General features: G+C 37.2%; 5 protein-coding genes and 3 long non-coding RNA genes across 23 annotated transcripts; 4 read left to right on the top strand and 4 right to left on the bottom strand.

Moving 5' to 3' along the window:
- Positions 1-1,745: 1,745 nt before the first annotated feature.
- Positions 1,746-58,338, top strand: fhip2b (FHF complex subunit HOOK interacting protein 2B). Of its 5 annotated transcripts, XM_021478316.2 has the most exons (18): positions 1,746-1,936; positions 8,869-8,947; positions 12,145-12,311; positions 14,144-14,248; positions 16,812-16,931; positions 17,044-17,256; positions 20,187-20,383; positions 20,468-20,585; positions 23,354-23,430; positions 30,168-30,360; positions 30,838-31,007; positions 33,952-34,092; positions 38,165-38,255; positions 38,375-38,515; positions 41,286-41,426; positions 41,541-41,641; positions 44,596-44,705; positions 58,261-58,338. In XM_021478316.2, exons 1-17 carry the CDS (start codon positions 1,886-1,888, stop codon positions 44,696-44,698), a joined length of 2,208 nt encoding a protein of 735 aa, XP_021333991.1. In that variant the 5' UTR covers positions 1,746-1,885; the 3' UTR covers positions 44,699-44,705; positions 58,261-58,338.
- On the bottom strand, positions 44,917-52,612 carry LOC141375926 (uncharacterized). The gene is made up of 2 exons (XR_012384747.1): positions 49,586-52,612; positions 44,917-46,712 (listed from the first exon to the last, which is right to left on the bottom strand). It is a non-coding gene; the product is annotated as an uncharacterized lncRNA (long non-coding RNA).
- nudt18 (nudix (nucleoside diphosphate linked moiety X)-type motif 18) lies at positions 54,508-64,641 on the bottom strand. Of its 2 annotated transcripts, none has more exons than XM_005172467.4 (4): positions 64,590-64,641; positions 62,078-62,240; positions 58,249-58,462; positions 54,508-55,264 (listed from the first exon to the last, which is right to left on the bottom strand). In XM_005172467.4, exons 2-4 carry the CDS (start codon positions 62,228-62,230, stop codon positions 54,654-54,656), a joined length of 978 nt encoding a protein of 325 aa, XP_005172524.1. In that variant the 5' UTR covers positions 62,231-62,240; positions 64,590-64,641; the 3' UTR covers positions 54,508-54,653.
- Positions 64,642-67,452: 2,811 nt separating this feature from the next.
- adam9a (ADAM metallopeptidase domain 9a) lies at positions 67,453-155,988 on the top strand. Its single transcript, NM_001004678.1, is given in 10 exon segments — positions 67,453-67,786; positions 80,976-81,073; positions 95,218-95,276; positions 100,007-100,085; positions 108,650-108,726; positions 109,731-109,950; positions 116,942-117,007; positions 117,241-117,312; positions 120,230-120,274; positions 155,845-155,988. Coding segments are annotated over 10 exon segments (816 nt in total). The 5' UTR covers positions 67,453-67,704; the 3' UTR covers positions 155,863-155,988.
- On the bottom strand, positions 76,667-83,626 carry LOC141375925 (uncharacterized). Its single transcript, XR_012384746.1, has 3 exons — positions 82,403-83,626; positions 77,410-77,777; positions 76,667-77,165 (listed from the first exon to the last, which is right to left on the bottom strand). It is a non-coding gene; the product is annotated as an uncharacterized lncRNA (long non-coding RNA).
- Positions 155,989-167,540: 11,552 nt separating the features above from the next.
- Positions 167,541-231,653, top strand: ogdha (oxoglutarate dehydrogenase a). 11 transcript variants are annotated; one of them, XM_005172468.6, is made up of 25 exons: positions 167,764-167,845; positions 170,984-171,392; positions 187,504-187,692; positions 189,701-189,803; positions 193,377-193,421; positions 197,654-197,704; positions 207,067-207,182; positions 210,231-210,385; positions 213,222-213,368; positions 213,491-213,581; positions 213,683-213,862; positions 215,470-215,598; positions 216,000-216,179; positions 216,264-216,416; positions 216,495-216,597; positions 221,496-221,624; positions 221,715-221,865; positions 225,534-225,661; positions 225,760-225,938; positions 226,019-226,090; positions 226,192-226,317; positions 226,420-226,492; positions 227,865-228,028; positions 229,687-229,841; positions 229,920-231,651. In XM_005172468.6, the coding sequence occupies exons 2-25, from the start codon at positions 171,168-171,170 to the stop codon at positions 230,038-230,040; spliced, it is 3,165 nt and encodes a 1,054-aa protein (XP_005172525.1). In that variant the 5' UTR covers positions 167,764-167,845; positions 170,984-171,167; the 3' UTR covers positions 230,041-231,651.
- Positions 187,829-192,504, bottom strand: LOC141375923 (uncharacterized). The gene is made up of 2 exons (XR_012384744.1): positions 188,562-192,504; positions 187,829-188,327 (listed from the first exon to the last, which is right to left on the bottom strand). It is a non-coding gene; the product is annotated as an uncharacterized lncRNA (long non-coding RNA).
- Positions 231,654-234,998: 3,345 nt separating the features above from the next.
- ppiaa (peptidylprolyl isomerase Aa (cyclophilin A)) lies at positions 234,999-239,629 on the top strand. Its single transcript, NM_212758.2, is given in 5 exon segments — positions 234,999-235,151; positions 236,032-236,062; positions 238,836-238,924; positions 239,001-239,173; positions 239,259-239,629. Coding segments are annotated over 5 exon segments (495 nt in total). The 5' UTR covers positions 234,999-235,082; the 3' UTR covers positions 239,392-239,629.
- Positions 239,630-243,793: the final 4,164 nt, after the last annotated feature.

The raw sequence follows: 243,793 nt of genomic DNA, 5'->3' as shown, positions 1-243,793 counted from the left end.
TTAACATAATATATTTATATTCAATATAAATGTCTTTATATGTGTTTATGAGGCTGTTTGCTCATGTCATTCGTTTTATTTCGATCAGAAATCCGATCGCTCAAACCACTTTAGAAAGTGACCTGTGATGCATTCCAGATGAAACTGGACCAGGTCTAATCATTCATTAATTAATATAAATAAAATAAATTATGACCTGGAGAAAATCTGACCAGCGCCTGAAACACCTGTATGTGCGATTTTACAACCAAAATTCTATTAAAATATGTTTGCTATAAGCATAAAACATGTTCTAACTTTTAAGGCCTGTAGCCAGGGGGGTTCGGAAAACCCACCCCTCACTGACAAAGGTCCACAATTTGTCCCATTCATGAGCTCATTTGTCATTTTTTGACTGCTATGCCATCATAAATAATGAAAAATAATCCATCAAAAAAAGGCTTTAAGACCAAACGGAATCCTCTGTCGGCTGTATAATCTGATGGAAGAGAAGTCTTCTTTCACTGCTGTATTGTTTTTAAACAGAGAAAACACTTTACAGGTAACTTTATTTCTGAAATAAAAATGAGCAATAAAAAGGTGTGAAGCGCCAGAAGCGGACCATAAATTAATTTGAATATATTTAGGCTATTGTTGATATCCAGGAATTTACAAATGTATTTTTTATACCAAAGAGGCTAAAAAAATTCAGAAGAATTCATTATTATTGTATTATTATTTATTATTATTATTAATGTTTTTTTTTTAAATGGCCAAATTGTGACTGAGGACAGTTGCATGTGTTGGCCAGTTTGTTTTTGTCGAATAAATGATAGTAGGCTACATTTGTTTTTACTTTAAAACTTTAACAGATTGCTATTTTTTCCTAATGATATATGATGTAATAGATTTTTATTTTAAAAATATGTCTTTATTTTTTTTATTGAAATTTTTTTAGGAAATATTTTTCGTATATCAAAAACTTTGGCTATGATGACATCTGACTAGTTAATAAAAATAAAATCACTTAAATGCAGTATTTAAATGTTAAATAGACACTGGGGCGTATAAAAGGTCCACTTTTTGAGAAACAAAGAACCATCACCACTGGCTATGGGCCTGAACTGACATTTCCAAGATGTACTTTAAAATGTACCTGAAATTTTTTTAACAGAAAGAATGACCAGCTAAATCCAGCTAAAACCAGCTTGACCAGCCTGGTTTAAGCTGGACATAGCTGGTTTTGGCTGGGCTCCCAGCCTGCTAGGCTGGTCAAGCTGGTTTTAGCTGGTCATCTCCCAGCCTAACCAGCTAAGACCAGGCTAGAAATGGCTGGAAACCAGCCTGGAAGTGGCCAAAACCCCTCTAAAACCAGCCTTCTGACCAGCTAAAACCAGCCAACCAGCCTTGGCTGGTTTAAGCTGGATTTTTCAGCAAGGTGGTCATGCGTTAATTCAATAATTTAGTAAGCCAAACAGCACTGCGGAACAAAAATAAAACATAACAATACACATGTAATTTTGACAGCTTACTCGTTTTACAGAATTTTATACAAATGGAAAAAAACGTTTAACAGTTACTTTAGTTTTTGTTTAAGCTCCCACTGGACAGAGAAGTACTTCATTTTTTTCTAAACTATTTGCGTTTGTGTTGTTTCACTTCTTGCTCTATTATTAACCTAACGTAATCAGTGTCCCAAATGTGACATTTGTATTTTCAGTCTGACAGTAAGCAGGTACACTGTTACCTTCATGTCTGTGGGGGTCAGTGTTCGCAACGCAGTGCTGAGGCTAAAGTAAAGTAGACACGTATAACCACAATGTTTATCAAATAGAACACTAGCGTAGCCAAATCAAAATGTCTAAAACTTCATATAAGATTTTATAACCTCTACTGGAATCCAGGCATGGACATGTTTAATAAAGTGACAGCTTTTCTGCAGCAGGCTTTGGAAACAGTGAGTAGACGCAGAGTTTTGAACGTCTTCAGACTAACTAGCCTATTAGCTTAGCCTGGCTAATGTAGTAAACAACTCGAGACACGAGTTGCACGATACAGCAAAACTTAATAAAAGTGCTATATACGGTATTATCAGGTGTATATGAACCGCATAGACTATTTTCCAGACTTTAAACATGCTGTCACGTCGTTTATAGCTCTACATGTTAGTATATGTTGTCTTTAGATTGTTTGCTAAGCTGAGCACATTTACACTTATCTGTAACGTTAGATTGTCTTTTTATACACAAAGACTTGTGTGATATTTGTCATTTTAAGGGAGATTTGTGAGTTTTATTATTTTCAAACACTGTTGGGGTTGTCATAGTCAGTAGTTTGTCCAGGTCGTGGAAGTTGAGATATTTGGACTCGAGTTTTTGTCAAGTTTCTGGGACGAAATATCAACAAAAAAGCCTGTTTGTTACTCAGGAATAACCTTTTTTATGTTTTCCAATGAGGGATTGTGCATTTATAGAAACACAGTGTTCATGAGTGATTGACAATTAATTTATTTAAAGTTTTTTTATGTGTTTTTTAAATAACATTTTTGCAATGGTGTGACAAAATATATCTTAATAATATAATAAAAAACATCATATATATATATATATATATATATATATATATATATATATATATATATATATATATATATATATATATATGAGCAATTCTGTGCAAATTTACGGAACCCCGGAAGGGACGTAGTGGAGGAGAAAAAAATTGGCTAGGTGAAAAAAAAAAAATGGGTGAAAGAAAAAAATGGGTGGGAGGAAAATATATATTTCTAAGTTTTTGCGTTCCCTCGCAAAGATGTTTTGCGTTCCCTCGCAAAGATGTTTTGCGTTATCTCGCAAAGATGTTTTGCGTTCCCTCGCAAAGATATTTTGCGTTCCCTTGCAAAGATGTTTTGCGTTCTCTCGCAAAACTGTTTCTCCACAAACACTTCCTGTTCACTTCACTCACGTAAACCCTCCCGTTTTTGCTGAAATTCTCCCATATTTTACCATTCTATCCCACTTTCTTTACATTACTGTGCGCTGATTGTCGCCTTTCACTTTGCAACCTTTGAACCAGTGAATGCATGTTTAAGCGCTGACTGACAGACGCGCTCCATACAATAAAAACTGATCCCAGATCAGCGTCTGTACGCGCCATTTAAAGGGACACTTCTGTTATCAAACAAGTACGCAGCAAATGAATCTCATGTTTTGTTTAGTTTGATAACAGAGGTGTCTCTGTAAGAATGCACAGATCTATAATGAAAGCAGTCCATTACTTTAGAAACTGTTTGTGCTCATTTAAGAGAAAATAAGCTGTTAAAAATAAAACATGCAGGACGGAGATGTTTCATATTATTCAGTGTATTTGTCTGTTTAAACATACACCCGCTCCTCTGTAAATGGCGTGTACAGACGCTGATCTGGGATCAGTTTATTGTACGAAGCGCGTCTGTCAGTCAGCGCTTATACATGCATTCATTGGTTCATAGGTAGCATACGCACAGTAATGTAAAGAAAGTGGGGTAGAATGGTAAAATACGGGAGAATTTCGGCAAAAACGGGAGGGTTTACGTGAGTGCAGTGAACAGGAAGTGTTTGTGGAGAAACAGTTTTGCGAGAGAACGCAAAACATCTTTGCGAGATAACGCAAAACATCTTTGCGAGGGAACGCAAAACATCTTTGCGAGATAACGCAAAACATCTTTGCGAGGGAACGCAAAACTCTGCGAGAGAACGCAAAAAACTAAGAAATATATATTTTCCTCCCACCCATTTTTTTTCACCCACCCATTTTTTTTCTCCCCCACTACGTCCCTTCTGGGGTTCCTTACAAATGTCAACCTTGCAATGAAGAAAATTAAGTTTTCATCAAAATACGGAAACCAAGTATTTTACAGTACTTTAGAAATACTTAAAAATGCATCTGTCAGCGTTTTTAATCTAATCTATTTCATGTAGTAAAGTCACTCAAGTGGCAATTTCACATCTGTCCCATCCATAACGAAGAGATGTCACATCCATAGCGACACTTTTTTTTTTTTCTCATAAATGTGAAAATATAAAATAAACTAAAATCAATCGTTTTTGTTTTATAGTGAGCCTACTCTTCTCCTTTAGATTAGCTTAGTTTCTTTTGGTTTGTGCAGTTTAAATGATAGAATTTCTACAAAGCATGTTATATACTGTAAATCTGCATACGTTATTTGGTCACATCCATAACGCCTCATTTAAAGTATAAAACATGTTTCCCTGCTGAAAAATCCAGCTTAAACCAGCCTAGGCTGGTTGGCTGGTTTTAGCTGGTTGACCAGGCTGGTTTTAGAGGGGTTTTGGCCATTTCCAGGCTGGTTTCCAGCCATTTCCAGCCTGGTCTTAGCTGGTCAGGCTGGAAAATTACCAGCCAAATCCAGCTAAAACCAGCTTGACCAGCCTGGTTTAAGCTGGATATAGCTGGTTTTGGCTGGACTCCCAGCTTGGCTAGGCTGGTCAAGCTGGTTTTAGCTGGTTATCTCCCAGCCTAAAATTTCTGGTTCCTTAACTTTGTGGTCAGTTGTTCTGGAAAATATAAACAAATATTTCAATAAAATGTTAAATATATATATATGCCTAGGCTGGTTTTAGCTGGTTGACCAGCCTAGTTTTAGAGGGGTTTGGCCATTTCCAGGCTGGTTTCCAGCCATTTCTAGGCTGGTCTTACCTGGTCAGGCTGAAATATGACCAGTAAAAACCAGCTTGACAAGCCTGGTTTAAGCTGGATATAGCTGGTTTTGGCTGAGCTCCCAGGCTGGCTAGGGGGGTCAAGCTTGCTTACCTGGTCATCTCCCAGCCTGGCCAGCTAAGACCAGCCTAGAAATGGCTGAAAACCAGGCTGCAAATGGCCAAAACCCTTCTAAAACCAGCCTGGTTGACCAGCTAAAGCCTGCCAACCAGTCTATGCTGGTTTAAGCTGTTTTTTTTCAGTAAGTTAAATTGTTCATCACTTTTATATTGTTATATATACGGTAATTATTATTTTTTTATGTTGTTTATATACCTTGTTAAACATTTTCAGTAACGTATACAAGACAGACATTGCTGTCATCCTTTTAAAATGTAATCTTTTAGGACTTGAGTGCTCAACTTTTCTTTCAAATATTTGAAACAAACGTCACATCATACGACACTTCATACGACACTGTGACACTTACGTCACAGTAAAGGTCAGAAATAGTAGTTATGAATTTAAAGAGATAGTTCACACAAAATTAGTAACTTACTATTTTACTCGCCCTCAGGTGGTTCCAAACCTTTATAAATTTCATTAATCTGGTGAAAACTCTGTTTTAATCTACGTGAAAACACCTAAACATTAGCTGTTTCCATCCAAAAATGCGAATTAAATGTATTTTTTATACTGGAATTTAATTGGTAAAAGGGTTTCCGTTGTAGTTAATGGGCGTTTTTCCTTTTTGAATATTAGTTTTATCTTCAGCTTTTCAGTTTGCTCAATTTATTTCTATATTAGGAAAATCAACTATGGTAGTCAGTAGTTCAAACTGTTTTCTTTTGAGTTCAATAGAAGAAACATAATCAAACAGGTTTGGAAGTGAACAGAGATTAAATGATAACAGACTTTTCATTCTTGAGTAAACTATTCCTTTACGGAAAAAGTCGGGAGTATTGCATAACGATATTTTATTTGAACATGCAAAAAAAAGTTCACTTTTGATAAAATCAGTATCAGCATGTTTTAAACAAAACAATAATATTTTCTGCAAAAACATCAGAAAATTACATTCAAAAACACTGAAGATGGTAGAAAAAGAAGTACAGGTGTAACAGCAGTGGACATTATCTGTCTCATTAAAACATGTTTCAGCCTTTTGTGTTTGATCAGGGGTGTCCAAACTCGTTCCTGAAAAGCCGGTGTCCTGCATAGTTTAGCTCCAACTTTCTTCAACACACCTGCCTGAAAGTTTTTGTACACCAAGAAAGATCTTGATTAGATGCTTCAGGTGTGTTTAATTGGGGTTGAAACTAAAATATGCAGGACACCGGCCCTCCAGGACCGAGTTTGGGCACCCCTGTGTTAGATAATACTCCTATTTCTAGCTAACCAGTCATTAGTTTTTTGCAAGACATATTTGGATAATTCTCCATGATTATTTAACATACAGTTGTAATGAAAAAACAAACATAATTTTTAGGGGTTCCCAACAAAGGACAATACAATCGTAGCACTATTATTATTGTGTTCCAGAAAGTTAAATATTTAAATGTTCTTATGCCCCATTTCTACTCCCATTTTAAAACAAAAAAGATCCACACTGGCATTTCATCTTGCATTCCTGAAAAGTTCTCCTGAAACACACATCACATGACCACAAATGCACTCTGGAATGCGCTGACAGTCGCTTTAGTGTATTTAGGGAAAGGTGGGGAATTTGTTCATTTTATAGCAAACGTAAGGGGATGTGTTTTCTTCCATTCAACACTTATGCTTTTGTGTTGCTCAGTGAAAGAATAAAAGTTCCACTTACAATTAAATCAGTCAAAATTTAATTGTAAATTAATCCCATTTTAATATCTATTAGTTTGTGTCAGCTTATCATCAAAATGTTTGTAGTTTAGTTTCTGTATACAGTTTATATAAAGTTTTCAACATGCAATGTTTCCAAAATTCCTGAGACAAAGTTCCCATGGAAATTTACAAGAAATGTTCAAAACTGTTGGATGATTAAATGTTAAATTGATCTAATTCAACCCCAAAATACCTATCATGTGCAGTTGTCTAATGCAGAATATTAGAAATATGAACAGTCCAAAATTTTTTTGTTAAAAATTGTTAAAAATTACCAAAAAATATACAGTTGAAGTCAGAATTATTAGCCCCCCTTTGAATTTTGTTTCTGTTTTAAATATTTCCCAAATGGTGTTCAACAGAGCAATGAAATTTTCACAGTATTTCTGATAATATTTGTTTCTTCTGGATAAAGTCTTATATCGACTAGAATAAAATCAGTTTTTAATTTTTTACAAACCCTTTACAATTTTAAGGTCAAAATTATCAGCCCCTTTAAGCTGTATCTCGATAGTCTTCAGAACAAACCATCATTACACATTAACTTGTCTAATTATCCTAACCTGCCTAGTTAACCTAATTAACCTAGTTAAGCCATTAAATATCACTTTACGCTGTATAGAAGTGTCTTGAAAAATATCTAGTCAAATATTATTTACTGTCATCATGGCAAATATAAAATAGATCAATTATTAAAAATGAGTTATTAAAACTATTATGTTTAAAAATGTGTTTTAAAAAAATTCTCTCCGTTAAACAGAAATTGGGTAAAAAATAAATAAACAGCAGGGCTAACAATTCAGGGGGGCTAATAATTCTGACTTTAACTGTGTATATATAAATTGTTATATTTGTGCATCCCTAATATATAATTAATTTTTTTACACAGACTATAATTTTTTTTTACACACAAAAAGTTGTCTGGTTGTTTTAGTATGCCCCAAATATTAGTATGTAAATAGTTTCAGCATATACCAAAACGATTTTAGTATGGATTGTGTTTATGCAAGTGAGACAAGTGTGGTGCTAATCGACAAGAGAAGACACCAATAAAGTCCATACACAATACTAATCAAGCAATACAACTGTTTATTGCTGGTACACACAGCTGATATCAATTATCACAATAATAGTCAATAATCATCGAAATACAACAAAATTGCATAGAAGGCTTATAATGCGAAATAACGATGAGATTATGCATGAATAAAAGACAGATAATAAAACCCCAAGCAATTTGATATAAGTATGTTCAACCTCAGAGACGTGCCATCATTTACAACTTTAAAGACTGAGAAGCCCGTTGCAGTCACATTATAAAAACAACACGTGTGTCCGAGAATGCCTGGCGATGTGCACTTATCCCATGGCTGAGCTTCCAATGTTTCAGCAAGAAACCCTCACCTTTATAGTCAACATTTGGGTGCTGGCCAAAGGTCTGCCTATTAGATAAGAGTTGATCAGGCCCACCTTCTCTCTCAGCTTGGTGTACATTATTTTTGATTGAAAAGCACAAATTCAAGGTTAGTAATGTTCATTCATTCATTCATTTTCTTGTCGGCTTAGTCCCTTTATTAATCTGGGGTCGCCACAGCGGAATGAACCGCCAACTTATCCAGCAAGTTTTTACACAGCGGATGCCCTTCCAGCCACAACCCATCTCTGGGAAACGTTCACATACACTCTCATACACTACGGACAATTTAGCCTACCCAATTCACCTGTACCGCATGTCTTTGGACTGTGGGGGAAACCGGAGCACCCGTAGGCAACCCACGCGAACCCAGGGAAAACATGCAAACTCCACAAAGAAACGCCAACTGAGCCGAGGCTCGAACCAGCGACCCTCTTGCCGTGGGGCGAACGTGCTACCCACTGCGTCGCCGGTTAGTAATGTCAGCATGATTATCTAGAGTCAGTATTTTACCTCCTGAAATTTGGAGAAAGGTGTGAAGTTAACCTTAAGGTCCAGAGACCCATCTCTGGTTATTTGGTCACGATTAAGGGTCAATATTTTACCTCCTGAAATTTAGAGAAAGTTAACCATAAGGTCCGAGACCCATCTCTGGTTATTTGGTCATGATTAAGGGTCAATATTTTACCTCCTGAAATTTGGGGAAAGGTGTGAAGGTAACCTAAAGGTCATGAGACCCTTCTCTGTTCATTTGGTTGTTCATTTAGGGCAACAGGAGAAAAACCAAAAATAACCCATTTGTTACATTGGTGAATAAACAAACAAACTCATAATCATAAAAATGATTATATGTGATTTAATAACAGTTGGAGTAATTGCAGTAAAATACTTTATTTCTGTTCTTATTTTAACAGAGGGAGCCTTCAATAAACCTGCTGGAGTCTTTTGTGGATCACTGGAAAGCAATAACCAACTATTACATTGAAACTACAGGTAAAACTATAAATGGAAATGCACTTTGAGCAGTACTTTTATAAATGTATTTATGTATAATATACAGTGTGTTAAACAGTTAATAATGACATGCTTCAATCTTTGATCACGTGAAGAAGAGAAAAACATTAAGCAGAAATGCAGTGAAACTAATGTTTGTCTCTCATTAGGGCTGCACGATTCTGGCAAAAATGTGAATCATGATTTTTTGGTAACACTTTACAATAAGGTTCATTAGTTAATGCATTTACTAACATGAACTAATCATGAACAACACATGTACAGCATATATTAATCATAAAATAACATTTACTAATGCATTATTAACATCCAAGTCCATGCTTGTTAACATTAGTTAATGCACCATGAGTTAACATGAACTAACAATGAACAACTGTATTTTCATTAACTAACGTTAACTTACATGAACAAATACAGTAGTAGATGTATTGTTCATTGTTTGTTCATGTTTGTAAATGCTTTAATTAACATTAACTAATGAACCTTATTGTAAAGTGTGACCGATTTTTGAACTTTTTTGCTTAAAATCGAGATCACGATTTTCTCGCGATTCTGTAAATGTAGAATAAAGGTTAATATGATTAGCCTATTATTGTTAATTCTCAAACATATGGTAAAACAACAATAACAATATTAGGTCTATGTGTATATCTACTGTTGCTTTAAATGCTAAATTTTGCATAGTCATTGTCGTGGACTTGAACAGACTTTCAATATTTCCTGTTTGTTAATTCACAATAAAATAATGACATCAGATTACAACTATTCATAATTCTAAAGTTGAATTATTATGTTTAAGGGTGCTTTCACATCTGTAGTTCGCTTCATTTGGTCCGGTCCAAGGGCAATAAATGATACATTGTTGCATTTTCTGCCGTCTTTGGGTCGTTTTCACACCACACTGCTGGCTTTGGTCCGAACCAGTTGAAACGAACCAAAGTGCAGTCATCTGACAAAATCCACATCTCTCATTGGCCAGACGTTGTTAAACATATTTCCTAAACTGCTTATTGATTGGTCAGAATTCACGTGCGGGAAAATGCCAACGAATTCCCAAAAGTAAACAAAACCGGCAGACACAAAATGTCGTTTTTACTCTGGAGGGACGACTGCGATAACTGATTGTATCCCTGCTTTAGACAAACTATACATTTCGAGAGTGAAGCATGGCCCAGGCTGGAAAACAGTGTTTTAATGCAGGGGTTCTCATCTGGTTTGGCCATGGGACCCACATTTTTACATGGTCAGCAAGCCGCGACCCAAATCTTTTAGGAACTATAATACAATTTTAGGATTTATAATTAATTTGTATTTATTTGTTAATGTAAGCTAGTAACAGATACATCATAAGACATTCACCAAGACTTACAAATAAAAAATATTTTATTGCTGTCATTGCTGGATGAAATTGCAGAAATTTTACAAAATAAAAATGACAAATACTGTTAATAATAAACTTAATAAAACATGTTTTATAGTTTCTAAATGTTTTTTTTAATTTAGAAGGTTTCATGCTCTCTTTTGAGAGCACCTCACTACATATGACACTGAGGCTTTAAGTCTTTATTTCATCTATCTATCTATCTATCTATCTATCTATCTATCTATCTATCTATCTATCTATCTATCTATCTATCTATCTATCTATCTATCTATCTATCTATCTATCTATCTATATATATATATATATATATATCCATACTTTACATATTTACGTGTTGCAATAATTAAATGAAATTTCACATGTCAAACGGTAGGGTTGTCGTGCACACATTTTAAAATAAAAGTCCGGTATAAGCAAAATAAGTAAAAAATTTACTTTGGTTGTTTTTTTGTTTTTTTTGACCACACACTCCGCGACCCACTGAAAATGTTCCCATGGCACACTTTTGGGTCGCGACCCACCAGTTGAGAAACACTGTTTTAATGGATCGCTCGTCACTTCAGGAGGAGGCGTGAATTAATTTAGCTAAACTGCGACATAGTCATCTTGTGGAAATATTACCAACGATCCATCAGGTAATGTTTTCCCCCCTCTCTCTCTCTCTGTTGGTAAAGCGCTGTCAACAAATATTTTTCCTCCATATCCCATAATGCACAGCGCATCGGCCTACGGCAGCTGGATTAGTCCAAAAGGCGCAGTACTTTTTGCAGTTGGACCTGTTTTAGTACGGATCAAATTCTCACCACAAACAAACCGCTCCAGGGTTCGTTTGAAAGCGTACCGAGACCACCTCTTCAAGCAGCTCTCGGTACACTTACTTGGTCCGCTTTTGGTGCGGACTTAAGTACAATTGCTGCATTCTCACCTGCCCAAACGAACCGCACCAAAAGGGAAAACGAGCTCTAGTGCGATTCAATCGAACTAATTAATGCAGGTGTGAAAGCATCCTAAGACATGTACTTGTCATCTGGCATTGACAGCATTATAAGACCATTTGTTTTCACTGGTAAAATTAGAATTTTGTCATTATCAGATTCCTTCTTGCATTATATTTAAAATTATATATAGGCTAGGGTTGTTATACTGACACAGTAAACAGTTTCATCCACAACACTTATGTGTTCAGTATGAAAGAAAAAACATATCAAATGCTTGTCGTAATCATAACTGTAAAATGCGTTATGATCATTTAAATGATGTGCGCACAGGTTTCACTTCCGAATGCGGCTCATGGTTGCGCTCACTGTGAGAAAAAATACACACATGCTAATCAAACCTCCTGTACAGCCCTCAAACGATCACTCTGTGCAACAAACTGAACGTTGTTTACAACTTCATTACCTGTTATTCACAGCCTATGCAGGTTCTGTTCAATAAAGTAGGCGTCATGCGTGCACGCGCGCGTTCTCGGAAGTAAAGAAACTAGCGGTCAACTCACGTGTGATTTCGTGGCCACGAATACATCATAACATGAAGACAAAAATGACATTTTTGGGTGAATTATACCTTATAAATACAGTATGTGACACTTTTAACACCGTCTAATGGTGTCGATGTTGCTGTGAAGACTTGTGTGTCCACTCTCACTCTTCTCTTCTGACCTTAAAAATAGAATTGGCCGAATCGTAGAAAAGCTGAATTAATAGCATGTGTAGGGTTGAATCCAGATCGTGATCTTTTTTTTTGATTAATCGTGCAGCCCTATCTCACATTGATCTTTTTTTCTACAAAGATGAGTCTCGTGCGGTGAAGAATACAGACATCCCATGGAGGCTCCGGCAGATGCTGGATATTCTGGTGTATGAGGAGAAACAGCAAGGAGAGGAAGCAGGTCCCTGCATGGAGTACCTGCTCCAGCACAAAATACTAGAAACACTTTGCACACTAGGAAAAGCACAGGTACAGTATGAGGACACAGCTTCAAGGCAAAACTGGAAATTAATTATCATGATTACCACACGTTTACTTGAAACTATTTGAATTTCAGACATATTCAAGGCATGGAAAGTACTTAAAGGGCCATGAAACCCCCTTGTTTCAGCAGGGTGTTTTCACACATCTACTTTGGAAAAAGTCAGAAAAGTGGGCGTTTCCAGCTCTGTTTAGGGGGGAGTGTCGGAGGAACTAAAGTGGGAGGGTGTGGGAGTGTCTATTTGGGCACGCGCGAGTTTCAGTCAAAACACTAACACACAGTAGAAAGTGATGGTGTTTAACCTACATGGACATCTGTAGTCGAATTATTTGCCAAATTATTAAATGGTGGACTTTAACTGCAGTTTGGCTCTTTCATTCAGGGTATTCATTCATGTCCCTCGCGACAAACGAGATATTTGATTCGAGGAACTGCTCTAAGCCTGTATTTTTCATGCAATGTTTGATACCGCACGGCGAATGAGAGAAAAAAAACTCTGCATTTCCCGGAAACTTAGATGCTTTAGAATAGTCCAAACCAACTTAGAACTTAGTCAGAAAGCCGCGTGTGTTATTCCGGTCACAAAATGCGGTTAAAAACCCTACACGAGGTTAAAGTTTGGTTGTGGTCCTAACATGTTACGGTGCAAAAGTTAGTTCGATACGAACAAACTGAATAAACAAAGAGCACTGGTCGCTCACTTACCAAATCTGTAGAGACAGGACAATCCACAGCAACAAGAGCCGCGTCTTTATGAAGAGAATACTACAAGCAATCCGATCTCATCGTTTGCAGATGAGAACAGCTCTCAGGTAAACAATAATCCTCCTTAGACACGTAAGTTATTGTTGTCGAGCGTCGCGTACACTGTTAATCCACACGTGAGTCTGAGCTCTCACAGAGAGAAAATGAAAACGAAACTTAACGCCAGCAAACTATAAAAGCAACACTTCACGCTTGTTTTGCCAACACAACGTGGCGTCTATGTCGTGTAAACACAGTAATGAATATTTATGAAGTTGCACAATAGAGCGCGCTGATTGGTTTGAACCAAGCCTTACTCATGCATTAATGCAACACACTGTAAGACTAAGACTAGTAAGACTCACTCTGGCACAGACGCCCAGTCTGCACGCTGGAATACAGGCTATTATGTCATGGCCGTGACGCAGCTTCAAAAATTCGTTTCAAACAGGAAGTACGAATTTGCTTGAAATAACGCAAAAACAACCAATTTACACTTTTTTGTGAAATATAGGTGTCCTATTAGTGTTTTTAGCAGTGTGGGACACATATACGACTGTCAACAGCTCAAAAAATGTGTTTTGGTGTTTCGTGACCCTTTAAAAAGAAACTTAAAAGTGCTTGAATTTTATTTGAAATGAATTTTATGTTGTTGTTTTTCAACAGTTGCACTGTTCTCCTGTCAAAAACAGAATGGAAAAAAGAGAAATTCTTAATTTAAAAATCTTACATTTAAATCTTGTACAAGAACTATGACAAATAATGCACATTTGATCTGAATATTTCAGAATCCACGTTTGAATTTCCTAGTATTGAATTCAACAAATTTGTATTAAAGTTCTGTGAACATGACTAAATTTGATGAAATGTTAGTTTAATTCCTGAATTTTTTGATAATGCCACATTCAAACATCATCAATACTCCCAGAGTTTTAATGTAAATATTAAGTGTTAGCGAGGCATATGCTGGGGATGTGAATTACAACGGTGCTTCATTTAAAATAAATGGTGCATTAAAAAGTGTTGAATCTGCTGTACATGAAAGTGTGAATTGTATTATTTCTTCATTCTACAGTATCCCCCTGGCATGAGCCAACAAGTGATGGTGTTCTTCTCTAAAGTCCTGAGCCATATCCAGAAGCCTGTGCTGCATTTAATTAATGTTTATCGGCCTGTACAGGTAAGACATGCTAAGTAACAACTGTCACTGAATGACAAAGAGCTCCGAGATTATTTTCAGGACATTATACTTTTGAAAATGAAGCTTCTTACACTCCTGAAGGCAGCATTTATTCATTCATTTTCTTTTTCAGCTTAGTCCCTTTATTAATCAGGGGTTACCACAGTGGAATGAACCGCCAACTAATCCAGCTTATGTTTTCCATCTGTCAACACTGGGAAACACCCATACAAACTCTTTTACACACATAAAATATGGCCAATTTACCTTCTTGCTGTGAGGCGAGGTAAAATATTGTGGCATTTTGATCAATTGAAATTTGACAGTTTTTCTCAATTGCTATAACGCATATCTTGGAAGCACCTTTCATTTGAACAAAACCATAAACACAAATCCAGATCTTCAGAGTAAATGGACAGAACCCATGACTATTTTCAGCAAAATCCTAACCCAAAAGATATCTTAGTACTCAACATTAAACAAAACTTTCAAAGCGTATACAAAATAGTCAATAATATACAGTTGAAGTCAGAATTATTAGCCCCCTTTTGATTTTATTTTATTTTTTTAAATATTTCCTAAATGATGTTTAACAGAGCAAGGAAATTTTCACAGTATGTCTGATAATATTTTTTTCTTCTGGAGAAAGTCTTATTTGTTTTATTTCAGCTAGAATAAAAGCAGTTATTAATTTTTTAAAAACCATTTTTGGAAAAAAATTATCAGCCCCTTTAAGCTAAATTTTTTTTTTTGATAATCTACAGAACAAACCATCGTTATACAATAACTTGCCTAATTACCCTAACCTGCCTAGTTCACCTTATTAACCTAGTAAAGCCTTTAAATGTCACTTTAAGCTGTATCAAAGTGTCTTGAAAAATGTCAAGTAAAATATTATTTACTGTCATCATATCAAAGATAAAATAAATCTGTTATTAGAAATAAGTTTTTAAAACTATTATGCTTAGAAATGTGCTAAAACAATCTTCCCTCCATTAAACAAAAATTAGTGAAAAAAGTAAACAGGGGCGCTAATAATTCAGGGGGGCTAATAATTCTGACTTCAACTGTATACAGTAGTCAACATTTGAAGTGGATCAAAACCTTTCATCAAAGTTATCTCTTAAACTATTGAACAACACCTATTCTTGCCTTTGCACGATTTTAATTAGCATTTTTGTTCCACTTCAAATGTTGACTACTGTACAGTACAAAGACGATTTATTTGGAACTACAAAATTTAAGATATTGACTCTTGCCATCCATACAAACATATCCACTTCATACACATCTTCATACACAATGGTTTCAGCAAAAGATGAAATTTAAGCATAGCTTTTCTGGGTAACTGCTGTCTGGGTTGTAAATCCTACACAAGTACATTTTCATAATTTTTTCTGTTAATTATCAATGTTACTCTACTATGTCTGGTTAGTATGGCTGATCTGCTTGTCGAAGAAAGTGGTGCGCATTTACGGTCGTCGAATATCCACCTTGCTGATGGTTTGTGCAAAAAGACACAATGGGAAAATTCAATTTTACACTACCTGACAAAAGTCTTGTCGTCAATCCCAGTTGTAAGAGTAACAAATAATATCTTGACTTCTGGTTGATTATTTTGAAAGTGACAGAAGGTAGATTTTTCTGATGAATCTGTTGAACTGCATACTAATCATCACAAATACTGCAGAAGACCTATTGGAAATCGCATGGCCCCAAGATTCTTAAAGGAATCAGTCAAGTTTGGTGAAGGAAAAATTATGGTTTGGGCTTACATTCAGTATGGGGGTGTGCAAGAGTTGATGACAACATCAGCATCCTGAGGTATCAAGACATTTGTGCTGCCCATTACATTACAAACCTCAGAAGAGGGCAAATTCCTTAGCAGATAGCATTATTGAGCATGTCTGGGGTAAGATGAAGGGGGAGGCATTGAAGATGAATCCAAAGAATGTTGATGAACTCTGGGAGTCATTGCAGAGATGAATGGATGCAGTCCTCCAAGCTCATGAGAGTCATACACAATATTAATTCTTTCTCCTCTGCACCATGACTTTATATTTTATAATGTACATTATTTCTGTTAAGTGAAAAATCAAGGCATAATCATATTTTATTTTGGTAAAATACGCGTAATCTAGAGGCTTTTGCTTTTCATATAAGCCACTTCTGATAACAAATGATCAACTAGAAGTGAAGTTATTATTTATTGTGCCTAAAGCTTGGATTGGTGACTTTTGTCAGGTGGTGTAAAAAGATTCCTTTAACTTTTTGAATTGATTGAAACAATAAAAATATATTTAAATTTTTTTTATTTGTATTATGTGCAGTTAATTATTTCCACATTTTAGCAACTTTGTGCCAATTTGTACATTTTTTTGCTTATTTCAGCACAATAGTTTTAAATTTACGCCACCCTGTTGATTATTTACATTTGTAGAGCATATAAAGTCACTAAATTGTGGTATGGAATGTAACAAATTTTCTATGGAAAAATGAGTTTGGACTACACTTTGTGAGGTGGAAAATGTCTTCTAAAAACCAGATTGTCACTCTTTTATAGAAGCTGATCAATCTGTGCGGACTCCCCCATTCACAGACAGAAAAAGAAGAGTCCCAGTTTCTCTTTGCTGTTTGCACACAAGTTAACAAAGATCCCTATGTCCTTAACTATATCCTTGAGGTATTTAATTTTGTCTTCTTGTCATTGCTATGTTGACTCTCATTAACATTTACACTCTGCTGAATTTGAAATCTTAAAAATGATGACAAACACACCTCCATCTTTATCAAAGATTAAAAACGACTCTCTGAAGAGATCTAGTTCTACCTCAGACGAGGCTGCGGAGAAGGACTGCAGTGGATCCTCCAGTCCAGAGAGGGCATCCTCACCCTCCTCATCCAGTTCTGCCTGCTCCCTTTTATCCCGTAGTGGAGCTCATCCTGTTAGCTCTCCTCAGGAAGCCACAGGCATGATCCCTGTACTCCTTCACCTGGAAAAAAGTGAGGTAATTCATTCTGGGGGAAAAAAACAGAACAAGGGTTAAAGGTGTAGCTAAAAATGCAGGACTACAATAGAAGTATTTTATTCACACCAATTTTGACTTAAAGGTGCTGTATGTAAGGTTTGGACTATTCTAAAGCATAAAAATACCATAATATGCTTGCGGATATTTTAAGAATCATGCCAAGTGAAAATTCTTGTGTATCTGAAAAACAATGATGAAGTCAGATATTCTGCTTTAAAAATGTGCGTCTCAAACCAAAACAGATGTCTTTGTTTTTGTTTTTTTAACCCACCCAATATCAGTTTAGCCAATTGTATTTCAGCACCCCAGGTTGCATTCATGGAAACAGCCTATTTGATTCCTTCAGTCAAGAAGGCTCTTAAAATATGCGTCAGCGACCGGAATGCAACCTCCAGTGGGCAGTAGCAGACTCTAAAATGAGACGCAGATTCGGAGTTCCACATGAAGTGGTTATTAAGGAGCAAATAATATAAATATTACAAACGTAAACTTTAGATGAGCAGATTGCATTGTAACCTTGTGTCCTAACAACACGCTATGTGACGAGATTTGCAGTGATAAGTAATTTGGCTGTTTGCACCAGAAGAAACACGACAGAAATTAAATACAGTCATTCAGAAGCACAGAAAAGTGCACTCACTGCACTCCAGCCAAATGGTAAGGTTTACAATCTTAACATTATTAAGTGTACATGCTGACACACTGATATGTCTTGGCACATTTGAACACTGATATGTCTTGGCTGAGATCTATCTGCTGCTGCTTTCAGTAGTGTTGCAATAAACGTCTGGTAAAACGGCATTCAAACTCACATTATAAGCATTAACCACTTAATTAAGCGCATGAGGTGTACCTGAGGTGATCCTGTAGTTCTCCTTTGAGTATGGTAAATATTCCGATCCCACTTTATATTAAATGGCCTTAACTAATATGTATTTACACAGGAATTAATAGTTTGTTACCATGTACTTATTGTGTAAATACATCTATTTACTGTGTACTTATGCTTGATTAAATACATGTATGTAATTACATCTGTAATTAACTTTTGTAATTACATTTGTAAATACACTGTTGACCATCCCTTACACCTTAACCCACCCTTAAACCTACCCATACCACCAAACCTGTCCATAACCCAACCTCTATCCCAACTCAAAAGCACCACAAGTGCTTTTAGGATCTCAAATACATTATAAACACAGTAAGTACATATTTATACATGTATTTATTTTTTTGATGTAAGTACATAGTAGTTAAAGACACTTAATATAAAGTGTGACCAATATTCTATCGCGTCCCGTTACTTTTAGTTAGAAAACGGTTCAAATAAACCTTAAATCCCCCTTTAAGGAAAGGCAGTGCACACTCACGTCAATCTGGCAACCTGTGCTTGCATTAACTCATCAGAGAAGGAGCCCAGTGAAAATGTGTTTTGATCCAAGAGTGCAATACCTAGTTCCACCACTGGATGTCAAACTTACATACTTCACTTTTAAGTTCATTCATTCATTTTCTTTTTGGCTTAGTCCCTTTATTAATCTGCGGTCGCCACAGCGGAATGAACCGCCAACTTATCCAGCATTTGTTTTACGCAACAGATGCCCTTCCAGCCACAACCCATCTCTGGGAAACATCCACACACTCATTCACACTCATACACTACGAACAATTTAGCCTACCCAATTCACCTGTACCGCATGTCTTTGGACTGTGGGGGAAACCGGAGCACTCGAAGGAAACTCACACGAATGCAGAGAGAACATGCAAACTCCACACTGAAATGCCAACTGACCCAGCCGAGGCTCGAACCAGTGACCTTCTTGCTGTGAGGCAACAGCACTACCTACTGCGCCACTGCGCCGCCTCACTTTTAAGTTTTTATATTTAAATGAACATTGACAGCGTACTTCAATGACCTCCTTTAGATTGTATCTGAGTACTTTTGATTTGCGTTTTGATTTTAAGAATGCATTAGTAGGAATGTTTTATTAACAATTACTGTATAAGTATTATTTATTCCTAGTTCATGTTACCCACGTGTCCCGGATTAAAAAGGGTTAGACAGAATCTGCAGAATTTTTTTGCTACTTCTATGCAGAATTTTGTAGAAACTCTTTTGATTTATGCAGAATAATATTGGGAGTGTAGAGAAATGCCAACTGACCCAGCCGGGACTCGAACCAATGAGCTTCTCTCTGTGAGGCGACAGCGATACAGTCTGCGCCACCGTCACGCATATATATGTATATATATTGCAATCATGATTTTTGAAAGTGTTACATCACTTTGTAAACTTTTATTAGCACCATTTGCTGAGCCTCCCTGTACAGTTTGAAACGCCACATTCGCACGGAGCATCAGCGTCAACGCTTTCCATTCACTTTGAATGGGTGACGTCAGGTGTTGCCGAACTGCATTGTGGATCCGTCGGCGCTGCTTCAGAGGTGTTGCTCGCTGCAGAAGTTGGGCCTAGCTCAACTTTTCAAGCGCAGACGGAAGCATCAGCCAATCAGATCGCTGTATGCAAATACACCAGCTAAACAGTAGCCTATTGACTGAATTTTATTGGCTGACGCTGCTATGACGATCGCCTAAGCCCCAACTTCAGACACGCCTTCAGTCAAGCGATGGCGCTGAAGCCCCGTGTGAATGGGGCAAAAGAGCACGTGGACCCGGAAGCTGTTTCACGTTACAGCATACGCCTGTTATACAAACAGAGATTACAGACCGCTCAGCTGTGTACGTGTGTATCTACATCATAAATCTGCAATTAACTTCAGTAAGGCCGGTGTGTTGTAATGATCATTGCTTTGTGAATATGTTTGTTTGCAGATTTCACACACACATTTTTGTTTAGTAAATGAGCCCCATTGTTTTTAACAAAACTTGCTCTCCATCTCTCTTAGAAACGTCGGGTTGCACATAGGTCTTTGGAGAGTTTGCTGCTTCTGGTCAGCTCAACACAGGAAGACACTGGACATCTGCTGGCTGAAAGAACTCCACTGTGTGACCTTCTCGCCCAGAGGCTGACTGAACTTTACTTACTCATCCCTTCAACTATCGACCCTGCAGACATCCACAGCTTCTCCGTTGTACAGTGGAGGTATGTTTGCTATGAAGTAACTAATTGATTTATTTATAGAGGTGTTTTTAATGTCATTCTGAAGATGCGTTGTCGGTTTTGTAGGACTCGCTTTACACAGGACAGTACAGCGGAGAGCCAGTCGTTTCCTGGCAGCGAGAACGTCTACAGGTTTTTCTGCTTTTTGGACCTCTGCAATGAACTCATCAAGCAAGCACCAAAGGTTAGACAATATTTTTTGTGTGTGTTTCTTTACTGTACAATTGATTAAGCTGCTTTATGATGGTTTATATCCTGGTTCACATTACATGTAACAAAAATATATTGATGTTTAAGGGCAAAAGTTGAAGTTGCAGTCAGAATTATTAGCCCTATTGTGATTTTTATTTTTTATTTTATCAAAATATTTAAATGATGTTTAACAGACCAAGAACATTTTCACAGTATTTCCTATAATATTTTTTCTTCAGGAGAAAAGTAATCTTTCTCTTGTGAAAGGCAGTTATATATATATATATATATATATATATATATATATATATATATATATATATATTAACATATATATTAACATATATATATATATATATATATATATATATATATATATATATATATATTAACATATATATATATATATATATATATTAACATATATATATTAACATATATATATATTAACATTTAAAGGAATCCTTATCTTCCTAATGTAAAATTAAAGCAGTAAATTCGCAAATAAAAAACAACGTTCACAAACTATAACAGGGGTGTCCAAACAAAACGTTTTTTTAAATTTTTTTTTTTTTTTTTTTATTGACGTTTAAAAAGATCTACTGTCATGTATCTAAAATATGCACATCTGTCCTGGCTAAAGGACCCAGATCAGCAGTTAACATAAATAGAGAGTTAATCTCCTATTAAAGCAAAGTTATTGTAAAGGATGATTATTAAACTATATTAACAAAAATAACAGTAAGCAAAAGAAAGCAGATAAAAACATACTGTGTGTGATAATGAAAGGATGATCACATGCACCCAGTTAATGTTAGGCCTGTTCATTTTTTCAAATAATTATTAAAATGAAAGCAGTTAGGGTACTGCTGCTGCTTACAAAAGGATGTATGTATATATATTTTTTAATCTTGAGCTCTTGAAAGCAGCAGGACTGTGGGTGCACTGCATTTCGCGCGAGTAATCATCCTCTCATAAGGTATTCACCTGCTTTTGCTCGCGCAAACAGTTATTTTTGTCAGTCGTGCTTCTTCTTGATTCTACCATCAAAATTTGGGCCATCCTTATTGTCGAACCCTGGTTTAAGAAAACTACATTGTAAAAATTATTACCAACCAGCCAAAGTGGCTAGTGGGAGCGGCTGTCCTACCCACCAGATTGGAAATCTACCCGCATTTGGCGGGTTGGCGGGTGTTAATGTAAAGCCCTGCTTATAAATACAGTATGTGAAACTTTTAACACCATTTAGAGGTGTCCACGTTGCTGAGGAATGTATGTAAAACAACATGGCTTGTACAGCCGCCTTTGCTTCTCTCCTGAACTTGAACATATGATTGGCAGAATCGAAGAAATGCTGAATTAAGATCCTCTAGGGCAGGGGACACCAAACTTTTCTGGAGGGCCGGTGTCCTGCAGATTTTAGCTCCGACCCTAATTAAACACACCTGAACAAGCTAATCAAGGTCTTACTAAGTTTACTTGAAACATCCAGGCAGGTGTGTTGAGGCAAGTTGGAGCTAAATCCTGCAGGGACACCGGCCCTCCAGGACCGAGATTGGTGACCTCTGCTCTAGGGGATCGAATCGAGATCGCAATCTTTTTTCGATTAACTGTGTAGCTCTAGTGTGTAATATTTTTAAGCAATTCAAAAGCAGCATTTTACAACCTTTATGTATCAGTTCCTAATCTGATAGATTAAATGCTGGATTGATAGATCTGGTGTGTAATATTTACTTAGTAAAGTAATTCAATGTCCTTTCCTTCCAAAGGCAGCATTTTAAAGCCTTTATGTATCAATGTCTTCATGACTTTTTTAATTAGTCATATTTATGATTAGCCTCTTTAATAGGTTACAAACAGAAGGAATGACAAATATATACACACAATAAATATTAAGAAGAACAAAATGCAACCACTTGAACTCTTTTGGGGGAAGCTATTATGGGATACTGGGACTTTCTGACCCCAGCACTTTTAATTTTTCCCCCCTTTTGTCCTGGTAAGCCCAAATTGTCGATATATAAAGGACTCTGTGGAGGCTTTTTCATGACTGTCAGTGTTTTATCAGTTGATTTCACTCCAAATATGATTTCACTGTCAAGATGGAAATATATATATATACAGTTGAAGTCAGAATTGTTAGCCCCTCTGAATTATTAGCTCCCCTGGTCCCTGGATTTCTGTTTTACAGAGAGCAGATTTTTTTTAAACACATTTCTAAACATAATAGTTGTAATAACTCATTTCTAATAACTGATTTATTTTATTTTTGCCATGATGACAGTAAATAACATTTGACTAGATATTTTTCAAGACACTTCTATACAGTGTAAAGTGACATTTAAAGGCTTAACTAGGTTATTTAGAATAACTAGACAGGTTAGGGTCATTAGACAAGTTATTGTATAACGACGGTTTGTTCTGTAAACTCGAAAAAATGTATAGCTTAAAGGGATTAATAATTTTGATCTTAAAATGTTGTTTAAAAATTAAAAACTGCTATTTCTCTAGCCGCAATAAAACAAATAAGACATTCTTCAGAAGAAAGATATTATCAGACAAACTGTGAAAATGTCCTTGCTCTGTTAAACATCAAATATTTTAAAAAGAAAAAAAAAATCAAAGTGGGGCTAATAACTCTGACTTCAACTGTATATGGTCATTACACCATTGCTGTGACCTCCTAAACCATTTCACAGTACTTCATGTATGGAATTATTTGTTTATTTGTTTGTTTGTTTGTCTGTTTGTTTTCTCAAGGTACTTGGTGTTAAAATGGCCAGAGCACTTCACTCTCAGTGGCTTAAAGGAGTCATCCAGCCTCATCTGCTTCAGATGTGAGAGCAATATACCTTTTTAAATGTTACCTTTCTGGCATCAGTATCAGTGTGAGCTTTTTTAATGTTTTATTGGCCTTTTTTGGAAAACATAGTGCAGCGACAATTCAGAGTTCAATGGTCTAATTAGAGCAGGTTCCTCTGAATAAAAAAAAAAACAGATAAATTATAAAATATTAAATGAGTAAAAGATGAAACATCTAATTGTTTTCATTAAATTACAAAAATTTTTATATGTCTAATGTGATTGAGGACCAGTGATCGGCCCTAAAAACCCTGATTGGAGCACCATTATCTGTAATTTATTTCTATAATTCTGTCTTTAATCGAGGCTAACCCTACCCTGTGAACCACCTAAAATCCTAACCATACCACAGAACAACACCATATCCTTAACTGCAGTCCACCTTAATCACAGCAGTGTTTTGAAGTACAAGAAGTACACAATAAGTACATTAAACCTAACAATCCTTTTTTTTTTTTTTTAACCGAGTACATATTAAATTTAAAGGAGGACCATTTAAAATACCTTCTGTGAAATTTTTTTTACAAGTATTGGCTAAAGAATGTTCCAAACTGCAAAATTGTCATTCACAGTAATAACAGTATACAAGAGATGCGCGGATCAGCTGAAATGACACCCGAATCCGCGGCTTCATATTAATCATCCACCCGCCACCCGCCTGCACATATAGTTTTATCTGATATATGTATCTGCACCCGATCGTCACTTTAATAATTTAATTCTTTGTTTTAGGCATGATAGGTCACCGTCAGGGCCGGAGCAAACTAAACTAGAGCTCTAGGCAAAAGATGATCATGCAGTGATCATGCCGTCCTCATACCGAAAACGAGAGACGGCGGTGTGATTGCGCGTATGACAGCAAGGACCAGGGCTATTCTGCTGCCCTAGGCGGCCGCCTGGGTCGCCTCTATGGAAGCGCCGGCTCTGGTTACCGTAGATATTAAAAGCAGATTCACAGAGCTTTAATCTGAGCATCTCTGATAGTAAAATAATACGTTAAGTTTTTAAATGAACATTTATTTCTAAAAACAAAAGTTTGTCTTTAGACATTTTCTTCATTTTCAAATAGGCCTAGATACAGAAAGTAATAATAAGACATTATAGCTTTTACATATAACAAAAAGGGTGCTACTTCAGCCTAAACGGCAGCTATGTTTTGTTTACTTGACCTTTTTCTTCGCACTGTGCGCCGCTCTACAAGTTTACACAAATAGTCTGCGTCAAACCTGCAGGAAAATATCAGGCTTTGCTAAAAGGCTAATTATTTTACCAATGATTAGTGGTAATGGTGGTAGTTTATTACAGGTTTCAAAGAAAAATCTTAATATTAAAAAAAGGAAACTAAGGGCCCTATCATACACCCGACACAATGTGGGGCAGATGCGACGCAATTGTTGTTGGCGCAAGAGTCGTTTTGACGTTTTGTTCTGTTTTAATCGCAAATGCATTTGCGGTTATATGTGCATCCATAGGAGTTCTGATTTAAAAAGGAAGGCGTGTTGAGGCGCATTGCTGGCACGTTGCTATGTTGAGAAACTAAAATAGATTTTTCATTAGACCAGAACAAAGGCGGTCTATTGTCTAGCGCAGAGCATGTAAGTTGTGCGCCTCGCTTACACATTGCTTAATACACACAAGATGTAGAGCAATACACAAACTTTACATATGAAAAAGAATTAAAATATTAAGGATATTTATAGAATATAATAAGGATATATATAGGACATAAATATAAAGGATTAAAATATTACAAAACATATTATTTTCTAGCCTACATAAATGTAAAAACCATACTTCCATGCATTCTTCATCTCGGAGGGCTTTTCCGTTTATTCATGACAATTTGCCTTTGTATAATGTTATTATTATTCGCAGTATTATTTATTATATGCATATTTATATTTGTTTTATTAAAAACAAGCTTAGATTTGTCCACCTGTCAGGTTTCAGACCATATGGGGCACAGCATGTGTATTAGGATGTAACTCAGTTTTTTGAGCACACTTGGATATTATTGTTCATTTATTCATTTGCTGGAAATTAAAACTGAATTTAGAAACAGTTTTGAAACAAATATTTGTGCTTAACAAACGAAATTAATTATTTATAGGCTAATTGATGTCTGTGCGTACAAGAAGTTTCCCTATCCACGAGAGCGAAAGTGAAAGTAAATAATGAGGAGGCTCATCTCTCATTCTCACGCTGTAGATGCTCTGTTTTCCTGCTAGTGTAATGCTCAGTTTTTTCACTTAAACTTACTTTACGTCATGTAAATAGCAAATCTGCCATGGCGTGACGCAACTGACTTTTAAAGGGAATAGGAGATGAGACTCTGATTGGTTTATTCTCAAAACACACCTTTAACTCATTAAGAAAATAAACTCAACACTTTTAGACCATGCGCCACGGCGCAAAGCGGATTTTTCCGTCCTTATATTAGCAAAAGTGGATTCTGACACGCCCTTAATGCATTTGCGCCCTGCGATTTGCACTTTGCGCATGGATCATCAAAATAGAGCCCATAAGCTGGACCATAACAAATTAATGTCATACCGAATGCTCAAATGATGTAGCCTAGTTTACAGCAAGCATCATGTCTGTCATATACAGAAGACCTATGTCTGTTATTTTTACCAAAGAAGATATATTATTTGAGTTTAGCACCAGAGCTATAGAAACTGTATTATGCTTAGAAAAAAAAAAACAGTATCGGGATCGGATCTGAATTGATCGATACTCAGAATATTGGCATCGAGATTGGATCGTTTTTAAAAGAGTAGCATCCCTACTCTTCATAAACACAAAGCTTGTAGAAAGATATAACTTTAAATCACCTTGACCGTGTGTGTGTGTGTGTACAGATTTATGTGGTTTACAGGGACACAAAGTTGTATTATGACCTAGTAATACTCTTAAGGTGGTTAACATGGACACACCGTATGTCCCTGCAATTTATAATGCATATAAATTAGGGATGGGAAGATTAATCGATATGTATCGATACACGGTCATGCGCGTGCACGATGCGAGTGTATCGGTTGAGCAGCAGAGGATGAATGAAATTTTGGAAGCAAATCGAGATGCATCGGTTTTTCCGAGATACAGCTTATTTTTTTTAATATAGAATGTATTTTTTATTTATTAACAAGTGTTGTCAACCTGTTTTTGGCGCATAATTTAATGGACCTACATAAAGTAAGCCTTAGCAACGGATTTGCGGATGTGTACACTTACACTACAACTCAGTGTATCAGGTGTGCGGATGAAGCTAGTGGTGCGCCCTCAGAAAGCGCGAGAAGCAAAACAAACATTTTATTTCCCACTGAGTTTTAAATCTAAAGTATGGCAACATTATGGATTTAAGGATGGACAACTTGACAGGACAGATGCAATTTGCAAAATGTGCCGCGCATCCATAAAATACGCGGGCAGTACGACTAATCTGAAATCTCACTTGAAGCGGCGCCACGGTGTTGTTGTGGAAGCATCTTCCAGTGTTCCTACATCCCCGGCTTTCGCACTGCTTCAACTGTAGCTACCAGCTCCAAAAGTGGTGAGAAAAGCATTGCAAGTTTTTTTTTCCATGCGCAAAAGTTTTGTGCGCTCTATGCCAATAACGGATGTTATTGCATTGTTCATCTGCAGGGCCGGAGCAAGCTGAACTGCTGCTCTAGGCAGAGGACGATCACGCCGCCCTCAACCCCAATGTGAAAACGAAAGTGACCGGTTATGAAAATGAAGTGACGTGTCGCGGACCTCTATTCTGCCGCCCTATGCGCGGATATAACTGAGGACGCGCGGGTGTCGCGGACCTCTATTCTTCCGCCTTATGCGCGGATATAACTGAGGACGCGCGGGTGTCGCGGACCTCTATTCTGCCGCCTTATGCGCGGATATAACTGAGGACGCGCGGGTGTCGCGGACCTCTATTCTGCCGCCTTATGCGCGGATATAACTGAGGACGCGCGGGTGTCGCGGACCTCTATTCTGCCGCCCTATGCGCAGATATAACTGAGGACGCGCGGGTGTCGCGGACCTCTATTCTTCCGCCCTATGCGCGGATATAACTGAGGACGCGCGGGTGTCGCGGACCTCTATTCTGCCGCCCTATGCGCAGATATAACTGAGGACGCGCGGGTGTCGCGGACCTCTATTCTTCCGCCCTATGCGCGGATATAACTGAGGACGCGCGGGTGTCGCGGACCTCTATTCTTCCGCCCTATGCGCGGATATAACTGAGGACGCGCAGGTGTCGCGGACCTCTATTCTTCCGCCCTATGCGCGGATATAACTGAGGACGCGCGGGTGTCGCGGACCTCTATTCTTCCGCCCTATGCGCGGATATAACTGAGGACGCGCGGGTGTCGCGGACCTCTATTCTGCCACCCTATGCGCGGATATAACTGGGTGTTGCGGACGCCGCCCTCTCTATACTGCCGCCCTAGGCGGTTTTAAACACCTCCTCCTGTTAATTTTTATTTAATTATAATAATAATATTAATAATAATAATGATAAAAATAATGGGTGTCACGGTGGCACAGTGGGTAGTTTGACCACCTCACAGCAAGAAGATTGCTGGTTTGTTATATTTTTATTAGCCTGTTGTTTACAGTGACAGTGATGTTTCAACGCAGCATAACACTGCTAGTTCACGACCTTAAGTTTTGAATAATCAGTGGCAAAATATATCTTTGTAAAACTTGTTTTCATAGTTGTAAAGTTAAATCACAATTCTTGTTGTGCAATGCTCAACCTTTATGTTGAAAGAGTGCAAATATATATATTTTAATATATATTGCACTTATACATTCTGTTTATCTTGAAAATACTTAAATAATATGTGCTATATGTTCTAAAATGGCTCTCTACTGTAAACTGACACTCTGGCTCTGAGAGAAAAGCCAGTTTGTAAAAAAAAGTCTTGGTTTTGCTTGGTTAATAAATAATCAAACTCATTCAATGGCACAGCATCCTCTTTCACATAATCTCATAAACTTGATCTAATTAGTTAGTGCTGAATTATCGCATTGTATCGTGATATGGGTGTGAATCGTATCGTGTCGCATCGCAATATGTCATAAATGTATCGCTAATATATCGGATCGTATTCTTTGTATCGAGATGCGTATCGGATCAGCATTATAGCTTAGATGCCCAACCCTAATATAAATCATAGTTAACGGGGTGTTTTGAAATTAACTTTTGCCACAGGTGTCCTATGAGGGGGCTGAGTTTAAGCGTACGGCCATTCCTACAGTATAAAATACATTAAGCCTATAGAGTGTCCCAGTAGACAGTATGGATGACAGGTTTATAGAAAAAAGTAAAAAGCACTGCAGTGTTTGGGTGTGCTGTGTTTGACTGAGGTAATTAGTCTACCATTTTTATGTGTATTTTTTTACAAAGTGTGAAGCAGATTGGGTAGTTCAACTTACATGAATCGTGGTGTGCTTGCCGCATTCAGAAAAGTTAAGATGTTTTCAACTAGAAGTGCCTGGAAAATGCACGCACAACATGTGCGCTTCACTCGCATACGCGCGTCATGTAATTTGCCTCCATTGGAAATGACAAACTTACACCCTAAGCTTATTGGCACTGCTTCCAAGGCATACGCTCAGCAGCCACATTTTAATAAAACTGTAGCGCTTTATATCGAAAGTACATAACAAATCTTTTTTTATCAATATTGATAGTAGTGCTCGGTCAATAAATATCGATACCGATTTTATCGCCCAGCCCTACATCCAATCAGAGTTATGTGCTTTGATCTTATTGTTATTCAACTATGATTCCCGTCTGATTTTGAGTATAATTTACAGGTAAGGTTAGGTTTAGAGCAGTGGTCACCAAACTTGTTCCTGGAGGGCCGGTGTCCTGCAGATTTTAGCTCCAACCCTAATCAAACACACCTGAACAAGCTAATCAAGGTCTTACTAAGTATACTTGAATTATCCAGGCAGGTGTGTTGAGGCAAGTTGGAGATAAACCCTGCAGAGACACCGGCCCTTCAGGACCGAGATTGGTGACCCCTGGTTTAGAGTATGGTCTCGGTATGGATTATAATTTTTTAAGTCAATAGTGATGTTCCAAGATCAACATTAATGTTATTCCAGGATCTACTTGGCAAAACACCCCCCCCTGTTTAACTCATCTACAGTGCATTTGCCGTCCATAACCAATGTATGCAATGTATGTCCATGTATGCAGTGTGGAGGCAGGAATTGGCTATTGTGCTTTCATGTTTGCAGTGCATTCACTGACACTGTTTGATCAAGTGTTTTTTTTTATGTAAAATAATTTATATATTTAATATCCTAATTAAAATGTAAATAAATATACATACATCAAAAAAAAAAAGATAAAATAACCTATGACAGTAGAGGAAACTGCGAATATGACAGCATGTTTTAGTTCCTGCCAATATCCAGCAACTTCACACAGCCATTGATGACCAACCTTTCAGAGGCCTCAATCAACAACCTGATCAACGCCTATGATGAGACGGAGATGTGTTGCATTTTGTGAGGCAAATGCTGGTTTCTGACCACAACTGTTTGAAGTATGGAAGCTGCAATGTGTTACATTGGCATGGAAATTTAAATAAAGCGCAAATTAACTGCAGATAGAGTATGCATGAAAAAGGTGTTAGTTTTAGAATTGTTATTTTGCAGGCTGATATGTGTAATTTTTTCTTTCATTCTGGTTGTCTAGGTCAGAGGTTGGGATCCTGGTACACACCACTCTGCTGTCATGTTCTGTACGTCACATACACTCTCCTGCACTCCTGGAGGAACTGGTTCAGTTTATGTTGGGCAGTGACACAGATAGCGAAACGCGCCAGCACTTGCACACACACCTTCTGCGTTACCGCCTTATTGAACACTGCAACCATATCTCAGATGAGGTAAATGGGCTAAAAGACTAAGGCTGCGTCCGAAACCGCCTACTACTCAGTAGATACTGCATTTGAATTTAAACGTACTACTCAGCCGTTAGAAAAGTACGTTCTATACAGTATGAATGTGAAAAGTATGAATGGAATTCGGACGTACTACATCCGCCATTTTGTCATGGTCACGTGACATACGTGCGTCAGTTGCGTTGCTTTACTTCCATTCATGAATTCGCTCGCGTGGCATCATGGGATAGCGCAGCATGCATGGGATGCGCACTCCGGAATCTTGCCGGAAGTAGTAAGTCATCCGGGTACTTCTCGCATACTGATTTTCAAATTCTATGAATTCGGACACACTACTCGGCTCGCATACTGATTTTGGCGTACTATATAGTATGGAAGTATGCGGTTTCGGACGCAGCCTAACACTTTTTTACTTTTGAAAGCATCAATGCATGTGTTATAGAGTAACTTTTGTCCTGTTAGATCAGCATCACAACATTGCGTCTCTTTGAGGAGCTTCTACAGAAGCCTAACAGGAGGATCTTGAGCAATCTGGTGCTTCGTAATCTTGAGAACCGCAGCTACAAACTACCTGGAACAGGAGCCTCGGATGAAAGACTCAGAGTCGAGAGTGATCTTTTGGATGAGTCTGAGTGAGCATTGGACTGACCTATGTTGTACAATAAACCAGTGTTTCTCAACCATGTTCCTGAAGGCACACCAGAAGTACATATTTTGGATGGATGGATATGGTCTCCCTTATCTGAACCATTCGTTTCAGGTTTTGAAGTCACTTCTAGTGTTCTGATGAGTTGATTCAGGTGTGTTTAATCAGAAAGAGCTTGAAAATGTGTACTTTTGGTGTGCCTTTAGAAACAGGACTGGGCACTCGAAAAATAAGTGGAAAAGTGAAAAAGCCTTGGCTATTGGCTATTATTAAAAAAAAACAGCACTCATTCATGCACCTATGCATTTTGGCAATCTTACCTTAATCAAGGTGACAAACTTCTGATGCATCTGAAGTTCATTCAAACAGAACTTTTTTTCTGCTTTGCTGTGTTGGGAATAACTGTTGATTTGACATTATTATTTATAGAATTTTCTGTACTTTTTTAGTTATTCAAACGTGTCATGTGACATTAAGGGCTCTATTTTTTAATTATCTGAAGCGGATGGTGAAAAAGCTCTAAGGGCATATCTGAATCCACTTTTGCTATTTTAAGGAGAAAAAAAAAATTCTCTGCGCCCCGGCGCATGGTCTAAAAGTGTTGTCCTTATTCTTTTAATGAGTTGTTTTGGGCATAACATGCATTTTAGTTTCACCTCCCATTCTCTTTAAGAGTCTGTTGCATCATGCCATGGCGCATTTGCTATTAACATAGTGGATTTTGTAAACGGAACCATCTGGTTAAGCTTAAATCCACCTACAGAATTTGCCTCTTCCGTTTGATCTCTTCCTTTCGACCTTGGATTCAGGAAGCAGTGGTGGACACACTCCCCTAAAGACACCCATTACATATTCATTCATTCATGACAGCGCTACCTACTGCGCCAACGTGCCGCTTTCTATTACATATTTAATTATAATTTTAATTAATTTTAATTATATATTTTAATTATATATTTAATTTTGTAATTTTGCTTGTTTTAGCATAAAGATTTGCTTCAAATCTATTTTTAAATTCAGTTGTAATTTCAAGTGTGTCCTCGGTGCAACCTGTGGTGTGATGACATACTGGATCAGGTGCCATTCGTAGTAGATGTGAATGCGCAAGCGGTTGTTGCTTGGAGCAATAATTATTTATATTAGTTATTAAATTGCCCATTACATTGTGTGATATTGGCATCTTGTAATGTAATGTCAATGTAGTTTGTATTTATATAGTATGGCCATACACGCAAAGCATTTTCCAGTCATGAGGGGGGTCTCTCCACATCACCACCAGTGTGCAGCATCCATTTGGATGATGTAACGGCAGCCACAGGACAACGGCACTCACCACACATCAGCTATAGGGGGAATGGAGAAAGAGCCAATTAGGTGGATGAGGAGGATTGGGAGGCCATGGGTAAGGGACGATAGAGGGAATTTGGCCTGGAAACTCTGCTCTTTTAGGTGAATTGCCATGGAATTTTTAATGACCACAGAGAGTCAGGACCTCAGTTTAACGTCTCAAACAAAAGACAGCACTCAGTTAAAGTATATTGCCGCCTTCATTTTTACTGGGGCATTAGAACTGACACAGACCGTAGGTTGAGCACCCCCTGCCGGCCTCACTAACACCACTTACGACAGCAACCTAGTTTTTGCATGTGGTCTCCCATCCATGTACTGACCAGCCCTGCTTAGCTTCAGTGAGTAACTGGTCTTGGGCTGCAGGTTGAAATAGCTGTGGCATGTCTTCCCCAACCCTTAACCCAGTCATCACAGTGGCATGTGCGTTACAACGTCTACCATGTATTCTACCTGATCCAGTACGTCATCGTGCTACAGACTGCAGTGAGGACACCTTGCAATTTCCAGCAAACAAATAAATGAACAATAACAATGAAGTGTAATCCAAAAACTTATTTAAAAGTTATATCCAAACACACATCCTATTCCTATGCTTTTAGTGGGTATGGCATGGTCTGTTTGAGGTGCCCTTAAAATAGCAATGCACAAGCAATGTGCCTGAACACAGCTCTTTTCCGACCAACACGCATATGTGAGCACAAATGGGCGCATATGTGTCACAAGTGGGGGAGAATCACACAACGCAAAAAATCCAAGTGCAGCAATTTATTATAACAAAGACTAAGGTTTCCAAAACTTGCACAGAACTATAAGCAGGATGCAAATCTAGTCCAAACGAGAGAACAAGCAAAAAATCAAAAAACGAGTAAATACAAAAAACAGGGTAGGAGTGCTAAAGAGTGCTAACGAAAACAAACACAAAACAGGAATCCAGGTATTATCAAAATACAAAAACTAGATGACCAGACAAACATACCAGACGTAAGGAGCTAACAAAATCCTAAGGCAACTAAAACAGAGAACAAGAGGGTTTATAAAGACAGGACTAAATTAAAAACATGAAACAGCTGTAACATAACACAATCAGTGATACAAAGGATTATGGGAAATTACAAAACAAACAAGTGCCCTCAAGTGTCCAAACTAGGGCACTGCAACAGGTGTGACATATGTATTTGCTATATAAACAACGTGGTGCAAAACAAGAATAGGAAACATGCGTCGGGTTTACTAAACTAACAAAAAACATGTGCGCCAAGTGTAGAATAGGGCTCTGAGTATTTAAACAAACTTAAGCCGCATGTAATTCTTGTCACCCTGATGAAGGCACATTTGTTGAAACGCATAGGTCTACGAGTGCTGTTTTGTTTTTTTTATTATAGCCATGTCAATAAAAGGCTTTTTAACTTTTTCACTTAATTTTCTAGAACCTTGGACTCAATAAGAATGTCTTTTCCAAAGAGCACTAAAAGATTAATTACCCCCGAAGCACTTTTTATTTTGTTTTTGCGATTTTTTTTTTTTACATTGTTACTATTCCTAATGATTTATAATTGATTTCCCCTGTCTTTATCTCTTAGGGAGCTGGAAGAGGATCCCTTTTTCCCAGACATGTATGATGACAGTGGAGACAGCAACCATGAGCCTCTTCTGTCTCTGCCCAATGTCAGAGAAAGACTTAATCCCAATCTGCACACGCAAGTTGTTGACACAGTCAACAGGTAAGATTAAAACATTCTTAGAATTTCGTATAAATAGTTTAAATGTAATAAATACAGAACATTCGGATGGAAAAAAGCTGTAATATCGTCATAAACAGCATATTTGTAGCAGTGAAAATACGATACTATATGCCTCATGTATTTAAATAAAGCGTCAATGACAACAGCAGCTGTGGCATAGGGAGTAAAATATTATTAAGGATTGTAAGTGAATAAATTGTAAGTTTTTTCCCCTTCTTTTCATTATATAGAAGATTGCAAAGGAATTTGTTTGATAAAAAAATTAGTGTTTTTCCAAAGTTTTAATTATATTTTCTAATAGCTATTGAATAAAAAAAAGTTGTACTTTTTAAAAGGTGTAGGGTGGACTTCATAGATATTTACACTAGATATCGCATTGGGACCCTGAGCATGCGTCAATAGCGCCACCATATTTGTAAAGTGCTCATTCAACCGCACTGGTCAAGACATTGTTATTACGTGAAGATGCTGGACTTTAGCGATGTTTTCGTGTGTAGTAACTAGCAAACAAAGAAAACAAAGCACAAAGGCTGAACATTTCGTAGGTAAGATTGAGTTTTTTACAATTTTGTATGTTCTGAACTTTTGTGCTAAGCAGGTAACATTATTGATGATAATACTGTCACTTACTGCATTCACCATAAGGCAAAGCAGCTCCAATTCGCACTAAACACTCGGCTTATGCTAGTTTTGTTGAATAAAATCAGCAAACAATGCAAAAGAAATTTAACAACGAGATGCTGCGGTGCCAGAAACTTGTATTCTTGTCGGCTAGTGAACAAGTCGTTCATAACGGAGATTCATTCACAAACAAATCGCTCCCTTCATCAGTATGAGAAGTGAAAGCAGGAGGTGTGTTTCAGGACACGGATTAGATCAAATTTAACAGAAGGGGTGGATAGTACATTTCCATACACACAAACACAAGCTTTTGGTCAGTTATGCCCGTGCGATCACCTATCCATCAATACAGAAAATTGATGTAAAATTATAATTTTCCTAATTAAAAAAAAAGTGCATTCTGACCTCCAGGAAAACTCCCGATCATAGATATATGTGTATATATGTGTAATTATCTGGCTCTGGATGACCACAGTCCTCCACTGCACCTTGGTCCCGCATTCATTTCAAAGGAGCGCTACCCTGTACTATAATGGCTGCTCTATTGACACATTCCTCCTAATAGACAACAACAGGGTAGGTGACATCTAATGTATATATCTATGGGTGGATTAATTGTTCCAGTAAGGTACCAACATTTAAATAAATATTCTTACGTTACTCAATATGGAATTATTAAACTCTGGTCACAGGCAAAGAGATTGGTTCTGGTGGCTAACTGCATAAACAATACACAAAGTGAGCGTCAGGAAACAGCTTAGAAAGACAAAACAAGGAAAAAGCTTTGTAATGCTAAAGGTGAAAAAGACTAAGGCTGTTTCTCAATATGCGTTCTTCAGTGGTCTTACATCCTCGTGTACTCGTGTAACTTCATCATCATCTGCCAAAGTTCAGTTCCAATACTCAAGACTGCAAGAACAGAGGACGCGTAAAACTTCCTGGATGTGTTCTTAATATCGAGGACACACCGATGCAGACTTGGCACCGATCTCGCTCTAGAAGTCCCAGAAGTCATCACGACTGGAGGTGGGAAGCGCAGCATTTTATTTAGATTTATTTTTAAAGTTCAGCGATATCACTTATTTACCTCAGGAGTTTCCCTAAATGAAACGGTGAATATAAACATTACCATGGACATCTTAATAAAGAAATAAACACATTAAAGGTGTTTATTTGCTGAAATTCTTATTAAAATCTATTTTATTTGTATTGCGCAACATCTATTGATGTTTTTATGCGTAGTATATGTTTTGCAAAGGGGAAAAAAGCAATAAATTATTGTATGAATGCTGTAATGTTTAATTCCATTAAAAACACGTGAAGGTCATGTGACCATTAGGAAGAAAGCAGCATCTCATTTCTCACAGGACGCATTCTCTGTCTTCGCGGTCTCCCGAGTTTGTTCTTCCGAGGAAACATGGCAAGACTGGTCTCCACAAGAACGCAAGTCCATTCCTCTGCGTTCTTAGAGTTGAGAAACAGCCAAAGCAAAGTAGCTGTGTAATTAGTCTTTTAACTGCTCCCAGCTGCGTGTGTAATCATTGGTGAACCGGAACAGGTGTATGAGAGGTGTGTGTGTGTGTGTGTGTGTGTGTGTGTGTGTGTGTGTGTATATATATATATATATATATATATATATATATATATATATGTATATATATACAGTTGAAGTCAGAATTATTAGCCCCCCTGAATTATTAGACCCTCTGTTTATTTTTTCCCCAATTTCTGTTTAACGGAGAGAAGAATTTTTTCAGCACATTACTAAACATAATAGTTTTAATAACTCATCTCTAATAACTGATTTATTTTATCTTTGTCATGATGACAGTAAATAATATTTGACTAGATATTTTTCAAGACACTATTATACAGCTTAAAGTGACATTTAAAGGCTTAACTAGATAAATAAGGTGAACTAGGCAGGTTAGGGTAATTAGGCAAGTTATTGTATAACGATGGTTTGTTCTGTAGACTATCCAAACAAAAATTAGCTTAAAGGGGCTAATAATTTTGTCCTTAAAATGGTGTTTAAAATTTTGATAACTGCTTTTATTCTAGCCGAAATAAAACAAAAAAGACTTTCTCCAGAAGAGAAAATATTATCAGACATACCGTGAACATTTCCTTGCTCTGTTAAACATAATTTGGGAAATACTTAAAAAAGAAAAAAAAGGGCCAATAATTCTGACTTCAACTGCATATATATATATATATATATATATATATATATATATATATATATATATATATATATATATATACACACACATACGCACACACACACACACACACATACAGGGCTTGATATTAACACCCGCCAAATGCGTGTAGATTTTAGTTTTGGCAAATTGACATCTGCTCCCACTAGCCACTTTGGCTGGTTGAAAATTATTTAAGCAATTTTAATAATTTAAATTTTAATTGTTGTTTTTTTAAACGGAGGGTTCGACAGTAAGGATGGCCCAATGTCTGTGAAAATGTGAGATTAGAATTGAGAAGCAGCATGACTGACAAAAGTAATTGTGTTCACGCAAGTAAAAAAAGCAGGTGAATACCGAATTAGAGGATGATCACTCGCGCACACAGAATCACTTGCGTGAAGCAACCGTGCCTAGTGAAAACACAACTGGTGCGATGGGTTCTCTTTGACAGTTATTTTTGTTAATGTGGTTTAATTATCTTTTTTTTTTTTTTTTTTTACAAAAACATTGCTTTAATATGAGGTTAACTTCCCATTTATGTGTAGTAAACTGCTGATCTGGGACCTTAAGCCAGGTCAGATTACTGTGCATATTTTTGATACATGACAATAATTATTTTTAAAATGTTTAATATTTTTTTAAAGAAAAGCTTTGTTGAAATAAAAAAATTGCTTCTATACAGCTATATTGTGCTTGTTTTAACACATTAATTAAAATTTGTGGCTAAGAAATAAAAGTTCATTTATTTTTGGTGTGGTATTTTTGGATAAATTTGGTAAATCCTAAATATTAAGCCCTAAAAAGTCATGTGAAATAAAAACTAATTGCAATGCGACACAACCCATTTGCTCATGCACATTGAGCAAGCTCATACACAACACACACAAAAAAGCGAAGTGAATGAGAAGGCATGTGGACATATTACAAAATATAAATCAAGTATTTTTACATGTCAAAGTCAAGTTTATATATATAAAAAAATTCCCAACATCAAATGTGTGGCTAGTGAAAATGGTGAGTGACTAGTAATGTTGGAAATCCACTAGCCACAGTGGCTTGTGATCAAAAAAGTTAATGTCAAGCCATATATATATATACACACACACACACACACACACACACACACACACAACTGAATCATTCAATGTATTAATGATTTTAATGAATAAATTAATGCTTTTAATCTATTGCAAACTTTCAAATAATTTCTCATTTGTTTTCATTAGCTTCTTATGTTTAGTGCCTCAAGAGGCAAAAACATCCCATCTTGTGCAGGGAGCAGGATATGACACATACGTTCATGATGCACACAAAGTGGTGAGTTTATACACTGAGTTTTTATTTTATACACATAATCTGTTTCAGTTATATAATTAAGCTGTTGTGTCTGTAACAATCTAACACTGAATCTCCTGTTATTTCTTTCTCTCTTTTAGTTTAAAGAGTGTACTGCTCTCGTACGGGACTGGAAGTGGCCAGATTCTGCTAAAGCCACTGTAAACAACCCTTCTACAGACTTCTATGAAGGTCACTTTCTACATATCCTGTTTGACAGGATCGCACGCATACTAGAACAGGTAGAGTAGTATTATCAGGATGTGTGTGTGAATGTGTGTGTGTGTGTGTGTGTGTGTGTGTGTGTGTGTGTGTGTAAATTAATTAATGTGAGGATTAATTAATGAACAGGTCATGGAATTATTAGAAAAATAATGCTGATAATATAATAATAATAATGCTGACCCAATTATTTGCTTAAAATATATTTGAATATTTTATTGCAATTCCTTTTAGTTCAGAGCCACAGAGAACTAGTTTTAAAACCGTACAGCTTCACTTCGCTTTACAGTCGTACACAATGTTTCATTCATTTGCAACATTCATTCACAGTTTGTGTTTGCAGAAGATAAGCCATTGGTGACATACAATTGTGTTGTAATCAGTGTCCATGCATCACATTAATGTCATTCTTTCTGCATTTCTACAAGAATTTTCAGTCTTTCTACAAGAAATGCTTTACCACAGCTTTTTCTAGCTTGCATCCATGGATGCCCACACTGTCGTGATGTAATGCTTTGTTTCCACTGAGTGGTATGGTTCAATTCAGTATGGTTCAGTACTATGTTGTCAGCAAGATGGCGCTGTACATCAGTTATTATTGTCTACACCTACTCCACACCAAACCCAGCCATCACAGTTATTAACATCTATACCTACAACAAAACTAAACCCAATCATCACAGTTATTAACGTTTACACCTTCCCCAACCCTAAACTCATCCATCACAGTTATTAACGTTTACACCTTCCACAATCCTAAACCCAACCATCATAGCTATTAACGTCTACACCTTCCCCAACCATAAACCCAACCGGCAGGTATTAACGTCTACGTCTTCCTCAACTTGTAACCCAACCGTCACAGTTATTAACGTCTTCACCTTCCCCAACCCTTAATCTGACCATCAGTTATTAACGTTTACGTATACCTACCACAACCCTAACCCCAACTATCGTCATTATCGTCTACACCTTCCCTAACCCTGAAGCCAACCGTCACAGTAATTAATGTCTACACCTTCCACAATCCTAAACCCAACCATCAGTTATTAACGTCTACGTCAGAGGTCACCAAACTTGTTCCTGGAGGGCCGGTGTCTTGCTGATTTTTGCTCCAACCGTAAATAAACACACCTGAACAAGCTTATCACGGTCTTACTAGGTATACTTGAAACACCCAGGTAGTTGTGTTGAGGCAAGTTGGAGCTAAACCCTGCAGGGACACCGGCCCTCCAGGACCGAGATAGGTGACCCCTGGTCTACGTCTTCCTCAACTTGTAACCCAACCATCACAGTTATTAACGTCTACACCTTCCCCAACCCTTAACCCAACCATCAGTTATTAATGTTTACGTATACCTACCACAACTCTTAACCCAACTATCGTTATTATCGTCTACACCTTCCCCAACCCTAAACCCAACCATCACAGTTATTAACGTCTACACCTTCCCCAACACTTAACCCAACTATCAGTTATTAATGTTTACGTATACCTACCACAACTCTAAACCCAACTATCGTTATTAACATCTACACCTTCCACAATCCTAAACCCAACCATCATAGTTATTAACGTCTACACCTTCCAGAACCCTAAACTCAACCATTACATTATTTAATGTACAGATGTGAGTTGTGGAGGTTTTCATTCTCACCATTGTACTGTCATTTGTAACCACATGGGGCAACGCAAAGTAGGCTAACTGCCATGACAAAAAGGATGAAAAAGTCAGCGAGTGGAGTTGCATGGGAGAGTTGCTTAATATATTAATATATCAAATAAATTGGTTGTGAATATATTTGGAGAAAACTCATGAAAACATTTGCTAAATATGTTCTCCGTTAAGTATTTCCGCAATCTTGCCAACATCTCATTGTGACATCTTGCATGGTTCAATGGGATATTGATAACTGTAAATTACGCTTTTTTAATTTACTACATGTTACACCCTCATCTTGCATATATAAAGAAACAAAATAAATAAAACATGCTATGAACACATACAGACAATTAGGCCTCTTTTTTAACGATCTTGGTGCAGAACGCAAAAGCATTAAGGGCGTGTCAGAATCTGTTTTTACTATTTTAAGGACGGACAACTCGCTTTGCGCCGTGGCGCATGGTCTAAAAGGGTTGAGCTTATTTTCTTAATGAGTTATAGGTGTGTTTTGAGATTAAACCAATCAGAGTCTCATCTCCCATTCCCTTTAAGAGTCAGTTGTGCCATAGCGCATTTGCTATTTACATGACAGACTTTGTAAGTGGAAAAACTGAGCTTTTCAATAACAAGAAAACAGTTAAACAGCATCTACAGCGCGAGAATGAGAGATGAGCCTCCTCGACTCTCGGGGATAGGGAAACTTCTTGTACGCACAGACATCCATTAGCCTATAAATAATTAATTTTGTTTGTTAAGCGCAAAAATTTGTTTCAAAACTATTTTTAAATTCAGTTCTAATTTCCAGCAAACTAATAAACTAACTGTACTGTGAAACTGTACCGAACTGTACTGTACCATACTACTCAGTGGAAACGGGCCACAATTTGAATACAGAATCAATTCTGAACTTTCGAAAAAGTGATTCAGAATCACTAGTGAAAGAATCAAACTTTTTTCTTCCACCGATACCCTTAATATAGAATGTTGATGAATCGACTGAAACTGCCTGCTTCATCTGCATTAAACTGTTTTATTGCACACATTCCAGCCAATCGGAATTGAGTATTCAGACATTTAATGTAACTGTTTCTGCATTCCTGATTTGTTTCCTGTTTCCCCTTGCCAGCCGTATGAGCTGAATCTGCAGGTGACGTCAGTTCTGTCCAGGTTAGCTGTGTTTCCTCACCCCAACCTGCACGAGTACCTGCTAGACCCTTACATCAGCCTGAGCCCTGGAGCACGATCCCTCTTCTCCACTCTAGTCAGGGTGAGAACCATTTTAAAAGAAAAAATACAGTACAATATATGCTACTGTACGTGAAGGCGTGTTGCGTGATGTAATAAATTTGGAAAATGTGACACTATTTTCTTTTTTTTGTAGGTAATAGGAGATTTAATGCAAAGGATTCAAAACATCACCAATGTAACGGACAGACTGGTGGTGATCAGGAGGCAGCTGATGGGACTGGACGAGGAGAGCATGTAAGAACATCACTTCATTTCTTAATAAGACTGTTCAAACTTAAAGGTGCAATATAATAGTAATATATACTGAATAACTCTGAATAATAGGAGTTCTGTAAATTGAAATGGCCATACGGTGAGCCTCAAGCACCATTGTTTTCTTTTTCTCATATAAATCCTGTGAGTGTAAAACCTTGATGAAAAACAAGCCGATCAGAACAAATCACACACTGATACGCTGCACACAGGACTATACAGTGGGGGAAATAAGTATTGAACACGTCACCATTGCTCCGGTTTCCCCCACAGTCCAAAGACATGTGGTACAGGTGAATTGGGTAGGCTAAATTGTCTGTAGTGTTTGAGTGTGAACGAGTGTGTGTGGATGTTTCCCAGACATGGGTTGCAGCTGGAATCCGCTGTGTAAAAACAAATGCTAGATAAGTTGGCAGTTCAGTACGCTGTGGCGACCCCAGATTAAAAAAAGGACTAAGCTGAAAATAAAATAAATGAATGAACACGTCACCATTTTTCTCTGAATACATCTTTCTAAAGGTGCCGTTGACTTGAAATTTTCGCCAGATGTTAGTCAAAACCAAAGAAGTCCATATATGAAAAGAAAACAAAACTAATTAGTTTACAAATTAAGCTGTGTTATAAAATAAAAGACGCAGGGAAAAGTATTGAACGCATGAAGAAAGGAAGTTGTGGAAAGTAGTGAAGGCCCAGACAGCAGCTGAAATTCAGCAATGTCATTCAGCAACCCTCTGCCTTTCATCATTGTAAATGAATATCAGCTGCTTTAGTCCAACATCTACGTTAGCAGGATGGTGAAGATGAAACCAGGGTGGACATCTCAGCAAGACAATGATCCAAAACATAGCCAAGGAAACTCTTAAATGCTTTCAGAGAAAGACAATTAAGCCGTAGAATGGCCCAGTCAATCACCTGAATTGAATCTAATAGAAAATACAAAATAAAGCTCAGAATTGATAGACGAGACCCACAGAACCGTCAAGATTTTTACACTTCAATCTGCATATAAGAAGCGTCTTTAAGCTGTGTTTTATTGGTTCACACCAAATGGGAATGTAATGTTGGGTTCACACCCAATTTGAAATTAAGTATCGGCGTGAGTAGATTATATACAATGCAAATGTGCAAACATAGGCCAATATCCACTAGGTGGTGCGATTGATGAGGAATGTGCAGTGGGTTGGCCACAAACATGTGGAATTCGCCTCAGTTGCATGTAGTTCAACATGACGTCATAAGATGTCATCAATATTTGAGGGAAACAGGCCTTATGTGTACATCGACAATTTTAAGGTTTTTAATTTTATCTCATAATAAATGACTACTTCAACTTAAAAAATTCACTTTTCTGCAGTTTTTCCTCAGGCTTGTATTTTACAGTACTGTACAAATACTCAAGAATTTCTTTGTCAATGTTTTCAAACTATTTTATTTGATTTACCAAAGTCTCACAAGTGGCAATTTCTCATCTGTCACATCCATAACAAAGCTTTTTTCTTCATATATGCAAACATTTCTAAATCAATCATTTTTGTTCTATAGTGAGCCCACTTTTATTCTTTTGAAGAGCATTATTTATTTTATTTTGTTTCAATATGACGTTAACGTACACTCACTGGCCACTTTATTAGGTACACCTTACTAGTACCTGGTTGGAACCACTTTTGCCTTTAGAACTGCCTTAATCCTTCGTGGCATAGATTCAACAATGTTCTGGAAATATTCCTCGGAGATTTTGGTCCATATTGACATGATAGCATCATGCAGTTGCTGCAGATTTGTCGGCTGCACATCCCTGATGTTAATCTCCCATTCCACCACATCTCAAATATGCTCTATTGGATTGAGTTCTGGGGACTGTGGAGGCCATTTGAGTACAGTGAACTTATTGTCATGTTCAAGAAACCAGTCTGAGATGATTCACGCTTTATGACATGGAGTGTTATGCTGCTGGAAGGAGCCATCAGAAGATGAGTACACTGTGGTCATAAAGGGATGAGCATGGTCAGCAACTATACTTGGGTAGGCTGCGGCAGACACGATGCTCAGTTGGAACTAATGGGCCCAAAGTGTGCCAAGAAAATATCCTCCACACCATTAAACCACCACCAGCCTGAACTGGTAATACAAGGCAGGATGGATCCATGCTTTCATGTTGTTGACACCAAAATCAGACCCGACCATCCAAATGTCGCAGCAGAAATAATGACTCATCAGACCAGGCAACATTTTTCCAATATTGTATTGTCCAATTTTGGTGATCCTGTGTGAGTTGCAGCCTCAGTTTTCTGTTGTTAGCTAACAGGAGTGGCAACCGGTGTGGTCTTCTTCTGCTGTAGTCCGACCGGCTCAAGGTTGGACGTGTTGTGAGTTCAGAGATGCTCTTCTGCATACCTCGGTTGTAACGTTTGGTTGTTTGATTTACTGTTGCCTTTCTATCAGCTGGAACCAGTCTAGCCATTCTCCTCTGACCACTGATGTCAAGAAGGCATTTGTGCCCACAGAACTGCCGTTCACTGGATATTTTCTCTTTTTCAGACCATTCTCTGTAAACTCTAGAGATGGTTGTGCGTGAAAATCGCAGTAGATCAGCAGTTTCTGAAATACTCAGACCAGCCCGTCTGGCACCAACAACCATGCCACATTCAAAGTCAGTTAAATCCCCATTCTGATGCTCGGTTGGAACTGCAGCAGATGGTCTTGATCATTTCTACATGCCTAAATGCATTGAGTTGCTGTTGTGATTGGCTGATTAAAAAATTTGCATTAACCAGCAGTTGGACGTGTACCTAATAAAGTGGCCGGTGAGTGCTTATATTTTTTGTGCAAATTTATGTTTTGAGATTTGACTGCAAATGACACATCCATAACACTGGAAATGCTGGTTTCTGTTTTAGTTGAGCGTATATTTGATGCTGCTCTGTTCTCTCTGATAGGGTGGATCACATGACCCTGCTGAAGGGTGTGATAGTTCTGGAGGAATTCTGCAAGGAACTTGCCGCTGTAGCTTTTGTCAAACTACCAACAGAAGAGCAATGAAGCCACGGTAACAAAACCAAAGACAATAAAAAAAACATCCCAACAACTGATGGGAGAAATGCGTACTTTCACATACGTTTTCACGCAGAACACTTGCACAGAGTTAAGTGGCGATATTTGCTTAAGTCACTTTTAAAGAACTTTTTCAGGGAGGACTGATGTCTGAAGGCAGTTTAATGTATGCCCAATATTGTTATTTTTAAAACATTCAGAAAGATTCTATAGGATTTACCTGTCTGTATGCATATCTTAAAGTACAGCAATAGAAAAGCAGCAATAATGTTATCTCTTGCGCAATAATTGCACATTTATATATACATACATATATATATATTTTTAAACTGTGTACTGTGTTTTATAGTTTTAGGCTCAGATCAACTCCTCAGTCATCAACTGAATTTTTTTTTTTGTGTGTGTGAACATTTCTTTTGATTAATAGCGGTGAAGAGATCTGATTTAGGGTCAGTTTTTTTTTTCACATATGATAAACAAAACCTGAGATCAGAATTCTTGCACTATAGACTTTAAGCCACGGCACATCCAAACTTTTATTTGTTAACTGGATTTAAGTGAATCAATCATAATGGCATGGAAAGTCAATTTATTTATCTTTAACCTACCAAAGGTACGTGTGCGTGTGTATGTGTGTGTGTGTGTGAGTTGGTGGGGGTTCTGATTTGCCAGTGGCTTTTACTGATCATTATTTTCTATAGCAGTCTTATGTGTTGAGTGTTCTCTGTTGCCACAGAAATAAAGTCCTAAAATATTCATGCACATATCATTCTATCAAACTGTGTCCTATTATGCGTTTCACAATTTCAATGTCCTTAAATGTGTGAGTGATGTGGGGATTAAATGGATAGATCACAATTTAATCAGTATATACAGAAAAACTAAATTCAAACATGTTAATGTTGTGAAAAAAAACGATTCTGGTCTACAAAATATTTTCTAAGTCAAACTTTTCAAAAGTCTGAGATCTCCGAAGTCTTTAGGCAAAGCAGTTTATGGGGTATATGCCGAAGCATGCTAATAGGACTTTTAATTTGCCAGTAACCTGGGTTAAGCGCTTCCGGTGAATTGAATGCCAATGCAAAATCCGGTGCGTTTAAGGTCTGTTTTCTTTAAAAATCAGCGATCTCCACTGGCTGAGTGATATCCGATTTAAAGTGGGTCTCAGATTGTACAAGAAGCCCTGCATTAAATTACATTTCCCCCGCCATATCTTTATAATATGAGCATTTATTTTTACCCCAGTATGTTCAATGGAGCTTCTGCGTTAGCCTGCCGATTCTGACGGGCGCGTGCGAGTAAACAGCTTTTTGTCTCGTTTTACGCTTGGGCAACTAAATAAATGCTAAAGTTTATTTAACTGAATGTATTTTAATGACATTACAACATGGATGCTGTATAAGGAACCGTATAAAATGGAAAAAAGTTCACAATAACAGCTCACCGGAAGTGTATCAGCATGGGAACAGCACTAGCTCGGCATATACCCTATTGTTACAGCATCAGTAACAACAGAAACAGGTCGTTTAAGTGTCTGTGAACATAGGCTAGCACACAGTTTAAATACACTTCTTTGTCTTAATACTCCACATAATTTTTCACATTACACACCTCAGCTTCTCCGCTAATGGGATTTCAAATCTCTCAGGTGCCCGCCACCAATAAAGTCTCAGGGTCTTTCAGGGTACCTACCCATGTCCAGTTAAGGTCTTTCCTTCCTGTTTCAAATGTGATGCTAAAAAATAATGCTCAACAATATATCTTGTTCACTGTCCACTGAGCTGCCAACTGTAAGTTCAGCTGAAGTTCTCGGGTACTCATGTTTTTTGAAGTCATTACAAATGAGTTTAGATTAGGCGGAGTCACTGTTTGGATCCAAGACCAGCGACGTGATGATCCCAAGGATTCCATATCCGGGACCAGGCCATATCCTGAGCTGCTGCAGCGCTGATGCAGGGGTGATAGCGTTCCGGCACCACGCCGGATTTCCGGCGTACTGTGGCTGCGGGGAAAAAAAAAAAATCAGGTTCACGGATATTGATCTGTCATTTCTCTAGATTCGCAGAATTCACTCACTGCTGAAAGCGCCGGATTGGTTTTTATTAAGTGCCATTTTGTGTGCTCGTGAATCATCTTTTGAGTGTAGACGCCATGTAAATAAAAGATTAATTGTGTAATTTAGAGAGCTTTATATATAAAACGGATCTTTGTGAGATCTCTATGTACTAAGATTAGTGACGCTTTTTAGTGATAATAAGAGGAGCGTGCTTTGCACTTTCCAGGCTATAATCCATTCAGAATTTGTATGAAACTTTCGTTTTCGGCACATATACGCTGATATGTTTTGGGAATGACATCTGCATATTTACGCTGGGTTTATTCTCGAAATAACGGTGAAGCAATAGACGGGACAAAAATATATTTCCCCCTTCTCCTTAAACAACTTAGTGTTTCAGCTATGAAATAGTTCAGTTTTGTATGTAGCCTAATGGCAAAGTGTTTATATTTAGTTTCGTTTTTTATTCAGCTTATTTAGAAAAACGTTTGGAGCATTTTTTATTCGTTAAAAATAAGTTTTTTTTTAACGAACAGCGCCCAGCGGAAGACCATCATTGTCTGTTTGATCAGTTTGCCTTCTCAGATCATCACGACTTGCCTAAAATAAAAGATATAAAACAGTTAAAGTATAAAACAATGGTAGCTTAAACGTTAAAGAATGTGTGCTATTAGGCGCATAGTTTGCTTATAAAAAGCTTGCAGGACATCGAGGCGCCAGAGCAATCACTTGCATTTTTTCAGTGGGAGCAATTTAAAGTTATCCGTCATTTTTGCTCACAAAGTACGAGTAATACATCAAAAAACGTTACAGCGTTTTTATAAAATAAAGAAAACCAAAATGATGCGCTTTCTGTCGTCTGGTTTTTGAACAGGAGCGCTTAACAAAATGAAGCAAAATGTATATGCCTCACAGACATAATAAATATATTTATAGAAAGCTTTAAATTATTACTTAACGAAATAAAACAAATCGACAGAAATACACAACTCCTCCACGGCTCCAATTGCGTTTTGAGATATCCTAGATAGACTTTCTGGCTCAAAGACATTTATGCATGTTTATTTCATTGCTGTATTCTGACAGATTTCGCAAGGGTTCAGCAATTCTACCTGTCAGCTGGTACCAGCCTCAGTTTTGCGACTTGACTCGTTAGGCGTCTGTGTCTGGATGACAGCGAGAGAGAGAGATGAGATCAGACCTCAGATTTGATGTGTGGCCGCACGTCTCAGTTACTTTATTGCAATTTTTAATATTGACTCATCTAAATTAACTTTTCATTTATTAAAAGCCGAAATATTGCCAGACAGACGAAGCAACTTTCGGTTTTTGAAGAGAGCGTCCTCAGTGATAAAAGACGCGCGCACACACTGGTTAGCCCACTCTTTTGTCGGCCTATTCTTCATTGATTTTTTTTTACATTAAACGCATAATAATCAATTGCAAAAAAAAGAATTTATTATTAAACTGTGAGATGATGGTTGCGTGATTTTAAAAATCAGAGTATGCGTTGCGCATTTATGGCTATTGATCTTATCTACCCGGGACCCACACATAGTTGAACATCAAATGTTGAAAATGAGTGTATAAACTAGTTGTGTTTCCTCCAACTGCTGCCACCATTGTCAGGCAAAGTTTGCAGATTGCCTCATTTACCTACGTCTTCAGGTTCTCTTTTTGCAAAATATAGCCAAACAGGCGCTTTTGCATTGCGTTTTGACACTTATCCGTCCGCCATTCTCTTTCTGTAAATTCGACTCCTCTTGTTCTCTTGATGTGATAAATGAAATATGACGCATTGTAGTTATGATCAGATGATAATTATAGTGCATGCTCTTATCTTAGGTAAATTATTTAGAATTATGTTTACCATTTAATTCAAATAAATATTTAAATAATTAAAAAAAAACAATACTTAAAAAAAAAAAACAAATGTGGGGACGGTGTCACGGTGAAAAAGTGATGTCACCGGTGTTGCGTCTTAACACCGGTATCACCGTCAACACCGTCTATCATGGCAAGCCTAACGTCCGGTTTTCCACTGTCATGTGTCACTCGCTAGTGGCATGTGTAGTGACCTGTGTCACTCAGAGTGTCGCGCTGCATGTCACTGCAGTGACATCGACACCCGGCGAAGCTTATGACATTAATTAACACGAGCAAAACCATATTTAATCATTACGCGACTTTTAACCTAATTTATCGCGTCGCAAGTTAGTTTATTTGCTGAGCTACTCCACGATGTTTTAATTTAAACGCATTTATGTTATGTATTCGTAGTCATACTTCCGTACGTAATATAGTCATTTGACAGCACATGTCAGTCAAATTTATTGTGGCATGCTTATGTATGGGTGGGGTTACACTTATCTGTTGTACTGTATATTATTGCATCCTGGCAGTTCCTTTGTTCCCTACAATATGGACTTCTGTATGTTTTTAATTCATTCATTTATTTTATTATTTAACTTATTTTCATTTTAAGGTATTTTAAATAATATCCTTTAAAAAGTTATAATAAAATGCATGTTGAAAAGTCATAACATATATGCATGTAAGATAACAGGTGTCATTTGCCTAATGATTTTTAAATATTAAAGCAAAGAGACTTATAAGATTAATGTGCTTATAACGTGCTTATACTGACACCTACTGGCACATGTCACAAGATCACTGACACTGGCATGTGTCTAAAAAGAGCCACTTGACAATAATGATGATCAGGGTTACACATCGGCTGTTAATATATTTGGGCCCAGGGGCCCACAAGTTATGTGTTAAAAGTGCGTTGCATACATAGTACCCCCACCCCTACTCACCTCAGGGGCAAGGAAAAAAAGTTCAGGCTCAGGAATTTTTTCCACTATCAGCCCTGCTGATGGTCGTGGGGAGTGGAGAACATGTGTCTGATTCCAGCGACGCTCCAGGGACAGACGAGTCTTCATTGAGGCCATCTTCCAGCATAAACCACGGCGAATGAAGTTCTGCACAAGACTTTTGGCCAGCGGAGAAATTAAAATGGTCGTGCCCAACTGAGTCTGGTTCTCTCAAGGTTTTTTTTCTTCACTCCCATCAGGTGAAGTTTTTTTTCCCTCTCCGCTGTCGCCACTGCCTCGCATGGTTCAGGATTGGTAGAGCTACGCATCGATGAATTTGCTCTTCAGTGTTTGAACTCTCAGTAATGATTAAATCACACTGAACTGAGCTGAACTGAACTGAACTGAACTTAAACACTAAAACCTGAACCACACTGTTCCAGTTACTATGACCATTTATGTGAAGCTGCTTTGACACAATCTACATTGTAAAAGCGCTATACAAATAAAGCTGAATTGAATTGAATTGAAGTTTGGGCGCATGTGCAGGTGTGCCTTATCATGACTTTCAGAACAGAACGCAGGTGTCCTTATGGCCTTGCTTCCATAAATCTACCCTCATTGTGACATTAATGCTGCTCTTCTAATTTCTCTTCCCATCTCTGACTGCATTTGCACGAAGTGACTATTTTATTTACCAAAGCACACATACCTGATAATAATGCCACAGGTATGGGTAATAATACAATAGATAAATATAATACTGAAATCACTCAAATAAGCATATAAATGAGAGTAATACATTCATCAGAATTTCATCAAGCCACAATGAATTTCCCATCAATTGTAAATGTAATGTATTTATATAGCGCATTTATTGTGTATGGCCATACACCCAAAGCGCTTCACAATCATGAGGGGGGGTCTCTCCACACCACCACCAGTGTGCAGCATCCACTTGGATGATGCGACGGCAGCCACAGGACAACGGCACCAGTGCGCTCACCACACACCAGCTATTGGTGGAGAGGAGAAACAGTGATAGAGCCAATTCGGTGGAAGGGGATGATTGGGAGGCCATGATCATAAGGGCCGATAGAGGGACTTTGGCCAGGACACCGGGGTTACACCCCTGCTCTTTCACGAGAAGTGCCATGGGATTTTTAATGACCACAGAGAGTCAGGACCTCGGTTTAACGTCTCATCCGAAAGACAGCGCCTACTGACAGTATAGTGTCCCCTTCATTTTTACTGGGGCATTAGGACTCACACAGACCACAGGTTGAGCGCCCCCTGCTGGCCTCACTAACACCACTTCCAACAGCAACCTAGTGTTCCCTAGTGGTCTCCCATCCAGGTACTGACCAGGCTCAGCCCTGCTTAGCTTCAGTGAGTAACTGGTCTTGGGCCTCAGGGTGATATGGCTCTGGCTTTTTTGTGACAAGCAAAGGGTGAGTATTGACCTTATTGTTTGCGTACGAGCAGGTTCAACCATTTGAATCTCTTTGTCTCAAGACATCCGGTCTCATTCACTTCCATTCATTTTTAGGCGTTAAAAACAGCTCGTTCTGCTGCTTGATGTTACAAACTGATATTTTCTTATTACATTATTTTTATGTATAGTCATGAACACACTTGTTTGTAGAGCAAGTAGTTTGACCGTTTATTGCCGTTCATTATTCCTAGTCATTCCCATAGGAAACTGAATCGAAAGGTCTAAAACAATTGCAAAAATCAGTCGGATTTTAAAATAAGGTCAATATGATGGCAGAATTTTTAATCATTTTTAAGTTATATCACAATCTCCACTCCAAACGTTCTTATTTATCAAGTATTATTATTATTGTATTAGTAGGCACTGTTTCTGAATATATGCAATTGTTCATTGTTTTCAATGAAAGACAACCTACATTAAAATCAAGAGATGCAAACCACGGCCCATTCAGTTCAATTCATCTTTATTTCTATAGCGCTTTTTACAATGTAGATATGTCAAAGCAGCTTAATATAGACGTTCTGGTAAATTGAAACAGTGTCAGTTCAGTCCAGTGTCATTATTAAGCAGGTCCTTTTGTCTATATCAGTTGTAGGGAACCTATGGCTAGATCCACTTGGAATCTGCGCGTGCAGAGTTACGCAGATTTTTAGCCATTCATTAATTCTGTTCATTTACTTGAGTAAATGTGTGTAAATCTATATTTAATCAGTTTTTAAATTAATTAGTGACTAATATGAAAATGTTCATCTTATTTATGTACAATGCAGTTTGTACAGTAATACTTTCTGTCTTTTAGTAGATATATTATTTGAGAGACTTGCTTTGTTAAGCTTTTAGTAGGCCCACACGAAATCTGCGCGCACAGAATTCCGCAGATTTTTAGCGCATTATTAATTCTGTTTATTTACTTGAGTAAATGTGTAAATCTGAATTTATTCAGTTTTTATTCAGTAATTTATTACTTTTATGTAATATATTAAGGTTTTAGTTATGGTACTCCGCTGGATACTCCCAAAATCATTCCACAGAAATCCGCTGATTTTTACCAAAATTCTCCGCAGATATGGCAAAAAACGTCAGCAGATTCCATCTGGCCCTGGCTTTTAGTTATGATACTCCCAAAATAATTCTGCAGAGTTCTACCAAAATTTTTATTCTTTCATGAGTTATTTACAAGTTTCTGACTACTTATAAAATGTGTTCAATGTGCTGCCCATTGTGTTGGATTGTCAATGCAACCCTCTTCTCCCACTCTTCACACACTGATAGCAACACCGCAGGAGAAATGCCAGCACAGGCTTCCAGTATCCGTAGTTTCAGGTGCTGCACATCTTGTATCTTCACACCATAGACAACAAAGATAGTGGGGCCATTCTTCATCAGTGGAAACCTCAAGGTCACTGGTTATTTGAAATTGCTACATGAGGATGTGTTTCCCTCTTTATGCACTGAAGCTGGCACGTTCCCTGAGATTCCTAGATTAACAGTTTCCTGAAATGTGGATTGGTCGTCGTGGGCCAGTTGAATGGCCCTCAAGGTCTCCTGATCTGACCCTTTTAGACTTTTATCTTTGGGGTCATCTGAAGGCTATTGTCTATGGCAGGGGTTCCCAAACTTTTCAGCCCGCGACCCCCAAAATAACAATGCCAGTGACTCGCGACCCCCAATATCCTCTAAGGTGGTTATAAATACAGAAACCTTGCATGCAATGACGCAGACACACCAATTAAATTTGTGTCAGTGCTTTAAATGTGCCAGAAAGTATAACCTGATGTTATAAAATCAAAATGCATCTGACGCTATTGCTGCCTTTAATATAATGTAATTACCCCAGGGGTCGCAATCCAATAGAACTAGTAACTATAAGCTACTATAGTAACTATATAGTATATAGTAACTATAAACGACTATTTTTATTTTCAGTATAGTTATGGATAAAATATGTTAATTCTTATGGTTTAATAAAAATAAATCGATTTTTGGAAATCACCAGGCGACCCCCCCTTCATTGCCCCGCGACCCCTTGGGGGGTCCCGACCCCCACTTTGGGAACCACTGGTCTATGGCAGGGCTATTTAATTGGCGGCCCGCAGGCCAAACCCGGCCCCCGAGGCAGTTTGTTCTGGCCCTTCAAATAGTGTTACCAAGACATAAAAATAAATTGTTCAGTCGAAAAACGGCCGCTATAGTTCTGAAGTGAAGTGCGTCTGTCTGTTCAATACAGCACGAGCTGCAGGCTGCGCAGAGCGTGAGTCACCATACGCGAGTGTTGCGGACAGCCGAAAACATTCAGATATGTTTTGTAGAAATGCCTATTGTACAATGCACTGGTATCATTAATAGGGATGCAACGATTAGCTGGTTTCACTATTAACTGCGCTTTAATTCGTCACAGTTAATGAAGCTTCTCTAAGCCACATTTCCGTGCACGGAAAAGTTCTGACAAGTTGTCACCTGTGCGCTAGTTTAAAGTTCCAAGTAGGCTATGTACACGAGGCTAATACGCACGCAAACCGGATTAACTAGCTATAGCAGCGGCCGTTCCCATATCACCTCTTTTCCGCTTGCAAGTTTATTATTGCTACAGTATGACATTATGCGCGCACAAGCGGAGCAACGCGCTTGCGGCTGTCTGGGCGCACGCAGTAGAAAACATCTCACGGTGAGAGTTGTGCGTGCCTTTCAGTGCAGTGTAAACAAAATATATGTTAGACGATTTATTATTAACATGATTATGTATGCATGATGCCAACAATAGTTAATCTTAAAAGGTACTTACCTAATATAAAGCTTGAAAATAAAAATAAAAAGTCAGTTGGACAATGCAGTGATATTTTGTTGTTTTAAAATACAATATATTCCCATTTTAATGTAGAAACAGCCAACGTAAGTGTTTTTACGAGCACAAATACAGCATATGGGCTCATATGCAATTGTGTCTATCACGCATCTAGCAAGACATATCTCTCCGGCCCTTCGCTTGGGATGCTTTTCATGAACCGGCCCCCATGACAAACTAATTGAATAGCCCTGGTCTATGGTGTGAAGATACAAGATGTGCAGCACCTGAAACTACGGCTACTGGAAGCCTGTGCTGGCATTTCTCCTGCAGTGTTGCTATCAGTGTGTGAAGAGTAAGTGAAGAGGGTTGCTTTGACAATCCGACACAATGGGCAGCACATTGAACACATTTTTATAAGTGGTCAGAAACTTGTAAATAACTCATGAAAGAATTAAGTTACGTTAAAACTAAGCACACCATTGTTTTTCTTGTGAAATTCCCAATAAGTTTAATGTGTCAAATGACCCTCTTCCTATTGAAAAAAAACAAAAGTTGAATCCAAGATGGCCGACTTCAAAATGGTCACCACCCATCTTGAAAAGTTTGCCCCCCCCCCACATATCCTAATAAGACACAAACAGGATGTTAATATCACCTACTATTCCCATTTTATTAAGGTGTTTCCACATAATGGCCCACCCTGTATAATGCATTTAACAATCCATATGGAGTCAAAGCAGCAGTGCTCATGGAGAAGATCCAGGTTCCACGCAGATCTGCAGCGCGTTAAACTATAGACTTTGAAACGGCAGAACAGACCTATCTTTAATCCTCTCTATTATCTTTGCTTTTAGACCCTGATTGGTCACTTCTTGCCATCTGTAACAGTCACTTTCTAATGATGGCGGGCTGCCAATTTCAGCGCCTTCCTCTGTGTTTTCCAGTAGCACAAGCGTGTTGAAGCAGATCCCATCAGTTTTGCCTGGAATTCTCCCATTGTGCTGCACTCCCAAAATGCCACGTATATGAACGCTTATGTACGACGAAGGCATGCAGTCCTCAATCAGTTTGCTTACAGCCTTCGAGATGTATGTTCTGAAAGATACAACAATAGGAAGACGAGGATGATGACTGGTGTTATTATTGCTCATAAGCAGCCACAGGCGGTCATGAGCATCAGCTCTGCTGGAGATGAATGTGAGGAAAAGTCTTTGGCAGACAACATGGCAGGGGAAGTCAACAGGTTGTGTGACTGGGAACCAGGGATTTCGGCGATATTTGAGTCCAGCGTCGATGAGGGACAGTATGTCATGTGCACGAAGGGGAAGTGGAGACTTGCGATCCCACCAATGAGCTTGCAGAGATTCATCGTCCGCTTCTGCAGTTGTCTTTAGAGAGCCCCCTAGTGGCACAATGACCAAAAACAAATGGTTATACTTATAAATATAGTAGATGTTTGCTAAATCAGTGTGTTATTTGGAGAATCTTCAAATATTTAATCATTTTTGGAGAGAACAACGTAAAACTTGATGTAGGTTACATATTTTGAAGGCACGGTGTGCAAGATTATTTTATTTAAACATCCAGAAAAACACTAGAACATTGTTATATATTTTGATGACTTCCCCCATAGCATTCTCTGGCCCACACCATCCGCATTTGCTTGGCCCACTTGCCGCAGTGAACATGACTGGACCAAGTCTGGCTTCCATACAAGAGGCAAACATGGACCATATTTGGGCCAAGTGTCAGCCAAGTTAATAACCCATAACTGGGCCTGAACTGGGCCAAATATGTTGATGTGTCGCGACTGCAATGTTTTTCTAAACCCTTGAAGCATTTCGCTTTATGGCTGTGCTTTTTCTTGACTAACCTGATTGATAGAATTTTTTCTTTACTCAAAAATAGTTCAAATGTATTTTAAAAATGGGTAAAGTTAGACCAAACTTACATGGCCCCCATATACATTTTAACATCTGATTGATGTGAAATTGATGTTTCAAGATAATAATCTTTACACCATGTTAAAGACACAGCAGCCAGTAAAGGTTGTCGAGAGTTTTTGTCAAGTTTAAAAGGTGTGTTTGTGCGTTATACGTGTGCGTTATGCCTGTAGGCGAGTGTGAGACCGAGCAAAAGAGTGCTTGCTTACAGCTCTGTTGATGCCGCGAGCGGCTGCGTTTCTTTCTTATTGTTATTTATTTTGGAGATAATACACAATATGAATACAACAGAAGACATAAAACTTTACAAATTACGTGTCCACTTTTGTAGACTTGAAACAATAGTGTCATATCTAGATAAAATAGCCTAAGCTATATTGAAATAATTTAAAGAATTACAAAAATCAAATACGTAAAAATCGCATTTAATAAATAAAACAATATTAAACAAACAAAAGCTAGAACAATGTAGGTAGATACAATACATAAATTAACCCTTTTTTAAGCTATATATAACTTTAATTTTACAAAGGCCTCTCTGAAAAAAATATTTTAGATATTTTCTAAAAACAATAAACACCGGAGGAGGTTTAAAATATTATTTAAAAAGTATTTGGATACGATGATATTAATCAAATCGTGCAAACAGAGCATTTTTGGGTGAATGAAAGCAGAAACGAGGCTACCGTCTTTTCTTTCATCCAGTCCTGCGCAACACCGCTTTACAAACGCATCGTGCTACAATTTAAAAATGAAATTTTAAATACATGAAGAGTTTTATTAGGGAAAAGCTGTTGAGCGCAACAAAATATAGCCTATATTTTATTACTTGCTCTTATGTGCTGAAATGCTTAACACTTTCCTTTATTTAAGATCACAGAATAATGTGCAACTTCCTTAAATGAAGGGGAATCACCTATTAAGTGTCATATAGCCTATAGGGAAAAATGAATATGTTTTAGGTCTCTCCGGAGCATTTGGGCTGAATGTTTGACGACGTCTATCAAAACGAGGATGTTATAAAATACACTTCATACCGAGTTATTAACAGAGAATTTCTGTGGTTTTATATTTTGGATGGGTGCACTCACTGCGCTGGGTTCCTCCGTTAGTGGCAAGACCGCTCGAAGTTCGAAGCCAACGGTCTGTCGGCGAGTACGTGTATATGATGAATAAGAACACACAGGCCTGTGTGTATAGACATATAATGTTATGCTGTACTGTAACGTGTCATTTGTTTGTTTTAGTACTAGCCCGACAGTGGAAACGCCATGTGATTTCGGCCTCACTACTCAACCTCCCGGGCGATTGGCCTGGCTCGATAAAAGCCCTGGCCCGACAGTGGAAATGCGGCTAGTGACATGTGAAACTAGTAACAAGGGCTTGCGTTTCCAGTCTTCTGGCTAAAAGTGAAGTGTGACTGCAGTTTGACACCATGTGCTAACTACATGAGGTGCCACTACACGGCATCATCAAACTATGATTTTGTTTGTTGTGAATACACACCCTCTAGTGGCGAAAATGACATACTGTGCATTTAAACAACCCATTGTAAACAACATTAATTGTAAACAACAATAAAACCCATTGTAAACGAATTAGGGCTGCAAATCACTATGGGAAAATGTCAATATTAAGTATTTTTAAGCCATTTTGCGACATCAACTTTAATTTCGAAATAATTTCTGCCTCCCAATCCGAATACTATCCGTCCTAAATAGTATTTGAAAATAGAATTAGTATGTCCCATGTTGTAGTATGTTGAAATAAGTATGCCAAAGATTCCCTGATGGTTTACTATTTCCGGTAAAAATTTAAGTGTTGAAGCATCCATATTCTAACCTCTGATTCTGCCTATAGTACATTGCGCGTTGGATATAAAATCGTTTAGAAATACAAAACCCGAGTGAAAAGTGTAAACAAACTACAAACATGAGGGACGGGCGAGACCAACTGTCAAGTAGAGAGGCTTCGGTAAAGATGTTTGTATGACTGGTAATCAATGTCTAGCCAACTGGAAAATATTTAAATTGTGTTTTTTGTGTTATTTCATCTGCAACAACAACAATGTGAACTTATATCAAGATATGTTTGGACATATCTTCTGAATGCATAATTACCCAAAGACCTGAGGAGATTTCTCAGCATGAAAGACTCGTGAATGGCAGATTATCCTGCTGCTGCTTCTCCAATAAGGTAGGCAATTAAATATGACAGAAATATGGATGATGTGTGGATGATTGACAGGGCTCATAACTAAGCAGCACAACGATCTGTTAACGAGGAAGTAGTATGCCCCGAAGCTTGCATACTCTTCTGTTACACACTCAAAAGTATATACTTTTCCTTCACAAAAAAGTACATACTTTTAGGGCGTAGTTTAAGTATTCGATTTGGGACACAGCAATAGTGTGCAACTCCACAATCAACCATTCAATCTAACCTGTTTCCTCAGCAAGGAAGATGAAGCGAACCCATCTGGGCCCTTGCTCTTGCACCAGCAGCAGTGTGATTGGCTGACAGTCGATTCCCGCCTCCTCTCTGACCTCCCTCTGCAGTGCCTCTAGAATGCTTTCACACTCCTCCATGCGACCCGCAGGGAGGTACCATCTGCCGTAACACTCTCTCTTTGCCTCCTGTACCATCAACACTTCCTCCTGTACAACACAAGCAAACACAGATGATGTCTTGAGAGGCTGATGAGCATCACGGCTAGTAAAATGAAGAACACAGATGAAATAAATACACAAATGGATTATATATACACAAGTGGGCAGCGTTTTAATTTATACAAGTAATTGACCCTTCGCTAAGCTTTACATAATTCATTAATAGAAAGAGCAGCCAGAAAGGGGAAATTGATGGATTTGTCAAGAATATTAGCATCATTGACCCATAAAAATGTAAAGTAAGTTACCTATAACTGTCAGTGCCCTGTTGAAAAATCCAGCTTAAACCAGCCTAGGCTGGTTGGCTGGTTTTAGCTGGTCGACCAGGCTGGTTTTAGAGGGGTTTCGGCCATTTCCAGGCTGGTTTCCAGCCATTTCCAGCCTGGTCTTAGCTGGCCAAGCTGGGAGATGACCAGCTAAAACCAGCTTGACCAGCCTAGCCAAGCTGGGAGTCCAGCCAAAACCAGCTATATCCAGCTTAAACCAGGCTAGTCAAGCTGGTTTTAGCTGGATTTGGCTGGTCATTTTCCAGCCTGACCAGCTAAGACCAAGCTGGAAATAGCTGGAAACCAGCCTGGAAATGGCCAAAACCCCTCTAAAACCAGTCTGGTCAACCAGCTAAAACCAGCCAACCAGCCTAGGCTGGTTTAAGCTGGATTTTTCAGCAGGGTGTGTTTGTGTGCTCTTTATAAATTAATGAAGAACAGCTGCTGGTGAAGTATATTGATCGCAAGTGCCCAGTTTGTGATTATATCTGTTTTGTTCTGTTGATTTGTAATTTGAAATATTCGTAGCTTGAAATAGATGGAAATATGACGTTCAGTAAAGTTAGCATCAGATTTGTATTTTCCGGATCAATAACTCATGAATATAACTCATTGGTATGCCTACTATGGCGAGGGCTTAAACAGAGTGCTCATAATATCGAGCGGAAAAAAAAGACAGCTGTGAAACATAATCTGCTTTGTATTTATGCTGGAAACACAGTTTAAATCTGTTTAGGGTAAGAGGTGTGTGAGTGATTGTCGTCGGTCTATCACTGAATGTGTCAGGAATATCAAAACAAAAACCAACTTAACTCCACTTCTTTAGCACCCCTCACAGAGCTTGATCCACGCTGGCATTTTCCCCTAGAGTTTTTGGTTTTAAAAAGTGAAAAAAAATTCCCTGCGCGTAGCTACGGTTGCTAAGCCACGATTGGTGGGTGGCGGTTTTTGGGTGGGGTTTAGCGAAGGGTCAATTAACAAACAAATCAGAAAGAGTTGAGAATATGTGTCAGTTGGTAAAATTGGCATCATGAATTAGGGTTATGACTAAGAGTTGAATGGCATTTTGAGAGGCCAATAAATTTACACCGCTATTCACCTTATTCTCCGCCGACTTATTCGCTGCCATTTGACTCTTTTTGGCTCGCGACCTCCGGTCTTATTCACTTCTATTCATTTTTTGCTGTTAAAAACTGCTCGTTACGCTTCTTGATGTTGCAATTTGATATTTTCTTGTTATATTATTCTACTTGGTCTGTATAGTCATGCAAACATTTGTTTGTAGAGCAAGTAGTTTGACCGTTTTCTGCCGTTTATTTTTCCGACTCATTTCTCCCATAGGTGACTGAATCGGAAGTTCTAAGACAATCGCGATAACAGGCGCACTTCCGCATTTTAGAATAAGGTCAATAAAAACTCTACACTGACTACTTGTTAGTGTGTCAACGTGTCATTTCTGCAGTGTTGTCCTATGAAAAAAATTTCAATAAATATTTGCAGAACTGTGAGGCGTGTACTTACTTTTGTGACATACTGTATATCAACAACTTTGAGGCTATTTTGTGAAAAGATCAATTAAGATAAAAAAGCCCGATATTACCAAGGCCAGACAGATTCTGCAGACTTTTTGGCTATTTATTTGCACAATTTTGTAAAGAAAAAGAAAAGAAAGAAAGAAAAGTTTATATTATATTTTTTATTATATTAAATAATTATTAAATATTTTTAATTAAAGTTTACAATCAAAATCAAATGTGCTATTTACATGCTGAATTATAATTTTCAGCCAGGCAGGGCTTCCTGTTTTTCCTGTGAACTGTTTTTCTCTTACAAAATTGTCAGGTTTAAGATCTGATTTCTTTAAAAATCAGCGATCTTCAGTGCCTGTTAGATAAACGATATGAAGTGGGTCTCATATCGGGCTAAAAGCACTGCATTAAATTCCATTTCCCCCCACCATGTCTTTGTAATATGACAGTTATTTTACCCCAGTATTTTCATAGGAATTTCCATTTCCATTTTCAAACAGTCTTTCTCATTTTACGCTTGAACAACTAAATGAATGCTTAAGTCTCATGTATTGTAATTAAATTACAACATTGAGGCTGTAAAAACAACATTGTGAAATTGAAAATAGTCACATTAAGCTTTCACCGGAAGTTTATCGTTGGCTTTAAAACTCTAGCTGTGCATACAGCCCATTAGAAGCACTTGTATGGTAAACAAAGCTACAGCAGGTCTGTCATATAATGCATCCACTAAAATACAAAAATATTTACAAATTATTTTGTCCATAAATTATTTAAATATTTGCAAATTAGGCAATGATATTACTTAAATCACTATTAAAGACTCAGATAAACTTATAAACCTAATACACGCATTGACATAAGAAAATAAATAGATTGAAAGTTGGCTGAAATTTTTGTAGAAATCTGTAGATGACACAAAAGAAATCATTAAACTCTACATTAAAAACAGGACAAATTTTCTGTCAGATATGTAATAATTTCATGTTTTTTTCTGGGAGACATTTTTAAAGTCATCCATCAAAGATTTTGTCTTGCAGTCTTTAAAACTTCACATTCTAACAAAATCTATATTCTGTTAAGGAAAGCTTTACAGTGCCTACATGTTGATGGTGCATCGCTCTTCAATAAATGAGCCAACCTAGAGTGAGCAATTCGACATCTAGTATATACAGTTTAGTCATGCTTTCAGCTGCTTTCAAAACTAAAATGATTAAAGCATCTGTCTTCTATGCTCGGATTGATCTTTTGCAATTTGTTATTTGAACAGCTGTCCGATTCCACTTGCCATTTTTCTTATTTGTACAAAATAACTTTAGGTTTCAGATCGGAGGAAGGAACTAAATATTCTGTCACTTTACGAGAAATTGCTTTTTTTGCTGTCTCGTCTGCAGTTCATTACCACAAAGACTCCATAAGTCCTGAATTTTTTTAAAAGGAAGTCCTCAAAACCCATTGAAATTTTAAGAATATTAGGTTTTCTTGTGGATTATATATGAACAGGACACAAATACTGTATGTGCATCCCAAAACATTCCTGAATGAGAATTGCATTAATCTTTTGTTCATTTTTGTTCATTATTAATCTATTTTCAAACCTAACTTGGTTTGAAATATCTTTCAATATTTAGATCATGGTCACATGACCAGTATGTAAATAAAGTACTGAGAATAATTCTTGAACACTGGCATACTGTAAATTAAGCCACATTGACTGTGCTGCCTTCAGTTTCATTCCTTGCTACCAAACAGTCTTGTTCCAGTAAATAGACAACACTCACATGCAAGAACAACAACACCATCTTTACCTTTGAATTGAAAATGACTGCGCCGACAATATAACACACGTTCTTCCTCAGTGTGACTGGGTCCACTTGTTCAGCGACTGAATCAAACTCGAGACCCTCACCCCTCAAAATCTTCTCCAAGTTCTCCTCCAGAATCGATGACTGCGAGTCCATGGCGGAGCTGCTTTAATTTGACAACAGAATGGAATTAATATCATCGTCAAATAAAGAGGCTGCCAAGAAGAGTCAGTTTTATTACAGTAAAAATACACTAGCCGGCCACTTTATTAAGTACACCTGTCAAAACTGCTGGTTAATGCAAATTTCTAATCAGCCGATCACATGGCAGCAACTCACTGCACTTAGGCATGTAGACATGGTCAAGACGATCTGCTGCAGCTCAAACCGAGCATCAGAATGAGGAAGAAAGCTGATTTAAGTGACTTTGAATGTGGCATGGTTGTTTATGCCAGACGGGCTGGTCTGAGTATTTCAGAAACTGCTGATTTACTGGGATTTTCACACACAACCATCTCTAGAGTTTACAAAGAATGGTCCGAAAAAGAGAAAAAGTCCAGTGAGCGGCAGTTCTGGGACGCAAATGCCTTGTTTACATCAGCAGTCAGAGGAGAATGGCCAGACTTGTTCCAGCTGATAGAAAGGCAACAGTTTAGTTTATTTATTTATTTAGTTTATTTATTTATATAGCACATTTTGTACAACACAACGTTGCCCAAAGTGCTGAACACAATCAATACTAAAAATAAAATCTACATCACACACATAGCAATTAAAACATAAGGCAAACCCCTCAACATTAAAAAGGCTCAAATACTAGAGAACAAAGATGGCGTTTCAAATGCTTTTTAAAAACAGGTAGAGTTGGAGCATGTCTGATGTGGGAAGGAAGCCCGTTCCAGAGTTTTGGGGCGACAACAGCAAAAGCCCGATCCCCACTCCGCTTACACCGGGACCTTGGTATAGATAGAATAAATTCATCAGAAGACCTCAGTTACCTACCAGGATTGTATACATGTAGCAGGTCTAATAAGTAAGATGGTGCCAGATCAATCCGTGACCTAACAGGCAGCCAGCCCAGAAAGGAAAGAACTGGGGATATGTGTGCAAACTTGCGAGTCCCTGTCAGAAGTCTCGCAGCCGCATTTTGTACTAATTGCAATCTATTTAGGGCATTTTGACTAATACCCACATACAGGGAATTGCAATAGTCAAGTCTTCCCAAAATAAAAGCATGGATCACCTCCTCAAGGTCATTAAAAATTAAAAGAAACGACTTTACTTTTGCCACAAGTCGTAAATGGAAAAAACTGGATTTAACAATTGTATTTAATTGCTTGTTAAATTTCAGATCATTGTCGAATTGAAATCCTAGGTTTCTAACAACAGGTTTTTGATAAGTGGAAAGCTCACCAAAACCTGATAAATGCAGAGGGATAGGATCGCCAAACCCGACCAGCTCAGTTTTGAAAAGTAACTCAAATAACCACTCGTTACAACAGAGGTATGCAGAAAAGCATCTCTGAACGCACAACACGTCCAACCTTGAGGCGAATGGGCTACAGCAGCAGAAGACCACACCAGGTGCCACTCCAGTCAGCTGAGAACAGGAAACTGAGGCTACAATTCGCACAGGCTCACCAAAATGGGACAATAGAAGATTGGAAAAATGTTGCCTGGTCTGATGAGTCTTGATTTCTGCTGCGTTATTCTGATGGTAGGGTCAGAATTTTGCTTCAACAACATGAAGGCATGGAGTTCTATACTATACTTATGGCAGGATAACGCACCATGCCATAAAGCGTGAATCACCTCAGACTGGTCTCTTGAACATGACAATATGTTCACTGTACTCAAATGGCCTCCACAGTCATTAGATCTCAATCCACTAGAGCACCTTTGGGATGTGGTGGCACAGGAGATTCACATCATGGATGTGCAGCTGACAAATCTGCAGCAACTGCATGATGCTATCATGTCAATATGGAGCAAAATCTCGGAGGAATATTTCTAATATAAATCTATGCCACGAAGGATTATAGCAGTTCACAAGGGCATCCAACCTGGTAGCCAACTAGTAAGGTGTACCTAATAAAGTGGCCGGTGAGTGTGTGTGTCTGTAGTTAAATCCTTGTAAAAACAAATCAATGCAATGCTATAGATTAACCACAACATTTGTAGTAACATTGTGGTAGTTAAATAAAAAAATGGTGGGTTATGCAACAAGAAATAATTGTTATTATATTTACTACAATTAAACCATGGCAATGTCATGACAAAGTTCCACAGAAGACGTATCTAATTATTTAATCTATTTATGAGTGTAACGTACAGCACAATGCCCCCCCCTACATTTGATTATTACACGACATTAAAGTAACATTGTGTTTGTACGCAAAATGACCTAAAGCAAAATAAATATGACGTAAGGTTACATAGTCTGAGATGACAAAGCATTATTACGAATAACTACTTAATACAACAACATTAAATTAAAACATCAATGTTTACTAACCCAGGTTGTCATAAAACAGACGCATGTAGACTCAAAACATCTCCTTCTTGTCTCGCGATAACACCTCTTTCGCGAGAACACTCATCTAGGGGTCATGTCAAATTCCCTTTTTTTTTTTTTTTTTTTGCAGTCTCGCTTTATTATTTTAGTTTTTTAATGTATTTGCTTCCTTGATGACAAATAATAGATTAATGTTAGTTACCTATAATTAAATAATAGCTTTTACAAAGAGAACAAGCTGTAGTTTAATTTCGTTTGAGGACTAGATAAATGTAGCTGCCAATTTTTAGACTATCCCTTACCTACAAGCTACAATGGCCATGTCCCAATACACAACTCTAGCGATCTTTACACTCGACTACGTCTACTTTCATGACAAACGTCCCATATTTGTTACCCTGTACTATAAAACAAGAAACTATTAAAGGCAGGTTTTGGTAATTAAGATTTATACATCACATTAATGATATCCCGACTTGGTCAGTTGGCATTTCTGTTTGGAGATGCATGTTCTCCCTGAGTGAGGGTTTCCTTAGGGTGCTCGGGTTTCCCCCACAGTCCAAAGACATGCACCGTATAGTATAGTATATATATATATATATATATATATATATATATATATATATATATATATATATATATATATATATATATATATATATATATATAGATATATATAGTGTATGTGTAAGAGTGTATGGGTGTTTACCAGTACTGGGTTGTGGCTGGAAGGGCATATGCTGTGTAAAACATATACTGAATAGGTTGAGGGTTCATTCCGCTGTGGTAACCCCTGGTGAATAAAGGACTGCTGAAATCAAATTAATGAATGAATTAAATCGGAATAACTACACTTTCTATTACCAACTAAGCTTACCAAGCTTACAATAAAATAAAAAATATAGAGAAACTCGCCTTTAAAGTTTTCTAGTGTTTAGCGATGCAAATTTTGTTTACAATGTAATATTTAGAAAATATCCTAATGGTCCTTACTCAATACAATGATTTTGGCATAAGAGAAAATTCAATTCTTTTGACCTACATGCATTTTTGGCTTTTGCCAAAATGATACTTGCACCAGGGTCACATTTGGGGTTTAAGTTAGTTTCAATAGAGCTTTATTAACACATTTAGCTCATTTACACGTTAACATGAACTACTTTTCTATTTTTGAGTTTACAAGAGGTTGAGTTTTTTTCTGGATAAGTTGGCGGTTCATTCCGCCCTGGATTTTTAAAGGGACTAAGGCGAAAAGAAAATTAATGAATAATAATAGTAATAAAAGTCCAAGAGGTAGGCAGAAAAACGTGATAACTATAATATATTCACACTGATTATAATTTCGATATTATTATTAATAATAAAACAACAACAGCTTTAACAATAGTTGAGGAGGTGGAAGTTATAAGATCAGCTTTGAAGTGGAGTGTTTGTCAGTTGCTTTGTGATGCATTAAAAAAGTGTGTCGTGTAGCATGGATCAGTCCAGTGCAATGCCCAGGCTGCCATGCCCACATCACACTTACCCTGTCAATGTAGTACATGTAAGTCTATGCAAGAAGTTTTTTATTTATTTATTTATTTACTTACTTACTTATTTATTTATAATTGTTATTTTTAATCTGTTGTTGGACTGGCCAGGGAAAGAACTGGTGACACCAGGCCCCACATCACACGCACCTCTATCGCAAACACAAGCTTTACCTTTGAAAATGTCACATGGAACTTAGATATTTTTGGGGATATTAACATACTGAGGAAATGGGTCTGGCTATGGTACACTCCATATGTTTTGAAGTTGATCATTTTTCTTGGGAAGTTTCACATCCACAAGGCAAAAGTAATGTCTATAACTCTTTCAATTACGAGAAACAAGAAGGCTATAAAAACTAAATCTAATAACGACATCTAATAATGAAAAAAAATATCTGAACATCATTTAGATCTAATAATTTAAATATGATAATTCTTTATATTATATTCCCCAAATGATGTTTAACAGAGCAGAGTATTTCTGATAAAAAAAATTTATTCTATAGAAAGTCTTATTTATTTTATTTTGGCTAGAAGAAAAGCAGCTTTTAATTTTTTAACACCATTTTAAGGTCAAATTAATAGCCTCTTTAAGCTAAATATTTTTTGTTTACAGAACAAACCATCGCTATAAAATAAATGCCTAATTACCCTAACCTGCCTAGTTAACCTAATTAACCTAGTTAAGCCTTAAAATGTTACTTTAAGCTGTACAGAAGTCACGTAAAAAAAATCTGGTAAAATATTATTTCATCATGGCAAAGATAAAAAAAATCAGTTATTAGAAATGAGTCATTAAAACTATTATGTTTAGAAATGTGTTGAGAATATCATCTCTCCGTTAAACAGAAAAAATAAACGAGGGCGTCTAATTCTGACTTCAACTGTATATAATGTTTTTTTTTGTTTTTGTTTGTTTAATCTATGTTCTTCATCACTAAATTTTGTATGACTATTACATATGTTATCATATAATCCTGCATGCTTGTCAATACGCTTTAATAAAAAAATTAAATAAAAAACAAAAAGAGTGAATGGGTCTTGCGTACTTCCTGTCTATCCAAGTCTTCCAAGTGGCCAAGTGTGGATATTAGAACAAGTCTAACAGACAAGACTAATTTAAAGTCACCTTTTTATTTTGATAATTGATTAGCTACCCTGCTGGCGACCTGCGCATACATAATACCTTCTTTCACCAATTCACGCTAAAGTAATTGTTTTTAACGAGCCTATGTTTTTAAAAGCCTCAAATGTTTGGTGACGCATGCTCGGTTTCGCCCTCTACAGACGGGAGCGAATCACCTAACGTTAATCCAAAGATTTCGAACAGAGAACTGTAAACTTGACGTTTCCTCTGATACACACACACACACAGATACACCAGAATGAGCGAGGCTAATATTTGAACTTAAGGATAAGGTGTAACAAAATGATACTCATGAAGCTGTGCGGTGTGTATTTGTTTCCACGGGAAGGTTATGTGGAGATTCCTCGTTGCTAATACTTGGAGGACAACGCCTGGAAGAGAGGACAACGTTTGACGTTATTCTGGGAGGCAAATCGGCACGGATACTTTCACAAACATGGCTCATGCAGTTTGTTCTCGTCTCGTTAAAAACGCCTTTATGTGGATAATGCTTCACACACTCGTCGACTGCTGTGGAGGTGAGAGAACAGCTCCAGACCGACACCATTGCCAGTTCTCCAATGTACACAACACACATAGGAGTGATGACTGATTGATTTTAAGCTGTTATCGTTCACTAGAAGTGTACTGGCATAAAAGGCACACGATGGCAGGCAGTTTTAACATTTAACGTATTCCTTATAACTAAATAGTACATAGGTTAATGTTAGTAGTATACTCTGAAAGTGATTTAAAGTAATCCTGTACTGATTATTTACTGACTACTGTACAAGTCCACCAGAGGTAAAGTTGGTTTTACATTCGCACATTCGATTAGTGACAACTTGTGACATTCTACCTCTATTGTTTACCATGGTACTTTGAATATTCAGTCTGAATTCACATGTAAGTATGACTTCAAAGCAACATTAGCACTATTTATTTGGCTGTGAACAATAGTGAAAATGAAAATTAAATAATTTCATTTCGTTTTCAATTTTGGCAGGTATTTTGCGAAGTGTTTTAAAATGAAACTGTTAATCTGATTTTCATTTTAATTTCCAATGTTTATTTGATTTATTTAAAATAGGCAGGATTTACCTTCCATATCAAAGTACACTATTGTTTACAGTCAAATAAATAGTGCTAATCATTAAGGAGAAATCCCAAATGTGGGAATATAAAACCAACTTTACCTCAATAGAAAGTTCTGGATTCTAGAACTTCCGCTTACTAGTCTATATTTTAATGTAGTTATTTACTTGTATATAATATGAATTTGTTACATGTTACACTTGCTTCTCTCGTTTTCTGGTAAAAACAAAACATTTTGGCTGGAAAGTCATTTTTGAATCTGTGGTCATCTGTTTGGTTTTTATTATTCTTGGTTCCTCTACACTCAATTATATATTTGTGCTGCTTGTTTAAGCTACTAATTTAAAATGAACTGAAACAACACAATTCTTGAGTTTTTTTTTAAAGGATAATTTAACTGTTTTATGTTCAATCAACTTAATTGTAAGTAGGCATGGGATGATAATCATTTTCATGGTTTTAACGCGCTTTGTAAAAGTCAAGGTTTTAAAACCGCGTATATTTTCTGTAATGCCGTTCGTAAGGTATGTGTAGATTTTATATTTACTTTTTTTTTTTTTTTAGTACAACAGCATCTCCAGCAGAAAAGATATCCAAAGATGCTGTTTTAAATAGTAAAGAAATCTGTGTTTTTGTTGGGTAGGCTAAATTGTCCGTAGTGTATGAGTGTGTGTGTGAATGTGTGTGTGGATGTTTCCCAGAGATAGGTTGCGGCTGGAAGGGCATCCTCTGCGTAAAAACTTGCTGGATAAGTTGGCGGTTCATTCCTCTGTGGTGACCCCGGATTAATCCGCTTGTTAAGTGTGACGTCACGCGATGCGGCTTCCGGGTCCAAGCGCTCTATTCAACTGAATGGGGAGATTCATAAAATGGTAATAATGAATGTTTACAAAGCAATTTAAGGCTTTCGAAAATCATGATCGCAGTATATATGTCTATGCCTAATATCCAATGGCTGAAAGTGATTAATTTTTTATAAATTGTTACATTTTTTGTATTTGTTATGCAACAAGCCCAGAGATTGTTGTGTACACTATGACTTTATATAAAATTAACTTATAAACGAATGATTTCTTCACTCAAATGAATGGCGGCTTGGACCCGGAAACAGTATACATACGTCACAAACACGTCACCACTTAACAAGCGGATAAAGGGACTAAGCCGACAAGAAAATGAATGAATGAATGGATCTGTGTTTTTGAAACAAACAAAGACAGCAGAAGTCAAAGGTTCATATGAATTATTAAGCCTGACATGTTTACTGCTTCAAAATATTTTAAATGTTTCTCAAAATAAAATATTTTGTGTTCAAAGGGGAAAAAGCTTTAGTTTTTTTACCCAGACATTTAAAAAGAACATATTTTAGAGCAGTAATGACAATACAGTGATATTTGTATCCAAGTTTATCATACCATCAGTCTCTTATACCGGCTCATGCCTAATTGTAGGGCTGCTCGATTTTGGGAAAAATCATAATCACGATTATTTTGGTCATAATTGTAATCACGATTATTCAAAACGGTTATCAGTTGAAGTCAAAATTATTAGCACTCCTGAGAATTTTTTTTTAAATAAATATTTCCCAAATTATGTTTAACAGAGTAAGGAATTTTAACAGTATTTCCTATAATATTTTTTCTTCTTGGCTAATTTGTTTATTTTAACTAGAATAAAAGCAGGTTTAAATATTTTGAAACTCATTTTAAGGTCAATATTATTAGCCCCCTTAAGCAATATATTTTTTTGATTGTCTGCTGAAGAAACTACTGTTATACAATGACTTGCCTAATTGCTCTAATTAAGCCTTTGAATTGCACTTTAATCTGAATGCTTGTATTTTGAAAAATATCTAGTAAAATATTATGTACTGTCATCATGGCAAAGATAAAAGAAATCAGTTAGAAATGAGATATCAAAACTATTATGTTCAGAAATAAGTTAAATAAAACTTCTTTCCATTGAACAGAAATTGGGCAGGAAAAAGGTTGCTAATTTTCAGGAGGGCTAATAATTTTGACTTCAACTGCATATATACAGTCATTTTCCACCCTGCAAAGGAAAGAGGAATAAAAATATGAAACAAACTGTCTGACTTTACTTATCTGAGATGGTAGTTTTACTATTGGAAGCTTGTGCCATAAAAAAGCCACTAGAAACATTTGGAGACGGTCTTCTCAATATGTGCCTAATACGTATTGAATTGGCTGGAATAAGTGGCAGTAACCATTGGGTTACTTATTAGCAAATCAGCCCTGGTGCATTAATATGAATAGTTATTGGTACAGCTGGCAGTAGTTGGAACAGTTTATCAATTATGGCTGCACAATATATCTTTCATCATTGATATCACAATGTGTGCATCTGCAATAGTCACATCGCAAGATATGCAATGTTCTTGAGTTGACTTTGCAGTATATTTTTCACATTTAAATATACAAAACCATAAAGCATGCACTGTTTATCTCACTTTTATTTTTGCTTGATTCATTGTGTTCATCTGTGCTTGTAGTTTGTTTATTACATTTCATGCATGATTCACTCCTCTACAGAATCCTCTCAGTCAATTAGAATTAATACATTTGATAACACTTTAGGGACCAGATCTCACTGTTAACTAGTTAGAAAGCATGGTTTTAAGAGATATTGGCTGCTTATTAGTACTTATAATCTACATATTCTGCATTATCCTATTCTACATCCCTAACCCAATACCTAAACTACCTTAATATGTATTAGTATGGAACAAATTAGGAGTTTATTGAAGCAGAAGTCATGTATAAGGGTTTACTAACAGCGAGAATTAAACCATAGAGGGCCGTGAAAGCCCCCCGTCTCAGCAGGGTGTTTTTACACCTCTAGTTTGAAAAAAGTCAGGAAGGTGGGTGATTCCAGCTCTGTTTCGGGGCAAACTCACACTATGCTATTCAAACCTTGCCCAGGCACATTTCCCAAGATTGTTTGAGACGTGTGTGTGCTCTGAATCGGGCCCAGACGCAGTTCAGTTGGCCGGCCCTGGCTCTGTTGGAAGAGGAGTGCTAGAGCGCGATTCAGTTAGGCTTTGGTGCAGTACAATTGTTGTGTGAGTGCAAAGTGTGCCTGAGCCCGAAACTGAAGATGAGACGTCACTTTTAAGGTACTGCTTTATATGCCTTTATTAATAGTCTTACTGTTCAATTAACGCAAACCGTCGTTGATTATTAAAGATGCAAACCCCTCACTGCACAATGGGGTATATGTCGAAGCATGCTAATAGGACTTTTAATTTGCCAGTAACCTGGGTTAAGCGCTTCCGGCGAATTGAATACCAATGCAAAATCCGGTGTGTTTAAGGTCTGTTTTCTTTAAAAATCAGCGATCTCCACTGGCTGAGTGATATCCGATTTAAAGTGGGTCTCAGATTGTACAAGAAGCACTGCGTTAAATAACATTTCCTCCAGCCATATCTTTATAATATGAGCATTTATATTACCACAGTATATTCAATGGAGCTTCTGCGTTAGCCTGCCGATTCTGACGGGCACGTGCGTCAAAACAGCTTTTTGTCTCGTTTTGCGCTTGAGCAACTAAATAAATGCTAAAGTTTATTTAACTGAATGTATTTTAATGACATTACAACATCGATGCTGTATAAGGAACCGTATAAAATGAGAAAAAGTTCACAATAACAGGTCACCGGAAGTGTATCAGCATGAGAACAGCACTAGCTCGGCATATACCCTATAGCTGCATCTTCAGCAAACTTCCTAATACCTGCAGCACAAAGACTTTTATTATTATTTATGAGATGAAAAAATTATTGCATCTTACAATGCAATATTTGTTGCCTTTCCAGTTCCACTCATTTGTTGCTCTGCAACAATGTTTCATGTGAACATTACTGAAAGCATGTACTGTAATGTAACGTTTGCAGCACGGGATGCGCATCATTCATTGACATACGTTCGAATCATTCATGTTTTTGAAAGTGCGATTGAGACCATATGCTGTGTATGTGTGCGCTCAACCTCAAAGACAAGCAGAGCACACACATCTAAAGTCATCTTAATGTGAGCGTTTTCATGGTCAAATAGATGTCAAAAGGCAGTGTTTTGTGATTATTTATATTAACCCTCATTTATGTAATAAATTATTTTGAGTTGAATGAATTGATAATCAAAAGACATGTGAAAGAGAAACCATAATCAGAACTGTACTACTCTTAAAGTGACAGCGCGCAATATTCTTGCTACCGACTGTTTTAATCATTCAAAAAACAAAAGGAGAAAATCCCTCACTGCTATTGACTGAAGGACTTTTGTAGCTATAATTATTATAAATTTTTTTTTTATAGTGAAGATGCTTAAAGCACAGTTTGTTTCATACTTTTATTCTATTGTATTTATTTCTCTTTATTTATTTCCCGCGGCTTTCTGACGCTACCTGCTGTGTGCTTCTAAGTTTTCGGGAAATGCTGAGTTTTTTTTTTCTCTCATTCGCCGTGCGGTATCAAACATTGCATGAAAAATACACGCTGACAGCAGTTCCTCGAATCAAATATTTAGTTTGTCGCGAGGGACATGAATGAATTCTCTGAATGAAAGACAGTTAAAGTCCACCATTTAATAATTTGGCAAATAATTTGACTACAGATGCCCATGTAAACACAGTCGCGTGCCCAAATAGACACTCCCACACCGTGCCTCTTTTATTCCTCCGACACTCCCCCCTAAACAGAGCTGGACACGCCCACTTTTCTGGCTTTTCCAAAGTAGAGGTGTGAAAACACCCTGCTGAAACGAGGGGGTTTCATGGCCCTTTAATATATATAGTTGAAGTCAGAATTATTAGTCCTCCTAAATTATTAGCACCCCCCCCCCCAATTTCCGTTTAATAGAAAGATTTTTTCAACCTATTTCTAAACATAATAGTTTTAATAACTCATTTATAACAACTGATTTCTTTTATCTTAGGTATGATGGCAGTACATTATATTTTACTAGATATTTTTCAAGATACTAGCATTCAGATTAAAGTGCAAGTTAAATGCTTAATTATAGGCAAGTCATTGTATAACAGTAGTTTCTACTGTAGACAATCAAAAATATGTATTACTTAAGGGGGCTAATAATATTGACCTTAAAATGGGTTTCAAAATATTGAAAACAGCTTTTATTTTAGCCAAAATAAAACAAATAAGCTTTTCTCCGGAAGAAAAAATATTATAGGAAATACTGTGGAAAATTCCTCTGTTAAACATCATTTGGGAAATTTTTATAAATTAATAATAATAATAATAATAATAGTTAATTAAAACAAATCATTTTGACTTCAACTGTAATTGTTTTGAATAATCGTGATTACAATTATGACCAAAATAATTATTTTATGATTATGATTTTTTTCCATAATCGAGCAGCTCTACTATTCAATCATATAGTGAAATTGTGTAGATAGAATATATCGCATTATATATCGCAGAAAAATTAAATATTGCAATGCCCGAATTTTCTAATATCGTGCAGCCTTAATATCAATTGTTTTCAAGTGAGTTTGTTTCTAGCATGATTCACTGAAGTTGATACCAAAATGTGTACATTTATTACATGCTATCATATTAACACATCATGTAATGAACATGTTTATTAATTTATTCCTAATTCCAGATATACATGTAACTGTTAATAAGAAATTGCAATATTAGTATCAAATTAATGTGTATATTTGTAATCCTATTAAACTAACTAGTCACTGCTGAATTACTTGATATTAAAAAAATACCAATGAAGAAGTTACACAGAAGGAGTTAGTTAGGCTTGCTTGATAATGGTTACATTGAATTAATTCTTTTATTACATTGTTTACTTGCAAGTGAAATTATTATGTGAAATCAGTGTGGCATAATATTGCAAAATTGGTGTTATTTCTCTAGTTCCCGTTAGAGAAAAGTCATTGTCTATTGCTGGAGAAATACATTTTTTAGCTGTCACGATTTAGCAGTGATGATGTACGCTAGTCTTTCTCATGGAGATATCTTATTTTGATAGAAAGGAATGTTATGTTTGGTCTGCATATACCTGCCCGGTCTGGCTGTGTGTAGGTTTAAGAAGCTTATGCTGTTCAATAATAGCGTATTTAGGCTAATTCCGAATTTTCTCCTTGCCCTTGAGTCTTTGGAGTCTTATATTAAGAAGAACAGCATGAAAAATTTGTAGGTGTATTTGACACAAATTTTATGCAGTCCTGTAGGTTGAGATCTCTTCACTTTTTCACAGTTTTAATTAGGATTAGGGTCAGGACACTTTCTTTGTTAAGTGAGCTTCTCTCTCTGTTTCTCCCTCTCTCTCTCTCTTGTACACTTTCCTGTACACATGCACAATTTCAACACAATATTCATGTGACTGTGCTATCAAATACCCCAGAATGCTTACATTTGCATGATCTATTTTAACAAGTCCTGACTCGAACTTCCCTACACACACACAGTTTCAAGACAATATTGAAAGTTTCCATGACATATGAGCACGTATACATGATCAGTTGGCAAATATTGGTTGTTGCTAGAATGGAGACAGCTGTGACTGAAAGTTAACGAGAATTATTTATAGTATTTATTAAATTTATTGTATTGTATAGTTTTTATGATTTTTATGTAACATTTACCCCTACCCCAACTCTAAACCCAACGCTCACAGTAATTAAAAAACAGTAATTATACACAGTATTATTCATATTATCTATTAAATGACCCGTTAAATTTAATTTTATTAACTCCCACCCTAACCCAACCCTCACAGTAATGTAAAAACAATAATTTTACAGATTGATTATTTATATTGTTTATTATAGTACCCATTAAATTTGATTATATTAACATCTACCCCTACTCTAACCCTAAACCCAACCATCACAGTAATATAAAAACAGTAATTATGCAGAGTATTATTCATATTATTTATTAAATTACCTATTAATTGTATGTATTAATGTCTACTCCTACCCCAACTCTCATAGTAAAACAAAAACAGTAATTATGCAGAGTTTTATTCATATTATTTATTAAATTACCTATTAATTGTATTTATTAACGTCTGCCTTAACCACAAACCAATATCCAACTCTTACAATAATGTAAAAACAGTAATTATATAGAAAATTAAGCATATTATTTATTAAATTAACAATTAAATTGTATTTTATTAATGCCTACCCCTACCCCAACCCTCACAGTAATGTTAAAACTGTGATTATACAGATTTATTATTCATATTATTTATTAAATGACCCATTAAATTTTATTTTATTAACATCTACCGCTACTCTAACCCTAAACCTCACAGTAATGTAAAAACAGTAATTATAAGGAGTAGTATTTATATTATTTATTAAATTACCCATAAATGGTATTTATTAATGTCTTCCCCCACCCTAACTCTCACAGTAAAATAAAAACAGTAATTATACAGATATTATTTATTAAATTACTTATTTAAATGTAATTATTAGCGTCTACCTCAACCCTAACCCAAGATCCAACTCTCAAAGTAAAATAAAAACTGTAATTATACCAAGTATTATTCATAATATTTACTAAATTACCCATTGAATTGTTTTTTATCGACGTATACTCCTACCCCAAACCTCACGGTAGCGTAAAAACAGTAATTATACAGAGTATTATTCATATTATTTATTAAATGACCCATTAAATTGTATTTTATTAGCGTCTACTCTTACCCCAAACCTCACAGGAACAGAAAACAGTAATTGTGCACAGTATTATTAAATGACCCATTAAATTGTATTTTTATTAACATCTACTCCTACCCCAACCCTAACAGTAATGTAAAAATAGCAATTATGCAGATTATTATTCATATTAAGTATTAAATTACCCATTACATTCTTGTTCTAATAATATAGATAATTTTTATTAACATCCGACATGCCACAGTGCCTGTGATCACAGTGTAGCTGTGGCCTGATGTGCAGCCTGTCAGCTGGCCCGGAGTGCTCACATATTGAGCCTTTTGAGCTGGGAATGATGGGAATCTTTGAAGCAGATGCAGATAAGTGGCTCTCTGAGAACTTTGTCTACATTTTCATTAAAGGAACCAAGAAAATAAACATTTTGAAATGTTCTCCCTCATGTCCCCTTTATCCTTTTGGGGAATCAGCACAGGATGTCTCATCCAGCTTTCTAAGCAATGAGGACTTAGCAGGGTTCCCACAGGTCATGGAATTTCTGGAATATTATGGAATTTTAACATATTTATTCCAGACATTGAAAGTCAGGGAATCTTTACGTACGAGTGGGCGCAACCATTGGAATCTTTTTGGCTCAAGATTTTTAGACATTAAAAATATCACTTGATTTTGCAAACATCAAAAATTGCAAATTTTCTTAGTCGATTCTTCTTTTTATTTATAGTCATGAACACTTTTTTTGTAGGGCAAGTAGTTTGATAGTTTTCTGTTGTTTATTGTTCCTTGTCATTTCTCCCATAGACAAATGAAAGTTGAAGTTCTTAAACCATTGCAAAAATGAGCACACTTCCACATTGTAGAAAGGCCCGTGCACTCCGAGATGTTTTTTTGCTCGCGTTTTCCGTCAATGTTTAATGCCTCGTGACTAAATAAAGGGCGCCAATGTGATCGTGCCCACCAACGCACAACATGGCAGGCGCTAAAGCGTCATTTTTAAAAAAAATGCCTCATGCTCGTTTTTTTGTTTTGACGCACTGCGTCAAAGCCTTCTTCACCAATCAGATTGGCACTTTTGTTCACGTGCATGGAGCTGCTGAAGTTACAGTAAACAGAACTTGGAGGCGCTCAAGCGCAAAACTGTCAATACGGCCGCACATTGAAAAAGATGCCCAGAGGCAACATGAACGTGGAGCTGCTTATTGCACTGGTGAACCATAATCATTTCTTTATCGCTAGAGCTGGAGCTGCTACTTTAACCATCCATAACAACAAGCGTGTCAACTTTGCCTTCTTCTGTGTTACAAGCGGCTGTCAGAAGCTTAAATTTTTGTAGCACCATCTAACGTCAAGGAGTGATTTTGCATACTCTTCTGCTCGACACCAGTGAAAATCACTTTGGTTTGAATCCGGAAAAATGTCTTGATAAACGCAAACAAAAAACGTCCCGGTGTGTATGAGCCTTAAGTACCAGTCTAAAGAAAGAAAAAGAAAAAGTCTAAAGTGCATGATACAAAGCGTTAAGGGCAGTCCGAATCCACTTTTGCTATTTTAAGGACGAAAAAATACGTTTTGCGCCCTGGCACATGGTCTTACAGGGTTGTGCTTATTCTTTTAATGAGTTATGGGTGTGTTTTGAGCATAACGTGCATTAAACCAATCAGAGTCTCATCTTCCATTACGTTTAAGAGTCAGTTCTGTCATGCCATATTGCATTTGCTATTAACATGGCGGACTTTGTAAGTAGGAAAACTGAACGCTTCACTGGTGAGAAAACAGTTAAACAGACCATCTGCAGCATAAGGATAAAGAATTAGCCTCCTCCATTCGACCTCTTTATTTTTAGTAATGCTGTCGCCTCACAGAAAGAAGGTCGCTTGTTCGAGCCTCGACTTGGTCAGTTGGCATTTCTGTGAGGAGTTTGCCTGTTCTCCCACGTTCGCGTGGGTTTCCTCCGGGTGCTACAGGTTCCCCCACAGTCCAAAGACATGCGGTACAGGTGAATTGGGTAAGCTAAATTGTCTGTAGTGTATTAGTGTGAATGGGAGTGTATTTTGGAGTGTAATTGGATGTTTTCCAGAGATGGGTTGCAGCTATAAGGGCATCCGCTACGTAAAAAAATATGCTGGAAAAGTTGGCGATTCATTAAGCTGTGGCGACCTCAGAATAATAAAGGGACTAAGCTGAAAAGAAAAGGAATGAGTGAATGAAAATAGCAACACGTCAACAATGCGCCTTAACACACCTCCTTTTTAGACTGGAACACTCATGAGTCCTCAAAGTGGCAGTAATTATTGCTGCACAGTAATTGTATTATTGTAATACTATAAAAAATTATTCTCATTAATTTCCAGCCGCAGATATATCTAGACTTTACCACAAATACAGTGGTAAAGAGCCTATGATCACAGTGCAGCTCTGGCCTGATGTGACCGTCTGTCAGCTGGCCTCATTTGGAGCTGAGAATGATGGGAATCCTTGAAGGTGATGCAGATAAGTGGCTCTCTAAGAATTTTGTCTACATTTTCAGTAAAGCAACCAAGGAAAAAAACGCCATAAAATGTTCTCCCCCATGTCCCCTTTATCCTTTTGGGGAAATCAGCACAGGAAGTCTCATCCAGCTTTCTAACCAATGATGACTCAGCAGCAGGGTTCCCACTAGAGATGCGCGGTTGGCGGTTATAGCCGCGGACTCCGCGGATAAACCGCGGATCGGGCGGATGACGTTACGAAAAAATAATATTTTAATTAAATTCGGGCGGGTGGCGGGCGGTTGTACTGTTTTTGTACACATAGCTGGCGCACCAACGAAAAAGCCTAGGACTGACTTCACAGAATGGGAGGAGGAATCGGATACACTAATTCTGGATGAAGTACAGAAGTATTCCTCTACAAACTTCCGTATAGACGGATCAGCAGAGGAAAATCTACTTTCCTTTAGGGAGAAATAAGGCCAGACATTCCCACGACTGCAGCACCTTTCCAAGAGAATTATATGCATTTCAGGAACAAGTGCTGCGAGCGAGCGCTCCTTCAGTGCAGCAGGGCGCATTAGTGGCTATGCAGGCGCTCCCGTCTGAATCCTGACACTGTCATACATGCACTTAGCCTGGTCAGACTTTATGTTCGCTCAAAGAGGGATGGCAAATCTATTTTTCTAATTTAATTTCTAATTGTGGGGGTGACTGAACCTATAAGGCTAAGGCACGATATGACGTTTTTATTAAAAAAATTTTCAACTGTTTGCCAAAGCATGCGACTATAGCCTATGCCTACATTAAGATATTTATGTTAATATTTTTTTACTGCCTGTTGTTTCTTTTGGCATATAAAATAGGTATTGTCTGATAGAAATATCAATAAAGGTTCATCTTGTCGCAGAATGGTGTTCTTTCCGATTTCTACAAGCTCAATAACATCCACAGCAAAAAATAAAAAATAATAAATAAAAAAATAGTCGAAAAACTGTGCCCATTAATTAGATGTGCAAGGCAATCAGGTACGTTTTTGGGGTTGCTATGGACAACTACAAATGTAAACATTATTAGGCTATAATGTAAATGACTTATTATTCTATCTATTTATTAAAAAATTAAGTGAAATAGGCATTTAGTAGTAGGCTAAATAGCAAATGATGTGTCAATGCGTTTTCTATTAGGCTACAATAAAAAAAAGTTGTATAGTACAGTGCGTTTAATTTAGGCTATTTATTTACTTTTGTCCCTGTGCGCCGATTGGAGACGGAGTTCACTGCTGATATTCTGAGAGCTCGGGTGCTTCTCATTTCTTATTTGTACATCCTCGTTTCCTTTCCTTGCTTTCTTTCCTCTTGTTTCCACCCCACCGGGATAACGGTACGAGGGAAGGACGCAAGGAAAAGAAGGACCGAGGAATCGAATCAAGTGAAAAGACACGTCCTCGTATCTTTAGCGTCACTTCAAAGCGTCGTCAATTAATGACTTGCACGTTTGGATTAACTGCATGTCTACATTAAAGTCGTTCTCTATTCTATAATGAGCAATAAAGAAACATTCATTTAATAATAAAAAGGAATAAGCCATTCAAATAAAGAGCCCAATCAGCAGATGGCGGGCGGGTGCGGTTTTAAAAATTGGTCAAAAATGTTACTGCGGATGGATGGCGGACGGATGATGAATTTTGTTATGCGGTTGCGGATGAAATAATAGCCCATCCGCGCATCTCTAGTTCCCACAGCTCAGAGAAATTCCTGGAATTTCATGGAATTTTAACATATTTATTCCAGACATTGAAAGTCTCTATCATATTAACCATAAGCCTAATTATACTCTTAGATTTATGTAAATTTATAATTATTTAAAGATTTAATAAATGTTATTAGGTTAAAGTTTAACGTTATAGGCCAACTGAAAAGATCAGGCCTGTGCAGTGAATAAAGCAATTCAATCAAACTTTGTTTCACCATATCTGAAACATATGCAACAGAAAAACATACAATTTGAAGGTATTTTTTCCTTTTTGTATGCTCTTTATAGGCCATGGAAAATCAGCTTTTTAGTCAAGGGCAGGATACCCTAATTATGAAATGTTCTTTCTCCCATGTCCTCTTTATCCTTTTTGGGAAACCAGCACAGGAAGTCTCATCCAGCTTTCTAAGTGATGAGTCAGGAGCGGCTGGAAAACTTCAGCTTCCTGAGGTCTTTCTCACTCCATGATATCCAACGCTGCAGTATTTTATTACTGGAGCATTTGGCACTTGAACCAGTCAACTGCACTCACTCTAATTACCCATGATTACAGTAGAAGTGCTTATTTACAGATAAGCATGTTGAAGTGAGAGGAGCAATAGATGGAGAAATAGACCATAACTGCTGGTAGATTCAGTGCAGGTTTTCTTGCTTTGCTTGTGTAGTTCATCATGTTGGTTGTTATGGGTAGACTATATTGTGACTGAAGTGTCTCTGTTTGTAGGTTCAGTAACCCAGCAGACGTCTCAGCTCTCTTCATATGAGGTGACGGTACCGAGACGCATCAGCAGACAGAGGAGAAACCAGGACAGTGCAGATAAGGTAAACATTTAGCTCTCTCTCTCTCTCTCTCTCTCTCTCTCTCTCTCTCTCTCTCTCTCTCTCTCTCTCTCTCTCTCTCTCTCTCTTTAGTTTCAAGCTTTAAATTGGAAAATTATCAAAAAATAAAATTTTTGAGCAAGGTGCTAATGGTCCAATTCGATTCAATTATTTATGCTAAGCTTAGATAAAAGTGACACCTAAATGCATTTAGAAATGGTAAAACACAACCGTTTACCTCTTGGTGACTTATAAAATGAGCTTATTTCCCACCCAAAAAGTGGAGTGTTTCTTTTAAGCTGTAGGGAAAGTAAAGAACTAAAAAGTTTTAAAGCCGTTTACACCAGGGCTATTCGATTAGTTTGTCATGGGGGACAGTTCTTGAAAAGTGTCCCTAATGAGGGGCCAGAGAGATCTGACTTGCAATATGAGTGATGACACAACAGCAATATAAGTTGTAAGCTATATGTTGTATTTTTGCTCCTTTCTACCTTAACATGTTAATATGTTGTGTTTTGAAACTACATAACATCACTGTATGTACAATGTGGCTTTTTTTTTTACAAACATATTCAAATGTTGTATTTTGAAGCACAACAAAAGCAGTGCATTGCTTAAGTAGGCTTCTTCTACATTCAAACACATTCATATGTTATGTTTTGAACTGTATAACAATTAGGGATGTAATGATTATAGGTTTTGGTTGTACGATTATAGTCTGAAGAATAATCATGGTTTCACAGTTATGATTATTATGCATTTATAAAATTTAAAACACTACTAGTTTAGAAAATCTCATGAAAACTGCTTATTTTTTAAAGTGTTATTTACTGCTGCTCAGTTACCAAATACAGCACAATATTATTAAAACATACAATAATCCATTTCTATTTTGGGACTAATGAAAAAATGAAAAAAGTTTTTGATTTAAATATGAGTGATAATTTTACAATGAAAATAAATGACAAAACAATCAATCAATAAAAAAAGATAATAAAATGAAAAATAGTATTAGTCGAACGTTAATTTAAGCTATATAATAGCTAAGAATTGAAATAAACTTGGTATTATCTGCATTCATACATTAATTCATTCATTTATTTTCTTTTCGGCTTAGTCCCTTTATTAATCCGGGGTCGCGACAGCGGAATGAACCGCCAACTTATCCAGCACATTTTCACACAGCGGATGCCCTTCTAGCCGCAACCCATCTCTGGGAAACATCCACACACACTCATTCACACTCATACACTACGGAAAATTTAGCCTACCCAATTCACTTGTACCGCATGTCTTTGAACTGTGGGGGAAAACGGAGCACCCGGAGGAAACCCACGCGAACTTGCGTGCGGAAAAGATGCAAAATGTGAATGGCCTGCTGCTATAGTTAATACATGCTGCTAGAGTTATGTGCGTATTGAAATAACTTTGTTTAGTTGCAGCATTTTTGTTCCGAGCAACAAAAACGCAGCGTTAAGAAGCCTTTACAATTAGTTAACCATAATGAATATAAGTGTGGTTAATAGTGTAATTGACGAATCGTTGCATTCATTTTAACGATATCAGTGCATTGTACAAAAGGCCTTTTCTACAAACATATCCAAATGTTTTCGGCTGCTCTTGCCACTCACTTAATGTCGGGTGATTCACGCTCTGCGCAGTCTTCAACTTCAGCTTGTGCAGTATTAAACAGATGCACATCACTGCATAACTATAGCAATCGTTTTTCGACTAAACTAAATTTATTTTTGATGTCTTGGTCACACTATCTGGAGGGCCGCCAATTGAATAGGCCTGGTTTAAAGTCTAAAGCTGTAAAAAAAAAAATTAAAAGATGTTCAGAAAGTTATTGAAAAAGTATTTTATATATTTTAAAAACAAAAATACATTTCTTTTGTGATTTGCTAAAAAGGTAGAACTGTTGCCGGTAACCTGAGGGTGAGAATTTAATTTTAATTTTGCACAAGAATGAGAAATATTGGGTGTAGATCTGGTCTGTCGTTGACCATATTATGTTTTATTATTAATTTATGTATCACATCTTGTTGTGTTGGATCCTTAACATGTCAAACTTCTTTTCTTTGTTTTGTTTTCCATTTTCCATTTTGAGTGACCTGTTAATTAATTTAGTGTGCTCATATCCATCCACAACAGCATTGCTTCAAAGACAAGGCCACAGGAACCATCTGTCTGGCACACACATCAGCGTGGGTGTAGTTATTAAAGATCTGGATCATGCTGAGAGACTCAAAGCATCAGCATGACACAAGCATAACACACAACACTCCTCTCACCTCTGTGGCATTGAAAACAGTGAGAGGATGAGTTTGAAAAGCAGATAATGTTACACCTATTGTAAACTTAGTGCAAAACCTTAATTTTAGGAACAAGACATTACATCTTAACTTTATAATATCTCCTTTCTTTTATCTATGCAATAAATGGCTGAAAAGCGGATAAACATCTTCTTTTCTGCATTGCTTACTGGGGCTTATAATACATGGTTTGGCTCGCTGTTATTAACGGTTCACCTCTTAAAGTAGTAATGTCAGTGTTAAAAATAAAAAAAATAAAAATCTTAGCTTTTTTTTGTTCTACAATAGAGCGCGCTGATTGGTTCGAACCAAGTCTTTCTCATTAATTAATGCTGAAAACTCAATGACATTACATTGTTCCAGCCGGTACAGACATCCAGTCTCCATGCTGGAATTTACTCAGTGATCTTATTGCCGTGACGCAGATTTTAAAATTTCTTTTTAAACCGGAAGAACGAATTTGCTGAAAATAATGCAAAGATAATTAATTTTTCACTTGTTAGCTAATTACGTGTGTCCTAATAGTGTTTTTAGCAGCGTGGGACATGTATATGACTGTCAACATCTCAAAATTTTTTTTTAATGTTTCATGACCATATAAAGAGAAACAGTCTCATTGGGCTCACATTCAGAACTAGTTCTTTCTCAGCTATTAAAGAATTAAACCATCACAGCCAGTCATAATCCACTGAAATGGTATAAAAGACTCATGCAATTTAAAGCTGCATAATATATATAAAATATATGATAAAGGCTGCGCTGAGTGCCACTGGCTCATAATCTTTGAACTGAGGCAGAGCACAGCTCACAACGACTAAGCTATTAGCATCAACTCAGGCAATGTCTTATTTCCTCCTCTCAGGCAATTGAAGTTACATTAGGTAACCCGAGACGTTCCCTTTCAAGTCAGTCTCTTGACATTGCATTTTGCCACAATATAGGGATCGCATAAAATCCTGCCATGTTAATATCAATTAGGGGTGGGCAATATCAGTGGTCCCCAACCTTTTTCTAACTGCGGACCGGTCAACACTTGACAATTTTACTGTGGACCGGGGGGTTGAAATAATAATAATAATAATAATTATAATAATAATAAACGTGAATCCACTGTGTACTCATATGGAACTTTATTAGCACATTGCTCCAACATTACAATGCTATTATGACATTAGGGAGTAATAACTTTATTAACACATTGCTCCAACAATATAACATATCATTACATCAAAAATAGTCCGTAACGCTAAATCAATGGGAGCCTTGAGCTTGTTTCTTTGCAACGAGATGGTCCCATCTGGGGGTAATGGCCGAAGGAAGATTGCCGGAAAGAGTGCGTGCACGTCTAGAACGTGTTGAAGTGAGATGTCTGCTTTAGCCGATCAGAACAGTCAGACGCATTCACGTCCGCACGGTTTATGAGAATAAATGCCTTTGAATATTTTTCCAGACACATTTAGCTGCTAGAAATTAGTCAAATAACGTTTATATGTTCATCTTAATGCCAACCGTGTAAATAATTATCAATAATATGCTTATAATAAGCCATTGTTTGTTTACCTTCAAGCTTTGTGTGTGCCCGTGAAACAGCCCTTGAATGCAAGCACACACACATATCATGTACAATTTGACATGCGAAAGTGTTTCTTTATATGTTTTCATCGAAGTTGTTCACAATACTGATCCATCCACAGAGTTTGTGATGTTGTGAAATGTTTACAAATACAAGCACAGCCGTTTAGAGCTCATTTCTGGTTAATGATGTCAGAATAACCGGTATTTTGGAAAGGATGTGTGAATGCCGTAACGTCCTCGCCTGTGTGAACAGCACTCTTTGAATTTACCGGTAAAGTCATTCTGGAAATTTTCCATATATTTACTGGTATCACTGTGTGAAAGGGGGGCTACTGACACCCGAAGTGTGTTGCTTGTGTCCAGTCTACTCCTTTGCCTTGTTTTGGTGGCTGTCACTGCAGAAAACCCCGCTTCACACAGATAGGATGTTGGAAATGGCAACAGGGTTTTCAGCACTGTGTTAGTGATCTCTGGGTGTTCTGCCATGACTTTAATCCAGAACACCGGCAGTGTTGTTGTCTCGAGCACTGTTTAAGGCAGCCGTCATTTGCGATCTCCTGCAGTTGGTCTTCTTCTTGCACGGACATGCTGGATTCAGCTGGTTTGTTGACATGGGTCACGTATCCATTCCTTGGCCGTTTGTGGGTCCTTTGAGGTTGGGAAGTAGCGCTCAAACTCCTTTAACAGCGAAGACTGATTGGTGCACCAGCTTGGTGAGTGAGGGCGCAGGCTCAGTCTCACACAAAATCCCAGCTAATGTTTGAAACATGTCCAAAATGCCTCTGTTCACGCGCCGTCCCCACAAATCCAGTTTGGCTTTAAATGCAGCTACTTTATCTGCAAACTTAAAGATAATTAATTCTTTTGCAGCTCGGTTCTGAGGTCCATGGCCCGGGGGTTGGGGACCACTGTGTTATAGCACCTAGTTTGATTAACGTCATCGTGTCACCGTGCTATCCACATTTCATGTAATTCCGGGTGTTTCATTCCTAAATTGTTGACTTTAACTGCAGTTTGGCACTTTCATTCAAGGACCTTTCATTCATGCCCCCCATAACAAACGAGATATTGGATGCGAGGAACTGCTGGAACAGTGTAGTTTTAGTGGAATTCGATATGGCACGCCGAATGGGAGAAAAAAAGAAACCTCTGCATTTTTCTGTAGATGCGGAGACTCAGTAGGTTCAGTGAATATCACCTAGCAGCCATGTTTGTTTAGACGGTAGTAGTTTGATTTAGGTGTTGTGGGAATTTAAATTTATATAGTCTAGTTCCAAATTAGCAATAATCAGTAAATAACTGAAAGGTTATATTGTTTGGTTTTTAGGGTGTGACAGACCTTAAAATTTCTTGGTTTCCTGAGCCCTGACTGTCTCCAAATTTATGTAATTTGTTAGTGTCCATTGTCTAACAAATAGTCTAGCCGGTCAACTGGTCGAACGGGTTCTGTCTCCAGAATACCATTTGCACACTCTATTTTCATGCTAAAATATATTGTGAATGGGTACTTATATGCTGGTGAGATCGGGGCTGGAAAGGCAATTTACCCTGCCGACAACAACACTTCATTGCATGCTTTGTTTTAGGGTGCTTTCATACCTGTGAATCGATTAATTTGTTCTGAAACAGGGATTACAATTGTTTTATTGTTGCTCTTTGCTCTTGGTGTGGTTCATTTTCACACAGCAACGGACCAAAAGATCTAAAACAAGTGACGTGTGAGTAAACTCTCCTCACATTGGTCAGCGTGTCAGGGTTTATTTTGCAGAGTCCCACTCAGCTGTCAGGGTAGGTGGTGGTTTGGTGGTGTTTGACAAGGTGCACGCAATGTGTTTGAAGAGTGAGGAGGGATGCGTTGGGGAGGGGTGAGAAGGGTGCGCGACATATTTGAGGAACAGGAGGGAGACGCATGATTTCCAGGAGATTATCACTCGTTTGTGGACATCCGGGAGTCGCTGTGCATTTGCAGGAGACTCCCGAAACTCCAGGAAGACTTGGGATGTCTGGAATGACCTCCCGCCCTACTCATAATTCTCTCTTCATATTGCCATATGCCTATTGCATATCCATAAAACACTGTGATATAACCTAAGAAACCCACCACATCCTGAATAACCCTCCACAACTTATTCTGTCACCATTATTTTTTACAGGAAAGCATAAATGCTTTTATTTGTTTGATTTGAATGACACACCAGCCACCCAAGCCATAGACTTTTCTCTCTGCTACCCTCAGGCAGACGGTTCCGCAGCATCCGGTCACGCACCAGCTGGCTGAAGGAAAGTTTTTTTCCCTCAGACTATCAGGCTGATGAACACTTAACACACCCCACACAGACAGACTCTTCCATACCCTCACTGCACACCATCAATATGTAGCATGCACTGCACTTTAACCAATCCATACTTGAAACAATACTGCCTACAACTATGTGGACACCTATTCATTGTACATATCGCTGTCCATCTTACATTGTCGTTGTATTTGTACTGTGTGTATTTTGTACTGTCTCTATTTTGCACTGTCGTTGTATTTTGTACTGTCTGGAGCCATTACCTAAGCTTTTCACTCATCATAGCACACGTGCTGCTGATGATGTGACAATAAAAGTGATTTGATTTGATTTGATTTGATTTGATTTGATTTGATTTTGATTTGATTTGATGAGAGGCGATCTCTCTGCCATCGGTACAAATTTAGGATTTATCCTTGGAAAAAAATTTATTAATCTGCAGGTCACGTGTGTTCTGAATCATGGGTTGTGGTCCGGATGAATCACAGATCACCCCTAATACAAATTCATTGTAAATGTAAAAATAAAGGCGAGTTATGCGTCACATGTGACATGCATTCAGCATCATACACACTATATGGTGATAATTCGCCTCCATTTGCGCGTTTGCAGTGACTTTGCGTGTAAATGACTCATGTGAATACTCAATTCTTCTTTTGGTGTGAACCCAGCATTAGAAATGTCTCTAACAACATGTATCTTGTTAGTCATTCCATATTTTGCCAGTTTGACTATAGAGAGTGATTACCTTTCAGCAACATTAGATGATTGCAGTAGTTGGTACAATGCAAATCCACTGAACTCAATGAACTCTTCCTGATATCCCTGACCATTAAAGTTTGTCCACTAGTCAGAATCAATACTATGAGGCATTTCTCATCCGTTAATGACGCCACAAACCAGAATTATTCATAAAGATATCATTGTCTTTAAACTGACAATTATATAAAATATCTAAGTAACCTTTGGTGCTAAAAAAATAGCATTGCAAATTCACAACAGTCCTGAGGGGGCAGTCTTTCCCAAATAAATTTAACCAGGTCGTCATCGACATTCGCTTTAAGATTTAAAGAGCTAGCATTGCACCAGACCCCTGTGAGTGGTTTTGTTTGAAAGTGTAGAATCTATATTTTATGCACATATGCATCACTTTGGTTTTTATTCTACTGTACAAAAAGTTATTTACACTTAAATACACAGTTATTTGGATACCCGAGCTAGGTATTTTACATTGGTTCATTTTCATATTTTTCATATGACACATGTACAAGTTATAGCTCAAATGAAAGCTCTTGCTGGTGCTCATACGGTTCTAGCATTCTTTTTACTGAATTATATTTACATATCAAGCAGTTGCCAAATGAGTTGCGGTGTGTCCATGGCGCAGAAGTAAATACAATACATTTATGATCACTAAGCAGCCCCAGATAGCACACACAGCTGTAATCTGTAATAAGCCCTTACATTTTGCTGTGCGCTTTAGGGCCATTTCTCCTCTGTCTTTGAGGTGATGTGCTTAAGTAACCTTTTTATATGTCTGATGTGGTCCAAACACAGTGAATTATGTTTGATCAAACAAAAGAATAGTGAAATATGCAATCAATGATCGATCCCTGTGGCTTGTATAGCACCTCTCATCATTTGGAATACTATAACTTTTGCATAGATTATGTTAGAGACATTTTTCTTTTTTCCTATGATTACAGACATGTGCAGGAACCACCAAAATTTATTACACAGAACCACACAGAACCTAAATGGTACACTTTCAAATTTGAGTTTATCTGTGTTATGAAAACCTAAAATAAGAGCAGCTCCTCTTATTTTAGGTGTTCATTGTAACACAGGCAACATATACAGTTATTTTAAACACTTTCAATTGTGTTTTATGCAAATTCAAAGGGTTTTCTTTAAAATGATACAAAATTTTTGCATCTACACATCTGCATGTGGATTTGGGAAGCTTTTAGATTTGGGTTGGCAAAATCCGGATTGGGAAATCCCAAAATAACAGCAGAGTTTAACTGGTTAATTGCCAAATTTTGATTCTGATTTATGAAAACCTTTTATTTACATTTAGTCACACACCGCTAAACTGATATAAATCCGATCTTCAAATCACAAATACAATCTCTGTGTACCTAATATTATAGATTTAATAATATAGATCCTAATAATATAGATTTCTAAATTATATTTAGCAACTATTTCTTATTCTGCCTCATTGATCTTAAAAGAGTTCCTTCTGACATTCTTTCCAGTTTAAATGATGTCAGTTCCAACTAACTTTACATCTGACTCTTCCATAACTGTAGGAGATAACATCAACAGATGGTTCCAAATTTTCATGAAATGTCAAACAGATCACACTTACGTTGCACTGCCACTGTAAACCTCTTGAGGAGAAGACAGGAGACATATGTATTAGAGTCTTCATCTTCTTTATCAATTATGGCTCCGGAGTAAGAATCCCACTGGGATTCAGGGACACTTTGACCTCTGATCATTTGAGAAAAGGATCTCGACTCCACTTCTATGGAGAGAACAGTTCCGTAGTTCTGTTATTCCATCTTGCCAGCAATGCCACAAATGTTTGAACACACTCTTCATGCCGGATAAATAAGATCTCACCGCAGACGCCGGATCCTGTCAGAAAATGTCTGTTTCTCGTGGTATCCAGACATGAGCAAGAAAATACATGAACCAGTACAAGATGGAATTAACAGTCTCCTATCAATATAGGACTCAACTGTGAAAGCCCGAGAAGATCTGAAGCAAAAGACGAAGTAATAATGATAAAGGAAGAGCAGCGTTTATTGAATAATCTTAGTTCTGCCTGTTTCACTGCTGCATAACTGCCTATGTTTTATCTGAACAGGACAAAACCAACAAGTGATAATATAACACAAGCAACAGCAATGGAAAATTACTGCTTCACAACATATTACAGACCTTCAAATGGAGACATTCTCTTATCTCTTACTCATGTAATCAAGTTTCCTTTGTCCTTATTGTTATGATATTTGTGGATTCAAAGGAAATAATAAGCACTTATTTTAGTAAAATAGTATTACAAATAATCAAATGGGTAATAATCAAATCACTGACTAATAAACGATACTATTAAATGATATAGTGATAATTATACAAATAAATAATGCTTTCAAATGATTATATGATCAAATAAAATAATTAAATGAAGAATAATAAAATGACAAAACAAGCTTGCGCTCTTGAAGGAACACACACTTGCTCAGGTGTGCTACAAGGATTCTCAGATCACTTGTTAGATGCATGTTGCGATAATGTTGCAATAATGACATACATGTTCATGATTAATAACCATGGTCATGCCTGCATCATTGAGCTTTTTATGTCAACTGGACTTATACCAGGGCTGTTACGATGTTAGCAGTAGAATAACATCAATGCAAGGGCAGCATCATGCAGATGAAGTATGAATGCAACAGCAGCTTTGGTGCCAAATTCCCAGTCAGTCAGACAGCCTAGTTGGATGCCACCATCTGCAGTGTAAAACAAGGCCAACATCGGTTTCAGTTCATTTTTATTCAAAATGCACAACAAAACATGTGATGCAAGTATTGGAGATTCAGGATATAACATGCATGGGTGCCCATTTGTTCTTGTTGTGCTGTGAATGTATGCAGTAGCAGTGTACATAAACCTACAGGATCAATCATTTGTGCAGTTTCCAGCTTTTTGTTGCTTTTTTATTTTTCACTTGTGCACTTGTTACAAAGACTGAATAGGTTATCGTTCTAGTTGAACACTAATTCATATAGGGTGTTAAGGGCAAGTGCATCAAATCATACCAAACCGCATCAAATCATACTAAACTACATCGAATCGAGTCATACCAAACCGCATCGGATCGAGTCATACCAAACCACTTCGAATCATACCAAACCGAATCAAGTCCTATCAAACCACATCGAATCGAGTCATATCAAACCGCATCATATCGAGTCATATCAAACCCTATTAAATCGGGTCATACCAAACCGCATCGGATCGAGTCATACCAAACCGCATCGAATCGAGTCATACCAAACTGCATCGATTCGAGTCATATCAAACCACATTGAGTCATACCAAACTGCATTGAGTCATACCAAACCGCATCGGATCGAGTCAAATTAAACCGCATCGAATCAAGTCTTATTCAACCGCATTGAATCGAGTCATATCAAACCGCATCAAATCAAGTCATACCAAACCCTATCGAATCTGGTCATACCAAACCGCATGGATTTGATTTATACCAAATCGCACCGAATCGAGTCATACCAAACCGCATCAAGTCATACCAAACTGCATCGAGTCATACCAAACCGCATCGAATTGATTTATACCAAACTGCATCTAATCGAGTCATACCAAACCGCATCGTATCATACCAAACCGCATCAAGTCGTACCAAACAGCATCGATTCTTACCAAACCGAATCGAGTCATACCAAAACACATCAAGTCATACCAAACTGCACCATTTCATTGCTAATTGGCACATTATTACTGTGACACCTGCTCAGAATCCCTTGCAGCCCAAGAATGATTTGATTTATTCACTTTTCTAACATGTTACTCAAAAATGCACTACGTTTTGTGTAGTATTTTAGCACCACAGGGTTATTTTAGTACATATACAATTCAAAAAATAAATCGTCTTTGTTGGATGTAATAAGATGCAAGCACCAACAAAATGCTTGTTTTTGTAAATCAAAAGAAGTTTATTTTTCCTACTCTCACCTATGGTCATGAGCTTTGGGTCATGACCAAAAGCACAAGATCTCGGATACAAGTGGCTGAAATTAGTTTCCTCTGAAGGGTGGCAGGGCGCATTCTTATGGATGGGGTGTGAAGCTCTGACACTCGGGAACAGTTCGGAGTAGAGTTGCTGCTACTCCACATCGAGAGAAGTCAGCTGAGGTGACTTGGGCATTTGTTTCGGATGCCTTCTGGACACCTACCTAGGGAGGTGTTCCAGGCATGTCCCACCAGGAGGAGGCCGCAGGGTAGACCCAGGACACGCTGGAGGGCCTACGTCTCTTGGCTGGCCTGGGAACACCTAGGGATCCCCCGGGAGGAGCTGGAGGAAGTGTCTGGGGAAAGGGAAGTCTGGGGTTCTCTCCTAATGCCGAGTTCAGACTGCATGATTTTCAAACTAGTCGTGTCACAGATGTGTTCACACTGCATGACTATCTGGGCTAGCGTTTCGTCGCTGCTTTGTTTACACTGCAAGATGGTTCGGCGACATGGACATTCACATTGCATGACTTTACTATAGGGAGAATAGGCGACAACTTCGTCCAAACTACGTCTCACAGCCAAAAACATGTAGTATATCTTTTGTTATTAACTACATAATGAAAAAGAAGACTTTAATGGGGTAGAAAATGTACATGTTTGCTCACCTGGGTTTAAAGGGAATTAGCCATTTCTCCTCAACGTTGATAATAAACTAATTTCTTTCTGTATGAAACGTCAAACAGACACGGTTGCTCCTGTGTCCTGTCAAACCTCCACTAGTTTTTCCTCCATTTCGTGGGTCCAAATAAACCAAAAAAGAGCGCTTTTAACTTCTCCCCCAGCCTCCCGCTGGCCTGCAGCAGGTACATACACACACACACACGCACACACAAGTGAAAGCTGCTCTCTCATTGGCTGTAGGTGATGGCTGATGTTATTTTCAGTCAAAACTCAATTCACACGGCATGATTTGAATCGCCGACAGCTCCAGATATTTAGCACGCCAAATATCTCACAGGCATCGGCGATGCATCGGCGATTTTCTCAGATCGCGTCTTTGATCGTTCATACTGTGTGATTGTCACTCACGTGCACGAGCAGCGATTTGCCTGTGATTTCAGGCATTTGTCGGCGATTTATCAAAACCTGTCGGCGAGCCAAAATCGGGGCTAAAATCACGCAGTCTGAACTAGGCATAAGACTGCTCCCCCTGCGACCCGGCCCCAGAAAAGCAGCAGAAAATGAATGAATGAATGAATAAAAAGTAGTTTTATGTTTTCAGCTGCACAAAAAGTTCTGTATCTTGTCAAGCTAATAAAATATTTATTAAGGTGTTTGCATGCAGAATTCAAAGATCTTTAAAAAATGTTTCCAATCCCATAGTTATGAATATGATTTCCATATGGTTTGACATGAAAAAATATTTAAGTGCCTGCTATCCCTTATCTTGTATCAGTCCAAATTGGGGCAATAAAAAATTTAAACCAGGTACATTAGATGCAGGATTCAAGATATGGGCATAGAAGGGAATTAGAAAAATAGGAAATTGTTAGTAAATACAATATTCCTGCAAAAACATTTAAGTATTTACAAACAAGAGATTTTATCATCGAAACACAAAATAATTCTCTAGATATGCCATCATTGTCTATTTTAGAAAAAGTAATAATAAAAGACTTAGCGAAGGTTAAATTTCTGCATTATACAATATGCTGGTGTCAGGATCAGAGGAATCGTCAAATTGTAAATTGGAAGCTTGGAGATTAGATCTTGAGGAGGATATTTCAACAGAGGACTGGATGAAGACATGCGAGGATGCTCAATCACTAACAATGAACGCTCGTCTGAAACTGTTACAATATAAATGGTTGATGAAGATTTACATAACTTCAGTTTTATTGCATAAATGTAATGAAAATATTCCAGATACTTGCTTGAGATGTAGGGAACCTAAAGGAACGTTGTCTCACTGTATATGGGAATGTAAGGAGTACAGAACTTTTGGAAAGGTGTGAAAGAAGTTATAGAAAATATTCTTGAGGTTAATATACCAATGTCTTCTTTAATTTTTTTATTTCAATTATATCCCAAGGAGATCAAGTTTAAAAAGACGGAGCATATATTTCTGAATATATGTATTCTACAAGCGAAACGGCTTATTTCTTTAAATTGGAAAAGTATATGTGCACTAACTATAGGCTGTTGGCTGAAAGAGATGGTAACAAACATGACAATGGAAAAAATAACTTATTTGATAAATAATAGATACATAACTTTTGATAAAGTTTGGCGACCTTTTACGCTGTTTTTAAAAGGTGGTGGATTTGGAAATGTTTTACTAGAAGATTAATAACTGGTGATTTTGTATTCTGAAGTAAAATACTGAGAAGCCTTTTGTTTTGTTTGTTTGTTAATTTGTTTGTTTGTTGGTTTGTGTTAAAACTGACACATGGAAATGTATATGTACATGTTAAAATATAATAAAAAGGAATTGGAAAAAAAAGGTGTTTGCATGATTGTGGTTTCAGTTGAAAAAGAGTAAACACCATTTTAAAGGTCCGCGAAAGGGGTGTAAATACAGTCTTTATTTAAACTTTTCCAAACTTTCCATCAGTTTTAGCAGCATTTTTACTTACTAGAAAGGTGTCCTCTAGTTGTTAGGCAATGGGTGTGTTTTATATTTTTTGTTTATAAGCCAGTACATTCAAGTTAAGTTGCATTATTTGTCAGTTATAAATGTTCAGTTTGTAAGGATCATCATCATACATGCTGTGAAGTGTTATGTAAGAGCTTTTCAATTTTCAGATTTGAGTTAATCTGCAACATTATTCAAGTGTTGCTGCAGATTTACTACAAAAGACACAGTAAGGAGACAGTGAAATCCCTTGTTCAATCCACTGTTTTGTTTTTGTCTCTTTCTGGCCGGATGTGTTTTGAAGGATTTAACAAGGAGGTCATTGGTTTATAAGGGGTGTGGTGCACTACATTCTGGGAAATACAGACTGAAAGAAGGTGTACTATTTGGTTGGTTGTTTTCTCGCTTAAACTAAAATTAGTCAGCGTCAGTGGAAAAACAACATAAATTGTAGCCTGGCTGTTTTCTGGCCTTTTTATAGCATCTCTGCTGCTTGATTTCTTTACCTGTGAAAGACTGGTGAACTGACAGCTTTTTTTTTTCTTCTTTTTTTCTAAGGTGTCATACATAATCCAGGCTCAAGGAAAAGAGCATGTTGTCATCCTAGAGAGAAATGAGTGAGTATTTTCCTTGCTCCTGCTGCTTCCTAGCCAACATTCTTGAATGCTAAAACTACATTTATACACTTCCTGAAAATATTAATGTTTGATCTGTATCAAACAATGCATGTAATTGTACAGTGAGAATTGATAAATTACATACTTTGGTAAAGACAGTGGTTCTCACCCAACAGTGTTTCTCACACTAACAGTACATGAAAAGCCTTCAATCATTTGAAGTCCTTGAAATCTCCTTGGGTCTGATTTATACATTTAAAATCCTAAAACTCAATGTACACCAGAATACATTTGAATTGATTTATTAATGATAACTGCTCATATAATGACTTAAAGGGGTTTACTGAGCACAACGTTTGCATGGGAAGTGGCGTACATATGTTTCTACCCCAGTTTTGTGTGTATGCCATGTTTATTAATGAGGAAAAACCCCAGGAATTTTAACCCTCTCAGGCTTAAATAAATTTTTAGAAGCAGGAAAAATCTGATATTTGGGGAAAATTATCATATGGGGTAGTACAATAGAATCCTGACTTTTTTTTTTTAGAGAGACCTTCACATGAAAGGCGTTCTTGGATGTTGCAGATTTGCAACATTGGCTCAGTGTGGTAATTAGACACTGACGACTGAATATGATATAAACAATAACTTTTTATACACAACTTTTCAAACAATGTAACAAATTGCTTCCCAGTGGCAGAACAACAACAAAAAAAATATGGGATCCAAATCCAATATCTCAAATCCTTATTAAGTAGGTCATGTTTCCAAGTCACTTTGTCATGTGGTACTCCAAGAAACTTTTTTTTTTTTTTTTTTTTTTTTTTTTTTTGTCATCTGGTGAGCAAGTGGGGAAACTGTTTGTTGCTAATGGACAACCAAGTCCTGCAGTGGTACGTTTGAGTAAAAAAAACTCATAAAATACGTATCTGGAGTAATAAGGTAGTTAGTTTTTAACTGTTGCAAATCAGCAACGCCTGCCTTTAAAGGGTTAATGTGTCTAATGTATCAGGATATATACACACTATATTGCCAAAAGTTTTGGCACACACCTCCCAATCCACATAGATATTTACATATTCGAATCACTTCCATGGCCACAAGTGTATTAAATCAAGCCCCTTGGCAAATATATACACTTAAAGCCATAGAAGAAATAGATTTTGTATATTTTTCCCCAATTTCTGTTTAACGGAAAGAAGTATTTTTCAACACATTTCTAACGTGATCGTTTTAATAACTAAGGCCCTATCATACACCCGGCACAATAAGGCATGGCAAGACTGTATTGTGCAATTTGTTGCTATTTTCACATCAGCGCCACTCTAATTTTCATGTTTTGTGTCGCTGTTTAAATAGTAAATCCATATTGGAGAATTATTGCTGAATAAACATTACTTACTAGAGCTGTGAACCTACACTGGTCTCACGGTTCGGTTGCGATTATCCTGCCATCAATTCGTCTCAATTTGATATCTTGGTGCATTGACGATGCTTTCCATACACAGTTTTATATTTTCTTCACAGCAGAATTCTTGTATTAAAATGTATGAATATATTTATATACTATTTGTAATGCAATTTTGTTATTTAATACAAACAGTCAGATATATAAACGGTACCTTTAAACAACACGAGCTTTTATAGCAATTAATATAAACAAATATAAATGTAGTTGCAAATATTTTGGTCGTTGGTTCTGACGTGTTTGTTGCTTGAACGGGTCAATAAAAAAGTGAAATGTCCATACCTTTGCAAATAAAGTTGGATATTCCAATCCATTTATTGTCCATTTTGTCAAGATTAAAAAGGGAAACATCAAAACAAATATAAACCCGTTCTCACAACCATGACGATCAAAACGTTTGTTTGACCTTCTTCTACGCCCCCCAACTTGTCGTGAGGAGAGCATAAATACCATATGCACCCTCTAGTGGTGCAAAAGAAAATTGCAACCCATAAATGGCTCCAACAATAAATATCCCGCTCGCTTTCTGATCCTTGTAAAAATATTTATTTGTTTTACAATTATTGGTTTCGTTTTATTTTACATTAAAACGTAACAATAAAATAAAGATGTTAATTCTGTTCATTCTTTTTTTTTTCATAAAAAACACTACAAAGAGTACCAATAAGAGAACTGTGAAGTACTGAACCGATAATTGGTGTCGATAAAAGTAGTAATACCGTTAAAACCTTAATGATACCCATCACTAGTTGGTTATGAACCCATCAAAAAAACTTTTATATCTGCCTGTTGGTTTGGCATGCCTTTGACAGTGCATCACTGTGCGTTTTTGCATTTTTATGTGACCCATCTATGTGTACAAGTTCAGTACAGAGAACAGCACACCTTGTGCTGCAAAATCCATATGTGTTTTTTTAAAGCCACTTCATCCATACACATAAATGTTATGCAATTTGTTAAAACACATTTACAAGTGCAGCAGACTAGCAGTCTGCCTTGCCTTACCAGTGGGCCAAATTAAACGTTTCAGTTGGCAAACAATAAAAAGAAAAGTACAACAGTTAAAATAATTCAGGTAAACCACTTTACATGGTATGAGGGGGTAAATATACATTATATAGATATAAAAAAACTCTTCACTTTTTCCACATTTTATGTTACAGCCTTATTCCAAAATTAATTAAATTCATTTCAAATTCATTCAAATCTACACACAATACCCCATAACGACAATGTGAAAAAATATTATTTGAAATTGTTGCAAATTTATTAAAATAAAAAAAAAAAAAACTGAAAAATCACATCTACTTAAGTATTCACAGCCTTTAGCTCTAAATAGAGCTCAGGTACATTCTGTTTCCACTGATCATTCTTGAGATGTTACACCTGTCTATATAAGGTCCCAGGGTTGACAGTGCATGTCAAAGCACAAAACAAGCACGAACTCTTTGGAGTGAATGCCAGGCGTTACGTTTGGAGAAAACCAGACATCGTTCATCACCAGGCTAATACAATCCCTACAGTGAAGCATGGTGGTGGCAGCGTCATGCTGTGGGGATGTTTTTTAACAGCAGGACCTGGAAGGCTAGTCAGGATTGAGGGAAAGATGAATGCAGCAATGTACAGAGACATCCTGAATGAAAACCTGCTTCAGAGTGCTCTTGACCTCAGACTGGGGTAATGGTTCATCTTTCAGCAGGACAATGACCCAAAGCACACTGCCAAAATATCAGTGTGCTTTTCAACAACTCGGTGAATGTCCTTGAGTGGCCCATCCAGAACCAGACCTAAATTCTTTTGAACATCTCTGATGAGCTCTGAAAATGGCTGTACACCGTCGCTTCCCATCCAACCTGATAGAGCTTGAGAGGTACAGTAAAGAGGAAGGAGCAAAAATTCCCAAAGACAGGTGTGCCAAGCTTGTGGCATCATATTCATACAGACTTGAGGCTGTAATTGCTGCCAAAGGTGCATCAACAAAGTATTGAGCAAATGCTGTGAATTCTTTTGTACATGTGATTTTTCTGATTTTTTTTTTTTTAATAAATTTGCAACAATTAAAAAAACAAATTTTTTTACATTGTCATTTTGGGTTATTGTGTTTAGAATTTTCGAGAAAATATAAATGAATTTAATCCATTCTGGAATAAGGCTGTAAAAGTAAAATGTGAAGTGAAGCGCCATTAATACTTTCCGGATGCACTGTATAACTAATTTTGAATAACAATGAAATTGAATTCACAACATTTGTTATTTAGTGTAAAATGTCTGGTAGTTTGATTGCAGTGTACAGTGCCTATAGAAAGTCTTCATGCACTGTGAAAATGTATACCTTTATCCACATCACACCATGTTTTCAAAAGACTCCTGAATTTTTTTTTTTTTTAGAAAGGCACAGGTTAGGAAAAGGCTACAAAAACAAATCAAAGTCTGGAATAGTTATTTGTAATGTGATTTGACTTCAGGCTGTATGAATCATTATTATGACGATTCCTAGCAACATGCAGCATCTTTGACAGATTGCCAGTTTTACTGATGTATAATGTGATTTGATGGATATAAATCTCTGTAAATGACAAAACATAGATTGTGTTGCGTTCACTCAACACATCCTGACTTGTTATAATAGTTAGACCAGGGGTCACCAACATGAGCTGCCCGCGGGCCTGTTCTAAAAATAGCTCACCATAACATATGAGTAAGCTGAATCTAATATTTTTATAGGTATTATTTTTAAATCACTCTTGCATTGGTGTAAATTTTAAAATTACTTTATGTTAGTTTTTAAAAAAACCTTTAAAAATAATTTCAGACAAATGAAGTGTTGCATATTGATATTTATCTACCTTGTTAAATCATTGTTGACAACTACTGTGTGAAATCATTAACATGATCAATGTCTTCACAGAGATGAATATTATTAATTATTAATAACAACATATAATTAAAAGTAAAATACAAAAAATCTGTTATTTAATAACTGGTAGCCCTTCACACTAATCGGTACCCAAGAAGTAGCTCTCAGTTTCCAAAAGGTTGGTGACCCCTGAGTTAGACTTTACAATTTAGACTTAACACTGAGTTCAAAAAGGTCAACCCAAACACCAAGCATTTCAAATTTTTGTTAACAAAATACATTTCAGACTGTAAGTAGGTGCACTACTATTCAATATAAGCTGACTGTGTGTGTTTGATGCGAGACTGTTATATTTCTGCAACAACGAATGCTCACATAGTTTTATGTTTGTTTGTTTTTTCCTAGATTGCTACTTCCAGAAGACTTCACTGTGTACTCTTATGCCAAAGATGGCTCGCTGGTCACGGAGAAATTAAATACGACTGTAAGTCTGAAAATGAATGATCTTTTTAGCCCACAAAGAACTTGCTTTTTAATACAAGTATCCAACAGTATCAGTTGTCTAGATTTACCTATATCTGTACGTCTTTCAGATGTGCACTGCAAAAAAAGTCTTCTTACATAGATTTGTTTTCTTGTTTCTAGTCCAAATATCTACAAATCCTTAAATCAAGAAGCATTTTCTAGACAAGCAAAACATATAATCTTGTTTTAAGAAATAATATGCCAAAATGAAGTGAGTTTTTCCTCAAATCAAGCAAAATAATCTGCCAGTGGGGTAAGCAAAATAATATTGTTTTTCGATTTGTGATAAGATTATTTTGCTTACCCCATTGGCAGATTATTTAGCTTGATTTAAGGAAAAACACTTCATTTTGACATATTATTTCATAAAACAAGACAATATGTTTTGTTTGTCTAGTAAATGCTTTTTGATATAAGAACTTTTAGATATTTGGACTAGAAACAAGACAAAAAGTCTAAGTAATAAAAGCATTTTTTGCTGTGTGTCTGTTTCTAAATAGATTAACATTTTATAAACAGAGACGAGGGAGCTAAACCACACATAATATTGTAAACTACACAAACATTTTTAAACTTGATGATGTTATCCCAAACTAAACTGTTTTTATCAAACATTTTAAGTGTTTGTTTGTATAATAGTTCCAGAGGATTTTAAAACTCTAGATTTTGTGTTAGTCTGACTTATCATACAATAATTCTTTTGAGAGACAATCATTTAATTAAATATAATAATAATAATAATAATTCCTTAATTTTATATAGCGCATTTCTGGACAGGCTTTGCACATTGGGGGGAATCCCCCATATATCTCCAAATAAATTTTTGCAGTCTTATTTGATTAAGAATTTCCAGTAAATCTAAAATTAATTATATTAAATTTGACCTATATCAATTTATATTGGACAAACAAAAAATAAATCTATGGGGGCTTTCACACCTAGACTTTTGTTTCGGAACCTGTCTTGTTTGACCAGTTAGCGCGGTTCGTTTGGCGTATGTGAATCCACCAACCGCGCTCTGATCCACGCCAAAACAATCGCTCTGAGATCGCTTGAATGAGGTAATCTCAGCTCAATTAAAACAAACTCTGAAGTGGATTGATTGTAGTGAGAAAGCAAATGCATTTGGTTGTCCAGTGTAATTGTGATGTCCATGACAAATAAATAAAAAAATAAAAATACTGACAGCTGAGCGGGACTAAACCATGAAATAAACCATGAAACTGACCAATGTGAGGAGAGTTTACTCGCACGTGGCTTGTTTAAGCTCTTTTGGTCCGTTTAGAAACTTTGCCGTGTGAAAGCGAAACGCACCAAGAACAAAGAGGAACAATGTAACTATTTTAATCCCTGTTTTGGAACAACTGAATCGATTCACAGGTGTGAAAGCACCCTTCGAATTTTGGTATTTCCCATTGATTTAAAAAAGAAGGTGATTTTTTTTTTTAACCACTTCGTTGTATCTGGTACTTTTTTTCTGTGTTCAGTCGGCAAACTTAACCAAAAAAAAAATTGCTCAGATTAAGAAAACTTTAAATATATACAGTAGTGGAAATAAGTATTGAACACGTCAGCATTTTCTTCAGAAAACATATTTCTAAAGGTGCTGTTGACATGAAATTTTCCCAGAATGTTGGTAGCAACCAAAGAAATCCATACGACTTCATTTGTAAACTAATTATTTTTCATTGCATATGTGTAATAAAATTAAATGACGCAGGAAAAATATTGAATACATGAAGAAAGGAAAGTGTAGAAAGGCAGTGAAAGCTCAGACAGCTCAGTGAAAATATCTCAGAAAAAAATCTAACCTGAGCAATGCATCTTACTTCATTCTTCATATAAAAGGTATCTTTAACCTGCCATCACCAAAAAAGCCTTTTATATGAAGTATTAAAGCCATTTCAGTAATCCGGTTCTTTCTCCTTGTGTCATTCCATTGTTATTATATAACTCATTTTTCAGATTTTTTTTTTGTTATGTTTTATTTTCATGTTTGTATTGTTTGAGTTTTTACCAAAATCTGGTTTAATTATTTTTAGAAAACTAGTGGTGAACCTTTACCAGTGTTGACTCTTATCAGGCGATTAAAAAAAATATCGCCGTTAATCTATTCTCAAAGTTGGGCTGGGAGCTGGGTCTATTCTACACAATAGTTATGCAATTTAATAACGGTAATCAAAATCGCTGTATTGCTGAGCTTACGTGTGCCCACAGTTCAAAATTCACCAATTATCATAGTAGAACAGTTTCTCAAGCAGTTTGTGATGCATTTTGGAAACGGGAGATGAGCCCCTGGTCTAATGCGCCACCTGGTTTGAGAAGCCTGTTCTCAAAGACTTACTTTTAGTTATTATTTGGGTAGCACACATATTCTAAATGCCTTCAGCAGAATACAAATGAGCCATTTTAATCTAGAATAATTCCAAGATTACAGTAAGATTAATCTAGATAAAAAAATGATCTATGCCCACCTATAATAAAAACTAAATGATTTTGCCCCAAAAATGCTCTAAGATGCTTTAGAGTTATATATATTTTTATGTCTCCCTATCATCACCTTGAGTCTGCACTTGAGAAATTGCTTGAGGAATGTAAGACACACAGGATATATGGTTTCATTCACAAAGAAGCAATGAGAGCCAGTAATGAAATGCTGCTACATTTCATTTATTTATCTTTTATATTTGAACCTCTCATACAGCAAAATTAAAACACACAGCTGTTGTCACATCACAAGGTGTATGTTATTTCCACCTTATTAGCAGCATGTCTACAGAACAGCACAGGAGATGAAGTGAGAAAACCGCTGCTGTGTCTGCTGTTGTAGCTGCTGATGTCATTTCCTCATGGGCCATGACCAAACACTTGCACTGCGTCCGATGCCAAGAACGGCAAAGCAGTTCTGGGAAGAGCTGCATTACTCACATTAACTGGAATCCAGTTTTACATGACTCTGAGAAGAGAACGAGGCACAAAACATCAATTAAAAACTACATTTAGGATAAAGTAAAAAGACAGAAATAGTGAAGCGATATGAGATGATGACTGCGATGATCAAACGTTAGCTGGGTTTATGTTTTGTTTTATCAAAAAATAGTTTTTAGGGGTGTAGCGATACACCAATCGCTCGGTTGTCTTTTTATCTTGCTTGCCTGAAGAGAGGCGTTTTAACAGAAAATAGCTTACAGAAAATATTATTGTGGGTTTGTAGCATCAGCTATTTGCTTTATATTTAAAACAAATTAACGGACTATGATTACTTTGTCTCATTATTTTGTCATTTGTTATACGTTTAAACTTAAACTTTCACTGGTTTTGGTGGCGTCTTGAAAATATTTTACAAATGGCAAATTAACCTTATGTACTGAGCATTTCAATATCCTTCCTTCTCATCTATATCTATATCTGGATGGGAGACCACTAGGGAACACTAGGTTGCTGTTGGAAGTGGTGTTAGTGAGGCCAGCAGGGGGCGCTCAACCTGTGGTCTGTGTGAGTCCTAATGCCCCAGTAAAAGTGAAGGGGACACTATACTGTCAGTGGGCGCCGTCTTTCGGATGAGACGTTAAACCGAGGTCCTGACTCTCTGTGGTCATTAAAAATCCCATGGCACTTCTCGTGAAAGAGCAAGGGTGTAACCCCGGTGTCCTGGCCAAAGTCCCTCTATCGGCCCTTACGATCATGGCCTCCCAATTATCCCCTTCCACCGAATTGGCTCTATCACTGTCTCTCCTCTCCACCAATAGCTGGTGTGTGGTGAGTGCACTGGCGCCGTTGTCCTGTGGCAGCCGTCGCATCATCCAAGTGGATGCTGCACACTGGTGGTGGTGTGGAGAGACCCCCCCTCATGATTGTAAAGCGCTTTGGGTGTATGGCCATACACAATAAATGCGCTATATAAATACACACATTACATTACATGTAATACATCATATGCTTCGTGAAGCACTTCAAGTCAAGCTTTGTTGTCATTGTGCTACATGTGTGGACATACAGAGGAATGAAATGCTGTGTTTTACAGGACAACAAAGCTACATAAAGTAATCATAAATACAAACACAACACTGGACATGAGAGCTATTTAAAAAAACCTTTGCATACCTAACAAATGCTTTAAAATAATTAACCATACACATTCATTGTTCATATAAGGAGATAATTATGTATTGAGATGCATAATTTGAGTCAGTGGTCATGACCTAAATGAAGTCTCTCATTTGGTGGAATTATACTGAGACATCATAGGGTTTTTGGACTACCATGCTCTCTTAATTGAGCTACAATTTTAAAAATTGGATTAAGGAAAAATCCGTAGAGAGCGATGTCATGTGTGCTCAATTTCAGTTTGGTTTTCTCTCTGTTCTGTTTTCCTTACCAGAGCTATTTATGTATTATACAAAATTTCTTTCTGGTTGTCGATTCTAACCTGCAGCGTTCCTCATTGTGAGTTTCATGGCAGACTAAGCCATAGTTTGGCAAATACTGCTGCTGTCGTGACTTACACAAGAGCAGCCTTATTAGCTACAGTGTAAACATTCACATTTCAAATCATATTATGCATGAGATTACATTCTTATAATATAGTACATACAATTTACAGCATAGTTGACATTTAAATGCTATACAAATCTGCCTTTATTTTGTTCATCTTTTAGGGGAGCGGGTGCAAGGATTCTGTCCAAGGAATGAAGTCATTTGAATCACGATTCCTGGCTTTGTGTGTTCAGTTTCTCCTGGGAAGAGTAAACATGACTTATTGGCAAAAACCTGGAAAAGATAGCCCATATCATTAGAAAACAATAATAATAATAATAATAATAATAATAAACTATTACAAATTATTGAAATAAATGAGATTTTATTGGAAAAATTCAGACAGACAAAACTAATCACTAAAGTCTGAATTATCAGATATAAATTTTTATGCTGATGGGGGGGGGGGAAAGGCAAAATTGTGAAAAGGAAAAAATTATCAACGTTAATGTTAGTAGCACTGTAAGTAATATTTTAACATAATAAAATACATTTGCAAGTGTGCATTTGTGAGCAATATGTTTGAAATATTGTTTAAATCAAGATTATGCTGTAAAAGGGTAATCATAGCTGTTTTCATTGATGGTAATGTGTTCGTTTAACATTAGAACTACCCAGTTTTATTAACTTTGTAGTGTAATAACTTTGTTGAAATAAAACACACTTAACTGTTGTTTTCTTACTATGGACGTCAGTGATGTCTACTTTTGTGTTCAATTGAAGACTCAGAAAAGTGTTGTAACCAGCTCTTAAACATGGCGGGTTTTTTGTTTTCATTCTGGCTTGTTGCGTAAGCGAATGACGTATCTCTGTAAACCAATAGCGTTCAGCTGCGCGTCTAGCTCCGCCTTTTGGTATCCTTTCTCATGTTTGGTACCCTTTCAAAAGGGTGCCAAAAAAGTGGTACGATACGGTTCGGTACGCCTTTTGACAGTGGAAACGGCCATAAAAGCGTACCAAACCATACCATATCGTACCACTCGGTTAAGTATTAATTAAATAACTTCTCAGTTTGGCTGGCCATCATGTTAATCCTGTCAGATCTATCTGAAATCAAAAATATCATATATATTCTAAAGTAATTAAGAAAATGATGTAATATAATTAAGAAAATGACCATTTACCAAATTAATAAGAAAACAATAAGCATTTAATTTTGAAACTATGCAAGTGTGCGTCTTCTTATGGAGTGTATTCTGGAGAAACACAGAATTTAAAACTAAAATATTGTATTATTCTGTTAGTCCAAAACATGCTTCATGCATATTTTAAAAATTTCATAAAAATTAAATGACGTTCCCAGAATGTTGTGGCATAGTTATTTTAAAAATAACCTAAACAACAAAACATTTTAGGAAATTCTGTATTTACTAATCTCACTCATGTGATTCTGCAAAATAGTTTACAGTTCCTTATAAGTTATTTTTAAAATATCTCTGCTTCAATGTTCTGGGAACTTTATGGTTGGAAGATAATAGCCTACAAATAACCATGAGGGGTGTTCTGTACAAATTATTTTTAGGTTATTTAAAAATAACCACCCCTGTAATGTTCTAGATTTAGTTATAATGATATTAACTTGTATCTATTTTGATATATCAGAACTATGCATTTTCAAAGCTGTTGTATAACAAGAGTTATCCTGTTTAGATGCCTCTTTCACAACCTCGAAAAGTAATAACTAATTTACCAAAGTAATATTTAAATAAACTGATGGAAAGACCATCACTTATGAAAATGGTGTTTTTCAGAGTAGAAAAGCAGAATCCATTATTTAAAGCAGAGGACAGAAGCGTGCAATAGGAGTACTACTATACATTTTAGAACTGCATGGCTATAAGAAAGGAAATGATTACACAAATGCTCAGAGGCAGTTAGGTATTAAGGTATTGATATTATCTACTTTAAGAGAATGATCTAAAAGAGCTGTCTCGAATTTTTTTTTGATATAATACAGGTAGCATATGTGTAACTAGCACTTGTCAAGAACTCTGTATGACCTTTACATGAGATCCAGGGAGGCTTTAGGACTCTGCCCTAATTCAACAAATACTGTTCCTTAGAAACACACGTTTAAACCATGACTGTTTTCTCTTCAGTCAGGCCTTTAACTTTTACAATAATTATGATGAGTTGATCAGGTAGTGATAACTTTTCTGTACTCTTTATGTTCACGCTTTGTTAGTTTTACTAAGTTCTGTTTATCAAAGTTCACCTATGATTCAAAGTCAAATTTTTGAAGCTCAAATTGTCATACAGTCATATTGGAGTGATATAAACACAAGTTTCTTTTCTTTTTTTTTTTTTTTTTTTAATTTCCAGATGTTAAAATAGGACTTAAATTCTAGCAATTTTGAGTCCCACTGCAATGTGATGGGGTGGGGTTTTCCCTGCCCTCCAAACTGACTAACAGCCACATGTCAACTTGTCTCTATAGTAACGTATAAATATGTCCACAAAACAGAATTGGCAAAGAAACTATAATTAAAAGATCTGTGCCGACTCTCTGTGATCAGCTGCAACTCAAAAATAAGTTTTACAAGTTTAAAATGTTTTTAAAGCAGTGCATGTTTGTAATAAAGAGAAGACGGTAAAATCACTATCTGCTGGAATTACCACAGCTGTGCCAGAGGATGCCTCAAACTAGGGCTGGGCAATTTGGCCTAAAATCTAAATTTTGATTAATTGAACATTTTCCCTCAATTACAATTAAGTAACGATTATTTTATTTATTTATTACATGTTTTGCCCTCATAGTTCACTGACAGGTTTTGTACAGTAACTATGCTTACATATTACAAGTGAGAGATTTATGAATGAAGGGTGCATTACTTGATTTTAAAATGATTGAAGTAAGCACACACTATCTACTATCTATGATTATTTATTAAACATTAACATTAAACCACTTAGACTAAAACACATATGAATAGTCACTTTTTTCTTATAAATAATGAAATATGAAAAAACAGCGGATGCTCTTCCAGCTGCAACCCATCACTGGAAAAGCCAGCAGAGATATAATTAGCAATAATCAATAATTAATTAATTATAATTATTAAGAATATTAGGAAAATCAGGAAACGTCAGAAAATGCAATGAGATTGCAGTGATTTATTTTTTATTTTATTTATTCATTGCCTTTTGGACTTTATCTTTTGTTTTGTTTTTTGGACAACTGACGTACCTGATATAAGCATTTATGGTTTAGTTGTTTTCCTTTTTGAATTCATATGCATACCTTTGATTTTGTGGAACTTTTAATGTTCAAAGTTGGAAATTCCAATATGGTAACAGCAGAGATAGGGCAGGACCAATCTCATCATGTTTGTCTTTGGTTGAAGTTGCTGTACTTTAGACCAGCTGGAGACTAGAACCTGGCAACCAAAGGCAGTGCATTAAAGGTTTTCAGGAGATTTAATACATGAATGGACATTTGGAATTGGGAACATACATCATCATTTACAGATATGGATTAGGCTTTTAAGCTAAAGTACCTCTTATTTGGGAATCAATGCTTTTTGCTTTTGTATTTCTGAACTGATTTTCTAGAGCTGCTCCGTGTCTGATGTCACAATCTGATTCATCTGCTTTGAAAAGGGCTTGTTTTCTGGCCACACTCACATTTCACCATGAACACACAGCATTAAAGAAACACATGACTCATTGTTATATGTGCTCGCTAATGCATTCAGAAAAGTATAACGATTAGCAGTTATTAAATGCTAAAGCAGACAGAATTGAAGTGTGTATGTTTTCTTTAAATCAATGTGTTAGTCTATAACAGTCTAGTTCACCTCTAGTGGAAAACTGCTGCTTTCTAGCTACAGTTTGTTACCTGATGAGCAAACACCCTGAGCTGCATTTAGGTTCTGAATGCTAAGAAGGTTGCTGATTGTTATTGAAGACATAGAATTTTTATTTTATTTTTTTAATTCTTGATTTATTTGAATGAGGTGTATTTTTCTCTATATTTTTTCCCATCAGGATCATTGTCATTACAGTGGTTACATAGAGGATGTGGAGGGCTCTTCTGCAGCACTCAGCCTGTGCTCTGGGTTAAGGTGAGATCACTTTAAATGGATAGAGGGCAAAACTGTTGCTTTAAAAAAAAGATTATTAAATGTCTTAAGTTTTATGTTTGTACAACTCATGTTATTAAACTCAGAGAGTATTCTTGCATTAAAACAAATAATATAATATAATATAATATAATATAATATAATATAATATAATATAAAATAATATAATATAATATAATATAATATAATCAATTATTTATTTATTTATTTATTTTTACTGATGTATCCAAGTCCACATAGGCAGTAAAAAAATAGGAATCTCATAATAATAATAATAATAATAATAATAATAATAATAAAAATAGTTGCATTTTCACAATCTAGTCAGATCTCAGTGGATAAATTACATGAAAATAAATGCTGTCCGTCTTGGATTGGATTGTGACATTTTTAACATTTTTGTAACGTCTTTAAATTTTGAATGCATTTAATATTATTCTTTTATTTCTGGCAGTTGATTAAACTTATTGTTAACAGTTTAACCATGCATATGTTTAATAAAAAAAATAATCTAAATGTCTTATACTCACTGTATACTCACGGATTTCTCATTTAGTCCACTTAAAACTGACCTATTTTATCAAAGAGTTCCTTCAGCTCTGCCTCCATCAAATCCATAACTTGTCCATCGAATCCTCCCTAAATGAATCCTCTTATTTTTATTATTTTAAACAATCTGTTTCTTTCTGCTGTATGTCACGACCAGCGTTGGGTGCTTTCCCTTAAAAGAGTAATTACTATAGTTACTTCTCCCAAATAGTAACTGAGTTAGTAACTGAGTTACATAATTATAAAAGTAACTAATTACCAGGGAAAATAATTATTGTGTTACTTAAAAAAAAGTCTAATTTGTCAAATGACTATAAAATAAATATAAAACATTGTACACTAATCCAGTGGTTCCCAAAGGGGGTGTCGGGATCCCCTAAATATCCGTATCTTGTACCTGTTTTTATATATAAGTGTGTGGTATCTATGTGCTTTAGGGGTGTTATTCACACGGAGGGCACCAGTTTTGGAATCGAACCGCTGGAAGGTTCCTCCAGTGATGAACATTTGGTGTATCGTTTGGAGGACGTACAGACACAACCTCTCAACTGTGGAACCCCTCACTCTTATAACCATGACGACCAATCTTCACCAAGGCAACCTATAATCAGCCATACCCATAACATCACGTTTGGTCAAGCTGGCAGCCATTTAAGGGTGAGTCACTCTAAATCCCAGCAATTACACAATGATGACGCTGATCTACATTCATTAGAGATTAGTCTGCTTCATAGATGAAAAGATATGTGTGGGATTTAGATATGAAATGCATGAAAATACAATTATAAAAAATATATTCTCTATTAAAAATGTCTAATTATCTTAGCTTATAATATACAGTGCGTACAGAAAGTATTCAGACCGCCTCACATTTTCATTTGTTATATTGCAGCCATTTGCTCAAATGACTTAAGTTTCTTTTTTCCTCATTAATGTACTAACTTCTACCAAATAGAGTGGAGGTATCTGATGCATCGCTGCTTCATAGTTATGCCTTATGTTCTAGCCTACAGGACTTTTGGTGCAAAATATTTAATGTTTTTTTCTGAAATCACAGGGCCAACTATTGATCCAGATGAATTTTTAATTGTGTTTGGGGTTTCAAAGCACGAGCTTGGATTGTCCAAGTCTCAGCAACAAATAATTTCTCATGGCCTTTTAACAGCCAAAAAACTTATTCTGACATTCTGGAAAAGTAAATCTCCTCCCGCTTTCAAATTATGGCTCAGTGAACTCACAAACACACTCCATTTAGAAAGAATACGGTACCATTTACAGAATAAAAAGCCAAATTTTTTAAAAATATGGGAACCTTTCATAAGGTACTTGGAAGGGAGAGATGGAACAGTGGTTTGATGGGGATATTGTTAAATCATATGGCAGCTCCCATTTTCAGTAATCTTCCTTACGGGTGTGCACTACAGATGGAAACTGACGGGTGGGGGGGTATTATAGGGTAGGGGTGTCAAAATTAATTGTTTCTTCGGTGCACCGCGATGCAGACGCGAACAATTCGGTATCTGTTCAGTAATAATCATAACCGGTTATTATGTACTGACGTCATTTATCTCCTGTGCGCTCTGGTGGGAGGTGAGCGCGAGTATTTACAACACTCAGCCAACTCAGGGCCGGCCCGTGGCATAGGCACCAAAAGCAAATGCTAAGGGCGCTGTATATCCAGGGGGGCGCCAGAAATGAGCGCGGTTCAGTTGGTTTTGTTTTCAAAATTCCTGACACACATTTAGTTATAGATGGCAATAACTAAAAAACCTCTTACCCTAAAAAGATCTAAAGTGTGTTTCTTACAAAAAGACAAAGCTGGTTATGTTTCACAGCTGTCTTTTTATTTTTTTCGCTCGATATTACGACCACTGCTCCGTTTAAGCCCTCGCAACATTTGTTTAGCCGGGAGAGCTGGCGTTGAGAGGAGCTCTCAGCAAGGGACCGTCGGAAAAGTGCTTATTTTTTTTCGTTTTTTTTTTTGTTTTTCTGCTCCGCTCAGTGCGAGCTCTCCCTGTTGCGAGGGCTTAAGTGTGTGCGTGCGTGCGTGCGTGTGTGTGCGTGCGTGCGTGTGTTTGTTTGTTTCTTTGGTGCTGTCTATGTTTGTGTATGTGTTTGAATGAGAGACAGTGTTGTACTGTGTGTTTATACAGACAGCTTGTTATAGCCTCCCCCTAAAATATAACACTGTATTGGAAAGCATCGTCAATGCACCGTGATGCATCGAGATATCGAATCGAACCGAATCGAATGCATGATAATCGTAACCGAACCGAACCGTGAGACCAGTATAGGTTCACACCTCTATTATAGGGTATTATTTTCGTTTACATACTGTGATCTATTTTGTTTGAGTTTGTATATATTTTGTTCTTCTTTTCCTTCTGTAATGGTAACTAAGTTTTTTTTTTATTTTCTCTGTCAATTCAGATAATGGTTTACATATTCATATGTAGACTCTGTAAATTGTGTTTGTAGACCAAGGGAAAAAATTGTATGTACATGTGTGTGTGTATGTATGTGTATGTGTGTATCTATGCCTGTATATGTGTGTATGTGTATGTATATATACATATAGACATGTAGTTGTAATATAATCACTTGTACCTAATAATTATAGAAGGAAATATTTTGTTTTAATTTATTTTAATTTATTTTATTTTATTTTTTGCATAACGACATTCTGTAATTGTACATATTCTCCCAATAAAAAAAATTAGTGGAGGAACTATGATGTTACCTTGTAGGCTAATCGGCTGCTAGCATAAAACTGGTTCCCTCAATAAATTCCCTACAGGATTTTCCCATAGGCTTTTTGAAGATTGTAAATAATAAGCTCTAGGGTCAAACATAGTTCATTACACTTACACGTTTTGTCCAACCGGATAATCCTCGCACAATAGTATAACTTTTATCACTTTAGGATCTTAAATGCAAATGCAAGAATTGAAAAGCTAACATTAGGCTATAAGCGGACTACACTGACTTCAGGGCGCTCACTTGTTACATCAGCACCACAATGCTAACGACAACTTTTCAAGCTTATTTTTAGAAATATGGTCCCTGACAAAGACTTACTGTCTCGGTTTATTATATTCTAAACAAATTCAAATGCTCAAAAAACATCTGTATAGATATATATTAATTTTTTTCAACACATTTCTAAACATAATGGTTTAGATACCTCATTTCTAACAATTGATTTATTTTATCTTTGCCATGATGACAGTAAATAATATTTGACTAGTTATTTTTCAAGGCACTTCTATACAGCTTAAAGTGACATTTAAAAAGGCTTAACTAAGTTTATTAGGTTAACTAGGCAGGTTAGGGTAATTAGGCAAGTTATTGTATAACAATGGTTTGTTCTGTAGACTGTCGAAAAATATATAGCTTAAAGGGGCTAATATTTTGTCCTTAAAATGGTGTTTAAAAAATTTAAAAAACTGCTTTAATCTAGCCAAAATAAAACAAAAAACTTTTTCCATTAGAAAAAATATTATCAGACATACTGTGAAAATGTCCTTGCTCTGTTAGACATCATTTGGGAAATATTTAAAAAAGAAAAACAAAAACAAATGGAGGTAATAATTCTGACATCGACTGTAACTACTTATTTAAATAACTATATTATATAACTATGAACCCCTTCTCTTTCTCTCCATGATGCTTTATTTTGTCTCTGCTTCTACAAACTGGGATAGGCTTCAACTTTATGCAGATTCTTTATGTGAAAGAGATTGTGTAAATAGTAGCTACCGCTGGTCCTGCTTACATAAAAGGGTATTCTGTATAAACTGAAGGCATTGAGAAGACTGTGAAATCTGTGAACATAGTTTATTCTTGTTTACTGTCTACTCTCATGTCACTGCAAGCAACTATTGTCACTGTTCACACCAGCACGAGGCATCTCTGCTCATTCTGTCAAAATAAATATATATTCCATTGCAAAATAAACCACTGAGTAATAAGAGAACATGACACTGTATGACTCCTAGAGCTGTGCATTCAGCAGTGTATGCTGTTTACAATACAGCATGTAGATTTAGATCAGGGGTCACCAATCTCGGTCCTGGAGGGCCCGAAGTCCCTTCAGGGTTTAGCTCCAACTTGCCTCAACACACCTGCCTGGATGTTTTAAGTATACCTAGTAAGACCTTGATTAACTTGTTCAGGTGTGTTTGATTAGGGTTGGAGCTAAAATCTGCAGGACACCGGCCCTACAGGAACAAATTTGGTGACCACTGATTTAGATAATCCATGACTACCAAATTGGAAAATGAGTTACTGCATTAATCTTGACAGTTTTGTTCTATGTTTGCTACAAACTCTCTAACATTTTGGTTTGTAATTCAATTCAATTCAATTCAGCTTTATTTGTATAGCGCTTTTACAATGTAGATTGTGTCAAAGCAGCTTCACATAAATGGTCATAGTAACTGGAACAGTGTGGTTCAGGTTTTAGTGTTTAAGTTCAGTTCAGTTCAGTTTAGCTCAGTTCAGTGTGATTTAATCGTGTGATTTAATTTAATAGTGTGATTTAGCGTGCACTTGGCTTATGAAAGCTTGTGAGTATAATAAATGCACATGATAATCTGATAAGAGGATTAAAAAACACCTTCTGTTCTGTAAATAAATCTCAGTTGTAATCATGTCAGTCTTAAAATGTACATAGAGTTGAATTATAAGCCTTCGTTAATTATTAGCCCTTCACTATATTTTTCCCCCAATTTCTGTTTAATGGAAAGAAGATTTTTTTCAACACATTTCTAAACAATAGTTTTAATTGCTTATTTATAATAACTGGTTGCTTTTATATTTGCCATAATGACAGTACATAATACTATGTACTATGAGATTTTTCAAGATACTAGTATTCAGCTTAATGTAACATTTGCTTAATTACAGTAGGTTAACTAGGCAAGTTGGAGTAATCAGGCAAGTCATCGTATACCTATGGTTATACTGATGGTTAACATGGTAACAATCATTATACTAATAATTTTGACCTTTAAATGTTTATTAAAAAGAAACAATATAACAATAAATACTGTGATAAATTCCTTGCTCTGTTAAACATCATTACCGGCATAACCAGCAGCTAGCTCTCTGCAACTCTTACATGGTCGCCCACTGAAGCTAAGCAGGGCGGCGCCCGGTCAGTACCTGGATGGGAGACCACATGGGAAAGCTAGGTTGCTGCCGGAAGAGGTGTTAGTGAGGCCAGCAGGGGGCGCCCAACCTGCGGTCTGTGTGGGTCCTAATGCCCCAGTATAGTGACAGGGACTCTGTACTGCTCAGTGAGCGCCATCTTTCGGCTGAGATGTTAAACCGAGGTCCTGACTCTCTGTGGTCGTTAAAAATCCTTTCGAAAAAGAGTAAAGGTTTAACCCCAGCATCCTGGCCAAATCTGCCCACTGGCTTCTGTCCATCATGGCCTCCTAACCATCCCCGTATTCTAATTGGCTTCATCTCTGTCTCCTCTCCACTAATCACCTGGTGTGTGGTGTGTGGTGTGCGGTGTGCGGTCTGGCGCAAAATGGTTGCCGTCGCGTCAACCAGGTGGATGCTGCACACTGGTGGTGAATGAGGAGATTCCCCCCATTGTAAAGTGCCCAGAAAAGCGCTATATAAATGTAAGGATTATTATTAATTTTTATTAGGAATTATTGTCATTTGTGTAAATATTTGGAAAAACAAATTCACAATTGACTTCAACTGTATATCCATTCTGCTTCACTTTTCACAGACTTCTATACAGTTTTTAGTTCTCTGACATCAAATGATTTGGATCTCGACTTTATTAAGCATTAGGAAATAGTGAATTCAATATCTGTTAAGCATTAACTCTACATTAATAGATGTTAGTAAGCAACTTTTATAAATGTAAATGCAAATGCTGTATTTCTGACTTACAGGCGCATGTATAACGTGCTTAATAATTGTACTTTCATAATTTGTTAATGATTCATTTTTCATGACTAAATTAAGTATTGTATTATTTACAAACCAGTTATTTAAGCATAGTTGGTGTTTTTTTTTCAAAATCATTCAGAGTGAGTTAGTAAATGATTAATAAACTATTCAGAATAACATTCATAATTCTTATTATTCAGGCATATACTCATAGTTGAATTGTATGGCAATAAATGGTTTAGTAACTCAACTTCATCCAGTTTTGTGACCTAATCTAAAGTGAGGACTATGTATGCTTTATAAATCCCTTATTAATAACAGTTAAAGGCTCAGTTATCGTATAAACAGGAAACAAAAAGAACATAAATGACTTTATTCTTTTCTATTCATTTGAAGATACACAAATGATACTGTACTTCAAAAGAAAAATAAATCTTTGCAACCTGATCTAAAATAAAATTACTTTACAGTTTAAACATCGCTAAAATCATTAAAATGTTGTATCCTAATATATTGTTGAACTATTACATTGCTGTTGTTTTATCCAATTTGATATTATATTTTGACACTCCTGTTATTTGGCAATGTTTAAACATTACCGTGATTTAAAATTTTTAGATAAGATTGCAAAGATTATTAATCAGATTACTTAGCCTTTAATTGTCATTTATAAGAGATTTACGAAGCATAAATAGTCCTCACTTTAGATTAGGTCACAAAATTACGTTGTGTTAACGTAGCACAAAAAGTTGTGTTAATAAAGCATTTATTAACATGCAAATTAACTATTAATATATGCCTGAATAATAAGATATATAAACGTTGATTTTAATAGTTTAATAATCCTTTACTAGCTCATTTTGAATCATCTTTAAAATACCACCAACTACTCTTAAATACGATGAATTTGCTCTTCAGTGTTTGGACTCTCAGTAATGACTTTAAACCACACTGAACTGAGCTAAACTGAACTGAACTTAAACACTAAAAACTGAACTACCCTGATCCAGTTACTATGACCATTCACGTGAAGCTGCTTTGACACAATCTACATTGTAAAAGGGCTATACAAATAAAGCTGAATTGAATTGAATTTAATTAGTTTAGTACTGAAAAATCAAACAGTCACAAATTATGAAGAGTAAAATTATTATGCACATTATAAAAGTGCTTCTAAGTCAAGAATAAAGCTTTTGTAGCTGTATTTATATACTGCTTGCTAATGTCTATTAATGTAGAGTTCATTCTTAACAGATAATGAATTCACTATTTGCTAAGGCTTAATAAACTATTCATAGTGTGTAGTTATTATAAAGTGTTACCAGTTTATTTTGCAACATAATCTAACATCACCATTCTTCTATTTTGTTATTTTTAGAAATACATTTAAACACTTATTAAAGCAAAGCACTTTTTCATAATACTAAGAATAATATGCCTATCTCACAAACATGGCGATCAGGACTGGAATGGGGAAGCATTGTTTCCGGTTGCCCAGCTGCCACTACTATCGCTATTCATTTATAATAGACTTTGAACAGATTCGTTTCCTATCAGTCATTATTTACCTGACAAAGTCATTTAGTAATGTTCCGCTCGTTCTGCCCTCACAGCTCTTGGCTCCGCCCCACTTGCGACAATTATTATTTCAGTTATTGTTATTATAGTGACGCTTGCCTTTGCAAACACCGCTGAAAATAAAACTAAAGTCTTTGTCTGTCTGTCCAAACAGCGAAAGAGGGCAGTGCTACACCAGACACACTATGTGGAGCTTCTGATGGTGGTGGATAATGAGAGAGTAAGTCATGTAAAACTTTTCCTTTCCTCATTGTTTGATGGTTATGTCACACTCAGCACGTAGCTTTTAAACTGTGAACAGTTTGTGTGAGGCTATTGAATTGAAGTAGCCAAGTGAATGAAAATGTTTGATTGCCCCTGTCTCAGTCAATAAAGTATAAATGTGGCATGAGAAATGTCTAGTTTCTGAAAAATCATAATTTATTTTTTCCCTTTTTCTCTTTTTTTTAACAGTATAACTACAAAAACAGGAATCATACAGCAGTACGCGAGGAGGTGGTGCAGATTGCCAACTATGTTGATAGTGTAAGTTTTCCTGCTTGTTTTAATACAGTATGAATGCAAAGAATGCCTTTTTATTCGAGACTACTCGTGTAAATATACAGTTGAATTATTAGCCCTCCTGTCTTTCCCCAATTACTTTTTCATGGATTGTAACACATTTCTAAACATACTAGTTTTAATAACTCATTTCTAATAACTGATTTCTTTTATCTTTGCCCTGATGCCACTAAATAATATTTTAGGAATTGGATATTGGTCAGGGATTGGATTAGGGAATGACGAGGACTCGATTGCTTGGCACAAAAACATGGTTTTATTAATTTTAAAATAAAACAAAAACAACCCCGATGGGGAAAACATTAAAAAAAGTGTTCTGACAGGGAAAAGCAGGGCTGGACAACAAACTCGGACAGTACACCAGACGTGAGGAGAAAATAAAGGAGAAATAATTAACAAACAGGTAAACTAAATCAACTTATAATGGGTTAACAAGGAGGGTGGGACTAGTCAATAGACAGGAGAGCACATGACTCAAAAAAACAACACAAATCAAGAATAAAACACGCAGCCGAAGAGAGAACTTATTAACCGCATGTTCACATGAAACATGACAGTAAAGCATGTGGGCACAATGTAGGCACTAGGCCACATGCTTTAACAACACAAACAGAATGCAAGGCGCAAATACACGATAAATAAAAACACACACACATGCAAAGTGCATGTTTCATCCCAGTGCAAACCGAAACCAACTAGACGCTAAGAATGAAACGGCACACAGCCGACAGAACAAACACTAAAACCAGGATGAGAGTGCAGCCAAGACGTAGCATACAAGCACTCATACAAAAGACGAAGACGAAAACTCAAACCGAGCACAACATATAAGACAAGACAGGACTAATGTCTGGACTCAAGACCGAAGTGGCAAAATCCTGACAAAGACACTAGCACTCAGCTTAAAGTAACATTTAAAAGCTGGTTAATTAGGCAAGTTATGGTAAATAGGCAATGATTCTATAACAGTGGTTTGTGCGGTAGACAATAAAAAATTTCTTGCTTTATTAAGCATAATTTGGGAAATATTTCAAAAAGAAATAACAATTCAGAGGAGGGCGAATAATTTTGACTTCAACTGTATGTAACTTGTAAAATGCAAGCTGTTTAAAACTCTGTTAAGCCAGTGTTGGGTCAAATATGGACAAACACAACAGTTTAGTTTAATTTAAATTTTCATAACTAAATTGTTGGGTTTGTCCATATTCGGCTCATATTCATTTTAGAGTGTAGTCATCATTTATACATCACTAAACAGTCATTATTAAGAGAAGGGAGATCATTGGGAGAGTTCTTACTGTAGTATTTCTCTCAAACGTTATGTGAGATCTGCTTCCTAAGTGTCTGTATGTTGTCTGATGCAGCAGAGGGTGGAGATTAAGGCCGTACTCACACTATGCACATGTCACAGACTCGGTCCCAGTTAATCCACTCACCAACCAGCAGAGGTCCCGCTCGCCCGACTACTGAAGTCAAACGAACTCCATTACCCACAAGACCCCGTGGGACCTTGATTACCGTCCAGCTGAAACGTATACACACACATGCATATAAGCCCTTCTCGCCATGTCATTCAGTGCGAAGTCTTGTTTTGCTCTGCATTCAATTTTAAGCGTTTTCCACATTATCTGACTGTTTACTATTGCCGACCCGGACCGATTGTTTACCTGTGATTCTATGCTGCCTGCCCAGATCCTAGCCTGTATCCTCTTCTATGTATTCCTGCTGCCTGCCTACAACTTTGCTTGTGACCCGACTGAGTGAGTGCCTTGATTTACCCATCTCGACTGTGAAACGTACACCTGCTTTTTTATTTGTGTTACTTTCAATAAAGACGCTGCAAATGGATCCCCCTTCGTCTGACTCTTCATCACAGTACAGTTGTCTCGAACCATGCCAAAGCACGCTTCTCCGCCCTCCCGTCTCCCCCGACGGCCCGCACTCACATTACAATCTGGCCTGGGCACGCTTACGTCATCGATGCTGCGATGTTCAGTAAGCGCTCTTGCTCAGCACAATGGGGACTTCTCTAGTTATATCGTTTCAGTCGTTTGATATGCGGTGACACGCTGTCAGATATTTCGCAGATCTGCCACTTTTAGCGCTCATAAACAAGCAAAAAAGCCCTCGTGCTGCAGGAATGAGGAGGTTTACTGAAGGTGCAGCTATCTTGCAGTGACGGGTTTGCGTATATAATAAACTGCGGCAGTTTGCGTTCATTGAACAGTAAGCTTGATTAATAAATCCATATGAAACAGTCCTTTAAAGTCACGTCTCGCTTTCAGTTTCGGGCTTTTGCATGTTTTGCACTCACAGTACAAGCGTACCATGCCAAAGCCCAAGTGAACCACACTCAGGCCCACCTCTTCCAACCGGGCCAGGGCCGGCCAAGTGAACCGTGCCTGAGCCAGATTCAGCACACTCACACTTCTCAAACTATCCGGAAACGGGGCTGGGCACGGTTCGGATAGCATAGTGTGAGTACGCCCTAAGGCAAACTGACAGGCACATGGGAACGGTGGGCGGGGAGGACTAGCATTAAAGGCACAGTCCATGAAAACCACTACCTGATGTTCAGAGCTATAAAATAGAAACTTCTGAAAGGTCTAATAAATAATCTAATGGGTGTTTTGAGCTGAAAATGTACAAGAATGTACTTGAAAAATACAAGCTGTTAAAAACTCTGTTAAGCCAGTGTTGGGTCAAATATGGACAAACACAACAATTCAGTTTTGTCAATTTTGACAACCAAATTGTTGGGTTTGTCCATACTTGGCTCATAATCATTTTAGAGTGTAGTCATCATTTATACATAACTAAACAGTCAATATTAAGAGAAGGAGTAATTGTCTTATTTGATTTTGGTTCTGCTTCCTATTAGATGTATATACCACTGAATATTCGAATTGTTTTGGTGGGGCTGGAGATCTGGAACATGCAGAACTTGATCAATATTGATGGCAGCGCTGGAGAGGTGTTGAGCCGCTTTACGCAATGGAGAGAAAAAGAGCTTGTTCATCGTCGACGCCATGACAGCGCACAGCTCATCCTGTAAGAGCTTTTCTCTGTTGCAAATGTTATCAAATGTTAGAAGTAGGGTTTGCACGATGTACAGTTTCAGCATTGATATCGCAATATCACAAAAGTCACATCACAAGATCTTCAAAGTCAAGTTGGGACTATAATTAAGTAGAACACATGATTTGTGCAATCGTTACATAATTTAACCCTAATAGAGTGAAAGATTGTGATTTGCATATTTTTAAGACCCGTGACTGTAAGATCTCAAGCAATTTAAACCATTTAGGAAAAATAAATGATAAAGTTTTTAACTTTAACGATGATTAATTGTATAAAATTGTCTGAATACTGATACTGACTCCCCACAAACCCATAAGACACTTTCTATTTAATTTGTATCTTTGTTCTGTTGTATTCATTATGTTTGTATTTTGTTTATTATATTTTATGCAGACGCTCTTTCCTACAAAAGCATCCCAAGTAATCTAAAATTATGAATTCTTTCCTAATAGTGTTACTAAAAATGGCCCAATCCCAATTCTATCCCTCAGCCCTTTCACTTACCACTACACCTCGTTTTGCACGTTCCCATGAAGGGGTAGGGGTGTCCCAATTCTCTCCAGCTTGAAGGTGTATGGCTGAGGGGAAGGGCTAGATAGCCCTTGAAATAGAGATTTTTCAGGACCACACTCAAAACCAAGGGGTACCAAAATTTCCCTGAATACACCATCAAGTCAGAAGTTAGTATTTTTGTCATTATTATGAATTTTTGAAGCAATCATATGTTTTAATACATTCATAACAGTGTTAGTGTTTTACCATCATGCTTTTAAAAAAAAATTATAAAAAAGCACAAAATTTCGCTATCTATAATCCATAATAATAATTCCTGTATGGTAGTCTCACAACATACATTCACATCTGTCACTCGATGACTCTAGAATACCCTGTCAGAAAAGTCTAGTGGCTGGGGCTGAGCTTTTTACAGTGTCTGGTTTAACGTTCATGTTGATTTCTTTTGCACAGAAGAAGTCCAGGGTGTAAATGCACAGTGCAGTTACGATCATATTGCCACATTATATCGTTTTGATAACATGATATCGTTGCCTTCAGTGATTTCCTGAAGATAAATACCAAAAAACAACGGAACTGGAATAACTACAACAGTCGCCATTGTCAGATCTCATATGAAGTACGAGCTCTTGATGACATATGAGCACGTGTGCGGGTGTTGTAGTGGTGTCCCATTTATTAAGGGTAAAATTTGAAGGTCTTCCCCTTCACCCTCGGTTTCAAGGGCCAAAGGGAAGGGGTACAAAAATAGATTTAGGATTGGGCCTAAATCTTTTTTATATTCATATCGCTATTTATATATATTCAGGGCTTGCAAAATTTCTAAATCCCTGGTAGCCTTTTGGACAAGAACACTTCAGTTTTTGGTGGCCCGAAATCAATTTAAGTGACCAAAATTGTTTATTAAATAAAAAGAAATACATACATTTACTAAATAAAAGAGTTGTAATGCATTCGTTATAAGCTACATTTACAGTTTAAGTCAGAATTATTAGCCCCCTTTTGATTTTTTTTTTTCCTTTTTTTAAATATTTCCTAAATGACGTGTAACAGAGAAAGAAATTTTTCTCAATATGCCTTATAATATTTTTTTCTTCTGGAGAAAGTATTGTTTGTTTTATTTCAGCTAAAATAAAAGCAGTTTTTATTTTTTTAAAACCATTTTTAAAATTATTAGCCCCTTTGAGCTAATATATATATATTATTTTATTTTTTTACTGTCTATTAACCAAACTATTTGTCTCTTAAAAAAGAATAAAAACCTTTTATGTCTACCATTAATGATTTATTTTTCCTATTTTTTATCAACTCTGTATGAATAATCAGTTCTTTTGACAACACCAGTTAGCACAAACACAAATTCACACATATATTGATAGGGGTTTCTCAATGCATAAAAATTACATACGACATAATTACCCAATTTGTGAAAGAATGCAAAAGCATTGACAAAAACTACATGTTCCCTCCCTTTAAAATAGCCCGACGGGCAAGGTGGGTTAAATTTTGATAGCCCTGAAATTGCAGAAAAACTAAATATTGTAATGGCAGTTTATTTATTTTTATTTTTTTCCTAAAAACCCAGTACTAATGACCAGACTCTCTATAGGACATGAATCATCATGTGTGGAAGATATACAGATATCATTAATAACCACTAGACCTTCATGTCTGTAAATAACTTGTGCCAAAATATGATTTATATATGTATGTATTTATGTATGTGTGTATATATATATATATATATATATATATATATATATATATATATATATATATATATATATATATATATATATATATATTATTGTGAAGCATCTTCAAAAAAATTAAGACGATCTTTTAATTGTGATTTTTATAGTTTTCTCCTTTTTACAGAAAGAAAGGGTTCGGTGGAACAGCAGGCATGGCGTTTGTTGGCACAGCTTGTTCCAGAAGTCACGGTGGCGGAATTAATGCGGTATGATGCCTCTGATCCACTCCTCATATGCTACAGACTTTCACCATTATCTGAATCTCTGTGTGTCTTTGTGTATGTGGATGAATGTATATGTGTGTGTGTTTTCCCTTCAGTTCACCAATAATAACGTGATGTCCTTTGCCTCCATTGTGGCTCATGAGCTGGGTCATAATCTTGGGATGAACCACGATGATGGCCGAAACTGTAAATGCGATGTCACACACTGCATTATGAACTCGGGGGCAACGTGAGTGTTTTTCCGTGTTTATGTCGTACATTTTAGTGTTCTGCCTGGGTTCCCATGCTTCTTGAAAGTACTTGGATTTCAAGCATATGGATTCAAGGCCTGGAAAGTTCTTAGGTACATACTTTAGGTATATAAAAGCGCTTGAATAAAATTTTGAATCAAAGTTTATTTACGTTTTATTTCAAAAGTTGTACTCAATTAACAAAAACAGAATGAGAAATTTGTAAATTAAAAATCTTAAACTTAAATCTTGTACAATAAAGGCAGATTTATATCTAAAAGCAAACACTTATGTTTTGGTGCAGCATTCACGCGGCCGCATACCCCTCACCACTTTTCTAAAAATGTAACTACACGTCGCAACGACATGTATCGCAAGCTCTGTGATTGGTCGGCTTGGTATCTGTGATGATCGTGGGTGGTGCTGAGAGCCACGAGCCTGATGGAGCGAGTTTCAAGTTTTCAAGCGAGTTTTACTGCAGCAAGTGTCAAGTTCTGTGAAGGAGCTCTAGATGGAAACTTTTGTTTTGTGTTTACCTTATTATTAAAGTTGTTGCACGTCCAAGGGTTTCCAACTCTGAATAAGCGAGTTTGAGCTATTTGTACATTAAGGTAGCGTTCAGAAAAATAAAACAACCATGAAGGAACTTGACACAGAGGAACATAAAAACAAACTCCCAGCTAGCGTTTCGTGTTACTTCAGAGCAACACAAAAAGCAAAAGTGTAAATGCACGACCCGTACGTGCAAGGCAGGCACTGTGGGTCATGCTGATTACTTGAGGCAAGAAGATAAATCAGCCTTAACACTATAATGCAATGCACAAATCATGCACAATTGATCAGTATTTCAGAAACTTCATTTGAATATTTGAAATAGTTAATATTTTTGAAAATGACTGACATTTTTATGTAAATATTAAGTGTAAGTGAAATGCTACAATACTTCCCACAGGTTTGAAATATATTAGTGGTGGTAGCCGGATTGGAACACACCATTTACCCACATCACATAAATAGTTAACAAACATAATTACATTTTTAACTGTAACTATTTATTATGACAGTTATACACTGTTACTTTTCAACGGGTTAAAGTAAAAAAAAGACTGTTTAAAAAAAACAGCTATTCAGGAGCCATGTGCACCCATTGACAGGTCAAATCTGCTTTCTCTCTTTCAAGTACATCGCAAACTTGAATGTCAAAGCATTTTATATATGTTTTATATATAAATTTTATATATCAATGTATTATATATATATAAATTAGCCTATGTAATATATTAACATTAACTTCATAAAATAATCAGCAAATGAGAAATAAATGACAGAAATATGAAATGAAACAGACAATATCTCAAAAAATTATCATAATTACAAGGTTGAAACATGTAGATTATTTAAATAAGGCAAATGCGTTGATTAACCATTACTAATGGTGCACATATATTTTGCAGCCAGTTTAGACCAGTCATTTCTTCCTCTTTGAGTATAAAGTCATTTAGATTAAAGGGCCACGAAACCCCCCTGTTTAAGCAGGGTGTTTTCACACCTCTAGTTTGGAAAAAGTCAGGAAAGTGGGTGAGTCCAGCTCTGTTTAGGGGGGAGTGTTGGAGGAGGGAAAGAGGGAAGGTGCATAAAAATGGGAGTTTCTGTTTGGGCACGCAGATTTTCAGGCAAAACAAACACAGAGGCAGGGCAGAAAGACAGTGATTGTGTTTACATGGACATCAGTAGTCAAATAATTTGCCAAATTATTAAATGGTGGACTTTAACTGCAGTTTGGCTCTTTCATTCAGGAACATTTTATGCATGCCCCCGTGACAAATGAGATATTTTATTCAAGGAACTGCTGGAAGCGTGTATTTTAAATGGAACGTTTAATACCTCATGGCAAATGAGAGAAAAAAACCTCTGCATTTCTCTGTAACTTAGATGCACTTGGTAGGTAGCGTCAGAAAGCTGTGTGTGTCATTCCTGTCACAAAATGCGACGAAAATCCTGCACAACAGTAATAGTTTGATTGCGGTGTTTACATATTTACACTCAGAGAGCCGCATTTACAGCGGATCTTTCAGTCTATAATATTATAGTGATATTAACGTACTGTAAACTTTAGTAACTTAGAAATCATTTTGACTAAGGTCCGTCTTTAAACACTGAAAGAGTACTGCTGACGATACTAACTAACTTTGCCATCTGAATAAACAAAGACCAATGATCGCTTACTAAATCTGTAGAGACAGGACAATCAAAACCATCTGGAGCCGCGTCTTTTATAAAAGGAGACAAGCAGCAAATCCGAATTTCACTATTTCCAGGTGAGAAAAGCTCTTGGTTAAAAAATGTTCCTTAGACACGTATTTCTGTTGCGTGCAATGTAATATACATGAGAGTCCAGCTGCACTCTCATAGCAAGAAAATGAAAACAAAACCTTTGTTGCAGCACATTATAAAAGCAACACTGACGACCCGTATCTCCAAACAATTCTTCTTCTACTTCCACTTGTATTGGCAACACAACGTGGCGTCTCTCTGCTTTCTGAACACTGTTTCAGGTAAAACAGTCTTCGTAGCTATCACGCATATTAATGAAGTTGCACCTCATACACAATAGAGCGCGCCAATTGGTTTAAACCAAGTCTTTCTCATGAATTAATGCTGCACACTCGGAGACGTCACAATGCACTCGCAGGTACAGACATCCAGTCCACAAGCTGGAATGCACGCAAGTATCTAATCTCCGTGACGCAGCTTCAAAAATTTGTTTCAAACCGGAAGAACGAATTTGCACATAACAACGCAAAAACAACCAGTTTTCACTTTTAAGTGAAATATATGTGTCCTATTAGTGTTTGTAGCAGCGTGGGACACATATATGACTGTCAACAGCTCAAAAATGTGTTTTGGTGTTTCGTGACCCTTTAAAATAATTAATTGTGCTCAGTCACCTGCAAAGCCAAGCGAAAGTACGCTTAAGTAAAAAGGTAATGCAAAAATGCATGCAAGCTTTATAAAGTGAAAGCAGAAGTTGAACCCCGGACATTTTGAGAGATTTAGAAAACCTGGTTGGATGAATTTTTCAAACGGACGAAGTCCAAAAAAGGACATCCCTGTGGGAGTGTTGACACAACGAAACGGGTAAACGAGAGAAGATTTTCCACAACAAAATCGATCATGAATATTTGGTTATATTGGGCGTTTAAAAAAAAAAGTGTTAAAGGATGATAATAATAGTAAAAAAATAGTGTCACTAAATTACTTGGCATGCCGTTAATATACCTGAGCGGTAACGTCTGTGTGGGAAGCACCGTGTTAAGTACAGTAAGGACATTTCATGTGGTTCCTCAAATATGTTGAGGGTATGAAATACAAAGTTGTTTGATTTAAAAATATCAGCGTTTTAAAAAGTCCTTCAATTTGCTGTGTATGAAAGCATGGGAACTGGTTGTGTGGGATGTTTGTTTTGACTGGTTTCTATGTTTTTAGTGGCTCTCGTAACTTCAGCAGCTGCAGCGCTGATGACTTTGAGAAGATGATCTTGAACTCGGGGGGCCGGTGTCTGCTGAACATACCACGGCCTGATGAGGCGTACAGTGCCCCCTTCTGCGGGAACAAGCTGGTGGACGTGGGTGAAGAGTGTGACTGCGGATCAGAGGAAGTGAGTTTGCTGACTCCAGATGAGATTAGATATTGGGCCGACTGTTGGCTAATTTGGTAACCAGCTCTGCTAATTTATAATAAAAATAAATCACCTCAGGTCACATAACCCAGTCTCCTCAGAGGGGAAAGGGACTATGGGACCACAAGATTAGATGTAATTCGACATTGGTTGGATGGAATAACAGGTTTCCTGCACAACAACAAGGAAACCAGAAACTACAAACTACTTGAAACATACTACTTTTTTATGAGTTTAGATGTTAAAAGGGATGAGACGTAACATTTAAGTGAGCAACTGATATAATGTGTACAACAGATTAAAGAGCACCTATTTTGGGTTTTTGAAAATGACCTTCCATGTAGTGTAATTGACATGTTTGCTCAATTTATATGTTTCCTATAGCTTCTACATCATAATGTCGACATAGCGTTGAGTTCCACTTGAAAGGAAACTCAGTAATACTATGCTGCATCAGTAATGAAGACTGTTGAGGCATTCTTTGGATAGGTTAATTGTGTGTGTGTGTGTGTGTGTTTCAGGAGTGTGAGAAGGACCCTTGCTGTGAGGCAAAGACATGTAAGCTGAGGTCGGGAGCTCAGTGTGCGTATGGAGTCTGCTGCAAGAACTGCAGGGTAATTATACCTTTTCTTACATCGTAGCAGAGATGCAAACCTTATATTTAACTAAACTATTAATAAAATTATACAATTAATCAGTAATCTAATAAATCATTTAATTTGAATTTGAAATAATAAATATTAAGAAGTTTATATACAGTAAATATTACATAAACACTTAAGAATGTTATGAAATGCTTTTCCAAATTATGTTGCTCAAGTTTATTTTATAAACTCTTTTTAATGGCAATTTGTTTTTGTTTTAAAGAAATGTTCATTAACAAGACAGCTAATTTTGTTGTCTTGGTAATGTCAAGTTGTCATGACGAGGACAAAAGCAGGTTGTGATGTATTTACTCATGTCAAGTGTACTTGTGTCATAACAAACAATATATTTTTTGCATTTAAAATCTCATAACTGAGGGAATGACACTTAATGACAGTTGTTATAAGCATGCACAAAATCACATTCATATTCTTGACTTGTCATAATTAAAGACTTATCACAATTTTATGAACACCCCTTTGAGTAAAGCGTTACCAGTTTTTCTTCAAAAGTTGAAGGTTTTATTTAGCATGTCAGTTTTTATCTAGCAGGGTTTTAAAAAGTCATACAATGTCTTAAAGTTCGAAAACTAAATTTTAGGCCTTAAAATGTCCTAAATTTACAGCAATATTGTGTTGTTGGTCTTAAATTTTCAACCATTCATCCATTTTGAAATGTATTTTTTGTTAATGATATTATATGTATGATATTTTTGATCGAAAATAAATCAAATCTTCTTAATTGAGTCCTAATTTTCCCATGTCCATGCAAAGTTCTAGTCAGGCAAACATTTATCCAATCACAAATAATCTATCACAATAAAACTTTTAACAAAAGTGTGATTTTTAACTTTTAATATTTACCAATATGGTTTAATTATCTTCCATATAATATATATTTTTTAAGCTACCAGGTGGTAATACTGACTTAAACAGTTTGCATACATTTAGTTTATTATAATTTTAAAACTTGTCAAAAACGTTTAAGCATTGTGTTAGGGGAAAAATTGCATATACATATGAAGTCAGAATTATTAGCCCCGAGTTTATTTTCCCCCCAATTTCTGTTTACCGTAGAGAATTTTTAAAAATACGTTTGTAAACATAATAGTTTTTTTAAAAACTGATTTATTTGATCTTTGCCATGATGACAGTAAATAATTGTCAGGGTTAGTGAGGGGAAATGGGGAAAAAGGAGCGAGGACTCAAGTGCAGGAAAAATGGGAATTTATTAAATAATAAAAATAAAATAAAATGCAAAATAAACTACCCCGAGGGGGAAAACATTAACAAAACAAATGCATACACATACAAACAGGACTAGGCAGGCTGGCAAGGATGAGGACTGGAAACACGACAGGACAAGACTTCAAACAACAACATGTGATGACGAACTGGCAAAGGACTGAAAACATGAGGGGGATTATAAAACAAAAAGTAAATTGACACACAGGTGAACATGACAAACTAATAATGAGTAAACAAGGAGGGAGGGACTAGACAATAGACGGGAGAGCGCATGACACAGAGAGACAATACAAGCCATGCGCTCACATAACACAACACTGAAGCACACGACAAAAGCACGTGACCACAATGTAAACACCGAGCCACGTGCTTTGACAAAAGACGCAAGACACGAGCACACGATGAATGAAAACACTCACCGTGCGCTCACACACGCAGCGTGCATGCTTCATCCCAGCGCCGACCAAAACCGAAACCAACAAGACTGAGACGCTGGGAATGAAACACCACACTGCTGACAGACGAAAACACAAACACTAGTACACGAGCGCGCGCGTCTGACGGACACAGTGCGTGCGCGGCCACATCAAGCGGCATCGCGCACACTCTGCGTACACCCTTGACGGCGCGCGCGCACACAGAGACAGAAACAGGACCGGACATGGGTAATGTCAGAGCTCTGCCACCAAAACAAGAATTTACAAAGACCAGAGTGGCAGAACCCTGACAATAATATTTTACTAGATATTTTCAAGACTTCTATACAGCTTAAAGTGACATTTAAATGCTTAACTCGGTTAATTAGGTTAACTAGGCAGCTTAGGGTAATTAGACAAGTTTAAGACAAATTCTGATTGCAACTGTATACAGTTTGCTTGTTTTGATGCGTCATTTAAAATATGTGGCTAAGCCTTTTTGATTAAGCACGTAAAAAACTTTTCCACTGGCCCAACCGATCAATAAAAAAAAAATAGTGTTGTGTTTAGCCCTGTTTAAGTCGTATAAGTTATGAATTTCATTCGTAATGGTCTTACATTTGACTTGATGAAACCTTCAGAAACCCTGTTATCAACATTAAAGCATTTGCTATGTGTTATTTTTAAACATTAGATATAGCAATGGTAATACAAGCTACAATAAAAAAACTATATCATGCTATTTTTGTTCAGGATATGCTGGGTCAAACATGCTAAATATGTTAATAGCATGAAATGCTGATTTTAAGTATATTACAAACACACTGAAAAATAAGTTTCTTACCTGCATTGCTTATAAAGGTAAAAGGCATTTTCATGTTATTCAATAATAAGTAAATTTTGGAATAGATTTTTTTCCCCCCCGTAAAGAACAGACTATAATTTTTTTGTGAATCGCTCAGTCATGCATTCAGCCATTATTTATAATGTTTACGAGAGTTTATGGAGCTATATTATACTTGTTTTAAACTAGGCTGTTACATTTGAGTTCCGAAACTTTCAGTATGTTTTTTTTTTTTTTTTCAGAGTAACCCTTTACATGTGTAACTGTAAACTGTAACTTTTTTTTACCATATAGCGATCGATGATTGGCTCCTGTACTTGTGGGCTGGGCTTTATTAACCATATTGACAGTTACACTTTTCCCCATTCAAAAAGATACGAGTGACATGTCTTGGGCATTCTATAGTCTTTGGTAATGCTCTTTAATTTTAGGAGATTACGAATTAGACATTAGGAAACCAACTGAAATAAGTATAAACTGACATGGTACAAATCATTATATTAAAATATGGTGAAGCTAAATAGACTGTGTCAAAAAAGTAAACAAATTAAGAAGAAAATCGAAAATCTGAAAAAAAAATCCTTACTTTAATACTTACTTTTAAATTTGATAACTTATTCTGGCCAGATTGCATGGCATAACTGTATTGGGTCCTACTTTATATTAGGTGGCCTTAACTGCTGTTTACTTGTATGAAAAATAAAAACAATGTACTTACTGTGTTCATAATGTACTGCAGAACACTATTGAGGTGGGTTACGGGTAGGGTTAAGGACCAGTTTGGTGGTAAGGGTTGGTTTAGGAGTAAGGGATGGTCAACAGTGTAATTACAGAAATTAATTACAGATGCAATTACAATCAATCATAAATAAAATAAAAAAAAAACATGTATTTACACTAAGTATGTTGGAACAAATGATTCATTTCAGTGTAAGGAAATCTTAGTTAAGGCCCCCTAATATAAAGTGGGACCCTGTATTGTCCTTCACACAGTGAATTTAAGACTAAATGTAGTTAGTCAAGTGTTTATAGTTCATCTGTTGTATTCATATACCATTTAACAATGTTCGATTTTCTCTTTGTGTGTGTCAGTTTTTGCCTGGAGGCAGCGTGTGCAGAAGCAGCACTGACGAATGTGATTTGGCGGAGTACTGTAACGGCTCATCTGCACTCTGTCAGAATGATGTCTTCAAACAGGACGGCCATCCCTGCAAACAAGACACGGCATACTGCTACAATGGCCAGTGTCAGCACTATGATACTCAGTGTCAGAACATATTTGGCAAGAGTGAGTACTAGGGTTGGGCATCTAAGCTATAATGCCGATCCGATACGCATCTCGATACAAAGAATACGATCCGATATATTAGCGATACATTTATGACATATTGCGATGCGAAACGATACGATTCACACCCATATCACGATACAATGCGATAATTCAGCACTAACTAATTAGATCAAGTTTATGAGATTGGTGCCATTAAATGAGTTTGATTAATTATTTATTAACCAAGCAAAACCAAGACTATTTTTACAAACTGGCTTTTCTCTCAGAGCCAGAGTGTCAGTTTACAGTAGAGGGCCATTTTAGAACATATAGCACATATTATTTAAGTATTTTCAAGATAAACAGAATGTATAAGTGCAATATATATTAAAAAATATGTATATATTTGCACTCTTTCAACATAAATAAATTTAGCATTGCACAACAAGAATTGTGATTTAACTTTTCAACTATGAAAACAAGTTTTACAAAGATATATTGTGCTACTGAATATTCAAAACTTAATGTCGTGAACTAGCAGTGTTATGCTGCGTTGAAACATCACTGTCACTGTAAACAACAGGCTAATAAAAATAAAACAAACCAGCAATCTTCTTGCTGTGAGGTGGTCAAACTACCCACTGTGCCACCGTGACACCCATTATTTTTATCATTATTATTATTAATATTATTATTATTATTATAATTAAATAAAAATTAACAGAAGGAGGTGTTCAAAACCTTCGTTCTCCGTGACACTAGGCTGAATAAATATCTTTGCAGATGAATAGGGCCGGCACGTCCATAGAGGCGACCTAGGCGGCCGCCTAGGGGGGCAGTATAGAGAGGGCGGCGTCCGCAACACCCCCCCTTACCACCCGCATCCTCAGTTATGTCCGCGACACCTCCATCAGCGCCCGCTTGTCCTCAGTTATATCCGCGCATAGGGTGGCAGAATAGAGGTCCGCGACACCCGCGTCCTCAGTTATATCCGCGCATAGGGCGGAAGAATAGAGGTCCGCGACACCGGCGCGTCCTCAGTTATATCCGCGCATAGGGTGGCAAAATAGAGGTCCGCGACACCGGCGCGTCCTCAGTTATATCCGCGCATAGGGCGGCAGAATAGAGGTCCACTGGAAGATGGAGCTTTCACAACAACACCGTGGCGCCGCTTCAAGTGAGATTTCAGATTACTCGTACTGCCCACGTATTTTACAGATGCGCGGCACACTTTTGCAAATTGCATCTGTCCTGTCATGTCGTCCATCCTTAAATCCATAATGTTGCCATACTTTAGATTTAAAACTCAGTGAGGAATAAAATGTTTGTTTTGCTTCTCGCGCTTTCTGAGGGCGCACCACTAGCTTCATCCGCACACCTGATACACCGAGTTGTAGTGAAAGTGTACACATCCGCAAATCCGTTAGGCTTACTTTATGTAGGTCGATTAAATTATGCGCCAAAAACAGGTTGACAACACTTGTTAATAAATAAAAAATACATTCTATATTAAAAATATAAGCTGTATCTTGGAAAAACAGATGCATCTCGCAAAAACCGATGCATCTCGATTTGCATCCAAAATTTCATTCATCCTCTGCTGCTCAACCGATGCACTCGCATCGTGCACGCGCATGACCGCGTATCGATACATATCGATTAATCTTCCCATCCCTAGTGAGTACACATCATTTTGTGCTTGTGGAGGTGTGTAATTTAAAGGTGCTGTATGTACATTTTTTTACTCTTCTAAAGCATAAAAAAAAACATAAAATGCTTGCAGATAATAAGGAAAGTTAAAATATGTGCTTTATGTGCCGGAATGTCTGTCTTTGTTTTGGTTCTTTTAACCCGCCCAATGCCAGTTTAGCCGATTATATTTCAGCAGCCCTTGTTTTTGGGGAAAACTGTCATTTCATTCATTCAGTCATAAAGGCCCTCAAAGTGTGCATCTGCGACTGAGAGTAACAGCCCAGAAATGAGACGCAGATTTAGAGTTTCACATGAGGTTATTATAAATTAGTGAGTATTTTAAATATTACGAACGAAACGAACAAAATTTAAATACAGCCATTCAGAAGCACAGAGTAGTGCACTCACTGCACTTCAGCGAAATGGTAAGGTTATGGTTTTTAGCTTGAAGGCGTAGGGCTAAGTCAGGGATTTCCAAACTCGGTCCTGGAGGGCCGGTGTACTGCAAAGTTTAGTTCCAACCCCAATCAGACACACCTGGGCCAGCTAATCAAGCTCTTACTAGACATTCTGGAAAGATCCTTGCAGGTGTGTTGAAGCAAGTTGGAGCTAAAATCTGCAAGACACCGGCCCTCCAGGACTGAGTTTGGACACCCTTGAGCTAAGCGGAAGGGGTAAATAGCCCTTTGAAAAAAGATGTTTCACGATCGCACTTGAAACCAAGGGGTGAGAAAATTTCCCAGAATACACCAGCTACAGCAGTATTGCTGAACCTGGAAGTAAGGAGATCCACAAATTAGTATTTTTTGTTATTATTATGAATTTTTACAACAAACAAACACGTTTTAATACATTCACCTACAGCAGTCGCCATCTTCTGATCTCATATGATGCATGAGATCACGATGACGTGTGCAGGTGCTGTAGTGCTGTCCCAATACTCAAGTGTAAAAAGTCTTTCCCCTTAACTCTCGGTTGTAAGGGCCAAGGGGAAGGGGAAGAGGTAGGGGTACAAAAATAGAATTGGGATTGGGCCTAAACCTCTTTAACAATATTAAATGTACATGCTGCATGACTGATATGTGCTTGCTTCACAGTTCTGAAGTTCCATTTCAAACGGTTTAATTTATTTTCAAGATTTAAACTGTTTAAAACATGACAAATTTACCTTTTAAATGACATTTTTAGATTTTAAAAAGGTATAGAAGTTTGTAATATCCTAAATAATCTTAGATATTTCTATAAAAAAATGTCTTTTACATCAAGCACAAAAAAAGAAAAATAATTGAAAAATATTTGTAAAAAATCATGTCAGTTGTTTTAATTTTTAAAAAATAATTACATGCAAGCATTTGTTTTATACAATTTATATTGCTACACAAATTTTCTTTGGAGTAAAATAACCAATATTAGCTCAGCTTTCAGCTGTTGTTGTTTTTTTTACGACGAGAGGATTTGATGTCAGAATAAATGCTGAGAATCGCTGATGTGACCCGTCTCTCTTTACTTTCTTGTAGAGGCTAAGGCTGCTCCTGAGCTGTGTTTTAAGGATGTTAACTCTAAAGGCGATCGCTTTGGAAACTGTGGCTACCATTCCAGTGGATTCAAGAAATGTGAAAGCAGGTACAGCAAGATACATGTCATTACAACTTAACTCAAACTTCACAACTAGGAAGTTCTGAATGTTGGCCTACATTCATAAAGACACGCGCAAACTTTTTCTGCCTGCAGGAACGCCATGTGTGGGAAACTACAGTGTGAGAATGTTCTTTCGTCGTCTGTCATTTTCGGCATTAAGCCAGCACGCATCGAGACCCCCATTGCGGGCACTACTTGCTGGGGTGTAGACTTCCGGTTGGGCTCTGACGTACCTGATCCCGGCATGGTCAACGAGGGCACTAAGTGTGGAGATAATAAGGTAAGAGAGAAAAGAAATTTTCAACAGGTTACTAAACAAGGTTTCATCTTGAAGTGTGCTGATAGGAAATAAAGAAGTTTAACCACTTTCTTCTACACTACCTGATAGAAGTCTTGTCGTCGATTTCAGTTGTAAGAGCAAAAAAATAATAACTTCTAGTTGATCATTTAGAAAAGTGGCAGAAGATCGATTTTTCAGATGAATCATCTGTTGAGCTGCATCCCAATCATCACAAATACTGCAGAAGACCTATTGGAACCCACATAGACCCAAGATTCTCACAGAAATCAGTCAAATCAAGGAAAAATCATGGTTTGGGGTTACATTCAGTATGGGGGTGTGCGAGAGATCTGCAGCAACATCAACAGCCTGAGGTATCAAGACATTTGTGCTGCCCATTACATATCTAACCACAGCAGAGGGCAAACTCTTCAGCAGGATCGCGCTCCTTCTCTTACTTCACCTTCTCATACTTGAGATTTTTTTCTCCATGAACTGAAAAGTGTACCATGATCTGCGATTGCCCTCAAACACAATATAAAAAGTTGTATCATAATCAAATTATTCTAAAAGGGTCTGCTTGTGTGCTGATCAGATCAGATTTTCACGTTATTTGAACATTTCATTTCACTCCTGCACTGTAATGACTAACTTTACTCTCACTTTTTGCTGTTTGAATTGCAGGTTTGTCTGAATTTTGAGTGCAGAAGTGCAGACGTGCTGAATTATGACTGCGACGTTGAGAAGAAATGCCATGGCCATGGGGTACATATGCACCAAACTGCCTACAAATCCATCCCATGATTCTATATAAATATCCTATGATCCTGTACAAAGTCAAGTTTCAAAAAATTACTTGGACTTTTATTTTTCATTCTTACTTTCAAGTGGTTATGAGTATAACAATTTCTTTTCCAATTCTGGAAAAATCCTTCAGAAACTCCTTTAAACATGGAAAAGAAACTTTATTGCACGTCGCATTGTGTGTTGTTAGGACACGATGTCAAATGGACAAATATTGGCTGATATCGCACATGTCGTTTTCAGCCCCACGTTGGGCGCCATTTGTAGTTTTTACCGACCTTCTCATATTTGTAATAGTTGCTGACCTTGTCGGCGCAATAGCTTAGTGGTTAGTGCGTCAACATATGGTGCAATCGCACGTCAGGGCGTCGCGAGTTTAAATCCCAGCTCGACGACATTTCCCTACTCTACCCCCTCTCTCTCTCCCACTTCGCTTCCTGTCTCAATACTGTCCTATCTAATAATAAAGGCAAAAAGGCCAAAAATAAATCTTTAAAAAAAATAGTTTCTGACCTTTTCATCAATGAGGCATTGGAAGTTTTTCGATACCAGAAAAATAGACTTAATTCTCCATAATAAAGCCGAGAAAGTGCAGAGCAGACCTCAAAGCATTCTGAAGTCTCTCCTGCACAATTCCTACAGTGTCGCAACTGTTTTGACACCAGAGCATAGATGCAAAAGAACCAAGTGTCTACATACATTGTCATGATGGCATAATAACTTGAGAATATGTTACTCTCTCTAGCTTCTGACACATATAGCTTTATATGAATGTTTAACATATATAATCAGTGCTTTACATATTCAGTTATTTTACATTATCAGTCATTCTTCAGCATAGCCTTCTCCTATGGCTCGTTTCCACTGACTGGTACAGTATGGTACTGTTCGGGTTGGTACGGCTCACCTTTATCAAGCTTGCGTTTCTACTAGTAAGGGTACCCTTTTGGTGGGCGTGGTTTACGACATGGAGTTTCAGTCGACGTCATTCTCGCTGTAATAAATGTCAACAGTAAAACTGTACAGGTCGTTCACATCATATGAGAAGCACTTCTCACAAAACAGATGCTTTACACACATAAATACTTGTGTATAAATGTTTATTACTAACTTTACTATGAACAGGATTTGATTATACCTGCAGATCAATGACAGTGCGAAACAGCCTACTGTAACGTCTGCAATTATATAAAATAAATAAATAAATGCAACATAAATGAACACATACAGCCCCTTACAGTCTCTGATCTGTTACCAACTACAGAAAAACTACAAACAGCATACATTTAGTGCTTATTTAGGTTCAAAAACAACACAACATATAGCCCACAGTCAGAGCAGATCTCTCATCTGTGTCTGTAATATTCAACAGCACATGTAGCCTCTGTTACCGTACGTTCACACCGAAAGCGGCGAGAGCGTCAAAGTAGCCGGAAGTCATTCATTTTCAATGAGAGCGGGTGGCGATAAGTGGCGAGGAGCAGCGCAGCGCGTCTTCTCTGGCGTGGGCGTCGAGGAGAGTTGAAATCAAGTCAACTTTATGGTAATGAGCTATGACGCGGTTCGGCGGCAAGCAATCAGAATGAAGACGTCCACCGCTTGACAGGAGTTCAGAGAACACAGAACTGTGAACTTTGGTTCCAACCACAGTTGTTTCCAAGGGTTTGATGATTGCGGTCGCCGGATTTACAATGTTTTCTTACAGGAAAATGCATTAAATAAGTTACTGGCGAGTTAGTGATGTTCATTAAAGTTATATAAATTTATCTCAAAAAAGCGGGAAACTCACGCGACGTGACAATACAAAACATTATAGCTGCTTCAGGATATTTCAGACATATGGACACATAATGGATAAATAAAGCAAAGCCACACCACACGCAACTTGATTTTCCATTGTTATATGAATTTGATAAGAAGTGCTCGACATTTTCACGCTAGAAACATGTTTTATGCAGGAATGTAACTGATATGCTGCAACGGCTCCTTTAAATACGAGATCAATGTAGTGAGTTTTGACGCTCTCGCCGCCGGAGCTGAACGCAGACAGCGTTGTCGCCAGGGCGGCCAGAGCGACCTTGGACGCTCTCGCCGCTTTCGGTGCGAACGTACGGTTAGAGAGTCATTCCATCATTTTGAGTTCATGTTAGTCCACAAGATAATGATAATAGTTAAACATGGCAGTTTGTTCACGTTTGCTGAAAAAATAATGTGCTCCCTTTTTTCCGACTTCTCCTTTGATTTTCCGCGCATCACTCTCGCATTTGTCAGTTTCTGATAGGATCGGGTTTTAAGAGCAAGTCAGTAATCAAGCACACGTTATTATTATGAGCTCAAGAAGTTTGTTATTTCAGATATAGACACGCAGCGAGCGCAAGCAAGAAAGCAAAACCATTTCGCTTCGGACTGGCTCGTAAAAAACTAAGGGGCACAGGGTAATTCTGCTCTTCTTTTTGGCTTTGTGGCTGTTCATCAAGACGACGACAAGGTTTGTTTGAGCCCAGTTCGCCCATGGCTCGTTATTATATGTATATATAATTCCACTGTAATCTCTCGGCTGTGTATTTTAAACATGGTGGCTCTTTTGTTTTCATTCTGGCTTGTTGCGTAAGCGAATGACGTATTTCTATAAACCAATAGCATACAGCTGTGCGTCTAGCTCCACCTTTTGGTACCCTTTCTCATGTTTGGTACCCTTTCGAAAGAGTGCTGAAAAAGTGGTACGATACGGTTCGGTATGCCTTTTGACAGTGGAAACGGCCATAAAAGCGTACCAAACCAAACCATACCATACCCTACCACTCAGTTGAAACGGGCCACGAGTGTTGTTGCTAAGCAGTCTTCTCATCTTACACAGACCCAGTTTTGCGTGCCTCATGTCTGGCTCATGTTTGGTTCATGTTTACTGCATACAGTTTGAAAAAGAGAGCATAAAAAATATCTTCTTCACACACTGGTAGCAGTGCTTTACAAATAGAAAAGCAATTTCCCTGTCAAAAAGTAGGATCTGCTGATAGAAAATGAGCTCAGAATTGATTCAAGAGAGAATAAGTGATGCATTTTTTAAATCTTTAAAACGATATTTCACCACAGCTCAAATTTGTACATTAACATTTTTCATATTACAATTACCATATTCTAAAATGCAGAGTTTTTCAGTTTGTGCATTTGTGCTTGAATACTCGCAGGTTTGTAACAGCAATAAAAACTGCCACTGTGAATACGGCTGGGCTCCTCCGTTCTGTGAAGCCTCAGGGTATGGAGGAAGCATTGACAGCGGACCCACCTGGAATGGTAAAGCTGATTAGCAGATAGTGGGAATGCTTCACAAATAGTACAATGCTTGTAATTAATTACCTCGGAATTATAATGAAATTAAATTATTGTTTTTGTCCAGATAAAGATACTTCCTTGAGGGACGGTCTGCTTGTGTTCTTCTTCCTTGTTCTTCCTCTTTTGGCCTTGGGTTTGTACGTGTTCTTCAAGAGAAACGAGCTGAAACAACGATTTCTTAGAAAGAAACGCTCTCAGGCATATGAGTGAGTATAAAGTGTGGCGTACTCTTAACTTTTTAACACCGTAGTCTAATGATTTTGGCAACTCTGAAAGAAAGCAGTAAGTAAATGATAATTGATAATGGACTGTTTAATTGCTGTAATTGTTGTGTAGCCTTGCTGTAATAATGTACACGGAAAAAATGCTTAGCTTGTGCCTTTTTTCTTGGTCAAATATTGAAAAATTCTGAAGTCAAGACAATTTTCTAGAAAGCTAAACCAAATTGGAATTCATCAGCACTGGAACACTGGAAAAATGTGGAAAAAATATTAAAAAGTCTTTGTTCACATGGCTAATCCTTAAAAAATCTGCGCCTTTGGCAGAGAGCTGCCTTCAAGGTAACAGTGATCACGTGCGTCTGGAGTTTCTTTTGAATGCTACGGTCTCGAGACTCATCGGAATATCTAAACAGTACTAAAATAATATATTAAACAAGGTTAATATTGTGATATTCTTATTGTTTATATTGTTATTGTTTAATATTGTTAAACCTTGTTTAATGTATTATTTTAGTATTGTTTAGATATTGTTATAAGTCAAGAGGCCTAAGATTCATACCCTGATGAAGGCAGTTTTTTGCCAAAATGAGTAGGTTTTTTTAAGGATTAACCATGTTAATAAAGGCTGTTTGATATTTCTTTCCACATTTTTTGAGTCCCTTGGACTTATTTTTGCTGAATATATATATATATATATATATATATATATATATATATATATATATATATATATATATATATATATATATATATATATATATATATATATATATATATATATATATATTTTTTTTTTATTAGGTTCATTAAGTCAGACAATAAAAAATATATAATATTGATACATGTAGATTTATATATATATATATATATATATATATATATATATATATATATATATATATATATATATATACTTACTGATACAATTCACTTAACAAGAAATTATAAGGAAAACATAATTATACACTAAATAAGTAATAAGTATAGAAATAAAAGATAAAATACCACATATATACACAAGTATATGCAAACATAATATAGCAAAAATAAGAATTAAAAATAAGAATAATTATTAATAAATAAGTAAAATAAATAAATTAATTAAATTATACAAAGAAAAGAAAGGGAAAAAGGCAATAAAGATATAGGTGTCTCCTTGAAAAAAAAAAATTGAAAAGAGCTCCAGACTTTCTGGAACTCTTCTGGCTTTTGTTTTATTGCGAACCGAATCTTTTCCATTTGAAGAGCGTGTAAAAAAAATCTAAAACTTATTGCTGATAAAAAGGGGTAGCTGCTGACTTCCATTTTATAAGAATAAGTCATCTAGTCAGTAAGGTTGCAAAGCCTACACTATCTGCCTGTAATGAATTTAGTTCAACATATTCTGGCAGGATTCCAAACAATGCTGTTAAAGAGTTTGGGTCTATTGACAATTAAAAAAACAGCACCTAAAGACTTTCCCCAAAAATCAGATCTTCAAACAAGACCAGAAAGTATGTAACAGTGTGGCTGGTTCGGTTGTAGAGTAAAGGCAGGTTGGGTCAAGATCAGAAAATGTATTCAGTTTATTTCTAGACCAGTGTATTCCGTGCACTACCTTAAATTGAATTTGCTGAATATTTTTAACTTGTCTTAAAAAATGTTGCTCGGATAAATTTTTAGATATTTGGACTACAAAAATTACACAAACTCAGAGTAAGAAAAGCATTTTTTTTTTGCAGTGTAGCCTCAAAGCAGGTGTTCATTAATTTTTTATTATTAATTAATGTTTACTTGGGTAATTTAGCTGGCTTTATATAGCAATATGATTCTTTTTGACTTCATGATAAATTGTTGCATAACCCCAATGCATAATCAAAATCTTTGAAAGTGAAAAAGGTCAATAGTTACATAATTCCATTATAAAAAGGCTTATAATTACATCTATCAGGTAAATAATAATAATAAACTAAAAGTAAAATAAGCAAAAAATTAAAAATAAATTGTTTATGATTCATATATTGTTTTTCTATAAAGTTTTGGTGGTAAAAGGTGAGAGAGGTTTGGCTGCCAATCAGAACCAAGCTTTTTTTCATCAGCAATTTGGTTTAACAGCAAATATTTAAAGGGATAGTTCACCCCTAAAGTGGTTCCAAACCTTTATGAGTGTCCTTTTTCCCTTGAACACAAAAGAAGATTATTTTTAAGAAAGCTGAAAGCCTGTAATCATTTACTTTGAGTAGGAAAACCAAATGCTATGGAAGTCAATGGGTTCCCAGCTTTCTTCAAAACATCTTCTTTGAGTTTAACAGAAGATTCATAAAGGGTTGAAACAAGTGAATAGTGAGCAAATGATAACAAACTCTCCCGATAAGAAAGAATGATTCCAGCATTGTTTAATTGAATGTTTGATATTTAGCGTTTTCATTATAATTATTTAATATAATTAATACCAGTCAGCTTTTTGATCTAGTCTTTGGTTGTTTCCTAAGAGATGAAAGCAGACCGCAGGCTACAGTGTCCCAGCGGGGAATTCCCAAGAGCATAGTAAAAGATGGGGTGAGTAGGCAGAAACACTACAAAATGATAGCAAACATTAACTCACTAAATTTAGTGCTAACACAAGCCTCAAATGTAGAGCTATAGCACTCTACAGTACTGTACCTTTCATTTACTTTCTGCATGTGTGCCTGAGAATAACACAGCATTTTAGTGAACATCTATAGAAAGTGCAAAAGAAAGTGAAATAGTCAAAATGTCATGAACAGTGTGTGAAGAAGCATTAGCTGTAGCATTTAATGTCACATCTTAGTTTTAAGGCTGAATGTGCCTGTTTATATTTTTTGTTTGACGAACTGTGAGCATCTCAGTTAGAACCGAATGAATCATTGAATTGTTTAAACAAACTGAGCATCTTGATTACTAGAACTGAGTGAAGCATTGAATTGTTTAAAGGGCCATGACACCCCCCACTTTCGGTTAAAGTCTACCTCAGAATTTTTTCAAAAGATGCATGATTAATGGGCGTGGAGCTCCGCAAGCATAGGGCAGGAGTGGGCGTGGCCAGCAGGGGAGAAGGGGAGCGAACAACTGCTGTTGACAGTTGGCTCACAAAATGAGACACAAACCCTGAGGAGAGGCATGAGTTTATAGTTTACAAAGTTAAAATGCAAAGAAATAAACAGTTACATTTGTTATTTGTAATTTCATATACACATAACCACAATTTATATCATTATAAAGATAAGTGTGTTCATGTAAACACTATAAATGAGGATTCTCCCTCGATCCCCGGGTCTATTATAGATTTGAATGCAGACTCAGTATAGAGGATTTAGGCAAACACAGCAGCACGGCGATGTGTCTGAATGTGAACGAACTCCTGATAAAAGTCAACGTCCGCCATTCTCTAATTCGCGTGCTGCTCTCCCGACAAAAATGCTTGCAGCACACACACAGCTTTGCTGTATGATCGGCCCTGACAAGATCGCGGGGATAAAACATGCAACAAACCCCGTGGATCATGGAAACAAACACATACGAGCCTTCATGAACGGCTACTGCGTGCCGTTGGTCTGTGTCTCACAGCTTGCTTGAAACTGGCAGGTCTGCCTTCGGAATGCACGTGCTCTCATGAATAATTAAGCAGCCAGTCCTTCTCATAGGATAAGAAAACTCCGCTATGATTAATAATGAGAAACCGACGCGTCATCATTGCATTTGCAGTACTGCGCTGCGTCGCCGATTTTGATCCCTCCAAAAAATCATTTTAAACCCGGAAGCTGAAATTAGCTGACAAAAGCTCAAAATTATCCAGTTTTCCCCACAATTAAAGCTGACAGGTGCTAACATTGTCTTAACTGATGCTCAACACAAACAAATCTGTTAAAATAAAATAAAAAGTCCTCCAGGGTGTCCTGAACCTTTAAACCAAGTGAATCATTGAATTGTTTAAACCAAGTGAATCATTGAATTGTTTAAACCAAGTGAATCATTGAATTGTTTAAACCAAGTGAATCATTGAATTGTTTAAACCAAGTGAATCATTGAATTGTTTAAACCAAGTGAATCATTGAATTGTTTGACCCGAGTGAATCATTGAAATGTTTGAACCGAGTGAATCATTGAACTGTTTGAATTGTTTATATTGAATTTCTGTATAACAGTTATGAATGTAATGTTCTAACAAATTGATGTGAATCGGTGGTTTAATCTTTGTGCATGGATCAAATTAATTTCAAGTAGACCGAGGTACCTCTTTATTTGGTTTATTATTATTATTATTTTGTTTTGTGCATTTGATTGTGTTGAATTATTCAGATGCTTGTTGGAATGGGTTTGAAAAATTTACTGTTGTAAAATATGTATATAGTGTTATTTTGAGGTTTTAAGGAGACCTAATTGAATAATATTAGAATGCAATTTAAACTGGTTTAGTTCTGTCTGATTTATTTTGTCTTTAGCTCTATAAGGGGTTACTAAGGTTATTGCACTGCTAGTGTATCCCATGTAGCACTGACTTATAAATATTATTTTTTATTTTTTACTTATAAATATATAAGTTGGCACCCCTACCCAGTCAGATCGCTACAATGTGCTTATATATAGATAATGACCAGAATCCTCTCTTTTTCTCTTCTACAATAAAGCACCAGACTCAGTTATTGCCACCAGAGGAGGTAAATAAAAAGCTTTTTTTAATTATTATTATACAAAAGAAGGTTTCTAATTTATTTATAGGGCATCTCTGCTGATTTTGCTTTTATAGTATCTTGTCTACATTGTTGACCTTTCTTTCTCTACACTATGATTTTTTTTTCACTACTAACAATAACTCGATGTTTACTTTAACATGATTCATTTTAACATCAGCATGTATTTGCCTTTGGAGCGTCATGATTTTGCCAAGTATGATGCAACCCAGGATTAACATCTATACTGATCCTGGAACATCATTTTTGTTTGAAAATGTTATCAATACCCAACTATAACTGTAAATTATTTCCAGAATCAGAGGGGAATAATAGTTGAATAACAATGACGTAGAAGTGCATAAACCCAAACCGTAAGCCTAAACTTAACATAAAGTATAAACATATTCCTTAATTCTGATTGGCTGATTGGAATGTTGTTCCAGGATCAACATAGGTGTTAATTCAGGAGCATGGCCTACTTGGTGAAATTAGATTGGCGATTGCGTTTGGGCTGCATTGAGCTCTTAAGATTAGAGAAAACATGTTTCAGAGTGCCATTTACACTAATGCGTTTTCATTTTAAAACACGTACTACTGTACGTTTTCATAATACTACTACTTCAGATCTAGCTAAAATGGAGCATTTTGAAAATGATACCGACATCGTTTTTGTTTGCAAAATCTGGGGTTTGGATTCAGCATAGATGGACTAAATTGCAGAGTTTGAAAACTTTCTACAGTCGCTCTCTGACTGGTGTTTTGGACTGTTGTGTAACGTTCTCTGATTCGTCAGTTACATTATACAAGTAGTAGACTGCAAGTATGGATGCTGGCAAAATTTGTGAATGTCCAATGAACATGGATGGTCACATATGTGTTTTAGGATGTATAATGTGGACAGTGATCCTTTTTTTGTAAACACTAAAAACGTCAGTCTGCACAAGACCTGTTTTCATTATAAAATGCAGTTTCAAAATGAAAACGCACTAAACGGCACCTCAGACATGATATATTGTGATGCTCTAAACCCCTAAAGGAGCATCGGTTATTTTGTAACCTACAGTGCATCCAGAAAATATTCATAGCGCTTCACTTTTTCTTCTTTTTTATGTTACAGCCTCATTCCAAAATGGATTTAATTCATTTATTTCCTCCACATTCTACAGACAATACCCCATAATGACAATGTGAAAACAGATTTTTTGAAATTGTTGCAAATTTACTAAAAATAAAAAAACAGAAAAATCACATGTACAGAAGTATTCGCAGCCTTTGCTGTGAAGCTCAAAATTAAGCTCAGGTACCTTCTGTTTTCACTGATCATTCTTCAGTTGTTTCAGCAGCTTCATTGGAGTTCACCTGTGGTCAATTCAGTTGATTGGACATGATTTGAAAAGGCATATAAGGTCCATATAAAGTCCCAGGGTTGACAGTGCATGTCAAAGCACAAACCAAGCATGAAGACAAAGGAATTGTCTGTAGACCTCCAAGACAGAATTGCACATGGCTGGGGAAGGTTACAGAAAAATTTCTGCTGCTCTTAAAGCTCCAATGAGCACAGGGGCCTCCGTCATCCGTAAGTGGAAGCTGTTTGGAACCCCCAGGACTCTTCCTAGAGCTGGCCGGCCATCTAAGCTGAGTAATCTAGGGAGAAGGGTCTTAGTCAGGGAGGTGATCAATAACCCAATGGTCACTCAGTCTGAGCTTCAGCGTTCTTCTGTGGAGAGAGGAGAACCTTACATAAGGACAACCATCTGTGCAGCAATCCACCAATTAGGCCTGTATGGTAGAGGGGCCAGACGAAAGACACTCCCCACCTGGAATTTTCCAAAAAGGCATCTGAAGGCTTTCAGAGTGCTCTTGAGCTCAGATTGGGGCAACGGTTCATCTTCCAGCAGGACAATGACCCAAAGCACACCGCCAAAATATCAGTGCAGTGGCTTCACAACAACTCAGTGAATGTCCTTCGTTCAGCCAGAGCCCAGACCTTAATCTTATTAAACATCTCTGGAGAGATCTGAAAATGGCTGTACACCGTCGCTTACCATCCAACCTGATAGAGCTTCAGAGGTACTGCAAAGAGGAATGGGCAAAGTTTCCCAAAGACAGGTGTGCCAAGCTTGTGGCATCATATTCAAAAAGACTTGAGGCTGTATTTTTTGTCAAAGGTGCATCAACAGAGTATTGAGCAAAGGCTGTGAATACTTCTGTACATGTGATTTTTCTGATTTTTTTATTTGTAATAAATTTGCAACAATTTCAAAAACTCTTTTTTTCACTTTGTCATTAAGAGGTATTGTGTGTAGGATTTTGAGGAAATTAATGAATTTAAGCCATTTTGGAAAAAGTGAAGAGCTTTGAATACCTTCCAGATGCACTGTATATATTTATCATGGTTTACAGTGAGAGATATTTTTCATATTAAGAATTAATTTGTAGTGGCCCATTTCATTAATATGCACAGGGGGTTACTGTATATTTTATTGTAGTACAAATTGTGGAAAATTATTAAATGATTCTTACAGCATGGTTTATGATCCCAGGCTACTGGTGTTTAAATGAATCCTCTAAAGGGATAGTTCACTCAAAAATGAACATTAACTAATTAAATTATTTACTGTACCACAAGTGGTTCCGAACTAGTTTGACCCCCATTGTTAAATCCTTAAGATTATCTGTAAAAAAGCTGAAACCCTATAACCATTGACTTCCATAGTAGCAAAAACAAAAATTATGGAAGCCAACTGATACCAGTTTTCAGCTTTTTTTTCTAAATATTTTCTTTTGTTTAATCAAAATCAAGTCAACCCAGTTTTTGAATCATTCGAGTGAGTAATTATTGAGTTTTTTTTGTGGGTGAACTATCCGTTTAAGCCTAGGTTTGCTATATCTTGTTTAGTTTAGGTTATTTGTTCTTAAGTTACCTGTCATGTTTGTGCAGTAATAACGTGAGTTTCTGTCTTTTTGCAGGTGGTTTATACTAATAAATCAGCCTCTGTGCCATCTTATGCCACCAGACCACCACCGCCTCCATTTACACGGTAATCATTCATTCTTTTTTCTTAGGGTTAGTCCCTTATTTATTAGGGGTCACCACAGCTTAATGAACCACCAACTTATCTAGCATATGTTTTACACAGCGGATTGATTGATTGATTGCAATCAATCAATCAATCAATCAATCAATCAATCAATCAATCAATCAATCAATCAATCAATCAATCAATCAATCAATCTTTATTTATATAGCATCTTATTACAACCAGGAGGCTGCCTAAAGTACTTTACAGTCTTAAAAACAAAAATGTAAACATTAAAAAACATGTTAAACAAATGTCAACAAAACAACATTTTGTACTAACGAATATCAAAAGCAAGTCTAAATGAATAGGTTTTGAGTTTAGCTTTAAATAGTGCCACATCCGTAATGATGCAAAGTTCTAAAGTCAAGGTGCTCCATAGTTTTGGACCTGCCACTGCAAATGAACAATCGCCCCCTTGGTTTCTAGATCTAGGGACCTCCAGCAACAACTGACCTGCTGATTGTAGGACCTTGTTCAGATTATGAATCTTTTAAATCTTACATAAATATGAAGGTGCAAGACCATTACCTGCAGTAAAAACAAACAAAAGTAGTTCAAAATCAATCCTGAACCTAACAGGGAGCTAGCGAAGAGAGTAACGAAGAGGAGTAATGTGCTCACGGTTGCGATTATTCGTCAGCATGCGAGCAGCAGCATTTACATTTAGTCATTTAGCAGACGCCTTTATCCAAAGCGACTTACAAATGAGGACAAGGGAGCAATTTACACAGCTATAAGAGCAACAATGAATAAATGCTGTAGACAAGTTTTAGGTATCTAAAGTGTAAGATGCAAAACATTAGTAATTTTATTTATTTATTTATTTTTTATTTTTTTGTAGTACAGTTAGCGGTGTAGCCAGAGAGGCAATTGCAGATTAGTAAGGGAAGTGGAGACTAAATAGTTGAGTTTTTAGTCATTTCTTGAAGACAGCGAGTGACTCTGCTGTTCTGATGCAGTTAGGGAGTTCATTCCACCAACTGGACAGATTGAATGCGAAAGTTTGGGAAAGGTATTTCTTCCCCCTTTGGGATGAAACCACCAGGCGGCGTTCATTCACAGGACGCAAGTTTCTGGAGGGCACATACATCTGCAGAACTAAGAGCATATAAGAAGGAGCAAAGCCAGAAGTTGCTTTGTAAGCAAACATCAGAGCTTTGAATATGATGCGAGCAGCAACAGGCAGCCAGTGCAAACGGATGAGTAGCGGAGTGACATGTGCTCTTTTAGGTTTATTAAAGACCACTCGTGCTGCTGCATTCTGAAGCACTATTTTGCACTAGTTGTAACTGATGGAGTAGGGTTTGGTAAATTCCAACATAAAGTGCATTGCAATAGTCCAGACGAGAGCTGATAAAAGCATGAATGGCTTTTGTAATTCACGCTGGCGCAGAAATGGCTTGACTTTGGCAGGAAGACGAAGCTGAAAAAAGATATCCTTGATTACTGAATTTACCTGTTTATCCAATTTTAAAGCACTGTCCAAACTCACTCCCAAACTTTTAAGATAGTTTGAGGGTAACTCATTAGGCACTCTAATACAGGCCCTTGTAGGCCAACCTGATGGGCCAATTGAGATTGGAGGACAGAATGGTCCAAAGTATCAAAAGCAGCATTAAGGTCTAGCATGACAAGTAAAATCGTTTTTTAGCATCAAGAAAAAAAAGAATATCATTTTGTACTTTGAGAAGTGCAGATTTAGTACTGTGACGTGATCTAAAACCTGACTGAAACATATAAATCTCAAATATATAATTTTTTTCAAGATAAATTGCACCTGTGTAACAACTACTTTTTCCAAGACTTTAGATAAAATGGGGAGATATGACACTTAAAATACAAGGACCCACAGACCCAAAAGCCTGTTTATATACGGTCAAAATAATTATTGTATATAAGAAGCTCTGTTTTCTACCCACAAGCTACACACAGCATCACGCTTTCATATTCACACACATGCGAACGCGTACTCGCTTGCTCGGGAGTCAGGAGCGATATTGTTGGACTGCCCGCTCCCGTTCAAATTGCACCAGTTACCGACCGCTCCCGCGCTTAATTCAGAAATGTATTCCTGCGCCGCAAGAAATCTGGTCGGGTCCCGTGGTACAGCCAAAGGAATGCCAACCTCTAAGCCGCATTTACGGCAGATCTTTCAGTTCATAATATTATAGTGATATTAACGTACTGTAAACTTAATAACTTAGAAATCATTTTGACTAAGGTCTGTCTTTAAACACTGAAAGAGTACTGCTGACGATACAAACTAACTTTGCCATCTGAAAAAAAAAACAAAGACCACTGATCGCTTACCAAATCTGAGACAGGATAATCAACACCAACTGGAGACGCGTCTTTTTTAAAAGGAGACGAGCGGCAAATCGGGACCTAACACTGATGACCCGTATCTCCAAACGATTCTTCTACTTCCACTTGTTTTGGCAACACAACGTGGCGTCTCTCTGCCGTCTGAACACTGTAAAAGGTAAAAACAGTCTTCGAAGCGATCATGCATATTAATGAAGTTGCACCTCATACGCAATAGAGCGCGCTGATTGGTTTGAACCAAGTCTTACTCATGACTTAATGCTGGACACTCATAGACATCATGATGTACTCGCAGGTACAGACATCCACTCTCCCCACTGGAATACACTCAAGGATATGAATATATGTGTATAATGAATATATGTGAAATATATGTGTCCTAATAGTGTTTTAGCAGCGTGGGACACATACAGTTTAAGTCAGAATTATTAGACCCCTTGTTTATGTTTTTTTTTTCTGTTTAACAAAGGGAAGTTGTTTTTTTTAACACATTACTAAACAATAGTTTTAATAACTCATGTCTAATAACTGATTTATTTTATCTTTGTCATGATGACAGTAGATAATATTTGACTAGATATTTTTCAAGACACTTCTATACAGCTTAAAGGGACATTTTAAGGCCTAACTTGGTTAATTAGGTTAACTAGGCAGTTTAGTGTAATTAGGCAAGTAATTGTATAATGATGGTTTGTTCTGTAGACCATTGAAAAAAAATTAGCCTAAAGGGGTTAATAATATTGCCCTTAAAATGGTTCTGAAAAAATAAAAAAAATGCTTTTAATCTAGCGTGAATAAAACAAATAAGACTTTCTTCAGAAGAAAAAATATTATCAGACATACTGTGAAAATATCCTTGCTCTGTTAAACATAATTTGGGAAATATTTAAAAAAGAAAAAAAATGCAAAGGGGGGCTAATAATTCTGACTTCAACTGTATATGACTGTTAACAGCTCAAAAATGTGTTTTGGAGTTTTGTGACCCTTTAATTGTTTTCCAAATTTAAGTCAATTGAACATGAAACTATTAAGTTGTCCCCCCAAAAAACTCAAGAATTGTTTTGATTCAGCTCATTTTAAATAAGTAGTTTAAACAATCAGCAAAAGACTTTTTGTATAGTGAATATTTAAACAAAACCTGACAATTTCATTATATTGGCAGGTCAGCACAAGACTGCACAGCTTTAAATCAAACATGCAAAGTAGCAAACAGTGTTTTTGTGCGCCCTTTACATAAAGACATTTAGATGAAGAATACATTGGCTGTAAATACTGATGAACTTCAATACCCATTTTCTATCAAAAAAAGTATTTAGAGGAAAATGGATTTTAGGGGCTTTTGATGGTCAGGGAACCTGCTGTTTGCACCTAAACTTGCAAACTAGTCCATTACAAAGATGAATCTGCCATTCAGCGCCACATACCTCTCATTTTGAATGTAAAAACAATGTTCAGCGTCTGACTAGATGATTGTTACTCGTGTTCTACCTGACATTCCACCACTTGCCAGAGCCCATTGTGGTGCTAAGCTTTATATGAGGTTTTTTTTCCCCCCCACAATAATCAGAAACACAGCCTAGGTGAGCATGAGAAAACAAATCAATAATCAACAATAAAAAATCCTACCCTAAAATTTCATATATTTTCATGAAACCAGTTTCTGCCTCAAACTTGTTTCACAATAAAGAAAACTGATATATTTTTTTGGCATGTTCATCTCTGTAAAGCTGATTCCACACACTCTGTATTGAAGAAGGTGATATAGAAATCAAATTTACTTTTAGGGTGTATTCATGCTAAGCACGGGAGCCATGAAACGAGCACGAGAGCTATTGTCCCCCTTCCCCCACACTCACAATGCACTTTACATTCCATGTCAGCGCACGCTTTTCTCTTCTTTCTTTTCTTTTTTTTTTGTCTTTATTATAAGAGGGCAGAACATACTGACAGGAAGTTGGAAAGAGAAGGGGGATGGGATCGGGAAAGGTCCATGAGTGCAGCTCGAAATCGGGACGCCCGCAGCACGGTTGAGCCATTTGTCTTGGTGCTGACAAAGATTACTTCTGTAAAGGAAACAAAAACTACTAATATATAATTAATTAATTAACTGAAATAAAATTTCAATTGACAATAAATTAAAGAGTAAAACTAAGCAAAGCAATTACAGAAACTGAATTAAAATGAAATAATAATTAGCAAACATATGTATTAGTTTTCAGATTTAATAAGCACACTCATTTTGTAGGATGTAAAATCTGACCTGTGGCTGTTAGAAAATAGCTGTGACTGTGCTTTTACACCCAAACACATAACTCAAGTGCATGTATATGTGTAAAAAAAAAAGACAAAGGGTTCTCTCTATCTGCCAAACCCTATAAACCAGGCATGTTTAACTGCATATTAACATATTAATGTATCTTTTATATGAAGAATTCTTCATCCTTTTTACTTTTATACATCTACATTAGTTTGGGTTCAGTGTTTGTTTAAACAATTATTTTTATTACTAAGAAGTTTGCACACGTGAGTAAATGTACGCTGTGCGAACACTAAACTTTGCTATCGTTGACACTGGGAATATTCTGTTAACTCTGTAAAACAAAAATGACCAAAACTGAAACTAAATGCATAAAAACTAAACAGAAAGGTGTTCACAAAATGAAAACTAAACTAGAATCAACAAAATCATTCAAGAAACTGAAATGAAAATCAAACTGAAATCGAATGTTAATCAAATAAATGGTTTTATTTTATTTGTATCAAATAAAGACTACACAATTATGAGGAGCCTTATGAAGCACTCTTGTTCAGTACAGTGATTTTATTTACATTTGTTTGACACCAAAGAAAATATTTTATAGAACGCTGGAAACCTGTTGTATCGGATTTAATACCACATACAAAGTGGCTCAAATCTGAATTGAAAAGATCAGATTCCATGTGTTTCTTGTGCTGTTCACAAGGTCATAGCATAAACAAAGTCACATATGGTCAAAAAAAATCTAGACTGTAGACCTCAATCCTGAATCTACCCTCTTTATTTTCCACAGACCGCCCGCTCCCCACCAACAACCAAAGCCTCAAAGACCAGCGCCGGCACCCCCAGTATAACACACCACAACACATGCTGCCCTGACAGTTGTATTTCTGTCTGCCATGGACGGGCCAAGTGAGAAATGTACAGTGGGCGGAGTCGAGGACAAATCAGGTGGTTGCACCCTTTCCCCCACTTATTCCCCCACCTCCGTCTGTGAACAGCTGTCAACTGTCAATCAAACGGTGAGGCGGTCACTGTTATTAAAGGAGCCTCCATTCGCAATACGTCATCGAGTGCATGATGGAAGTGGGAGAACTAAATGCCAATTAAATGCCTGTCGTCTGACAAAAGATGTCGATGGCAACAGACTGATCTTCTCAAACGTGTTACAATTCATATGTGCTATATAGGACCACTGTGACTGATTGCACTTCAGTAATATTCACTGTTTTGTGTGTGTGTTTTTTTTTTTTTAGGAATGTACAGAGAAAATGCTTTTTTTCAGCACCACAGCCAATCATTGCACCAATATCGTAATATGCAAAGGACAAACGGATTAATGCAAGCCTTTAGTTTACTATTTAGTGTAATCTGACAAGGTTATGGCGATAACCGCAGATTGTTCTCTCTCTGGTTCACTGTGGCACATAAGATTCAGAATAAAATTAAGTTGAGATTTCTTTTATAATGAGAAGCGAAATACGTAAAACTGATTTGTCCTTTTTATTAGCATTTGAAGTCGTTGTTACCCAATAAAGTGATTAAAATATATAAAGTATGATTTAACTTTTATACATAGTTTTATTTACAGGTTTATTTATGTGTAACTTTGAAAAAGAATTTGTTTTGACTTATTTGCCAAGAGAAATAATGTCCGCATTGAGGCTTAAATCAGGTAATAATAAATACTTTCTTTAGAAAATAACTGCTGAGGCATTTAAGGGATTCACTACCTGACAAAAATCTTGTCGACTATCTACGTTTTAGGAGCAATGAACAATAACTTGACTTCTAGTTGATCATTTGGTATCAGAAGTAGCATATATGAAAGGCAAAGGCCTCTAGATTACGCTCGTTTCACCAAAATAAAATATGATCATGATTTGATTTTTAATTATTTAATTAGGACAGTCTGACTTTGCTTAGACAAAAGTCTTGTTGCTTAACAGAAATGATGTACAGTATAGAGTATAAAGTCATGCTGCAGTGGAAAATATTGTAACATTGTGTTTGAAAGTGTGCTTGCAGGACTCCCAGAGTTCATCAAGATTCATCTTCAATGCCTCCTCCTCCGTCTTACCCCAGACATGCTCAATAATGTTCATATCTGGTGCCTGGGCTGGCCAATCCTGTAGCACCTTGACTTTCTTTGCTTTTAGGATCTTTGATGTGGAGGCTGAAGTATGCAATAACATCCAGCTGCAGATCAGCAGAACCTCACACGTTTCAGGCACACACGATCTAGGCAAACCATATATGGTTACGACGGATGTAATTGTTATTAACGTCTTCTCGGAGATCGTCATCAATATGATTGTATATTGTTAATAAATATTGTACAAAATAAACAATAGTGTTTACTATTTCACAAATATTGTGATCAAGAGGAGTGAATGGGGAGCGTTGCTTCAGATCAACATTCAATATAATAGACTGAACAGATTTCTATCAGCCATCATAGATGATCAGTCCTTATTATCTGACAGAGTCAATATAGCAGATACTCGTTTTCTGGCCTTGCTAATCAATCTAAATTGGACAGGTTTAATAGGCAATAATACATCTTTATATGTAGTGAAAATCTTTTTACATGTAATAAATGTATGACATTATATTAATATTCTACTCAAGCGATTTAATAGTATTTATTTGCTTAATTTTCTAATATCTTTTTAATTAATGATTTCCCACATTTAGTACTATAGTAATTTAAAGTAAGCAATATATTGTTTTTAAACCATAAAGTACTGGTAATTTGTTGTAATTATAGTTGCAACAAATTTAGCATTGCAAACAAATTAACTGGTAATAATTAATAATAATTATATATATATATATATATATATATATATATATATATATATATATATATATATATATATATATATATATATATATTTCTAACAGTTGCTAACAGTTTAGTAAAAGACAGTAGTTTACATTTAGATAATCAGTTAAGATAATATAATATATAAACTATATTATATATTGTTTAAATGATTAACTATAGTAGTTAATTTTAATGTGACACATTGATGTTTGCTTTTTATATTTTACAACAAAGTGATTTTAACCAAGTATGATAATATTAAGATCCTGAATTAGTTTATTACTATTAACCCTAAATTTAGACGGGTTATCATGATTTCTTTGTGTATGTGGACACATAAGTTAAGTCTTAAGTGCTTAACCAATTATTTTTATTTACATAATTTGAGTTTAGAAACGGCAGAGATGTTAAAATGATCGTTATGATATAATAATGATATAATGGGGAAACCATATTTGTGAAATTTAATAGGAGGCGATAATGCTCCTAAGGAGTTAGTTAGTTTGTCTAGATCATGTGTGCTAGATTGTATGTGCTTGAAACTTGTGTTTTTGCCGGTCTGCAGCTTAGTAAGGAGAGAGCAAATGTCTTGATTCTTCAGGCTGTTGATGTTGCTATCCACTCTGCAGATCTCTCGTACGGCTCCATACTGAATGTAACCCCAAACCATGATTTTACCTTCACCAAGCTTGACTGATTTCTGAGAATCTTGGGTCCATGCAGGTTCCAATAGGTCTTCTGCAGTATTTCTGATGATTGGGATGCAGTTCAACAGATGATTCATTGGAAAATGAATCGACCTTCTTCAACTTCCCAAATGATCAACTAGAAGTCAAGTTATTATATGTTGCTCTTACAACTGGCATCGACGACAAGACATTTGTCAGCTAGTGTAGTTTAAAATAAAATGAATTCTGTCATTATTTCTGACACAAAAGAAGATATTTTGAAGAACGCTGGAAACCTGTAAACGTTGACATTCATATTATTTGTTTTTCCTAATATTTAAGTCGAGGGTTTCAGCTTTTTTTAAAATATCTTATTCAAACAAGTAAAAGGTGAAGAAAAAATGCTGAATTTTCATTTTGTGGTGAACTATCCCTTTAACATGATTTAAAATAATAATAATAGCAAAAGTAAAGAATTTCTCCTGTAATTTTCAAGGGCTACATGACTTTATGCATGCTGTTACATCTTATGCCATAAGTACATTTCTTCCTCGCTGAAATGAGAGTGAAGCGACTGAGTTTTTGAATCGCATGGTTCATATACTTCTTTCTTTGTGCAGAGCATAATACCACACGGGGTAGATAAACCTATAAACTCATGCACGCTCAAACGAGCACACAGAAACCGCTCTATCATGTCTATTGTAAACCGCGTCCTCACACTAGGATCTTTCCATCATAGCAACATCAGTGCCATACAGTAAACGTCTGAAAACAGTGTTAATTTACATCTGTGTATTATGTTAATGCGTATGATTGACTAAATGAATGTCCCCTTCCTCCAACCCCCTTCTTTTTGTTTGGACTACTTCAGTGTGATGGTGATCATTTTGGTTTTTGCAATGAAAATAAAAATCACTGGTCTGTTTTTAATCATGATGTGCATTTTAAACATCATTTGCTCTGCATTACACATACAATCAGGTATGTAGGACAGATGCTGGCCTAATATTGCCATCTTTCATTGTACATATGTAAACGTAGAAATAAAAAGACATGCAGTTGAAGTCAGAATTATTAGCTCCCCTGAATTAATAGAACCCGTTTATTTTTTCACCAATTTCTGTTTAACAGAGAGCAGATCTTTTCAACACATTTCTAAAGATAATAGTTTTAATAACTCATTTCTAATAACTGATTTATTTTATCTTTGCCATGATGGCAGTACATAATATTTGACTAGATATTTTTCAAGACACTTCTATACAGCTTAAAGTGACATTTAAAGGCTTAACTAGGTTAATTAGGCTAACTAGGCAAGTAATTGCATAATGATGGTTTGTTCTGTAGACTATTGAAAAAATATATAGCTGAAAAGGGCTAATAATTTTGTCTTTAAAATGGAGTTTAATAAAGGAATAACTGCTTTTATTCTAGCCAAAATAAAACAAATAAGACTTTCCCCAGAAGAAAAAATATTATCAGACATACTGTGAAAACTTCCTTGCCCTGTTAAACATCATTTGAGAAATATATTTAAAAAAAAAGAAAAGAAAAACAAATTCCAAGGGGGACTAATAATTCTGACTTCAACTGTAAATGACTGTTAACAGCTCAAAAATGCGTTTTGGTGTTTCGTGACCCTTTAATTGTTTTCCAAATTTAAGTCAGATGAACATAAAACTATTAAGTTGTCCCCAAAAAAACTCAAGAATTGTTTTGATTCAGCTCATTTTAATAAGTAGTTTAAACAATCAGCAAAGCTGTATATTCAACTGTATATTTACTCAAAGGGCTCTTTTTTACCAGGTTTTCAAGATAAGTCTTTGGTGTCTACAGAATGTGTCTATAACGATTCAGCTCAAAATACCCATCAGATCATTTATTATACGCCGGCAGCTAGCTCTCTGCAACTCTCACATGGTCGCCCACTGAAGCTAAGCAGGGCTGCGCCCGGTCAGTACCTGGATGGGAGACCACATGGGAAAGCTAGGTTGCTGCCAGAAGTGGTGTTAGTGAGGCCAGCAGGGGGCGCCCAACCTGCGGTCTGTGTGGGTCCTAATGCCCCAGTATAGTAACGTGGACGCTATACTGCTCAGTGAGCGTCGTCTTTCAGATGAGACGTTAAACTGAGGTCCCGACTCTCTGTGGTCGTTAAAAATCCCAGGATGTCCTTCGAAAAGAGTAGGGGTTTAACCCCAGCATCCTGGCCAAATCTGCCCACTGGCCTCTGTCCATCATGGCCTCCTAACCATCCCCATATTCAATTGGCTTCATCACTGTCTCCTCTCCACCAATCAACTGGTGTGTGGTGTGCGGTCTGGCGCAAAATGGCTGCCGTCGCGTCATCCAGGTGGATGCTGCACACTGGTGGTGGATGAGGAGATTCCCCCCATTGTGTAAAGCGCTTTGAGTGCCCAGAAAAGCGCTATATAAATGTATTATTATTATTATTAGTATTACCCTGCTGAAAATGTACAGTTGGGGTCAGAGGAAACTGTAGCTGTTTTTGTAGCCTTTGCCTTTAAATGCAAATGAGCTAGTTATCCCCACCCACTGCATTACGTCAGATAAACAGCAGTCAGTAACAGACAGACACAGATGAAGCAAAAAACTAGTTTAGGAGTCAAAATACCACAGTACAGCTGCATTTACACTGCAGATCTTGATGGTCAATTACGATTTTGTGACTGTATCCGATTTTTTTGATGACCTGCTTACATCATCTTTTAAAAGTGACTCGTATCCGATCGTCTGCATTTACACAGCACACGGCAAAGGTGCAATGACCAGGAAAAAAAAGAGCGGGCTCTGACTAACAGCTGCTCTTTTCTCTAGTCCTGTATGTAATCTGTTCACAGCTTTTGACAAGCTGTTTTACAATAGTTTATGACAGAAAGATTCTCATTTGTCCAGCTTCTTTTGATATATAGGCTTTTTTAAACCTTTAGGCATCTTAAGGTAACGTCCATGGCGTGATTTATGCAGGGGATGTAGCTATGCACTAGTTTTATATTAGTTTATATTGATTACGTGGCGGACATTGCGCTCTCTTGCTCTCGTTAACATGCTTAAATACCTGTGCTATATGACAATATAAAAGCTGTTTAAATCCTCGTGTATACGATTTAAGGTTTGGGACTGGGAAGGTTTGCTGAAGTCTGTTCTAAAATGAAAATGTCAGACTTGACGTCATTCGCTACAGTTTTTAATGTCGCACGACTCGCATTGACAGGTGAAAATCCGATCTACTTGCTTACACTGCAGACACAAGAACACAGATCCGATTCATATCGGATAAATTTCCACATACGAACAAGGCCTGAATCTGATTTGAGTAAATCGGAATCCATGTGACTTGTTCCTGCTTACACGTACATGGGCCATATCTGATCTGTGCCACATGAGAGAAACAAATAGGAATTGAATTACTTGAGTGCAGTGTAAATGCGGCCTAAGACTGAACCAGGAATGTTCACAATGATTATTCAATGTATTTGTTGCGGAGTTTATTCAAGCGCACACGAATACCATAATAAAGTTCGCTGTACACACATGCATTTAATTTTGCTTTGTTTTTGCACGTCTACTTGCGCAAAATGTGACAGGATACAAGTTAATATCAGGGCTTGAAATTGCGACCCGAAATTTTATCTATGCGACCTCTAAATATATTTATGAGCATGTGTGCGGGTGCATAAAATTGTTGTGTGCGACCAGTTTTTACTGCAAAATGTTCACCACATGCGCGGATTCGGGAGACATTCACTCAGAATGCATCTTTGCACTTGAAACGCAAAACGCCTCGCTCAGAAATGGATTAAAACAGTTGTCATGTCAACTTGCTTGGGTTGGTGTCGTTGTTGTCGTGCGCGTACTGAAGAGCGGTGTTGTCGCACGCGTTCTGATTAGCGGTGTTGTCACACGCGTTCTGATTAGCGGTGTTGTCGCGCGCGTAATTTAAACGGGGGGGGGTGGAGTGTACTCGAGCGGTGTTGTCGCGCGCCTACTGAAGGGCGGTAGGGGGGAGGGGGGCGGTGTCGCGGGGGCACTTTTGATCATTTTGGTTGGGCACTTTCTATCAAAGACTAAAAAGGGCACAGGTTGAGCCCTATGTGTGCATGTGCCTGTTGCTGCAGTAAACCAAGCCAAGTCTGTAATGCTTGCCCCGCCTTTGCGCTCTTCTTATTGGCCCACTGCTCTAGAACTGAATGCGAATGGATTGGTTAATATCAGCTGTCAATCACTCAGGATGACAGGGAGAGCTACTACTGCGAAAAATTGTTAAGCGCTGAAGATGACAATGAAAATAACACTGACAGATTTCGTTTTTGAAACCATGGCATCTAAAGTTACAAATAATGACACATCTTAGTAGTGATCATATACATGTTAATCCACCATCTACACTTTTCGAAGAGTGGATAAAAGACTTCCATTGGCTTCAAGTCCCGCTGTGGGATGGAATTTTCAGGTAACTTTGCCACATCCAGCACGAGAGCTTCTGCTTAATATTTCATTTAATCGCCAGATGCTGTCCACCGTGCAAGTGGCAGCTATATGTCAAATGTAACACCACGTACACCATCGCAAACGGGCTTACACTGAGTAAATTAATACCGCTACTCATGAAAAGACCGGTATTGCTATTAACATGACGTATGCATATAATAAGGTACAGTATATGTCAAAAGCATCAGTGCAATATCAGAAAGCACCCGTGGGAACAGCACAGTTATACCGTTAACAGATTCATTCATGTCAAGCAGTGCGTGCAGGGCCGGTGAGCGGTCCCTGTATCTTTTGGTCACTCAGTTATGTTATAAAAATGTGTTTTCTTGTGATAACGTGCATTCGACATATTTTCCTCGCGCATGCAAATATATTTTTTGGCTTGTTTGATTAGTGTTGTTTTCAAATGCAATAAATATGTTTGGATAAAACTTGTTACGATGCTTCTAATTGGTGGGTGTGACAAAATTTTGGCTGATGCGCCTAAAGTTAGGAGCACCGGTGCTACCAAGCAAAAAGGTTTATTTCGAGCTCTGAATATACACTGCTATATGAATATTGCTACTGTACAAGATAACCTGATTTAACATTCACAAACTGGGTTTCTTGTTGCGTGTTTGAACGGCCATTGTTTATAGTTGTACCGACACTGCAGCTGTGCTGATTCCAGCAGTTATGAATTACATAGTGATTTTACTGTCTTTTATTTATTAGAAACATGCACTGTTTTAAACATGTTTTAAACTCGTAAGACTCATTCTTAAGTGGCAGCTGATCACAGAGAGTTGGAACAGACCTCTTAATCCCAGTTTCTTTGCAAATCCTGTCTTGTGGACATGATTATACTCATTACTAGGCTCACATGGAATCTGCACGCGCAGAATTCCGCATATTTGTAGCCCATCATTGATTCTGTTTATTTACTTGTGTTAATGTGTGTAAATTTATATTTATTCAGTTTTTATATTAAATACAGTAATATTATTGACTAATATGAAAATATTTATATGATTTATTTACAATACAGTTTGTCAAGTAATTTCTAAAGTCTTTTAGTAGATATATTATTTGAGAGACTTGCTTTGTTTACCAAATAAGTGGATTTAATTGGATTCGCATGGTAAACATTAAACTTAAAATGGTATTACTTTTTATTTTTATATATTAAGGTTTTAGTTATGATACTCCCAAAATTATTCCGCAATATCCACAGATTTTTAACACAATTCTGCGCAGAAATAGCAAAAAAATGTCTGCAGATTCCGTCTGGCCCTACTCATTATTATGTGGACATGTTAATATGGGCCTGTCAGTTGATTCATTGAGCAGGAAAAGCTGCACTTCTACATCACGTTACGAAAATCACTGGGATTTAAAAACTATTTTAACATCAGGAAATTAAAATAAAGAGACTTCTTGTGTTGATATCACTCCAATATATCTGTGTGGACACAACAGCTAGCAAATTTTGCATTATAGGAGCCATTTAAAGCTAATTATTGGATCATCATATTAGCAAAATTAGGGTAAATAAATCTTATTTGAGCCAGATCTTTTCAGTGAATCAGTGTCATGACCCTCTTGCTCAAATTGTTGCTGATCATAAAAAAATTACACGTGAATCGTTGATGGTTTAATTCTATTTTGTGTACTGTTGCTTAAATATAGTTAGGCTTTCCAGAAAATATGACTAATTCTCACTGTTGTTTTCTTATAGGGTGTCCGTGGGGTCTTAAAGTCTTAAATGTCAAAAACTAAATTTAAGATTTTAATATGCTTTTAAATCTACTGAAATATTGTGTTGTAGAGCTTAAATCTTTTTTACTTGTTCATGTATAGCTACCCAATCTGGCCAACACTAATACAATCACCAACAATCCATCTCTGTAAAACTTACAACTTTTATATAAAAAAAGTGTGTGTATATATATATATATATATATATATATATATATATATATATATATATATATATATGTGTGTGTGTGTGTGTGTGTATTCATAAATAAAATAACTCAATTAAATTCATTACAATAAAATTTGTTTCTCAATGTATTTACTGCTGAGGATACTGACCTTATCTATCTATCTATCTATCTATCTATCTATCTATCTATCTATCTATCTATCTATCTATCTATCTATCTATCTATCTATCTATCTATCTGTCTATTTATCTATCTATCTATTGTTTTTTTAGTCCCTTAGTTCATCAGGGGTCACCACAGCAGAATGAACCGCTAACTATTTCAACATGTTTTACACAGTGGATGCCCCTCCAGCCGCAACCGAGTACTGGGAAACACCTATACACTCTCACATTCGTACTCACTCATACACTACGACCAATTTTGTTCATCCCATTCACCTATAGCGCATGTCTTTTGGGGAGAAAACCCATGCCAACATGGTAAGAACAAGCAAACTCCATACAGAAATGCCAACTGGCCCAGCCGGGACTCAAACCAATGACCTTGCTATGAGGCAACAGTGCGGACCACTGAGTCACCGTGCTGCCCCCTGTTAAACAGTACTTGGAAAATCTTTTTAAAATAATAACTGTCACATTATGTCATCAATTGTATATTTTTATAACTGAAATTATTACTGTTTTTAATCTCTAACCAGCAGGTGGCAGAATTCTACTTCTAACACCTAGACCTATATCCAGAAACACCTCATTTTTAATTTACATCATTGAAGCAATCCTAAATATGTAATTTGGATAAGCAAACTGTTGGTATACCGGTGGTGAGTAAATCTGCAGAAAATTACCAATTATCCATAAAGCATAAAGACAATGCTGAGAAATAATAGTTCCACACACACACACACACACACACGTATATAAGTTAACTGTCAAAACAAATGTGTAACAACAGCTACACTGTATCAATATGTGACAACCTGCAGGAATGATACAATGAGTCATTCTACAGAAATGTCTGCTTTTCTTTGCCTAGACGAAAGTATAGGATGAAAGTAACAATGTTATTTACCGTCACAGGCCACTTTAGTCCAACTGCGCGATGATGCAAATTTTTTATCAGCCAATCACATGGCAGCAACTCACTGCATTTAAGCATGTAGACATGGTCAAGACGATCTGCTGCAGCTCAAACCGAGCATCAGAATGAGGAAGAAAGCGGATTTAACTGACTTTGAATGTGGCATGGTTGTTGGTGCTAGACGGGCCGGTCTGAGTATTTCAGAAACTGCTGATCTACTGGGATCTTCATGCACAACCATCTCTAGAGTTTACAGAGAATTATCTGAAAAAGAGAAAATATCCAGTGAGCGGCAGTTCTGTGGGCACAAATGCCCTGTTGATGCCAGAGGTCAGAGGAGAATGGCCAGACCAGTTCCAGCTGATAGAAAGGCAACAGTAACTCGAATAAGCGCTCATTACAACCGAGGTATGCAGAAGAGCATCTTTGAACTCACAACGCATCCAACCTTCACGCTGATGAGCAACAGCAGCAGAAGACCAAACCGAGTGCCGCTCCTGTCAGCTAAGAACTGGACACTGTGGCTGCAACTCATACAGACTCACCAAAATGGGACAATAGAAGATTGAAAAAACTTGGCCTTAGTCCCTTTATTAATCTGGGGTCACCACAGTGGAATGAACTGCCAACTTATCCAGCACATGTTGTACGCAGCGGATGCCCATCACTGGGAAACACCCACACTCTCACACTACTGACACTTTAGCTTACCCGAATTACCTATAGCACACGTGTTTGGACTGTGGGGGAAACCAGAACACCCGGAGGAAACCCACGCAAACAAGGGGAGAACATGCAAATTCCACACAGAAATGCCAACTGCGAAGCCAAGGCTCGAACCAGCAACCTTCTTGCTGTAAGACTAGAGCACTACCCACTGCGCCACCCCCGAATACTAATATTCATATTTATTTTTCACCTCCACATTAACATTTTGCATTGTTGGATTGCGTTTGAAACATTTGATGAAAGTGAAATTCAAAACAAAAAAGCCATTCAATATTTTTTTTTTGCGAAATAAAAGGACAAAATATGTTTACATTTAATATTAACAAAGATCATAGTCTGATATAAAAAAAAAACAAGATTAAGCCAATAAATCTAGCAAATATTGTTTTGGTACTTGGGTCAAAAATAACATGTGCAACCTTTGTTTAAAGGGCACTTATGATGAAAATCAACTTTTGTAAGCTGTTTGGACAGAAATGTCTGTATGTATAGTGTGTTCACTGTCATACTGAAGTGACAGAAACTCAAGTCATTTTTTTTTTATCTCCAGGGCTCGGTTTTTCAAAAGTAATCCACTAGGATTTTGGATAAGGGATTGGATCAAATCTTGAAAATGGGTTTTTCAAAAGAAAAAACGGATTACGTAATCGGATTAGATCACGTAATCCAATCTTGGCTTTGATCCGGATCAAACCTTTACTTTGGGTTTTTCAGACCTTTTTTTGTAGGATCTGGATCACTTTGATCTAAAAACCTGGATTAAACTGATCCCATCAGAAGGGTGGATTTAGCGTGGATTTCATGCCCAAAATGTAATGAAAACTTAAAAAATGTATTAAATAATACTATTTTTGGATCATGCAGTATCTTACGAGATATACTGTTTATTCATAAGGTTTTAATTTTATTTGTTCATCTGTCAGGCTATAGTAAGTATAGGCTTTAATGTATTCAGCCTTTCAGTATCGGCGTACAGCAAAGTAGAAAGAGTTTGGCCTCATAAAATAATCCCCCAAACAGCTGTCAAAACTGACCAAAAACAATCAATTTTATTCTGTCACTAATTGATATATATATATATATTCATCCCAATGGAAACTATTTTTCTTTTTAGAATATTTATTAGTGATGCATGCAATGATTACAGAATAACAAAAAAAAATTGCAAAGAATGGCAATCGCTGATATTTGAAATCACTTTCAACAATTGCAAAAAGAGACTGAAAGGGTAGAAGCACAGCTTCGTCTGGCAGAGAAACGACTGACTCTAACCAAACTGCAGCAAACCAAGGCCAATGACTTGAGATTCGCCTCCTAAAGGCTACGCTCAGACAAGCTGCTCTCTCCACATCAGATGAGGAAGTCGGAAATTATTGTGGAGTTTTTGACATTAAATCTTTTTTTGATTTACATCTATATTTGAAACTTATTATAAATATCCTCAATGTACAGTGTTGTAGGTCTCAGATGAGTGGACTGCTGAAAGAGGATGGGGTGGGGTTTTTCTTGTTTTTATTATTTATTATTATTTTAATAATTATTAAATTCTTTTTAGTTTTCATTTCAAATATAAAAAATAAAGTTATATTGGCCCCACGCTGGCTATTCTATTCTATTCCTGGGCCCGGTTTTTCAAAAGGTTTAATCTGGATAAAATTGATCCAGATTTAGTAATCCTGTTTTTGTGATCCGTGATCACGTAATCCAGCTTACTTATTGAGCCAGTTTTTCAAAGCAACATCGGATTGGATCAATCTGATCCGGACAGGAACTTTTCAGAATCACTAAATCTGGATAACCACTGCTCAATCACAATGTAGATGGATAGATAGGCCTATGTAAAGAGCAACAAGTAGAATAGCCAGTGTGGGGTCAATATAACTTTTTTTTTTTTTTAAATAAAAACCTTACCCCATCCTCTTCCAGCAGTCGGCTCATCTGAGACCTACAACACTGTACATTAAGTATATTTATAATAAGTTTCAAATATAGATGTAAATAAAAAAGGCTTAATGTCAAAAACTCCACAATAAGTTCAGACTTTCTCATCTGATGTGGAGAGACCAGTTTTCTGAGCAAAGCCTTTAGGAGGCGAATCTCAAGTCTGGCCTTGGTTTGCTGCAGTTTGGTCCGAGTCAGTTGTTCCTTTGACAGATGAAGCTGTGCTTCTGCACTTTCAGTCTCTTTTTGCAATTGTTGAAAGAGATTTTAAAAATCAGTGATTGCCATTCTTTGCATTTTTTTTTTTGTTATTCTGTAATCATTGCATGCATCACTAATAAATATTCTAAAAAGAAAAATAGTTTCCATTGGGATGAATATATATATATCAATTAGTGACAGAATAAAATTGATTGTTTTTGGTCAGTTTTGACAGCTGTTTGGGGGATTATTTTATGAGGTCAAGCTATTTCTACTTTGCTGTAGGCCTATACTGAAAGGCTGAATACATTAAAGCCAATAATGTTGCCTGACAGATGAACAAATAAAATTTAAAACTTATGAATAAATAGTATATCTCGTAAGATACTGCATGATCCAAAAATAATATTATTTAATACATTTTTAATTTTTCATTACATTTTGGGCATGAAATCCACGTTAAATCCACCCTTCTGATGGGATCAGTTTAATCCAGGTTTTTTGGATCAAAGTGATCCAGATCCTACAAAAAAGGTCTGAAAAACCCAAAGTAAAGGTTTGATCCGGATCAAAACCAAGATTGGATTACGTGATCTAAACCGATTAGGTAATCCGTTTTTTCTTTTGAAAAAACCCATTTTCAAGATTTGATCCAATCCCTTATCCAAAATCCTAGTGGATTACTTTTGAAAAACAGGGCCCAGACGTTAAAACATGATCCAAATCCCAGTGATCTTGAGGCCCACCAATACGTGATGTAGAAGTGCAGTTTTCCCCACTCACCGAATTGATTGACAGTTGACATGGTTCTGTAATAACATTTAAACACATGTCCACAGAACATTTTATGCAAAGATACTGAGATTAAAATATTTGTTACAACTCTCTGTGATTTTTATAAGATTTATAAGTTTAAAACGTTTTTATAACAGAGCATGTTTGTAATAAATAGATAATAGAGTGGTAGATAAAGTCGCTATATTAACCGCTGTAATCACCACAGCCGCAAGATTTTATTAAACGCGCACATATGTATGTGTGTGTACTGCAAACGACATTTGTGTCTGTAAGACTTATCATTTCAGAAATGCTTGAATGAACTCCATAAATACATAAAATAAACTTACTTTGCATTTTTGACTTGTGACCTTATTTCAACTTCATCCATGTCTGTCTATCACTGACTGCTGTTTATCTGATTTAACGCAGGAGAAGCAGACACACATGTGGGAACTGTGGGTGGGGAGAAGCAGCTCATTTGCATTTAAAGCCACAGGCTACAAAAACAGCGATGTATTGACCTTATTCTTTAATGCGGAAGTGTGCTCGTTTTTTACGATTGTTTTCGAACTTCCGATTCAGTTGCCTATGGAAGAAATGACTAGGAATAAAAAAACGTCAGAAAACAGTCATTAAGCAACGAAAAACTACTTGCTCTACTAACAAGTGTGTCCATGACTATACAGACAAATTAGAATAATGAGAAAATATCAGTTTGCAACATCAAGCAGCAAAACAAATTGTTTGAGACGAGTGAATGACACCTGAAATCTCGAGCCAAAATGGTTCAAATGGCTGCGCCCGCTCGTACGCGAAGAATAATGTGAATTCAGACACTAAAATTGGCATATTCTGGAGGCTGTAATAAATCATCTGATGGGTATTTTGAGCTGAAACTTTACAGACACATTCTGGAGACACCAAAGGCTTCTCTTACATCTTGTAAAAGGGGTAAAATAGGTGCCCTTTATAGTGACATTGCAATGAAGTTGTTCTACATTGATACAAAATAACACCTGATTTTGATAGAGCACACTTATGAGTTAGTAAAAACTATATTTCTGTCTAAAACATTATCTTTTAAAAAAACGTTTTTCATGTAAAATGGTACTTTAGTCGCTACATTTCAGCCGACATTCTGTGAAATACATTTTCTCATGAAACTTGTTACTTTTGGTAATTATAAAATTTTTACAAAAACTTAAAAATCATTAAGCTGTCATGTATGTGTTTTCATTCAATTAATTCTGAGGTCATTTTTACATACCAAAGAGCTTGTTTCTGTGGAATGTTCCTATTAATAAACTCGTCGTTGGCAAGGCAACATTGTTCAGTCAGTCTATTCGCCAAGGCGGATCCAAAAACGCTAATGCGAGACAATAATGCCCTTACACCCTTTAAAGAACTCGCTTTAGATGCTCTGTCTATCGAAAGGAGAGGAACGAGTGAATACTCGCTTCATTAAAGTGAAAACGTCACGACAGACCTTTAAGTGACGTTGCAAGCGCTGACGTTTTTATGACGGAGCTGATTCAGTGGTCTCGGGTGTCGACTGTCACTCTGGCGAGCAGTGCAGGTGGTCAGCGGAGCTTTTACCAACTCAACAGCTGCTGACAAAAGTAAGGGTTTTCTCCTTCTTACTGCAACTTACACTTCATCCCAAATGTACATGCAGAATATGGCAAATGCTGCACGAAAAGGCGCGATTCTCCCTTATTTAATGTGTGTTTTAATTTACACAGGTTGTGTGTTCTTGTTTTCTGTAAACCAATATATTCAATTAACGGTATATGTGTTAGTATTTAGGAAGAAGTATACTAAGCTGTTCATTTACATAACAACATGCCAAATCGACCTTAAATTAGCTTGTTATTGTTGCTAGCTGTAGCTGTTAGGTGATGTGGGTTATAATAGAATCACGTTTGTGTTTTTTGGTTAACTGCACCGGTATGCTTTTCAATACACAGTGATAACAATAATCCACCAAGAAATAGCGTTAATTAGTATGTTTGAGCTCTTTTATTGGGCTATTTGGCGGTTAGCATGGGTTGCTAATATCTTCTTGGGGTTCCCATGTTTAGTGAAAGGACAAAATGATTGACATTCGCCGTGACCATTAGCGTTCCGCTGAGTGTATCCGGTGGGCGGGGTTTGAGTCTACAGCCAATGGGCGCTTTTGACGTTACAGAGTGGGCGGGCGGATCATCACTGAAGGGGAGTGGAATGTGGACGCAAGGTCAAAACATAGGCGTGTGGAGGGAGACTGGGTGTCCATGTTTATTTCAACCTCATGGTTTTACTGTTTTTCACTGAAGCGTGAAACGAATTGTGTAATGTATATTTTGTAGAGTGTACTTTTTGTTTGCTTACAGTGGGGAAAAAAAGGAAATCAATGTTTCATACTCAAACATTGGGAAATAACTTTTTTTTTTGTAAATTTGCATATGCCATGTTGTGTTGGGGAAAAATAATTAATTAAGTCAGACATAAGTTTGTCTTCAGGGCATAACATTTTGTAATGTGATGTTCTATGAACCTGGACACTGCTTTTTAGATAACGTGACTAGGCATGGCCCGCTATAAGATTCTGACAGTATGATAACCTTTTATAACATGACGGTTTCACAATATTATGATTACTGCTCTAAAATATGTTCTTTTTAAATGTCTGAATAAAAAACAAACTCTTTTTTTTCAGCTTTAAACACAATGTATTTTATTTTTAGAAACTTTTAAAATATTTTGGAGCAATAAATATGTCAAGCTAAAGAATTCCAATGAATCATTGACTTCTGCTGTGTTCGTTTTCTTCAAAAACACAGATTTCTTTACAATTTAAAACGGCATCTATGTAAAACTTTTTTTTCTGCTGGAGATACTTTTGTCCTAAAAAAAAAAAAAAAAAAAATATATATATATATATATATATATATATATATATATATATATATATATATATATATATATATATATATAAACTGTAGGAACATTATAGCAGAAAATTTTGGCGGTTTTAAAACCTTGACTTTTCCAAACTGCGGTAAACCTTAAAAACAGTTATTGTCTCATGCCTAAACATAAAATGATGTCTTCATGCAAATATTGTATGTTAGTAATCACTTTATTTGCGTGCATTGTTTACAATAACAGAGGTTCAGTATTAGAACAGGGTGTCCGCTGGGTCTTAAGAAGTCCCAAAAACAAAAATGTAGGCCTTAAAAAGTCTTAAATCTACTGAAGTGTTGTGTTTTAGGTCTTAAATTTTTTTTTCAACAGGTCTTAATTTTCCTTTGTTCATGTATAGCAATTTGGCCAACACCAACAATTTGGTAAACTTTTTATTTAGGAATGTAATTTTTAACTCTTATTTACCATAATGGTTTAATTATTTACATTGCAACTACATTTGTTTAAAAGTTATCCATGTATTTACTGCTAAGGAAGATGACCTGGGGTGCGTTTCCCAAACAATGACGTAACTCACAGCTAAACTATCATAGTAATCCAATGATAAAAAACAAAATCCAATATTAGTTTTGGTAAAATCATGCACTCGTTAAATATTAATTGAAATACATGTAAATGACACATATAGGGCCAATATTTCCTTTACAAATATTATTAAGACCATTACATATTCTATTCTAAAATATAAAATCACTTACAAAAGCTAACATGTATTCTAATATCATATATAAATCTTATAAATAAATAAATAATGAGGCTACTTATTAATAAATTAAATTAAATATTTATTATTTATTAGGAAATGAAAATCCTACTTTATTATTAATATTAATAATGTTAATGATGATAATGATTATTATTATTAAGTAGAATATTGTTTATTTATTTAATTAAACGATTTATTAATCGTTGGAATGATGGATTTGGGAAATGCCAAATCAACGACGTATGTTTGTAACAGCGGAACTTGCGACCTTAGTTGACTAACAATGGTTTTTTGGAAACGCACCCCTGGACAGAATATTGTGCATACATTTAGTTTATTATAGTTTTTTAAAACCTTTAAAGCTTTTTTAAGTTGTTTTTTTGTTTTGTTTTGTTGAAAGTGCATGTATACAACTAGAACTTGCTTGTTTTGGCACAATATTTAAAATATTTTGCTCAGAATAAATAAAATAATTTATTTTAAATTATTAAATTATTATTATTGCATTATTAAATTATTAATAAAAAGTTTGATAGGGCAAATAAAAATCTTTTCCCATTCCATTAGAAAAACTCCTTAGCATTTAGCCCAGTATATGTCTAAAATGTCATTCAAAATGGTCTTAAAATGTTTTAAAGTCTTACATTTAACTTGCAGAAACCCGTAGAAGCTTCAGAAGTCATTGTTTTAAATTTCAGTAACTTATGTAGTATTTTCAGTTGTTTTCAAACACTGTAACTGAGAGTAAGCCACTCTGGCCAAATCATCAGACACCATTTCATTCCACAAATCACTTATGCACACCATCTTTGACCATTTAGGACATAATGTTCTCTATAGCTCAGTTCTTATCAGGAGCCTGAATAGCTCTTTGACCTTTGACAGAGCTCTGAAGGTGGCCGTCATGCTACGTAAACTACTAAACAGCATTTACTGCGTAAACAAAAAGCAGATTACATTCTGAGCTGCATCAAGATGTTTTGCTGTCATGATGCAGATTTAAGCTTAACATTTGTAGATTGTAACTCATTAAAAACTCATGTTTGCCACACCTTTGATTGCCTTCTCTGCTCTTTTGTTCCAGAGTGCAAAACACAGATTGGATTAACAGTTCAAGAGCTTTCCGGACTTGCCCATTCTTTCCCAGGAAATCAAAACACATTTTCCATTACGGCAGAAGACGGGAGCTGACACTTCTCTCTTCTGTTGTACTACTGAGGACATCCAGGAGATTGTGAGTGTGGGTGGCACTCGTTTAAAAGACTGCGATGCACCGCTTAAGGACTTGTGCGGCACGGCTCCGGCCTATAACGGCCTCACAGACTGCTAAAAATCTATCACAGCAGGGGCCGGCAGCCACACCTAGGACGTTTCAGCCATTGAGGTGCTTCTCGTCACCTGTGGCAGCAGAGCCGTTTCTGAACGGAACCAGCTCTAATTATGTTGAGGAGATGTACTATGCGTGGTTGGAGAATCCCAAGAGTGTGCACAAGGTAAGGAGCGAAGGACATGGAGTTGGATTATGAAAAGAAGTGATGATGCCTCTCTGACGTCCTGTCTCTTATGTTCTACTGTTCAGAAAAGGTTTATAGAATATTCTAATCCAAGTATGCACACTTAAGCCCTGTTTTCGTTAAAAAAACACATCTTTTTCTCTCTTCCCTGCTAAAAAAATCTAGCTTAAACCAGCCTAGGCTGGTTGGCTGGTTTTAGCTGGTTGACCAGCCTGGTTTTAGAGGGGTTTTGGCCATTTTCAGGCTGGTTTCCAGCCATTTCCAGCCTGGTCAGGCTGGAAAATGACCAGCCAAATCCAGCTAAAACCAGCTTGACCAGCCTGGTTTAAGCTGGACATAGCTGGTTTTGGCTGGACTCCCAGCTTGGCTGGTCAAGCTGGTTTTAGCTGGTCATCTTCCAGCCTGACCAGCTAAGACCAGGCTGGAAATGGCTGGAAACCAGCCTGGAAGTGGCCAAAACCCCTCTAAAACCAGCCTGGTCGACCAGCTAAAACCAGCCAACCAGCCTAGGCTGGATTTTTCTGCAGGGTATTTTGGCCATCCACACTGAGATAGCGTTTTAAGGTTACAAAAACATGTCTTTTTAAATATGCTGTCCTTTGTAAACGGATAACTTTGACAAAGCTGTTGCAGTGTGGACTGAAACCTGAGGCTTTCGAAATTGATGACTCATTTATTCATGTGATGCATGGAGGCATGTGACAAATTCAGCTAACATGGTGGACTACATTGTAGAGCAGATGTTTTGGATGCCCTCTATTTTTTTGACCGCATTATTAAAGATGTATAAAAAATAGAAATAATTCCATAATATTAAGCGTAGTTACAGGTGCAGTAGGTGATTGTCTTCAGAAACATTTTTTGTTGTGCTAGTTGAAAGTCTCTTCACAGTACAATAGTAATGATTACAGTAAATGATCTAAATGTGTTTATATGTATTTTTATATTTTGGGTAAAGCATAAAGCTAAAAAATGTTCATCCAATTAAATATTGTCGGGCCGACATCTCCCATAATTCCAATAAGCAGCTCAGACTGTCTGTCAGCAAATGTAGATTCGGACTTCTGCGCATCTGTTCACTCAGATCTGCCATTCGCGCGTGCCCGTCGGCGTAAGCGCCGCGCGGTCACGAGACGGACCGGGAGAAATCAAATGCTGAATTGAAACTTTAAAATTTGTTCAAGCGATTTCCCAAGTGTTTTACTCTTAAAAAAAGCATAAATATATTTATTTTCCTCGATTGGTTCAGGCTAAGTGCGTCTGGCCAAGCTCCTCTGTCCAGGTAATGGGTTGGGCGATGTCGACCCATTTGGCATCGTAGGATGTCTGATGTGAAACATCGTGATGAATGATGGCATCGCCGTCATAGGCAGAGGTGAATTAATCATTTATAAATAATAATTAATTACTTCATAACAAATTATTTATTTGTAGCCTTCCCTTTTAACTACCTGACCCACATGTTTTTTGTTTTTTTCCCATAAACAAATCATAAATAAATAAAGATAAGTTGCACACAAAATACCACCTGTCAATCACTTTTTCCGCGGGAGGTTGGTCAGTAAAAAAAAGGTGCACAACCAACAGTATCTGAGGTCCTCACTAAAATGACTAAGTACAAGTTTGAAAGTAGAAGACTGAAGCAGTGTACTGATGATGTGACACGCTACCTGATATATTCAAAAGACTGAAGAGTCTAGAGATAGAGACAAGATTATTAAATATAGTGAGACGCAAAATTGTCCGAAGTGTACTGCTCTCTGGAGCTCAAGTGAGTGCATGACAGTGTGTGTGTGTGTGGTCACGTGATGTGCGATTTCAGTGGACAGAGGGCTGTTCAGAAATGCTAGGTAAAACACTATGCTAGGTGGATGTGGATCATTTTTGTTCTAAAATGGCATTTAAAACTATGCCGTAGGGTCTAAGTGTGTATTTTTCGTGAGCAGGTTGGGGGCGGGGCGGAGAATCGGCGATGCCTGCTCAGCATCGTGTTGTCTATTGGCTATCGGCGATGGACGATGGCATCGTCTGTCGGCCCAACCCTACTTTCCACATGTAGCGAAACCATAGAGCAGGGCTATTTAATTGGCGCCCCGCGAGGCAGTTTGTTCCAGCCCCCCAAACAGTGTGACCGAGACCTCAAAGATAAATTTAGTTCAGTCGAAAAACAGCCACTATTGGTATGATTTGATGTGCATCTGTTCAATACAGCAGGAGCTGCAGTTGAAGGCTGCGCAGAGCGCGAGTCCGCTGACATTATGCGAGTGAGTGGCGCGTGCAGCTGAAACATTTGGATACTTAATTGTAAAAGCTTCTCAACACCACGTTTTTGTTGTACGGAACGAAACTGCTGCAACTAAACGAAGTTATACCACCTGTGCGCTAGTTTAAAGTTCCGAGTTTATAGCTATACGAAGGCTAGTTTGTTATTTCCAGTATTAGAATAATGCCAATATGCATGTGCAAGCGAAGCAATGCGCTCCCACCTTTCAGATGCGCAGAGTAGAAAACATCTCACGCTGTAGCGGTGACAGTTGTAAATGGCTTTCAGTGCAATGTAAACAAAAGATATGTTAGACGAATTATTGCAAATTAATAAAATTATTATGTGTATGTATGAACGCAGATGATAACAGCTGTTCATTGTAATGCAATGTAATGTAATGTGTATTTTGTAATGTAATGTAATGTGTATTTATATAGCGCATTTATTGTGTATGGCCATCCACCCAAAGCGCTTCACAATCATGAGGGGGGGTCTCTCCACACCACCACCAGTGTGCAGCATCCACTTGGATGATGCGACGGCAGCCACAGGACAACGGCGCAAGTGCGCTCACCGCACCAGCTATTGGTGGAGTGGAGAGACAGTGATAGAGCCAATTATGTGAAAGGGGATGACTGGGAGGCCATGATCGTAAGGGCCGATAGAGGGACTTTGGCCAGGACACCGGGGTTACACCCCTGCTCTTTCACGAGAAGTGCCATGGGATTTTTATTGACCATAGAGAGTCAGGACCTCGGTTTAACGTCTCATCCGAAAGATGGCGCCCACTGACAGTGTAGTGTCCCCTTCACTTTTACTGGGGCATTAGGACTCACACAGACCACAGGTTGAGCGCCCCCTGCTGGCCTCACTAACACCACTTCCAACAGCAACCTAGTGCTCCCTACTGGTCTTCCATCCAGGTACTGACCAGGCTCAGCCCTGCTTAGCTTCAGTGAGTAACCAGTCTTGAGCTGCAGGGTGATATGGCTGAAATGCTTACCTATTATAAAGCTTAAATTTACATTAGACATGATAACGGTGAAGCCATGATTATTCTTCAAACTTTAATCATACAACCAAAATCTATAATTGTTGCATCCATAATTGTTATGCAGTTCAAATCAAAACATATAATGTGTCTGAATGTAGAAGAAGCCTACTTAAGCAATACACTGCTTTTGTTGTGCTATGAAATTCAACATTTTGAATGTTTGTAAAAAAAGAAAAAAAAAACATTGTACAATTCAGTGATGCTATGTAGTTTTAAAATACAATATTTTAACATTTTAATGTAGAAAAATACAACGTGGGTGTTTAAGGAGCAAAAATACAGCGTATGGGCTCTTATATGCTGTTGTGTCTTCACTCATGTTGCAAGTCATATCTCTCCGGTCCCTCATTAAGGATGCTTTACATTAACTGGCCCCCATGACAAACTAATTGAATAGCCCTGCCATCCAGGATAATGCAAGTTTGTGTACTCCTGGTTCAAGAAAGACGAGTTTAAACAGTGGCTAAAGCCTGTCGCTGTAAACAGCCACGTAATTTATTCTCATGTACTCCATTCATATAAACTACAACTGTTTATTAGCAGCTGTTTATTAAGTTAAAGGTTTGATACTGATTAGAACTTGAAGTGGCGACGAAAAAGACTTTTTGAGAAGATTTAAAAAGTCTTAAAAAGGTATTGAAATTACCTTTAGAATTACGCTATATACCCTGGGTGGGGAGGAGGTTGGTGATGCTGGCTCAGCGTTGTGATGTCTATCGGCCATTGGCGATGGACGATGGCATCGTCTATCGACCCAACCCTACTTTGTATGTATTATTGATGTGACCATTGCGAATTATCACATTGCGACATCGATGCTGAAACGATATATTTTGCAGCCCTAGTTTGAACATGCTCTGTATTGCCTCTCTTCAAAGAACATGGAAAGTTTACTGGGAGATATTGTTCAGTGGTGGAAGCAGATGATAGTTGTGTTACAGACCGTACATTTTGCTGCAATGTTTCAAAGAGAAGTAATGTAAATAAACAGCAGGCGCATTTTGGCCAGCGGAGAAATTAAAATGATCGTGCCCAACTGAGTCTGGTTCTCTCAAGGTTTTTTTTCTTCACTCCCATCAAGTGAAGTTTTTTTTCCCTCTCCGCTGTCGCCACTGGCTCGCATGGTTCAGGATTGGTAGAGCTACGCATCGATGAATTTGCTCTTCAGTGTTTGAACTCTCAGTAATAATTAAATCACACTGAACTGAGCTAAATTGAACTGAACTGAACTTAAATACTAAAAACTGAACTACACTGTTCCAGTTACTATGACCATTTATGTAAAGCTGCTTTGACACAATCTACATTGTAAAAGCGCTATATAAATAAAGCTGAATTGAATTGAATATGACAAAGGCAAAAGGCTCTTGTGTCCGTGCGCATGCGCAGAACATGAACGAAAGCGTTTTCAGTCACTTTAGCGTGGATGACCATTTTTTAAAAAGAATTGAAAAGGAGCAGGGCGGCGCAGTGGGTAGCACGTTTGCCTCACAGCAAGAAGGTCGCTGGTTCGATCCTTGGCTCAGTTGGCGTTTCTGTGTGGAGTTTGCATGTTCTCCCTGCGTTTGCGTGGGTTTCCTCCGGGTGCTCCGGTTTCCCCCACAGTCCAAAGACATGCGGTACAGGTGATTTGGGTAGGCTAAATTGTCCGTAGTGTGTGTGTATGTGTGGATGCTTCCCAGAGATGGGTTGCGGCTGGAAGGGCATCCGCTGCGTAAAAACTTGCTGGATAAGTTGGCGGTTCATTCCGCTGTGGCGACCCCAGATTAATAAAGGGACTAAGCCGACAAGAAAATGAATGAATGAATGAATGAAAGAAAACGAGCATGGACCTGGGGAGTTTTGACCAAAATGCCGTTTTTAAATTTATGATGTAGCCTTAGGCCCTGTCTACACAAACACTGGTATTTTCAAAACCACACTTTTTTTTCCTACATTGTTTTACTGTTTGTCTAAACGAAAACGCAGTATCAAAATTCTGGTCTGAAGTTTTTTTTAAACTCCGGGTATAGTGTGGTTGGGTGGACACTACAACCAGAGTTTTCCGTCTCATGACTTCAGTGTTTGTGCCGTTTTCTCCTTTCTGATTACCCAACATGGCTGGGTCCACATCAAACGCAGAAGACGTGAAAGAGGCAAATTCCATCTGTTTGCGTCAAACACATTGCGTATTTCTCATAGTTCGACCGCGGGACAGTAATCTGACTATTCTCACATTTACATTGACTTGCATGGAATATACTTATGAAATATACCTATTCTATATAATATTATAATGTCTTTGTAAATGACAGGTTTCCCACAGACGGCAGTTTCCCCCATATATGTGCATGTGTGTGTTTTCTGAATGAAAGCAGTAGATAAGTAGATTCATTCAGTGCCAGCAAGAGGTACTACAGGAGCAGTTTCCCAGCAACAGCGGTAAATAAACAGTAGACAGCTGGTTACCATCACAGATACACTCTTGTAAAATTACCTGCACCCCATTTCGAATGAGAACATGAAGAGTGATTTGTTAGTTTGGTACTTCCAGTACTTGGTTACCAGGGCCCTGTTCTATAAAACAAACTTAAGAGAACAAAGCCAGGCTTATTTTGGTTTGTTAGCCTTAATAAGCCTTAAGTTAGGCTTAAAAAACGGTGGATTCTGTTTTAGATCCGAAGTTTGATTTATGTGTAAAGTTGCTTGACCTTCAGGGCTTCAAGACAGTAACATGCATCTAGACCAGTTATCCTCAACCACCGATCTGTGGATCAATTGATATAATTATTTCAGTTTTATTTATTATCTGAGTCTAAATGATCTTCTTTTGAAAATTGACCGTATTCTCTCGCTTAAATCTCTGTCACCAAATGTAACCCACAAGCAGCAGAATGAGTAAGAAATAGACGTCTTTGGAAAATTTCTTTGCTGAAGCCTAGTTCACGTTACAGGATTTTAAGCCTAATTTGAACCGATTTGGAAGTTAATGAGCTCGCTGACAGATCAGGGTGCTCGGCGCTCTGCAGTATTTATGTGTGAACTACTGAAGAACGCATCAAAGAGGCTCGCTGACACCTCGCAGACGGAAATCCAATATCTAGCATGCTAAATATCCCAGTGCAGTCAGCCGACTCGCCCCCATGTGCAGTCAGATGTAGTGATGAGCTGCAGCCAATGAGAGAGCATATCAACATGAGCTGAATGGCCTTGTGCTCCGAAACGTCTGTGATTGGCCAAAATGGGCATCGATGCACTCGCTTCATTCTGTGTTTTCACAGACACAAGAGTAGGCTATATCAACCGTTGAACTAGAATTCTGTAACTATTACAATCACCATACAACTGGTCATTCTTACAGTTCTCCTATAAGATTTCATATTGTCACATCATATTTACTTTCAAAACTTATATTGAGATATTAAAATTAAGCTTTGAATGTCTGTCATCATATTTTATGACACCATTATCCTAAAAATATTATCTTTTTGGTAATACAGCCTATAAATATGTATTTAAACTAGAACACTCAAAGGTCTGGTCCTTGCTTTCATTTTCACTTTCAAACAGGTGCTATTTCACGGCACAGAAAACGCTGTTTTGAAAGATGTATCTGAAGTAAATTTATGTTTATCTGTCAGAAAGTTATGTTTATGTTATGACGTTGCTAGGCAAAACATGCATGCGTATTTAAAGTCACAGTGAAAAGTAACAGACATCCATGCAGTCATTTTGACTAATATGGTAATTAAAGCTAGTAATGCTCAATTCTTTGCTGTTTGTATTTAAAAAAAAAAAAAACAACAACGCTAGAAAGAAATGCACAGATTTTTAGGAAATGTCAGGGTGTCATAGATATGTTAGTTTTATTTAAACGAGTCATTAAATTACAAAAATTTAAAACTCTGTTTATCGAATAGCTTGAACCTTGCAGATGAGTGATTGATCTGATCAGCTGATTGGCGATGTTTTTAAATGCTCCTTTGAAAGCTTGAAACGCTGTCAGTGATGTCAGCACACAAGAAGCCAATGGTGTTCAGCTTTTTCAAATGGCTCCTCCCTCAACATTTTATTTGCTGTGGTTTAGTAGCTTGACTGAGCTGTTGGGGAATGAGTTGTTGTCAGATCATGTAGTGTGTGACCCTCCTTTTGTGGATCATTTACGTAGTGTCGAGTAGTGTGAACAGCACAGTGATCTGCCGATGTTGAAAATCCTGTAGTGTGAACTAGGCTTGAGGGGAAAACGCCTAGTGAATGACCAAGGAATAGATCCGCAACCTCATTTGTCAACAAATCAGGTGAATCCAGGGGTCCGTTCTTCGTACGTGGGTTGCTCAGTTAGCTGGATTTGGTTTATGACGATTTGACACGATCCAGGATAGTTTCGTTCTTCAAAACTGATCAGAGAGTTGTTGTCATAGCAACAGTTCTGGTAGCTTAAACCTGGTCGGGAGCAGGTGCAATTCATATAAACAGGATTAGATCAGGTCAGTTCAAGCTAAGGTAATGCAGAAAGTATGTACCGAATTCTGATATTTTCTTACAGTATGAGTTATACACACTTGAGGAAAATAGTAAATATTTTTAACTATATATATATAAAGTTATAGTTATTAATAAATAAAGTTTGTAAATGTTTTGACAGTTAATATGGCGGTGATTTGATGCTTCATAAAAGTTGCAGACGCCTTTCCCAATATCAAAATGCTTTTGTAAACATCCGGTTATTCTTTACACTGATTAAAAAAAACGGCTACAATAATACTACTATAATAAAGAAAATCCGCTCTAACTTTAAAACTAAATAAATTGCTCCTGACACATGAAAGTGCCAAGCATGCAGCCCAGAACAAGGTGTAAACTTATTGCGTATCATATTTAACACACCATTTTCTACTAATTTGATGTAATTTTGCTCACATGGAAAATTGAATATTAATCAGATGATGTCATTACGCTGCTGTGCCGTCAGCCAATCGTTGCATTGCTGATCATGATTTCAAGGATTGATAGATCTGTCCTTCAAAACACAAGCAGCGTTCTCAGATCAGTTCATCCACACATTTTAATCTGATTCACAAACTTGTTTGAAGAACCAAATTAGCCAAAGATCAGTATTAAAGATCCAGGATCTGCCAAATCATCTTAGATCATTTAAGCCAGGTACGAAGAACAGACCCCAGCATGTCTGTGCAAGAAGATCAACTGCTGGAAATCACAAACAATGGCGGCCATTTAGGGGCCGTTTGCATAATGCGTCTTTTCTAGAGTTCGCAAGTTATTCCAATGAAAGTGAGCTGCTACCATGTGCAAGCAGCGTGATGCACTCCCACCTTCCAGACGCACACACTTGAATGAATGCCGGGAGCGCACCGCGAGTCACGTGATAAGAGTTTGTATGGAATAGACACATTTCGAAAGACTAATTATGTCAAACACGGAACACCCAAACCCAGTGCTTTGTCATTTTCTTCATAAATAAAACTTGTATCAGAGTAACAGCAATGTTTTGTCAGCTTGTCAGCCCCCAATCCCACACAGAGACGATTAAACTGTAACTTACATTAGTTAGCTTAAATGATCTTCAACTTGGAACCAATTATTTTTAGTTACAGATATTTTACAGATTTTAGCTCTTGTGTCGGATTATATAAAAGAAGGATGCTTGATTTCAAACTTTAACTTAATTAAGAATGGCAAGAAAACAGCATTTTAAAATATGGACGAACTGGAATCAAGTTTCATTGATCAAAAACTCCAGTGAAAAACTGGACCCTCTTGCTATAATGAAGCAAATTTAGTGGGAATGTCCAGGATCAGTGCAGAAGCTTGAGAAATTCCTGTGCAATAACTTTGCAAATTACGATTATTACGTGCAGTACCTGCAGTCCAGTGCCAAAAATCAGGTCCTGACTGGTTGCAGTTTGTGTGTGTGTGCAAGGTCACATTGCTGTGACCCTATAGTAGTATTTTTAGAGTAGTCATGGGAGTGTGCCTGCTCCAGGACACACTGACATGTGACTGCTTCATTATGAGCTTTTAGTTGTTTTCCTTTGCTGGAGTTCTAATGAGATCTTATTTAAATAACCCAATAACCCCTGCTTATAAAAACCCCTTTTATATTCACGTTTTAAAATGTAAAATTTGCTTAGATCATGCTACATTTTTCTTCTGCATTGGGTTTATATTAAATCTATCATTATCAAAAATTGTTGTTGTTTTGCAGCATTGCTGTTGTATTTTAGATCCAAGTTCCCCATAGGAATGCAGCGATTTACAGATTTTGGTTGTACGATTATGTTCTGAGTAGTGATGCCGGTTTTACGGTTATCACGATTATAATGCATTCAATAATTTCAAAACACTACTAGTTTAAAATCTAAGAAGTTTTTATGCGATTTTTGTAAAGTGTTATTTATTGCTGCTCCGTAGCCAAATAATATAGCACAAAAGAATAATAAAAACCAAACAATGGTCCATTTCTCTTGGGACTTAAGTAAGTGAAAGTTTTTGGCATTCAAACAAAAGTAATAAAGTATGAAGCTGATCATTCTGTTCTTGTCACGTGACTCGCGATGCGCTCGCAGCATTCTTTCAACAAGGTGCGCCTGGAAAGCATGAGCACATCAGACCGTTCACGCTTGTTGATCCCCAATATGCACAAGCAAGCCGCGTACCTCCATTGAAAATAACGAACTTGCTCACAAAAAAACGCAACATCTGAACGGTCTTTAGTTAATAGTCTCAGCTATTGCTAAGCCTAAGGGCTCTATTTTGACAGTCCATGCACAATGTGTCAAAATGACTCTTGCGCCTAGCTGAAACTAGCAAACAACAATTGCGTCGCGCCTTACGCCACATTGCACCGGGTGTATGATAGGGCCCTTAGTGTGCCTGTGAATCAGCCTCGGTGTACACGCTCAACTTTAAACTAGCATACAGTCGGCAAAGCTTTTTTTTCAAACCTTATTTGTCTTCACTAACATAATTATATCCTACCAACCTTAAGCCATGTGATACATAAATGACCATACATTCACTAGGGATGCAACAATACAGTTAGCCCACGGTTCAATACATACTTCGGTTTTTTAACACTGTTTTTGGTTCGGTTCTCATGCCTTGACACGTGTTTTTTTTTTTTATTCTTTAGGCAATAAGAGGTTAAGGAGAAAATGAATAAAAACGATTTATTGCAATACTCGTTTTGTTTAACTTAAAAGCCAAGAAAAGTACACTAGTTCCTAGTATATTGTATAAAAAAATAACACTGAACATAAAATCCTACACTTTGAAAATAAACATAAATGTGAAGGTAATAAAAATGAATTGGCCATTTCAAATAAACATTTTTGTACTTAAGTAAACATAAATAAACCAGCTTAATTATCTCGGTGCTGAAAAAATGCGAGACTGTAGTCTGTAACGTGGATAGAGTGCTTTTATAAAATGACAATTGGCAATTTATTGGCATAATACTTACCAGTAAAACCGAAATGTCCTCACATCGCAGAATTGAAAGACGCCGGCGCTTTCTCGTACTGTTGCCTCACTTCGCTGGCGCTTCCTCGTACTGTTGCCTCAGCCTCACTTCACCGCCGCTCGACATGTTAAAGTGTGGAATGATGGTCAAGCGCCCCCTAACTTTAGAGCATAGTGATTGGATATTTACTCGTGGGGAGGAGTTTCCTCATCTCAGCTGGAGGCACACACAGTCAAATCGGGGAGATATAAAACGCACATAAATTATTTAAACGCAAAACCGAGAAAACCGGAATTCTCAAGCGGGTATTGAACCGTAGATGTCGTACTGTATGGTTCAATATTATATTGAGAACAGTGGCATCCCTAATTTTCACCTAACTGAAACCGCAGTTACTCAAGTAATTACATTATGTCTGAACTTAATTTTAAAAGTCATTTAAATAATTGTTATTGCTCTATAGAAATCATTTAGTTACTCTCGTTACTTTTTAACATGAAAGATTTCTTGTGAATGTGTGAGACTTTACATTTTTAGCTGCTAAAGGGGATACAAGTGCAGTAAACGCGCATAATAGTTTGAATTGCAATTCAAAACCATGCAGTCATAAGCTAATACATAAAAAAAAAGCAAAAGTAACACTAATCAGGCAGCATAATGAGCTGTTTTGTACTAATAAACGATTAAAAATGGATTAGATCTGTCAAGCACTCAAAATTAGCAATTATGATGATGTGTGTAATCTACAAACAACACAGGCATGCAAGTTTAGTCCTGCTGAATTTTGCTCCAACCTTAATCAAACACACGTTAGTTAAACAACCTTAATCAAACACTAAAGTTACTCAAGATCTGAGCGGTACTAGAAGGCAGACTTGTGTTTGCAGGACTGGGCCTTGTTATTCAATAAATAATGGCACAGGCAACGTGAAATTCTCTGCTACGCATAGTGCTACTGTTCAAAAATTCTCCCAGATACATTTTGTGTAAGTAATTCTACCAGCTCACAAGAAAAAAAAAAAACTGTTCAAAAGAATGAATTGTTCACAATCAGGTTGGACTGGGCTAGGGCTGAAACGGTTTGTCAACTATTTGTCAACGAACATTCTTGTTGTCAAGTATTCATTCGATCACATGACCTAATGCAAGTGCCTGCAATATCAAGATATCAACGCTACCCCAGTTTAACACTAGAGTGTAATCCAACCTCTTGAATGAATCCGTGCCGAGTTATGAGTGCAAATTATTTTAAACTAGTATTGAGTAAGAGAAAGTTTCACAAAACTTAAAGCTAAAAATGCCTTTGTGTGCAATAATTACAAGGTAGAACTTGCAACAGTGTAATCATTCAATAGTTCGTTCAATTAGTAGACAATGATTAATAGATTTATCATTCAAATAGTCAATAGATTAATCAGTTATTGTAGTAATGTCTTGCAGCTCTAAGATGGACAGAGTTCAACAATGTCCAAAATAGATACCGATACCTTTATTTGGATATCAGCTTTCTGAACGATACTGTTTCAGTTAACGATTAACTTGTTGTTGTTTGTGTATTGCACAAAGGAAAAACACAATAAACCATTTTACTTTATACCAGGGATGCCTAGACTTTTTTTGTATGAAAGAGCCAGAAACCAAATATCATTGATAGCGCTGGGCCAAAGATAAATATACTAAACTATTTTAAACTGAAGCTGCCATGGGTAATTTATTTCATAATATAAAAAAATAAAAAGCATACTTTGAATAGTATTAACCAATGCCGTATAAATGTTTAATTTATAATTCTTGTGATCTGATTAAAAGCATAATCACATTTATAAGACAGTAGAGTTCAATGTTGAACACACTAGTCAAGCAGAATCTGCCTTTGCTTTGATTTGCTCACTTAAGTCCTCTACTTGTTGGCTGACAGTATGTACATTTAAACCTAAATCTGATTAATTGACACCATTTAAATTAAAATGTTTAATTTTAGTGGGCTTTTTTGTAGCTTAACAATAAAACAAACAAATAAAAGGTTACATTTAAATGTGAAATTATTCTCCCTCTCCTCAAATTGGATGGTGGGCCAAATCGAAGGTTATCATGGGCCTACTTTGGCCTGCAAGCCTTAGTTTGAGCATTTCTGCTTTATACTAATAAGTCATTGTATGATGATAGTTTGTAGTTCTCTAGACAATCGAGAAAAAAATGTTGCTTAATATTATTGCTTATTAATATTGACCTTAAAAATTAAAAAATGCTTAATACTAGCTGAAATAAGGTTTTCTCTAGAAGAAAAACATATATGAAATACTATGAAAAAGTCTATGCTCTGTTAAACATCATTTAGGAAATATTTGAAAAAGAAAATAAAATTCACAAAATGGCTAATGATTTTGACTTCGACTTTATAATTCATTCATTTATATATTAGCGTCTGGTCAGATTATGTGATTTAAAAAGAGGTTAAATATGGACTGAATACAATTTTTTTGTTGTTTGCGTTTTCCACAAAGGAACAAAACACAGTAAAAGATTTTACTCTAAAAAGTTCAAATAGTTTTTTTTAATGTAGGAACTAGTCAGTAAGTATGCAAGGCTCACTGCTGAACACTTAAGATCTTTAAATCTTACATAGCAGTTTAAAATTAGCATGTCTGCTTTTACAGGACAAGCCCAATCTTGACTGATAATGTCCCCGACAAATGAAAATAATCTTTTTACGGATGTTGACATGTCAGATGTTTAATACTTTAATCCTTTCTCACGTACAATCACACCAGTGTGATGATGACCCTAGGCGGTGTGATTAGAACATTCAGTGCGCACGTCATCTACTGCTAAAATTCAAATGTGTTTCCTGCAATGTCTTGTGCTGCAGGTTTAGAAAGAGGCATGTGGAGATTGCATGGACTAAAAAATATGAACGTAGTATCTGTAACGTCCCCTATAGGTTTCTGAAGAGCACAAATGAAGCTACAAGTGGGCGTGTCCAACTGTCCAACATTTTGTTTGCGTGTCATCACACCCACCACAAGTAACCAAAAATGGGCAAAGCAGAAGGACGTGGGCGGAGCTACAGATGCCTTCTTGCATTTTGCCTAAATGGGGTTTTCTTTGGTAGAAATGCTTAACACTTCATTACCCTGCTAACTTCATTACCACATTTGCTTGATTGTGTACTATATCAATAAATTTAGTCTTTTAAAAACACTGTTGTAATACTTTGAGCCACTAAGCATTGTTCTTATGATGTTTTTCTAAAGGAAAAAATTATTTTAATTCTGAATACTTCAAATATATTATGTGTCTGTATATAATATATGTCTGTAGTAGTAAACGCAAGGTGAAATCCAGGCATAATACAGTATTACAACGTTTCAGATGACTGTTCAAGAATTTTCAAGAATAAGAATTTCACTCCCCTGGGAAATGGAGGCCACTTAAATGGTTTGTGAGCACAATTAAGTGCACACAGGATGCCATATCATCTGATAATTGTAGAAAATAATTCCAAAAGACAATTGATTGTGTAAAGCCACATAAAACAAAACAAAAAATGTTGATGTCGAGTTCAGCGGCTAATTAGCTAAGTTGACATGACAGCGACCAGCGAGACCTAGCTGTCATTCAAGTGGCCACACCCCTTATTTATGCAGACTTATTCTAATTGAAACATATTAGTTCACAGTTGTCATGAAAGGTACAGTATTAGCTAGTGATGCAACAATACATTTAGCCCATGGTTCAATACATACCACGGTTTTTTAACATGGTTTTTGGTTTGGTTCGGTTTGGTTCTCATGGCTTGACATGTGTTTTTTTTTTTTGTGTTTTTTTTTTTTATATAGGCAATAGGAACAGTAAGAGGTTAAGAAGAAAAGAACAAAAACCAATTTTGTTTTACTTAAAAGTCAAGAAAAGTACACTAGTTCCTTGTGTATTGTATAAAAAAAATAACACTGAAATCTCACAGCTCCTGGTAGCCCATGTACGAACTGGGAAACACATGAAATCCTAATCTTTGAAAACCGAACGGTTCAATATTATATTGAGAACAGTGGCATCCCAAGTATTAGTTATATGCACCAAAAAAACCATTTTATACCAGGTAAAAACAGCCAGTTTATTATGGCAGTCAGTGAACTTCTGGAGCCAGCCCCCAAAGGCCAGTCGATGAATTGCAGTTTCAGTTACTGCTGTATTAGCTTCACGAGGTAGAGCAGGATGTTGCCGCGTGGGTGATTGTCATAAATGATAATTGATCCATGTTTTCAAACAAATAACTTTTGTTTTACACTTATATTGAAATACACATAAGTACTAGCAAAACATAAAATTTATGGTTTGTGAAATACACACTTGTGTGTATGGAAAGACAGCAGTAATAATTATTTTTAAATATAATTAGACAGTTTTTTTTATTCACTTAAGACAAACAGCGAGCATGTAATGGTGACACACATCCGTCAAACAATGGAAATATAAGATACATCTCATCTTGTGCATACACAACTCAGTCTGTGGACACACATAATATAGAACAGGTTCTGCTTCTGCTGTTATGGCGCGTACATTGGTAGGGGGAATCAATAAAACTTCTGTCATAAACTAAGTTGACTTTATTTGTTCCAAACCTGTTTGAACTTCTTTCTTCTGTAAACACAAAAGAAGATCATTTAAAGAAACCTGGAAACAATGACTTGCATATTTGCTTTCGTATTAGGGTCGCACAGTGTATCGTTTCAGCATTGATATCGCAGTGTGATCATTCGCAATAGTCACATCGCGAGTGTATGGGATGTTGAGGCTGGATTATAATTTTTTTTTTAGGCCTGTGACTGTGAGATTTTTAAATGCATTCAAGCAGAAACAAAGAAAATGTACCATCTATAACTTTTAAAAAATTAATAGTAATTCATTTTATTATTTTTTTTTTATAAAACAAAGACTTTGCAGTGTCATTTTACATTTAATTATTCAATGACTGCATAACAATAAACACTGTTTATTTAATTAGCATATTCTTCTTTATTGGATTTTTATAATTGTAAATTGTTTATCCTATTTTATGCACTTCCTACAGAATTATTGTTTGTTTTTGCACACATTTTTTTCAGAATTATTAATAATTATTTATAGATTCTTTACCAGCATTTATTTAACTCATCTAGTGAAATTGTATTTATATCGCAATATGTATCAGAGAATAAAAAAATCACAATGTGTAATAAATTATTATTATTATTATTATTATTATTATTAATGTTTCCTTGTTGTGAGGGGAAGTCTAAGTCCTTGCTCCCTTTCTGTTTTTCAGTCTTGGGACATTTTCTTCAGGAATGCAAACGCTGGTGCCCCTCCAGGTACAGCTTACCAGAGTCCTCCTCCATTGGGTGTGAGCCTGGCTGGACTTGCTCAGGCCCAGTCACTCGTGGGGGCGCAGCCGAATGTAGAGAAGCTGGTGGAAGACCATCTGGCAGTTCAGTCCCTTATCAGGGCCTATCAGGTACACGCAAAGATATTTAACAGTCCTCTGCATTTTCTTTTAAATGATCATCTTGAAGTTGATATCTCAGTGCTGCCTTTAACCAGATTGCAACTTAAAACTGTACCAAGGTAAGAGATCTGTATTTGAGTAAATCTTTATTTAAAAAAAAAAAAAAAAAGATCATTTTTAGAGGATACATTTTTGAGGTCACAGGAGAAGAACATTCACTAAGCAGACAGCAGAGGTTGGCCAGTATTGGATTTTGCCTATAAAATTAATTAAAGGTGGGAATGTCTGGCAGATGATATATTAATTACCTCATTTCTAAAATCAGTACAAACAAAACCCATTCAAGTTAAAATTAAAACTTGATTATAAAATTAATGTAACCCAGCAGTCCTACTCCACCCAACCCACGCTGAGCTGGAATCAAACCAGAGATTTCTTTGTTTGGGAGTTGGTTGCTCTAACAAGGAGGCTAAAAACCATGGCCTCTAGTGTCTGTTGCTAGAGCAACTTTAGAAGTCGGAGAAGTGAGGTTTAAATTGCATAGCACTTTGCTTACTGGCCTCTGTTACACTCACCCCCTAAACATCACTCTCATCCCGGACGAGCCCCCACGTGTAATCCTTCATGTTTCTACTGCACCTAACCTATGTTGAGATGGGATCAAACCAGCGATTCTTTGCTTGAGAGTTGGTTGTTCTAACAAGGAGGCTAAAGACCATGGCCTCTAGCGTCTGTTGCTAGAGCACCTTTAGAAGTCAGAGGAGTGAGGTTTAAATTGCATTGCACTTTGCTAGCTGGCCTCTACACTCACCCCCTAAACATCACTCCTATACCGGACGAGCCCCCACGTATAATAAACCAGTGCTACTGCACCCAACCTACGCTGAGCTGGGATCAAACCGCCGATTCTTTGCTTGGAAGTTGGTTGCTCTAACAAGGAGGCTAAAGACCATGGCCTCTAGCGTGTTGCTAGAGCACCTTTAGAAGTCAGGGTAGTGAGGTTTAAATTGCATTGCACTTTGCTAGCTGGCCTCTACACTCACCCCCTAAACATCACTCCTATACCGGACGAGCCCCCACTTTAAACCCACCAGTCCTATTGCACCCAACTTGGTTTGAGCTGGGATCAAATCAGTGATTCTTCTTTGTATGGGAGTCGGTTTCTCTGACTGGGAGGCTTAAAACCATGGCCTCTAGCATCTGTTACTAGAGCACCCTTTTGGGTTCAGAGGAGTGAGGTTTCCAAGCACAGCACTTCGCTAGCTGGCCTCTGTTACACTCACCTCCCTTAAACATCACTCCCATCCTGGATAAGCCCCCTTGTGTAACCTACCAGTTCTACTGCACCCAACCCATGCTGAGCCGGGATAAAGACTGGCTAATTGCAATACACCGTAACCCTGCATATGGACAAAAGCAAAAGTTCAACTGATTTAGAGTCTGTCAGGTTGTATTTCACCTCTTTAGGGTGCTGTTATACAAAGGCCACGGAACCAATATATTGGTCAACCTCTAGCTTATAGACCCATTTGGTTTAAGATACTAAATTGTGCAATACCTCATTTTGGTTGCATCATTTAACAATTATAAGATCCTAGGATCTGCTTGGTGAACTCCTCATGTCTTGTGACTGCTGTTGCCTTGTTTTCAGGTAATGGGGCATCACAATGCAAACCTTGACCCACTTGGCATCAGTTGTGTAAATTTTGACGAGGCCCCAGTAGCTACTGGGTTCCAGCATGTTGGTGAGAAATGTTTTCTTTCCCCCACAGCTCAACAGACCGCCATTAATGAGCCTGTTTTGTGTGATTGTTGCTTTCCCCCTTCCCTTTATCTGTCCCTCTTTCTCTCACTTCCTCTTACCCCGTTTTTCAACCCCTCCTCTACACCCGACACTTCATCTACGATCAAACTTCCACAACATCTCAACCTTCTTTCTGCCCCTTCTACATCTTTTTCCTGTGGGTGGTTTTGCGTTTGGCTCCCTTTTTGTGGCGGGACCTCTTGTCTCCTGTAGATACGTGGTCACCATGTGGCTCAGCTGGACCCTCTTGGGATCATGGATGCTGATCTGGATTCATGCGTTCCCACCGACATTATTACATCATCGGATAAACTCGGTGAGGAATTGTGAATGTCTGCCAGTCTTTACATAGGTAGTCGTAACTGCTTTCCATGACAGTTTGTGGTTTGAATGGCAACACCACCTTCATAATTGAAGTAAAAAAAAATCGTATTCAGTTTGAGACATTCCAACTTTCCTGGAAAGCAAGTACAGATTTTTTTAGACTGACTACTGTGATTCTGGATGTGCTGTGATTAAAGGGCACCAGCATTGTACTTAGTTTTCACTAAAAGGCAAAGCCTGTCCATCAATCCAGTATTGGCTATTCAAGTCCTTTCCTTACAGTTTGATGCTTGAGCTGTCCTGAAAGATTTTGCTCTGTTCAACTTGACCTGTCTTTCTAGAGACTTGGCTTGATGTTCATATGATTTGACCCTGCATTCACATGCATACTACTTACTATTTTCTTCTTTGCTTAAGCTTTGCTAAAAGATTCTTTCTGCGTAGTTTAGGCTTGACTGAGTTGCAGATACCATGTCATGTTACATTTGTACATGTATCCACCATGGTCCAGAACTAGAGGATAGGGAGCGCAAATGATGCGTTTCAATTAAGAAAACAAAGCACTGAATACAGTTGTAGTTGTAAAGTAAGCATTCTTGTTTCTAACTTCAGGGTTTATATGGTCTTAAAAAACACGGAAAAAATGTAAATGACAGGCTTGTTTTAGGGCTTTTTGTGAAAGTCATAGAAATATCTGTACTTGAGAATGCATTTAATTGATAATACTGTTAAAACTAATTACAATGCAGTATTGAATTTGGGAAGAACCGTGTTTGGGAGATCTATCACCTCGAATAATGCTACGTTCACTAAGTGTGGTAATGGCAGCTCACAGCTGAGGCTTGTACATTAAATATAAACTTGTGTTCTGAAAGAAAAAAAATCTAAAATCTCCTAGAAAACTGTTGTGGGTCTCTGAGCAACACACAGCAATGTTTTGTTATTGGGATGTGCTCGCAAAAGCAACTTTGAACACAAGTCATTAACAGTTTAGTGGTACTTGAGACCATAGTTGGCAATCGGGAAACATCCCTGAATGAATCTGTGGTTTTGAACAAATCGAATGAGCCACAGATTCAATGATTGATGCTTTATTTCTTAATAAAGCAGTCATTTGAATTAATCAGTTAAATTAATGACTGAATAAATCAATCAATCATTAAGATAGATTTTCTGAGACCTTCTGATTGTGTTAGTTTCATATTTAGATTGTTGTTTAATTATAATTTTTAAATTTGTTTTTATGCATGGTCCCCATATTTCTTAAAAGTACTTTAGTAGACACATGGATTCAAGCTTAAGGCTAATTTATATTTCTGCGTCAAGTGCACACTTATGCTCCGGTGCAGCTTACTTGTGGGTGCATAGCCCTCGCCGTGGCCTTCGATGACGCTGACACGCACCTCTCAAAAAATGTACTTACACGTGTAGAGTAGCGCTAGCTCTGTGATTGGTCGGCTGATGCAGCAAAGGAGCTCTAGATGAAAACTGTTGTTTTGTGTTTACCTTATGATTAAAGTTGTTGCACCCTCTTGGCATGCAGCCTCTGAATGAGTGACTTTGAGCCACTTGTATATTTAGGTAGCGTTCACAATAACACAAAACATCAGCGAAGAAACTCGACACAGAAACATAAACACCTACTGCCAGCTAGTGTTTCAAAGGTGTAATTGCAGAGGAACGCAAACAGCGCGCAGAAGTATAAATGCACGGCTACGCGCAAGGCAGTAACCCGTTGAAAACGCACAATGCATCGATGAAAGCTGTGCACGCCGGACTGTTTATCAAGGATCTACCGCTGGATCTAATCTCACTATTTAGTAAAAATGATACCCGACATGTCCTCTGGAATTTGTTTTCCATATCAAACTTGCGAGTTCTGAACTTGCAAGGAAAGGATGCAAGACCGAACTGTGTGTAGGTTACTTAATATTGAGCCCCAATCAGATTGTCAAATTGATCGCCTCCATTTTTAGATGACTTCGTTTTCCGCCATCCACACTGAGACGAAGCAGCAGTTTTTTAAAATGAAGATGGCCTCTTCAGTATTTTCAATAAGCTTCATTTTTGGTGCTCGAAAACTCCGACATAGTGTGGATGGATGGCGTAATAGTAACAAAACTTATGCATTTTAAAACTAAAGCTTATTAATGTAAACGGGGACTTAGGGTGCTCAATGCCACCCTTCAAAGCAAGCTCATTTCAGGCCGCTCGCATCCAAGATCTTGTTCTTTCAGTTTGCCTTTTGACTCCTCCTTTATCACAACGTACTGATACAATGACCGCATTGCTGCTGCTGCTGAACCAATCTGCATGTCAGTCTCGCGTTACATCTCTTTTTCTCACTAATGAACAAAATCCCAAGAAAAAGGGCTCTCATCCAACCTAGAGTTGCCAAGCTGCTTGTTTTCTGGTTCAGCGCCATGGCCTTGGACTTAAGACTTGGAAGTGCTGATTTTCATCCCGCCGCAACACACTTTGCAGCAAACCATCCCAGTGCATGCTGAAAGTCCAAGTCTGATGAAGCCAACACAACATCATCTGCAAACAGGAGAGATGAAATTCTGTGGTCTTTGAACTAAAGCTCTACCAGGCTAGAAATTATTTTCTTAAAAATAATGAACAGAACCAGTGACAAAAGAGCCCTGCCATAGTCCAACATGCACTCTGAACAAGTCAGGTTAGCCTGACAGAAAAAAAAAATCATTGAAATCATTTACATTGCATCATAATAGGGTAAATATATCCCATATTTCCTCAGTAGCTTCTTCATACACAATATATATTATCATTGGCTGTCCATCGAGATTCATATAGCATATAACCTCATCCAGATGTGTGAAGTGTATGTGTGACAGGACGGTGACCATGAATATTTGGTTATTCTCTGTGGTCTATTCAATCCTCCCTCTATATTCCATGCATAAGCTGGTACAGGAGTAGATCTACCAGTTTCTACTACCATTTCAAAATGCACTCTCAACATTTATTTATTTATTTATTTTTGGATAATATCAATTGGTATTGTGTCTACCAAATCATTTTTCCACTGCAGAACTGTTTTCTGTTGTTTTCAATAGAAGTGTCACATTGTTAAAACACCCACAATGTAACAGCGTGCAGAGCATGTGTCTTATGCTCACCGTTTTTTAAAAGCTCCAACAGTTGGATTTGTAGAACAGCACTTGGGTTTCTGCAGGGCAAACAGCGCTTCAGTGTTTAGCATCTCAGTGGCCAGCCTTGGTTCTGCTTTGCAGTGTATAAGGCATAATTTAAGCTTCAACCTTTAAAGTCTTGGCGGCTGTTATGTATCATGGGCCTTGAAGTTGTGATTGTACTGCTTTAGCATTAAGGAACTGCTTGGTTTGATGCCTGGTGTGATTTAAGTAAAGAAAAGTTGTGTTTTTAAGGATCACAGGATCACATCTGTGAGTTAACTGTCCAAATTTCAATAATTTAGCATCTTAGTCCAGTAACTTAATGTTTGATGATTCATGGCACAGACTCTGGGATTCACTAACTTCTAGTGAATTTTCTTTCTCTCCCCATACTACTGCCTCTCTAGACCTTACACATGTCAAGAAGCGTCTAAGTGCTCTAACCATTGGAGGTAGGCTTTCATGGCAAACAAATCTTTGCCTCTTGCTTTAAATCTATGTGTTAGTAGCTGCAAATAGTTTTAGTGGCTTTTTGAGTGCATTTTTTGTTAGTTTTGTGGTAGCCGCATTGATTTGTGCTTTTATATTTTTCTACAGTTTTACTAGAAACTTTGAGGAAAAAAAGGTGTCGTTTGGTCATCTAAAGCTTGTTTATTCCTACTCTGTGTGCATGGGACAAATGGTGTTATTGGTCAGTGTTGAATATCAGTGTGTGAGTTTTAACTTTTTAGATATATTTAAAACTATAAAAAAGACAGCCATTATTCTTTTTCTTTTCTCTATATATTGAGATAGAGACATATTTAAATAAATGGATGACATTAATGTGTGACCAAAATAATTTTATTAGGCACCCTGTTTCCCTACAATTAAAATAAATAGGTTACATTTACATTTCCAATGTAAGAGTGTAGCAGAAAAAAGATGTTCTTTTAATAAAAGGTCCATGTTTAATAAAGTTGAAATAAGAAATAAAATTGAAGTCATTGTCCAATTTTAGGGGGCTTTCACACCTAGACTTTTTTTGTCTTGTTTGCTCAGTTAGCGCAGTTCGGATCAGCGCCAAAACAATCGGTCCAAAATCACCTGAATGAGGTGGTCTTGGCTTGATTAAAACGAACTCTGGAGCAGATCGATTGTAGTGAGAAAGCGATATGATCCGAGCCCGGCTATATTACAGAGTTTTATGGATATGTAATAGGCATACAGCTATATAAAGAGATTCCAGACATACCAAATCTCCCATTATGGAAGTTCTGGAAGTCTGCATTTGCGGGTGACTAAAACAAGTGATAATCTCCTGGAAATCACGCGTCTCCCTCCTGGTCCTCAAATACGTCGCACACCTTTCTCACCCCTCCCTACCGCATCCCTCCTCGCTCTTCAGACACGTTGTGCGCACTTCGTCAAACACCACCAAACCAGCCGACAGCTGAGCGGAACTCTGCAAAATAAACCATGAAACTCTGACCAATGTAAGGAGAGTTTACTCACACATGACTTGTTTTAGCTCTTCTGGTCCATTTAGAAACTTTGTCGTGTGAAAGCGAACCACACGAAGAACAAAGAGCAACAATCTAACAATTTTAATCCCTGTTTCGGAACAACTGAATTGATTCACAGATGTGAAAGCACCCCAAGTCTTACATAGGCTGTTACCTCTTTATATTTTATCCTAATTTCCAAAAGTAAAGTTACTGGGTTTTACTTTGATTATAACTTTTACACTTTCATGTCCTCCAAACTGGCTCACAACCTAGTCAGTTTATGTCAGGAAAGTCAGGAAATTCTTTAATTCAATCAAAAAATAAATGTCAGTGGTGTAGCTTACTTATCGTCAACGTTTTGTCTTTGTAGAGTAGTTTAACAATAGTTCAACAGAGACCACATCAAATTTAAATAGCTTCTCTATCTGGGAAAAAGCTCACATGCCAGTTTAAAGTAAAAGATTAAAAGCTTATTATTGATCACAGTGTAATTCTTGTGAATGTCTAAGCCGACATCAAAGAACTAGCCATTAATAGGCCCTCTAAGGTGCTGCAAATTACATTAAATTTAGAGCATAGAACATGTGCGAAAAGCCATTGGGTTGCACTCTACTAAATGAGAAAAGATTGCGGTGCTCTGGTCACCTATTCTAAAGGCGGTCGCACACCAGATGCGGCACGACGCGCATGTGACAGTTGGAAGTATCGCACACCAGACACGCACATTTGAATGTTATTCAATATGAAACTATTTACTCTGTGGCACGTCAGAAATGTGAAGTGTCCTGAGTTGTAACTGGACGCCACGGACAGCTGCTGACTTGCAGCGCCGTTGTGCGTACTGATAGAAATCTACGTTTAGAATTCTAAAATACATGGCGCTGCATGGCACGGCGCATCAGGCGGTGCATCCAGTGTGCAACCTCTTTTAATGTTGCTAAAGACAGCGAGTGCAAAGCTAAATTAAGAATTTTGTCGCTTTTTATATTTGTATAGGGGGGCACACACCAGATGCGTCGCTCAGCGACACAACACGGCTCGCACATGACAGTTGAAAGTATCGCACACCAGACGCGCACATTTGAATGTTATTTAAAATGAAACTCTTCATATTGCACTCTCTGGCGCGGTAGAAATATGAACAGTGTTCTGAATTGTAGCTGGGTGCCTCGGAGAGCCACGATAAGGGGGTCGCACACCGGATACGCCGCTCAGCAACACAATATGGCACACATATGACAGCTGGAAGTATCGCACGATAGACCAGCACATTCGAATGTTATTTAACATTAAACCATTCAGATGGCGCTGTGGTGCGGCAGAAATATGAACAATGTGCTGAGTCGTAGCTGGCCACCGCGGACAGCCACTTACTTGCTGCACCGGTGTGCGTAACCTGATAGAAATCTATGTTTAGATTTCTTAAATGCATGGCGCTGTGTCGCCAAGTGACGCATCCGGTGTGCGACCCCCTTATGGCTTAGCTGTTGAAAAGTAGTCAGCTGGTCGGGTGGAATTAGCAATCGTACAGTTAATAAAAACTTTTATGTGCAACATAGTATTTTAAATGGATGTCATATTTTTAATTTTATTAATGTTTGTCATATTATGTTTTCATATTGTAATATTTTTACCAGTTGACCGTTCATTTATAAATACAAACCAGCAGACAGAAGTCAACAAGCGCTTAGCTGAAAAGGGGTGGTGTTACAGAACTAATTCGAACTAGTAAACGCAGTTAACAGGTGTCATGGGAAAGAGAATAGTATGAGCCAAATAAACCAGAGGGATAATCAGGGGAAATGTTGAATTGTGAGGGTTTAATGCTGTCTGTAATAAGTATGTACGTGTCTTGTACAATTAATGCTTCAGCTAGCTAGCTGTCACTACAGCTAGATATGCGTGTAAGAAAATAACTATATATTTATGTCAGCATGTTTAAAAAAACGGATGTTCATAGCTAAGTCACCAGATGGATTACACACAACATATATTCAAAACCGCATGATGGTGATATAATTGTTATGATGACACGTATGATCCAATTTAATGACAAAATACTGCTGTTTTTGTTGATTTTATTGGACCATTATAATAATGTATACTAAGGCTGCACAAATATGTCCTTGCAATGTGCAAATCTCCAATAATCAAATCGCAGGATCTGCAGTGTCAAGTTGGGATTATAATTAACCAGGAACCACCGTTGAGAACACATGATTTGTGGATCCATTGCACAGTTTAACTTAAATCCAAATAATAAAATCATCCAAATAAAGATTAATTGTGGTAAATTGTTTATACAATGAAGTTTTATTTTAAATTTAATAATTGAATTTCTGTACCTCACCACTGTTAGACTCAATTAATAATCATATTGATCTATGAAAGAGTTTTCATCTATGATTTAATTTATTTAATTTTGTATATTTTATGCAGATGCACTCTTGTGCAAAATCATCCCAATCAATGTAAAATTAGTCATCTTCAGAAATCATTTGTAAGTTGCAATATACAGTTAAAGTCAGAATTATTAGCCCCCCTGGAATTATTATTCCGCTTGTTTATTTTTTCCTCAATTTCTGTTCAACCGAGAGAAGATTTATTTAACACGTTTCTAAACATAATAGTTTTAATAACTCATTTCTAATAACTGATTATTTTTAGTCTTTGTCATGATGACAGTAAATAATATTTTACTAGATATTTTTCAAGACACTTCTATACAGCTTAAAGTGACATTTAAAGGCTTAACTAGGTTAATTAGGTTAACTAGACAGGTTAGGGTAATTAGGCAAGTTATTGTCTAACGATGGTTTGTTCTGAAGATTATCGAGAAAAAATATAGCTTAAAGGGGCTAATAACTTTGTCCTTAAAATGGTGTTTAAAAAATTAAAAACTGCTTTATTCTAGCCGAACTAAAACAAATAAGACTTTCTCCAGAAGAAAAAAATATTATCAGACATACTGTTAAAATGTCCTTGCTCTGTTAAACATCATTTAGGATATATTTAAAGAGAAGGAAAAAATTTTAAGAGGGCTAATAATTCTGTCTTCACCTGTATATGTATTTCATAAAACAAAATATTGCAATGTTTTTCCAATATGGTGCAGCCCCAATTTATTCTTCAAATGCTCTGGAGAACTTGACCATTATACATGAATGTACATCTCTATTCTTTACTTTGCTTTACAGAGTCTGAATTTCACTTTGCTGAAAATTCTCAAATCTGTAACTGGGAAAAGGGTAATTGATGTGCTCTAAACGGCTGGCCAGATGATAAGTGTGATGTGTATGATGCTCGTTTTGCACAGCATTGTGTTCGCAGTGGTTCAATTCAATTAAAAGCCAAAGCGATTCTGATTTCCGTTGCCTGTGATGTGAGTGCTAGCACATATGCCTTTTGCTTTTTTGTTATTCTGATGCTGAATGGCTCAGCAGTCTACATGAATACTCTTAGACTTCTTTAATGTCCAGATATATAGCATATTGATAAAATAATTATTGAACACATCATGCTTTTTCTTGGTAATAATATTTCTAAAGGAGCTGTTGACATGCAATTTAACAGGATATTGGTGAAAACTCAAACAATGCAAACATAAAAATAAAACAAAACAAAAAAATCTGAAAAATGAGTTGTGTAATAACAATGGAATGACACAAGGAGAAAGTGATGAACTACTTAAACGTATTTAATACTTTATATAAAAGGATTTTTAATTGGTGATGGCAGCTTAAAGACTGAAGACTTAAAGAATGAAGTCACATGAATTGCTGAAGTGTGAGTTTTCACAGACTTCAACAGAAATCTTGATGGTTCTGTGGGTCTCGTCTATCAAATCTGATCTTTATTTTGTATTCTCTATTGGATTCAAGTCAGGTGATTGGCTGGGCCATTCTACAGCTTGATTTTATTTCTCTGAAAGCATTTTAGAGTTTCCTTGGCTGTTTTAGATCACTGTCTTACTGAAATGTCCACGTTGAACATTGGACTGAAGCAGATAATATTAATTTACAATGATTAAGGGCAGAGGGTTGCTGAAGAACTACTGAGAGATTTTAGCTGCTGTCAAGGCTTTCCTTGCCTTTCCACAGCTTTCTTTCTTCATGTGTTCAATACTTTTTTTCCCTGCGTCACTTCATGTTATTATGCATAACTTAATTTGTAAACTAATTAGTTTTGTTTTCTTTTTCATATATGGATTACTTTGGTTTAGAGCTGCACGATTCAGGCTAAAATAAAAATCACAATTTTTTTTGCTTAAAATAAAGATCTCGATTTTGTAGATGTAAACTAAAGGTATGGTAAAAACAAACAAATGGCACAACATCGATAATTATATTATGTGTAGGTCTACTGGTTTCTATAAATAATTCTATTCTACTTGTAATTCTGATGTTGAATTATTATGTTTGAGATATATGCTTGCAATCTGTCATATTAGACTATTTTATTCACTGGTAAAATCAGACATTTGCCATAATCAGATTATATTCAACAATATATAGGCTTGAGTAGTTATACTGACATTGTAAACCTTTATTTTCATGCACAACTGTGTGTTCGCTATGACAGAAAAAAACATATTAAATGCTTGTCGTAATCATAACTCTAAAATGTGATATGATCATTTAAATGAAGTGCACACTTCAGGTTTCAGTTTGACTGCTAAGTTCTTGTTCATACTTCGGGCGGCTCCCAAACGATAACTCTGAGCCACAAACTGAACATTATTTACAACTGTACTACCTGGTACTCGCAACATATGCAGGTTCTGTTCACTACAATAGACTCGCGCGCGTCTATCATTAAGTAGAGCGCGCGCGCGCCTTCTCTGTGAAAACAGCTCATGGTCAGCAGCTCAAGTCACGTGTGATTTCCCGGCCGCGAAAACATCATTATATTAAGACAAAAATGATCTTATTAGGTGAATTATACATTATAAATACTGTATGTAACTCATTCAACATCATTTGGAGGTGTCAATGTCACTGAGCAACGTGTGTGAAACAATGAAAAGACTCGTGCAGCCGACTTTTTCTCTCATGAACTTGAAAATATGATTGACAGAATCGTAGAAATGCTGGATTAAGATCGTCTAGGGGGTCGAATCGAGATTGTGATCTTTTAACGATTAATTGTGCAGCTCTACTTTGGTTGCTACCAACATTCTTGGAAAATATTAAGTCAACAGCACCTTCAGAAATATGTATATATATTTTTAGAAAAATTGTGACTTGTCCAGTACTTATTTTCCCCACTGTATATGCTAACTGATAATTATATGCTAACATGAAGAAGCTATTTTCATTTTAGCTTTTTCTCCATATATATGAAACAGAAGAGACGAAGTGAGTCTGTGGTAATAGAAAGTCTGTCACTTGAGTACTTTGTTTTGCTGTTGAAATGTATTAAAATTCACAAAAATAAATACAAAAGTGATTCCTTTTCAACTGAGATGTGTATGTGGACATTACTTAGGAATGCTTCTGCTGATAGTCTGGCTTTATTGGGGGGAGTTGTGCTTTGGAGGCTTTGCTGTCCTCTAGCTGCAGATGTGGTGAAGGGAAGCTTTATGTGGCAAATAATGAAATCTGTGTGTTTATTGAGTATATTTTGGTAAAGTCCACCAGAACACACAACTTTACACAACACTTTCCATATCAGCTCTTCCATTATCTACCACACATTCACATTTGTACAGCTGAATACATGTACAGCTCGTATATATGTTATGTTTATAGAGTATAGACTGTATATTCATTCTGCACCAACCCTCACAGGAAACATTTAACATTTGTACATTTTCAGAATACTTTAATTTGTGTGCTTTTTATAAGCCATTTTCTTTATGGGGACCAAAGTGTTCCTGCAATGTCAAAATTGACTTTTATTGCAAAACTTGAGGATGTTTGGTCCCCACAATGTTAGGAATGCAAGGTACACACACACACACACACCAAAAACAATTTTACATTTTCTACTTTTGCTCTTCCTCTTTCTCTCTCTGTTCATCTTGCTTGCCTGGTGCTCTTACTAACACTCTCTACTTTAGTTTGTTCTCTCTCTTTAATATGACAGTTCTAGTGTGTTTGTGCATGGCTGTTCACTCCTTGTTAAACAACGTAATCATAAAGGCAGGTCAGTTTGCATGTGCACCGACTGATCAGTACCAGCTTTTTGTAGGTACTGTATGAGCCTCAGTAAACCCTCATTTTCCCTCTGTTCATTTATGAAATTACCTTTCAAGTTAAAATTACCCAAATAACCCATTCATCTGCAGAAGGTCTACTCTAGTGTTTAAAGAGTAAAACTTTAGAAACTAAAATGTCCTGCTAAGCTATGGCATATTATTTGGATTAGTTGTGCTATTTCGGGTCATAGTAGAATCTATTATAGAATCTATTTACCTTGTTTATTTAAAGGGGTGTGTGTGTGTTTCTAAAGGTGAAGAAATATCTCATTTGATTGATTGATTGATTGATTGATTGATTAAATATGTCTAGGACATGTTTTTGTTGAGTTTTCTGATTCACTTTCAAAGGTTTATTAAACGTGTGCTTAATGCATGTTGTGTTTTTTTTTAAATAGATAGCAAGCCATTTTTTATGTCACCCTTTTGTTAGGATATTGAATAATTTATTAGTCTTAGAAGTAATATCGTAATACTGTAGTTCATGTTTTTATACAATTCTAGCTATTTAGAACTGCACCTTTACTATACTATTAAAGGTCATGAGAAGTGTGCATTTCTTGACGTAATCTCAACTGAAACATGAAGAGGGTGGGTCATAGAGTAGCCCATCCCCTTTAAAAAAAACAGCCAATAGGATTTTTAGTTTTATCACAGCTCTGTCAGTGAGAGTCCTTGAGCGAGTAGGGTATAAACAGAGGTGGGAGCCAGCTCTGAGTGAGTGGGACTTGAACTCTGAGTGGGTCATACAAACCTGGAGTTTTAATTAATTTATAATTTTGTACATAACGCAGAGTCCTATTGTGCTTTATGAATGTCTACATCTACCTCTAGGGCTGGACAATTTGGCCTAAAATCTAAATCTTAATTAATTATTAACATTTCAAATCGATTACGATTAATAAATGATTACTTTATTCCCCCCAAGAATAAAGAAAATCAGAAATTTTCAAAAATTTACAAAAATCACATATTTTAGAATATTATTGTACATGTTGACATAGAGAGAGAGAACGAAGGAAAACAAGGATCTAATTGACTAGGACAATTATTGACCCCCAGATATTTATATATTTAAAAATAATAATCATAAATTTTTTTTAAATAAAAATATAACAACAACAAAAAATTTACCAACCAACCAGCCAAACTAAAAGCCTCATGTATGAAGACTTGCCTTGAATTCATACTAAAACAATGCGTATGCACATGCTATAAATGTGCGTACACAGTAATAAAATCAGATGTATGAAATACTGCGTACGCGGAATCCCACGCATTTTTTTCTTTGTACTTCCAACTTAATGTGAAACTGAGCTCACGAGCGCAAAACCCCTCCCTAAATCTACTTTTTATCAAAACCAAATGAAAAAGCAATGGCAAAAGCAAGCAAAAAAAATGTTGAACAGAATGTGAATCGGAGGTGCTCCTTTCAGCAATAGACCAGAGAAAAACGGTGTTATTTGTAAGTTTGTCGTTTGTCGGTCTGAACATTGCACTGTGAGAGAATTAAAAAAGAAATGGTCCGATGTTAAAGTGTAAAGTTTTGTAGTGTTTATTTAGAATAAGTGCAAATAGCACACCTCCTTGAAATGAGCTAGTTGAGTGATTCCCACCTATCACCGTTTGATTGACAGGGACAACGGAACTAAAGAGAGCGGCAAACAGCAGTGTGAGTGGCGTAGCTCGTACAGCGCATGGCAACATGTTTTGACACGTTCGATTATGAACTCAGTAGGAATCATTAAAATGTGCGTATTTTTGTTAAGCGCATTTGAGCTTTACATATTATATGCACATTTATTGAATGGAAATGTTTCCGATTCACGTATGCAAATTAGTCTTCAGATGGCGCCTTTATAGCAGTGTGCGTGCAGTCGATCGCTCCGATTACATTGGAAAAACCGGCGATCGCTGCAAATTGCGATTTAATGTTTGGCTGGTCAACTGCATGGTATGGAAACCTTATATACCTGCTGGACATGCGGATGATCCGGTCACATACAGCTGACATTGCACGGCTCAAAGATACTTTGTAGTGTGCAATTTAAAATAATTGCCTCTAGGAGTCACCAATGGAAATAAAACGCACACAAGAAATGCGCGTAAGCCAGGCACGAAGTTGGCGTGGAGCAACGCACATTCTCACGTTAAGTTCATGGTTAGTACATCCAAACGTGAGCGTGAAATCTGGCGTACGCAAAGTTTTTGTGCAAACGCAGTGTTGATACATGAGGCCCCTGGTCAATATGTCACATGAGATGTCACACAGCAGCGAAAAATGTAAAAATGAACTGTCATCCAGCATGCAGGTAGTGTACATTTCCATGTATTCAAGGAGAGCCCCAAATTTTATAAAAAGTTTTTAATCCAAATAGAGTGAGTAGGTGGAGCATGAACGGTTATTTTAATTATGTATTAAATTGTTTTGCCCTCATAGTTCACTGACAAGTTTTACATGCCGTCTAAAGGCATCTCTGGAGCAGCTTCCAATCATTGTCAATGTAGTGCAAAGTAAGGCTCAAGAATGAGTCCATCGTCCTTCTTGACTAGAGATCAGATGTGGCTGCAAAGTGGCCGCAGAAGTAGAAATCAGCCACAGCCTTTAATAGAGTGGGGTCACATGACTCGAAGGGAAAGTGATTGAAAAAGACCTGGAAAAAATTTGTTCGATTATAGGCTCTGAACATCGATTTCGATTACTTTTCAATTAATCGCCCAGCCCTAACTACCCCAACCTCTCATTAACCTGATGTCTTTTATTAATGTCTGCTCCACCTACACCACCTAAACCCAACCTTCTGGGTGGTTTAAGTCGCTCCCACTTCGAGTTTACCCAAACTACTTGCGGTGGAATCCCTAACACTTAGAGGTCTCCGGGCTGCAGCAATACCTACTTGCTTTGAGCACAAGTGCAATAAATGAAATGCAAATGAGAAGTGTCTTGAAGGGGGCTGGACATGTCAGATTACAGAGAGCATTTGATTGGGCAAGATTTGATGAGAAACTAAAGTATGAGGTAATGTGAAAAAAAAATCTAAAGTTTATTTTAATTTCACAGGACCTGTAATATTTTATACATGCAATTATATAATTAATGGGAAATATGAAATGTACATTTAGTCTTGATATTGATAGAAAATTAGATGCTGGTTGAATAAACGTAATAAGAAAACCTAATATTATTACTTTTTTTTCTGTTCATTTCAGTAGCTCACTCTCCAAATATATAAATATGTGCGCTTGACCCATTTTTACTGAGTGGAACAGTTCTGTACAGTACAGTAAGGTACATATTTATTTTCATTTCCACTGTCAAACGTACCAAAATAGCATACCATACCACTTTTTTGAGACTCTTAAGTAAGGGTGCTAGCACAATAGTATTAAAAGCGAGCAGCTTGATGCGCTGCTAAACAGGTTTACTGAGAATTGTCACTTGCATGACAATGCAAACTCCACACAGAAATGCCAACTGAGCCGAGGATCGAAGCAGCGACCCAGCGACCTTCTTGCTGTGAGGCGACAGCACTACCTACTGCGCCACTGCATCGCCCTTAACTGTATATATAAAAACTTATGTATAATTGTTAATTACTAACCTTTCTATCAACAGGATTTAATTATAGCTGCAGATCAGAGATATGCAAAATAGTCTACTGTAGCGTCTGTTATTATATAACATTAAAAAAAATACATTTATGAACACATACAGTCTCTGAAATGTTACTAATTACAATTAACCAAAACTTACATTTTGGCCTTATTTAGGTTCATAATCTTTATGAAACATTTACAGTCAGTACAAACCTCTCATCTTTATTCTTCACCAGCACATGTATCGTTACCATCTTGTCAAACTAATTTCGTCATTTTGAGTTCATAATGGTCCAAAAGGCGATGATAATAATTAAACATGACAGTTTGTTCATGTTTTAGGTTGCTGAAAGAATCATTTGGCTGCTTTGTTTTTTTGGGCTTCTCCTTATGCTGTGTTCACACCAGACGCGGAACGCGCGGATATATCGCGCTATTCTCACGTAAATAGCCGCGTGAACGTTTGAGTTTACTCGCTTCATTCGCGCGTCAACCCCCGCTTTATTCGCGCGTCAAATCCGCTTCAATCGCATGTCAAATTCACTTCAAAACAGACACGAATTCGCGTGATGGGCAGGGCTTCTGTCTGCCCGGTGACTCTAGCTTCATAGCTAAATGGCTAACATGGATTTTATTAAGAAAATAACAGTGTTAATGTGCTTTATGGAGACTGAAAAACAGCATCGATACGTTTAGGGTCCTGTATGAGTCCACTGCATCCTTTCAGAGGTGCATCCAGCTCTGTGAGCTCATAAACTCCTCCAGAAACTAAACCTGGATGACGGAGACTTTCAGCGGTGCTTCTGACTGAGCCAAGCCGAGTTAGATGACTTGGTTCCGACAACAGGTTCTACGTCACAATCACTCCCCCACAAGAGCAAGCTTCTGATTGGTTAACGCGGCACGAATGTACGCTGAAGTTCAGATTTTCGAAAATCGAGAGATTTCGTCAAACGCGCAAAACGTTCAATTCGCCCCGCGCAATTTGCATCATTCGCGCCGCTCCATTCGCGCGTATCGCGCCGCAGGATGTCTATTCGCGCGTTTGCATTGACTTAACATGTAAATCACTCGGGCATAACGCGCGTGCCGCGTCTGGTGTGAACGCAGCATAAGTGTTTTTGGCACTTCAATACCGAGTTTGTCCTTTTCTGATTGGATCGGATATCAGAAGCACTTATATAATCACACGCACATTATAAGCATCAGCTCAAGAAGTGTGTTATTTCAAATATAGACACGCACGCAAGCTCTTTTGAGAAAGTAATACCGCTTGTGCTTTAGATGGCCTCGTAAATAACAACAGGACACATGCAGATTCTGCTCTTTTTCTTGGCTGCTTTTGTTTAAGGAAAGGTTTGTTTAAGCTTGGGTTGACCATGGCTCGTTATTATCTGTATATATTATAACGGTGTAATGTTTCGGCTGTGTATTTAAAAATGCCGCTTTCTTTGTTTTCATTCTCCTGGCTTGTAAACGTTTCTCTGTAAACCAATAGCGTTCAGCTGTTCGTCTAGCTCCGCCTTTTAGTACCCTATGTTGTACCAAAGACACTAGAATACATGAGACATGTCACTCGTATACTTTTGAATGAAGAAAAGTGTAACTGTCAATATGGTGAACGAAGCCCCGCCTTCTAGTACAGGAGCTAATCAGCGATCGCTACAGACTGACATTTCTCCGAGGGAGGGGCTTGGAGCAAATGTGAATTTCTGCAGATTTTGTGTGACTCAAAGGTTTAGAAATGAAACTAAAGAGACAGTTGTTGCTAAATGTAATTTAGTAAAGCTCGGCAAGCAGTTTTGGAGAATTTGATGTTTCCCCATTTAAACAGAATGCCGGAGCATACTGCTCGAGAAGCATTTCAAAGATGGCCTGCCGAGTGAAATACTTGACTTAAAGAGACTTTGGTTGTACTGGGTACCCTTTGAAAAGGGTAGCCAAAAAGTGGTACGGTATGGTTCGCTTTTTGGTACCTTTTGACAATGGAAACAGCCATAAAAGCATACCAACCCGTACTGTACAGTACCATATCACTCAGTGGAAACAGGCCATAATCGAACTGCTGTACACCCAAGGGTAATGTTGGTAGTGGAAATACAAGCCCAATACAAACCATGCTGTAACATACTGTACTAAACCAAACCATCAGTTGAAAGCAGGCACTTTAATTCTGGATTCATTTATGGCAACAGTGATTATAGCATTATTATGTATTATATTGACAATGAAAAGGCTCTTAGTGTTAACCCTCTCTTTTTTTTTCTTTTTTTTTTCTTTTTACCCCCAAAATTCTCTACCTCTATCAATTTTCAAACCACCTTTCTTTTCCCTTTTACTTCATTTATCGCTCTCTCTCTCTCTCTCTCTCTCTCTCTCTCTCTCTCTCTCTCTCTCTCTCTCTCTCTCTATTTCTCTCTCTCATTCTCAATTGCCATCAAATGACTAACTACTTGATACATGATGATGTCTTTTTCATTTATCGTATGCTTCGTCGTGTCACTGTTATAACCTGCATCATGCTAATAATGTATTTATTGTGTTTCCATAACACTCTAATGCACTGTGTTTATGCATGCAATCACTCCACCCATCCCTCACTAACTCAAACTTTTTTTCCCCTCTCTCTCTCCTTGTCACCCCACCCCTGTTTCTACATTTGGATTTTATACCCCTGCATCCCTTCTTCGCACTCATTGGCATCCATGCTGTTTCTTGTCTTTTTCTGTTTACCCTGTCCCCCTCTTCACCCCCGCTCTCCACCTTGCCCTTCTCTCTGGGTTGGGCTGGACTTGTTGTATGTTTGACTGTCAGGTTTCTATGGGCTGGAAGAGTCTGATCTGGATAAAGTGTTCCGCTTGCCCACCACCACCTTTATCGGGGGTGACGAGAGTGCTCTGCCCCTCAGGGAAATCATCCGTCGCTTAGAGGTAAGTCAGGACAACAAGAACTATTGTAGCTTAATGGGTTAGGTTCACCCAAAAAGTGAAAATGTAGTTGAACAAAATCCTATTTACATTACTTGAATTGAATTGGTCCACGAATGGTTCAGATCTTACCATGAAGAAGAGGTAACCGTATCAGTATAGGTGACCTTAGGTCAAGGTGGACACCCCATAACGTGTGGAGTCCCACAAAGCTCAGTTCTGGCACCTCTCCTGTTCAACCTTTATATTCTCCCACTGAGCCCAAAAATGAGAAAGAAGAGAAATCTCCTGCCACCGCTATCCTGATGACACTCAGATCTACTTTGCCTTACTGTCAAAACTTTCTTCAGCTAAACAAAGAGAAAACAGAAGTCATTGCATTTGGGAAAGGAGATAAGGTTCTCTATTTTGACGGTCCATGCGCAAAACGGAAAGCGCAGGGCACAAACGCTTTCAGGGCGTGTCAGAATTCATATTTGCTAATTTAAGGACGGGAAAATCCGCTTTGCGCTGTGGCGCATGGTCTAAAAGGGTTGCGTTTATTTTCTTAATGAGTTATAGGTGTGTTTTGAGAATAAACCAATCAGAGTCTCATCTCCCATTGCCTTTAAGAGCCAGCTGCGTCGCACCATAAGCGCATTTGCTATTTACAGGACGTAAAGTAACTGGAAGTGGAAAAACTGAGCATTTCACTAGCAAACAGTTAACAGTTTTTTTTTTTTTTTACAGAAAACAGTTTAACAGGGCATCTACCGCGCAAGAATGAGAGATAATCAATCTACTTTCACTTTCGCTCCCGTGGATAGGGAAACCTTAACGCACAGACATCAATTAGCCTATAAATAATTAATTTTGTTTGTTAAGCGCAAATATTTGTTTCAAAACTGTTTCTAAATTCAGTTCTAATTTCCAGCAAACGAATAAATGAACAATAATAATGAAGTGTGCTCAAAAACCTGAGTTATATCCTAAAACACATGCTGTGCTCCATATGGTCTAAAAATGGGCAAATCTAAGCTTGTTTTTAATAAAACAAATATAAATATGATTATAATAAATAATGCTGCTAATAGTAATAACATTATACAAAAGCAAATTGTTATGAATGAACTGAAAAAGCCTCCTGAGATGAAGAAGACATAAAAGCAGTGATTTTTCATATTTATGTAGGCTAGAAAATAATACGTTTTGAAATATTTTAATTCTTTATATTTATATCCTATATAAATTCTTATTATATCCTATATATAGGCCTATCCTTAATATTTAAATTCTTTTTCATATGTAAAGATATTTGAGGATTGCTCTACATCTTGTGTGTAGGCTATTAAGCACTGCGTAAGCGAGGCGCAACTCTGCGCTGGAGTTTAGACCGGGTTTGTTTTGGTCTAATGAAAAATCTATTATAGTTTCTCAAAATAGCAACGCGTCTCAGAACGCCTTTCTTTTTAGACCAGAACGCCTATGGGCGCACATATGAGCGCAAATGTATTTGCTATTTAAAGAGTGTGGCACAACACCTCAAAACGACTCTTGTGCCAAGCTGAAACTAGCAAACAAGTATTGCGCCACGCCTTGCGCCACATTGCGCCGGGTGTATGATAGGGCCCTATGGCTCTAAGGGTCAAACAACAAAAAATAAGTTCAAGAATCTTGGTGTCATTCTGGAGTCAGATATGAGTTTCCGTAGCCATTTAAAATCAGCATACAATACTATCATCTCAAAAACATTGCAAGAATTAGATGCATTGTTTCCAGTGAGGACTTAGAGAAACTTGTTCATGCTTTTATCAGCAGCAGGTTGGATTACTGTAATGGACTCCTCACCGGCCATACAAAAAGACAGTCAGACAGTTGTAGCTCATCCACAACGCTGCTGCCTGGATTCTGACCAGAACCAGATAATCAGAGCACATCAAACCTGTCCTCGGGTCTTTACAATGCCTCCCAGTTAAAGTTAAAGTTAATTTTAAAGTATTAATACTTACTATTTTTAATCGTTATTATTCTTTGTGTTTATTTTCTTTTACTTGTATTTTTTATTCCTATTTATGTAAAGCACTTTGAAATACCATTGTGTATGAAATGTTCTATATAAATAAACTTGCCTTGCCTTGCCGTGAATTTCATCTGAAATATTTGAATTTCTGATCCAAAGATGAATGAAGGTTGTAACTGCACTAGTCCCAAAAAAATGAACTCTACGCTTTATGCTGATGTCTTTGCTGTTTTTTTGTTTCTCTCCCTCGCTCTCTTTTCAGCAAAAACCATGAAAACTACAAGAAAAAAAGCATATAACATTCAAAATATGCATTTCTCAGAGTGCTTTTTACAGTCTCTCATTTAAATGTCCGCTGGTATGCATATGAACATGTACGACAACTCCGAATCCAGTAACATCGGTCTTAACGCATAACATTGTTCACCTTAACTGACATAAAACAACACTGTACACAGAATGTAACAGCCTTAAACAGTGTGTGCCCTTTTAGACCATACAGATGAAAGAACTCTTTCTCAGGCTTTGTTTCCTTAAGTTCTTTCTGCCACCATGTTAGATTGACCCATAAATCAACGGTCCCACACTCCACTCAAGTTAAACATCTTTCTTTACAAAACCCATAACTTCCAAACGTTTCAAGGGTGCACATTGTTCTGACAAGTATTTTAAACAATAATTTAACTGAAATTGTGTTTTATAACAAACACAAATAAACACAACTTTGTCTTTGACGTTTCTAAAGGTCGTAGGGGATTACAACAAGGTGAAGTTGTGCAATTAATAATTGAAATTTTGGGATGAACTAGCCCTTTTAATGACTGTTTTAAACGTGTGTTAATTATTTTCTGTAATAAGCGTTACAGTAAGATCATCAGAGCAGTAAAATGTTCTTCTTTTTTTAATTTGTATATTTTTGATCATCCAAAAATGTAATTGATTTATCGTTTTAAATTGACGTGTTTTATAATGCTGTTTTGTTTTAGTTAGAGATAACCACCTTTTTTCTTTTTTTAATAAGTGTATTTATTTTTTTGCATTTGCTCTTCCAGATGGCGTATTGCCAGCATATTGGGGTCGAGTTCATGTTCATTAATGACCTAGACCAGTGTCAGTGGATCAGGCAGAAGTTTGAGCGCCCTGGAGTCATGCAGTTCAGCCTGGAGGAGAAGAGAACACTGCTGGCTCGCATGGTCCGCTCCACCAGGTAAGCACACACAATCAATTTAAAATGTAAGGTTAAATACATGCATTACAAGGCACAGAAGGTCATTTTCACCACTATAAAAATGTGTGAAATCAGGAATTGTTGTCATCAGTAAATCCTATGGGACTGTAGAAATCATGCTCATTCACATTGAACAAATCTTTGCTTCTAAAAATGCAAGACACGATGCACAGCATAAACCACGAGTGCACAAAGCGCCTTTAAATAGAAGCTTGCAACGGTTGCCCCGCCTCCAAGCACTTCTGATTGGGCCACTGCTATGGAGCTGAGGGTAATGAGCTGCACTGCATGTGAAAGTTAAAGTTCTTCTAATTTCACATGGCATCTTGAAAAAAGCATATGCAGTGCACAACGCTTCAAAAGATATGAGACACAAGAATAACACAAGTCCATCAAGCACATGTTTATATTGAAAAACAATGGCTGTTTCTCAATTCCAAGAGCACAGAGACACACTTGCATTCTTGTAAAGACCTGTCTTGCCAGCTGTCCTCGGAAGAACGAACTCGGGAGACTGCGAGAACAGAGAATGCGTCCTGTGAGAAATGAGATGCTGCGTTCTTCCTGATGGTCACATGACCTTCACGTGTTTTTAAATGGAAAATTATTTAAACATTACAGCATTCATACAACGATTTATTGTTTTTTTTCCTTTTTTTTAATATATTCTATTCATAAAAACATTATAAATATACGCTGCACAATATAAATAAAACAGATTTTAATATGAATTTCAGCAAACAAACACCCTTACCCCCGGTTTCACAAACAAGTTTTAAAGCTAGTCAAGATTAAATTGCATGTTTGAGCTGTCTCAACTCAAAATAACATTCGGTGAGATGTCTTAAAATACATCAGTGTCGTTTTTTTGTCTCCAGGTGCACACCAGTTATACATTTTTCTAAGGCTATTTTTATAAATGTGGCTAATAGCCTAATTTATCTAAACATTAGTCCTGGCTTAAAGGTGCAGTAGGTGATTGTCTTCAGACAAATTTTTTGTTGTGCTGGTTGAAAGTCTCTTCACAGTACAATAGTAATGATTACAGTAAATTATCTAAATGTGTTTATATGTATTTTTATGTTCTGGGTAAAGCATGAAACTAAAAAATGTTCAACCAATTAAATTGAGTCGGACCGACATCTCCCATAATTTGATTCCGATAAGCAGGTCAGACTGTCTGTCAACATATGTAGATTCGAACTTCTGCGCATCTGTTCATGCAGATCTGCCATTAGCGCGTGCCTGTCTGCATCACAAAAGCATGCGCGCGAGCGAGCTGCGGGCCTTTTGCCGATGCTGAGTCGGAGCCAGAGGCGCCAAAGGACAGACGAGCTCGGGCCGGTTACTGCAAAGCCAGGCGCCAGTATAATTCGCCCTTAAAGCGGCCGCACGGTCACGAGACGGACCGGGAGAAATCAAATGCTGAATTGAAACTTTTAAAAACCTGAATCAGTATTGGAGTTACTTTACACGCTGGAGGAAGGACGACACCATGGCTGAAGTATTACTGTTAGACTGGTAATTTTGTTTTAAAACTTAGTCAGGCTATGCTTGTGTTATTATGAATGACTTATATTCACAGACGTGTTGTTCAGCCACTGAAATCTCCTAGTGAAAGATTGATGTGATTATTTTCAGTTTCATAAGGTCCTTTTACAGCATCTATAACGTAGATTTATATTTAGTTTAACAACAAAACATCAGTAAATAACGCTATTCCGCCTAAACAGCTTTATTGAGCTGAAGTTGCTTTTATATTCACATTGGGTCATTTTTGAACAATGACAGCCATCCTATACTGTTTACCATGCTACTCTGAATATTCGCTCTGAAATAGCATGTAAGTGTGGCAAAGTAATAAATGTAATTCCTGCACGGCGCTGGCACTAACTAACTGGCGAATGACATGAACTAGTGGGTTGTCTGTCAGCTGTTGTGACGCTGTGCACGCGAGCTCGCGATTTCAGGGGGTGTGGCTTTGAATCACAGTCCCTCCCCGCCGTCCAAAGATAATATGCTAAGCGATTAGCATTTTGGCAGATCACCTACTGCACCTTTAATCTAAACCCTGATTGTGAAACTGGGCCTTAATGTGTTTATTCCTTTATTAAGATTTCCAAGGTAATGATTATTTTCACCGTTTCATTTAGGGAAACTCCTGAGGTAAAAAAGTGATATTTCTGAACTTTAATGATAAATTTATATCTATATTTATATGTTGTGGTTTTCACATCCAGTCGCAAAGACCTCTGGGACTTCTAGAGCGAGATCAGTGCTCAAGTCTGCATCGGTGCGTCCTCAATATCAAGAACGCGTCCGGGAAGTTTTACGCGTCATCTGTTCTTGCGATCTTGAGTATTGGAACTGAACTTAGGCAGCTGATGATGACTTTACACGAGGACGCAAGACCGCTGAAGAACGCATATTGAGAAACAGCCAGCCAAAATAAAAGTAGCATGTTGGAAAGGAAAAACACATTCTGTGGGAACCACCCCTAAGACTGAAAGACATCAAAGTGAAAGGAGTGTGCTGAAGCAGTTGCTAATGAAAGATGCTAAAACAGCTGAGCTTTTATTTTATAACGTTGTTTCATTATTAGTAGTAGTAGTAGTAGTAGTAGTAATAGTTGTAGTTATAATACTATGTGCTGTCTAATAAAACACACGCCAATCAAATTGAAATGTTTATTTTGACTGGATTGCATATAAACAACAAATACATGGATGTATGTATTTTTTGTCTTTAGTTGTTGAACCCCTATTTACATTTAAATCACAGCTTTGTTATTGAGCATGTGTGTTGCTTTCTGAAGGTTTGAGGAGTTCCTGCAGAGGAAATGGTCATCTGAGAAGCGCTTCGGACTGGAGGGCTGTGAAAGTCTGATCCCTGCACTCAAAACCATCATTGATAAATCCAGTGAGAACGGCGTAGACACTGTCATCATGGGCATGCCTCACAGGTACAGGACAAGATGCAGCGATAGAGATAGAAAGGATAGATAGAAGGAGAGAAAATTGATACTACAGTGTCATACAGCGATTCATAATTGAACTTTTGTTATTTTTCTGCATTTTTTTGTAGAGGACGTTTGAACGTGCTTGCCAATGTGATCCGTAAGGAATTGGAGCAGATTTTCTGTCAGTTTGACTCTAAATTGGAAGCTGCTGATGAGGTCAGTGGCGTTTTGTTACTTTTTTTGTTATTCTCATTTATTCATTTAATCAAACCTAAGATTTATTTGTTTGTTTGTTTGTGTCTCTGTACCTGCAATAGGGGTCAGGAGATGTCAAGTACCACTTGGGCATGTACCACAGGAGAATAAATCGTGTGACTAACAGGAATATTACCTTGTCATTGGTGGCCAACCCTTCCCATCTAGAAGCGGTGAACCCGGTGGTGCAGGGCAAGACTAAGGCTGAGCAGTTTTACAGCGGAGATACTGATGGAAAAAGGGTGAGATGAAAAAAGGGCATCAGTATGGAGCCAGATCAGTCTCAATGATAATACATTTACTAAATAAGATTCATACGTCCTCAACACAATTCACATTTACAACATCCAGTCTGTAAGCTCAAAACAGAATTCATAAATACACAAATTCAATTTGTTAATTCAATACATTATTCACAAGTACACAAATCCAATTCATAAATTCAAAACACGATTCATAAATACACAAAACCAATTCGTAAATTCAAAACATGATTAAAAAAATACACATCCATTTTGTAAATTCAATAAAGGATTCATAAATACACAAATCCAGTTTGTATGTTCAAAACCAGATTTAAAAATGCGCAAATCCAATTTTTAAGTTCAAAACACGATTCAAAAACACATCCAATTCGTATGTTCAAAACACGATTAAAAAATACTCAAATCCATTTTGTAAATTCAATACAGGATTTATAAATACACAAATCCAGTTCAGATGTTCAAAACACAATTTATAAATGCGCAAATAAAATTCGTAAGTTCAAAACATGATTCAAAATACACAAATCCAATTTGTATGTTTCAAACACTGTTCATAAATGCAAAAATCTAATTTGTATGTTTAAAACACGATTCAAAAATACACAAATCCAATTCGTAAATTCAAAACATGATTCATTAATTCGCAAAACCAATTTGTATGTTTAAAACACCAATTAAAAAAATACACATCCAATTCGTAAATTCAAATCACGATTCATAAATACACAAATCCAACTCATAAAATCAACACTTTTCAAAAATACACAAATCCATTTTGTAAATTCAATATAGGATTCATAAATACACAAATCCAATTTGTATGTTCAAAACACGATTCAAAAGTACACAAAGCCAATTTGTAAATTCCAAACACTATTTATAAATACACAAATCTAACTCGTATTTTCAAAACACGATTCATCAATGCACAAATCCAATTCATAAATTGAAAACAAGATTCATAAATACGCAAATAAAATTAATTTGGTGAAAATATTTTTCAATTATATAAAAATTATTTTCACTTGTGAATTCACGAATTGCATTTACAAATGAGATTTTTTCCTAAATGTGAATTGTGCTGTGCATTTATGAATTTTATTTTGTAAATGTTTTTTTTTTTGAGACTCATCTGGTTCCATACATCAGACACAGGCTGCTCATGTAATCATGTACATTTACCATTTATACATTTTATAGTAGGTAGACTTCTTAAATAATTTTAAAAGCTTAATTTTCACTCAAATTCTGCATTTACTTGATTTCAAGGTACAAAGCAACAACATTAAAGCAGTAACAATTCAGTAATAATAATAATAATTGATTAATTTTGAATTTTCCACTTATTTGATGTTTTTATCTATTATTCTAAGTTGATGATTTAATATTTTCATATATAGATACTTGGGGTTTTTTTCTTTAGTGTCATATATATGAATATTTAACACATACTTGGAGCTAATTTGTATTAACATTAGTGAAACTTCCCAGAAGTCTTATAAATCAGTGAATCTTTAGTGAGATCATGTGTAGTGTTTTCAGTCGTACACTCCTAGTTGAACCAGACTCTGTTTTTGTTTCAGGTGATGTCAATTTTGCTTCATGGTGATGCTGCGTTCGCCGGTCAGGGCATTGTCTATGAAACCTTCCATTTGAGCGATCTTCCCTCGTACACCACGCATGGCACTGTGCATGTGGTGGCCAACAACCAGGTAACAAACAAACAAAAAACTCTTGAGTTCTTCAGAGTTATTCCATTAGTATCAATCCAAACAGGCTTTGTTGATCATTAGTGAACACCAATCATTAGTGTTTTTTTCTGTCGACTCATGTCTTGATGCTGAATTCATGGTTTGTGTGTTTTTCGTTTGATTAGCTCCAGATTTGTTTTCAGTACTGACTATCTAATGTATATACACAAAAATAGTATTGTAAAGCATCCTATAGAAAATGATCAATTAAAAGATATATTTGTTTTCCTTTTTTTTTGTTTAGAAATTCTTTTGTTGCAGGGTTACCCAGATTTGGCACAAATTAAATTGGCCGACCAGCTAAATTTGGCTTCAAGATATAGACCCTAGATTTCCTCATAATGTCTGCATCTCTCTTTCAGATCGGTTTCACTACAGATCCCCGTATGGCACGCTCATCTCCATATCCAACCGATGTTGCCCGTGTGGTCAATGCCCCCATATTCCACGTCAATGCAGATGATCCTGAAGCTGTGATGTACGTGTGTAATGTGGCCGCAGAATGGAGGGCCACCTTCCACAAAGATGTGGTGGTGGATCTGGTGAGTTCTAGTGTACTTCTGACTTTTACCATCACAATAACTTTTATTTTCATGTTTTAGCTCTTATGACTTGTTTACATTTAGGTGTGCTATCGACGTAATGGCCACAACGAGATGGATGAGCCAATGTTCACTCAGCCACTGATGTACAAACAGATCAAGAAGCAGAAAGGAGTTCTGCAGAAATACGCTGAGAAGCTCATTGCTGAAGGTGCCGTTACGCGACAGGAGTATGAGGTCCGTCAGCCAGAGATAATTTAGCTGCCTTTTATCCTCAGCTGGACCTTAAAAGTGTTCTTCCATCTCTTTCCACAGGAAGAGATTGCGAAGTATGATAAAATCTGTGAGGAAGCTCATTCTCGCTCTAAGGATGAGAAGATCCTTCACATCAAGCACTGGCTGGACTCCCCCTGGCCAGGTGTGTACACAGTGTCTGAAAGCCGGTCCCCAGATGGCACAGTGCCCAGCTCAAATTAGTATTTCTTAGAAAAACATCCATCTTTCTTCAGAATTGAAGAGCTCCTATTGTGCATTATGAAAGGTCATATTTTGGTTTTGGGGGTCTCCAACAACAGGCTGATATGCATGCAAGGTCAAAAAACACTTTCATTGTCTCATAATATGGATTTATTTTTACCTAATTATCCCAGCTACTCCCATATAATTTGTTCAACGATTCATTTGTTCCCAAACTCATTCTTATAGAGATGCTAATCTGCGCTGATTGGTCTGATGACCCAGTCTGTTGCTTTGTGTTTTGACCCAATTGGTTGACTGCGTTCCGCGTGACACAGAAAAATGCCCACCACGGCTTATCAGCATTGTTGAAGAAGTCAGAGTGCAGAGTATATGTGTGAGCCCAATGCAAGAGTGCATTAAAGCAAGGCAGTTAAACACCAGCATATTGCTCTATTCTTAACAATGACACACATACAGTATTGAAACTTGACTGCCACACGTGTGTAGTAACAGCCGACGGTGGCTGTAGTAACATCAATTGGCAGAGGATTGCAAGCTCACAATTGCATTTATATTGGTAAAGAAAACGGCCCGCATCGCGTTTTCAATGTGGTTTTAGATGCGATATGAGAATATAAAAAGTTAACCAGATACAGTACAAGCGGTTACAAGTAACAAAATACAAAAGAATACCTATTTTGCAAGCTAGAGAAAACAAGCAGGCAAAAAAGCATTTTAATCGCACCTACTCATACTTGTGAAATGGAGGAAGAAACTTAACCATGAACTGTGTACTGATAAAGTTCCTGTCAAGCTCTGACAAAGTCGACAAATCCCCTGTTGCAATGTGGATTATTGCATTAATCAACAAAGTTCACTCATTAATGTTCACTCATCTTCAGTCAGGATCAGAGCCACAAACATTAGTGTGCTAGTGTTTGAAGGGAAAGGTACATTCACGTTTTACCGGATCCGGCACAGAACATATTTGTCATTGTTTTGTGTTGGCGTCTGTAATAAAGTTCACGGGCCCTTTGGCCGCCGGGAAGAAGGAGGCGGAGAACCGACGCAGCTTTAAAATATTTATTAATAACAGTGACAGCAGCTCCTCACGGAGACTGCCGTCTAAACCAAAACAAACGGACGGCAGCTCCTCACGGAGACTGCTGTCAAACTGAAAGCAAAAGTAAAATATGTCCGGGCCTGGTCCTCTCCCAGCTTCCTCTGCCATCGTTCCTCCTTTTATGGTCCAGAGCTCCTTCCGTGGGATCCGAGGCAGGTGCGCACCGCAGGTGTATCCACTTATGCGGTGGCCTCACTCCGTTCCCACGGCTCTCGGCCACGCCCCCTCGCCACAGCGTCGATACGAACAGGCAAAAGATCCGGACGAATGACAGATTATTTAAACAACTGTGAGTCGAATCTTTTATTTAAAAAAATCTATATTTTTAAACAAGGTGCACTTTCAGATTTAAACCTCAGCTGGATGTTTTCATTCACTTACAGCTGTGTTGCACACTGTATGGAAGGTCATTTTCAAAAACCATAATAGGGGTTCTTTAACTCTTTCTATGGTAAACTATACAATAAGATATTTGTACAGATATGGTTTACACCAGGTGTGACCAACCCTGTTCCTGGAGATAGACCTCCCTGCAGATTTCAGTTGCAACCCATATCAAATACACCTGCCTGTAATTATTAAGTGCTGTTCAGGTCCTAATTAATTGGTTCAGGTGTGTTTAATCAGGGTTGGAGCTGAACTTTGCAGGAAGGCCGATCTCCAGGAACAGGGTTGAGCACCACTGGCTTACACACTCACTCACTTTCCTTTGGCTTGGTCCCTGCTTTATCAGCGGTCGCCACAGCAGAATGAACCACCAATTACTCTGGCATATGTATTGATCTGATTTGTTGGTTTTAAATTGAATTACTTCTAATTTTGCCTTTGTTACTTACTAACATCTGATTGTACGTCTGATTAAGAGCCAGTGTGCTTAAAATTACATGCTGTGATAGCCTTTTAAAGTAAATATATTTTTGTAGCTTTGGTGTTGCCGCCATTTTAGTATATATTTTTGTATTACTTTTTGTTTGGCTGAGAACCCATTTTAGATTGCATGCTTTTGTGAATGTTTTTGATTACTTTCTATTCTACCGAGATCATGGTGGAAATATGTTAGAAGGAAAATTTTATTTGAATTAAGAAGCAGATGAGTCTGAAGAAGAAAATAATGGCAACTAACAGTTGTATTTAAGAAAAATCTACACTCGTATAAAGCTGTCAAAACAGCACTGCATGGAAAAGAAACTTCACGACTACCCTAAAAGGTTAAAGTTAAGAAAATTAGCAAAGCATTGTTAGTAAGTTTGAATACTGTTGCAAAATTATCCAAGAATTTATGAAGGATGGACTTTTGGGATGCTAGCTGGGGCCACCAAAGTTCACTCCACTTTTTTATAGTCTTCTAAAGTTAAGCAGTTGAGGTTTACCATTTTTGACTCCATTCAGCTAATCTCAGGGTCTGGCGCTTAGCATAAATGATTGAACCAGATTAGACCATTAGCATCACGCTCTATTTAAAGCTTGACTCTTTTGTAGTTACATCATGTACTAAGACAGACATTAAAAGTTGTTATTTTGTAGGTTGATATGGCTAGGAACTATATTCTCATTCTGGTGTAATAATCAAGGAACTTTGCTGTCGTACCATGGCTGCAGAATGGGCAACAATATTACTCAAAGCAGCTACCTAGTTACAAATCTGGGGACTATTTTCAGGTGCTGCATAATATTATTGTGCCGACTTTTTTTGTTGAGCGAGATACTAAAAGCGCTGGTCCTCTGATCAGCTGAATGGATTAAACAAATGGTAAAACTTAACTTGTAAACTCTATTAACTTAACTCTATATCCTGAAAAGGGGAAGTATTCATTTAACAACACATTGTTGAGCCTTTTGTGACAAAGCTCATCACCATGCCAATTCAAAGCCTCATGTGACACCATATAACATACACTGCACAGTGGTACTGTATGTGTTACTGTATGCATGGCTGTCATTTATGAAGGAAGCCACTGCTGAAGCCCATAGACAAAAAAGCTCATTGTCAAATGTAGAGGTCACTGGGTGGTTAGTATTTTGGCTCCAATGGATTCCAAACTCTAGTTCTGCAGGAAGCTATATTACATTGATGGTATCATGAATTCACTGATGTACTGTGAATTACTGAATGAGAAGATGCTACCACTTACTCAACCCAACAGAACACTTTTAGGGGTTTTTGATAAATCTTTTCTTATTGTGACATACACTCACCGGCCACTTTATTAGGTGCACCTATCCAACTGCTGCTAACGCAAATTTCTAGTCACCCAATCACATGGCAGCAACTCAATGTATTTAGGCATGTAGACATGCTCAAAACGATCTGCTGCAGTTCAAACCGAGCATCAGAATGGGGAAGAAAGTGACTTTGAATGTGGCATGGTTGTTGGTGCCAGACGGTCTGGTGTGAGTATTTCAGAAACTGCTAATCTTCTGGGATTTTCACGCTCAACCATCTCTAGTGTTTACAGAGAATGGTCCGAAAAAGATAAAATATCCAGTGAACAGCAGTTCTGTGGGCACAAATGCCCTGTTAATGCTAGAGGTCAGTGGAAAATGGCCAGACTGGTTCCAGCTGATAGATCAAGGCAATTGATGTATGCAGAAGAGCATCTCTGAATGCACAACATGTCCAACCTTGAGGCGGATGAGCTACAGCAGCAGAAGACCACACCGGATGCCACTTATGTCAGCTAAGAACAGAAAACTGAGGATAAAATTTGCACAGACAAACCAAAATTGGACAATAGAAGATTGAAAAAATGTTGCCTGTCTGATGAGTCTTGATGTGTGCTGCAACGTTATGATGGTAGGGTGAGAATTTGGCTTCAACAACAAAAGAGCATGGATCCATCCTGCCTTATATCAGTGCTTCAGGCTGGTGGGGGTGTAATGGTGTGGGGGATATTTACTTGGCACACTTTGGGCTCATTAGTCCCAATTGAGCATCGTGTCAACGCCACAGTCTACCTGAGTGTTGCTGTAGACCATTTCCATCCCTTTATGACCACAGTGTACCCATCTTCTGATGGCTACTTCCAGCAGGATAACACCCCATGTCTTAAAGCACGAATCATCTCAGACTGGTTTCTTGAACATGACAATGAGTTCACTGTACTCAAATGGCTTCCACGGTCACCAGAACTCAATCCAATAGAGTTACTTTGGAATGTGGTGGAATGGGGGATTGGCATGATGGATGTGCAGTGGACAAATCTGCAGCAACTGCCAGCAGCTATCATGTCAAGATGGACCAAAATCTCTGAGGATTATTTCCAGTACCTTATTAAATTTATGCTACAAAGGATTAAGACAGTTCTGTAGGCAAAAGGAGGTCCAACCCTGTACTAGTAAGGTGTACCAAACAAAGTGGCCGGTGAGTGTAAATCTGAGTGAAATTTCTGGTCAAAGAAGGGGAAAAATATAGGAACTATAAAATGTTCGTTCCATTTTAATGTTTTTTGATTGGATTTTAAAGTGTGGCCACAACAGAGAGCTAAATTATTGGAGAAGTCCATATTCTGATAGTTCATTATCATTATTAAAATAATAATTTCAATGAGTCAATATATGCACAGATGAATCATTCAAAATCTAAAGTGTGCATGTAAATCGGCAAATCTTATTAAAGTGTATTAAACCTGAAAATCTCTTTATGTACATGAACAAAAGCTAAACGCTACATTTTTTTTTCTACTGCTTTGCCTGTTTGTAGATCTTACAGCATATTCGTTATGTTTGATGTGCAGGTTTTTTCACTCTTGACGGACAACCCAAGAGCATCAGCTGCCCATCTACTGGTCTGCCAGAGGAAGAACTGGCCCAAATTGGACAAGTGGCATCGTCTGTACCTGTGGAGGACTTCACAATTCATGGAGGTACACAAGTCCCCAGGGATAAAAAGTAGTATGTAAATATTACGCACATTTCATCTTCTGTTACAATAAATACCTGTCTTCCACATGCAGGTCTGAGTCGTATTCTGAAAGGCCGTGGTGACATGATCAAGAACAGGACAGTGGACTGGGCTCTGGGAGAGTATATGGCTTTTGGATCTCTGCTCAAGGAGGGCATCCATGTGCGTCTCAGTGGCCAAGATGTGGAGAGAGGAACCTTCAGGTGTGAACAATAACATTCAATAATCATTCAAAAGAACACGTACCATAATGATAATAATATAACAATTTTTTTAAAAGTGCCTCAGAGTGCATTGATTTAGTGTTAATTTGTGCTCTGATAACTACACAGTAGGTATGTGGCTTAGTTTAAAAAAAAAATCTCTAAATAAGGTTTTATATGCTTATTCATAAACAAAGGAGTGACCCCTACAATTGGTGGTTAGTTTTGACCTTATTTGGAATGGTCATGAATATTAATGAGCTCTGTTCTGATGCTCCACAGACACGCAGACACATTAAAAAACAGATATGTTAAATAATCATACTTCAGTTGTCAAAAAATATTTGAACAAATTGAGTATATTTCTTGTATTTACTAAAGTATATTTAGTAAAGTGTAATATTTAATATAAAATGTATATTTAGTCTCGTTTTCAAAAATGATTCAGTTATTCACTCATAAATATTCATGTTTCATTGCTAGATGAATTATTTTGATGAATTATTCAGCGGCGTATTTTTGATGGCCACCTATTCGTTAAATAATGTAATTGCTGCCTACAACTTTCATTTATGAGCGTTGTTACATGCAAATTTTAATCTTAACCATAAACATCAGGGGCCTCATGTATCAACGCTGCGTACGCACAAAAACTTTGCGTACGCCTGGTTTCACGCTCACAATCGCTCACGTTTGGATTTACTAACAATGAACTGAACGTGGGAATGTGCGCAGCTCCACGCCAGCTTTATGGCTGGCGTACACACATTTTTTGTGCGTGTCTGTTTTATTTCCATTGGTGACTCCTAGAGGCAGTTGTTAAATTGCTCTCTACAAAGTGTCTGAGCCTTGCAATGGCAGCTGTATGAGACTGGTTCACTAGCAGGTTTATAAGGTTTCCATACCATAGATACGGTTAAAGGTACTGCAACATTTTACACCTATAAATCTCACTATTTCTTTTCTAACTCACTCAGTGCGATGTTCAGACCCAATTGTGTTAACCGCGTCAGCTAAACTCTCCAACTCAATTTTTTTCTTTTGTTGTTAATTCCGGAGAACAAACTTGCAAATAACACCGCTTTTCTCCGGTCTACCTCCGAAAGCAGCACCTCCAATTCACATTCTGTTCAAAGTTTCTCTTTTTGCTTGCTTTTGCCTTTGCTTTTTCGTTGGGTTTTGCCAAAGAAGAGTCATTTGCATGTTCATACGGGGGAGGAGGCAGGGAGGGGTTTTGTGCTCGTGCATGTTGCGCTCAGTTTCACGTTCATTCGGATGTACAAAAGAATATGCGTGAGATTCGGCAGACAGCATTCACATTTACAGCTTTGTGCGTACGCAATGTTTTAAGATGATTTCCACGCAAGTCTTCGTACATGAGGCCCCAGGCGTTTTATCTAAACTATAAACTGTTATCTAAGTACTTTTGTGCTATTTGACTGGTCTTTTAAGTTAGTTATGAAGTTACAAACAAAGACTGAATCTCTCAGGATTATTAAACATATGCCAATTACCATCATTTATATTTATTTGCATGGTTGTTGATCCTGATCTTATAATGATTAGTTGTGCAGCTTACACTGATTGCATTGACACAGGCTAAACAAGTAGTCACAGAAAACACCTTTAATAACCTAAGAAACCCATCACATTCATACTACAACTTCTTCCGTTATATTTTACAGGAAAGTCTAAATGCTTTCATAGAGAGGCAATCTCTCTGCGATCATTACAAATTTAGGATTAATCTACAAGTTAAAAAAAAGTAGTAAATTATGGGTCATGTGTGTTCTGAACCATGGGTTGTGATCAATACGAATCAGGGATCAACCGTGATCCCTTACACCCCTAATGGCCAGTATAATACAAGCTTAGATAAACAGAAAAGGATCATTGTTGTAATCTCATGAAGAAGCATTGTGGCTAATCAAACACTGTCTGAGGCGTACCAATTAATGACCCCCCATGTGGATCGTCACAGTCAGTGTTCTATTCCAACTGGCCTGATTTTCCGTTGGGTTTTCCACTCACAGGATATAAACAAGAACAAGATACAGTGGTGTCTGAGACTTATGTTATGTCACTTGCATGTACTGAACTCTAATTCTTCAGCTATGCCTATGCATATTCAGATTTTCATTCTATCCACTTGTTAAGTTGTGACGTATCGGTGAAGTATGGAATACTGTTTCCGGGTCCACATCTCAGCTCATTTGAATTGAGAAAATATTAGTTTATGACTACTTTTTAGTCTCATCACACATTAAAGTGAATTTTATATAAAATCATGGTGTACACAACAGTTTCTGGACTTGCTGCATAAAAGACACCAAAAATGTAACAATTTACAAAAAATGTATTACTTTCTGGCCATTTGATATTGATTTGTACATTGCAATCTTGATTTCCAAAAGTATTACACGGCTTTGTAAATGTTTATTATTACCATTTGATGAGTCTCCCCATACAGTTTGATAAGAGAGTTTGGACCCAGAAGCCACACTTAACAAGCGGATGGCACCTTTAAATGTAGTATTCTAGTAACTTGTACATATTTCTGTTATAATAGACCAGGGGTTCTCAAACCTGGTCTTGGAGATCCTGTGTCCTGCAAATTTTAGCTTTAACTCGCCCTAACACACATGCATACATGTTTAAAACCTAGTAAGAGCTTGGCGGTTTCTCAATATGCATTCTTCAGCGATCTTGTGTCCGTCTTTTCTCTTGCAATATCATTATCGATTGCCAAAGTTCTGATTCAAAAATCAAGATCGCAAGAACTGAGGATGCACGAAAGTTTCTGGATGTGTTCTTGGTATCGAGGATGCACAGATGCAGACTTGAGCACTGAACTCGCTCTAGAATTCCCAGATGACATTGCAATTTAATAAAGGAGTTGGGAATGTGGTGGGGTTTATTATTAAAGTTCAGAGATATAAATTATTTTTCTCAGGAGTTTCTCCAAATGAGACTGTGAAAGTAAACATTACCATAAAATCTAAAATTCCTGCTAAAATTGGTTTTATTTGTATTGTACAAAGTGTATTTGCAGGGATTTGTGCATGTTATATATATATATATATATATATATATATATATATATATATATATATATATATATATATATATATATATATATATATATATATAGAGAGAGAGAGAGAGAGAGAGAGAGAGAGAGAGAGAGAGAGAGAAAGAAAAGGAAAGTAAAATCGTTGTAAATTGACAGTAAAATTGACAGTAAATCGTTGTATGAATGCTATAATGCAAATTTTCTGTTAAAAATGCTTGAAGGTCATGTGACCATCAGGAAGAATGCAGCATCTCATTTCCACAGGACGTGTTCTGTGTTCTTGCAGTCTCCCGAGTTCGTTCTTCCGAGTTGACCTGGCAAGACCGGTCTTTACAAGAACGCAAGTCCGTTCTCTGCGTTTTTGGAATTGAGAAACATACCTTTATTAGTTAGCCCAGGTGTGTCTGATTGGGGTTGGAGCTAAAATCTACTGGACACCAGACCTCCAGGACCGAGATTGAGAACCCCTGTAATAGACCATTGTATAACAAGATCATTTTATATTCATTAATAGACCATTTTATTTAGCCACAGTTTTAATTGCAGCATATTTTGGAGCCGAGTGTTTCTGATCTGATCTTTTTGCTTGTTGCAGTCACCGTCACCATGTTCTTCACGATCAGAATGTAGACAAAAGGATCTGCATACCCATGAACCACATGTCCCCTAACCAAGCCCCATACACTGTGTGCAACAGCTCTCTGTCAGAGTATGGAGTGCTAGGTATTCTGTCTCTCGCAGTACATGTCCAATTATTAATAAATAGCCATGATTACTCATGAAACTTGTTTGTTTTAATTCTGTGTGGCTTCTTCCCTTAGGGTTCGAGTTAGGCTTTGCCATGGCCAGCCCCAATGCTCTGGTTCTTTGGGAGGCCCAATTTGGAGACTTCCATAACACAGCTCAGTGTATAATAGATCAGTTCATTTGTCCTGGCCAAGCCAAATGGGTCCGCCAAAATGGCATTGTCTTGCTGCTGCCACATGGCATGGAGGGCATGGTATGCTCTACTTTGGACTCTCCGCTCATTTGTGTGAGCTGGCTGTGAATGAGTTGATTTTTCGTGTTGTTCCTTTATAGGGTCCAGAGCACTCATCTGCCCGTCCAGAGCGCTTTCTGCAGATGTGCAATGATGACCCTGACTTCAACCCTGTAAGACCGTCTGACATGTCTCTTAAAATCAATATTGTGGTAGAATAAACAAAAATTTCAAAGCTGTTTTCACCCTTAATGATCTTTTGTTTTGACTGCAGAAAATCACTGATGACTTTGATGTGCGTCAGCTTTATGACTGCAACTGGATTGTGGTAAACTGTTCAAATCCCGCCAACTATTTCCATGTGATAAGGAGGCAGATCCTCCTTCCCTTCAGGAAACCCGTGAGTTGAGCTGTTTGAAAGCACTAGAACATTTGATAATTATTCAGAAGTTTTATCTGAATGTTTAAACTGATTTAACTTATTAATTCCCTTTTATTTTAGCTGATTGTCTTCACCCCAAAATCTCTGCTTCGTCATCCAGAGGCCAAATCTAATTTTGACCAGATGCTACCAGGTCAGAAACAGTCACTTTCTGTCAATTGATTTAAAAATGTTCGCAATAATCGCAGTCATGGTTTCTGGTCATTTTAGATTAATTTGACTGTAAATTTGCAGCATTAAATAAAGAAATCCATCACAATCTAGTTAACCCTTTAACTACCCTGCAAAGAAAAAAAAAGAATACGTTTCTTGACAGCTAATGTCGCTAGTTAACACTCTCAATGCATTTTTTTTCCAAGACAACCCATAATTTCTAAAATATCAACCTCTCCCAAATGGTAGATATGTCGGATTACGGTAAAAGCACCGGAATGAATACATTTACTATGAAAAATCTTGTAGTGAAATCTTGTAGTGTGAAAAACGCTTGTAGTGTGAGTGCAAAATGCGCTAAAGCCTGAAACTGAAAGCGAGACGTGACTTTAAGGGTCTGTTTCATATGAATTTATTAATCATTCTTACTGTTTAATGAACGCAAACTGCCGTAGTTTATTAAAGATGCAAACTCCTCACTGCACGACAGCTACGCGCTTTCAGCAAACCTCCTCATTCCTGCAGCACGAGGGCTTTATGATTGTTTATGAGCGCCAAAAGTGGCGGATCTGTTCGGCGAAATATCTGACTGAGTGTCACTGCATATCAAACGACTGAAACATTATAACTAGAGAATTCTCCACTGTGCTGAGCGAGAGCGCTTCTCACTGAACAGTGCAGCATCGATGACGTAAGCGTGCCCAGGCCCGATTGTGGTGTGAGTGCGGGCTGTCGGGGGAGATGGGAGGGGGGACAAGCGTGCTTTGGCCCGGTTCGAGGTAACTGTACCTAGTGTTTGCATGTTCTCCCTGCGTTCGCGTGGGTTTTCTCCGGGTGCTCCGGTTTCCCCCACAGTCCAATGACATGCGGAACTGGTGAATTGGGTAGGCTAAATTGTCCGTAGTGTACGAGTGTGTGCGTTAATGTGTGTGTGGATGTTTCCCAGAGATGGGTTGCGGCTGGAAGGGCATCCGCTGCGTAAAAACTTGCTGGATAAGTTGGCGGTTCATTCCGCTGTGGCGACCCCGGATTAATAAAGAGACTAAGCCGACAAGAGAATGAATGAATGAATTTTTCTTTTGAAAAAAAAAAAAACTGAAAACGGGTCTCACAGACCCCAACACCATACAAGGGTTAAATACACTTTTATGTAATTAGTAATTAATTACTTTTGAACTTACCCAACACTGGTCTTTTTTAAAAAGTTGTGCTTTAGTGCCAGGTCACTATACTGAGCTAAATACTGACTTTTACTTAATGAAGCAAATCTCACATAACCTCATGACTTTGGCTGAAGAAATCAAGAATTGTTTTTTTTGTGTGTCTTTAACTCTCAATTCATGTCTCTTTAGGCACTCATTTCCAGCGTGTGATCACAGATGATGGGCCCCCAGCTCAGAACCCTTCAGAGGTGAAGCGGATTGTGTTCTGTACAGGAAAAATCTATTACGAGCTCACACGTGAACGTAAAGCACGCAATATGGAGAACTCTGTGGCCATCACTCGAATTGAGCAGGTACATCCGTAATATCTTTCAATAAAGGTCTATATACTTAATTGAAGCCAGAATTATTACCCCACCTGAATTATGAGCTGAATGTGAATTTTTTTTCAACACATTTGTAAACCTAATAGTTCTAATAACTCATTTCTAATAACTGATTTCTTTTGTCTTTACCATGATGACAGGACATAATATTTGACTAGATATTTTTCAAGACACTAGTATTCAACTTAAAGTGACATTTAAAGGCTTAACTATGACAACTATGCAAATTAGGGTAATTAGGCAAGTCATTGTATAATAGTGGCTTGTTCTGTAGACAATTGTAAAAAAAACATTGCTTCAGGCAGGATTGCCAAATTCAGTTCCTGGAGAGCCGCAGCTCTGCACAGTTTAGTTCCAACCTTGCTTCAACACACTTACCTGTAGGTTTCAAACAAGCTTTATTATGCAGCATCCCAATTCGCGTGCTACCCATCCTAAATAGTATTTAAAATTAGAGTTAGTATTGAAAGGAGTATGCCAAAGATTCCCGGATGGTTTACTGTTTCTGGATAAATTCTAAGTGTAGAAGCATCCATATTCTAACCGCTAATATTGCAAACAATACATTACACGTTGGACGTGAATTTGATTAGAACTACAAACTCAGGGAAAAAATGTAAACAAACTACAAATAAGGCGGACGCATGAGGCCAACCATCAAGTAAAGAGGCTTCGGTAAAGTTGTTTGAATGACTGTTAATTAATATCAAGCCAACTGGAATGTATTTAAACTGCGTTTTCTGATTTATTTTTCATCTGCAACAACAATGTGAACTTATATCAAGATATGTTTGGACATTAACGTCTAACTGCATAATTACCCAAAGAGCTGAGAAGATTTCTCTGCATTGAAGACTCGCGAATGGCAGATTATCGAATTGCAGAAATGTGGATGATGTGTTAAGATGATTGACAACAATAAGACTTTTGTTCATGTGAACGGAGCTGCTAAAGTTAAAATAAACAGCACTTGGAGGCGCTCGAGCACAAAACTTTCGATGCGAGCACACATTGAAGAAGGCGATATAAACGTGGAGCTGCTTATTGCACTGGTGAGCATTAATCATTTCTTCATTGCCAGAGCTGGAGCTGCTACTTGAACCATCCATGCTTGATCAAATCGCCAGTAGCTTTAACAACAAGGGTGTCAACTTTCTGTCTTTTTCTTCTGTGTTACAAGCAGGTGTCAGAAGCTTAAAGTTGTTTAGCGCCATCTAACATCAAGGAGTGTTTTTACGCACTCTTCTGCACAACAGCTGTGAAAATCGCTTTGGTTTGAATCGGGAAAAACGTCTCAAATCGCTGACGATAAACGCAAATGAAAAGCGTCCCAGTGTGTACGAGCCTTCAGTTTGATCAGGTGTGTTTAATTAGGGTTGGAACTAAACTATGCAGAGCTGCAGCCCTCCAGGAACTGGATTTGACACCTGTAGCTCAAGGGAGCTAATAATATTTACCATAAATAAAAACTGCTTTTAATCTAGCCAAAATAAAACAAATAAGACTTTCTCCAGAAGCAAAAATATCGGAAATACTGTCAAAAATTTCTTGCTCTGTTAAAAGTTAAACATCACTTAGGAAATACACTATGCTGTTGTCTGAATGACACTCTCGCTCCTCCGCAGCTCTCTCCTTTCCCTTTTGACCTGGTGAGAGCTGAGACTGAGAAATTTCCCAACGCTGACCTGGTCTGGTGTCAAGAGGAACATAAGAACCAAGGATACTACGACTATGTCAAGCCCCGGATGCGCACCACCATCAATCGTACCAAGCCTGTTTGGTAAACTGACACATCCTTGTATAAATCTATGATGCTCCAGCTGCTCTGTCCATTCACCCTCTGTCTCTCTGTGCACAGGTATGCTGGCCGAGAACCTGCCGCCGCCCCAGCCACCGGAAACAAGAACACCCATCTTCTGGAGCTGAAGCGTTTCCTGGACACTGCCTTCAATCTGGATGCCTTCAAAGACCACATCTGAATCTGTCTCCGCTACAAAGAAAACGAAAACTCCCCCATTCATCCCACCAACCAAAACTTACCATGCCAAATTATTTTATTCATCCCCCCCAAAAAACAAATAGTGCTTTGCCAATACTCACTCTCCGTCCAAAAATCACCCTCTTCTGCAAGTTTCAGCAGTTTCCAATTCATGCTGTTCATTTTAAAAGGATAGTTTACTCAAAAATAAAAATGCGGCCTTATTTACTTAATCTTGACTTGTTTGAGAACATTGAGTTTATCTTATCTAATGTTGGAAGCCGGTAACCATTGATTTCCATAGTATTTGTTTTTCCTACCATGGATGTCAGTGATATTTTTCAAAACATCTTTTTAGTGACTCAAAGGGTGAGTAAATTAAGACAGACTTCTCATTTTTGGATGAACTGTCCGTTTAAGACTTGCCCAGATCAACAATACTGAAAGCTTGCAAACCGCAGGATACACTGCAAAAATGCTTTTCTTAATTAGATTTTTGTCTTGTTTCTAGTCCAAATGTCCAAAAATTCTTAAATCAAGAAGATTTTTCTAGAGAAGCAAAACATATTGTCTTGTTTTGTGAAATAAAATGCCAATATTAAGTGAGTCTTTCCTTGAAACAAGCTAAATAATCTGCCAATGGGGTAAGCAAAATAATCTAACGTCTAAAGGAAAAACAAGAGTTTTTTTCTTACCTCATTGGCAGATTATTTTGCTTGTTTTAAGGAAAGACTCGCTTAATATTGACATATTATTTCTCAAAACAAGACAATGCTTTGCTTACCCAGAAAATACTTCTCGATATAAGAATTTTTAGACATTTGGACTAGAAACAAGACAAAAAAAACAACAAATTTTGCAGTGTAGGCGTAAGAAAGAGATTACACATGAATAACAGCACATATTTTAATGGACCTAAAATCTTTTCAACCAAAGCACAGTTACAACCCTCTAAAGAACGTACTTTTACAGTAATCAACAACTCTTGCCTCTGAACTCATTTCCCTAAGCTTCCATGTAGGGTTGTCATGATTTGTGTATGCTACCTTTGCTGTATGGCTTTAATTTTATGGTTGTTTTTCAATAATTGTGGACTAAATTCAGATGAGTGGATGATTTTGGCACATACATTTGCAGTGTCTGATTAATAGGAAAGATAAGCGGCGAAAACGACACTTTATCTCTACCTTTGCACTGTTTTCTGGTTAAAAAAAAAAGAAAATAGGAAAAACATTTGGTTCACTGAAGTGGATGTTTCAGACGTATTATTGTATTTATGTATAAAAAAATAACTTTGTATTCAGAGATGAAAGGTTTGGTGTGAAAATCGGGCCAGTGTGGAAAACTCTTTACATGCATGCTCCTCAGTTTTGCCCCAGGATCATTGTTTATAGCATCGTATACCCTGCACATGTGGCTGATAAATATCCATGATAACTTGTGCCATAGAGCCCGGCCCAGCAGCAGAGACATTCAATATGGCAAGACAGACACAAATACACCTGTCTCTGGGTGATATTTTATAGAAACTCATGAGAACGCTACTTTTTTTTTGGCTCATTCAGATTCTCATAACGGTTCAGCTTCATACAATAAACTCATAATCTTCTGAGACTTTTGAAGGTGTTCATTTTTTAAAGAACCTGAATTGCTTTTGTCCTTATGATAGTTGGGGTGGCACGATGGCTCAGTGGTAAGCGCTGTCGCCTCACAGTTTAAAGGTTGCTGGTTTGAGTCCCGGCTAGGTCACAGTTGGCACTTCTGTGTGGAGTTTGCATGTTTTCGTGTTGGTGTGGGTTTCCTTCACAGTCCAAAGACAGGCAGTACAGATCATTATGAGCGATGTAAACAAAAACAATGTTCCCAATCTATTTCCGGTTTTACATTTTGAATTTCTGTAGCTTCCGAGAGTCCAAAAAGAGCCACGTATTGATACGTGAACATTAGGTTCAGATTTAATTGCCTCTTGTTACAGTCATAAAATACAGGTAGTTGGTTCGGCGCAATAGCCTAGTGGTTAGCGCGCAGACATATGGTGCTGTAGCACGTTGCGAGTTCGAATACCGGCTCGAGGACATTTCCCTACCCTACACCCCTCTCTCTCTCCCACTTCGCTTCCTGTCTCAAAACTGTCCTATCTAAAAAAAGGCCAAAAATAAATCTTAAAAAATAATGATAATAAAAAATACAGGTAGTTTGATAACAAACAGGAAATGTCCACGGGTCAATGACATGAGCACATTGAAATGGTCTTTAGATAAATTGAATAAACTAAAGTGGTCTCTGTATGAGTGTGAATGTAAGAGTGTATTGGTGTTTCCCAGTGCTGGGTTGTGGCTTGAAGGGAATCCGCTGTGTAAAACATATGCTGGATAGGTTAATGGTCTATTTCTCCTCCTTCTTCAATTTATTGCCAGTTGACAAACAACAGAATGGTGTATTTCCCCCTCCAACTGGTATGTAGTGTGGATCATTGTGACTTAAAACTCCCGACACCCTCCTCAAGCCCTCACCTTCCGCTTACTTTTATTAAATCCTCTCCCACTGAGTTTTTTAAGATACTGCAATAAAAAGGTAAGACATTTATTTCTGGAGTTATTTTGTAGAATGTCATCTAATTTAAATTGAACTTTTATCTCTTCTAAATTCTTACTAAGGATCCTCCTTTCATCTTCATACAGTGTAATATAACATGGTCAACTGTCTCTTCTTGTCCACAAAACTCACTTTGTCCTGTACCATGTTTGCCCATTTTGAAAGGTGTACCATTTATTTTTGTGTCCAAATCTCACCCTATTATTATCTCCCTATTATTATTTCCCTTCACATCTCATTTCTCCAACTGTCTTCTGAATTCTGTTAAACCACTGGCCCCTTTTCTCATATCCCATTGTTTTTGCCACCTTTCCTTGATCCCTTTCGTAATACTCTTGATTTCACTTTCACTTGCGTATACCAACATGTCATTTTTTTAACAGCTTGTTTTGCTTCCTTTTGGCAGTTCATTTCACTGTGGCAAACCCTGATGAATTAAGGGAGGCTAGGCATGTCCAAACTCAGTCCTGGAGGGCCGGTGTCCTGCAAAGTTTAGTTTCAACCCCAATCAGACACACCTGGGCTAGCTAATCAAGCTCTTACTAGGCCAGAAATGTCCAAAGTCGGTCCTGGAGGACGGTGTCCTACATAGTTTAGCTCCAACTTAATACAAACTTCCATTCAGGTGTGTTGAAGTATTTCTAGAAGGGCTTGATTAGCTGGTTTAGGTGTAGTTTAATTTCTGCGGTTCCGAGAGAGACAGTCACGTGATCTGTGCTTTAAGTTGTAATGCGCGTCTACTCAGTGTTTTGCGGCAAATTAAAGACGCGTGTGTTTAATGCCCTGCAGTTTTATAATCTTGTTTCACTTTTATTCGCGTAAATGAATTCACATGAGAGATAATCAAAAATCGTCACTTTTATTCATATTTGGGTGTATAATGATCATGACTTTGCATGTAGGCTATGCTATTATTCTTTTGTTTTGCTGTAATTGTGTTTTATTTGCGAGTTTAAAACAAAATTAATAGTATTTAAGTCATTACCCGGCTGTCATGACTATTCACATTCCCTTTCATATTTACAACCTACCATTTAGGTGTTTACTGTGTAATTATGACTGTTTTATTGGTTTATTTGTGTTTTTTTCTGTAAATATTTTCCTCTTTTTCATGTGGAATGTTGCTAAATTAATGAAAAAAACATTATTATTATTGTACAAATGTTTATTTTCTCTTCTTAAATCACATATAAATATCAACATACAAAAATCTTGTAAAATACGGTATTTTTACCTAAAAGTCATTAGAAAAATCCAAAAAAAAAACAATGTTTTCCACAAACTTTATCAAATTATTATTCTACATGTCCTAATTAACCACTGTGCCCACTTTCATATCATATTACTGCTGCATAATTTTATAATAGCACACTAAAATCATGGGAAATACAGTGTTTTTACTGGAGAGTCATATTTAAAAATCATAAAAAATAAAATCAAATTGTTTTCTGCCAATTCCACCATATTATTAATTTACATATCCTGATGTACCACTGTGTCCACTTTCATATATTTAACCTGGGGTTGGAACTAAAATATGTGGAACATTGGCTCTCTAGGACCGAGTTTGGACAGCCCTGTACTAGGCTTTCATGAAACATCCTTGCAGGTGTGTTGAGGCAAGTTGGAACTAAAATCTGCAGGAAACCAGCCCTCCAGGACTGACTTTAGACACCCCTGGACTAAGCCGAAGGAAAATAAATGAATTGTGGTAGTTAATCACTTGCTTTTCGCTTATTTATGTAGGAATATACAGTCTGATTCTAGAACAGTGAAACCAACAAAATAGACGACAGATTGTGTAGATTATATCAATATGCACAGGTATAAACTTTATTTGACCTAAAAACTTCTTTGCATGGGCCTATTTAATCAATAAAAGCACATGCAGCTCTGAAAATACTGAAAATATTACTAAAGATATAATTTGTGCATTTTAGATCTTGGATCGTTTACAAGGATAGAAATATGGAGTATCGGCCTTGAGTAAGTCACGTTAATTAAAAACGCATTCAGACCGTAATATATCACAGATTTACTGTTCGATTAAGTTAATTTTAAACCTCGGAAAACCATTGAATAAAACTATATAAACATTAGATAAATATCGTGTGTTAGCGCCTGCTTGTTATTACTGCCGTTCCACAAATATGATTATTAAATCACATCAACAGCAGTTCGCTAACATGCGGTTTCAAACAAGCCTATATCACATTTCCCGAATGTCTGTGGCAAAGTCTCAAAAACGGGACATTTGATTGGTTCATCTATGTGTCACTCAAAGCATCGTTTCTCTTATTGGTCCACTGCGCCTTCATGACATCCCCCTCTAGTTATTATATAGTTTAGCGGCCTTCATCCGGTCTTTTCTCTATTCGACTGCAGCCAGTGAAACACGGTTCACGCGCTTTAGCACAGCATCCCGCAAACGGAAAAGAATCTAAAGCCATGGCAAGGCCCAAAGTGTTTTTCGATCTGACCGCCGGCGGCAATCCTGTTGGAAGGGTGGTAATGGAGGTAAAAATAACTTAATATCTGTAAATAAATTAGATTTTTGTGCGTGCAGGCATTTGTAGTAACTCTCTTTCGTGCACCGTTAAGTCGCTTTCTTTGAGGAAGCTGCTCTGCCGTATTGCAGCATGCGCTAGCCTAGCGTTACCTCTGAATGAATTTCACTGCACTGTTACCGCTTGGCCTTCATACTAAACTAATTATAACTTTAAGTGTTTATTTCACGATAGGTCACTAAACTTTGAAATTTAAATGTATACGCCTGTGATTTTTGTAAGCTAGAAGCTAAGAAGTTGTTCACAGATTTTAAATGGCGCTCCATTGTGTAAACGCCCAATCACCGCCGATTGCCCCCGAATCTTCGTCGTTTCTTAGACACCAACGTTTCTTATTTTAACGCGGCTACCGGCAACATAAGTTCTTGGTGGTTTTTTTGCTGTTCAGAAAAAAGGGCTGCCTAATAAAGCGTACTCTTATTTTAAGCCATGTTAATGTTTTACCGTATTCATGAACCCGGTGGTTCTTGGCGCAAATAGTTTTAGCCGTTTCTGCCATTCTGTTGGCTGGGTGTGTTGAGCGTGTCGCTCCTAGTCCTAAAAATAGCTAATTTTGTAGCCACTTTATGGGTTTACTGCAATGTGCGTCGAGAAGCAGTTGAAGAGCCGCTGCTAGGGCTAATTTTTCGTGACCTGTGGTGGTTTTTCCTCGGGCAGTGTTTTACAGTAGAGTCTGTCACTTTTCAACGGAATGCGGCTGCTGTGCGTCACATGAGCGAGCTGAACTTGTTTCTAATTAGTAGCAATGGCGGTGTGGCGTGATCATGAACTTGAATGCCCTAATGCAGCTGCAGTGATTTTAATGTTATGTTTTATTGTCTTTTTAACAGCTGAGAGCCGACGTTGTCCCCAGAACTGCAGGTATTTATGCTTCATTTGTGTAATTCTATTTATTTACTTTTAAAGGGCTTTTACGCTCGTATAGAAAAACCATGTTAAGTTTGTGACGTTTTTAACAATTTTCCCTTTTTTCCTGCAGCATTCAGTTGTAATCATAATTACCGAGCATTCATTGTTTTCTCATTTAACATTTAAACTGGTTAGTTTGCACAATGACAGCATGCAGTATATAGAAAACAAATATATTTTAAGTTTCATAATAAGCCAAGTAAAAAAAAGGTAGATTCATAGATTTAATTAAACTTCATTGTGAGGTATTCCTATTCAGTGTTTCCCCTACCATCATATTAGGGGGGTGCCCCGCCCTCCCAGTGGCTTTTCCCGCCCCCCTCTTGAAGTAAAGTTAATTTTATTTTATATTTAGTTCCAGATCGCTTTTTTTTTTTTTTAATTGGCAAGCTAAATAGCCATATGGAATCTTATTTATGCAGCGGCATGTGATTTCTGTCTCTACATGGTCACATGATTACATATTTCTGCCCTTTGAATCGTGCTTGGAGTTAACACACTCTCTGCACATGCTCTCCCGTATATTATGCATAGCCTACCGCAGCTAAAACACAGGTAAATGATGCGTGGCTGCGTCACAGTAGGGGGAGCATTCACCCCTCTCCAGCATCTTATCCAACCATGTGACCTCTCTTGGAAGCTCTGGGTCCTCGATTTATAATGGCCCTATGATCTCCAAAAAGGAGTTAAAATACTCTAAAATCATGGCGATGAGAGTGAATGAGAAACAGAACAGATCGCAGGAGGCACAGTAATGATCTAAACATTACATTTTGTTAGGTTAAATGATTAGAGCACTGAATATATCGCAAGTGCAAATCCCCCTCTCTCTCATTGAGTGATCTGCTGTCAATGCTTGAAGATTAGCCATATATTTGAATAGTCTTGCAATAGTAAACCGAACTTTCAGTTGTTATATGTAAAAAGGCCTAAATACATGCAAGTCCACTAAAAGCTGGCTGGAGTTTTTAGATAAAATTCATTTATTTGTTAACATTAATATTTAATAATATAACTTTTTCTTGATTTGAGTTGAACTTTCATCATTTGCAATGTTTCTAAATTGCATTGTAATTTTTCATAACAAATTTTATATCTGTTATTTTTTTGGTGGTTCGCTTTGCTGTGGCAACCCCTGATAAATAAAGCCTGGTTTATACTTCTGCGTCAAGTGACCGGCGTAACTCACGGCGCAGGCAACGCGCGCAGCTGTGCATTTATACTTCTGTGCGCTGTCTCTGTTGGTCTGCATTAACGCTTCCGAAACGCTAGTTGGCAGTGAGGTGTAAATGTTCCTCTGTGTTGAGTTTCTTCGCTTCTGTTTTGCTTTTCCTGAACACTTCCTGGATGTACAAGTGACTTAAACTCGCTCATTAACAAAACTTTCCATCCGAAGCTCCTTCATGGGACTCCACACTTGTAAACAATCGCTCGCGCCATTCGTGCGGCTCTCGGTCCCGCCTAGACTCGTCAGCGCTACCAAGCCGACCAATCACAGAGCTTGCGCTACGCGTTGTTGCGACGTGTAGTTAAATTTTTTGAGAGGTGCACGTCAGTGATGCTACGGCGCTGACACATAGCCCTTCGCCGTGGCCGCCGGCGTTTGACGCAGAAGTATAAATCAGCCTTAAGGAACTAAGCCGGAGTAAAATGAATGGATTAATTTTCTGTAAAGCTGCTTCTGGCCATGACGCGTTCACACCTAAAGAGATGTTTAAGGAATTAAATGCAGCATCCTTCATTTATTCTCTTGGGTAAGGCAAAGATCTTCTCTTGAGGTTCATACCTGAAGGGAAAATATGCTTAATGCATTATAAAATTTGAAGCATTAGAATTGGTGCTCAGTATCAGCCGATCACCATGACAAGGAATCGGTACTCTCAGCTTCAAATATCCTGATTAGAGCATCCCTAGTTTTAACCCAACTTTGCTGTCAGAGCAGCAATACTCCTCCTGGCTGTACAAGACTGATCTTGGTAAGTCAGTAAATACACCCTTAGGACAAAGAAGTATACTTAAGTAAAGGTCAAGTATATAAAGTATACTTTATTTAGTAAGTATACTAGTATCAATGTTTAGTAGTTTACTTTAATGTTCTTCCAGAAGCCTATTAGGGTGCACTGCAGTAACAAAAGCTGAAGCCTTAACTAATATGGACAGGTCCCAAATGTCACACAATCTGATTTTTCTAAACTTTTTTTTTTTTTCTCTGTAGCATTCAGTTTTATTAAAAATTGTCGAGCATTCGTTTTCTGAATTTAACATTTTAAAATTGTTAGGTTACAAAATGACAGCATGTAGCAAACTTTTTTTTTTTTGATTCAAGTGTTTTTTAAAACAACATACAAATCTTAAATTAATAAATAGTAGTTTACAGTTAATGTGTTCTAAATTAACTAACTTGGGGTGGTGGATGATATCAAATTGAAGTTTTACCAACTGAAACATCACAAATAATAGTTTTCAACTTTTTTTTTTTTTTTCTGTAGTCTTCAGTTGTTCATGACTACCAATCATTTATTATCCAAAACAAAATGTCACATCGACGATAACTGATGTTTTTCACCAGCATTACTTATATTAATTACCAAATGGGAGAATTTGCTGGAAAAATGGCTCAATCTAGTTCAAGAAATATCAAATTGAAGCCTTACCAACTGAAATAGACAAATGTCCGAAAGGTTGAACTCGGTTTAAAGTGCTCCTTATCTGTATTGTTTTTCAGAGAATTTCAGGCAGTTGTGCACGGGTCAGCCTGGCTATGGCTACAAGGGATCCTCTTTCCATCGTGTAATTCCTGGTTTCATGTGCCAGGTATGAACAATTCACTGTCAGTATTTGCTGGATTTTGCCTCTGTTTTGTTTTAACCTGGAGTCTTTATGGATACAGGGAGGTGACTTCACAAACCACAATGGAACTGGTGGCAAGTCCATTTATGGCAACAAGTTTGCGGATGAGAACTTCAACCTGAAACACACCGGCGCTGGCTGCCTGTCAATGGCCAATGCTGGCCCCAACACCAACGGCTCCCAGTTCTTCATCTGCACAGCCCTTACATCATGGTAAGTGTCGAATCGTGAGTGGCAGTGAATCCTGAATCCATTCTGTTTTCCTGACCGCTTTCACTCATCCATTGTCTTCATACAGGCTGGACGGCAAGCACGTTGTCTTTGGACAGGTTGTGGAGGGCTTGGATGTCATCAAGAAAGTAGAGGGCTTTGGTTCCTCCAGCGGCAAGACCAGTGCCAAGATCATCATCGCTGACTGTGGCCAGCTGTAAACCTCGACCATTACCTTCACACATGCCCCAATATAGTACTCCTCAGTGTCCCTTTCCGAAATCCTGCCGCTACCTGCAACATTCCTATCCAAGTTTTACATCTGGACATGAATCCTTCAGTCGTCCATATTTGTTGCCTTTGCTATTTTTGTTATTTTTTTCTTTTTGCGAATGAAGTCCTGTAGGCCTGTCATTTGTGTTAAAGTCTGAAAATAAAGGGGAACAATGAGTAAACCGGTTTAATTTAAGATTTTTCTATTGTTCAGAGCAGTGGTTTCCCAGCCCTGTTCCTGAAGACACCAACAGTACACATTTTCAACCTCCTTCAAACGCCAAAATCAACTCCTCATAACAGACTCGAACCTGAAGCTAATGGTTCTGATAAAGGAGACATCCATAATATGTGCTGTTGGTGTACCACCAGTAACGGGGTTCGAGACACTGCTTTAGAGCAGTGATTGGACTGGAATTGGGACACTTTACAGAATGCTTGGTACCTTCAGTTAACCTTGTTCCGTTACCAGTGCATTTGCTCTGATTTGATAATTTGACTCTTTTTCTTACAATACGTTAACATCAGAACAGTTGAGATTGCATATGTAAATGGTCACTTAGTTAATTTATACTGTAGGGTGAAAATGACAGTAATTTCTCAAACTAAAACCTAAAGGTGCATCCTTGCAATTTAATTAGTCTAAAATGTGATTTGTACAGCCTTGAGTGTAGAGAGCAGTGCTGTTACTAAGTTAACGAATCAGTCGTCCTGTGTAAAGATTACCAAACTTTTCAGCCCATCACCCCTAAAATAACAATTTCAGTGGCTCAAGACCCCCAATATCCTTTGAAGTGGTTATAAATATACAAATGTATTCAGTTGTGGCCTTTATTTTTAATGTATGCGAGTGCAGGTGCTATAAAATCAATCTGCTGCATCTGACACTATTGCTGTCTTCAATGTGGTGTAATAACCCCAGGCAGCGCAATCAATTTTTAAAAAAAATTAGGGCTCATGGCTTTTTATTTACATGTTGATTTTTTTTTTATGAACTTTGTTTCTTCTGTTGGTTGTGGATAAAATATGGTAATTCTAATAGTTTAATAAAATTTATTTGATTTTTGAAAATCATCAAGCAATCACCACACTTCGGTGAACCACTGGTGTTGTGCAGCGGTTCTCAATCCTGGTCCTCGGGCTCCTTCTCACTGCTTATTTTGCCTTACTGTTGTTTATAGAGCTGATTTAGCTTCCTACAAGAATCAGCTGTTGAGATCCCTGTTGTGTTCATTGTGCATGTGGGATATTGACAACCTGAAGTTCATTCATTCATTTTCAGCTTAGTCCTGAATGAACCACTAACTTATCCAGCATGTTTTATGCAGTGGATGCCCTACCAGCATAACCCAATGCTGGGAAACACCCATATGCTCTTAAATTCACACACATACATACATTATGGCCAATTTCAATTCACCTATAATGCATGTCTTTGGACTGGGGGGGAAACTGGAGCACCCAGAGGAAACCCTCATGAACAGAACTTGAAGTTTACGTAAAAAAAACAAAACATTTGCTCTACAGCACTGTTGTAGCATTTTCATTTACTGCATGTTGAAGTGTGAATGGATGTTTAGCTGTGGTCATGTGATTAGAAGTCACGTCTTGCACATGTTCTCTGAATTGAACACTTAAACTAGAATGGTGGCAGAATATCCTGAGGTCTGCTTTGGACATCCACACTTTCACCAGGCAATTATGGTCAAATGGAGCAAACGTTTGAAGTGTTAAGAGTAAACTTGTGAAAAATGCGTAGCTGGGGGCTAAAAGAGAAAGAGGACTGAGAACTAAAGTGCTATTTAAAGGCTTAACTAGGGTGATTAGGCAAATCACTATACAACAATGGTTTGTTCTGTAGACGACTGGGGAAACTTAAAAGTTACTAAAGAGGGTTTCACTTAAGAGGGCTAATGTTGACCTTAAAATGTTTTGTTTAACTGCTTTTATTTAGCTTTGTTAATCATAATTTAGGAAATTTTGAAAAGGAAAACAAAAGGGGGAATCATTTTGACTAACTGAATGCCAGAGTGCTGCTTCAACTGGTATTGTGCCAAAAAAAACATGCTGAATTCACTGCTTAATCCAACCACACCTAACCCTTCCCTATACTGGAGAATGAGGAAGGCTTAATCTGACTGGGTTGCGTTGGTTTTTTTTTAAAAAATTTTTACTACAGCGATGGCAAAGGTACACATCCGTAAGTAGAAGTACAGATACGTTTAAAACGAATCTGGTAAAAGTACAGACAGGGCTGGAGCAAGCTGAACTGCCGCTCAAGGCAAAGGAGTCTCACGCTGCCCCCAACTGAAAGTGAAAACGGAAATGACCTGAGGGCGCGGGTGTTGAGTGCCGCCCTAGGCGCGGGTATAACTCAGGCGGCGGGGGGGTGAGGGTGGTGTTGCGGACATAACTGAGGGCGCGGATGTTGATGGAGGCGTCGCGGAAGCCGCCCTTTCTATTCTGCCGCCTAGGCGGTCGCCTCTATGGACGCGCCGGCCCAGACTACACGTTAGTACTTAAAAGTAAAGAAGTACGGCCTCAAGAATGTACAAAAGTAAAAAGTACTCGTTTCAACCAGTTTAAAAACATGCAGTATAGGTGAATAATAGATAACTAAATGGGCAACATGTATAAGCGTGTAAATGTGGGTGTGGATTGAGTGTTTCCCAGTACTGGGTTGCAGCTGGAAGGGTATCCGCTGTGTGAAACATGCTGGAATAATTGGCGGTTCATTCTGCAGTGGCGACCCAAGATAAATCTGGGATGAAGCTGAAGGATAGTGAGTATAGGTAGGTAACTAGAACACAATTCTGTAGGCCTGTCTATCTATATAAACAATGTCTTGCATCTTACACTGAATTCTGTCCAAAATTGAATATCTTTTTCGGTAACACTTTACAATAACAGTACATGAATAATGATGTATTAATATGTTAAGTTAACATTACTTTGTTATGAATTATTGATGAGTTAAGGTATGCACTAAACATGCATTAACTTTATCTACAACATTCGTCACGAGTTCATGTGTAAATAACGACTATAGTTACTTGTTAGTACTTGTTAATTAATGTATTAATTTAGGTTTAAGCTAAATGTAACCAACATGAACTCATGAGCTGTTAATGTATAGTTATGTCATGACTTTACTTGGAGAGGCACATCAATATTAACTCATCCTTAACTACTCATAAACCCCTGTTGATGTTGATAGTACACTTTTCTATTGTTATTCAGTGTAAACTCACCAGTTGGACTTGCATAAAGAGTTCATGAGTAGTTAAGAACGGGTTAATGATGATGTGCCCCTCCAAGTAAAGTCACAACATAATTATACATTAACATATCATGAGTTCATCATGGGTAAATTAATGTATTAATTACCACATTAGTTTATGCTTAGTAAACAAACAAGCATGTACTAACAAGTAATTAAGGTAGCCGTCATTCACACATGAACTAAGGTGAATCATGTTGTAGTTAGTTAATTCATGATTAGTGCATACCTTAACTCATCATTAATTCATAATAAACTAATGTTTAGTTTACATATTAATACATCATTATTAATGTACTGTTATTGTAAAGTGTTACCTCTTTTTCTTTTGCTAAAATAAATTCTTATCAAATTTGACTGCAAACTTTTTTTTTTTCATTAGGCTACTTAACCCAGAAATAAAGAAAATAAATCACAATGCATACTTTTTTAAAAAGTGTTTGATTGTTTAATTACTAAATTTACAAATCTTTATTTAAAAAAAGCACTATATTTCCCGATATTAGATTGAAAGCCCATGCAGTAATGATCGGAAGTGGACAAAAAGCATTTAAACGGGATGTTTTTGAACTGGAATGCATCTCTCTTGTTTACCTGTGATCCGATCGAGCAGAAGGTGTCTTATTCAATAGTATCAGCGATGCAATGTCAGACACAATGCACTCAGTGGAGTGAGTGACGGGTAGGGTTAGGGGTGGGGTTAGGTGAGCGGATTAAAAAGCATTGGATGCAGCTCAGATTGCACTGCATCAAGTCTGCAGCCAGACCCCTCTCATCTTATTACTCTGTAAACAGAGCAGCATTGTTAAATTCGCCGACTCTCTCTCTCACATCTGCGAAGTCATCCTTGCCTTTCTCATATTAATCTTCATAAACTAGTCCACGTACGGTGCACGGTAGCCGCACAGTGCAGCACGCGGGAGCACAATGAGGAAAAATAGATTGTTTGCATCAAAAAGGCGCTCGTATTACTGCGCAATGAAAAGAAATAATATAGATCGCACCGCCAAACACATGAAAACGAAGGTAACGAGCGTGGTTTTAAAAATGTAAGGAGTAGAAAGTACAGA

This window comes from Danio rerio, chromosome 8 (genome assembly GCF_049306965.1).
Source record: "Danio rerio strain Tuebingen ecotype United States chromosome 8, GRCz12tu, whole genome shotgun sequence".
NCBI classification, from domain to species: Eukaryota; Metazoa; Chordata; class Actinopteri; order Cypriniformes; family Danionidae; genus Danio; species Danio rerio.
The sequence above is the reverse complement of the archived record's forward strand: the minus strand, read 5'-3'. Positions and strand labels throughout refer to the sequence as shown.

What these genes read in the sequence shown, in the direction of transcription:
- ogdha (XM_005172468.6), top strand. Translation starts at nt 171,168, where the DNA reads ATGCACCGCTTAAGGACTTGTGCGGCACGGCTCCGGCCTATAACGGCC. An exon ending in GCTGGACTCCCCCTGGCCAG is followed by an intron (nt 216,598 to 221,495) that starts GTGTGTACACAG and finishes TTTGATGTGCAG; the next exon opens with GTTTTTTCACTCTTGACGGA. An exon ending in GGACTTCACAATTCATGGAG is followed by an intron (nt 221,625 to 221,714) that starts GTACACAAGTCC and finishes TTCCACATGCAG; the next exon opens with GTCTGAGTCGTATTCTGAAA.
- nudt18 (XM_005172467.4), bottom strand. Translation starts at nt 62,230, where the DNA reads ATGGACTCGCAGTCATCGATTCTGGAGGAGAACTTGGAGAAGATTTTG. An exon ending in CAGTCATTTTCAATTCAAAG is followed by an intron (nt 58,463 to 62,077) that starts GTAAAGATGGTG and finishes TGTGTTGTACAG; the next exon opens with GAGGAAGTGTTGATGGTACA. An exon ending in CTTCCTTGCTGAGGAAACAG is followed by an intron (nt 55,265 to 58,248) that starts GTTAGATTGAAT and finishes TTGTGCCACTAG; the next exon opens with GGGGCTCTCTAAAGACAACT.
- fhip2b (XM_021478316.2), top strand. Translation starts at nt 1,886, where the DNA reads ATGGACATGTTTAATAAAGTGACAGCTTTTCTGCAGCAGGCTTTGGAA. An exon ending in TCCTTAACTATATCCTTGAG is followed by an intron (nt 16,932 to 17,043) that starts GTATTTAATTTT and finishes TCTTTATCAAAG; the next exon opens with ATTAAAAACGACTCTCTGAA. An exon ending in GATCTTTTGGATGAGTCTGA is followed by an intron (nt 31,008 to 33,951) that starts GTGAGCATTGGA and finishes TTTATCTCTTAG; the next exon opens with GGAGCTGGAAGAGGATCCCT.